Below are 288358 nucleotides of genomic sequence, written 5' to 3'. Positions count from 1 at the left end.
CCTTGCTTAAGGGCCCAACAGAGCAGAGTCCCTATTGGCATTTACGGGATTCGAACCGGCAACCTTCCAATTGCCAGTGCAGATCCCTAGCCTCAGAGCCACCACTCTGCCTTTACTTGATTTTACTACCGATTTGCATATTTAAAACAAAACCGAGTGCCATTATGAACAATGTGGCACATCCTCTCTGTGACGCACCAACACTGAGGACTATCAGTTAAGACGTCATTCAGAAGAAGCGCGTCAGGAAACGCAATGGTGGCAATGTGCCTGTACAGCACATCACCAGAACTGGGACTGCCAAATCAGATATTTGCCTTTCTTTTGAATTTTTCTTTCTTTATAGTAACTCCAGTGTGTGTTCAGACCAAAGTGTGTCTGTATATTTATTTATCTATCGATTTGGAAATTTAAAACAAAACCGAGTGCCATTATGAACAATGTGGCACATCCTCTCTGTGACGCACCAACACTGAGGACTATCAGCTAACACGTCATTCATAAGAAGTGCATCAAGAAACACAACGGGGGTCCTTTATACCAGCAGCAATGTGCATGAATAGCTCGTCACCAGAACTAGGACTGCCAAGTCAGACATTTTCTTTCTTGTTAAATTTTTCTTCCTTATTAGTCATTCTGGTGTGTGTCCATGTTTATTTATTTATTTAAAGAGCTTCTCTAAAAAGATAAAGTTCTCCCTGGGGACGAATAACATTCTACCTATCAGCTCACTCAATCGAACCTAGACTCTTAAAAAAATAAAAATGCCAAAGCCATTCCACAGAGCAGTGCCATAGGAGAACCATTTTTGGTTCCCAAAAGGACCATCGACATCAAGGCTCCAGATAGAACCTGCAGTACTGTATATATTTATTTAGATCCGTAACGACTAAGAAAATGAACAGATGACAACAGATTTGAGAAATAACGCGTTGCCAATTTGTAAAATGTTGAATTTTCCCATGGGATCAATAAAGTTCATCAAGTCGAATCGAATCTAATCAAAAAGCCTGCGTTATTGTATGGAGCAAAAGTCCTAAGTTCAGGTTGTCTTGATCTGTTAGTAGCCCGCTGCAGGAAGCCTACTGCAAATTAAAAATGTCCGTCTTGTCCCCACACTAAGGGCATTTTATGTTTCTTTACTGGGTTGTGTGGCACCATTTCATTCAGGGAAGGGTTAGTCAGTAAAAGGTGTCATCTTTCTTGACTTGCCGTTGCATCCATAATGGCTAACACGGTACAACACCCTACTACTACAGAAAAAAACCCCAGAAATCTTCAATGTGGCTACCTAGCGGGGCATTAACAGGTTAAGAAACCCTGCACTCAGCCTGTGTGATTGTATGCAGTGAGAGTCAGGACCCCATTGGACTTTTGCAAATTTGTTACCATCTATGCATGGTTCTTTAAAGTATGGAGCCTGTTACGGATTTAAATAAATACAAGTTTTTTTCTGGTACTTTCACGTGGATGGCTCTTTTGAGTACCTTTATTTTTAAGAGTGCAGGAACCTTGACAAAGGCCAAAGAACCAACTTCACATGCAGTGAATTTTTTTTTCTTATTTAAACAGTTCTTTGTCAAGTAATGGATCTGCGAGGGAGCACACCACCTAGTAGAATGCGGTTAAGGAGTTAAGTGTCTCCAGACGGGACCCCTACCTATGCGATAAGCAAAATCCACTTGGGGGACGCTGGGTGTACACAAGAGCCCACTCACCAGCATACACGTCCTCTCACAAATGAACACCCAATCCACTAAAGCACTGTAAAATAAACCCAAATGTTTAGTTTCAAAAATCACAGCATTGCCGTCTAGGCCATCAGCCGAACTGTTGACCAAGAGTCCACCTGGCGCTGCAAGGAGGGTCCATCAGGGATCCTGAGCTCACACATTCGGCCACCCTTTCACTGTGCCTTTCTACTCGTTTCCCCGCACACACACTTGCCATCTTGCTCCAAATGTTCAATCTGTGCAGCCTCACCACATGCGACACAATAACACATTTATACTTTGCCAGCCGTACTCACCCAGTCTTGTTTTCATAAAAATATTTTTATACCTCTGTTTATTCCAAGCACAGAGAGCTGTACAGAAAATGCACAGGGTGGAATGTCAAAAGTGAGGAAAACAGAAACACAGAACGAGAGGTCGCGGGGAAGTCGAAAACCTTTAGACCTTCATTTCTGTAAGGCAGTGAAAAGGGAGAGGAAAACTCGCCTGGATGTTGAGTCTTAATGAAAAGTGGCAAATATAAGCAGACTTGAAAAATTCAGCACTGCCGTTCAGTTTAATTTAAGCTTAGAAAGCACAAGTCCACTTAAGAGTGCAATGCATTCTGTTATGAAGTTCACTAAGGTGGCTGGCCATCTTATTATTAGATGTCATGGAAATTTAAGTCCCTGTACAAAGTGTTTCATCCTGCTTTGTCGAATTGCAATGCCGTACACTCTTAAAAATCCTGGGTCTTTAATGGCATTTTATGGTTATGAGAAAGCCATAGATAGATAGATAGATAGATAGATAGATAGATAGATAGATAGATAGATAGATAGAAATGAAAGGCACTATATAATAGATAGATAGATAGATAGATAGATAGATAGATAGATAGATAGATAGATAGATAGATAGATAGATAGATAGATAGAAATGAAAGGCACTATATAATAAATAGATAGATAGATAGATAGATAGATAGATAGATAGATAGATAGATATGAAAGGCACTATATAATAGATAGATAGATAGATAGATAGATAGATAGATAGATAGATAGATAGATAGATAGATAGATAGATAGAATATGTATGGTGTTCACGTCAATACCTCGACTCAATACAAGTTAGAACCATGCAATGGGACTCTGCCTCTGTAGTTAGAACATAACGTGGCAAACGTGGACGCAGTATTGCATGATTGGCTAAGAATGTTCGAATGCTTCAGTGACGCCGCTGGACGGCCGAGTATAGTAAGTCGGTGTTGGTTCGAGCAGATAACAGTAAATTCGGTTGGTTTTTGGAACGGTGATTTGGTGAGGGGTACTTTCCAGGAGTAACATCGTCGACTGACTTAAACCCTTTGACAGCTCCGGAACCGTAAGTAATTTAGAACGTATCGCCATTTGCTTGGTACGTCGAGACCTATCTTTGGGCAGTTCGGTTTTGGCATCCGTCCTTCTGACATTTATTGGCAAACTGAGTAATGATGTCTGGGTATATGCAACGGTCATTGTTTAAATTTTAGCCGATCACAGATCTAAAATGACCACGCCAACATAAGTATTACTCCGAAAATGATTAGAGTCGTAAAATATGGTTAATTTTGAAAATTTGTTTGCCGGAAAAAATCAAATGAGGTGCGCCGACGAAGAGCTGAGTTCACGTCTCGCAGCCCAGTTTAAGCAGGAAGCTCTTCATAACATCGGCCGAAAAGGTCTATTTTAAGCACACGCTCTCAGGTTAAAATCAGACGTGCAGAAAGGAACATGAACTACAAAACAGAATGGCATTACGGGCACAGAGTTTTCCAGCCGTGGGTATGCATGTCCAACGTAGCGCCTGTGAAACTGTACAAAATTAGATAGATAGATAGATAGATAGATAGATAGATAGATAGATAGATACCATAAGCCTTAACGGAACATCCTAGGCAATCATTTTTTTCTTTGAAGTACCTCTTCGGTATTTAGGTACTTATGTACTTAACGGACGGTCGGACGGACGGCATGACAAAAGACAGCAGAAGTGTTTTGACGAATTCAAATTTATTGGGATAAAAAGATTGTATAGAAATTTGCAGAAACTGGAATATTATAGACCTGGGTTCCCTTCCCGGGTCCTCCCTGCGTGGAGTTTGCATGTTCTCCCCGTGTCTGCGTGGGTTTCCTCCCACAGTCCAAAAACATGGAGGTTAGGTGCATTGGCGATCCTAAATTGTGCTGTGTGTGTGTGTGCCCTGCGTTGGCCTGGTGCCCTGCCCAGGGTTTATTTCCTGCCTTGCGCCCTGTGTTGGCTGGGATTGGCTCCAGCAGACCCCGTGACCCTGTAGTTAAGATATAACGGGCTGGATAATGGATGGATGGATGGAATATTATAGAAATACATACGTACAATTGGAACTTATTTTTACTGTTTTCCCACTCATGTTGTGCTCCTCAAGACAGAATTTTTGGGGTTGGAAGGATTTCCCCTACTTGGAGGCTTCCGTTTAGTATAGAAGTACCTCTTCTTTTATGGTGTGTGTATTACCAGCATTTTTTATTATTATTGTGTGTGTGTGCGTGTGTGTGTGTGTGAAGTGTTTGCTTTGAATTCCGATAAAACTTTTTTAGAACGAAGACGTTCGAACTGTGAATCTTTCTCTGTATACTCACCGCTGGAATGCCTTCTTGTGTTTTGAACTATTTAGACAGCCTCGACAAACGCAGCCACGTATTTATCTTCCCATTTTATTAGAGCATAAAGAGGCGTCTTAAATTCATTTGACACTTCAAATTGCCCCGTGTGCCCTATAATGCGCCACACTCTAAACTGGATGGGCAAGGGTGGCGCAGAGGCTGCCTGTTTCCGTGGAAATGAATCTGACCATCATTACTCTAATATACAAATCTCTCGCTCATTATTATTCTTTTTTACTTGTAGTGTTATTTTCATCACCTATTAAATATTCCTTCGAATGTTTTATTTGCCGAGATCGCTGCTCTTTTCTCACTCTCGTCAGATGGAGTCAGGCGACTTCTTCTACCGCCGTAAATATCTGAAGACCAAACGCTGGTGAGAACGATCAAGTATTAATTAGCATTCGTCTGTCACGCCGCTGTCAGCACATCGCAGCTTTCCTGTTGCTTTGTAACCGGCAAGTGGCCGCGCTAAAAAACACGAAGGGAGTACGTACAGTCACGTGATCGGAACGCGCCAATATTTTGAGGAAACAGTAATAGGGAGTCACCTGACAAGAAGTAGAATTGTAAAACAGCCATTTCAGGTAATAAATATGTGGACCGCAGTGAAATAAAGTGTTGTTACAGGGGTGGGCAACGTCAGTCCTGGAGGGCCGCAGTGGCTGCAGGTTTTCGTTCCAACCCAATTGCCTATTTAGAAACCAATCCTTGCCAATCTCAGCCTAGCTTTAATTTCATTGCCTGTTAGTCTGCAATGTTAGGTTCTTGGCAGGTATTGTTGATTGTTTAACTTTCCAAAGATATCATCAAAATGATCTGAAAGCCTAAAACGGATCATTTTCAGTTTGCCACATTTTTCTCTTAATTGTTTTATTAAACCGTATAATGCGGAATGAATTATTGCTAATAAGGAGTCATTAAAAACAGTGAATGTAGCTGTTCAAGACTGAAATACGACAATTAAGGGTGGGGGACCTTAACAAGTGAGACCACTTAAATGAAGCATTATAATGGCACTTGAGCAGTAAGTGCTTCATTTGCAATAATTGACTTCTCGTTAAGAAACTGGGTTGTAACAGAAACCTGTGGCCCTTAAGGGTGCAGTCCATATGTCTCTGGTATATGCCATTCGGTATGGGATCTGTAAAAGCAGTATTAGCGTTTGTGATGTGCTATCTGTTGGAATGACAAATGCAATGCACATTTCTCTGTTATATGTCATTTGGTATGAGATTCATAAAAGCCGTGTTCATGTTTGTGATGTGCCACCTGTTGGAATAACAAATGCAATGCATTTGTCTCTGTTATTTGTTGTTTGTTATGGGATTTGTAAAAGAAGTGTTAATGGTTATGATGTGCCATCTGTTGGAATGACAGATAAAGAAACCTGATAGACACACAGACATTTATCCTTTTATAAAGGTGGACTAGCTGTGCTACCCATCTAAGACAGCTTCAAATTTAAGTAATCAATGCAGACCTCAGCGTTAACATTTTCAACAGACCATGCAATGCGTATGCCTCTATTTTGTGCCATTTGGTATGAGATTCCTAAAAGCGGTGTTCATGTTTGTGACGTGCCACCTGTTAGAATGACAATACAATGCATTTTATTACTACAAATGTTTGTGATACGCCGTCTGTTGGAATGACAGAAAAACAGCAACCGGATAGACACACACTGACATTTACACTTTTATTAGGGTGGATAATCATGAAAGTTATGTTGTTATATTGTGTCACTGCCTGCTTGTAGACTGTGGAAAGATGAATTTACTTACGAGTGACCATTTAAAAGAATTGTTCACTAGCCTCAGATAGTCCTGATAATTTACTGAACTGGGAACTCTATCTATCTATCTATCTATCTATCTATCTATCTATCTATCTATCTATCTATCTATCTATCTATTATATAGTGCCTTTCATATCTATTTATCTATCTATTTATCTATCTATCTGTTATATAGTGCCTTTCATATCTATCTATCTATCTATCTATCTATCTATCTATTATATAGTGCCTTTCATATCTATCTATCTATCTATCTATTATATAGTGCCTTTCATATCTATCTATCTATCTATTATATAGTGCCTTTCATATCTATCTATCTATCTATCTATCTATCTATCTGTCTATCTATCTATTATATAGTGCCTTTCACTTTTATCAATCTATCTATATATCTATTTATCTATCTATCTGTTATATAGTGCCTTTCTCATCTATCTATCTATCTATCTATCTATCTATCTATCTATCTATCTATCTATCTATTATATAGTGCCTTTCATATCTATCTATCTATCTATCTATCTATCTATCTATCTATTATATAGTGCCTTTCATATCTATCTATCTATCTATCTATCTATCATTTCCATATTTCAAATACTGCTGAATTAAATATTAGAGTACACATATGACTTTATGCACACACACACACACACACACACACACACACACACAGTTTATGCGCATTCTGCAGTTCCAATAGAACAGAAGCCCTTCAAGGTCACGCAGAGTGTCAGTGGCACATAGGAAATGAGTGTGCAGCCTTGTGGTTTAAAGTCCTGGTCTGCGAGTCCCACGCCTCTTTACAGGTGTCACTTACACTTGGTAGTCAACATTGATCGAAGCCTGTCCCATGCCATTTAACAGAGGATCATTCATTGACAACCTCATCTCACTTTAGGTGTTATTAATGCTGTCCTACAGCAGTTCTGCTGCTGGCCAAATCATATCTTAAAGGACAATAGCAGAGTGAGGGTTAATGGTATGAATGCTTTTAGTACAAATAGTGTCACATGCCACCATATCGTTCAAATAAGTCCTCTCAGAATTCTGTGTACTTGTTTTCACACAACCACCTCAGGGAAAATGTGTTAAAAATAAATTAAAACAAAAAATAATCTGCATGAAACAGGCTAACTGGAATTATTGCCCCCTGATGATAGAGTGGGTTCAAATGTCATTGTCTCCCCGTGTCTGCTTCGTATTTACTCCAGTTTTCCTCACACATCCCAAAGACAAGTCAGACAATCATTGTCCAGCCCGCTATACACTAACACAGGGTCACGGGGTCTGCTGGAGCCAATCCCAGTCTACACAGGGTGCTAGGCAGGAACAAACCCCAGGCAGGGCGCCACACACATACACACAACCACACACTAGGGACAATTTAGAGTTGCCAAATACACCTAACTTGCATGTCTTTGGACTGTGGGAGAAAACCGGAGCACCAGGAGGAAACCCATGCAGACACTGGGAGAACAGGTAAACTCCATGGACCTGGGAAGCGAACCCAGATCTCCTTACTGCGAGGCAGCAGCGCTACCACTGCACCACCATGCTGCTCCCAAAGACAAGTGACACGGATTAACTGGCCCCTCACTACGAGTGAGTGGCATGTGAGTGTGCCCTGCCAAGGCCTAGCACTCCGTCCACAGTGGGATCCTGAATTACTTCTGATATTCCATAAATAGGCTGTAGCCGTCACTTTTAAAAAAAGCAGTCCTTAAATGGCACCTGCTGGTTCTTTACTGGGTGGTGTGGTCCCCACCACTGATTGACCAAACAGCATGCGTTTTTTTTTGTACATCAAGTTGGTTCTTTGTGCTTTGAAAAAAACTTCCTAATATGTAGAAAAAAATTAAATCTTGAATATATTGTAGGTTACTTAGCAGGACACTGGTTAAGAAAACTTGAATTCAGCTTGTGTTATTATATTTACCAAGAATCATTTTAGAGTCAGGACCAATTGGTATTTCAAAAATCTGTTACAATCTCTTTACTGTATGGAGCCTGTTACAGACCTAAATAAATAAATAAGTAAAGCTTTTTTCTGGAACCTTCATGCGGATGGGTCTTCCAGGAACCAAAAATGGTTTACCCTTATGCTATGGCATCGCTCTGAAGAACCACTCTGGCTGGCGTCTTTATTTTTAAGAATAGCCACAAAGGCAGAAAAGTATTATTATTACTATTCTGCGCTGGGCTGGCGCCTTGCCCGGGGTTTGTTTCCTGCCTTGCACCCTGTGTTGGCTCCGGCAGACCCCCGTGACCCTGTAGTTAGGATATAGCGGGTTGGATAATGGATATCCATCCATCCATTTTCTAACCCGCTGAATCCAAACACAGGGTCACAGGAGCCAATCCCAGCCAACACAGGGCACAAGGCAGGAACCAATCCCGGGCAGGGTGCCAACCCACCGCAGGACACACACAAACCACACACTAGGGCCAATTTAGAATCGCCAATCCACCTAACCTGCATGTCTTTGGACTGTGGGAGGAAACCGGAGCGCCCGGAGGAAACCCACGCAGACACGGGGAGAACATGCAAACTCCACTCAGGGAGGACCCAGGAAGAGAACCTGGATCTCCTAACTGTGAGGCAGCAGCGCTACCACTGCGCCAATGTGCCGCCTGGATAATGGATAGATGGATGATGATGATGATGATTATTATTATTATTATTATTATTATTATTATTATTATTATTATTATTATTATTATTACAATACGATTTACGAATCAAGAGCGCAGTCCATCTTTACTAATACATCACGGTAAAAATCCAAATGTGATTCAGCCTCATTGAGCACAATGGCTTTGACTTACCACCGGTTGCTAACGGATAACTAGGCTGACCACAGAGGTGTCACGCTCAGTGTCACTGCTCGGCGCTCGACACTTGAATGCGACTTCCCGACTGTCGTCGCCGGACAGGTGCGTCTCATTATCAGTTAACACGAGCTCCGCGCTCAAACGTCACCTTTACCCACAGACTGGTGTCTGTCTGTGTCCGCTGCCGCCTCACGACCGACTGCGCACTGCTGGTTAAGAAAACGGATGGTTTGGAAAAGCAGGCGAGTGAGCGTCATCTGAAAAGTACAAGCCTTGTATTTCACATTTTTTTTTCCCCCTTGTAAGCAACATTTAAGAATTTGATTATGTTTTCGTCTTAAAACAAGATCGTATTATGACAAAGAACAAAACCATTCAACGCCCCTAGATACATATAAACAGTCGTCTTCCTTGATTGTTACCTGTTAAGGGGTTTCTTTGCACGGACTTGTCCTTGAGGGATGGCTCGCCATCGACCGGCGTGCGATCAATGACACAATCCGTGATCGATGAATATTCAGGCCCAGCAGGTGTTTAACGAGCGAGGCAGGTGGCTCAAACCCATAGTACGCCGGCGATGATTATCATTTTTATTCTTATTTACTATTTTTGGTATTTCTTGGGCGGCACGGTGGCGCAGTGGCAGCCCGGATTCACTTCCCGGGTCCTCCCAGCGTGGAGTTTGCATGTTCTCCCTGTGTCTGCGGGGGTCCTTCCACAATCCAAAGACATGCAGGCTGGCGATCCTAAATTGTGTGTGTGTGTGTGTGTCCAGCGGTGGGCTGGCGCCATGCCGGGGATTTGTTCCTGCCTTGCGCCCTGTGCTGGCTGGGATTGGCCCCAGCAGACCCCCGTGACCCTGTGTTAGGAAATAGCGGGTTGGACGATGACTGACTGGTATTTCTTTTTTTATATATCCTTATTTTTTTCTATAATCTCTCGTAAAGCACTCTAAGCTATGCCTTTAAATAAATGTTGTGGCGTTGTTCATCACTATTAAAAATAAAATAATTAAAAATAAGAAAAATAATCACACTTTATGTTTCTTTACTGGGTTGTATGGTTCCTCATATGAAACATTATTTGATGAAGCGCCTTTTCATTTTGGGAAGGTTTTTTTTTTTTTGCATATCAAGTTGGTTCCTTCTGCTTTGAAAAACTTTCTAAGATGCGGAAAAAAAAACTGAAATCTTAAATGGATGGTAGGCTAGCCAGCAGGACTCGAACAGATTAAGAAAACTTAGAATGTTTAATTGTATACAGCGAGAATCCTTTTAAAATCATGATCCATCAGATGTGTTCCCTTCTATTCATGGTTATTAACCATACAGTATAGCGCATGAATAAATAAAAGGTTATTTCTGGAACATTCATGTGGATGTAATTTTTGGGAACCAAAAGTGGCCACCCCGTCAACCATCACCATTGGCATTGCTTTGAAGCACCACACTGGCACCTTGATTTTGAAGAATGCACCCTGCACGCTGTTCTAAAAAAAATAAATAAAACTGTGGTCCTTTCCCTTAAAAAGCGCACTAGATGATATAATTGATGGAGTATTGAGCATTACAAAATTAAGATGGAGCATTGATGTGTTCGGATTAAAACAAATCGAACTTGTGCCGACTTCACATTTCAGTCCATACACTGCACTACCTTCCGGGACAGGCAGTGTCAGATCTGCGGTTTTCTCTCCCAATTGGACGATTTTTGATCGTCGATCGTGGGTAAAAAAATGGCCTTCAAAGGTTGTGTTATTATTTATTTAATTTTTTTTTTTTTTTTGAGTAAGGTTACAGTTTTAAAAGCAGTGTTCATGTTTGGGATGTGCCATCTGTTAGAATGACAATGCAATGCATTTTATTACTACAAATGTCTGTGATGCACCGTCTGTTGGAATGACAGAAAAACAGCAACCGGATAGACACACACTGACATTTATCCTTTTATTAAGGTGGATAATCATGAAGGTGATGTTGTTATATTGTGTCACTACCTGCTTGAAGACTGTGGAAAAATGAAGTGACAGTTTAAAAGAATTGTTCACTAGCCTTACAAAGTTATTTGCACTTGTATATGTTCTTTAGCGTTGTAAAATCTCCCAGCTAACCCCCAGTTGTGTGATGGTTTATATTTTATGTTTTGGGGGGCCACCCGCGCTCCCTTTGATGTTATGTACCTAACGCTCTCACTCTGACACCGCCACCCGCAGTGTATTATTTTCTTAATCTCGGGTAATGATCTTTTTATTATTATTATTATTATTTATTATGGGGTAGGTGGAAATTCTCTATCTTTAAGCAATCCTTGGGCTGTACAACCCTAGCGAGTTAGCGAAGCCTACAGTGGCAGCAGTCAGCAACAGGAGCCATTCTCGAACGGGATGCACTCCGGTATTCGACAGGATGGCTAGGCTAGCGGTTAAGGATTGGGATTGCAGACCTCGAAATTATGGGTTCAAATTCCACTAATGACAATAGTTGACTATGAGACTACAAGTCACTTCACCTGGCTCTGCTCCAGTTCGAAAAAGAAGCCAAATGGATCTCAAATGTTGTAAATCGCCTTCATTTCTTAAATTATTATAACAACAATTAATTTAAGGCGCCCGTTATTGGGTACAAGATGACGGGAACCAGTAGAGATAACGGCTAAAGGAGAGCTCCACACATACACAGTCGGCTCCACATCCATTGTTTTTATATAGCGCCTTTCCAGTGCGCATACCCATTCCATTCACAATACAACAATCTTGAGCCTGTTTTAGTCAAACTCAGAGTCATGAGGCGACAGCAACTGAGTGCGAAATCGGTTGTCTTTGAATGCACGCTCCATAAACCTACAGTCCTTGTCGCCGTTCTTATAAATTAAGCATCGCTTACACTTATAAACAGAAATATGCATATATAAACAAGAGTAAAACCTTTTTATTATTAAAGAAAACCATGCCTACCTCTGCCATAGTTGAAGTGGAGTTTGATTGCTTTCCCTTGCCGCACTAAACTGATGTGCAGATAAGTGAACCAGATCGCAAACATGAGCAGCACCAAGAGCAGGAGAAGTTTGAACTGCTTGCGAATCTTTTTCACCGGCAGGCGCAGCATCCTTGCAGGACCATCACCAAGTCCGTCACGGCCAAATTGAGGGACTGGACCCTCCCACCCCTCACCCCTAACAAGTGTAAAATCCGGGACAACCCAGAGTCCTGACGTCCAGGTAAATCGCCAATAATCCGTTTAATAGAAGAGTGAACTCCAATACGAGCAAAAAATGGGCAGCTCAAGATACGCGGCTAGTCTGAAGCTTCCCCCCCATGCAGTAAGATTCTGGCATGAACTCCACGACAACTCGATTTTTTTTTTTTTTCAATTTCTTTTCAGTTAGCAACAAATGCAGGTGATGATCTTCTAGAGATGTCGAATTGCACCAGATGGGCAGCGCACCTGTGCACCTTGATGATGCGTTGAGGACACTTTCATATACATCAGTGTTTTGGTCGCCGCAGCAGTACGCCGTTTAGATGGTAAAATATGAAAGGGATTCCGTTTGTTTTTATTTTAATATAGCCGTTGAGACAAGTCGGCAGACGGTCGTCGGCTCGTCATTATCTCTGAAGTGAAATGTCACTGCTCCCGGCGAAGCCGATTAACTTAAGTAGCGCTTAGCCCTTCAACACCGTTGGGGGCTTAAGGGGCGCATAAAGAAATCCAGCGATAACCGCGAAAACAAGCGTGTCTAACTTGGTGTTGGGTGTTGGGTGGGGGGCTTAAATGGTCTTTGCACCAAGAATGTTAAAATGGTGATGGATGAGCCCCGATTTCGAGGTTAGAGCGCACGAATGCCAGGTGTAAAAGCCAAACCGTCATCCTCGTTTTTTTTTTTTTTTAAATAGGATGGTGATCTTTTTTTTTTTTGCGCTGTTCTGAAAATACAATGTAAAGATTGAAAGTATCCACTATACAGAGTCCAAAAATGATCTTAAGTCGCCTGAAATCCGCCGCCTAGGTCTTTTAGACAAAACGCACATGACATTTTGCAGCCGTAAAGTTAAGAAACTAAGCATGCCCGTTCATTCCAGCAACCGTTTAAGTGGCACTTTAAATCGTCCTTCCATTACACCGAAAGTCAAAAGGTTATCCAGATCTCCCTTGCAGATGTATATAAATCCAATAATCAGACCTTTATCTTCTTAAGGACTTTTTGTTGCACTTTGGAAAACTCATCCATTAAAAATAAGCGCACGGCAACTTCCTTCCGATGGAGATTAATTTGACTCTTTCAAACGTGCACGGTTTCCAGTACCTTGTTTATAGCATATATCATCTTGCGTGTATCCAGAAAAAAGAATGGCAGATAATTTAAGAAGTAATTTTTCTGGAGCTGGGCAGCAACTATGCCAGTTCCATTAAGATCCCCGCAAGTGAAGCGATGTGATGCGAGAAAGAGGATCTCCCGTGCCGAGCAGTGAGCTCTGCTCCTTGCTGCGCTGCGCCTGTCCAAAGTAATCCCCACTGTTGTCCATGTGGGATCGGAGTTGTTGGTTCATTTTGATGAGGATTCAGCAGATGACATCTTTAGTAATGCACGGGAGGCGCCGTGGTAGTCATGCAAAGGAAAGAAAAAAAAACAGCATCCACTACCAGATGTCAACATGAGCACAAAAGAAAGAAAGCGAAGCGAAATCTGTAAATAGAGAGAGGGTGGCTGGGATGGGCAGCTCCAGCTCTAGAAATGCTATTTCACGAACCTGATCCGATTTTCTTGCCCGCCCATCGTCATTTTTTTTCTTTCTTTTTTATGTGCACTGCTTAAAACGTTGATCCTATCTAACGTTGCTCCCGAAGTTGTCGATTTAAAAAACTGCTCAGAAGCATCCTCCATCAGCAATACACCATCTCCGATTGCGTTCTCTCCGGCAGCCCCCTCTGCCTCTGCCTTTCTGAATGAGCATCCACGCTTCGACGCAACCTAACACGAGAAAAACCCAGCCGCTCTAAGATTGACGTCTCTGCTGACCTATCACAGTTGGCTTTACGCATCAAAGACAAATAGTCTCCGACAGAGGGCGGGGTTTCATCCTTTCATTACACCGCTAAATGTACATCTTTGGACGCCAGCGGGTTATACCTATTTGGATGCGTCCATGACGAAGCTTCATGTTTATTTGTTTTAGAAACTGCAGCAGTTATTTTAAAAATTGGGATCGCTCTTTTTTTTTTTTCTTCCCAAATTGGCGTATATAATAATCCGTACATTGAAATCCGCAGCTCTCATGTACTGTATGTATGATATCAATAATGTCAGTATTTCCGACATTTATGGCATTGCTTTCGTATTTGGGATGAGATTTACAATAACGCTTAACTTACTAATGAGAACTCGACATTTCAGGCGGCGTTGTTTTTGGACATTTTCGCATGTAAGTTATTTTATTTGGTTTGGCGTCTTTTCCAGGGCTGTTTCATCCCTCGCACCCGCTACTATGCCGAGTTAGTGTCCGGTCCCCCGCATCACTGTACTGGAATAGACGAGTTGGACCGTGGCTGGACAGATGGATGGACTAACACTATTACTGAAAATGTGCCTTGGGGTGGGCGCCCAAGTTATCAGCTCCTCCTAGCCCCAGATCCGCAACATCTCGGAAGTGATTTTTTTTGGGGGGTGATGGTGGGGTTTAGTGGGAATCATTTCAGAGGGAACCTGATTCTGATAAAAAAATATTTGGCTTTTTACTGGTTTGTATGGTTCCATTACTTGACTGAAAACCATTTTATTCTTTGAGGGGTTCTTTCATTGAACTTGAATTTCGGCTTTGAAATGTTTCCTAATATGTTCACAAAGCAGAAATCTTTAATGTCTTGTAAGCTATTTAGCAGGATGTAACAGAACAAAAAAACACAAACTGAGCCCGAGTTAGTGTATGCAACGAGAATCCTCTTTAGACAACTCTGATATCATCTATTCGTTTATGGAGCCTGTTATGGGTATAAATAAATATAGCTTCTTTCGGAACCATCATCTGGATGGCTCTTTTGGGAACGACATCGCCCTGGCACTTTTACTTTTTAGAGATTTTAGTTTTTGACTTTCTCAGCCCAATCTTAAAAAATACAAATAAATAATACGCATTCAATATCAAAATGATTAAATTCCGTATTTATAGATCCGGGCATTTTATAACCCCGCTTCATCCAATACAAAGTAGCGGAGTTGCAAAGCAAACATTTTAACGCCCCTATTCCCAGGCGGACATCGCTGAGCGGCGCTAAATTAGATCTGGACTTTAAATTGAGGAGCAGCACGAACTGCTCACATCCAGTAAATATGACCGTCATCACCGATACCCGTCCAAGGGCCTATCAGCTTTGAGCCCGTTGTCACCAAGACAGGCCGCGCATCCGGCGCCCATTCTCGTAAAAATAAAAGGGTCACAAAAAATCAATGGCTTTATGACAGTTCTCGGGAATATGTCCCTTTAAACGGGGTCTTCTACAATAGTGAGTGATTTGAAAGGCGCTTAGCAAAATAAAGGCTGATCTGTGGGGCGTTTTAGTTGTGCCACTTGAACATTCGTTGCATTAAAGTATAAATTTGTTTAAAACTGCTCATGATGGCCACGCCTAACAGACAGGGCGATAGACAAAGGCACAATATAGTAATAGACAGATAGCCATGAAAGGCACTAGATGGGTAGATGATGATTGATAGATAATGAAAGGCACCATATAACTGATAAACAATAAAAGCTGTTAGATGAAATGATTGATAATTAGATACTAAAGGCACCATATAACAGAATTTAAACATGATAGATTAGATAATGAGAGGCACTATATAACTGATAGACAATAAAATGTGCAGAACAGTGCCATATGATAGTACACTATGACAGTCAGATATAAAAGGCACTATATAATAGATAGATAGATAGATAGATAGGAAATGTATTCTAAAATCGAACAGATGGGAGGGGAAAGGCACTACAGTATAATAGATATGAAATATACTTTAAAAATGATAGATGACAAAGGCACTATAAGACATAAAGAGGCAATATGTGACAGACAAATCTACTGCATTTCATATCTGACTGTGTGCCATCTATCTATCTATCTATCTATCTATCTATCTATCTATCTATCTATCTATCTATCTATCTATCTATCTATCTATCTATTATATAGTGTCTTTCCTATCTATCATTGCTTTAGGTACTAATGCAAATAATAGATAGGAAAGGGACTATTCCTAAATACATTTTTTAAATGATGTATTTCACATTTATGATATTATATATATATATATATATATATATATATATATATATATATATATATATTTGACAGGCATTATGTGATCTGTAAATAGATGTATATGAAAAGCACCATACAACAGACAAACAGATATATATGAAAGGCAGAATGAAACAGATAGGTAGATAGATAAGTAAAGCACTATATAACTGTACTATATATATAAGGTTCTACATAATGGTTCTAGATCAAATGATAGATATGAAAGCACCATATAATAGCCATGAAACACACTTTATAAAATTAGATACATATTGATAGATGCAAAAGGTACTATGTGATAAATGCTAAAGGCACTTAGTGATAGACATAAATGAAATACATTTTATGATTGATGGGTTAAAGATATATTTGAAAGGCCCCATACACCAGAGAAATAAATAAATATATATATATATATATTTTTTTTATTTATATATATATATATATATATATATATATATATATATATATATATATATATATATATATATATATATATATATATATATATATATATATATATACTGCTCAAAAGAATTAAAGGAACACTTTTAATCAGAGTATAGCATAAAGTCAATGAAACTTATGGGATATTAATCTGGCCAGTTAAGTAGCAGAGGGGTTGTTAATCAGTTTCAGCTGCTGTGGTGTTAATGAAATTAACAACAGATGCACTAGAGGGGCAACAATGAGATGACCCCAAAACAGGAATGGTTTAACAGGTGGAGGCCACTGACATTTTCCCTCCTCATCTTTTCTGACTGTTTCTTCACTAGTTTTGCATTTGGCTACAGTCAGTGTCACTACTGGTAGCATGAGGCGATACCTGGACCCTACAGAGGTTGCACAGGTAGTCCAACTTCTCCAGGATGGCACATCAATACGTGTCATTGCCAGAAGGTTTGCTGTGTCTCCTGCACAGTCTCAAGGGCATGGAGGAGATTCTAGGAGACAAGCAGTTACTCTAGGAGAGCTGGAGAGGGCCATAGAAGGTCCATAACCCATCAGCAGGACCAGTATCTGCTCCTTTGGGCAAGGAGGAACAGGATGAGCACTGCCAGAGCCCTACAAAATGACCTCCAGCAGGCCACTGGTGTGAATGTCTCTGACCAAACAACCAGAAAGACTTCATGAGGGTGACCCAAGGGCCCCATGTCCTCTAATGGGCCCTGAGCTCACTGCCCAGCAGCATGCAGCTCGATTGGCATTTGCCATAGAATACCAGAATTGGCAGATGCACCACTGGTGCCCTGTGCTTTTACAGATGAGAGCAGGTTCACCCTGAGCACGTGACAGAAGTGAAAGGGTCTGGAGAAGCCATGGAGAACATTATGCTGCCTGTAACATCATTCAGCATGAGCAGTTTGGTGGTGGGTTAATGATTGTCTGGGGAGGCATATCCATGGAGGGTCACACAGACCGCTACAGGCTTGACAAAGGCACCTTGGCTGCCATTAGGTATCAGGATGAAATCCTTGGACCCATTGTCAGACCCTATGCTGGTACAGTGGCTCCTGGTGCACAACAATTCCTGGCCTCATGTGGTGAGAGTATGCAGGCAGTTCCTGGAGGATGAAGGAATTGATACCATTGACTGGCCACCACACTTTCCTGACCTAAATCCAATAGAACACCTCTGGGACATTATGTTTTGGTCCATCCAATGCCACCAGGTTGCACCTCAGACTGTCCAGGAGCTCAGTGATGCCCTGGTCCAGATCTGGGAGAACAGCCCCACAACACCATCTGTCATCTCATTAGAAGCATGCACCGATGTTATCAGGCATGTATACAAGAACACAGGGGCCATACAAAGTGCTGCGTACAATTTGAGTTGCTGCAATTAAATTTTGGCAAAATGGACTAGCCTGCCACATAATTTTTCACTCTGATTTTTGGGCGTCTTTGAATTCAGGGCTCTGTAGGTTGATCATTTTCATTTCCATCAAGCGATGTGGCATCCTTTCGTTCCTAACACATTACCCAGTCTATATCAGTATAGATATCCAGGAGGATTTCTTTTTCCCATTGAGATCTGATGTGTTTTCAAAGTGTTCCTTTAATTTTTTGAGCAGTTTTATATATATATATATATATATATATATATATATATATATATATATATATATATATATATATATATATATATATATATATATATACTGTATATGCATAATATGTATGAAAGGCAGTATATAGTCGACAGATAGAGAGGCGTAGTAGTTAGGGGTTTGGACTTCAAATTCTTTGGTTGTGGGTTCAAATCCCGCTAAGACTGTGCTGCAATTGGGGGTAAAATACATACATATAAGCAGAGGTATCTTAAATGTAGTAAGTTTCCTTTCAGCGTCAGCCAAATAAGTAACAGATCGATATGAAAGGCACTATGTAACTGGAAGGCAGTGAAAGGTCCTAGATTGATTGATAGATTTACGTTGTCGGTCCCCAAGGTGACATTTACTGTACTTCCATTGGGCACAAAGAACATGAAATCTCTCTCTCTCTCTCTCTCTCTCTCACACACACACACACACACACACACACGGTCTCAAACCAAGTCACTGACAGGCTGCTTCTGACACGCATTGAACTGTTGAGTGTATCAGTGACTAACCGCATCTCCCACGTAGACACCGGAAGGCATTGTCTCCCGACTTTGTTTTCTGCATATTTATTTCTCACCAGCACATGGCCAAACTATTTAATAGACAGATAAGTAGAGCCCCATATAACAGATGGATAGATTCTGTTCGGCTCCTTCGGTATTTAGTGGAAGTAAGTGTGGTAGAAAAATAAGGATCATGAAAATGACTGAGAAAATATGCATTTTATTGCAATATATAATGTTATTTAACGTCTTTGCTCATTTTCTCAGTAGTATTAATAAAGTGTCAGCGGGCAGTGGCGCACTGGTTAGTGCTTCCGTCTCGCTCATCCATCCTTTTGGTTTCCACCAGCCGGGGCTCTTTTAGTTCTTCCGAGCGATTAGCTTCGTCACATCCTTCTGACTTAACTTGTGAAGACGTAATCAGTGCTCACTGCCCTAACCTCTGAAATTATTTAAATCTGCGCCGCTCTGTCTAATATATCAAAATCGTTTAATTCCCCACTCAGCTACAGGAAAGTGTTTCACAATGTTGTGCGGTAAGCAGTCGGTTCAATCAGCGCCTTTAACATTTTCCAGAGCGCACTGCAAGAGCGCCATCTAATGGCCATCACATCCCAAAAACAAAAGGCGCCGCTGGCCCATTTGCTCTCAGTCCTGTTTTGCCTCAAATCGCCCGGTGCTCCGCCACGTCTCCTTTCTGTTTTCTTTGTCAATGGTACACTTGGAATGCAGAAGTACAGATGTTACGTTGGTGGGAAGGGTAGGGGGACTCGAGCGCCACTTGATTCTTACAGATCGTATTCGGTTCTTGTTCATTGTCGGTGACTTTGCAGGTTTTGTACCCCTGTACTTTTCAGTGTCAAATATGCAAAGTTTAAATGGGGAGAAAATAAAGACAGGTTACGATCAAGGGAAAATATATTTGTATACAAGGTGCGACCCAAACGTTTTTTGACGAGTTGTTTAAAATGAGTACCGTGCGTTACATTTAGCGGCCAACACCATAATGCTTCATGTAACATGTAATTCATCGAGAGTTTGTACCCGAAGAGCAGAAAGTACATGCAGAATTCTAAATCGTTTTTTTTTTTTTTTGGATCGGCTACTGGAGAGAATTCAACGAGTCAGAGCGGCCAGATTCCAATCCAGTGAGTGGTTCCTTTTTCCCGAGAACGCTCCAACAGGGACGTTGCTGTTCTTCACCACCCACCACCTTACTCGCCCGATGTGGCGCCTGCCGACTACTTTCTCTTCTCCAAGTTAAAATGTCCTTTAAAAGGATGGCATTTCCAAACAGTTGAAGAATTTCCGTGTACATTGACAAGGGAGCTTAATAACATTTCAACAAACTGCTTTCCTGGAGGGCATGAAGAAGATGAAGGAGCGTGCAGACAAGTGTATTGATCAAGGAGGAATGTATTTTGAAGAGTAAAAATAAATTATGTCCATATAAGAAGTTCTCTCTGTTTTATAACAATTCTCTAAAAACGTTTGGGTCTCACCTTTTATTATCTTTCTGTCATTTAATTCTTTAGATACCTGTAGCGACCAAGCACTGAAAGTAACCAAAGGAGACGCGGTGAACTAAATGGTGATACCATGAAAAACAAATATATTTTTTTTTTACCTCTTCTTTGCTCTATCAGCTGCTGGCTTACTGCTACTGCCGTTCCAGGTGAACTGCATTTCATGAGGAACATCTAAAAACCTGTACAGCAGCTGTCCAGCTCTTTGTGTTTTATTTCCGGCCCGGGCGTGGTTAAATCTTTTGGGACAAAGTCTCATCGCGAGACTTGAGTTCTTGATATTTTTTTAGTTTATAAGAATCTGAAAATCTAACAACATCACATTAAAGTTCGATAAAGTCTGAAAAGAATGATACCAACATATATATGTAGGTTTTAAAATAAGCTTGATTTAATTATTATTATTATTATTATATATATATATATGTGTATATATATATATATATATATATATATATATATATATATATATATATGTTGTGGACTTGAACCCGGACACAGACAGACGGACATCTTAAGTTCACCCAACACACGTTTTATTTATACAATATTTACAAATAAAGTCAGTGCACTTTCCAGTGCCACCAGCACCGTTCCCCCAATGTCCAGGGCCCACAATCAAATAGCCTCTCTCCAGCTCCGTCTCACTTCCACCCGACTTCAGCTCTCGACTGAAGGGAGGCGGCCCCTTAAATAGGAACCTGGATGGGCTCCAGCTGCTTCCCGGCATTCCTCCGAAGACACGCCCCAGTGTGGCGGAAGTGCCGGGTGCTCACCTGGAAGCCCTCCGTGTGTCCCCTGTCTTCTTCCCCCCAGCATTTCCTGGTGTGGCGGAAGTGCTGGGCTCCAGACTTTTACAGGCACCGGGGTGCCGCCTGTAAGCAACCGGGAGCCAGTGAAGGCGAAGCAAGATGGGTGTTATGTGCTCGCTGTTTCTCTTTCATGGCTGTCCATCCAGTCTGACGATAACATTCACTTCTGTCATTATCTGAGTTTTATGATGGCTGTAAAGTCGTAGCCGGAAAAGGGTGGAGTGCCCTCTCAGGGTTGGGGGTGAGGTCCTGCCCCAAGTGGAGGAGTTCAAGTATCTCGGGGTCTTGTTCACGAGTGAGAGAAGAATGGAGCGTGAGATCGACAGGCGGATCGGTGCGGCGTCTGCAGTGATGCGGGCTCTGCATTGGTCTGTCGTGGTGAAAAAGGAGCTGAGCTGTAAGGCAAAGCTCTCAATTTACCAGTCGATCTACGTTCCTACCCTCACCTATGGTCATGAGCTGTGGGTAGTGACCGAAAGAACGAGATCGCGAATACAAGCGGCTGAAATGAGTTTCCTCCGCAGGGTGTCTGGGCTTTCCCTTAAAGATAGGGTGAGAAGCTCAGTCATCCGGGAGGGGCTCAGAGTAGAGCCGCTGCTCCTCCACATCGAGAGGAGTCAGATGAGGTGGCTCGGGCATCTGATCAGGATGCCTCCTGGACGCCTCCCTGGTGAGGTGTTCCGGGCACGTCCAACCTATAGGAGGCCCCGGGAAAGACCCAGGACACGCTGGAGGGACTATGTCTCTCGGCTGGCCTGGGAATGCCTTGGGATTCCCTTGGAAGAGCTGGAAGAAGTGGCCGGGGAGAGGGAAGTCTGGGCCTCTCTGCTTAAGCTGCTACCCTCACAACCCGACCCTGGAAAAGCAGAAGAGGAAGGATGGATGTAAAGTCCTATCCTGGGATATCCCCAAGTTGTGGCTCATGTGTTATGTGATGGTGGCAGCAATAGGGGAGCACCTCCTGAACCTTTTCGCATTGTTTCTTGGCTCTCTTGTCTTCATTCAGTCAGGGCCATCTTAACTTATGGGCACGCTGGAATGTTTCCAGAACCTTGTTGAATTGACACCATTAAGAATTATGTCAGTTCTGAAGGGAAAAGGGCGTCCACCCATTACCATCAAGGTGTACCTAATAAAGTAGCCAGTGTGAAATATCTTCTTCTTAAATAAGAAGAAGCTTCACCAAAAAAGTTTTAGGGAACGTTCCCGTATATTGTCCACCAGACAAAAGAAAATGTTGAATAATCAAAAGCAAAGAAATTTTTTTAGCAGTTGAAAAATTACAGTGATCAAAATGGCGTTTATATACAGTAAATGAAAATGAAGACGGGAAATGGTTGGCAGGATGTGACGTCGAAACAGGGAGACGGAAGCAACGTCATCTTAACGGAAACTGGAAGTGATGTCATCAGAATTGGCCTGAAGTAAAGTCATGGCTGGCACCGGAAGAGATGTCTCGGCGGCCATTTTGGAACCTGGAAGTAAATCGTTTTATTTCTCCTCGGTTTTCCTGCTGAGAAATTGAGAGATTTGGGTAAGTGACAACCCCTTGTCTCGCGACGTTTCACTCACCTTTATGCTTTGTGACTGCTTCCTAAACGCACGTGTGTGACACCGTCATGTGAGTGTATATCTATCCATGTGAGTACTGACTGAGGTATAACTCTGGCCAAGTGATTACTGAGCTAAACTGTGGGGATATTTCTCAAACATGCGATTAATAAATAGATAGATAGATAGATAGATAGATAGATAGATAGGCACTATATTATAGATAGATAGATAGATAGATAGGGAAGGAGGTATATAATAGATCAGAAAGGCACTATATAATAGATAGATAAGAAAGGCACTACATAATAGATAGATAGATAGATAGATAGATATGAAAGGCACTATAAAATAGAGAGATAGATAGTTAGAAAAGGAGGTATATGATGGATAGATGGATACTTTATTAATCCCAAGGGGAAATTCACATACTCTAGCAGCAACATACTGATAAACGATATTAAATTAAAGAGTGATAACAATGAAGGTATAACAGACAATAACTTTGTATAATGTTAACGTTTACCCCCCCCAGGTAGAATTGAAGAGTCGCATAGTGTGGGGGAGGAATGATCTCCTCAGTCTGTCAGTGGAGCAGGACGGTGACAGCAGTCTGTCGCTGAAGCTGCTCCTCTGTCTGGAGATGATCCTGTTCAGTGGATGCAGTGGATTCTCCATGACTGACAGGAGTCTGCTCAGCACCCGTCGTTCTGCCACGGATGTCAAACTGTCCAGCTCTGTGCCTACAATAGAGCCTGCCTTCCTCACCAGTTTGTCCAGGCATGAGGCGTCCCTCTTCTTTATGCTGCCTCCCCAGCACACCACCACATAGAAGAGGGCGCTCACCCCAAACGTCTGATAGAACATCTGCAGCATCTTATTGCAGATGTTGAAGGACGCCAGCCTTCTAAGGAAGTATAGTCTGCTCTGTCCTCTCTTGCACAGAGCATCAGTATTGACACAGCAGGAGTTATTTTTGTTTTAACATATCCATTATTTTGTTGAGTATTAACAATATGTGTGCATAGAAATATGTATAAGCAAATAAGTGAATAGGTGTGTGATATTTCTATATGTTGTGGAACAGAGTGACATTCAGAGTCCCAGAAACAGTTGGGGTGCCAGCCAGGCCACCGTATTTAATTGTTGCTCAAACAGTTACAGAGTGGTGGCTCTAAGGTTAGTGATTTTGCTGGTTTGAAACCCGTAAGATGCCAGAAGTGACTCTGCTCCATTGGGCCCTTGAGCCAAGGTCCTTAACCTGCCATTGTTCCATCCTGGGTATGACGTTACTGGAGGACCTATTTGGAGGGAAAACCTGGGGATTGATGGCAGGATTGGCACTCCAGCCACTGTAAAAAAAAAACACCTGACACTCTTCAGTGTGGTGCTGAGGTGTCACCCGTTGCATGTCTGCACTCGGATCTCAACCAGGGTGGTTTGTCGTGTGGTGGGTGCTGCAATGCGCTGTAATCTGTGCATGCTTCCAACCCCTCTATTCTCCTCTGTCAAACAGTTACAAATGCAAATAAATAGACAACTGTTTAGTGCTAAAGCATTAATCAGGCACTTCAGCATCGTTCCTTTCTTTCCATGCGTCAAACTGGGAGCTCTCTCCTGCTGAAAGTTCATGTCACAAATGAGCCCATGCTTCTGGAGGCGAGCTTTTTTATATGCTTCAGCTTTGACACAAGTTTTAAGTTAAGCTCTTTTTGGGGGATGACTATAGTCTGATTATAGCCTTCAGTGATGCAGTCAAGAGCTGCACTCCTGTTGCTGATTTGATCGTTTCACTTTATTTTGCCATGTCTGTGTCAGCCACAGCCAATTTCCTGCACCATCACCACCCTCTGCTTCCTGTGTCTGTGCCAGTTCTGCACCCATCTACACACCACACCCTGAAGTCCCACTCCTTTTAGTCTGAGGAGCCGTTTAGTTCCAAAGTAGTCTGTCTTGTCTGCATGATCCTAGAGAGCAACTACAGTCATATGAAAAATTCTTTGGATTTTTGTTTCTCATTGGCTGAGCTTTCAAAGTAGCAACTTCCTTTTAATATCTGACATGCCTTATGGAAACCGTAGGATTTCAGCAGTGACATTAAGTTTATTGGATTAACAGCAAATATGCAATATGCATCATAACAAAATTAGAGAGGTGCAAAAATGTGGGCACCTCAACAGAGATATGACATCAATACTTAGTTGAGCCTCCTTTTCAAACATAACAGCTTCTAGATACCTCCTATAGCCTTTGATGAGGGTCTGGATTCTGGATGGAGGTATTTCTGACCATTCTTCATACAAAATTTATCCAGTTCAATTACATTTGAATGACTGCCTGCTTCAAATCATCCCATAGATTTTCCATAATGTTCAAGTCAGGGGACTGTGATGGCCATTCCAGAACATTGTACTTCTCCCTCTGCATGAATGCCTTTGTAGATTTCGAACTGTGTTTTGGGTCATCGTCTTGTTGGAATATCCAACCCCTGCGTAACTTCAACTTTGTGATTGATGCTTGAACATTATCCTGAGGAATTTGTTGATATTGGGTTGAATTCATCCGACCTTCGACTTTAACGAGGGTCCCAGCCCCTGAACGAGTCACACAGCCCCACAGCATGATGGAACCTCCACCAAATCTGACAGTAGGTAGCAGGTGTTTTTCTTGGAATGCGGTGTTCTTCTTCCGCCATGCAAAGCACTTTTTGTTTTGACCAAATAACTCAATTTTTGTCTCATCAGTCCAAAGCACTTTGTTCCAGAATGACTCTGACTTGTCTAAATGAGCATTTCATACAACAAGCGACTCTGTTTGTGACGTGAGTGCAGAAAGGGCTTCTCTCTCATCACCCTGCCATACAGATGTTCCCTGTGCAAATTGTGCTGAATTGTAGAACGATGTACAGATACACCATCTGCAGCGAGATGTTCTTGCAGGTCTTTGGAGGTGATCTGTGGGTTGTCTGTAACCATTCTCACAATCCTGCTCATATGCCGCTCCTGTGTTTTTCTCGGCCTGCCAGACCTGCTGGGTTGGTTTAACAGCAACTGTGCCTGTGGCCTTCCATTTCCTGATTCCATTCCTTACAATTAAAACTGACAGTTTAAACCTCTGAGATGGCTTTTTGTAGCCTTCCCCTAAACCAGGAGACTGAACAAACTTTGTTTTCAGATCTTTTGAGAGTTGCTTTGAGGATCCCATGCTGTCTGTCACTCTTCAGATGAGATTCAAAGGGAAGCACAACTTGCAATTGACCACCTTAAATACCTTTGACCACTCATGATTGGACACTCCTGTCTATGAAGTTCAAGGATTAGCGAGCTCATCCAACCAAGTAATCAGTATTGAGCAGTGACAGGCATTCAAATCAGCACAATGACAAGGGGACCCACATTTGTGCACAGCCAGTTTTTCACATTTGATTTAATTTCTTACAACTAAATACTGCGTCACTAAAAGTCTTTGTTCGGAAAACGCTGCAGTACTCAGATGTTCCTAGGAAATGAAAGGCATACCACTGTTATCTTTTTTGTTGAAAGAAGAGTCAATTATTATGCCGGCTGTGAGGGGGTCCCAAACTTTTTCATATGACTGTATGCCAGATTTTGTCCAGATCAGTCAAAGGTGTGGGATTGTATAAGGCCTGAACCTCCAGAATTTCCCTCCTTTGAGGAGTTTGTCGCTTTATATTATACATCATGTGATAACTCCTGGTTACACTATGGTTAAGATTAGGGTTGGGGGAGGATGGTTATCTGATGCATGTCGAGTAAACCAGGTGACAAAAACCTGCAATCCAATTGGCTGTCCAGCAGAGCCACTGAATTAGTTACAGAGCAGCGGGGAGATCTACAGCTGGGCACATTCACTGGTGCTCATGAATCGGTTTAAATGATTCACTGAAGAGTCGCTGAAAAAGAACAAATCATTTGCAAATTACCTATCACGTTACAGTAAGTTGGTCTTTGACTGCATTGAAGTAACATTTATTTATTACCTGTTTATAAATAGGAAAAAAATTAAGTTTAAAACTGCTTTTCTGAGTTTTGTGTTGTCAGTTTTTTGTATACAGCCTAGGTTTATTTGAGTGTTCTCTACGTCTTGCTTATTTTATTTTATTTTTGAAGTAAATCCCGCTGGCAAGCCAGCTTAAATGACACAACTCCACTCCTCTTCCCGCTTTCTTTCTATTTTTGAATAACACCCAAAGTTTTACTGAAGTTAACTATTAAGAGCAATTCAGTTCACCAGCACATCCAAATAGTGGGGCATTACGTATGCATACAAAACAAAAGGCGGTGCGAGAAATTCTGAAACAAACATTGAATTAAGTATTAGCCTTGCATTAGAATATCACAACACTGAGCAAGGCAGGTCAGGCCCAAGGGCTTCATGACGCCCCAGGCAAGATCATTTAATGAGGGAGACAATGAGGCTCATATGACCGAGAAAGAGTATCTAGGAGTCTCCTCCAGAATAGCTAAAGGGTCCGGTCCATGATGATAAAAGGATGAAAGGTTTTTTTTTTGTTTTGTTTACTTTGAGGGATTTTGAAGCTTTCCAGCAGCATTTGGAATGCTCTGAGGAAAGTCTATTAGAATTTTTTAAAAAAAGAAAACATAAAGAGAAAAACACTTTTTAAAAATTCGATATTATCTATAGATCACATAAATGATTATTTTGTAGATAGATATTAGAAGCACTATAAAATAGATAGATGTGTAAGATACTATAACAGAGAGAAGATAGATAGATAGATAGATAGATAGATAGATAGATAGATAGATAGATAGATAGATAGATAGATAGATAGATAGATAGATAGATAGATAGATAGATAGATAGATAGATAGATAGATAGACTGCGGTGGGCTGGCGCCCTGCCCGGGGTTTGTTTCCTGCCTCGCGCCCTGTATTGGCTGGGATTGGCACCAGCAGACCCTCGTGACCCTGTGGTTTGGATATAGAGGGTTGGATACTGGATGGTTGGATAGATAGATAGATAGATAGATAGATAGATAGATAGATAGATAGATAGATAGATAGATAGATAGATAGATAGATAGATAGATAGATTTAAGGCACTATATGATAGACAGAGAAAAATGAAAGGCACTAAGGTGGCTGGCCATCTTATTATTGGATGTAGCAGAAATTGAAGTGCCTGTATGAAGTGTTCTGTTCATTCATCCTGCTTTGTTCAATTGTGCTGCCGTACACTCTTAAAAATCCTGGGTCTTTAATGCTGTTTTATGGTTCTTTACTGAGTTGTGTGCTTCCACTCAGAAACATGGCTTGACAAAGCACCATATAGATAGACAGATAGATATGAAAGGCACTATATAATAGATAGATATGAAAGGCACTATAGATAGATAGATAGATAGATAGATAGATAGATAGATAGATAGATATGAAAGGCACTATATAATAAATAGATAGATATGAAAGGTACTATATAACACATAGCTAGATATGAAAGGCACTATATAACACATAGCTAGATATGAAAGGCACTATATAATAGATAGATAGATATAAAAGGCACTATATAATAGATAGATATGAAAGGCAGTATATAACACATTTTTTATCATTGCACATTCACAAAAATCTACAGTCCCACTCCGGCCTTTTCTACTCACTCTGATGAAACTGGTCTAGCATTAAAATAGCGTCTGAAGTTAACTTGTAAGGTGGTTCTCCACAGTACCCAAAATTTCACAGTACCTGAACTTTTCCATACCTCGCTATGAGATATAAAAGTTCAAATTAAGATTTCCCCATTATATGAAGTCAGGCCTCTCCAGATCTTCGCCTCTCCTGTCTCCAGACACACATGTGACTTTTATCCTTGTGCTGGATTTTCGCCCTTTTGCTCTTTTCATTTTCGGATGAGCAGCTCCACCAACACGTTGTAGCGGGACTCTTTGAATCTACTTGTATACTTGGCGGTTGGCACGGGGGGCCTGTCAGATTTGGAGACACATCCCTTCCTCCGCATGTGAAGATTTTTCTTTGTATCCAGAAGGGTGAGGCTGGTAACACGGGTGCCATAATGATGAATGAAGGGCTGAAGGTGATGCAACAGATAATCAAAACGTAAGGAAGACATGCAAAACCATCTGAAATGCATCAGCTATCATGTAGACCAATTACGTATATATTATACTCGCCCGCTGTTGGTCAAAAGGTCTGACGCCACCTTCTCCTTTTCTTCCTCTTAAAGGCATTAATAGCAGGCACAACTCTTCTTCCATCAGCAGAGTCAGCGAAACTGACCAAACACTATCACTTATTTGACAGTAAGAATAACAACGTGCCAATGTGTTATGGTCGCTCGCAATGCACGGGCTTTGTAGTGCCCTCCAGCCTCACGTGGTCTTAATATAAACCAGTGGCGCCGATGGCAATGCTACCAGGTGAACAGAGGAGGAGGAGGAGGTTGGGAGTTTGCACTGATTACAGCAAATGGCCACACCCACCACACGACAAACCACCCGGATTGGGACCCGAGTGCAGCGGGTGACACCTCAGTACCACATTGGAAGAGTGTGAGGTTATCTACAGTGGCTGGAGTGCCAATTCTGCCACCAACCCTTAAGTTTTCCCTGCAAGTTGGAGGACCTCCTAGCAGGGCTGGAGGCAGGTTAACGTCATACTCAGGACGGAGCAACTGCAGGTTAAGGACCTCACTCAAGGATTGTCTAAAATATCCCACTTTACGTTCCACAGAGTCTCCCACATTATCAGATACTCTAGACGCAGGTGTGACAAAGCGTAATCTGCCTTGTGTCATTTTTTGTAGTTTCCCCAAAATCAAATCTTCTTGTATGTAGTTAGTAGAATAGCAATCGGATGTTGTAGTATGGGTGCTAAGTAATTACACTTAATTAATTACAATTACAATGACACGATTAAGTGCAATTAATTACACCCTACAGACCACATGCACCGGGCTTGTCTGTTAAGCCACCAGACGCATACTGGATGCCGTAGAGGTAAGTTATATTCTCAGCACTCCCCAAGTCTTTTCTAATTTTATTTTATTTGACATAAATATTATTTGGAAATGCTGAAGTGTGCAGTAAGTTCTTACATGTAGTTTTTCTATGATTAATTTACAAAAAACTGAAAAGTTAGCCTGTATTCTTTTTGGGTGGTGCCACGGCGTTTTAGTGTAATTCTGTGGGGTGTACAACATGGCCATGTGCATATTTTGAGTTTTAATTTTTAATTTTAAATTTCATTTTATTCATTTTGTGTATTTATAATAACTAGTAATCAGTTTGGTTTATTATTAAATATGCATTGGGAGAAGCTATATGATTTTGTTAAAAATACATAAGAACTAGAGGGGGCAAGCCCCCCTGGTGCCTTCTTTCGGCACCCAAACCCCACGGCGCCTTTGGCGCCTCGGCCTTCAGCTAACTAAATCACTAAAATACTAACATTGGTGTTATGAATAGATAATTTTTTTAATAGTTTGAGGAACAATCAAAAATTAAAACCACAACTTCCTTGATATTAAAAATGACTTTCTTGATATTTTAGTTTATACTTTAAAAACAGAATAAGAATCTGAAAATCTAACAACATCACATTAAAGTTTGATATATTCTGAAAAGAATGATACCAAACATATATATGTAGCTTTTAAAATAAGTCAAATTTAAAGCATAAAATCGTTGCACAAAATCAATGCACGTTTAGGCTTTGGATTTTATATATAGAGAGTAGATATAAAGTTGAAATATTTTTACTGTACGAGGCTAAATATACTAGAACATTAGAACAATCTGGACAAGAACAAGCTGCTCAGCCTAACAATGGTTGCCTATCCACTTAATTATTCTAAAAGACATCAAGTCGAGATTTGAAGGTATCTTAAGTCTTACCACACTTCTTGGTCGCTTATTCCAGGTGTCTGTGGTTCTTTGTGTGAAGAAAAACTTCATAATGTTTGTGTAAAATTTCCCCTTAACAAGTTTCCAACTGTGTGCCCGTGTTCTTGATGAACTAATTTTAAAGTCACCGTCTCGATCCACTGGACTAATTCCCTTCATGATTTTAAACACTTCAATCATCCATCCATTATCCAACCCGCTATATCATAACTACAGGGTCACAGGGATCTGCCGGTGCCAATCCAAGCCAACACAGGGCAAAAGGCAGGAAGCAAACCTTGAGCAGGACACCAGCCCACCGCAGGGCGCGCACACACACACACACACGCACACACTAGGGATAATTTAGATTCGCCAATGCACCTAACCTGCGTGTCTTTGGACTGTAGAAAACCCGGAGAAAACCCACGCAGACACGGGGAGAACATGCAAACTCCATGCATCCCAAGTCTCCTAACTGCAAGGCAGCAGCACAACCCACTGTGCCACCGTGCCGCCCTCACTTCAATCATGTCACCTCTTAATCTTCATTTTCTTAAACTGTAAAGGCTCAGCTCTTTTAATCTTTCCTCATAACTCATGCCAAGTAGCCCTCAATCAGCCTAGTCGCTCTTCTCTGGACCTTTTTTAGTTCTGCTATGTCCTTTTGGAGACCAAAACTGCACACAGGACTCCTGATGAGGCCTCACCAGTGTGTTATAAAGCTTGAGCAGAACTTCCTGTGACTTGTACTCCACACATCAAGGCGCTATATAACCTGACATTCTGTTAGCCTTCTTAATGGCTTGTGGACACTGTCTGGCAGTTGATAAAGATGAGTCCAGTACGACTCCTAAATCCTTCTCAGAAGGTAGACTCTCGATGGCCAGACCTCCCATTGTGTATTCAAACCTCACATTTTTACTTCCTATCTGTAATATTTTACATTTACTAACATTAAATTTCAAAATTGTCAAAAATCTACCCAAGCCTATATGCTGCACAAGTCCCTCTGTGAAGATTCAACGGATTCTTGATTATCTGCCAGTCCACCCAGCTTGGTATCATCTGTAAACTTAACCAACTTGTTACTTATATTCCAATCTAAATCATTTCTATTTATTAAAAATAGCAGCGGCCCCTGCACTGCCCCCTGCAAGACACCACTCTTAACATCAACCAAATCTGATGAGGTTCCTCTCACCATCACCATTCTGCTTCCTGTGTTTGAGCCAGTTCTGCACCCATTGACACACCACACCCTGAACTCCCAGTTCTTTTAAATTAATGGTCAACCTGAACAAAGAAACTGAAGGGAACATTAAATCATCCCAGTCTAACACCAAGTCAGTGAAGCTTCAAGGACATCAGTCTGTCCAGTTAAGAAACACAAGTGATGGTCAATCAACTTCACCTGATTTGGTGCAAATGAAGTGACAAGAGGAGCAGATCAAAAGCAGATGAAGTTGATTTACAATCATTCGTGTTTCCTAGCTGGACAGCTTGATATCCCTGAAGCTCAATTAGATTTGATGTGTTAGACTTGGATGATTTAGTGTTCCCTTCATTTTTATGAACAGTGTAGTTGTATATGTAATATGTATATTCTTCTTCTTCTTCTTTCAGCTTCTCCCATTAGGGGTTTCCACAGCGGATCATCTTCTTCCATATCTTCCTGTCCTCGTCATCTTGTTCTGTCACACCCATCACCTGCATGTCCTCTCTCACCACATCCGTAAACCTTCTCTTAGGCCTTCTTCTTTTCCTCTTGCCTGGCAGCTCTTTTTCCCAATATACCCAGCATCCTCTGAACATATCCAAACCAACACAATCTCGCCTCTGACCGTCCAACTTGAGCTGACCCACTAATGTCCTCATTTCTAATCCTGTTCATCCTCATCACACCCAATGTAGATCTTAACATCTTTAACTCTGCCACCTCCAGCTGTGTCTCCTGCTTTCTGGTCAGCGCCACCGTCTCCAGCCCATATAACATATCTGGTCTCACTACTGTCCTGTAGACCTTCCCTTTCACTCTTGCTGGTACCCGTCTGTCACAAATCACTCCTGTCACTCTTCTCCACCCACTCCACCCTGCCTGCACTCTCTTCTTCACCTCTCTTCCACAATCCCCGTTACTCTGTACTGTTGATGCCAAGTATTTAAACTCATCCACATTTGCCAACTCTACTCCCCTCATCCTCACCATTCCACTGACCTCCCTCTTATTCACACACATGTATTCTGTCTTGTTCCTACTGACCTTCATTCCTCTCCTCTCCAGAGCATATCTTCACCTCTCCAGGGTCTCCTGAACCTCCTCCTTCCTATCGCTACAGATCACAATGTCATCAGCAAACACCACAGTCCATGGGGACTCCTATCTAATCTCGTCTGTCAACCTGTTCGTCACCATTGCAAATAAAAAAGGGCTCAGAGCCAATCCCTGATGTAATCCCACCTCCATCACTCCTAAGGAAGACCTCACCACGGTCACACTTCCCTCATTACATATCCTGTACAACTCTCACATACTTCTCTGCCACTCCTGACTTCCTCATACAGTACCACAGCTCCTTTCTCCTCACCCTGTCATATGCTTTCCCCAGGTCCATAAAGACACAATGCAACTCCTTCAGACCTTCTAAGTACTCCATCAACACCCTCAGACCAAACATCACATCTGTGGTGCTCTTTCTTAGTATAAAACCACATTGCTGCTCACTAATCATCACCTCACTTCTTAACCGAGCTTCCACTACTCTGTCCCATAACTTCATGCTGTGGCTCATCAATTTTATCCCCCTGTAGTTAATAGAGCTGTGCATATCCCCCTTATTCTTATAAATCGGTACCAGTACACTGTATATTATTTGGAAATTTTCAAGTTTATTTTAAATCACGTGTATCATTCCCAAGCTCTTGCATGTAGTTTTTGTATGTTTACTTTTTTGAAAATTAAGAAAAAGTTCTTTTTTTTTTCATGTTAATGTTATTCGACGCTGTGTACAGTATGACCATATGTATATTTTAGGTTTTAATTTTTATTGCAAATCTTAGGATATAGCGGGTTGGATAATGGATGGATGGATGGATCTTATTTTATTTATGTTGTATCAATTGTTTTGTTTACAATAATTTGTAATTGATTTGATTCATTATTTAATAGACGTAGGGGAGAAGCTGTTTGTTTGACGCCCTGTTCTTTATTATACCTTTTGTTTCTGGAAAGGTATGCTACTCTACTTTTTTGTCAAGAATATATGACATTATAAAGTTAGAATATTTTTTATTGTGTAAGACTATTTATATTGTGGTGAGTTGGCACCCTGCCCAGGATTGGTTCCTGCCTTGTGCCCTGTGTTGGCTGGTATTGGCTCCAGCAGACCCCCATGACCCTGTGTTCGGATTCAGCGGGTTGGAAAATGGATGAATGGATGGACTATTTAGAAAGATAGATAGATAGATAGATAGATAGATAGATAGATAGATAGATAGATAGATAGATAGATAGATAGATAGATAGATAGATAGATAGATACTTTATTAATCCCAAGGGGAAATTCACATAATCCAGCAGCAGTATACTGATACAAAGAAACAATATTAAATTAAATAGTAATAAAAATGAAAAGAATTAAAATAAAATTAATGAGGAACGATCTCTTTAGTCTGTCAGTGGAACAGGACAGTGACAAAAGTCTGTCACTGAAGCTACTCCTCTGTCATTTTATATTGTAAATAGTTTTCTCTGGAAAATCTGAACAATATTTTGTAAATGCTATCATGGCTGTCCGCTTGACTGTCCAGGATTTTAAATCACCTGTCACTCGCAATCCATTTAAACTAGTGACCTGAAGATTGTGACGTCTATTATCCGCCTTCCGGGTGATGTGTGACCGCTAAGGTTATTCCTCTTTTTATTTTATTGTAGAATCAGCTTTCTACAGCGATCAGCAGGGTGGCCGTGTGGCACATGTGTACGGGCGCCATTCTCATTCCCTCCCACCTTCGCCGTCACTTCCCCTACCTCTTCATATCTTAAATCATTCTTGAAGCAGACTGAAGACTTAAGTGCCAGCTTAAGTGAAAAATTAAAGAAAACGTACTAAGTAATCGCAACAAAACACTGACTTAATCAGTTTTAACGTGAAAAGAAAGAAGAGAAGAAGCGGGCCGCTAGGGTGGAGAAAGAAGAGCTGCTCAGGAAGCAGCCAGCGCATCAACCTCTGAGCAAATGAATGGTAAACGTACAGAGAAAGAGGATGAAGACTAGGAATGGTCAAGTCAAGTGTGTTCACTACACGTCATCGCCGTTACTGGTTTTAAATAATTAAGTCATGATTCCTCTTAACCTCCATTTGCTGTAAGGATCAGCTCCTTTAATCCACCTCATAGCTCATACCTCTCTGTCTCAGTATCAGTCCAGTTGCTGTTCTCTGGATCTTATTGTGCAGTGCTCCATTACTGGTATGTAATATGTTAATTGAGTTATTAAACAAGGAGAAGCACGTTGGATTCTGTTAGGTGCATCGGGTAGAAGCCGATTGTGTGACACTCTGTTCTTTTTTTTTTTTGTTTCCTTTTGTTTCTGGAAAGAAAAATTTAAAAAACATCCGTTTTGCCCCTACGTGTCCTCCGAGTCCTTGATACAATAAAACACAATACAATAAAAGACAGTGTGAAATAACCAGCCGGACACACAGCAAAGGTTTGGGGCAGCCACCCATTTAGTTTCCCTGGCTGCAAAAGGCTTAAGTTTGCATACAATGCGTACAGATTAGAGTCCAAAACAGAACTGATCAAGTATGGAGGATGAGGGGTTTTTATAGGCGGTTCAAGGGAAGTGATGTCATCGGGGCTGGGACAGGAAGTGACATCGTTGGACGGTAATCGGATACAGCAGAATTTCTCGTGTCTGGTCTGCAGAGAGAAAAGAGAGAGAATTAGTGCAACCCACCACCTCCTGGCCGGACGTGGAATTGGTGTTTTCTGGTCCCTTTGGTTGACTCCCAAACACACATGAGTGACAACAGATTCGAGGTGGCTACAGATGCACGGGTCATTCTTGACAGCAGCATCTCCTTCAGTTTAGTTTAAAAATTCAGTCAAAAATGCATGGTTAACAAGCCTGAGGCCAAACCTTAATATCATTAATTAATATCCATCCATCCATCCATCTATCCATTATCCAACACGCTATATCCTAACTACAGGGCATTAATTAACTGCGGTGGGCTGGCGCCCTGCCCGGGGTTTGTTTCCTGCCTTGCCCCCTGTGTTGGCTGGGATTGGCTCCAGCAGACCCCCGTGACCCTGTAGTTAGGATATAGCGGGCTGGATAATGGATGGATGGATGGATGGATGGATGGATGACATTAAAAACATAAAGAATTTTAAATAAAAAAGAGAAAGAGAGCTTCTGTTAAGGCTGACATATGTAGTGCTTTGCCCAGAACTAGTCTGTAATTTATTAAAAATAATTAAAGGTGGCATTCACATCTCAACTTTTTCTGAATTTTCCACTTATGCAATGCCATAGATGTAATAAAAATATCTGATGTCTCTAGTCAGGTGTCAGTGGTTGTATTCATCATTCAGGGGGGTCTTCCATTCGGTACTAAAGTAATGAAGTGAGTGAAGCGGAGTAATTGTTGCTCAACTGTCTTTCAGATGCCAGCATTCAGTTTTGTTGAGCAGTGAGATGCTCTGCCGCAGTGGCGTAATGAGGGTCCTCGCCGTTTCTCACTTCTAGTACACTCTGATGACCCCAGAGGAATGATGTTAGCTTCTTTATGGTGAGTTTAGGTGAGTGGCCCTCCATAAAAAAAAAAAAAGAGTTTGGCTTCTTCAGCGCTGATTTTCAGCTACGACACCCAGCTGCCCTGTCCCCTCTGGTGCTCGTACATGCCACCTGGGGTCAGCGGTGACCTGTATGCCACACTATTCTCCCAGCTCTCTGCGAACCCACCCAAGTACAGGGGTCCATCCATTCAAGTTGAGGGTCTTTAGTAGCTGAGAGAAACATCCAATCGAAGTTCTCTTCTAGGGGTCTGTGTCCTCCTTACCTGCTTCCTTCAAAGAGACCGCCGCCACCTGAACAGCATGTCCCTCTGAGGTCCGGATCCTGAGCTCCAATGTTTTAACATCAAATTGGGAAATGCTAGAAATCCCTTTGGCTTTCAGAGTTTCACTAGGGTTACCAGACGTTCAGCAAAAGGAGGACATGTCCTCCATCCGGCAATCATTGCCTAAAAAGGTGAAAACGGGCCTACTTTCCTCAATCATTGACTTGACCGTGTTATTGGCTGAAATCACACGCTGTCATCTCTGCGTTTTGCATAAATCATCTATGTTTTATCGAAAACAAAACATGGCTGCACACCTATGCCCACTTCGTCATTTTGTGTTGTCCATACTTGTTATGCGAATATGCAGTGGTCTATTATCTAAAAATGTCGTCCCGCAGTAATACTAACAAGAGAAAATGCAAATTCTCAGCCCACATGAAAATTAAGTATTCGTGATTGATAAAGGACAAGCTGAAAATGAGGTCCCATGTTCACAGCCAGCCTGAGGAGGAGAAGAACACAGGTGTGAGACCCACGCTGGATGACCAGCATCTTTCGAGTCTAATGGCCTTTAATCTCCCCTTGTTAGTATTAAAGTCCATCTTTTTTAGCCACTAGGGGGCCACACTCCTTCAGCCTAACAAATGAGCCTATAATGATTTTATAATAAGGAGCTTCAATGAGAGCCTCAGGCACCACGTCCAGCACTCGTGTGGGGGGACTAAATCAAGTGCTCATCTTGCTTTTTTTTCAGCTTATAAGGAGGAGGACTGGACAGATGTAAATCAGTTAATTAATTCATTACCGGGTTTGCTTCCAGCCATGTTTTGCTGAAGCTGATTTTCCTTACCTTTCTCTGTGGATCAGGGCTCTCAGCTCTTAGACTAATGTCAAGGTGACTGAAGTGCACTCGTTTTCAGAAACAGGATAATCATCAGCACACGGCGTAAAGAAATTAGATAAATGCATCGACATAAAAGATGGACGATGGACCAACAGAACGGGTCACTCTTAATTCATTGAGAGTCTCAGTGAGGTTTCTTGATTTCACAAGGTTACTCTTTTGGCCACCTTCTTATTAAAATTGTCAGCCTTTAGCAATAAGTGTCATGTCAAGACTTCATACATACATCTCTTCATACATCTTCATACGTTTTCATGCATACATATCTTCATACATACAGTACATACACTTAGGTTAGGACAGAGACAACGTTTTTCTCATTTTGGTTCTGTACATTACCACAATGAATTTTAAATAAACAACTCAGATGCAGTTGAAGTGCAGACTTTCAGCTTTAATTCAGTGGGTTGAACAAAACGATTGCATAAAAATGTGAGACAACTAAAGCATATTTTTTAACACAATCCCTTTATTTCAGGGTCTCAAAAGTAATTGGACAAATTAAATAACTGGAAATAAAATGTTCATTTCTAATACTTGGTTGAAAACCCTTTGCTGGCAATGCCAGCCTGAAGTCTTGAACTCCTGGACATCACCAGATGCTGGGTTTCCTCCTTTTTAATGCTCTGCCAGGCCTTTACTTTCAGTTGCTGTTTGTTTGTGGGCCTTTCTGTCCGAAGTTTAGTCTTCAACAAGTGAAATGCCTGCTCAATTGGGTTAAGATCAGGTGACTGACTTGGCCATTCAAGAATTTTCCACTTCTTTGCTTTAATAAACTCCTGGGTTGCTTTGGCTGTATGTTTTGGGTCATTGTCCATCTGTATCATGAAACTGCGCCCAATCAATTTGACTCATTTAGCTGGATTTGAGCAGACAGTACGTCTCTGAACACCTCAGAATTCATTTGGCTGCTTCTGTCCTGTGTCACATCATCAATAAACACGAGTGTCCCAGTGCCACTGGCAGCCATGCACGTCTAAGCCATCACACTGCCTGACTCCACCGTGTTTTACAGATGATGTGCTATGCTTTGGATAATGAGCTGTTCCACACCTTCTCCATACTTTTTTCTTGCCATCATTCTGGTAGAGGTTGATCTTGGTTTCATCTGTCCAAAGAATGTTTTTCCAGAACTGTGCTGGCTTTTTTAGATGTTCTTTAGCAAAGTCCAATCTAGCCTTTCTATTCTTGAGGCTTATGAGTGGCTGCACCTTGCAGTGCACCCTCTGTATTTACTTTCATGCAGTCTTCTCTTTATGGTAGACTTGGATATCGATCACGCACCCCTGGAGAGTGTTGTTCACTTGGTTGGCTGTTGTGAAGGGGTTTCTCTTCACCATGGAAATGATTCTGCGATCATCCACCACTGTTGTCTTCCGTGGACGTCCAGGTCTTTTGTGTTGCTGAGTTCACCAGTGCTTGCTTTCTTTCTCAGGATGTACCAAACTGTAGATTTTGCCACTCGTAATATTGTAGCAATTTCTCAGATGGGTTTTTCTGTTTTCGCAGCTTAAGGATGGCTTCTTTCACCTGCATGGAGCTCCTTTGACCGCATGTTGTCTGTTCACACATGCAAGCACCACACCTCAGATCAACTCCAGGCCTTTTATCTGCTTAACTGATAAGACAGAACGACGGACTTGAACACACCTGACTATCAAATAGCCTTTGAGTCAATTGTCCAATTACTTTGAGCCCCTGAAATGAAGGGATTGTGTTCAAAAATACTTTAGTTGCCTCACATTTTATACAATCGTTTTGTTCAACCCACTGAATTAAAGCTGAAAGTCTGCACTTCAACTGCGTCTGAGTTGTTTCATTTGAAATTCATTGTGGTGATGTACAGAACCAAAATGAGAAAAAAGTTGTCTCTGTCCAAATATTTATGGACCTAACTGTATCTTCATGTATCTCTTCAAGTCTTCATACATACATCTCAACACTTACATCTCTTCACTTCATACATTTTCAAATCTGCTTAATCCAATTCTGAGCTTTGGGAGTATTGAGAGACAGCCGATCCTGGTAGCACAGGGTGCCAGTCCATCCCAAGGGTCAACTTACAGTTGTGGCCAAAAGTTTTGAAAATGACACAAGTGTTGGTTTTCACAAAGTTTGCTGCTTCAGTGTATTTAAATCTTTGTGTCAGATGTTTCTCTGGTGTACTGAAGTAGAATTACAAGCATTTCCTAAGTTTCAAAGGCTTTTATTGACAATGACATGAAGTTTATGCACAGAGTCAATGTTTGCAGTCTTGTCCCTTCTTTCTTTTTCAAAACCTCTACAATTCAGCCTGGCATACTGGCTGTCAATCAACTTCTGGGCCCAATCCTGACTGATGGCAGCCCATTCTTGCATAATCAATGCTTGGAGTTTGTCAGAATTGGTGGGTTTTGTTTGTCCACCTGCTGCCTCTTGAGGATTGACCACAAGTCAATGGACCCCAAATGTTGATGTTTTGTTCCCTGAGCCACTTAGTTGTCACTTTTGCCTTATGGCCCGGTGCTTCATCATGTTGGATTGTTCATTGTTGATCACCAAACTGTTCCTGGATGGTTGGGAGAAGTTGCTCTCGCAGGATGTTTTGGTCCAATTCTTTATTCATGGCTGTGTTCTTAGGCCAAATTGCGAGTGAGCCCTACACTGCCTTGGCTGAGAAGCAACCCCACGTGACATGAATGATCTCAGGATGCTTTACTGTCGGCCTGACACAGGACCGATGGTAGCGCCGCTCACCTTTTCTTTTTTCCAGATGCCCAAAACAATCAGAAAGGGGATTCATCAGAAAAAATTACTTTCCCCCAGCCGCCATCAGCAGTCCAATCCCTGGACACAATCTGTCCCTGATGTTTTTCTTGGCTTCTTTGCTGCCCTTCCTGACACCCACCAGGCCATTCTCCAAAAGTCTTCGCCTCACTCACACCTGCCTGCTGCCATTCCTGAGCAAGTTCTGCCCTGGTGGTGCCCACAGCTGAATCAACTTTAGGAGATGCTCCTGGCGCTTGCTGGGCTTTCTTGGGTGCCTTCTTTGCCTCTCTATTGCAACTCAATCAGAATGACAGAATAATAATCTCCAGCCTTGTCCTCGTCGACACTCTCACCTGCGTGAACGAGAGGATCACTGAAGTGACATCAGATGGTCCTTTTGTGGCAGGTCTGACATGCAGTGGTTTTTTGCGATGAAGTTCATTTTCATGGCAAAGAGGGACTTTGCAATTAATTGCAATTCATCTGATCCCTCTTCAGAACATTCTGGTATAGATGCAAATTGCCATCATAAAAACAGATGCAGCTAACTTTGTGAAACTTAATATTTGTGTCATTCTCAAAACTTTTGTCCACGACTATTGACAGGATTGATTTGGAGTCTAAAATCATTCTAAAATCTACAGTTCTGGGAATGTTTGAGATAAATTAAAAGTACACAGAGAACAAATGAGGTGAGAACAACGTGCAAACTTCACATGGATGACAAACCAGGAGCAGCTGGTGTGAAGCCTCAGAATCGTGTGCCATCACAGGGCTGTCTTTAGAGGATGTCTTATGTAAATGAAATGGATTTATCCCACCGCTGACGCAATGTGTGACTTTGAGTAAGGGATTCAACCTGAATTCCTTTGAGTAGTGTTCATTTTGAGTGGCAATATACTGTAGCAGCGCTACGGCACCTGAAAGGACTCCAAATCCCAGCACTCCTTATGATTACTTTATCACCAGGCTGCTTTCTGTTTATCATAAAGTAGCAGCAAACCTACTTATCATCATTTTCAAAGATTATACAGGTAAAATTCCATTATAACGAATATCTTTACAACGAAATTTTCATTACAACAAAGAATTTTTATGGTCCCGACAGCTTCCCCATATGACACGAGTCTATAGAAATCTCGTTACTATGAAGTACATTCAGCAGATATTTTCATTACAACTAAGTGCACAAAAGACCTTGAAGTGCCTGAATGAATCATCCAGAGAGCAGTTAGTTCTGTGGTCACAGCTCAGTTGTGCACAACGATCCCCAAACAGAAATACTGTAATTTTTTTTCTTTCTTCGAACTTTCCTCATACTGTTTTTTTTTTTTGCCTTTTTTGTTTCCTGCGGTTTTCAGTGATACCTTTTACTTATTGCTTGTCAACATTTGAAAAACATCCATTGCAATTTAACTCAATGTCACCCTCCTATAGAAATGACATACACGTAAAAACGATAACAGTTCATATTAGAAAAAAAAAAAACTTTAATTTTTTGCAGCTCTCGATTGCTGCAAAAAGAAAAAACATGTTGTGTGAATTCGGAATTTCGCCATCGACACTGTCAACTTTCTTGAAAGACAAAGCAAAAAAAGTAGAAAAATCTCGGGTTGCGAGCGCATGTGAACCGCTGCATTTGAAGACATCGAGAAAGCCGTTTTCATGTGATTCAGTGATGCTCGTTCAAGAAATATTCCTATTAATGTGGCACTCATTTAAGAAAATGTGAGGTTTGTGAACTCTCTTGGGACCTCCCGCAACTAGACAGCAAGCCGAAGAAAGTCCCGAGGTGCGATCTCCACGTCTGTACGGAGCATTAGCAGTCTCACAGCTATGCTGCATCTCTCCGCCAAAATAAACAGAAAAGATCTCGATGGGTGATGCAAGGTTAGGAGCACGTACATTGTAAATGCAGATAACAGGATTACTTGGTCACCGTCCTGGCCACTAACCTGCCTGACTGCAATGTCTGTGTATAGCAGAGTGGCAGATCACGCTAGAATAAATAACTGTGCCGTTCCTGTTTCAAGCTGAATAAAGCTGGTTTTGCAAAAGTACTGAGACTAAACCTCGTGTTTTGGGGTGCAAGACAGGGACTTATAGCGCAACCCCGATCTTTTATGATTTGTTTCTGTGGCGCTTCACTGCAGCGATGTGAGCCTCCTATTGCCCTACCCCAGCAACGGACAAGCAATCTTCCATAGACGCTGCAATTGCGAATCACGACGCACTTCAGCGTGTCGTTCCCATTGTGTGGGGAGTGGGGGGGTCTCAAAAGAGTTCAGAAACCTCACAATATGAAGAAGAAATAATGATTCAGCTCCTGACTGATAACTGTGCTGCCCACAACATGCTTCCACATTCAGATAATGTTCGCTTTGAATACCTCCCACCCAATTGAACGGCAGCACTTCAGCCATTGGATCTGGGCATCATTCGCACCCTGAAAGTGTAAGGAAATGCTGAGACAAATTCTCGTCAGCATAACTTGAAGGCAGGAGGAGATTAAAAGTAACATGAAAGAAGCTATGGAAATGATTGCAAACGCCTGGACGCAAGTTAAAGAAAGCAGTATAGTAACAAATACAGAATCTCATTACAACAAAATATTCATTACAACGAAATATTTTTTAGGTCCCTGGCACTTCGTTATAACGGAATTTTACCTGTAGTTCTTGTCTGGATTTCTGTACTGCCTCCTGTACTGTCTGTTTGTTTTTATATTTACATTTATTTATTTGCCTGACACCTTTATCCTAAGTAACTTACAACATTTATGATGCAATTGGTTCCGTTTCTTTTAGTTTTCTCCAAATGGAGCACAGGCAGGTCAAATGACTTGTTCATGGTCACACAGTGTCACTACCAGGATTTGAACCCCCAACGTCAGGGTTTGAAGTCCATGGCCTTAATTTTTTTTTTCTGGCTTGTAGTCTAAATACTAATGCATGTTCCTTCCACTAGAGATCATCTTCGGACATTTGGTCAACTTACTTATGTACTCTGGCCCGTTGACCCTCTTGGAGCACAGGCCATCAATGACTATTCCCCAGCCACTCCTATCCTGTACTGCTGCCACCAGTTGACCCAATCTCAAGGCCAACTCTTTGGATCTCTCAGAGATCTCCTCCTTTCTGGTTTCTCTACCAGAGCTCTGCATTACTGATGGTCTCTGGCCAGTGTGGAAAAATAATAAATAGTTTGATCAGTTTGATCAATCTGGTATACATGATAGAGCCACGCAGAACCTGTCTTTATAGTGCAAGTGCTTCTCCTAACGAACAAAAAACCACAAGTGACCAACTGATGAACTTAAAGGATGTGGTAAATGCTGATCCAAGCAAAATGTTGCAAGATGTAACGGTTTGAAATTCTTGTGCAACCAAAGTCATAAGACAAAGGCCCTATAAAAGATTTGGGATACCGACCCCTCGAGGCAGATGAAGGGCAGGTGTCCTAGGACTGTGCTTCTCTGTCATCTTACCCTTGCCTGGTGTGTATTAATAAAAGATTTTTTTTTACTAACTTTAATTAATATCTCTCTGTCTTCAGTCACAAGAAACGATACTACAGAAAAAGTGTCCACACCAGTCAATGCACATGATGTGGCACAGACAGTAATTGATAAAGGCCTGCGTTTTCCTCAGAGTGGCCTTAACTCTTCTCCATGTGTCTGCTCCATATAAGATTGATACTTTATTAATCCCAAGGGGAAATTCACATAATCCAGCAGCAGTATGCTGATACAAAAAAAATATTAAATTAAAGAGTAATAAAAATGCAGGTAAAAACAGATAATAACTTTGAATAATGTTAGCATTTACTCCCCGGGGTGGAATTGAAGAGTCGCATAGTGTGGTCGAGGAACGATCTCCTCAGTCTGTCAGTGGAGCAGGACGGTGAGAGCAGTCTGTCACTGAAGTTACTCCTCTGTCAGGAGATGATCCTGTTCAGTGGATGCAGTGGATTCTTCATGATTGACAGGAGTTTGCTTAGTGCCCGTCGCTCTGCCACAGATGTTAAACTGTCCAACTTTAATCCTACAATAGAGCCTGCCTTCTTAACAAGTTTCTCCAGGCGTGAGGCGTCCTTCATCTTTATGCTGCCACCCCAGCACACCACCGCGTAGAAGAGGGCACTCGCCACAACCGTCTGGTAGAACATCTGCAGCATCTTACTGCAAACGTTGAAGGACGCCAACCTTATAAGAAAGTATAGTCAGTTCTGACCTTTCTTGCACAGAGCATCAGTATAGGCAGTCCAGTCCAATTTGTCATCCAGCTGCACTCCCAGGTATTTATAGGTCTGTACCCTCTGCACATAGTCTCCTCTGATGATCACGGGTTCATGAGGGGCCTGGGCCTCCTAAAATCCACCACCAGTTCATTGGTTTTGCTGGTGTTCAGGTGTAAGTGGTTTGAGTCGCACCATTTAACAAAGTCTTTGATTAGCTTCCTGTACTCCTCCTCCTGCCCACTCCTGATGCAGCCCACAATAGCAGTGTCATCAGCAAACTTTTGCACGTGGCAGGACCGAGTCATATTGGAAGTCTGATGTATGTTGGCTGAATAGGACCGGAGAAAGTCCAGTCCCCTGCGGTGCTCCTGTGTTGCTGACCACAATGTCAGACCTGCAATTCCCGAGATGCACATACTGAGGTCTGTCTGTAAGATAGTCCACGATCCATGCCACCAGGTGTGAGTCTACTCCCTTCTCTGTCAGTTTGTCCCTAAGGAGTAGAGGTTGGATGGTGTTGAAGCCGCTAGAGAAGTCCAAAAACATAATTCTTACAGCACCACTACCTCTGTCCAGGTGGGAGAGGGATCGGTGTAGCATATAGATGATAGCATCCTCCACTCCCACCTTCTTCTGGTATGTGAACTGTAGAAGGTCAAGGGCATGGTGTACCTGTGGCCTCAAGTGGCCAAGCAGCAGCCGCTCTGTGGTCTTCATTACATGTGACGTCAGAGCAACTGGCTGGATGTCATTCAGCTCACTAGGATGTGATACCTTTGGTACTGGGGTGATACAAGATGTTTTCCAAAGCCTCGGGACTCTGCCTTATTCCAGACTCAGGTTGAAGATGCGATGTAGAGGACTGTCCAGCTCCAATGCACAGGCCTTCAGCAGTCATGGCGATACACCATCTGGACCCGCTGCTTTGCTGGCATGAAGTCTCCTCAGCTCTCTGCTCACCTGTGCTGCTGTAATTGTGGGTGGGGATGTCTCAGCTATGCTGGTATCAGCAGAAGGATGGTTGGAGGATGAAGAATGATGTACTCCGAGGTGAGAGTGGGTTAGGGTGGTCAAACCTGTTTAAGAAGTTGTTCATTTGGTTTGCTCTCTCCACTTCTCTCTCGATGGTGCCACCACGCTTTGAGTTGCAGCCAGTGATGATCTTCATCCCATCCCACACTTCCTTCATGCTGTTATTCTGCAATTTCTGCTCCAGCTTTCTCCTGTACTGCTCCTTCGCCGCCCTGAGCTGGACTCGAGTTCCTTCTGCACGCTTGAGCTCATGCTGATCACCGCCTTTAAAAGCCCTTTTCTTCTGGTTCAAAAGGCCCTTGATGTCACTTGTAATCCATGACTTGTTGTTAGCATAGCAGTGTACTGTTCTTACTGGAACTACAATGTCCATACAGAAGTTGATGTAATCAGTTGTGCAGCCAAAAGCCTCTTCAATGTTCTCACTATGTGACCCCAGCAGTATATCCCAGTCCGTAGTTCCAAAGCAGTCTCTCAGAGCCTGCTCTGCCTCAGGGGACCACTTTCTGAATGAGCGTGTGGTTGTAGGTAGCGCCTTCACTCTTGGTTTGTAGTGAGGCTGAAGCAGAACCAGGTTATACAAGCACAGACCTGATATTTGTGTTGAATAAACAAGCTTAGTAGCTTAGTCAGACTCTTTAGAGGTCCAGATGTTCCTCATTTGGATAAATGCTAGCCTCACTTTTACACCTGCATCCATTCCACCTTGGTTCTCCAACACGCTGAACAGGTAAGTGAAGGAATCCACTTCTTCCTGGGTAGTCTCTAATAATAATAATACATTTTATTTATATAGTGCCTTTCCAGTCTCAAGTCGGACTGGCTGATCTTCAGCAGCTTGCTTTTTTCCGCCACTTGGACTGAAACAGTAAATAGATCTGAGGCTTTCTGTGGTGTCCATCGATTGTTTTGAGTCCTGCTTATCAAGCCAACCCCACAATGCCCACTGGATACCATTTCTTGTTTCACATGTGAACTTCTTTATATGCCAGCCAATGGAGAGCAAAATAGATGCGCAAGTTATTCATGACATGGCCACTGACGCACCCGCACATCATCACAGACACTCATAACAGCTAAGATGGTACTTTCCCTCTTTGTTCTGGATTAGGTCAGGTCTGGTTGGGGAGTATGCACTGGTACAGTGTGTGGCTGCACCCACCACACGATGAAACAGCTTGGGATCCTGGTTGGCAATGGGCAGACATATGGTCCAGTCCTGCCCTCTGGAAATGACCAACTGTCTGCCATAGCCAGGTGTTACATGGGTGTCCCCTTGGCCTTGGATTAGCTGTTCGGGTCCTTAACAATGAGGATCCTGTAAGCCAGATCACTCGCATAGAATCACACCACATGGCCATAGTACCGTAACTGACTCTCCCTCACAATGCAGGTAATGTGCCTCATTCTGAACTCTGTGAGAAACACAAAGTCAAACCAGTGGAACCCAAGGATTCTCTGAAGAGACTCACATGAAGGAGTCCAGTCTTCAACTCAGGTCACTGGATAGCATCCATGTCTCGCAAACAGGAAGCACCAAGACTCTAAAGTCCTGGATCTTCATCCTTTTGTTTAGATATAGGGAGCACCACACACTCCTTTCCAGTGACCTCATGACCCCCCCATGCTCTCCCAAAACATCTACTGACTTCATAGGAAGAGTCACCAGGGAGATGAATGTCACTGCCAAGGTAAGTAAACCTCTCGACGAGGTTGACACTCTCTCCGCAGACAGACACACTGCTGATGGCCGTGCCCAAGAGGTCATTAAAGACCTGGATCTTGGTTTCGATCAGGACACTCACAAGCACAGACACTCAGACTCCTCACTCAGTCTCTCGAGAGCCCCCATCAGAGCCTCCAGTGACTCCAGAAGATCACAGCATCGTCAGCAAAGTCAAGATCAGTGAATCTTTCTTCGCCAACAGAAGCCCCACAGCTGCTGGACCCCACAACTTTACCCAACACAAAGTCTATACAAGCATTGAACAGAGTAGGAGCAAAAACGCACCAGTGACAAACCCCAGAATCAACTGGGAAAACACAGACGTTCTGCCTCCACTCTGCACAGCACTCACAGTACCAGTGTACAGGCCGGATGTCCCACAGACATCCTGAGACATTAGACAATGATTATTTTTTATTTCCAAAAACATTTTGAAATATTGATTCATCAGACCACAAAACATGATTCCACTACGCTACACAGATGAGATCGAGGCCAGAGAAGTTGCTTCTGGACAGTTTTGGTGTATGTCTTCCGCTATGCATAGGAAAGTCTTAACGTTCATTTGTGGATGCAGCGGGGAGTGGTGTTGAATGACAAAGGTTTACCAAAGTATTCCTGAGCCCGTGTCATGAAGTCTGTTACAGACGCAGTGATGTCTGAGGGGTCAGTGATCACATGCCTTCAGAAGTGCTGTTTTGCGCACCACGATTTGACAGGATTCCTCTTTTAATAATATCATGCATCTCTCGAAGGTGAAATCTCTAAAATCCTACTGATTTATCATTTGGGGAATATTGTTCTCAAAGAGTTGGATTATTGGCTGATGAATCGGTTAGCCTTAGGAAATCCTTGCTTTTCTGCAGTCTCCTTATATGCTAGATCACGATTGCCTCACCTGTTTAATATAACATGTTTTATATCACCTTGTTATTCCAAATTGTCATATCGTTATCATTTTCAACTTTTTTGGAATGTATTGCAGACATCAATTTCAGAATAAACGTACCCCTTCAAAAAACAGTGCAGCTGATTAGGTAAAAACACAAACTGCTTCGACTTTATACTGTTTTTATTTGAATACAAGTCAAAGTAAATTTACAAATCACAACTTTTTTTCCATACTGTCCCTACTTTTTTGCAATTGGAGTTGTGTAATATGCCCAAAATATAAGCAGAGCACCAATATATGTTAGTTAAATAATGAGCAGTTCATCTTGTGTCCAGTATGCGTACTATCAGGTGGCTCTCAGTCTTATTCTGTTGAATTCGTCTCTGGTCCAGCATTGCACTTGTAAAAATACGGAGAACTGCGTGAGTCAGAAAAAATATTTGGGAAAGCAGCGGACCCCCGTTTAATGATGAGGTGTGAAAAATCAGGAGCGGTTTCCCCTCGACCTTCTTGTATACTCAGATATGGGGAGGGATATTTGAGGAGTAAACTGCAAGACGATGATTATACAGTGGTACCTCGGTATATGTCTGCTTTGGAATAAGTCCAACTTGGTATACGTCCTGTTTAGAGGCGAAATATTTTGCTTGGTATGCGACCTTTGTTTGGAATACGACTCGTGTGCTAAAACAACACGTGTGGTATACCGGGCGCGCGCCTTCAATAAAAAAGGGCCAAGTTTTAACCTGTACAATAATCCCTCGCTATATCGCGCATCGACTTTCACAGCTTCACTCTATCGTGGATTTTATATGAAAGCATAACTAAATATATAACAGCAGATTTTTCGCTGCTTCGCGGGTTCTGCGGACAATGTGTCTTTTTACTTCCTGTTCATGCTTCCTCAGTTGGTTTGCCCAGTTGATTTCATACAAGGGACGCTATTGGCGGATGACTGAGAAGCTAACCAATCAGAGCACGCAGTTAAGTTCTCCTGACTGAGAAGCTACCCAATCAGAGCACGCAGTTAAGTTCCTGCCTGCTGAATGCAGTGTTAACCAGGAAGTCTCGTCTCGCTCATTCAGCATCAACGTGTTTCGCTGTGTAAAGAGTTGGGCTCTTTTGTGTTTATCTTTGTGCATAGTCAAGCCCTTCATTGTGGCTCCAAAACGATCTGCTACTGCTTCAGGGGCCGTGCCCAAGTGCAAACGGAAGATGTTAACGATTGCCGAAAAGGTAAACTTTTGGATTTGTTGAAGGCTACGATTCTTTTATTTAAAAAGTAGGAAAGGAATATAAGATCTACGGCCGCAGTGTCCTTTTAACCAGGGTGCAAAACGAGTTGTAAGTGGATGTAATAAGGCAGTAGTCTGGATGGAATCTGCTTTAGGGATTTGGATTGAAGACTGCCAGAAGAAGAACAACGGCAGTGCTACACAATCGCCTGAAGTGGCTCCTTTAAGGGCTGTAACGCTCTCCTTTGTTGTGCAGTAAAATAAAACTCATTGTTATCGGACATTTTCATTTATTTCATCTAATTGCTTTTGTATTTATGTATTTTAGTATTAAGCAGTGTTTCAATTATTTTATACAACCCCATCAATCGTATAATATGCCAATAACAATAGGATTTTTTTTTCATGGGAACGAATTAATCATTTTCCCATTATTTCTTATGGGAAAAATTTGTTTGGTATAAGTCCTGTTTGGTATAAGTCCAAGGATCTGGAACGGATTAAGGACGTATACCAAGGTACCACTGTATTTTTATATTATGTACATTAAAGAACCATCAAAAACAAATCAAATCAAATTAATAATATATTGAACAATTACTTTAAAAGAAAAGTGAAATAAATCGGATTCTGCAGCTGCATGAATAAAAAGGTAAAGTACCACTTCCGGTTAGCGGAAATAGGCCAAATATTGATAGAAATCCATGTTTTGTACCTAATACCTAATATGCACAATTTGGCTGAAAGCGTACTCAGGTTATCGTTTTTACACACACACACACAGTTACAAAAATTTTATTTTCGTACTCAAGGAGGTCTAAAACATCGAGATTCATCAAAATCTCGATATTGAATTTTTGTAGGATTCCAATACTTTCCCTACACTTCGTATACGAGAAAGTCACGTAGGTCTAAAACGTTGAATCTTGACATTAAATTTTTGGATGAATACAATACTCTCCCTATAGTTTGTATACGAGAAAGTAAAAAAGGCAAAATAAAGAAGTAAAGAAGGGTGGTAAACCATGAAAAGAAAGTAGCGCTTCTGAGTGCTCAGTTCAGTTGTTCTGTTTGAGTCAAACTGACAGTCGTCTCCTTCTGGTATTGGGTGGATTTAACCTGCTGGTACCTGGAGGGGGTGTGGCTTGGTGGCGGAGGACAAAGTCTCTTTGAGCTGCAGATTATAAAGAACTTTGTGTTAGTAAGTGCACCCCTTCATAAATTCCATGGGTGGAAGTGCCTACCTAACCAGAGCCTTGAAGATGTCTCCTGTTCATGCGTGTTTGATACTCTTGATGACGTCTCTTAAGGATGACAAAACAGCAGAATAGGGCAGCATGGCCTGCCTACTTAATGCAGCAGAGAGAGAGTTTTTATGTTACCCATCTTTTATTTTGATCCGGCTTCCTTGATGTACCTGCCAGACCAATGAGATAGCATACTGACTCCCCAGCTTCATTACAGTCCTGTTTTAGGACAGGCAGACTCAGACCCCATCGCACCCCATGTATTCCCCACCGTGACATACATTTTACCTATCTGTTCCATTTCTGACTATGCCAGCCTGTTCATGTCCTTTCATTTCAGACCACCTGTATTCCCCCAGGCTAGCTGGCCAGTCAGTTCCTAAGACTTTATCCACACAAGTTCTAACCTGTAGTAGGCATAGCAATTGGTTTCTAAAATATTATTTTTATTCTAAGTACATATTGTTATCATAATAATATCCCTAGTCAGGGCATGAATGCATCATTTTTATTCTTTAATATATACAATATTTATTAAAGGAATGAAAATAAAAATAAAGATCTTTTTGAGAGAGAGGTGTATTAAATCATGAAATTCTAATCATTAGGTGAATTGTCATTTTCAATTTCGTTTCCTCTCCGTCATAATCCGGTGATCGCTCCCTTGAAGTCGTCAGGACGGACAAGCAGTGCCCGTGAGAAATGAGGCGGCTGCCATGGGCAAAGTGCACACCATATGAAGCTGTCAGGATCTAATAGAGCCACAGCTGACAAGGACAGCTCAGTCAGGAAAGGATGACATAACTGACAGGACACTTTTAAACAAATACATCTGCAGAAATAACATCGTAACACATCTCTGTCTGTCGTCTGAAGTCTTTTTGGCTTTGTTTGATATCATTTATCCATTTTCCATACTAAGGACCCCATTTCAAGTCTCTGATGATATTCGGCCTGTCTGTTTGTTTTCCAGTCACACAAAAATGGCTGAATTGATTTTCATACAATTTTCCATTGTAAGGAATGGCAAGCGTGGGCTAGCGAGCCGACAGGGATGGTTCAAGGACCCCTGTCTGGCTGAGAATCCAAACCAATACTGGGACAGGAATAGATAGCTAGTTGGATATGAAAGGTGCTATACAGTAAGATATATCAATAGATATGAAAGGTGCTATATAATAGATAAATAGATAGATATGAAAGGCACTATTTAAGATAGATATGAATGAAAGGTGCTTGATAATAGATAGATAGATATGAAAAGCACTATATAAGATAGATATGTATGAAAGATGCTATATAATAGATAGATAGATAGATAGATAGATAGATAGATAGATAGATAGATAGATAGATAGATAGATAGATAGATAGATAGATAGATAGATATGAAAGGTGCTATATAATAGATAGTGTGAACCACCAGAGGGCGTACCGCTCTCCAAACCCTGACACAGACAGGCTGAGACACAAGGCTTGCCAGACAACACACCTTTATTTAAGTGGGGGAGCATTTTCTGTTGCCCTCCACTTCACAGCACAGTACAAAAACACCAACAAACACACAGTTCTTTCTTCTTTCTCTATCTTCGTCTTCACTCCTCCTCTGGCAAGTTTTGTCATCCTCCTCCCGAGTCTGTCTCCTTGACAAATGGTGAGGCAGCTCCTGTTATAGCACACCCAGAAATGCTCCAGGTGTTTCTTCACTTTATTCCGGCTGCACTTGCAGAACATTTTTTTGAAATTTAGATGCATATTTTATTATACCTACTTAACTTTTATCGACATTTATCTTAACTCTATATTTATTGTTCTAGTATCAGAATGTAGTTTAAGTTAATTTGTTTTGGTTTCAACAGATTTTTTTTCATATTTTTGATTCTTGTTTTCTTTTTTTCACATCTTTGTGCCCCCCTTTCTGTTACTTCGTGCCCCCCTCTGGGGGGGCCCGCCCCACAGGTTGAGAACCACTGATGTGCTGTACAGGGAGAGACTGAACCCGTGCGGAAATCACCGGCGCGTACGAACCGGAAGGGAAACTGGCTTGTTTGTCACCCGAGTGTGTGGTCGTGAACAGATGCAACAGTTTGGCAAACTTTGGTCGTAACCCAATTTGGACCTGTTCAGTGACGTTCGTGACCCGAGGTTCCACTGTATTTGCTTTCTTACCCTAACCCTGCTCAAAAAGTTAAAAAGGAACACTTTTTAATAAGAGTATTGTATCAAGTTAATGAACCATCTGAACTATTGATCTGGTCAGCTAAGTAGCAGAGGGGGTTGTTCATCAGTTTCAGCTGCTTTGGTGCACTAGAGGGCAACAATGAGACGACCCCTCAAAACAGGAATGAATAGTTTCACAGGTGGAGGGAGGCCACTGACATTTTTCCCTCCTCATCTGTTTTTTCACACATTTTGCATTTGGCTACGGTCAGTGTCACTACTGGTAACATGAGGCCATACCTGGACCCTACAGAGGTGGCACAGGTAGTCCAACTTCTCCAGGATGGCATATCAAAATATACCATTTCCAAAAGGTTTGCTGTGTCTCCCAGCACAGTCCCAAGGGCATGGAGGAGGTTCCAGGAGACAGGCAGTTACTCTAGGAGAGCTGGACAGGGCCCCTCATAGAAGGTCCTTAACCCATCAGCAGGACCCACCGGTATCTGCTCCTTTGGGCAAAGAGGAACAGGATGATCACTGCCAGAGCCTACATAATGACCTCCAGCAGGCAGGCCACTGGTGTGAAAGTCCGAACACTCAGAAACAGACTTTATGAGGGTGGCATGAGGGCCCGACGTCCTCTAGTGGGCACCGTGGAACTCAATTAGCATTTGCCATAGAATACCAGAATTGTCAGGTCCACCACTGGCACTCTGTGCTTTTCATAGATGAGAGCAGGTTCACCCTGAGCACATTTGACAGACGTGAAAGGGTCTGGAAAAGCCATGGAGAATGTTATGCTGCGTATAACATCGTTCAGCATGACTGGTTTGGTGGTGGGTCAGTGATGGTCTGGGGAGGCATATCCATGGAGGGACGCACAGATGTCTACAGGCTAGACAATGGCACGTTGACTGCCATTTGGTATCTGGATGAAATCCTTAGCCCATTGTCAGACCCTATGCTGGTGCAGTGGGTCCTGGGTTCCACCTCTTCACGACAATGCCTGGCCTCATGTGGCGAGAGGATGAATGAATTGATCCCACTGACTGGCCCCCACGCTCACTCGCCTAACCTCACTCCAATAGAACACCTCTGGGTGGGACATTATATTTCGGTTCAGTGATGCCCTGGTCCAGGTCTGGGAGGAGATCCCCCAGGACACCATCCGTTGTCTCATTGTGAATTTCCCCTTGGGATTAATAAAGTATCTATCTATCTATCTATCTATCTATCTATCTATCTATCTATCTATCTATCTATCTATCTATCTATCTATCTATCTATCTATCTATCTATCTATCTATCTATCTATCTACCTATTAGGACGTTGTCAGGCATGCATACAAGCATGTGGCAAGGGGGCATACAAACTACTGAGTATGATTTGGAGTTGCTGCAATGAAATTTTGGCAAAATGGACCCGCCTTCCTGCCGCATCATTTTTTCCATTTGATTTTTGGGACGTCTTTGAATTCAGCCCTCTGTAGGTTGATCATTTTCATTCTTATCAAATGATGTGCCATTCTGTCATTCCTAACACATCACCATATCAGTCCATATCAGTAGAGACAGCAAGCAGGATTTTTTCCCCATTGAGATCTGATGTGTTTTCAAAGTGTTCAAATAGGCCGATCAGCCACAACATTAAGACCTAATAATCTGCAGATCCCCTTTGTGCAGACCTGTTGAGGAATGGACTCCACAAGACCTCCTATGGTATCTGCGTTAGCCGCAGATCCTTAAACTCCTGTAACTTGTGAGATGGTCTCCTCCGTGGATCTGATTTGTTTCTCCAGCACATCCCACCAGATGCTCAATCGGACTGAAAATCTGCGGAATTTGGGGGCCGAGTCAACACCTTGAACTCTTTGTTGTGTTCCTCAAACCCTTCCTGAACAATTTTTGAAGGGTGGCAGGTCCATCAAGGAATACCTTTGCCATGAAGAGATGTGCATGGTCTGCAGCAATCATCAGGTAGGTGGTACAGTCATGGCCAGAAGTTTTGAGAATGACACAAATAGGAATTTTCACAAAGTTTGCTGCCTCAGTTTTTATGATGGCAATTTTCTTCGACTCCAGAATGTTCTGAAGAGTGATCAGATGAATTGCAATTAATTGCAAAGTCTCTCTTTCGAAATGCCATGAAAATGAACTTCATCCCAAAAAACCACTGCGTGTCAGCCCTGCCACCAAAGGACCTGCTGACGTCACTTCAGTGATCCTCTCGTTCACACGGGTGAGAGTGTCAACGAGGTCAAGGCTGGAGATCACTCTGTCATGCTGATTGAGTCACAATAGAGTGGATCAAGTGTTGTGAAGAAGGCTTCAGGGCACCCAAGAAAGTCCAGCAAGCATCAGGACTGTCTCCTAAAATGGATTCAGCTGCGGGCACCACCAGGGCAGAGCTTGCTCAGGAATGGCAGCAGGCAGGTGTGAGTGAGACGAAGACTTGTGGAGGATGGCGTGGTGGGTGTCAAGAAGGGCAACAAAGAAGCCAGGAAAAACATCAGGGACAGACTGATATTCAGGGATTAGACTGCTGAGGACTGCTGGGGTCAAGTCATTGTCTCTGATGAATCCCCTTTCTGATTGTTTGGGGCATCTGGAAAAAAGAAAAGGTGAGCGGCGCTACCATCAGACCTCTGTAAAGCCAACAGTAAAGCATCTTGAGACCATTCATGTCAGCCAAGGCAGTGCAGGGCTCACTCACAATCTGGCCTAAGAACACAGCCATGAATAAAGAATGGGACCAAAACATTCTCCGAGAGCAACTTCTCCCAACCATCCAAGAACAGTTTGGCAACCAACATGAACAATCCAGCATGATGGAGCACCGGGCCATATGGCAAAAGTGAGAACTAAGTGGCTCGGGGAACAAAACATTGAAATTTGGGGTCCATGGTCAGGAAACTCCCAAATAAGGACTTGTGGTCAATCCTCAAAAGGTGGGAGGACAAACAAAAACCCACCAAACTCTAAGTATTGATTATGCGAGAATGTGCTGCCATCAGACAGGATTTGGCCCAGAAGTTGATTGACAGCCTATCAGGGTGAATTGCAGAGGTCTTGAAAACCAAAGAAGGGCCAGCATTGCAAATATTGACTCTTTGCATAAACTTAATGGAATTGTCAAAAAAAGCAACATCCACAACAATTCCAGGACCCTAGAGTTTTCCAGCAGAGCATTCGCCCAGAACATCACTCTGCCTCCCAGAGTGCATCCTGCTGCAATCTCTTCCTTAGGTAAACGACACACTTAAGAGAAAATGTGATTCGTCAGACCAGGCCACCTTCTTCCATTGCGCTGTAGTCCAGTTCTGATACTCTTGTGCCCATTGCAGGCACTTTGAGTGGTGGACTGGGGTCAGCATGGGCACTCAGACTGGTCTGTGGCTACGCAGCTCCATACGCAGCACACTGTGTGTTCTGACATCTCCTCCTCATGACCAGCATTGAATTCTTATGTAGTTTGTTCTACAGTTGCTCTTCTGTAGAATCAGAGCAGACAGTCTAGCCTTGACTCCCCATGCACATCAGTGAGCCTGGGGCGCCAGTTCATCGGTTGGACCACTTTTTGCAGGCACTGAACACTGCATACCTGAGAAAACCCCACAAATCCTGCTGTTTTGGAGATGATCCAGCCTAGTGTTCTAGCCATCACAATATGGCCCTTGTCTAAGTTGCTCAGACCCTTATGCTTGCAAATTTTTCCTGTTTCCAAAACACCGCCATCAAGAACCGAATGTTCACTTACTGCCTAAAATGTCCCATCCTGTTGTAACATGATAATCAATGTTGTTCACTTCAACTTGGCAGTGGTTTGAATGTTGTGGATGTCTGGGTGTTTATTGAGGCAGTGCTGGGTAACTGGACTAGTATAAGAAATAAATGGCCAGTTAACAGGCTTCTTTCTGCTGTGTATGAACGATCTGAATGGGATTATAAATATCAAGTTGGTCAAGCTGGCAGGTGATACCAGGCCAGGTGGCAGATAATCTTGAATCCAGTTCAACTATTACAGAAGGACTTGGACTGCATACAGACTTGGGAATCTTGGGCCATCAGCAAATGGCGAAAAGCCAGCATGGGCCTGCACCGTAGGGGGGTGTGCCCCTGTGTCTGGCATCATTGACACCACACTGACGCATTCATTCGAGAGAGAGAGTGCACAAATAGAATAATGTACAATGTATTTTATTATTATTTAATCATGGTGATGTCTTTTTGTGCCTAATTTGTCAATTACACTTTATTGTTTCTGTATGTAAATGAAAACAAAGTTACGTACACAGTTCTCTACTATCCACGGTTTTGAATATCCACAGTAGGTCTTCTAGTGTATCACTGGCGGATACAGGAAGGGGGACAGGGGAGGACTACTGCACGCTGGCATTAAAACCAGAGATGTGTACTTTAGTGAATACTGGACTTGAAAACCGCAACACCTGGAAAGTGGAATGAAAATCTTAAAAACCAGGTTACAAAATGGTACATTATTCCCACATAACATCTATAAATAGTTTGTGCATTCTAATACAAATGTATTAAACTTTGTTTCATCATTTATACATTGACCCCAAAACACAGAAACTGGAAAATGGCAGCTTGTCTAATTTAGCTACAGTAGGAGTCCAATTAAAACGAGACGTTACCTGGAACTGAAACCTGCAGCCACTGGGGGCGCCAGAAGTGAGTTTGAGAAGAACTGCGCTAAGACAATCCAGCTGAGTCTTAACTGAAGCTGAACCTTCAGCACTTCGGGATTCCCTCTTCTCTTCTCTTCCATTTTGCCTCATTTATTCTCCTCTCACCTCACCACACTTCACTTCTTCTCTGTTATCACCTCATTTTGTCTCTTCTTTTCATTTCTCACATCATCTCATCTTACCTCTTCTCTTCTTGCCTACCGTCACCCTGTCCTCTTCTCTTCTCAGTTCTTTTCACCTCACCTCCCTTCATTTCTCCTCTTCTCACCTTGCCTTAACTTGCCTCACCTCATCTCTTCTTGCCTCATTTCTTCTTACCACACCTCTTCTCTTCTCATCTTGCCTTGCCTCACCTCATCTCTTCTCTTTCATTCTGCCTCATTTCTTGTCTTCTCACCTCACCCTGCTTGCCTCTTGTCTTCTCGCCTCTTCTTACTACGCTTCTTCTCTCCTTTTCTCTGCTCGTCTTGCCCCTTCTTACCTCCTTTCTTCTTTTCTTCCCTTGCCCCACCTCATCTCTTGTCGCCTCTTCTCCTCTTTTCTCTTCTCACTTCATCTTTTCCGTTCTCTTCCCTTCTCTTTTTTCTCAACTCATTTTGCCTCATCTCTGCTCACCTCTTCTTCTTTCTTCTCTTCTCGCCTCACTGCACTTCACCTCTTCTCATCTCCACTCCTCTCCTCTCACCTCATCTCATCTCACCTCTTCTCTGCTTTTGCTTTCTCACTTCATCTGTTTTCATCCCTTCTGTTTTTTCTCAACTCATTTTGCCTCATCTCTGCCCACCTCTTCTCTTCTGACCTCGCCTTGCCTCACTTCTTCTTTTCTCACGTCTTGCCTCGTCCCTTCTCTTCTTTTCTTTTCCTACCTTGCCTCACCTTATCTGTTGTCATCTCTTCTTGCCTCACCTCTTCTCTTCTCACCTCTCTTCACCTCATTTCTTCTCTTCTCGCCTCATCCTGTTTCTCCTCTTCTCATCTGCACTCCTCTCACCTCATCTCATCTCACCTCTTCTCTTCTTTTGCTTTCTCACTTCATCTGTTTTCATCCCTTCTCTTTTTTCTCAACTCATTTGCCTCATCTCTGCCCACCTCTTCTCTTCTCACCTCGCCTTGCCTCACTTCTTCTTTTTTTCACGTCTTGCCTCATCCCTTCTCTTCTTTTCTTTTCCTACCTTGCATCACCTCATCTCTTGTTGTCTCTTCTCTTCTTTTCTCTTCTCACTTCATCTGTTCTCATCCCTACTCTTTTTTACTCAACTCAGTTTTCTCATTTACTCCCTTCTCTGTTCTCACCTTACCTTGTCTCTTCTTTTCACTTCTCACACCATCTTACCTCTTCTCTTCTTACCTAGTCTCACCCTATCTCTTCTCTTCTCTTCAGTCTGCTGTTACTTCCTTTTGCTTCTTGTTATCTAAATACCTCTGAATAAATTCCTAATGATTTCCTTATGATTTTAGGCATCATGAATCCAGCTATGTGGAGTCTCAGTTTGGGTTTTCAAATTGTTTGCCCACCTTGTGTGTTGTCCTCAATAAAGTCCTGGCCAGCGCTGTGTCTCAATGCATTTGAGCCACTTGTAGGTCACATTACAGTAATGGTGTGCAGTACGCTGTGTAGGGGTCTCCCAGAAGGAGCACTTTGAGTACAGTTCAGTCTTTTAATTGATGAAGGGGGTTTTCTGAACAAAAGTGGAGTCCTGTTACATTGAGCAAAAACAAAAAGCAGGAGAAGCTACACAAAAGACAAAGGGAAGTGAATTCCCTAAAAGATAAGATATGGTAGAGAACTATCCAAGATGTCTAAGGATATTAAGACTTTGCCAGAAAGAATGGCTGCTGTGTCTGTGCTCTGACAATACATCACACTCACTTCCCGTTGATGCTTTCGGTTACTCCGGTCCCAGCAGGCCTGCTCCACAATGGGCTCTTTGTCCTGCCGGATGCCAGGTGCTTGTGCCCTAACGCAGACAGTAGGCTGTTCCTTCTCTTCTCCCATGACCTTCACCCCTAAGACAGACAATCAGCCCCTCGGCCACACAACAACGCACACATTATCAATCCCAATGGACCCCTCGGCGTAAAAGAGCAATGTGACTGTGGCCCTTTGGGCATTTTTCAAGACAAGGTACCATTTAGATGGCCAAGCACCACTAGAGATGTGACTTCTTCAGGGAGAGCTGGTGACATTTCTATGAAATCGGCTCCTGTCCGACGTTGCTATTTCAGCCTGTGTTCTTTGAAATTTTAAAATGCTGACCTCCTTGTTTGGCTGACTACCCTATGGTATCCACTCCTTTTGAGAGAGAGCCCCTCCTGGGCTAGTCGGTGGTCCCAGTTCTAACTTCTAAGAAGCCAAGGCTTGCCATTCAGGGCACTCAAACTGTCAAATCCCATAATCAGGGGGCAAGTCCTGCCTATCCTGGCTCATGACTTAGTTACTCATGTAATGACTTTTTTACTTTCTTCCATTTCAATTTATTATTAAAAAAATGCATATTAGAACATTAGAACAATCTGGACGAGAACAGGCCATTCATCCTAACAAAGCTCGCCAGTCCTGTCCACTTATTTCTTCCAAAATAACATCAAGTCGAGTTTTGAAAGTCCCTAAAGTCTTACTGTCTACCACACTACTTGGCCACTTATTCCAAGTGTCTATCATTCTTTATATAAAGAAACATTTCCTAATGTTTGTGTGAAATTTCCCCTTAACAAGTTTCCGACAGTGTCGCCGTGTTCTTGATGAACTCATTTTAAAGTCACCGTCTCAATCCACTGGACTAACTCCATTCATAATTCTAAATACTTCACTCAGGTCTCCTCTTAATCTTCTTTTCCTGTAGTATTAGTATGTTGTACCGTATTAGCCATTATTAATGTAGTGAGAAGTCAAGTAAAATGACACCTTTTATTGGCTAACTAAAAAAGATTACAATATGCAAGCATTCGAGGCAACTCAGGCCCCTTCTTCAGGCAAAATGAAATAGAGAAACTGGAGCTCCCTGTGCTTATATAGACACCTGGGGCTCCATGCATAACGGCGTGCGTAGAATTCACACTATAACATGATGTAAGCACAAAAGCGGAAATGTACTTACGCACAAAAAAATCCAGATGCATAAATCTGTGTGTTCGCCAACTTCCACGTTCTTCCGCTACATAAATCCTGGTCAGCGTGGAAATTAACGCATGTGCACGCGCCTACTGTCCCGCCCCGTCTCCTCCCAGAATTACACCTCTTTGAATATGCGAATCAATATAAATCGCCCTTAAGCTCAGTGTTCTCTGAAAAGGCAATGGCAAAAGTACGAGGGAAAATAGAAGAATTTCAGCGAATACCAAGTGGAGACAAAGAAAAACGTACTATTTTTTGATTTAAACAGTGGGATGAACAACAAAAGGAAGTTGATCGAGTGACATAGAGTGTCAGAGAAACTCAAAAGCTCACGTTCACAAAGTCGCACAGTGCCTGAAATTAAAAAGGAGTTGTCAGATATCAAATTCGCCATTAAAGGCGAGTCGTAGCGCACCGTCTGAGTGTCATATGGAAGCTTATTAGGATACAGAGAAAAAAAAAGTCACACAGTGGGGAAAAAGCACGAAATGTCAACTTCAATCTCGAAATTTCCACTTTAATCACGTAGTTTATTTTGTCATTAAAGTAGAACATCATAAACTTCATCTAAAAATTGTTTCATTTACTATTTTCTCAAATACCATCGTAACTAAAGTAGCACGTTAAATGCTTTATTTTGTATTTGATCTTCTATGTGCTCTATGTGTGTGAATCACTACATGTTTCCGGGCTTTCTCTTCCTCCGAACGGACACAGAATCAATTACATTTGTGATATTACAGCTCTCTGAATAATTAAAATACTGAGATGTATACTTGATATCATTTTCATGATGATAGGAGTTAAAGCACGTTATTAAACATGGGGACACGGTGGCACAGTGATTGTTCCTGCCTCACACAAGATGCTTGCTGTGCCGTGTGCGACATTCGATGATATATTTTATTGTCTCTTTCAAGCGTACTAACCCCCAATTCCTATCCTTACTTTTCTTTCTCCAAATACCCAATCACCACACAGTCAGCTCTGTAATAGACGTTAAGCTTAGACCGCCGATTCTTCAAAACTTTTAAGGAACATTGAAATATCTTCACAGCACGTGTTTAATTATTCTATCCATCTATCCTTCCAGTGTTGCGCCAGCACCAGCAAGAATACATCGCGAGGCAGGAATAAACCGTGAACGAAGCTCAAGTTCCTCGCGAGTGCTGCGGCATCGTGTAAAGTTAAAGTTTTATCTGCATAATATAATAAATATATTTTGCTGCATTTCGTCTTAAAAATTATGTAAATACCCGCTTTATAAAGTGGCTCAGGTTGTGCAATATTATAACTGTATCATAAGTACAATTACCTCACTGTTAAACTTGCAAGTACAAACAGCTCTACAAGGAGCACTTGATGGACTGATTGAGTGCGTTTAGAGTTCTTGGGATGAAGCTGTTTGTGAACCGCGAGGTCCGAACAGGAAAGGCTCTGAAGCGTTTGTTCAAATAGCGAATGACTGAGGCAGCGTGTGCTTGATACTGTATCCCGATAATTCTCTTTCCGATCAGCTGCTGTACAGCTGTGATTCCCCACTCAGATACAGTGATATAAATACTCCGAGTGGTGCAGCGAGAGTAATATGGAAAAAGATGATCCGATGTGGCAACCCAAAACGGGAGCAGCTGAAAGAAGAAGAAGGTGCAGTAAAAGTAACAACGCTAAAGCAGCTATGGTATTTGGAATAGTTAGGCCATTCTGTGGACCATTATATTGTTACTGGTTAATTACAATCAGATGCATTAAACTAATAAACAGTATGCGGTTAATTTCAGTGTATTTATAAAGCCACGTCAGGGATGTGGTTCTAAGAAATAAAGGGTAACCACACAGGAACAGTAGCACTGCTTTGATGCTGGGTGCCACCAGTCTGCAAAACCGAGAGCAGAGCTTACGTACGCCAGGGTATGAGCTACCGTGGAAATGTGCGTGGCTTTACAGCAAGTTTAGGTTTTATACATCACGATTTGAACGTGGAAACATTCTTATGCAACATTTCTGTGCGTACGCACCGTTTAAACATGAGGCCCCAGGACAAGTAACAGCATTGGAAAACCTTTAGGTGAGACATCTTAATTGTAAAAAATTATTAAGCATGATTCATTAAGCAAGAGAGGAGAACAATGTCTAGTGAAGATTAGCTGTCTAACAAAGTCTATTGACGTTTGTGACGAGTTTTTCCATACAATGTGGGTCTGTAACAACAACAACAACAACATTAATTTATATAGCACATTTTCATACAAAAAGTAGCTCAAAGTGCTTTACATAATGAAGAATAGAAAAATAAAAGACACAGTAAGAAAAGAAAATAAGTCAACATTAATTAACATAGAATAAGAGTAAGGTCTGATGGCCAGGGTGGACAGAAAAAACAAAAATAAAACTCCAGACGGCTGGAGAAAAAAATAAAATCTGTAGGGATTCAAGACTAGGTTGTAGTCAGGTTGTCTGGGACAGTCCGAGAGATACAAACAATCCTCATATCTGACCATAAAACTATTCAGACCGTGTTGTAATGTGTTCAGTTTTAACATGAGTTTAACCTCCCATTCTTTTCTCTCTTGCTGTGTTCTGAAGTCGCCCATCAGCCCTGTGACTTTAAAGTCCCTCTCACAGTGTCCATGGCTGTTGAAGTCGGCCGCTACAGGGACATCTGGCTTGATGTGGCACCTCTGTAAATTCATTCTCTGGCGGAGTGTTTGTCCAGTTTCTCCTCACAGAGTGCAGTGTAGACCACATTAGATGATCTGCAGGAAAATTACCCCTTTATGCGATGTTCTAGTGTGGTATAATTACATGGTCTGTATTATAAATGTGAGCACACGTTTTACATCTTTTCTGTAAGCAGGGAGTTGTGCCATTTTCTGTTGGTTCACTTAGGGAGCTTCAGACAATTAGTTGCTGCAGGTTTGGTGGTTGTCTGTATGCCAGCAGGGGATGTTCTGGAAGTATGTTTTTCTGTGTTTCATCATTGTGTTGCTTTGGCATGCAGTTATTTTATCATTTTTTCGAAGTGCTTTAAGATGTGGGTTATAGGTGACAACAAGGGGGATGAGGCTCTTGTAGTTTTTGTTTTTATATTCCAGAAGTTTTTCTCTGGGTATGGCAGTTGCTCTTCTTATATGAGTGTCTGTTATTTTGGGGGTATAACCTTGTCTGATGAAATCTTGTCTAAGCTCCTGTAATTGTTTTTCCCAGTCTGTCAGGTCTGAGCAAAAGCGGTTGTATCGTATTGCTTGGTTGAAAATAATGGAGTGCCTTATATGCTTAGGGTGGAAGCTGTCACTTCTCAGGTGGGTCCGTCTGTCTGTCAGTTTGTGAAAAACAGAAGATACAAGGGTGTTGTCTTTCAGTTGAACTGTGATGTCAAGGAAGCTGACTTCTGTTTTGGAATAATTCAGCTTCAGCTTTATGTTGGGATGGAAAGAATTATATTCATTATGAAAATGGAGGAGGTCCTTCTCACTGTTTTTTTCCTTAAACTGTAAAGGCTCAGCTCTTTTAATCTTTCCTCATAACTCATCCCCTGTAGCCCTGAATAAGCCTTGTCGCTCTTCTTTGAACCTTTTCTTGTGCTGTTATGTCCTTTTTGTAGCCTGGAGACCAAAACTGCACCCAGGACTCCAGATGAGGCCTCACCAGTGTGTTATAAAGCTTAAGCAGAACCTCCTATGACTTGTACTCCACACATCAAGGCGCTATATAACCTGACATTCTGTGAGCCTTGTTAATTGCTTCTGTACGCTGTCTGGCAGTTGATAGCTCAGAGTCCACTTCAACTCCTAAATCCTTCTCATAAGGCATACTCTTGATTTTCAGACCACCCATTGTTTTATATATATATATATATATATATATTGTGGAAGTTGACCCGGACACAGACAGGCAGACACGTTCATGTCACCCACAAACACGTTTATTTACAAGTATTTACAAAGTTAATGTCACTAAGACACAGTCCAAAATAGTGCACAAACCCCAACACAGTCCTGGCCACAAATGCCTTTCTTCAGGCTGCCTCCACTCTCCGCTCTTGCCTCGTCCTCCTTCCACCCGACTCTCAGCTCGAATGAATGGAGACGGCCCCTTTTATTCAGTACCCGGATGAGCACCAGGTGTTCCCGTTATTCCTCCCTTGGCCACACCCCAGCGTGGCGGAAGTGCCGGCTCTCCTCCCGGTAGCTCTCCGGGTAATGTCCAAAGTCTTCCCCCCAGCACTTCCTGGTGTGGCGGAAGTGCTGGGGTAACAGGTGCCCAAGGCATTGGGGCACCTCCTGGCGGTGACCACGGGCCCCTACAGGGTGGAGCTTCCATGCCCTGTACCCGTGGCCCCCAGAGCAACCCGGAAGGCAACCCCCACGTGATCCAGGGTGGGCACAGACCCACATCCGGTCCTTCATGTCGTCCCGGCCGGGTCTTGGCCCCTGGCATCCCTGACAATATATATATACAGTGGTGTGAAAAACTATTTGCCCCCTTCCTGATTTCTTATTCTTTTGCATGTTTGTCACACAAAATGTTTCTGATCATCAAACACATTTAACCATTAGTCAAATATAAGACAAGTAAACACAAAATGCAGTTTTTAAATGATGGTTAGATAGATAGATAGATAGATAGATAGATAGATAGATAGATAGATAGATAGATAGATAGATAGATAGATAGATAGATAGATAGGAAAGGCACTAGATAGATAGATAGATAGATAGATAGATAGATAGATAGATAGATAGATAGATAGATAGATACTTTATTAATCCCAAGGGGAAATTCACATACTCCAGCAGCAGCATACTTATAAAATGTGTCCAGGCAACGAGTTCACATAAAGGAAAGTGATAGGAGTGATCAGTAAAATAGGGAAAAAGGTAGAAAAATAAATCTTTCATAGTCATAGACAATGGTATAGTCTTTTCTTCCTCTAACTAAGATATCGTGTGTTAATGCAATCAGTTTAGGACAGGTCCCAGTACACAGGGACTTAAAAGGCCCATTTTCAACTTAGAAATGGGGTAGTCATACAGTTTTGAAATGGTTCAGAAACGTTTAGAAGATATTTGTAACATTTAGAAATGAAACAAGATTTACAAGCTTTGAACAGAACTTTTCTTAACAATACATTTTTACTTTCATGTGCTAATCAACATGGTATGCATGCCATATCACCTTATGTTATGTTATATTGTGTCATGTTATTATACAATGTCATGACAATTTCTACTTATGTCATATTAGTCAGTCAGTCAGTCAGTTTCCAATCCACTGTATCCTAACACAGGGTCACTGGGGTCTGCTGGAGCCAATCACAGCCAGCACAGGGCGCAAGGCAGCAAACAAACACCAGACAGGGCGCCAGCCCACCACTGGGCACACACACACACTAGGGACAATTTAGGATCGCCAATGCCCCTAACCTGCATGTCTTTGGACTGTGGGAGGAAACCCACACAGACTTGGGGAGAACATGCAAACTCCACACAGAGAGAACCTGGGAAGTGAACCTGGGTCTCCTTACTGCGAGGCCACCATGCCGCCCACGTCATGTTATCTTGTGTAATACATGTTGTTATATCACCTTATGTTACATACTGTTGTATTACTTTATGTAATATAACATTATTCTCCTCATGTCATGGAATGTTATGTCATATTATGTTGTGTCATGTCACCTTATGCTGTTTTTATTAAGTTGTGTTATGTCACACCACCTTATAGTAATTCTCTTTCTTATAAATTTTACTTTATAGGCCCACTTGTTTTTTTTTTAATTTGTATCAAATTCGGTTATCGTTCTAGTCAGCCAGTCAGCACAACTAAAAAGTCCAAAAGCTTTGTGAAGGTTAAACAAATGAAACCCCACCATTGTCGTTCTTGGCCTGTGTGCCCCTGAGGAGCCCTGGGTCGCAAGCCACAGCTCTCCTACCCACAGTCCCATTTATCTCGACATTCTACAGACATGTATTCTTTTCATTTATTCTCATTTATTTTCTGACAAAGAAATGAGTATTTAAAAAAAAAACTAATAATAAAAAAGAGTAATTCTGAATTCAGAGAAGGAGCCAAAGAGAGAGCGAGATCAGTAAATCTTCAAGCATTAATCAGCATCCCTCCAGGATATTTGAACACAGCATACAGACCAGCAGCTCAGGAATATTTTAATTTTTCATGGAAATGCAGCTCAAAGGTCTCGCAGTCTGTTATGAGTAAGGCCTCCATATATTATTACAAAATATTAAAGCACATTTACAGCCGACTGAAGAGATAGCACGTACTGCACAGAGCGACGGGTCGCCTAATGAAAACTAAAGACGCTTCCCAACAGGTGCAGATTGCATATCCTGGGCTGCCATGTCAAGGAGTTTCAACCCTTTAAGAAAAAAAACGAGCCAAGACCTTTCAGTCTGTCAAGCTTATTTGATAAGCGTTTAACTAATAATTATAACTAATAATCATAATAATAATTATATGCCCAATATGTCACCTGTATAAGTTGTCAGGGACTCAGTAGTCGATTGTGCTTCCTGGATTTGGTTTTCAGTGCCCAATGTTATGCAGTCCAGTTTGTTGTTTCTCTTATGTTCCTTGGTTCTTGTCTATTGAGCCCAAAGGGGTGGGGCCACCTCACGACACAGGAAGTACCACCCTCAGCCCTCTTAAGACCTGACAGTGCTCAACATGATTCCTGAGGCATTAACTATTTTGATCTTGTTGTTTGTCTCTTTTTGGATTCCCTTGTTTGCATTACTGCTTATCTGAAAGATCTGCTGGTCACGAAGAATGAACCTCTGCCTCATCTGCATGCCATCATGAAAGATAAAGTTCCTTTCTGTCTGCAGAATGGGAAATAGGCCCCGTCTGTAGGAACTCGTCAAGAGGAATTAAGCTCCACCCTACCTGCAGGATGTCAACGTATAGAATAAAGCTCCGCCCCATCTGCAAAATGTGATTATGAAGAATAATGCTCCGCCCCATCTGCAAAATGTCATTGTGAAGAATAAAGCTCCGCCCCATCTGCAAAATGTCATCATGAAGAATAAAGCCACATCCCATCTTCAGGATGTTGTCAGTAAGAAAAAAGCTCCGCCCCATCTGAAGAATGTCATCATGAAGAATTAAGCTCCACCCATTCTACAAAACTTTGTTGTAAAGAATAAAGCTCCACCCTCATCTGCATCATGGCAGCATGAAGAATAAAGCCATGTCCTGTCTTCAGGATGTCATCAGTAAGAATAAAAGTCTGCCCAATCTATAGAATGCTATCCTAAAGAATGAAGCTCTGCTTATTCTGCAAAATGTTGTTGTGAAGAATTAAGCTCCTCCCCATCTGCACGATGCCATCATAAAGATGAACGCCACATCCCATCTGCAAGATGTCTTCAAAAAGAATTAAGCTCTGCCCCATCTGAAGGATGTCATCATAAAGAATGAAGCTTCCACCCATTCTGCAAAACGTTGTTGTGAAGAAAAAAGCTCCACCCCATCTGCATGGTGGTGTCATGAAGAATAAAGCCACATCCTGTCTTTAGGATGTTGTCATTAAGAATAAAGCTCCTCCCCATCTGCATGATGCCATCATGATACATAAAGCCATGCCCCGTCTGCAGGATGTCGTCAGTAAAAATAAAACTGTACCCCATCTGAAGGATGCCATCATAAAGAATGAAGCTCCGCTTATTCTGCAAAATGTTGTTGTGAAGAATAAAGCTCCGCCCCTATCTGCATGATGGCATCATAAAGAATAAAGCCACATCCCGTCTTCAGGATGTGTTCAGTAAGAATAAAGCTCCGCCCCATCTGAAGGATGTCGTCATGGAGAATGAACCCATTCTGCAATATGTTGTTGTGACGAACAAAGTTCCACCCCATCTGTGGACATTAAGAAATAAGCTCCGCCCCACCTGCTGCATGTCGTCACTAAAAGTAAAGCTCCGCCCTGTCTGTAGGATGCTGTCAGTCCGGTCATTTGATTAGCAGAACTGCTACGAAGAGGTTGATATTACTGCTGCTCTGTTAGTGCAGTTTAAACAGAGTATCACAATAGGGGGCTCCATTACAATTTTTTTTTTCTATAAATCAACCTACCATCAGGCTGAGGCCCCCCGCACTCTTTCATTTTGTTTTCCCTTTCATTTACATTATATGTTTGTGTGGTTATAAAATGACAGCTGGTGATCACTATAAAAAGACACTTCAACATATAAAAGGCGAATTCTATGATAAAGGGAAATCAGCAACGCCAAAGCACAGCTACAGTCGAGTGTCATCACTAAAAAAGCAAAAGTCAAATATGCAGGCGTCTTTCTGTGTTTTAGCAGTTAACAGACGTCAGGGAGTGTGAGGTGACTAAGAAAAGGTGAAAAAAGACATGGCCAAGACATTTGATTCTTGTTTAACTTGTGAAAGAGAAATGAAATACGAGTAAAACGAGTCCAGAGTCCAGGGCTCAGATCTCCTAGTCCAGACATGGCCAGTGCAGACTTTGCTCGTTCTCCTGGTGTTTCTGCTGGTTTTCTTCCAGGTTCTCTGGTTTCCTCCTCACCTCCCCAAGGATGTGGATTTAGAGGATATCACGGACAAACCTTATTGAGCCGGACGTCACCTGAGAACTGCTGTAAGTAAAAGATGATGTGCGGTAGACTTTATTGCAATGGAGACCAAATCAATAGCGATCAAAATAACCGCGGGCAAAAAATGTTGGCCTGTGAAACCCAAGATGTGCTTGAGGTTATCTGTTTAAGGTGTCATCCCCATTTAAGGAATGGAAATGATGAACTGGGAGGCTCAGCCAGACAAATATCAAGAGAAGAGAAGAACCAATGGAAGCCATTCATCAGATTTCTTTGTTTCAGTGATAGCCCTACATAATCAGTTATTGTGACCTGCTGGATTTTTCCATAAAAGTTCTGATGGACCCAAAATTACTAAATTGAGTGGTATAAATTTATGGGATGTTTGTAGAAGGGAAGGCAGACCTTGCCTTGGTTACATGTGGGGCCATCAATAGATGGGAATGGGGCCCAAGACGATAAGGAGAGAGAAGATCACCACCTGGATAAGTTGTCTGAACTCCCAAAGAAATTGGTGAGACCCCCTGTGTGCTTAGCAACAGTCTGAAGCAGCTCTGCTCCGAGACTTGTACTTATGCTTTACAGTAATATTGGTTTTATATTGTTTTATTTGGTGAAGGTATATGATAAGAGCACCTGCTGTGGGTGACTGCCATATTCCCATATGGGTTAGCAGCTGAGAGGAGGCGCCATCAGTAAAAAACAGTGTGGTGAGCGGTCATCTGCTTTGGTGACTGGCACAGGTATAGCACAGGTCTGAAGTCAACCATTTGATCTGCTTCTGCTGAGCTTTTTGCTTGAGGTACTTTGTGGTATAGCGGGTCTGTGGCTTCCAATAAAAAAGACCGGGTTTAGCCATGCCATTCTCTGTGGGCGCGATTGCATGACCGCGGGGAGTTAATGGGGTAGTTGGAGCGAATCGCACCTGCATGTGTTGGTGCGGTCGTTCTCGATTACATCATTGGCTTCCTGTGGTGTGTGATTAAGGCACTGTGCCCACGGAGGCACTAAACAATAGATGGATAGAAAGGAAATGTGCTATAAAATAAATAGATAGATATAGAGAGAGACATCCATCCAGCCATTTTCCAACCCGTTGAATCCGAACACAGGGTCACGGAGGTCTGCTGGAGCCAATCCCAGCCAACAAGGCAGGAATCCAATCCCGGGCAGGGTGCCAACCCATCACAGGACACACACAAACACACCCACCACACTCTAGAGCTAATTTAGAATCACCAATCTACCTAACCTGCATGTCTTTGGACTGTGGGAGGAAACCCAACACAGACATGGGGAGAACATGCAGACTCCACGCAGGGAGGACCCAGGAAGCGAACCCAGCGCCACCATGCCGCCCTAGAGAGAGACATGAAAGGCACTATATAATAGATAGAAAGGGAAGGTGCTATAAAATATATAAACAGACATGAAAGGCACTCTACAATAGATGGATAGATAGGAAATGTGCTAAAAAATAAATAAGATAGAGAGAGAGAGAGACATGAAAGGCACTATATAATAGATAGAAAGGGAAGGCGTTATAAAACAGATAGATAGATATGAAAGGCACTATATAATAGATAGATAGGGAAGGTGCTATAAAATATATAAACAGACATGAAAGGCACTATACAATAGATGGATAGATAGGAAATGTGCTAAAAAATAAATAAGATAGAGAGAGACATGAAAGGCGCTATATAATGGATAGATAGACAGTGGCCTGAATGTGGATCCCAATGCCCCAGTGCAGTGACGAGGCCACTAGCCTATGAAAATGTCACCGTCCTTTGGGTGAGACATAAACCCGAGGTCCTGACTCTCTGTGTTCATAACAAATCCCTTCCCATCTTTGGTAAAGAGTAGGGTGTTTCCTGATGCCGTGGATAAACTGACCACATGGCTTGGTCAATCATTCCTTGTCTCTAATTGGCTAACTCTCTCTCACCCCTTCACCACCTAACAGCTAATGGGTGGTAAGAGTACTGGCGCAAAATGGCTACTGTCGCCTCATTCAGGTGGATGCTGCACATTACTGGTAGCTGAAGTGGCTCGCCACTCACTGCTTAAAGCTCTTTAAAAAGTGATGAAAGAGCTGTGTACTGTAGAAATAAACAAATTATAGATAATGAAAGGCACTATAGCACATCAAACATAGATTATATTAAAGATAGAGAGATAATGAAAGGCCCTATAAAATATGCAGTATGAGATAGAAATGAAACACTTTGCAGTTTATTAATGATAGAAGGAAATAGAATAGTGAAGGCACTGTATATTAAAGAGAGACAAACATGTATGTCATATGATAGCCTGGTGTCTGCAGGCTGGCTCAGTACAGGACAGTGAGGCTGTGGCTGTGACTGTACCCCACGATGGACTGGCACCCCATCCAGGGTTGGTTCCTCCCCACCCCATGATGCTTCTTGTGTGAGCTGTGGCTTCCTGTAGTCCTGGGATTAAGTTTAGAGAAGAGATAGGTGGGCTTTGTTAGACCCCAAACAAGCTGTTACTTAACAAAATGCTGACATCTTTCTAAGCAACTTTAAGCATTGTGTGTAGAATCAAATCACTGAGTGTTAGTAATAGCACAATACTTTTAATAATAATAGGAAAACGTTTTATTCATATTGCACCTTTCTCAGCTCTAAACAGACGAATTTTGCAAGATACTGTTAGAATATTAAAGGATGACTATTAAATAAGGCGTCATATAAAACTCATAGATAGTTAGAAATGAAGGCACTATAAATTAAAGATATAGGTTGAAAGACAGACTGACAGACATTTTTGGCTTACTCAGTCAGATGTTAACCGGATGCCCACCCCAGCGCCACACTGACAGGTGGTCCGGCGCTCTTTCCCTCTCTTAATAAGGACAAACTGTTCTACCGCAGCGTGTGCCCGGGGGGATCGCTGAGCTCTTGATGTCAGATGCCGCTCCCCTCCCCCCACCCCGCTCCAAATTCATCTCTGACCTCTGCCTCTATTCCCCTCGGACCCCCGAAGCTTCTCGAAATAATGAGCCGCACTAATGAAGCCGGCCCCGCACAAACAGGTGATTAGCATAATCATTTCGCTGAGATTACTTACTGGGCTCTAATTTGGGAAAATGGTTTTATAACGATGGCATCTCGGGGAGAAGAAAAAGTGTGTGACTGGGGGATGGTGGTGGGCGGGGGGTATTTTGGAAGCAACGCCCGAAGTGTTAAATCTGAAACTGTGCGCTGGGGGTGGACGTTTTAAATGGGGAGCGGTGATATTGTCAGTTAAGGGGGCTCAACCTTCACGTCTAGAAAGGAGACCCGCATCCTCGTGATGATATTTCTCCGCTTTAGAATAGAAAGCTTCTGCTGCCCGTCTGTATGTTTATAGTGCCTTTCTATAGTGAACTCGATCCACTTTAAAAAGAACTCAATGTTGAATTTACGGTAAAGTACTGGCAGCTGTGGTTCCCAGAATTTTGCCGTTTAAAAAGGTATCAATATTTTTTACGTCTACAGTATAACGTTGTAGTAAATTCCTGCATTTTCTTTTACAAAGCATTCCAGCAGAAGTGAAGGTTTAACCAATACCTGAAATCCGTGCACTATAATAAATATGCCAATCAAGAAACCGCTAGAGAATATCGTCAGTATCAAACCCCAGTACACAGTTTGCATCAGCAAAGTAACTGCAACCAATAGCAAACACGCACAGTATAACTTAATGATATACATTTAAAAGAATTCAGTGTGTAAAGAAGTTATAGCACGTTGTCTGGTGGAGAAGTACAGTTTGCTTTTGTGGTGTATGGCGGCGGTTCTCAACCTGTGGGGCGCGCCCCCGAAGTAACAAAAAAGGGGACGCGAAGATGTGAAAAAAAGAAAACAAGAATCGAAAATATGAAAAATGCATCTATGGAAACCAAAACAAATTAACTTATACTACATTCTGATACTATAAAAATAAATATAGAGTTAGATAAATGTCGATAAAAGTTCAAACTTGTAGCGGTGTATCGGAAGCAAAAAATAAATACATAGAGTTTCAAAAAAAACGTTAGGGGAGCGCGATTAAAACTGTTATGAAAACTCGGGTCGCAAATACTTAAAAGGTTGAGAAACGCTGGTGTATGGCGTCCTACAGGTGTGTGAGTTTAACGAATACAACCCACCATAAATCAGTTTCCATAACCTCAAAAAACCTTCAGTACGTATGGAAAAATAAATCTGCTAACTTTGTTGAAGTTTTTTTTTCCCATACTGCGCAAAGGTATGCAGTTCACCAGGAACCATATGGTTAAAAGGGGGCGTGTCCTTATGCAAATATCGTAACTTCGGTGTTACTGAAGCTGCGCTTTATCGTTTTACATTTTACATTCGCTATTTAACAGTTTTACACTGTAAAAGTAACAGCGATTTTTTCACTGTAATGTATCAGTAAACGGCATGAAGCATATCTTGAAAACAGAAAAATATTGATTTTACAGAAATAATGAAATGTATTATTTAAGATATTTAGGTAATTTTCAGTAGAACATAAAGTACCTTTCCTTTTTTTCAGAAAAGGTGTTTTACAGTCATATGAGAAAGTTAAAAGTTTGGAAACCCCTCTTAATTCTTTGGATTTTTGTTTCTCATTGGCTGAGCTTTCAAAGTAGCAACTTCCTTTTAATATCTGAGATGCCTTATGGAAACAGTAGTATTTCAGCAGTGACATTAAGTTTATTGGATTAACAGAAAATATGCATCATAACAGAATTAGACAGGTGCATAAATGTGGGCACCCCAACAGAGATATGACATCAGTACTTAGTTGAGCCTCCTTTTGTAAATCTAACAGCCTCTAGATGCCTCCTATAGCCTGTGATGAGTGTCTGGACTCTGGTTGGAGGTATTTCTGACTATCCTTCCATACAAAATCTCTCCAGTTCAGTTCAATTTGATGGCTGCCGAGCAAGGACAGCCTGCTTCAAATCATCCCATAGATTTTCGATGATATTCAAGTCAGTGGACTGAGACGGCCATTCCAGAACATTGTACTTCTCCCTCTGCATGAACGCCTTTGTAGATTTCGAACTGTGTTTTGGGTCATCGTCTTGTTGGAATAACCAACCCCTGCGTGACTTGAACTTTGTGACTGATGCTTTTACATTGTCTTGAAGAATTTGTTGCTATTGGGTTGAATTCATCTGACCCTCGACTTTAACAAGGGCCCTAGTCCCCTGAACTAGCCACACAGCACCACATCATGATGGGACCTCCACCAAATCTGACAGTAGGTAGCCGGTGTTTTTCTTGGAATGCGGTGTTCTTCTTCCACCATGCAAAGCACTTTTTGTTTTGACCAAATAACTCAATTTTTGTCTCTTCATTCCAAAGCACTTTGTTCCAGAATGAATCTGACTTGTCTAAATGAGCATTGGCATACAACAAGCGACTCTGTTTGTGGCGTGAGTGCAGAAAGGGCTTCTTTCTTATCACCCTGCCATACAGATGTTCTTTGTGCAAATTGTGCTGAATTGTAGAACGATGTCCAGATACACCATCTGCAGGGAGATGTTCTTGCAGGTCTTTGGAGGTGATCTGTGGGTTGTCTGTAACCATTCTCACAATCCTGCTCATATGCCACTCCTGTATTTTTCTCGGCCTGCCAGACCTGCTGTGTTGGTTTAACAGCAACTGTGCCTGTGGCCTTCCATTTCCTGATTCCATTCCTTACACTTGAAACTGACAGTTTAAACCTCTGAGATGGCTTTTTGTAGCCTTCCCCTAAACCAGTGCTTCTCAATTATTTTCTGTCATGCCCCCCTAGGAAGAAGAAAACATCTCGCGCCCCCCACGCGACTATAAATAGTATCATTTGTCTATAAAATTGTTATAAGTACAAGTACAAGTATAAAAAAGCATGTTCCCCGAGGTCAAACTCGCCCGCCCTAAACCATGAGACTCAACAATCTTTGTTTTCAGATCTTTGGAGAGTTACTTTGAGGATCCCATGCTGTCTGTCACTCTTCAGAGGAGAGTCAAAGGGAAGGAAGCACAACTTGTGACTGACCACCTTAAATACCTTTGACCACTCATGATTGGACACTCCTGTCTATGAAGTTCAAGGCTTAACGAGCTCATCCAGCCAAGTAATCAGCATTGAGCAGTGACAGGCATTCAAATCAGCACAATGACAAGGGGACCCACATTTGTGTACAGCCAGTTTTTCACAATTGATTTAATTTCATACGACTAAATACTGTGTCACTAAAAATTTTTGTTTTGAAAACACCGCAGTGCTCCTAGGAAATGAAAGACATACCACTGTTATCTTATTGTTGAAAGTCGAGTCAATTATTATACAGGCTGAGGGAGGTTCCCAAACGTTTTCATTTGACTGGACTTTTACCATTTACAATATTTTTACCGTTAAATTCACTGACATTTTATTTTACAATAGTGTTTTTCAGGCAGAATTGTCCTATCCTTTTCTTCATACATTTCCCTGCCCTGGTTGGTTTCTGCCTCTCACTTGACAGCACCTCCGTACTTCTGAGTCTGCATGTCTGTTTGTAGCGAGGCTGATCTTCGCACAAATTAAAATGACAACACTGGCTGACAGGATACTACTGCACCATCGACCCATTTTGCACAAGTTCTGAGAAAATGGACATCATAAAGTGGTGACGCTCACAAATCCTCCCAGTAGTTACACTAATGCACAGTAAGCCATACTAAGGTACACAATAAAACAGATTACTGATTTGTGTTACTGTAAAAGCCTACAAAAATGGAACTGACTGACAAGTCACAAATCCTATTGCTTCTAATATCACCAGTACCTTAAAATATTTGCTTGAGTGCCTGTTGTTGCACAAAAGTCTCAACGATGTTAGACACGTCAAGTTGTCCAGCATACTTGTTGTCAATTGAGAGGACAGCCAACCCACTAAGTCTATCTTGCGACGCGGTGCTTCTAAGGTCATTTTTGATGAGTTTTAACATGGAGGACGATCGTTCACACGCAGCGACAGTCATTGGCGTAGTCGGCAGTAACACGTAAGCCGTGCAAACGCCACTGAAAGTAGATGACAGTGCATAACTGATCTATCAGCAACAGTTCAGCTACTTTGAAAACGGTTGACTTGGTTAACAGGATGGATTGAAAACACACACGAAGTGATACCAATTGAGAGGAAAATGCTGGTGAAATGTCGGTGCTGTAGCGTTCAAGGAGAAGATCAACAGCAGCATACAATTCGTCATCAGCCATCAAGGTCAGAGTTGATGGTAACAAGACATTGAACATTGAAGCCACTGCATTGAGACTGGGAAGCTGTTGTTTTAGTTAAGTTATTAAAATTTAAAAAAAAAAATGTAAATGGCCCTGAGTGGACCCCCAAAGCTCGTTGGCCTTTAATCTGCAGAGTCCATTGCTACGCCAATCCATTGCTACATATATGACATAAACAAAATATTATTAAACTTTAAAGTAATTATCTGAAAAAACACTATTTTTTTATGCAAAAAGTAATGGCTACTCATTATTATTATGAAATGCTAGGGGGCTCCAACCCTGCTCGCTTCGTTCACCCACCCCCATGTTTGGTTTACCAGATTTACAACTTAAAGAGATTGTTATTTTCATGGGTATTGTTACATATGCATTATTTTCACTTTTACTTTAAAACTGCAGTAAAAACAACATTTGGAATAAATTTTTCTTAAGATTGCATTGAATTTTGATTCCGTGTTTGGACTTACATCCTGACAACACAACCTACCCTCACCTCAATGATTATTAGGACCACCATACTAATACGGTGTTTGACCCCCTTTGGCCTTCAGAACTGCCTTAATTCTACGTGGCATTGATTCAACAAGGTGCTGAAAACATTCTTTAGAAATGTTGGCCCATATTGATAGGATAGCATCTTGCAGTTGATGGAGATTTGTGGGATGCACATCCAGGGCACGAAGCTCCCGTTCCACCACATCCCAAAGATGCTCTATTGGGTTGAGATCTGGTGACTGTGGGGACCATTTTAGTACAGTGAACTCATTGTCATGTTCAAGAAACCAATTTGAAATGATTCGAGCTTTGTGACATGGTGCATTATCCTGCTGGAAGTAGCCATCAGAGGATGGGTACATGGTGGTCATGAAGGGATGGACATGGTCAGAAACAATGCTCAGGTAACCCGTGGCATTTAAACGATGCCCAATTGGCACTAAGGGGCCTAAAGTGTGCCAAGAAAACATCCCCCACACCATTACACCACCACCACCAGCCTGCACAGTGGTAACAAGGCATGATGGATCCATGTTCTCATTCTGTTTACGCCAAATTCTGACTCTACCATTTGAATGTCTCAAAGAAATCGAGACTCATCAAACCAGGCAACATTTTTCCAGTCTTCAACTGTCCAATTATGATGAGCTTGTGCAAATTGTAGCCTCTTTTTCCTATTTGTAGTGGAGATGAGTGGTACCCGGTGGGGTCTTCTGCTGTTGTAGCCCATCCGCCTCAAGGTTGTGCGTGTTGTGGCTTCACAAATGCTTTGCTGCATACCTCGGTTGTAACGAGTGGTCATTTCAGTCAAAGTTGCTCTTCTATCAGCTTGAATCAGTCGGCCCATTCTCCTCTGACCTCTAGCATCAACAAGGCATTTTCGTCCACAGGACTGCCACATACTGGATGTTTTTCCCTTTTCACACCATTCTTTGTAAACCCTAGAAATGGTTGTGCGTGAAAATCCCAGTAACTGAGCAGATTGTGAAATACTCAGACCGGCCCGTCTGGCACCAACAACCATGCCACGCTCAGAATTGCTTAAATCCCCTTTCTTTCCCATTCTGACATTCAGTTTGGAGTTCAGGAGATTGTCTTGACCAGGAACACACCCCTAAATGCATTGAAGCAACTGCCATGTGATTGGTTGATTAGATAATTGCATTAATGAGAAATTGAACAGGTGGTCCTAATAATCCTTTAGGTGAGTGTATAACTGCCCATGAGTGAATATAGTTTCTTTATCTTTAATAAATTACCTGACTTTTTCGATTGTCTGTCCCTGCTCTTTTGTCTTCGCTTAGTCGTTGACGTGTCTAGAACGTATAAAATTATTTTTCTGATAAAATTTATAAGAGCCGAGAGCGCAGGAAGTGTGTCTGACAAAAGCATTCACACGACTGAGGTTAGATGACCGCGGTCTTGTTTGAAAATAGTTGTAAGTAGGAGCGTGACATGAAAGAATCTAATGGCAAACGTCACCATCTCGCAAAGGACTTGCTTCCAAAGGTTGTAAGTAGGGTATGACTTGAAAGAATCTCATGTTAAAAGTCTCCGTCTCGCAGGACTTCATTCCAAAAAGTCTCTTAAAAAGTCACGTCCCATACCAGGATTTCTTTATTATAATAAAGAGACAATCCTCTTAAGCAAATTAAAACAGGTCTACTACTACATTTTCTACTACCCTTACTAGATAGATAGATACTTTATTAATCCCAAGGGGAAATTTCCATACTCCAGCAGCAGCACACTGATAAAAAACAATATTAAATTAAAGAGTGATAACAATGCAGGCATAGCAGACAAAAACTTTGTATAATGTTAACGTTTACCCCCCCAGAAGGAACTGAAGAGTCGCATGTGGCGGAGGAACGATCTCCTCAGTCTGTCAGTTGAGCAGGATGGTGACATCAGTCTGTCGCTGAAGCTGCTCCTCTGTCTGGAGATGATCCTGTTCAGTGGATGCAGTGGATGCTCCATGATTGACAGGAGTCTGCTCGGCGCCCGTCGCTCTGCCACGGATGTCAAACTGTCCAGCTCCGTGCCTACAATAGAGCCTGCCTTCCTCACCAGTTTGTCCAGGCGTGAGGCGTCCTTCTTCTTTATGCTGCCTCCCCAGCACACCACCGCGTAGAAGAGGACGCTCTCCACAACCGTCTGATAGAACATCTGCAGCATCTTATTGCACAGAGCATCAGTATTGGCAGTCCAGTCCAATTTATCATCCAGCTGCACTCCCAGGTATTTATAGGTCTGTACCCTCTGCGCACAGTCACCTCTGATGATCACGGGGTCCATGAGGGGCCTGGTCCTCCTAAAATCCACCACCAGCTCCTTGGTTTTGCTGGTGTTCAGTTGTAAGTGGTTTGAGTTGCACCATTTAACAAAGTCCTTGATTAGGTTCCTATACTCCTCCTCCTGCCCACTCCTGATGCAGCCCACGATAGCAGTGTCGTCAGCGAACTTTTGAACGTGGCAGGACTCCAAGTTGTATTGGAAGTCTGATGTACGTTGACTGAACAGGACTGGAGAAAGTCAAGTCCCCTGCGGCGCTCCTGTGTTGCTGACCACAATGTCAGACCTGCAGTTCCCGAGACGCACATATTGAGGTCTGTCTGTAAGATAGTCCACGATCCATGCCACCAGGTGTGAGTCTACTCCCATGTCTGTGAGCTTGTCCCTAAGGATCAGAGGTTGGATGGTGTTGAAGGCGCTAGAGAAGTCCAGAAACGTAATTCTTACAACCACTGCCTCTGTTCAAGAGGGGGAGGGATCGGTGTAGCATATAGATGATGGCATCCTCCAGTCCCACCTTCTCCTGGTATGCGAACTGCAGAGGGTCGAGGGCGTGGAGGACCTGTGGCCTCAGGTGGTGAAGCAGCAGCCGCTCCATGGTCTTCATCACATGTGACGTCAAAGCGACAGGCCGGAAGTCATTCAGCTCACTAGGACGTGATACCTTTGGGATTGGAGTGATACAAAATGTTTTCCAAAGCCTCTCTAACGTGGTCTTGGCTGTTTGCTTCAGGTCATTGACATTCTGAAAGGTAAATCGTTGCCCCAGTCTCAGATGGTGCAGTGCTCTGCAGCAGGTTTTCTTTGAGAACTTCTTGGTATTTGGCTTCATTTGTCCTTCCTTCAATTCTGACCCATCTCTCTGTCCATCACTGTGCCTCAGTGTAGAGATGATGTCAGGCAGGGAATGAGCCGTGCCTGGTCTTCACGAGAATTTCTGCTTGGAGTTCTGTTCAGTGAGTTCAGTTTTTGCGTCATCGGACCAGACAGTCTTTGCCCTCCTGCTCTCAGAGTCCTTTAAATGCCATTTGGCATTTCACTGATGGAATGCTGCTGAGATATTCATCCCCCCGACTGAATGGCGGACCATCGCCCCAATCTGAGGTGTCATGTACTCTGCAGTAGGTTTTCTTCAAGGTTCCCTCTGTATTTGGCTGCATTCATCCTGACCAGTCCCCTCACTCACTGTTGCTGAGGATCACCCACATTTGATGCCACCAGCATAGGGATGGCATTAGGCAGTGGGGTTGAGCAGCGTCTGGTCTTCAGCAGACATAGTGCTTGGAGTTCTGCCCAAAGAAACTGGACCAACTGAATTGACATCTTCTAGATAGTCACACATGTACCTTGGTGTATGGAAGAAGTCACAATTCACATTGCATGGCAGGACAAAAAAAAAAGAAACAAGTCAGTTAGCCCCCTAACCCCTGTCCCCCCACCTCCACCAATTCAGCCATGCTTTTTGTCGATTCAGACCAGAGAGTCTTTGTCCTCCTGCTCTTATGCTGACAGAGATGGGAGTAGATTCACACCTGGTGGCATGGATCGTGGACTATCTTACAGACAGACCTCAGTATGTGCGTCTCGGGAACTGCAGGTCTGACATTGTGGTCAGCAGCACAGGAGCGCCACAGGGGACTGGACTTTCTCCAGTCCTGTTCAGCCAACATACATCAGACTTCCAATACAACTTGGAGTCCTGCCACGTTCAAAAGTTCGCTGATGACACTGATATCGTGGTCTGCATCAGGAGTGGGCAGGAGGAGGAGTATAGGAAGCTAATCAAGGACTTTGTTAAATGGTGCGACTCAAACCACCTTCACCTGAACACCAGCAAAACCAAGGAGCTGGTGGTGGATTTTAGGAGGCTCAGGCCCTTCATGGACCCCGTGATCATCAGAGGTGACTGTGCCGAGGGTGCAGACCTACAGTATAAATACCTGGGAGTGCAGCTGGATGATAAATTGGACTGGACTGCCAATACTGATGCTCTGTGCAAGAGAGGACAGAGCCGACTATACTTCCTTAGAAGGCTGGCGTCCTTCAACATCTGCAATAAGATGCTGCAGATGTTCTATGAGATGGATGTGGCGAGCGCCCTCTTCTAAGCGGTGGTGTGCTGGGGAGGCAGCATAAAGAAGAGGGACGCCTCACGCCTGGACAAACTTGTTAGGAAGGCAGGCTCTATTGTAGGCACGGAGCTGGACAGTTTGACATCCGTGGCAGAGCGACGGGCGCTGAGCAGACTCCTGTCAGTCATGGAGAATCCACTGCATCCTCTGAACAGGATCATCTCCAGACAGAGGAGCAGCTTCAGCGACAGACTGCTGTCACCATCCTGCTCCACTGACAGACTGAGGAGATCGTTCCTCCGCCACATGCGACTCTTCAGTTCCACCTGGGGGGGTAAACGTTAACATTATTCAAAGTTATTGTCTGTTATACCTGCATTGTTATCACTCTTTAATTTAATATCGTTTATCAGTATGTTGCTGCTGGAGTATGTGAATTTCCCCTTGGGATTAAAAAAGTATCTATCTATGAAATAATAAATAATATTAATAATAATACATTTTATTTATATAGCACCTTTTCCATGCTCAAGGAGCTTTGCAGAGTTTAAGAAAGATCGGCAGGGTATACAGTATATAGCATTTTACTAAACCAGAAAAATAAATAAAAAATAGTAAGACAGTAAATTCAGAGAAAAACCTAACAGACAACATAATTGATGGTCCAGCACACACACACACACACAGGTTACATGAGCATCTTGACATGGAGGTAAACTGAGATAAGGGTGATAAAGTCAAGTAGAGCTAAAAGCCTTCCTGAACAGATGAGTTTTGAGTTGTTTTTTAAAAGAATTCATGGAGTCAGCTGACCTGATTAATTTCGGTAGGTCATTCCAGAGTCTGGGCACTCGCTATACAGCTGAAGGCCCTGCTGTCACCCATGGAGTGTAGATTAGTGTGAGGCACAACAAGATTGCCAGAATCAGAGGACCTTAGTGGACGGGCAGGCACATAGTGATGGAGAAGGTCACTGATGTAGTTTGGCGTAAGGTCATTTAAGGCTTTGTAGGTTATTAGTAGGATTTTATATTCGATTCTGTAAGACACGGGGAGCCAGTGAAGACGGAGCAGGATGGGTGTGATGTGCTCGCTGCTGCTGGTTCGAGTCAGGACTCTTGCAGCAGAGTTTTGAATAAGCTGGAGCTGTGGTATAAGATTAGAAGGGGCACCTGCCAGCAGCGAGTTACAATAATCGATGCGGGATGTGATAAAAGCGTGGAGAAGTTTCTCAGCATTAGGAAAGGAGAGGAAGGAGCGAACACGGGATATGTTACGGAGGTGAAAGTAAGAAAGTTTCTTAATGTGATTTATGTGGGCGGAATAAGAGAGGGAGAATTCAAAAATGACACCAAGATTCTTTGCAGTAGAGGCAGGTCTGATGAGATCACCACCAAGATGGACTGGGAAGGAGCTCATTTTATTAAGTTGCACTTTAGACCCAATTTGCAGGAGGTCAGTTTTGTTGCAGTTTAATTTTAAAGAGTTCTGCTCCATCCAGGTTTTAATTTCACTAAGGCAGGTTGTGAGCTGAGAAAGCTCTGATGAAGTTCCACTTTTAACACTGAAATAGAGTTGAGTATCATCAGCATAGAAATGATAACCCAGTCCATAGCTACGAATAATATGGCCAAGGGGAAGCATATAAATTGTAGCCCGGATAACAAAACTGCACCCAGTACCTCAGATGAGGCCTCACCAGTGTGTTATAAAGCCTGAGCAGAACCTCCTGTGACTTGTACTCCACACATCAAGGCGCTATATAACCTGACATTCTGTTAGCCTTCTTAATGGCTCCTGAACACTGTCTGGCAGTTGATAGTGTTGAGTCTACTACGACTCCTACATCCTTCTCATGAAATGGACTCTCGATTTTCAGACCTCCCATCGTGTATTCAAACCTCACATTTCTACTTCCCATTTGTAATTCTTTACATTTACAGACATTAAACAAATCTGCCCAAGCCTGTATGCTGTCCAAATCATTCTGTGATGACTCAACAGATTCTAAATTATCTGCCAATCCACCTATCTTGGTATCATCTACGGACTTAAACAGCTTGTTACTTATCCATCCATCCATCCATTATCCAACCCGCTATATCCTAGCTACAGGGTCACGGGGGTCTGCTGGAGCCAATCCCAGCCAACACAGGGCGCAAGGCAGGAAACAAACCCCGGGCAGGGCGCCAGCCTACCGCAGTTGTTACTTATATTCCTATCTCAATCAATCAATCAACATTTATTTATATAGCACATATTCATACAAAAAAAATGTAGCTCAAAGTGGTTTACAAAATGAATAGAAAAATAGAAGACGCAATAAAAAATAAACATAAGTCAACATTAATTAACATACAATAAGTAAGGTCCGATGGCCAGGGTGGACAGAAAAAACAAAAAAAAAACTCCAAAGGCTGGAGAAAAAAATAAAATCTGTAGGTTTTCCAGACCAAGAGACCACCCAGTCCCCTCTGGGCAATCTACCTAACATAAGTCAAACAGTCCTCTTTGTATTTAGGGTTTTCATGGAAGGACCTGATGATGATGGTCACGTAGACTTCTGGCTTTCAGTCCATCAATGTTGGAGCTTCATGATGCTTTGAGTAGGTGGTGGTGGCGCAGGCTGGAAAAAGAAACAGAAGAGAGAGTAGGGGTCAGTATGGATTTTGGAGCCACTGTGAATAATTATTATGATGAATTGAACATACAGAGTATCAGGATTAAGTTAAAGTGAAGTTATAAAAAGGCCATGTTAAAGTAATGTGTTTTCAGCAGTGTTTTAAAGTGCTCCACTGTATCAGCCTGGCGAATTCCTATTGGCAAATCTAAATCATTTCTATATATTAAAAACAGCAGCGGCCCCAGCACTGCCCCCTGCTGGTCACCACTCTTAACATCGGCCAATTCTGATTCCATCACCCTCTGCTTCCTGTGTCTGAGCCAATTCTGCACCCATCGACACCCCACACCCTGAACTCCCACTTTTTTTCAGTTTGATGCCCACCCTCTCATGTGGCACCTTATCAAATGCTTTCTGAAGGTCCAGATCAATAATCTCATCTGCTCCACTTTGATCAGATCCTTTTGTTGCCTCCTCATTGAATTACAGCCTGTTAGTAAAACACGACCTCCCTCTTCTGACTGTTCAGTAAAACTCCTGTACTTGCCATTGCTGTTCAATCTTATCCTTAATAATTCCTTCCATTTATTTTCCTGTGGTGCCCATTCAGCTTACTGGGCTTTAGTTACTTGGATCTGCCCGGTCGCCCTTTTTATATAACAGCATGATATTTGCCCTTTTCCTGTCCCCAGTGCACAGTGACTTTCTAAAAATATGTGTCATGGGTTTATATCTGTACTCGGTGGTCCTTTAAGAACTCGAGGGTAAATATTATCTGGTCCTTGTGATTTGTTTGATTTGTGCTGAAGTGGAAGGCTGGAAACAACCCTGAACTGTGCAGGACCCCCTCACTAACGCACACCCGCATTCATTTTTACAGAGTGTCTAATTTGGGGGCCACAATTTTAATCAAATCTGCATGTCTTTTAGGGATGTGGGAGGAAAGCTTATATGGACACGAGGGGAACAAGAAGACCCCACACAAGCAAATTCTTGACCCTCCGATGAGAGCCTAGCAGGTTGGTTCTGGGAGGTGGTACAGCTAATCACTGTGCCACTCTGCCATCCATCTCACTATACATTAGAGGAGAAGCTCTCATCACTTCAATGGGACGTCTGTTTATGGCCATCTGTGCCCCTGATCCATTTCACATTGGGCCACTGTGCCCAGAGATTGATGCCAAGGTCAGAAAGAGCACTTCTAACCACCACCGCCCACCCCCTTATAATCTTTAATAACTCAGCAAATCGCTTCTGAGATGATTCATAATAACCAAGCACCACCTCTACGTGTTAGGCCATCTCTTTGCTTTCCCACCCAGCAACCCCCCTAACGGTGGTGTCGAAATTACTTTGGTCCCTAATGGAGCCCAGAGAATGTGAAGTGCTGAGGTTGGCATTGCTGAAGAAAGTAAATACGCCACTGGGGGAAATGCTCCTCAATTTGTGCGGCCGTCTTTCCCTTTTAACGAGTTCCATATTAGTCGCCGACTGGGAGGGGAGCAGCTGTCAGGTTTGGGACGGCGAAGGAGCTCACAGGCGCCAGCTGGGCTCACAAGCTCGACTTCTCATACTGACCCCACACGTCCAGTCCATTCAGCAGGTTTTACATTCAGGAGCCGGAGGCTGCAGCTCAAGGTAAACCTCTCGTCGTGTTTGATACGTTGCTGCCATGGTGTCTACCTGTTGGCCAAATCCGAGGATGTGTTTCCTTCATGGCCAGGTTTTGAGGTTTCCAGGTGTCTTTTATTTTAATGCTTGTACTTAATGTGGCCTAATGCCAGTCAAGGAGTCAAATAAGTGGAAAACCGAGGTATACGCTGCATGTGGATGCTTTAAAGCCCATGGGCTGCAGCGGGTTTTCTAAAGAACTCTGTTAATTAGCCATGCCAGTGTGGTTGTGCTGGTAACCTGGGTACGAGTTCCTGCGTTAATAATAATACTCTTTATTCATATAGCGCCTTTCCCACGCTTAAGGCGCTGTACTCATCACAGACAAATTTCTCTTCCTTTACTTAAGAGGGATTTGGGAGATTGAAGAACAACTTATAGGAACATGGAGTGAAGTTGGGCTTAAGGTTTGAATGCTACTATAACTGATATCCCACCACTGACTCACTTGTGGGACTCCTGGGGATAATCCGTAATAATTAAGTGTGGCCATCTGACAGTGCGGGTTAGCTCCATGCTCCCTCTTCATTTTTTTTGGGAGCCTCTTGAACCCGACTCTGTCGACAATCATGACTGGGATGAGCGGAAAAGATGAGGACAAAACACACCAAGCAAGGGGATGGTGAAAAAAAGTGTGCAAGTGCTTTTATTAAAAAACAATTCCTAAAGTGCTCCAAAATGTCAAACAAATAATCCATAAAATAAATTGCACGGTGAGGGTTCAAATCCAATAAACAGAACCATTAAAACGAGTTTCAAACCATCTGGCAGGAAACTCATTTAAAATCCACACGCCTGGCTTGCCTTTCTTGAAAACTGACGCATCTCCAGCTTATCCTATTCGGACCTCGCAGGCCGGACAGACGTCGACCAACAGGTGCAGACATCCATTCCATCCGGGCGGATGGCGGACAACCACCAAGCCCTGCTCCACCCGAACCGCTGCCGATCCCGTCTCCACCCGGTACGGGCGCTCCGTACTTCCACCACTGCCACTGGCTCCACCCATCGAAATCAGTACCAGAGCTTAAAAGTCGCTCCTGCTCCCCAGTATCTCAACAGGAGCGACCCATAGCCCCCTCCTGAGCGATGGCCACACACATACACGTCTTGGGGCTTCACTCCCGTCCACCTGCTTATCTCCCTATTTACCAGCTTGTGTTCGTTCGTGCGCGAGCTCGCTCTCTCTCTTTCTCGCGCGCGCGCGCGCCTTCTCCCGTACCTTTAACCCTCGCTTCTCTCTTTCCTTTCCTTTTTACTTTCTCGTATATGAAGTGCAGGGAAAGTATTCTAATAGTCCAAGGATTCGATTACGACATTTTGATGAATCTCAACGTTTTAGACCTCCGTGAGTGCGAAAATTCAATTTTTGGAATTATGTCTTGTGTGTGTGTGCGCGCGCGCGTGTATCTAAACACGCTAACTCGAGTACGCTTTCACTGAGGTCAACCAAATATTGCTTACAAGTATTAGGTACAAGGGGCGGCACGGTGGCGCAGTGGTAGCGCTGCTGCCTCGCAGTTAGGAGACCTGGGTTCGCTTCCCGGGTCCTCCCTGCGTGGAGTTTGCATGTTCTGCGTGGGTTTCCTCCCACAATCCAAAGACATGCAGGTTAGGTGGGTTGGATTGGCCCTGGTGTGTTTGTGTGTGTCCTGCGGTGGGTTGGCATCCTGCTCAGGATTGGTTCCTGCCTTGACCCTGTATTCGGATTCAGCGGGTTGGAAAATGGATGGATGGATATTAGGTACAAAACGTAGATTTCTATCAAGTTTTTGGTCTTTTTTCGTTAACCGGAAGTTGTACGTTACCTTTTATTCAGAGTCCGATGTATTCAACTTTACTTTGATAATGATTGTTCAATATATTATTAATTTGATATTGATTGTTCTTTAATGTACATAATATAAAAATATAATCATTGTCTTGTGGTTTACTCCTCAAATATCCATTCTCCCCTCTCTAAGTGTATACAAGAAAGTCTAGGGGAGACCACTCTCGATGATGATGATGATGATGATGATGATGATGATTATTATTATTATTATTATTATTATTATTATTATTATTATTATTATTATTATTTTCTTCTTTTGTGACCATGCGCTCCCGTTTTATAAGCTGGGGAGCGGTTGCAGGTGCGATTGCTTGATTGTCGTCCCAGACTGATACTGAGACAATCAGACCGTCCATATGTGCCGTCAAGGCAACTAACTCAGGTCGGCCGACCACCCCGAGGCATCTTCACACTCACAGCAGATCCCTCGCACCGGCTGCATTCGCCAGCGCGAGCGCAACAAATGAATCATTCATTAAAACGGCCAGTCTTTCTATATCCGCGGACCTGCTATGCCACAGACCAGCACCCTGTAGTTGCGCACTGTCAGGCTAATCAGATGGCCCTTTAATGAATGTGGGTGCTGGGGGTGGGGTATATGGGATGTTGTATCTGACAACGGACCGCCGGTCAGGACCTCCTCGTGTGTTCGCCATTGCAGAACTCCAACTCTGTAACAGAGGAGCAAAGCCGACTTCGCGTTAAGTTTATTACGCTTCGTTCCCTCCGCAGTTTTTTTAAAAGGCGATCAATAAATTTGTGGAAACCTATAGAGGGAAAGAGAGACAGTGCAAGAGGCACACAGACATTAAGGATTGTGAGAAGAGCAGAAAATAACCAAACGGCAAGGCGGGCTGAGGAGCGGACCCTTGGTGGTCATGTTAGCTTGTAGCATTAAACACCAATTAAAAAGCCAAAGTTCATAATTTAGGAATTATCTGATAACTTTATTGGTCCTCTGTATCTATTCAGCCTGATCGATTATATACGTTCAGTGCATTCAGGAGTTCCAATCATTTCTGTTGGGTCAGGTGCATCCCATTCTACAACCCCAAATCAGAAAACGTTGGGACAGCATGGTAAATGCAAATAAAAAAATGAAAAACACAGTGATTCTTAAATGGATTTTGACTTTAATATCATTGCTGACAGTCTGAGCCCAAGATATTTCATGTTTTGTCTGCTCAACTTCATTTAATTTGTTAATAAACATCCACTCTGGCATTTCAGGCCTGCAACAGTTGGGACGGGGGGCAAATTATGGCCATTAATGAGGTCAAATAATGACGGTGACGCATTCAGCACTTTGTGATGTCACCAGTCCTTCTCACAATACTTCAAAGACGTTTTGGCATGGAGGACACCAAGCGATGTAGCGTTTCAGGTGTCATTTTGTCCCTTTTGTCCTGCCAACACGTCTTAAGGTGTGCAACAGTACGGGGCCATCATCACCGTCGTCACATTTTCCATTTCTGAATTCTCCATACCTTCTCTGTTGGACTGTAGTAGGCCAGTCCAGTACCGGGACCCCTTTCTTCAGCAGCCATGCCTTTGTCATGTGTGCACAATGTAGTCTTTGCATTGTCTTGTTAAAAAATAAATGGACGTCCCTGGAAAAGATGTCATCTTGAAGGCTCATGTGTGGCTCTCAAATCTCAGTGTACTTTTCTGCATTAATTCTGCCATCACAGAAGTATAAATGACCTTTACCAAGGACAGTGACACAACCCCAGACCATAACAGACCCGGCAGGCTTTTAGACTTGTCACTGATGACAGTCTGGATGGTCCGGAGCACACAGTGTCCATTTCTTCCAAGACAGATGTGACTCCTCTGAGTACAATCCAGTTGTGTTTCCACTGTGTGGTGGTCCATCCCAGTTGCTTCCGAGCCCCGAGAAGTCGACGCCACATCGAGATGTCATTTCTTTTTTTGCACAGTCATGTTTGAAGTGTCATTTGTGAATGTGACTCCATATTGTGGTGTTTGACAAAGGTTTTTGTCACAGTCATCATGCCTCAGCCATGTGGTGCTATCTGCTGTTGATAAGTGACGCTTCTTGACGTAGTGCCTGCTGTCTGAGGGGTCCGAGATCATGGGTTGTCAGCTTAGGCTTGCGCCTTTGCCCTTTACTCACTGAAATTCGTGCAGATTCTTTGAGCAGATTCATGATGCACTGTAGGGGGAGAAATCTGCAAATCCGTCCCAATCTTTCTTTGAGGACTACTGCTTTAAAACATTTCAATCATCTTCTCACACACTTGTGGACAAACTGGAGCCCCTCTGCTCACCTTTGCTCCTCAAAGACTCAGCCTTTCGTGGATACCAAATGACGATGACAATCATTAGTTTATCATTTGACCCCCTTACTGGCCTGAATTCCCCCCAATATCCCAAATATTTTTGGAATGTGTTGTAGGCCTGAAATGAAGGAATGGATAAATAATAACAAATGAAAAGTTGAGCAGACAAAACATGAAATACCTTGAGCTCAGACTGCCTGCAATGACATACATAAAAGTCAAAGTACATTTAAACTTCAAGAATGAAGAAGTTTCTTATTTGCATTTTACATACCATCACAGCTTTTTCTGATTTGGGGTTGCAGTATATCCATGAGTTGGATGGCACTACTGCCCATACAGGAAGCCTTCAGGGAGTTGGGGTGGACAACTGGACAAACTGGGGTGGACCACTGCCTGGACTGGAATAGTTGGGTTGGACCACTACCTGGAATGGAGAAGTTGGGGTGGATCACAATCTGGATTGGAGGAGTTGGAGTAGACCACTGCCTTGACTGAAGAATTGGGGGTGGACCACTACCTAGACTAAAGGAGTTGGGTTGGACCCCTGCCTGGGCTAGTGGAGTTGGGATGGACCAGTGCCTATACTTGTGAAGTTGGGGTGGACTACTGCCTTGGACTGGAGAAGTGGAGGTGGACCATTACCTTGGACTAGAGGAGTTGGGGTGGACCACTACCTGGACTGGAGGAGTTGGAGTAGAACACTACCTCAAACTGGAGAAGTATGGGTGGACCACTACCTGGACTGGAGGAGTTGGGGTGAATAACAATCTGGACTAGAGGAGTTGGAGTAGACCACTGCCTGGACTTATGAAGTTGGGGTAGACCACTGCCGGAACTGGAGAAGTGTGGGTGGACCACTACCTGGGCCTGGAGGAGTTGGGGTGGACCACAGTCTGGACTGGAGGAGTTGGAGTAGACCAGTGCCTGGACTTATGTAGCTGGGGTAGACCACTGCCTGGACTAGAGGAGTTGGGGTGGACCACTACCTTGGACTGGAGGAGTTGGGGTGGACCACTGACTTGGACTGGGGGAGTTGGGGTGGACCTCTGCTGTGGACTGAAGAAGTTGGAGTAGACCACTGCCTTGAACAGGAGGTGTTGGGGTAGACCACTGCCTGGACTAGAGGAGTTGGAGTGGACCACTTCCTTGACTGGAGGAGTTGGGATAGACCACTGTCTGGACTAAAGCAGTTGTGGTGGACCACTGCCTGAGATGATGCGTAGCTCATTTTCCATATTTGAATGATTGTTTTAACACCGTTCCTTAAAAAAAAAGCCTCGGCTAAACTGCCAGCAGCTCCAGTGCTGTTGCTATGGATGGCGTGAGCGGTGGCCTCTCATACGGCACACATTGTCACAGTCTGAATTGAAGCAGAAAGCTAATGGTGGTCACATTATGTAAACTGTGTGTATTTGCTTAATTGACACAAGTCGTGATCATGTGCTCCATGCATTGTATTCTCTGTATGGGAGCCGTCTGTCATTGTGATTCAGAAAGAGACAGCAGCGTCATGGAAAGAAGATACAAGACGGGTTTAGTGTTAAAGCTTACATATGGAGAAGCAACATGGCAGCCCTGCTGTTAGTGCTGTCCTGTTCAAATCCTATGCCTAACGATTGCCTCTGTGGAGTGTGCATGTTGTCCCTGTGTCTGTATGGCATTCTCAGCTCCCCAGATATGGGCACGTCAGACTAACTGGGAATACTCAAATATCCCTTGGCAATGAGTATGTGTGTGTGTAAGACTGGCATCCCATTCGAGATTGGTTCCTGTCTTGTGGAACTTTGTTATGTGCCCATTTACTGTGCCCTCCCATCGTAGTGGCCAGCATATTAAGATCAGAGACAAAGGTGTTTGCTTCAATCCTTACTGCTGGATTGGAACGAATTGCTTCACCTGCGATGGCTCACAAAGTAGAAATACTGAAATTATTATATTATAGAGTGCCATGCAAGGATGTTCACAATGAAAGGTGCTTTCTAAAAATGAAAAGCCTGCCAGCTCAATCCCAGTCACTTCCTCACTACATGACCCTGACTAAATCTGCCACGCCATGGGTAGCATTGTGATACAATGGGTAATGCAACTGTTGTGATCCTACCCTCCAGAAACAGTAAAACAAGGTGTGTGGGCAGTTCTACATTTAACATTAAATTTCAGACCAGATATCTTTACAGGCTTCTCCCTAGTCAGCCTAGCCCCCAACTCATATGGTAGGCTTCTGGCCTACACAGGCTTCATGGAAAGTCTATAAATTTATAATGGAATGGTTGTGATCCTACCACCTAATATCAGTAAGAAAATGGGGTGCAGGCCTCAATTCAGACATTAAATTCCAAACCACCCATCTTTACAGGCGTTTCCCTAGTCAGCCTAGCCCCCAACTCATATGGTAGGCTTCTGGCCTGCACAGGCTTCAAGAAAAGTCTACAATTCAATAATGGAATTGTTGTGATCCTACCAGACAAAACAGTAAGAAAAGGGTTGCAGGCCTCAATTTAAGCATTAAATGCCAGACGTACCCTCAGGTTTCACCCTAAGCAGCCCAGACCCCAAATCATATGGTAGGCTTCTGGCCTGCACAGGCTTCAAAAAAAGTCTATAAGTTAAGTAAAACAACTGTTGTGATACTGTGGCCTGGTAAGCAGAGGAGAGTTCACATCCTGGAACGTCCCTGTGTGGAGTTTGTATGTTCTCTCCATGTTCATGTGGGTTACTCCAAGTGCTTTGCTTTCCTCTCACAGTCCAAAGACATGCTGGTTCAGTGGATTGGCGATGCTAAATTGGCCCTTATAAGTGTGTATGTGTGTGTGTGTTCACCCTGCAATGGACTGGCGCCCTGTCCATAGATTGTTCCTGCCTTTCTCCCAATAAGCTCCAGCTTCCCCATGACCGAGCTCAGTATAAAGCAGGATTAGCAAAAGGGAAAATGGCTAAATGATGCTGCCACACAAACACACCAGAAAGGCGCACAGACCTCAAAACCAACAATTAAATGATAGATCTGCCCTCTTTGTAGGCCTTGTCCTAGGCAGCCTAGCCCACCCCCCAACCCAAAATGGCACACATCTGGCCTGCACAGGCCCGAAAAAATGCCAGCTAAGGCTTTACTATACCATAAGGTTGAAAAAAATGTCTACAATAAGGAATACTGGAAAACCTCTAGTCTAAAAGAAAACAAAAGACTGAAAGGATTTTTGAAGAATTCGAAATGAAATAGGGCAGAAAAAAGGCAAAACAAAAACACTTGGAGCAAACCAGTCCTGAAATTAGTAAATCAATAACAATACCATAAAAGCAAAAGAAGAAGTCAACAGCCAGTAAATTCAACAATTAAATTCATTAATCAAAACACAGGAATCTGAAGAAAGCAATGCCAAAGTGGCAATTCCATCAGCAGCTTTTGTCTTTTTTGCGGATGGTGTGACCGCCAGGGGGCACATAGCTCCCCAAACACCCAGCACAACAGACACTGGGCACAAGTGCAGCAACTCACACATTTTAATTTCCGCTCTTCACTCATCCCCATTACTATAATATGCACAGTCAAATAAGCACACAGCACGTCTCCATTTCTCTCTCCTTCCGCCTCCACTCTTCCTGTCAAGATTCATCCTCTTCCTCCCGACTCAGCTCCTGGAGTAGTGGTAGTTGGCTCCCTTTATAGGTCACCTGAAAGTGCTTCCAGGTGTCCTGTGATCATCTTCCGTGTGTGCTGGCAGTCCTGCTAAGGAGGGCTCCGTCGTTACCCTTGCACCCTCTGACAGTGGCAACAAACCCTAGTGTTGAGCTTCCAACCCCGTGGCACTGTATCAATTAGAGGTTGCTGCCCTCTGTTGCCCTGAGGGAGGTATTGCCCCATGCAAGCTTCAGCCCCTGGTCCTTCTTTTAAGAAGTTGCCCCGGCCAGGTAACAGTCCCGTCTGCCCATCACAACAGGTAATCCAGTTCTCCAAATGTATCACCAGGTGGCCCTGCCTCCTTGGGCTCCACAGAAAGGAGACTGGCCAAATAACAAAGATCACTGCATATACTGCATTTTTATCAAATTGCAAAACAACAAAATAATAAATAATAAAATATTTCATAAACATAACACAGACAACGCAAAATTAAAAATGAATACATAATGTAAACAAGTAGTTTTAAGACTGAGGGTTTAAATCCCACTACTGACATTGTGTGACCGCGAGCACGTCACTTCACCTGCCTGTGCTCAATTGATTAAAAACAAAAGGAAAGTGACCAGTCAGACCTCTGTTGTTGGATAAAGGTGTCAGGCAAATAATAAATAATAAAACGTAAAGAATAAATAAACAAGGAACATCTCGAGCCAGGAAAAAGACCCTCCTGCAACACAACCTCCCAGTTGGAACGTCCTGAGCTCACATGCCACAGCCGTCCATTGTCCCTGTATTGTCTGCATGCTCTCCCTGTGTCTCTATGGGTTTCCTCCTCACATCTCCAGAAGCTGATTTGTAGGAGTTTAGCCAGGCTGCCAATGGCTCTCCACATTACACTGGAGGACGAGTAGGTATCTGGACGTGCACACTTTATCCAACATCAGTCATCCCCTCCACTTCTCTACCTGTGATTGCTGTCTTGAGTTTGTTTGGTCCTATCTAGTTGTGATATTTGACCAAATATCAGTTCCTCACCACATGAATGTGGACGCTATAGTAAGACTGTGGAATACCGGGGAACTCCAGCTGCCCCGACTCTGACACAGACAGGCGGAGACACAAATGTTGCACAGCACACTTTAGTTTTCCAAGTGGGAAACGCTTTCTGCCCGTTTCCCACTTGTACAGCACAAATACAGCACCAAATCACGGCCCTTTGCGTCCAGTCCTTCTCGCCTCTACTCCTCCTCACAGGCTTGATACTTCTTTCTCCCGACTCCGGACCTTGAGTAGTGGCGACTGGCCCCTTTTATGGGACATCCAGAAGGACTCCAGGCAGAAGTTCCTTAAAGTAGGGACGGTCTGTCCCTGCAGCTCACCCTGATGGCAACCATGGAACCCAACAGGTCGGTCTAAAAGGGACTGCAATTCCCAGCCTGCCCTGCAGGTATCCATGCAAGTGCTGTGGCACAAGAAGACTGTCACATGTAAATTATACATATGAGTGGACTCCCCTGACCATCCATTAAACTGACCTCCCTGCTGGATAAGGAACCTTGTTTCAATCTTGGTTGAAACAACATAATAGTGTCCAACATGGTCAACCTAAATCTCTCTTACTACCCTATCTGACCTTGGCACCTCTGGTACTACCTTCAGGTGGTCTGAGTCCTACTTCTTGGGCAGATCCTACCATGTGTCCTGGCCTGGGGTTTAGGTTGTCTTTCCTTCTGGTGATCTGCAGAAGAGGGAGAAAATACATATCTATCTATCTATCTATCTATCTATCTATCTATCTATCTATCTATCTATCTATCTATCTATCTATCTATCTATCTATCTATCTATCTATTGTAAGAGGAAACACAAAGATAGAAGAAGATTTGGGGTCCCACCTGGTATACTGTAGTGTTTCCATGTTGAGTAGTCTCAAAAGACCATGTCCAAAATGGGACTCACTGGTGAAGGCAAGTGGCTGGCTTTATAGGCCGTGGGAAGGAAGAGTAGGGTCCAATGGGGCTACAGGTGGAAGTTTGGTCAGCAGGAGGGCATGGTCTGGAGATGGAAGTGGAACCCAGATGGGGTTTAGGTGGTCTTTCACTCTGGTGATCTGCAGAGGAGCGAGAAAAGACATTAGAGCATTCCGTCAAGCCCTTACCTGGCGTTTCACTCTTAGTTAAGCCCAACGACCGCCTCCTATCCTCACGTGTGTGACACAGTGCTCTGCTGATGATTTGCTGCTGCACCTGTCATTCCCACCAGAGGATCTCTGTTATCATCTCGAATCCCTGCAGGTCTCCCTGGCATTGAAACCTGGATGAAGGAGCACCATCTCTGGATCAACCTGGCAGAGACGGGCCTATCTTGGTATCGATTCAACTTCCAATTTCTGTTCAGCTCGGTTTATTGTGATATCATCTACTCCTGTATTTGTCTCTGTACTTGTAATATTTCTATTGTATTATTGTATTGTATTAGGATTACTTGTGTCCTGTTCTGTGCATTGTGTTGTAAAAACGGGGTCTCTCTCTCTCTTTCTCTAAATTGCCTTTCCTGAGGTTTCTTCCATTTTTTCCCCACAAAGTTTTTTTATTGGTAGACATTTCTTGTCTTCTTAGAGAGTCAAGGCTGGGGGGCTGTCAAGAGGCAGGGCCTGTTAAAGCCCATTGCGGCACTCCTTGTGTGATTTTGGGCTCTACAAAAATAAATTGTATTGTATTGTATTGTATTGTAGGGTGCCCTGTGCTGGGCTGGCACCCTGCCTGGAGTTTGTTTCCTACCTTGCGCCCTGTGTTGGCTGGTATTGGCTCCAGCAGACCCCCATGACCCTGTAGTTAGGATGTGGCGGTTTGGATAATGGATGGATGGATGGATGTATTGCAGGGCGGCACGGTGGCACAGTGGATTCCTGGGTCCTCCCTGCGTGGAGTTTGCATGTTCTGCCCGTTTTTGTGTGGGTTTCCTCCCACAGTCCAAAGACATGCAGGTTAGGTGCACTGGCGATCCTAAACTGTCCCTAGTGTGTGCTTGGTGTGTGGGTGCGTGTGTGTGTGGGTGCGTGTGTGTGTGTGTGTGCCCTACGGTAGGCTGGTGCCCTGCCCGGGGCTTGTTTCCTGCCTTGTGCCCTGTGTTGGCTGGGATTGGCTCCAGCAGACCCCCATGACCCTGTAGTTAGGATATAGCATGTTGGATGATGGATGGATGTATTGTATTGTATGGTCTTGTGGCTCATACCCACCAGGTCAGTACCCAGCCTTGGGGTGGTGATCAGCGTACCATGTAGTTAGGGTCTCTTGGGAGATTCACTCTATACAAGACTCTCAAGATCACATTTCTAACAGAGTACGCAGCACAACTCCCGCTTCACGTTTTGGTTTTGTCACATCTCCACTGGCAGGACTAATGGCATGTGTCACCAAGCCACCTCAGATGATTCAAAATGCAGTGGCATAGCCAGTGCACATGGAGGGCACATGTAACTCCTCTTTTCAGGTCACTACATTGGCTCCCTAGCCGCACATATTAACTTCAAATCCTCGACGCTTGCCTACAGCGTAGTCCACACATACAGTATGGTGGCACATGGACGGTCCTTCTCGTCCACTCAAGTTCATACAGAAATGCATTATGGGAAACACACCGCCATAATTGTTCACAGTTCATCCCCATGTCAATGTCCTTAGGGGCACTCTGCCCACATGAGCCTTTCTATTTTTTTAGGTGGCACTCTGCTGGACTGGAACCTTCTCTGGGGCACTTTTCTGCCTCATGCCCAGTGCTGCTAGACCCTGGCATAGATTAACTGGGCCTGAGACTGTCTGACTGACTGACTCTTTCTTTCTGTTTCTTTGCAGTTTAAGAATCCACAGTCATTTTCAGTTGGACATTTGAGACCTAAAATTTTACAATGGCCACCAAAGTCCTCCGCTCGTCAGGGGGAATGCAAATGACCTCCTCTACCACCACCATCACCACCACCAAGCTAAAGAAAGTCTCGCATTCAAGCAAGGTGGTGGAAGGTAAGCAGCCATTTTCTTTCTTTTTCTTTAAACTTTCACTCTTTACTCTGTGTGGCCAGTTTTGGCCTGCTTTTGGATTTGGTACAGAACAACAACTTTCCAGTCTGGAAACCCCCAAGTGTATGGAAACACATGAAAATCATGAAAATGCACCCCTGGTATTGGGGTTTAGCTGTAGGTCCCTGAGCAGCTGTGTGCCGCCAGTCAAAGTGAGGGACAGAAAGAAGAATTAGAGTCGGTGACATCAGGAGCCTGGAGCTAGAAATGGATGGGGGGCTCACAGCTCCTTCAGTACGTCTTCACTGAGCCCAGAAATGTCGTCACTTCTTTTACAGTGATGTGCAAACTGTAATGGAATGTCACCCTTGACAGCAGGGCCATCTGTTGGTTTGATCCCATTATACCCTTGACAGCAGCGTCATCTTCTGGTTATGTCCCATTTTATTCTTGACCCCAGCATCATCTGTTATTTTTGTCCCATTTTACTGCCGGCAGCAGTGCTGTCTGTTGGTTTTGTCCCATTTCATTCTTAGCAGGAGTGCCATCTTCTGGTTGTGTCCAGTATTACCCTTTACAGCAGCACCATCTGCTGGTCGTGTCCCATTTAACCCGTGACAGCAGTGCTACCTGCTGGCTTTATTCTATGTTATCCTTGGCAGCAGTGTCATCTACTAGTTTTATCCCATTCGACCCTTGGCAGCAGCACCATCTGTGGGTCATATACAATTTCAACCCTTGACAGAAGTGTCATCTGCTGGTCTCGTCCCATTCGACCCTTGATATCTGAGCTATCTGCTGGTTTTGTTTCATTTAACCCTTAACAGCAGCGCCATCTGCTGGCTTTATTCTATTTTATCCTTGGTATCTACTAACTTTGTACCCTTTAACACTTGACAACAGTGCCAGTTCGTGGCTTTATTCTATTTTACCCTTGATAGCAACACGATCTGTGAGTTATGTACAAGTTTTACCCTTGACCCACAATCCATTTTACCCTTGGCGCAATACCATCTGCTGGTTTTGTCCCTTTCAAAACTTGACAGCAGTGCCATCTACTGGTCATAACCCATTTAACCTTGACAGTAGTGTTATCTACTGGTTATAAAAAATTGGTACACTTCATCCTATGGTTTTGTCCTATTTAACCTTGACAGCAGTGGCATCTGCTGGTTTTATTCCTTTTAATCCTTGATGGCAGTGCCATCTGCAGGTTAAATCCTATTTTTAACATGGATGGTAGTGCCATCTATTGGTTAGATACAATTGTTATGCTTCACAGAAGCTTTATCCTCTGGTTTTGTCCCATTTAACCTTGACAATAGTGCCATCTGCCGGTTATATACAATTTTTACACTTTACAGCCGCACCATTTGTGGTTTATATGCAATTTTTACATTTGACAGAAGAGTCATCTGCTGATCTTGCCCCATTTAACCCTTGACAGCTGTGCCATCTACTGGTCATAAGCAATTTTTACCCTGGACAGGATCTTCATCCTATGGTTTTGTCCCATTTAACTTTGAAAGCTGTGCCACCTCTCTTTTTTTTACCTTGACAAGAGCACCATCAGTTGATTTTGTTCCATGTTAGCATTGGCAGTGGTGCCAAGAGCTGATTTTATTCCACTAAAATCTTCACAACAGTGCCATCTGCTGGTTTTGTCCCATTTAACCCTTGACAGAAGCTTAATTCTGTGGTTTTGTCCCATTTATTCTTCACAGCGGTGCCATCTCCTTGGTTTTTTTTTAACCTTGACAAGAGCACCATCAGTTGATTTTGTTCCATGTTAGCATTGGCAGTGGTGCCAGGAGCTGATTTTATTCCACTAAAATCTTCACAACAGTGCCATCTGCTGGTTTTGTCCCATTTAACCCTTGACAGAAGCTTCATTCTGTGGTTTTGTCCCATTTAACCTTGACAGTAGTGCCATCTGCTGGTTTTGTCCCATTTATTCTTCACAGCGGTGCCATCTCCTTGTTTTTTTTTTTAACCTTGAAAAGAGCACCATCAGTTGATTTTGTTCCATGTTAGCATTGGCAGTGGTGCCAAGAGCTGATTTTATTCCACTAAAATCTTCACAACAGTGCCATCTGCTGGTTTTGTCCCATTTAACCCTTGACAGAAGCTTCATTCTGTGGTTTTGTCCCATTTAATTTTGACAGTAGTGCCATCTGCTGGTTTTGTCCCATTTATTCTTCACAGCGGTGCCATCTCCTTGTTTTTTTTTACCTTGACAAGAGCACCATCAGTTGATTTTGTTCCATGTTAGCATTGGCAGTGGTGCCAGGAGCTGATTTTATTCCACTAAAATCTTCACAACAGTGCCATCTGCTGGTTTTGTCCCATTTAACCCTTGACAGAAGCTTCATTCTGTGGTTTTGTCCCATTTAATTTTGACAGTAGTGCCATCTGCTGGTTTTGTCCCATTTATTCTTCACAGCGGTGCCATCTCCTTGTTTTTTTTTACCTTGACAAGAGCACCATCAGTTGATTTTGTTCCATGTTAGCATTGGCAGTGGTGCCAGGAGCTGATTTTATTCCACTAAAATCTTCACAACAGTGCCATCTGCTGGTTTTGTCCCATTTAACCCTTGACAGAAGCTTCATTCTGTGGTTTTGTCCCATTTAACCTTGACAGTAGTGCCATCTGCTTTTTTTGTCCCATTTATTCTTCACAGCGGTGCCATCTTCTTGGTTTTTTTTAACCTTGACAAGAGCACCATCAGTTGATTTTGTTCCATGTTAGCATTGGCAGTGGTGCCAGGAGCTGATTTTATTCCACTAAAATCTTCACAGCAGCGCCATCTGCTGGTTTGTCCCATTTTACCCTTGACGGCAGTGTCATCTGCTGGTTTTATTACTTCACTGAGTACAGGCTCAGAGAGACAAACAAAGTTATAATGTACTTTTTACAAAATTCATATTATACACATAGAAAATTACAGATTAGGCTAAACACAATATAAAAGAGAGCAAGCTGATTAACATAAGTGGGTCCTATCAATAGACATCTGTTAATATTATTGTTGGTTTTCTGAACTGGGAAAAAAAAAACAAAACATTGGTGTCCATTTTCCCTTTGACAGCAGCGCCATCTGCTGGCTTTTCTCCATTAGCTCACTAATATCACCACATAACTTTTGCAGCAGTGCCATCTGCTGGCTTAATCTGTCATGACACTGCTTTTTATTGATTAAACCCAATTGTATTTCATATCTGACATGAAAAATATACATCTAAACACATTTATATGTTAATTGGTTTTGGCATTCACATTCCACAAAGAGAAATTTGGGTTTTACTAAATATAAAGCTTTAAAATGTGTTTTTTTACACTCAAATATAAGCCACATTGAGAAGCTCGTCACCATACACCAAATACAAATAAACTTTCTATTCTCTGTCTTCCTCCAGTCCATCCAGGCAGGTTTTCTTCTTCCTCTTCACCCGACTGGATGTAGGACTTCCGATGCTGGGATGTTGCACTTCAGGGTCAGGCAGAAACCCCACAAAATAGAAATTGCTAACCCCTGCAGCATCCCACCAGGGTTGCCCCTTGGGACTACAGCTCCCATCATGCTTTACAGATGTGTGTATAGGTACCCTGGCCCAGGAGGGTTGCCATGCAGCTTATAATCCTGACAGGCTGTCCTATTAGTTTTTATGCTTCACAAGTTAGGATTTGAAGAGGTTGGTCTCGTGGACAGGTGAGACCCCCCCCACCTTCATTCCATCATCTCAGGGGGCTACCAAATCCAGATCATATTATGTGATATCATCAACTGTTAAATTCTGCTCCGTACTTCTACAATTTTTATTTGTATACTGTATTGAGGATTTGTTCTGTTCTGAGTATTGTACTGCATTGTATTGGCCTCCTTTTCTCTTTGACACCCACTGCACGCCCAAACTACCTGGGAAGGGGTCTCTCTTTGGACTGCCTTTCCTGAGGTTTCTTCCACTTTTTCCCTAAAAGGGTTTTTTTTTGGGAGTTTTTCCTTGTCTTGTTAGAGAGTCAAGGCTGGGGGGCTGTCAAGAGGCAGGGCCTGTTAAAGCCCATTGCGGCACTGCTTGTGTGATTTTGGGCTTTACAAAAATAAATTGTATTGTAATTGGTGCTTTGATCAGTTGGTGGTGGTGCAGTTGCAGAAGAACCAGAAAAGACAGCAGAAAATAGCAGGGATTAGTAAAGATTGCAGACCCCTGAAGAATATGATAATTCTATACCCATAAAGTCTATTAGGTGTAAAACTAAAACGTAGCTATGGAAAAAGCCAAACTAAAATGCCCTGCCATTCTACCCGACCACTCACTACCGCCACCTTCTGGCTAGGTAAGGAACTAGAAGCCATCCTGGGAGTGATGCCAGCCCATGCCTGCCGTCCATCACCCCCCGATCTATTGAGAGTAGTACATGACACAAATGTATGTGCTATTTGGTGTGTTACATAACTATTTTTGATTTTTACAAAAAATTGGAACAGTTCCTGAAAAAAAGAAGGAACGTTTGTAAACCAGCTGTGGGAAGATGTGCAGCTTTCTGTAGTTGGTTTAAAAGGAACAGTTTGAATGAAAACTTCCTAAAATGTTACTGTGTACGCTTATATCTCCACAGAGAAAACCGAGCAGCGCAAATCATCCATGACGATGGAGTCCTTCCACCTGGTCACCAAGTCATTTGAGATCCCACCTGGAGAATGCGTCCCCATCTTTGACGAGAAGCCCAAGGCCATCACTGTACCTGAAGGTGAGTCTGCATTTCAGAAGTCAAGGTGCCCACAAGCATAGCGACTTTGGCACTTGCATAGACAAGGAACGCAATGCCATATATAAACTCTGATGAAGAGCACAGCATGAAGAAGCCTGGCAGCCCTGAGGGTAACTTTAACAAGTCATGAGTGAGCAACTCAAAAACAAGAAATGAAAACATCTGATTGATAGTCAGAGGTTAGGATTGAGTTTTTATTCAATTTGTTTTTGAGTTATTTGGTCATATGAATACAGGAAAGGCGCTATATAAATACAATGAATTTATTATTACATACGCAGTGCCGCCCTTAGCCAAACTGGGGCCCTAAGTGAAATCTCCTTGGAATCTCCAGGTAAACCACACAACAAAAACATGTAATCCAATTAGCTGTCCATCAAAGCTCATGAATCGTGGTGGTCCTTTAACCCCCCAAAAACACACATACACATTGATCATCTGACCACGGGCCCCATGCACAATGCGAGATCTGCATATAGGAAGGGGCAACTTGGTCTGTACGTTTGTGGATTTTATTTAACCAGCCACAGGGAGCTTATGTGGATTGCAGTGCCCCAGGGCAGTGATGGGGGCACCGTGCTGTAAAAATGGTGCCATCCTTCAGATGAAACTTAAAACCGAAGTCCTGACTCTAAATGGTCATAAAAGATCCCTGGCATCCTTCATAAGGAGTAGGGGGTATCCCGATGTCCAGCTAAAGTGTCCACCATTCTGACCCCCCTAATTATCCCCTGCCTCTAATTGGCTAACTGATTCTCTCCACTTCACCACCTAACACTTCATGTGTGGAGAGAGTACTGGCGCAAAGATGGCTGCCGTCACCTCATCCAGGTGGAGGCTACACTTTAGTGCTGGTCCCCACTCACTACATAAAGCACTTGAGTAGCGAGAAAGGTGCTACTTAAATCTAAAGATTATTATTATTGTTATCATTTTTTATGGAGAATTACATTTTTGATAATTATTTTTGTTGTTCCCATTATTTTAATTACGTTAATGGTGTTTACACAATGACTTCTAGTCCAGTGAGTCTCAAAGCGCTTTGGACCGAATTTTTTTTTTTTTTGGCAAAATCAAAGTTATGGGGTACCAACAATGGCCAACAACCACTCAGCACTTTAAATTATGTGTTACACTTGTCACATTTTTTTTTTCTAGTGGCTAGTCATGTCATAAAATTTTGTGAAAAACCAATTAAAAAAAAAAAGCGTTGGCCCACAGACTCCAATCGTGAGTTACTAGACCTAAACTGGGCGGTTTATTGGAAAGCACCTCCTTAAGTTTAAGTGGCCGCTGTTAGTTAGACCTTTGGAAGGTGTGTGACAATGCATGTCCTCTGCAGGCTCCTTCTTTACATTTGGGAGCCTCTTGAACCCAACACCGTCAATAATTAGGACCGAATGAGCTGACTGATGGGGACAAGTCACCCATGGAGAAGGGAATGGTGTAAAAAGTGTTACATGCTTTTATTAAAAGAGTCAAAACAGAACCAAAAACATCTTGAAGATGAGATAAGACTTTTTGGAAGAATTTTTCAAGTCCCGCGAGACGAGACTTTGGCCATGAGATTTTTTTCAAGTCTCACCCTCCTCTCAATCATATTCAACCTCACACACAGTCCTCTCACCTCTCATTCATCTGAATGCTTTTGTCAGACACAGTTCCTGTGCTCTCAGCTCTCATAAATTTTTACGTTTTCCTCACTTTAAGTTTCCAATTAAAGATAGATAGATAGATAGATAGATAGATAGATAGATAGATAGATAGATGTGAAAGGCACTATATAATAGATAGATAGATAGATAGATAGATAGATAGATAGATAGATAGATAGATAGATAGATAGATAGATAGATAGATAGATATGGAAGGCACTATATAATACATAGATAGATAGATAGATAGATAGATAGATACATAGATAGATAGATAGATAGATAGATAGATAGATAGATAGATAGATAGATATGGAAGGCACTATATAATAGATAGATAGAGAGATAGATAGATAGATAGATAGATAGATAGATAGATAGATAGATAGATAGATAGATAGATGTGAAAGGCACTATATAATAGATAGATAAATAGATAGATAGATAGATATGGAACGCACTATATAATAGATAGATAGAGAGATAGATAGATATGGAAGGCACTATATAATAGATAGATAGATAGATAGATAGATAGATAGATAGATAGATAGATAGATAGATAGATAGATAGATATGGAAGGCACTATATAATAGATAGATAGATAGATAGATAGATAGATAGATAGATAGATAGATAGATAGATAGATAGATAGATATGGAAGGCACTATATAATAGATAGATAGATAGATAGATAGATAGATAGATAGATAGATAGATAGATAGATAGATAGATAGATAGATATTTTATTAATCCCAAGGGGAAATTCACATAAAGAAGACATATTATGTCCAAATCCTATTGAAGAATTTCATCCTGAAAGGATATCAACAGTAAAAATGAGTACACGGGCTATCCTAACCCCGAAAAACGATGAAGTCAAATGAATTAATGCCAAAAATGTCAATCGGTTATACAGCAAATTGATTAAATGTGTATCAATAGACTACACTGAAACAGTTGGTGGTGATGGTGCGGAAGATGAAAACATCAACTTACAATATCCCGTAGAATATCTACAACTGTTAACACCATCTGGTCTTCCGCCGGCCGGATTACTGTAGAAAGAAGGAAGTATCCAAGAAAGGTAATGTTGTACATCTTCCACAGATAACATTAGACAACAAGGGAGATCTTGATATGTCATTCATATTAAAACGTTTACAGTTTCCTGTTATAATAGCTTTGTGAAAACAATTAACAAATCACAGAGACAAACATTCAAAAAAGTTGTTTTATTTAATAGAGAAAAAGAAATGATATTCACTCACGGGCAGTTATACATTTCGTTGTCATGATGAAAGTCCAAACACAGAATCAAAATTCAATGCGATATTGATGACAATTTAATCCAAAAAAAATGTTTTTACTGTAAAAGTGTAAGTTTACAATGTATTTGCGTGTTATTTTCAAAGCCAAACAGAACAAAATCATATTATCAATGAATAACTCTAATGCAACATGAAACATAATTTATTTATTTATCTATCAAGCACCTTTAAACAACTTTCATTGACCAAAGTGCTGTACAACTAAAAGACAAAAAGGTTAGCAGGTACTTACACAGCGTATATATACTCAATATACATTGCACACTACTATACTAAACCAATCAATAAAATCAAAACAAAATAATAATAATAATAATAATAATAATAATAAATAAAGCCAACTTCATAAAATCAAGAAGAATTAAATGCACATGAAAACAGATGTGTCTTAAGCAGGGTTTTAAAATGATTAAGATTCTGGACCGCTCTCAACTGCAAGGGGAGGCTGTTCCACAAACTGGGGGCTATTACTGGAAATGCTCTGCCTCCTCTGGTTTTAAGCTTTATTCTGGGGATATGGAGTAACTGAAGATCAGAGGATCGCAAGGTTCTGACAGAAGAATACGGAACAAGAAGCTCCGACAAGTAAACAGATGCCAAGTTATTTAAGCTTTTAAAAACAAGCAGTAATATTTTAAACTGGATCCTGAAATGTACGGGAAGCCAATGAAGAGAGGCCAGTATAGGTGTTATATGGTCACGCTTTTTCTTCCCTGTCAGAAGGCGGGCTGCTGCATTTTGAACGGCTTGCAGCCTCTGAATTTGTGCCTGACTGAGACCTATGTATAATGAGTTACAGTAGTTAAGGCGTGATGTAACGAAAGCATGTATTACTGTCTCAAACTGTTCATGGGGAATGTAGTACTTGACTTTACAAGTAGTCTAAGTTGAAAAAAAGCTGGACCTTACAACTGCATGTAGTGCAGGCCCGGGTGTTGGTGAGCAAAGGAGCAGGGGGCAAAGCCCCCTAGTAATCCATAAAAACAAGTCGATAGTGGGGGATAAAAACACAATAAATAAATCCATTAAAAGAAGAGGTTAAAAATGCAGTCACTGGCTCCTTCAGATCCCAGCCCACCTCCTTCTTCGTCTCCCCGGCTCACCCATCACTCGCGCAGCTGGCGGAGGCTCAGCAGCCACAATCTTCATCCCCTGGCCCCCATCTTAGCTGCCTCCACACAGCATAATCAGATCGTCCGAGGTTGGATCTCCTCCCGTCATCCTTCATGCATCCATAGTCATACCTCAGATCCGTGTGGAGGTCATCAGCCACACTTGCCCTACTCCATGCCGTTGTTCAGTGAGATGAACCATCCCCTAGAGCGCCACAGCCTACGCTCATTCACGGGGCCCCTGTCCATGCTGCTTTTCCCTTCTAGTTTGCCGGATTGTCCTCACCGAGACTGCACTTCATACTCTTCTTAACCTCCTTCCATAATTTTTCTCCATATTTTTCTCCCCTCTCACACTCACGCTTCTCCTTTGATATGTGGGGACGTGGCACAGGTGTGGCAATTAGCAGCTCCCAGGATCAATTACGAACACGGACGATTCCTCACCTGTGCACTTAAGTGCGTAAATGCCCGTGCTGCATCACGCTCAGGAACCGCTCCAGCAACACTACCACGCCCTCTCTTTAAGCCGCAAGTGTGGCGATTATTTATTTCAAAAGGTGTAGAAAGACAAGGACAATATATAAAGGTTTGGGGGAATCCACCGCGTGTATTATAACTTTCGCTGCAATGAAAAAATACCAATCGTTAGTGTAGAGTAGCCTCATAGGACTGAGTCCAACACAAGACTGCCGAAGGGAACAAGTGCTGTTTCTTTATAGTGCTAGTGGGGAAAGAAAAGGCGGATCATCTAATGAGGAGGAAATGACATCATCAGGGGTGTGCTCTGTAGCCAGAAGGAAGTGGGTTAGGTTTTAATTTATCCTTCAAGGCCTTTAATGACCTCTCGGCACGGCCATCAGCTGTGTGTCTGTTTGCGGAGAGAGTGTCGACCTCGTCGAGAGGTTTACTTATCTCGGCAATGACATTCATGTCTCTGGTGACTCTTCCTGTGAAGTCAGTAGACCGATTGGGAGAGCATGGGGGGTCAAAAAGGGGTGTGTGGCGCTCCTGATATCTATGCAAAAGGACGAAGGTCCAAGATTTTAGAGTCCTGGTGCTTCCTGTCTTACTATATGGTTGTGAGACATGGACGCTATCCAGTGACCTGAGATGAACACTGGACTCCTTTGGTACTGTGTCTCTCTGGGAAAATCCTTAGGTACCGTTGGTTTGACTTTGTGTTGCTCATGGAGTCCCGAATGAGGCACATGACCTGCATTGTGAGGGAGCGTCAGTTACGGCACTACGGCCATGTGGTGAGTTTCCCCGAGGGTGATCCAGATCATAAGATCCTCATTGTTGGGGACCCGAGTGGCTGAACCAGGCCAAGGGGTTGCCCATGTAACACCTGGCTGCGGCAGATAGAGGGTCATTTCCGGAAGGTAGGACTGGACCGCGTGTCTGCCTGGGGGGTTGCCAACCGGGACCCCAAGCTGTTTTGACGTGTAGTGGGTGCGACAACGCACTGTACCAGTGCCTGCTCTCCAACTTGACTTGACTTGGAAGGAGAGAAGGAATTAGTGTACACGATTAGCCCCGCATTTCAGTGGTTCAGAATTAACCAGACTTTCCCATGCGCACGTGTGCGACAAAGGCAATGAGCCACGGACCTCACGTTACCGCAAGGTGCTGGAATAGCCAAGGCAAGATGAAGTCAAACTCGTACAGCTCCTCAGTCTCTTAGTAGGTTGCAATATGATTCTCAAACTGCTACACTACAGTACGAGCTACTGAGCCGCTGGTTACTTTTTGTGGTTTTATCTGTAGCTCTCCATCAATCGCCTGCTGACTTCTTTCTGGTTAGGGTGACAAACGCCGTTAACTATCAGGTTCTCAGCCCTGCTCACATAGAAAGGAAAGTCTGCATTACCAGACTAAAATTCAGATCTTGCTGGGCTTACATCCCAGAATATCCATAAGAATGTCTTGAAGAAAGTGTTAGAAAATTTGCATATCAGAAGCAGCATCCACTTGGAATGAAGGGACTGCTGAAATAAAAGATGCAAGAAAGTCAGACAGGGTACTCCATTGTTCTTTGTTTCAGGTGGTCTTACCAACTAGAAAGTTCTTCTGACTAGGTCAGAATAAAAGCACCATCTGGCATATGCTAATTGACCATCAGAGGTCCATACCCAACACCCTGAGAACCACTGGTTGAGTTGTCACATGGTTTTTATTTGTCACGTTGATGATTTAATGTTAGGTCAAGTAAAAAATGGTGGCATCAACATTTAGGGTTATTCCTTGGAGGATACAAAGATTCCTTGTGTTTTTTAGGTACCTTAATGTTAAAAGCATGCGGAGAGGTTCATTTTTGTTTTTCTTAGACTTTGTTTTCAAGACTCTTCTTCTTGGTTTCCTCTTGAACTTAGCATTTGGTGTTATTTTGTTAATTCCGTTACAAGCAGGGCCTATCTAACTTTGTTTTGTCTCTCGTGTCTTTATCATCTCTTAGTTTGTTCATTATCCTCAATACTTTGTGAGTACCTGTGTGGGCTGAGAACATTTAATACTGTGCGACTAAACAGAAACGTTGGAACGAAAGTCAGAGTCAAGAAAACATTGCAAAGGTTTTCTAAAGATAACTAAGGAAATTTTGACATAGGCAAGTAGTAGCAAGTAAAACCTGTTTCGCAGCTTTTAGCAGCCACATCATCAACAATACTACTAGTGTCAAGTATGGCTCGGATGCTTTTCTCCACCGACATCAACATGAACGCCTCAAGATGTTCTCGTGTCATTGTGCTTCTCAGGCGGCTTTTGATTCTCTTCAATGCAGAGAATGATCTTTCACACTGCACTTGCGACACAGGCAGCATTAGCAGTAGCTTGTAGGCAAACCCAATGCTCTTGTAAGCATCAGTTAAGAGACTGAACCGGGGTAGCACCTTGTAGCAGCAGAAAAGACAGTCTTTACAAGACTTGCAAGTTGACACAGTTGTCCCATCTCATGAATTGAAATACTAGATATGAGATAAAATCTGCTTCTTTCAGCTGCTCCCATTAGGGGCTTCCTGTCCTCGTCATCTTGTTCTGTTACCCCCACCACCTGCATATCCTCCCTCACCACATCCATGAACCTTCTCTTAGGCCTTCCTCTTTTCCTCTTGCCTGGCAGCTCCATCTTTATCATCCTTCTCCCAATATACTCATCATCTCTTCTCTGCACATGTCCAAACCAACACAATCTCGCCTCTCTGACTTTGTCTCCCAACCATCCAACTTGAGCTGACCCTCTAATGTCCTCATTTCTAATCCTGTCCATCCTCGTCACATCCAATGCAAATCTTAACATCTTTAACTCTGCCACCTCCAGCTCTGTCTCCTGCTTTCTGATCAGTGCCACCGTCTCCAGCCCATATAACATAGCTGGTCTCACTACCGTCCTGTAGACCTTCCCTTTCACTCTTGCTGAAATATGAGATAAAATAAATTGCAATAATGTATATGCTAACCAAAATGTAGCGGTATCGAAACAGAAATCAGCAAAGGCAGTTTTGAGCAAATTTTTCACTGCAACGTTGTGTACTGACAACTAAAACAACTCGATGACGTAATGCGGTATATTATATATATATATAGGACTATATATATCGCAGTACCGGACAGATAATGTTTAGTATTTTAGAAAATTAATTTTAATGTCAAACAGTAACCAGTGCATAAAATATATTTCATGAAACGGCCAGCCCATGACCAGACCAGAGTCCACGGCCCATTGGGCATTGCCCAAATGCCCTAATGGCCAGTCCGCCCCTGCCAGTAGTCAATGTGCATGCTGAATGGTCGATAAGCTACTCTTTTGGGTTCATATATTTATATGTCTGACTCTGAAGGCCTCACCAGCCAGAACCTCACTTCACGTCACTGCTTTGGGGGATTACATGAGGACAAATTGCCAGTGTGAGTACACCCTGAATACTACTATTAGTTACTCTAATTTTATGTTGCTGTGCTCCAATTAGGATTTCATCATCGTCTTGCTCTACTTCTTCCTCTTGTCCTTCATCTTTTCCCACTTCTATGTGGGGTTGATGTTTTATAGGTTTTTTGTATGATTTTTATTTCTCCCTATTTCTCCATCTAAGATATGAATATGTAACACTATTCTCTATAGTCGATTTAATGCATATTCCATTTATTGTATACTAGCAAAATACCCGCGCTTCGCAGCGGCAAAGTACTGCATAAAAATTTTATTAAGAAGAAAATTGAACCTTTTTAAACTGAGGGAAAATATACCAATAATTATTTGTTAAGGATCTCTTTGTATACCACATTGAGAGTTCGGCCCTCCGGTTGTAATATGACCAAGCTGTGCGCTGAGCTTACTCTTGAGCATGAAACGTACAGTTGGCCATGTGAACAGTAATCTTGTTTCAAATCTCACAGCTTGGATTGCTGCTGTCAGAATCGGTTTGAGTTTCATAGTTTATTTCAATTACGACAGTCTTTGCAGGACTTGTATTGAAGACTTGTATTGATGAGACATTCGGCATCTGTCAAACGTTGTAAGTATACAACCGGTTTCATCAATAAATTCACATCCGCCTCACACGGTGACCGAGCGTACGTATATATGTACGTAAGTTGGATTCAGTTAGCGTTGGGAACCCGCATATCAAATTTCTTGAAGATGGGCCCATAAGTAACAAAGACCGTTGAAAAGTTCAATATGGTGGCCAACAGTGGCAACATACCACCGAAATAAGTACGTACATCGGTTTTGGTTAGCGCAGGGAAGCCACCTACCAAATTTCGTGAAGATGGGGTCAGCCTTCTACCTACACGGGAAGTTGGAGAATTAGTGACGTTGGAAAGTTCAATATGGTGGCCGAAAGTGGCGTCATACCATCAAAATAAGTATGTACATCAGTTTCAGTTAGCGCAGGGAAGCCGCCTACCAAATTTCGTGAAGCGGGTGCCATAAATAAGAAAGTTCAATATGGTGGACGTTGTCGACTGTTATCGACCATTATGACCATTACGTGTAGAATTTCGAAATGAAACCTGCTTAACTTTTGTAAGTAAGCTGTAAGGAATGAGCCTGCCAAATTTCAGCCTTCTACCTACACAGGAAGTTGGAGAATTAGTGACGTTGGAAAGTTCAATATGGCGGCTGACAGTGGCGTCATACCACCGAAATAAGTACGTACATCAGTTTTGGTTAGCGCAGGGAAGCCACCTACCAAATTTCGTGAAGATGGTGCCATAAATAAGAAAGTTCAATATGGTGGACGTTGTCGACTGTTATCGACCATTATGACTATTACGTGTAGAATTTCAAAATGAAACCTGCTTAACTTTTGTAAGTAAGCTGTAAGGAATGAGCCTGCCAAATTTCAGCCTTCTACCTACACGGGAAGTTGGAGAATTAGTGATGAGTCAGTCAGTGAGTGAGTGAGTGAGGGCTTTGCCTTTTATTAGTATAGATTCCTTAGTAGCAGAATAAGTTTTCAGTATTCAGGCAACAATAACGGGACCCCTGATTAACACAAGGCATTTTGTACACTAATTGAAATCCTTTAATGTTAGGTATAATAAAATCATTGGCTACACATTGCATTACCGGTATGACTGACTGTACTGCCCTGCCAGGTAGGTAAACCACAGCAAACCACTGCTAATAGCGGATGATCACCAGATTTGCATAAAGGGGCTGTCCCTTTTTATGCTCTCCAAACACAAGGGGCGGGGGCCTGCTCTCCAACTTGGGGCGGGGTTAGGTGTCCTCTTTGGGCATCGACTCAAAACTGCTATTGAAAACGTGGAAACAGTTAGTGATAGCACCCTCTGTTGTCCTGGAGGGGAATCGCTTACCTCAGCAGAGCCACAGAGGTGATCCCCAGGAGCCCATGTGTGACACACGATAGCTAGATGCTCTATTTGAAGGTCTCTGGTGCAAGGTGGCATGGCTTTTGCAGAGTGTGTATCTATGTATGAAGCTTTTCATCATCTTCTTCTTCATCATCTTTTCCCACTTGTATGTTTGGTTGATGTTTTATAGGTTTTTGTGTGATTTTTATTGTCAGTTGCCTTTCCTGACACCATGTCTCCCTATTTCTCCATCTAAGATATGAATATGTAACACTATTCTCCATAGTCGATTTAATGCATATTCCATGTATTGTATATTCCTTAGTAGCAGAATAAGTTTTCAGTATTCAGGCAACAATAACAGGACCCCTGATTAACACAAGGCATTTTGTACACTAATTGAAATCCTTTAATGTTAGGTATAATAAAATCATTGGCTACACATTGCATAACCGGTATGACTGACTGTACTGCCCTGCCAGGTAGGGACACCACAGCACACCACTTCTAATGGCTGATGATCACCAGATTTGCATAAAGGGGCTGTCCCTTTTTATGCTCTCCAAACACAAGGGGCGGGGCCTACTCTCCACCTTGGGGCAGGGTTAGGCGTCCTCTTTGGGCATCGACTCAGAACTGCCATTGAAAATGAGGAATCAGTTAGTGATAGCACCCTCTGTTGTCCTGGAGGGGAACTGCTTACCTCAGCAGAGCCACATGGGTGATCCCCAGGTGCCCATGTGTGACACACGATAGCTAGATGCTCTATTTGATGGTCTCTAGTGCCAGGTGGCATGGCTTTTTCAGACTGAGTATCTAAGTATGAAGCTTTCCGTCATCTTCTTCTTCATCATCTTTTCCCACTTCTGTGAGGGGTTGATGTTTTATAGGTTTTTGTGTGATTTTTATTGTCAGATGCCTTTCCTGACACCATGTCTCCCCATTTCTCCATCTAAGATAAGCGTATCTAACGCTATTCTCCCTAGCTGATTTAATGCATATTCTGTTTATTGTATATTCCATAGTAGCAGAATAAAATTTCAGTATTCAGCCAACAATAATGGGACCCCCTGATTACCACAAGACATTTTTTTACACTAAATGAAATCCTGTAGTTTTACACGTAATAAAATTGACTACAAATTGCATTACCGGTATGGCCGACTTTACTGCCCTGCCAGGTAAGGACACCTCAGCACAGCACACCACTGCTAATGGCTGATGAACACCAGATTTGCACATGGAACCGATGCAAACAATTGTGTCTGCCCGAGGAAACGTTTGAAGAAGTTATCCCCACACATCCATGCTGTGTTTATTTAAGAGCATGGATCATCTATCCATCCATCCTTTCAGTTTCCTATCCCGCTTAACCAGGGTTGGGCTGTGGGGCAGCTGGAGCCTAACCCAGAAAACTTTGACAGGGCGCCCCATACACACAGTAGGCATCAGAACTTTGTAGGGTGGTCCCACTAAGTGATAGACCGGCCACACAGTTTAAGAATCACTTTGAACATTTCTCTGGCTTCAACACCCTCTCCCTATTGTTATGTCAGTAGTATTTGTGTCCAGGGTCTTGATATGACCTGTATAGGTGAGAGCAAAGACCCCCATTCTCTTTCTTTTTTATCTCTAATGTCATTCCTTACCGGGTCTTGTTCTCTGACCTAACCATCCTGGTGGTGCCTCTGTCTGCAGGCACCTCCCCGATTAACAGAGCCAGTCTTAAGGCATCTAAAGTTCTTATGTAGACCCCATTGCTACTTTAATGGTGTCTCCTAAGCAGCCCTAGCAAACTGTGAAAATTGCAACTGAGACAATATTCTCAGAGAGGCCCACTGCCAAAATAGTGGGTGTCATGGCGTGGGCCGACATCGCCTCTGCTGCTGGCGCGGGGGCAGTTTCAGCACTCAGCACTTGCAAATCGAGGAGGTCCCGTCACGCATCGTGCAACCTTTTCATCAGCAGGCCTTCCTATGGCATTGCCCATTAGGCCATCGTCCAGTCAGACAAAATCAGATGCTGATGACCTGGCATCCTTCACGCAGTCTGAACCCACCAGGGCTACTCAGCTTTTCTGCTTGGATGATCAGCAGTGGCTTTTTCAAGCTTATTTCAGTTAAATCTAACATCCTTTAGCCTTTAAATTATGGAGTCTTTACCCTTTTCTAACATAATTGTCACTTTTGGGAGAAGTCCTATGTATTCATTCATCCATTGATCCATCTATCAATTTCTGAACCTTCATAATGATGCTCATTGAGATCCTTAACTTGAAATGTATTATTAATCCATGCTGTGGTCTGATAGAATAGTAAAGTCAGCTCAGTGAGGGTTGGGTGGGGGGCTCAATGAAGTAGGAAGAGGCAGCTGTGTGACCAGACTGACCCCCTGGACAGGTGCGGGACATTCACAGATCAGCAACCACATACAATGTCATCCAGCTGAGTCTTGAAGGTCACCAGCGGATTAGCGTCCACCACCCTAAATGACTCTGGCATTGTCCTGTCCTGTCTCCTGGAACGGTTTATATATTTTAAAGTTTGTGTTTATTTTTATTTGATTTAATAAGGATTATTTACAAAAGAAAAAATATGCCATATTCCTTAATTTTGAAGCAAATTTCCTGTCTATACAAATGAGGATGAGTGGGTATCTGGACGTGCACAGCTTATCCAACATCAGTCATCTCCTCCACTTCTCTACCTGTGATTGCTGTCTTGAGTTTGTTTCATCCTATCCTGTTGTGTCTCTTAGATATTTGACCAAATATCAGTTCCTCTTCACATGAATGTGGACGCTATAGTAGGACTGTGGAATACCGGGGGAACTCCAGCTGCCCCGACTCTGACACAGACAAGCGGAGAAACAAATGTTGCACAGCATACTTTATTTTTCCAAGTGGGAAACGCTTTCTGCCCATTTCCCACTTGTACAGCACAGATACAGCACCAAAGCTTGGCCCTTTGCCTCCAGTCCTTCTCGCCTCTGCTCCTCCTCACAGGCTTCATCCTTCTTTCTCCCGACTCTGGACTTTGAGTAGTGGTGACTGTCCCCCTTTTTGGGACATCCAGAAGGACTCCAGGTCCTTCACCTCTCAACTTTGACCCCTGAGATGAGACCTTTTATGCCAGACTCAGGAGCATTACAACACTACACGCTGGAAGCACTTCTGGGTCAGGCAGAAATTCTTTAAATTAGGGACGGTCTGTCCCTGTAGCGCACCCTGATGGCAACCATGGAACCCAACAGGTCTGTCTAAAAGGGTTTGCAATTCCCAGCCTGCCCTGCAGGTATCCATGCAAGTGCTGTGGCAGAGGAAGACTGTCACATGTAAATTATCCATATGAGTGGACTCCCCTGACCTTCCATCAAACTGGCCTCCCTGCTTGATAAGGAGCCTTGACTCATCTGGGTTGAAACAACATAATAGTGTCCAACATGGTCCACCCACATCTCTCTTACTACCCTATCTGACCTTGGCACCTCTGGTACTACCTTCAGGTGGTCTGAGTCCTACTTCTTGGGCAGATCCTACCATGTGTCCTGGCCTGGGGTTTAGCTTGTCTTTCCTTCTGGTGATCTGAAGAGGAGGGAGAAAATATCTATCTATCTATCTATCTATCTATCTATCTATCTATCTATCTATTATATAGTGCCTTTCATATCTATCTATCTATTATATAGTGCTTTTCATATCTATCTATCTATTATATAGTGCCTTTCATATCTATCTATCTATCTATCTATCTATCTATCTATCTATCTATCTATCTATCTATCTATCTATCTATCTATCTATGTGGGTTTGGCATTTTCCAAACTTATTTAAACCTTTATTTCCTATTGGATATTTCCCTATTGACATAAGGATGGTGTAATGATATTATAATGAAAATATGTACTTAGAAAAAAATTAATAATACTTTAGAAGCCAACTGCTGTGTCTACTGCAGGTTAACACCAGCATACGGGCAGCACAGTGGCATAGTGGTAGCATTGCTGCCTCACAGTAATGAGTCCGCGGTTCACATCCCAGGTCCTCCCTCATGGTGTTTGCTCCTATAGTCCATGTATTGCTTTTTTATTAGAAATTAATCAGTGTGTTATTTCTGCTTTGTTGAAAAATCTTAATATGCTTAATGAAAATACAATTAATTGTGATTAAACATTTTCCTTGTGTGATGAATCGCAATTCGTTTTTTTAAGCGAACTACAGCCCTAAAAATAATGAATTTCAGTATTAAACACCAAATAGTAATTCTGTATCTCTTAATTCTTAATTCATGTCACTGATACACGCATTGCACTTCCTGCAGGAGAACCCAAAGTATCCTTCAAAGCTCGAGTTAGCGGCAACCCAACCCCGGAGGTGACCTGGAGCAGAGAAAGTGGGAAGCCCATAAAGGAGTCAGCCAAGACCTTTTTTGACAGCAGCAACAAGCAGTATGTCCTCAAGGTAAGGTGCAATCATCTACAGAAGACCCCGCCGCTTGAAACTGTCAAGTGGGACAACAGGGGGAAATGTGGGGCTTAATCAGAGAAGCACTTTATGGCTGAGCGGCGTTTTGGAGTTTGGGTCCACTGACAGATGCCGACATTCTATTTTCCTTAGTAACGAGGAGCAAAATTGTCTATCTTTTTGTCTTGTATATGGCTTTGCAAAAATAACAACAAAATTAGTTTTGCGTGCAAACCTGAAATCACTAAAAAGAGTTTTTTTTGGTGTGGAAAACAGGGAGTATTGCTCGGTAAAGCTTTGTTCACACGTCTGGGATTTTTTCCGCAGCTGTGTAATGCAAGTAATCGATAGTACCCTGGTAAATCAAATTCCATTTTGTGGCTAACGTTCACATCACTGTGGAAGACGTTCTGTTTGTTATGTTTTTTTTTTTCTGACAGGCCGCAGATTCTCCATACACAGACACACCACAACAGACTGCTCTGGACATTACAGAGCTTTCTCTGCAGAAACACCACACCACACTACACTACACAGGGACCCTCCCCCTGCTGTTGCCTAGCAACTCCCTATTCCTGGCTGAGGACGCTCCCACTCCAAGCACTATGGAGGAATACACTGAGTATCATTTCTGTCTCCAGCACAACTTTAGGATTGTGATCACCAAGATCCTCATAATTGGCAAAATGGATGGCATACTAACAGAACAACCACAACACACATCTTCACAGCTCAGCTGTTGTGATTAGGAGTCATAAACATGGAGGAATGGATGTGAAGGCTCCTAAAAGAGGCGATGGGGTTGGGGACAGACACCATCAAACCCCAGGCTAGTCAAGCAAAAGCCAACCATAGAATCTTTATAAATAAAATGTATTATGTATTATTCAAAGAAAGGCTTTCTTTAACACCTTGACTGCTGGACCATTCATTACTAGGACCCTGCACTACAGGTCTGTGCATATTTCTATATATACTGCTCAAAAAAATTAAAGAAACCCTTTTTAATGAGAGTATTGCATCAAGTCAATGAAACTGGTGGGCTATTGATCTGGTCAGTTAAGTAGCAGAGGGGTTTGTTAATCAGTTTCAGCTGACATTTTTCCCTCCTCATTTGTTTTGTTACTAATTTTGCATTTAGTTATGGTCAGTGTCACAACTAGTATCATGAGGCCATACCTGTACCCTACAGAGCTGGCACAAGTAGACCAATTTCTCCAGGATGGCACATCAATACGTGGCATTGCCAGAAGGTTTGCTGTGTCTCCCAGCACAGTCTCAAGGGCATGGAGGAGACAGACAGGCAGTTACTCTAGGAGAGCTGGACAGGGCCCCCCGTAGAAGGTCCTTAACCCATCAGCAGGACTGACCAATATCTGCTCCTTTGGGCAAGGAGAGAACAGGATGAGCATTGCCAGAGCCTACAAAATGATCTCCACTAGGCAGGCCACTGGTGTGAATGTCTCTGATGAAACAATCAGAAACAGACTTCGTGAGGGTGGCCTGAGTGCCTGATGTCCTCTAGTGGGTACTGTGGAGCTCGATTGGCATTTGCCATAGAATACCAGAATTGGCAGGTCCACTACTGGTGCCCTGTGCTTTGCACAGATGAGAGGAGGTTCACCCTGTGCACACGTGACAGACATGAAAGGGTCTGGAGAAGCCGTGGAGAACGTTATGTTGCCTGTAACATCGTTCAGCATGACCGGTCTGGTGGGTGGTCAGTGATGAGGAGGCGTATCCATGGAAGGACACACAGACCTCTACAGGCTAGACAATGGCACCTTGACTGCCATTAGGAATCGGGATGAAATCCTTGGACCCATTGTCAGACCCTATGCTGGTGCAATGCCTCCTGGGTTCCTCCTGGTGAATGACAATGCCTGGCCTCATGTGGCGAGAGAATGAAGGAATTTATACCATTGACTGGCCTTCACGCTCACCCACCTGACCTCAATCCAGTAGAACACCTCTGGGTGGGACATTGTGTTTCAGTCCATCCGATGCCTCAGACAGTTCAGGAGCTCAGTGATGCCCTGGTCCAGATCTGGGAGGAGATCCCCCAGGACACCATTCGTTGTCTCATTAGGACGTTGTCAGGCATGCATACAAGCAAGTGGGTGGGGGGCATGTGTGGGGGCATACAAACTACGGAGTACGATTTGGAGTTGCTGCAGTGAAATTTTGGCAAAATGGACTCACCTGCCTGCTGCATCACTGTTTCCCTTTGATTCTCGCTGTGTCATTGAATTCAGCCCTCTGTAGGTTGATCATTTTCATTTTCATCAAACGCTGTGCCATCATTTCGTTCCTAACACATCACCATATCAGTCCAAAGCAGTAAAGATAGCCAGCAGGGTTGTTTTCCCCATTGAGATCTGATGTGTTTTCAAAGTGTGCCTTTAATTTTTTTCAGCAGTTAATATAAAATCCAGCTTCTGTCTGTCTGTCTGTCTGTCTGTCTGTCTGTCTGTCTGTCTGTCCGCTTTTCACGAGAGAACTATCAAGCGGGGTCATTTTTGCTAAATCGCTTGTAATTCGACCTCTCCAAATTAGAATCATTGCTGTTATTGAACTATCTGGAGTATAAACACATGTTTGGTCTCTTTGTAAAGGTAACATTCTCTACTTTCACCCTTAGTAGTCAGAATCACTGTAGGTGTGACTGATCAAAAGTTATGCACATTAGAACTCACAGAAAAAATGAATTTTTTTGTTCTCGCCTAAGTTTTTTTGTGAAAATAAAGGCCTCTATAGCTGCAGTAGGTAGGTGGGGACAGAAACACACTCTGTACCAACAGAATAACTTGTTGACTACTCGCATTTCAAATTTGAAAAGAATACCTGTAAAAATGACATTTTTTACACCAGTTGTTATGTGGGCATGTCCAGGGGCTTTTTAGAGGGACCATTATCCACATTTTGGAACGTATGTTAAAAGTGTAATAACCTTTGAATGCTTCAACCCACAGATATCAATGAGGGCTCTACTGAAAGCTTACACCTAAAGGAATCTATATCTACACACAGTGTCACTCTATTAGTTATGGAAATTCATATTCCATAATAAAAACAATAAAAAAACACACATTTCAAAATAAAAATAGTCAAAACAAGTCTTATGGGCTAAAAATATATATATATAATTTATTTTTTACTTTTTTTTTAATAAAATGCACACAAACTATATACATTTTTTTACAAACTGTTACAACACAGCTCAGCGTTTTTCCACGTGCCACTGATTGTAGCAATCGTTAGCAGGCAGAAAGCACAAAGGCGTGTCACATGTCGCTCTCTACCTCAGACGTCACCTGGTCCGATTGATCACTGTCACGCCGCGTACATGCCTCTATTACTTAATCGAGAGTGTATTTACGTTTATCTGTACTTTTATCCATATTTAAAATGTGAAAAAACTAGGTGAAATCACAATAAACAACCACGCACCAAGTCTGCAGACTGGCACAAATGCCAGCTTCGCGCAGCTCCGATCGGTTTTGTTTGTTTCAAATTTAATTCTTTCAAAACATTAGCAGCTTTTTGACTGTTTCACTTCACCATAACTACAGACTTGCTACTTTCCCCAAGCTACTGCGACAAAACAAATTTCCACTAGATGGCAGCACTGTAGCTTGTGGCAGAGATGCGCTGGCAAAGCTCACTGCGTCTACTGGGAGGAGGAAGGGAGCGGCTGCTCATCCGGGCCGCTCCCCGGCCCCGTCTCAAACGGCCCTCCGGCGCTAGGGTATCGTCACGTTTAGGAGGGATTCTGACTTAGAGGCGTTCAGTCATAATCCCGCAGATGGTAGCTTCGCACCATTGGCTCCTCAGCCAAGCACATACACCAAATGTCTGAACCTGCGGTTCCACTCGTACTGAGCAGGATTGCTATTGCGACAACACCATCATCAGTAGGGTAAAACTAACCTGTCTCACGACGGTCTAAACCCAGCTCACGTTCCCTATTAGTTGGTGAACAATCCAACGCTTGGTGAATTCTGCTTCACAATGATAGGAAGAGCCGACATCGAAGGATCAAAAGCGACGTCGCTATGAAGCGGCCGCCACAAGCCAGTTATCCCCGTGGTAACTTTTCTGACACCTCCTGTTTGAAACCCAAAAAGCCAGAAGGATCGTGAGGCCCCACTTTCACCGTCTGTACTCATATCTGACAATCAAGATCAAGCAAGCTTTTGCCCTTCTGCTCCACGGGAGGTTTCTGGCCTCTCTGAGCTCGCCTTAGGACACCTGCGTTTCGGTGTGACAGGCGTACCGCCCCAGTCAAACTCCCCACCTGCCACTGTCCCCGGAGCGGGTCGCGCCCGAGGGTGGCTCGGACGCTTGACGCCAGAAGCGAGAGCCCCGCGGGGCTCCCCCTCCCGCCTCACCGATAAGAGTAGTGGTATCTCACCGGCGGCGCCCCACTTATTCTACGCCTCTCATGTCTCTTCACAGTGCCAGACTAGAGTCAAGCTCAACAGGGTCTGCCAAGCCCGTTCCCTTGGCTGTGGTTTCGCTAGACAGTAGGTAGGGACAGTGGGAACTGGGCGGTCTCTTGGTCTGGAATCCCTGCAGATTTTGTTTTTTTTTCTCCAGCCGTCTGGAGTTTTTTTTTTGTTTTTTCTGTCTACCCTGGCCATTGGACCTTACTTATTCTATGTTAATTAGTGTTGTCTTATTTTATTTTCTTACTGTGTCTTTTTATTTTTCTATTCTTCATTATGTAAAGCACTTTTGTTTTATGAAAATGTGCTATATAAATAAATGTTGTTGTTGTCTACAGTGGTTGTATACTGAGTACAGGTTCTCTCAAATGCAGGCTCAGTGACATATGACTTAACTTGTACCTCAAATTCAAAGTGTTAACAAGACTCTTCCAGTGTCATGAACTAGGAGATCCTAAGCATGTAACTTGTATTCCAAAAAACAGCTTGAACAAGAAAGAAATGTCCCAAAAATGTAACAAAATCTACTCAAGAAGAGGGATGACCATAAACCCCCGGCTTGTGTACAAAAGGACAAAAAAAGAATCTTAACCCTTAAACCACAAGAACCGGCTGCAGTCAGTTCCCAATGCAATTTTCCAGCATACATCTGTCACAAACACGTAGTTTATTTTGTCATTAAAGTAGAACATCATAAACTTCATCTTAAATTCATTTAATTTACTAGTTTCTCAAATTTCATCGTAACTAATGTAGCACGTTAAATGCTTTGTTTTGTATTTGATCTTCTATGTGCTCCATGTGTGTGAATCACTACATGCTTCTTAAACGGGCTTTCTCTTCATCCGACAGGACACAGAATCCATTAAATTCGTGATATTACAGCTCTCTGAATAATTTAAATACTGAGATGTATACGTGATATAATTTTCATGATGATTGGAATGAAAGCATGTTATTAAGAACACGATGGCGCAGTGATTGTTCATGTCTCATACAAGATGCTGCTGCGCCATGTGCGACCTTCGATGAAATACTTTACTGTAGCAGTCCTGTCTCTTTCAAACATACTAACCTCCAATTCCTGTCCTTACTTTTCTTTCCCCAAATACCCAATCACCACACAATCAGCTCTGTAATAGACGTTAAGCCATAAGCTTAACAACGACGATTCTTCAAAACTTTTAAGGCACATTGAAATATCTTCATAGTACGTGTTTAATTATTCTATCCGTCTATCCTTACAGTGTCGCGCCAGTCTCAGCAAATATACAGCGCAAGGCAGAAACAATACGTGAACTTGCTAGCTCTGTGTCACCGTGTCCTCACATGTTTGATTATTAACAATACAGATTATTTAAATGAAGTTAAAGTTTTATCTGTATAACATAATAAACATTTTGTTGCATTTCATCTTACAAATGATATCGTTATCATATGTAAATGCGCGCTTTATAAAGTGGCACAGGTTGCGCGATATTAGATAGATCGATAGATACTTTATTAATCCCAAGGGGAAATTCACATAATCCAGCAGCAGTATACTGATACAAAGAAACAATATTAAATTAAATAGTAATAAAAATTAAAAAAATTAAAATAAAATTAATGTTAGCATTTACTACCCCGGGTGTAATTGAAGAGTCGCATAGTGTGGGGGAGGAACGATCTGTCAGTCTGTCAGTGGAGCAGGATGGTGACAGCAGTCTGTCACTGAAGCTACTCCTCTGTCTGGAGATGACACTGTTCAGTGGATGCAGTGGATTCTTCATGATTGACAGGAGTTTGCTTAGTGCCCGTCGCTCTGCCACAGATGTTAAACTGTCCAACTTTAATCCTACAATGGAGCCTGCCTTCTTAACAAGTTTGTCCAGGCGTGAGGCGTTTCATCTTTATGCTGCCACCCCAGCACACCACCGCATAGAAGAGGGCACTCGCCACAACCGTCTGGTAGAACATCTGCAGCATCTTACTGCAGATGTTGAAGGATGCCAACCTTCTCAGAAAGTATAGTCTGCTCTGACCTTTCTTACATAGAGCATCAGTATTGGCAGTCCAGTCCAATTTGTCATCCAGCTGCACTCCCAGATATTTAAAGGTCTGCACCCTCTGCACAGTCACCTCTGATGATCACAGGGTCCATGAGGGGCCTAGGCCTCCTAAAATCCACCACCAGCTCCTTGGTCTTGCTGGTGTTAAGGTGTAAGTGGTTTGAGTCACACCATTTAACAAAGTCTTTGATTAACTTTCTGTACTCCTCCTCCTGCCCACTCCTGATGCAGCCCACAATAGCAGTGTCATCAGCGAACTTTTGCATGTGGCAGGACTCCAAGTCATATTGGAAGTCTGATGTAGATAGATTGAACAGGACCGGAGAAAGTACAGTCCCTGCGGCGCCCTGTATTGCTGACACAATGTCAGACCTGCAGTTCCCAAGACGCACATATTGAGGTCTGTCTGTAAGATAGTCCACATTCCATGCCACCAGGTGTGATTCTACTCCCATCTCAGTCAGCTTGTCCCTAAGGAGCAGAGGTTGGATGGTGCTGAAGGCGCTAGAGAAGTCCAGAAACATAATTCTTACAGCACCACTGCCTCTGTCCAGGTGGGAGAGGGATCGATGAAGCATATAGATGATGGCATCCTCCGCTCCCACCTCCTCCTGGTATGTGAACTGCAGAGGGTCGAGGGCGTGCCGGACCTGTGGCCTCAGGTGGTGAAGCAGCAGCCGCTCCATGGTCTTCATCAGATGTGACGTCAGAGTAACAGGCCGGAAGTCATTCAGCTCACTAGGACGTGATACCTTTGGGACAGGAGTGATACAAGATGTTTTCCAAAGCCTTGGGACTCTCCCCTGTTCCAGGCTCAGGTTGAAGATGCGCTGTAGAGGACTCCCCAGTTCCAACGCACAGGCCTTCAGCAATCGTGGCGATACACCATCTGGACCCGCTGCTTTGCTGGCACAAAGTCTTTTCAGCTCTCTGCTCACCTGGGCTGCTGTAATTGTGGGTGGGGATGTCTCACCTATGCTGGTATCAGCAGAAGGATGGTTGGAGGATGCAGTACTCCGAGGTGAGAGTGGGTTACTGTGATCAAACATATTAAAGAAGTTGTTCATTTGGTTTGCTCTCTCCCGTCTGTCTCGATGGCGGCACCCGCCGAGCTGCAGCCAGTGATAATCTTCATCCCATCCCACACTTCCTTCATGCTGTTGTTCTGCAACTTCTGCTCCAGTTTTCTCCTGTACTGCTCTTTCGCCGCCCTGAGCTGGACTCGGAGTTCCTTCTGCACGCACTTGAGCTCATGCTGATCACCACCTTTAAAAGCCCTTTTCTTCTGGTTCAAAAGGCCCTTGATGTCACTTGTAATCCATGGCTTGTTGTTAGCATAGCAACATACTGTTCTTACTGGAACTACAATGTCCATACAGAAGTTGATGTAATCAGTTGTGCATTCAACAGCCTCTTCAATGTTCTCAATATGTGACCCAAGCATTATTATAACTCTAGTGTAAGTTTACAGTGGGGTGATTGTACTTATAAGTACAAACACTTCTACAAGGAGCACTTGATTGAGTGCATTTCTTGTTCTTGGGATGAAACTGTTTCTGAATCGCCAAGTCCGTACAGGAAAGGCTCTGAAGCATTTTGCCGTGGCTTTGGCAGCGTGGTCTTGATGCTGTATACCGATAATTCTCTTTCCGATCAGCTGCTGCTGTGATTCACACTCAGATACAGTGATATAAATACTCCGAGTGGTGCAGTGAGAGTAATATGGAAAAAGATGATCCGCTGTGGCAACCCTTAAAGGGAGCAGCTGAAAGAAGAAGAAGGTGCAGTGAGTAACAACGCTAAAGCAGTTATGGTATTTGGAATACTATGGCTGTTCCCTGGACCATTATATTGTTATAAGTTAATTACAATCAGATGCATTACACTAACAAACAATATGCGGTTAGTTTCAGTGTATTTATAAAGCCGCATCAGGAAAATAAAAGAGTAACCACACAGGAACAGTAGCACTGCTTTGACGCTGGGTGCCGCCAGTCTGCAAAACCGAGCGGAGAACTTGCGTACGACAGGGTATGAGGTACCGTGGAAAAGTCCGTGGCTTTACGCCAAGTGTAGGTTTTATACATCGCGATTTGAACGTGAAAAAGTTCTTACGCAACATTTCTGTGCGTACGCACCGTTTATACATGAGGCCCCTGGAGTTTGACACCTGTGGTCTAGAGGTAGTGAGACCAGTTATGTTATATGGGTTGGAGACGGTGGCACTGACCAGAAAGCAGAAGACAGAGCTGGAGGTGGCAGAGTTAAAGATGTTCAGATTTGCATTGGGTGTGACGAGGATGAACAGGATTAGAAATTGAGGACATTAGAGGGTCAGCTCAAGTTGGAAGGTTTGGAGACAAAGTCAGAGTGGCGAGATTGGGTTTGTTTTGACATGTACAGAGGAGAGATGCTGAGTACAAAGGAAGCTAAGGATAGAGCTGCCAAGCAAGAGGAAGGAACAAAGGAAGGCCTAAGAGACGGTTTATGGATGTGGTGTGAGAGGACATGCAGGTGATGGGTGTGACAGAACAAGATGATGAGGACAGCAAGATATGGAAAAAGATGATTGGATATGGTGACCCCTAACAGGAGCAGCCGGAAGAAAAAGAGAATCATGTGACATAAACATGCAATCCAATTGGCACTCCAGTGGAGCTTTTGAATCGAAAAGCTCTGCAACCCTTCTCAAAAACTGACATGGTGACCCAGAATTCCTGGTCACTTAAGCTGCTTGTTGTAACAGGCCAATGCCATGCTGACACCGCTCAAGAGTTTTTTATCTTTCTTTGACGCACTCATCACCCTCAGACTTTCTATACGTAAGGATGGAGATTGATTGCCAAATCCAAAGCCTTATGAGATGGCTTTACTGTACTGCCACTGGTACAACATAGTACACTGATTTGGTGGGCAGTCTCACCATCGCCTATAATCTGACCCGTGATCATGGCTTGATGGTACACGGTCAGTTGCTGTTATACCAAAGCTGCTTTCCAGAGGAGGAAGGCCGCCTTAGATTAGGAGAAGTCAATTCCCATCCCATCAACGTTACACTCAGTTTTGAACTCATTGAGAGAGTTGAATGGATCGATCCTATTGGGTTTAGCGGCAGACCTCCACTCTGTTAGGGAGCCAATCAAATTGCAAACATCTGATGACGTTTACCAGCGTTTCCATCACACGTCAGTGATGTTACATGATACGCCCACTCATTTGTGTCTATTTCACTTCAAGACGTACCGCACACGTCGTTTTCATTTAACATCCTAACCCTCTGGTTAAGGTTAGGGTTGTGGGGTTGGTCATCTGACTCAAGAGTTGTGAGGACTATCAAGTAGGCGTGTCTTGTAGTTTGAGTGTCTCTCAGGTAACGACCCCACTCCGAGTTTCCATTCTGTAAATCATGTGATACAAACATACAATCCAATTGGCTGTTTAGCAGAGCCCCAGAGGTTTGCAGCTAGACCCATCTTGATCAATTAGCTTGTGCTGCCTGAAATGAACTCAGGCCATCTTGGTTCAGTAACTCTAATAGAGAGAGAAAAAAATGTGCCAGCATGTTGTACACTTGCAGACTTAAAAAAGAATCATCTGTCGGTAACGGCACGTTCAGAACGTGCTCGAGTAATTTGAGAGGAGCCGTCGCTGATTGAAGAAAGGCAAATTTCCTGCACTTTTCAATTAGCATTGATCGCACACTTGCAAATGACTCTTGTGGGAGCGGATGGTTTCTCCAGCAAAGCCGCCCTGAAGCCTTTGATTATTCCTGCTCAAAGGAGTGCGATTATGTTCCAGGTATGTGTGTATATGGGACACAGTTTGGACTCTCAGTATCACATTACATGATGACACATGAAAGCATCGATGGGGCTCAGCTTCTCTCTCTTTGTAGTCTGATCTGACAGATGCTCCTGGCAATTAATGAATCTCATTCAGCCAAGCGGCAGCTTCTGGTAATCTGAGGAGTTTAGACACTTTAAATGAAACGCATCAAAACGGCAATACCAAAGAATCGCCTGGGCACAAATTGAGGTGGACAGGAACAGAAACTGCCGGATCATCCAGCATCCAGCACGTTCACCATGTACTGAGGTGACCTGAGAGGCATCCCACCATTTAGAGTCTCATAGAGCTAACTGCAGTTTGAAAAACAGGACAAATAACAATAATAATAATCTTCTTCTTTTGGCTGCTCCCGTTAGGGGTCACCACAGCGGGTCTGTCCTCTGCATCTTGTTCTGTCACACCCATCACCTGCATGTCCTCTCTCATCCATCCATCCATCCATTATCCAACCCGCTATATCCTAACTATAGGGTCAGGGGGGTCTGCTGGAGCCAATCCCAGCCAACACAGGGTGCAGGGCACGAAACAAATCCTGGGCAGGATGCCAACCCACCGCAGGGCGCACACCCACACACCAATCACATACTAGGGACAATTTAGGATCGCCAATGCACCTAACCTGCATGTCTTTGGACTCTGGGAAGAAACCCACGCAGACACGGGGAGAACATGCAAACTCCACGCAGGGAGGACCCTGGAAGTGAACCCAGGTTTCCTAACTGCAAGGCAGCAGCGCTACCCACTGTGCCACCGTGCCGCCCCTGTCCTCTCTCACCACATTCATAAACCTTCTCTTAGGCCTTCCTCTTCTCCTCATCCCTGGCGTCTCTATCCTTAGCACCCTTCTCCTAAAATACCTAGCATCTCTCCTCTGCACATGTCCAAACCAACACCACTTGCAGACCCTTCTGTTTTTCTTGATGTTTCTCTATCAACTGTCTCAGTGAAAAGACTGCATCAGTCGTTCCTCTCTTTGGCATAAAATCAAGCTGTACCTCCACTGTGGTGGTCTCTTCCTTCTCTTTGTAACCTTTTCCCAAATTTTCAATGAGTGTGGCATCGACTTTATCTCTCTACATCAGGCTCGGACCTGGGGGTCCACTGTGGGTTCTGGTTTTTGTTCCCGCCAGATTCATAATCAGTGACAACAACCGATCACACTGAGCTCATTTAATTAGGTGCTGTTTTTTTAATTTAGAAAAGCACAGCAGCATGATTTTTACATTTATAAGACATTTAGAAAGATTTCTGCTTTTGCTATTGATGTAAATGCTTAACTCTCTTTTGTTGATTTCATTCTATTTTGCCCTTTTCTGTGCAGTTTGCCCCTTTGGTTGTATTTTATTAACACTTTGAGGGCTGAATATTTTTTCCAAAAAAACACACAAAGCGATGGTTTCACACATAAATTGTCTGTTGCTATGTGCTGTGGCTGCTGTTCGCACAGGTTTGGCATCTCTGGTAGCTGTGGCTGAGCAGGGGTGCCTCGATGGTCAGCAGGAATGCACGATGAGCCGGCTGTCTTCGCACAGCAGGTTGGCGGCGGTGGCGGTCACAGTGTGACGCAATATGCTTTGTACCTCTCGTCATCGTAAGTGGTGGTCCTCCCATCAGCTACAATCAGCTGGGGACCGATCAGATGATGCTGGTACCTCACATTCATTTTCAATATCTATCTCCAGATCACTTGCATCAAACTCGGAGTCCAACAAGTCCTATTCAACGGAATTACGAAAAACATCCACGGAGTATATTGCTTTGTACTTTAGTCTCTCACCAGATGTCGATGCCATTTTAGAGGTTGTTTGCTCTTCACTACTCATGCACACGTAGGGAATCGAGGTTGAATCCACAAAGCTATTTAACTTTCCTTCTACCAAAGAGAGTTGAACTAAAATGTAAGGGCGAGTTTTGTCACAGTTTACAGCTGATTACTGTCCTCTACCCCTGAATTTTGACAAAAGTCGACATCAGTCTTGAAAGAGTTAATGACAATTAAAAACGAGCGGAGCAGACACCCAGGAAAACAACGCTGAATAATCAAACGCTGCAGCTATTATAACGTCAGACCCACTAATTAGTTAATAATGGATTAATTAAACAATTAGAACACCTGGAAAAGTAGAATGAAAGTCAAGATGAAAATATTGTTTAAAAAATACATTACTCCCATATAACTGCTTGGTACATTTTAACCAAACTTAGTTTTCTAATTTCAATATTATTCCCAAAACACAGAACTTGGGAAATAACAGTTCACTTAATTAGCCCAGGAGTCCAATTAAAAATAGAAGCTGGTTGGAACAAAAACCTGCAGCCACAGGGGAAGCACTGCTCTACAGTTCCCACAATCCTGAATGTTCACCCTTCTCCTTACAAATGGGAAGAGGTGGGTAGTAACGAGTTACATTTAGTCCGTTTCTTTTACTTGAGTACATTTGTGAAGAAGAAATGCTTCTCTTACTCCGCTAAATTGGGCAACACTGGAATCGTTACCTTTTTTCATTTACACATTCATATCTCTTATACAGTGGAACCTCGGTTCACGAACGTCTCGGTACACGTACAAATTGGTTTACGACCAAAAAGTTCGGCAAACATTTGCCTCGGTTCATGACCACACACTCGGTATACGAACAAGCCAGTTTCTCTTTCGGTTTGTACATGTTCAGTCTCTCCTTGTGCATTTCCTGTGCAGCAAGCGAGAGAGAGAGAGAGAGAGAGAGAGAGAGAGAGAGAGAGAGAGAGAGAGCGACACACACACAGGAAGTGCGAGAGAGACGCACACACAGGCAGCACGAGAGAGAGCGCGACACACACAGGCAGTGCGAGAGAGAGCGCGACACACACAGGAAGTGCGAGAGAGAGCGCGACACACACAGGCAGCGTGAGAGAGAGCGCGACACACACAGGAAGGGCACGAGAGAGACAGACGCACACACAGGAAGTGCGAGAGAGAGCTGGACAGGTAGGAAGGCAGTTAAAGAAAGCACTGGGCTTGATTTTGTTTTCACTTCTGTTTCCAGTGATCAGTTCGTAGCGTGCATTGTTGCAATGTTATTTTTGTTGGTGGTTTATTAAATTACGAATTTTTTCAAATGTTCATTTTTTTCCCTGTGCTTAAAACTCATTAAAAAAAAAGTGCTAATTTTAGCCAGCGGTTGGTAGCGCTATAGCACAAACTATTGCAGTGTTAGTTTTCTCTGTTGTTCAAGGTTTTCTCAGTGTTATTCAATGTTTTTACATTTAGTTTACTATTAGGCTGTGCATTCTGTGGTTTAATTAATTATATATATTTACATACAGTTCGTAAGGTCTGGAACGGATTAATCGTATTTACCTACAATCCTATGGGGGAAATTACTTCAGTTTACGACCAAATCGGTTTACAACCAGAGTTTTGGAACGAATTATGGTCGTGAACCGAGTTTCCACTGTATATATTTTTCTTCTGGTTCATCCTGCTTCCTCTTCAAACCCGGTCCCACCCACACGCAGCCCACACGGGATTTCTCGATTCCTATTCGTCCTCTTCCAAACCCTTCCCCACGATGCCTGCGGCCTCCCATACATCCCCACGCCGCTTTTCTCGAGTCCTATTCCTCCTTCGGACTACCGCGTTCCCTGCTTTTCTCTCATGACCCCATTGGTGTCACGTCACCGCCCGTTATCTAGCCTGACCACGTGACCTTTCACTTCAGCCATGTCTGCGCCTGGGAGTCTTTTCCGTACCCTGCTACAGGAAGGTACTCTCTCAACCATTGGCATTGGTTTCGCTCCTTGGTATTTTCATTATACTGCGACGGTTGTTTCCTAAGCCTTTGTTATAAAATGAACGACAGTATCTTCTCTGTCGACGGGTTTCTATAGAATTTCATCTCTATTCTGGGATCTGGCAACTGCCTGTTCCTATCAGTGGGTTATTTCTTGACACAAACGGTTATCGAAGGCAATGCACTCTCACTGAGACATAGGGCAGTAGATCTCATTGCATCACATTGGAACAGATTTGGAGACGTTCTTCCTGTTGTTCTTTCCAACGCAAGTCGAGTTATCACAACAAGTCAGGAGTACTATCAATACATGGCAACATCTACAGTTTATGGTGGTGAAGCTGAAATTCAAGCTCTTTCCGAAATTCTCCATGCTACCATTGTCATTTACTTCAAACACGACCCCAACATCCCGCCTTGCATTACGTTTGCAAAGATTTGCATTAATCTACAACAACCTGTCCTCAGCCACAGTCAGTTGTCCGTGGCTTTTTCTAGGGTTAGATCTTTCAACTCATTATCTGTCGTCTCCAGCAAAACACCTAGGTATTCACAACTGCGTCTTTCAAGAAGTATTTCTTTCTTCTGAATTCCTTTCTCACCATTTTCCATTCCTATTCTTACACCGCCATATACTACGGCGGGTGTCGGCTAGTATGCTATATTTTAGTTGGAGAGAAGTCGCCAGTGGATCTACTGAATGACTGTTTCACCAAACAGAGGTAGCAACAATAATCACATGACTCCATTTCACCAATCAAACGTAGCAACAATAATCACATGACTCCATTTCACCAATCAGACGTAGCAACAATAATCACATGACTCCATTTCACCAATCAAACGTAGCAACAATAATCACATGACTCCATTTCACCAATCAGACGTAGCAACAATAATCACATGACTCTGTTTCACCAATCAGACATAGCAACAATAATCACCTGACTCCGTTTCACCAAACAGACATAGCAACAATAATCACATGACTCCGTTTCACCAATCAGACGTAGCAACAATAATCACATGACTCTGTTTCACCAATCAGACGTAGCAACAATAATCACCAAACAGAGGTAGCAACAATAATCACATGACTCCGTTTCACCAAACAGACATAGCAACAATAATCACATAACTCCGTTTCACCAAACAGACGTAGCAACAATAATCACATGACTCCGTTTCGCTAATTAGACATAGCAACGATAATCACCAATCAGACGTAGCAACAATAATCACACGACTCCGTTTCACTAATCAGACGTAGCAACAATAATCACCAATCAGACGTAGCAACAATAATCACACGACTCCGTTTCACTAATTAGACATAGCCATGCAGTCACATGACCACACACAAACTTCCTGCGTCTGCAGCCTGTGAGAGACTTTTTAGTCATGCGGGGCTCCTGTTCACTGCTAAACGGTCACAGCGTCACTGCAGGAACCTTGAGAGCCAACTCCTGCTGAAGCTTAACCATCACTTCACTGAGTGAAGAACAAGCACATTTTAACTAAACATGCACAGATAGTCAAGGGAAAGTGAGGCTTTTTGTACGTGACTTCTTGTCATGTTATTTTCTATCAGCTGTGCTATTTGGAGGTCAAGTGAATATGCAGTATTATACGGTCAGTGTACAGGATATCTCGTCACTGTAAGTAGTCTGCACTGTTCAGACATACATGTCACCTACTGGACGTATCGGCTTTAAAAGCTTTGTTGTGAAAAACTGAGATTTGGAACTTTGTGTTATTTGTGCAACTTTATTTTGTAAAGATGTTATTTATGTTTACTCATTTTTTATTTTGTTATTTGGAAATAGCAGAATTTGCACATTATTTTATATTTTTGTCTGTCTTAATACATTTCTAAAAAATAAATAATTTATTATGATCAAACAGTTACTCAGTACTTGAGTAGTCTTTTCACCAAGTACTTTTTTACTCTTACTTGAGTAATTTTTTGGATGACTACTTTTTACTTCTACTTGAGTAATATTATTTTGAAGTAACAACACTCTTACTTGAGTACAATTTTTGGCTACTCTACCCACCTCTGCAAATGGGTACAATGTCACTGTGCCTCCACTCCTCTGCTATTCTCTCCTGCTCATTAATCTTCTGCATGAGACCCCATGGCACATCTTACTCCCTTTTCTCCTAAACCACGGGTGTTAAACTCTGGTCCTGGAGGGCTGCAGTGGCTGCAGGCTTTCGTTCTAACCCTTGTCTTACTTAGTGACCTGTTTTTGCTGCTAATTAACATCATTTGAACTAATTTTAATCGATTTGCTGTCCAAGACTCTGACCCCTCAATTGTTTCATTTCCCTTAATTAGCAGCCAAACAATCATGAGTTACGAAATGAGTCAAAACAACTGGTGTCCATCATACAATATCTGAAAATTAAGAAAGGTGAAAGTCTCAGGAATGTCAGTCTGCTCAGGTCCACAACAGAGCTCTTAGAAAAGAGAAAATCAACAATTTCGGAAATGTCTGCTAATGCACCACGAGAGCAGCAACAAGCCATGAAATTAAAGAACCAGTTTAATTAACGACAAGACTCAGCGCCTTATTAAGCATCTGGTTTGAGTGAAATTGGTTGGAATTGGAGGCCTTGACTAAGTTGGTCTTCTGTTGGCTCCCATCCATCCATTATCCAACCCATTATCATAACTACAGGGTCACGGGAGTCGTCTGGAGCCAATCTCAGCCAACACAGGGTGCAAGGCAGGAAACAAACCCCGGGCAGGGCACTATCTGTTGGCTCCCACACTTCAGATTTCATTTCTGTTTGGGTGCCATTTAAGGAAAGAAATGAAGCAATTCAGAGAACGATGAAGAAATTCAGGGGAACAAATCTTAAAAAAGCAACTCAATTAAAAGAAGAAGTTAATTAGCAGCACAAACAGGGCACTCATTAATAAAAGGCAAGGATGTCGAACTCCAGGCCTGGAGGGCCACAGTGGCTGTAGGTTTTCATTCTAACCCTTTTTCTAATCAATGACCAGTTTTCACTGCTAATTAACTTCTTTTCCCTTTATTTTAATAGCACTGATCTTAAGGATTCAGTCCCCTGCATTTATTCCTTTCTTTATTAAATGTCAGCCGAAATGAAATGAAATGTGAAACGGGCTAAAAGATGACCAGCAAACCAATTTCACTCCAACCAATCTCTTAATGAGAAGCCGATTCTTGCTGATAATTAAACCCGTTATTTAATTCAAAGGCTTTTTGCTGCTGTCTTTCTGCCACAGCAGACATTTCCAAAACTGTTGATGTTTTTTTTTTTTTCTAAGAACACCATCAAGATGTTTTGGTGACCTTACCAAGAGCATCACCTTTCTTTATTTTAAGATAATGTGTGATGGGCACAGGTAAGATGGTCATGTGGCAGCTTGTTTTGTATCTCATTACTGTTTGGCTGCTAATTAAGGAAAAAGAAACAACTAAGGGGCCTGAGTCAAGTTAATTAGCATCAAAAACTGGTCACTAATGAAGAAGATGGTTAGAATGAAAACCTGCAGCCACTGCGGCCCTCCAGGACTGGAGCTCGACACCCGTGATAAAAGAGTTAGAATGGAAACCCCTGTCCTAAACCACGGGTGTTGAACTCCGGTCCTGGTGGGCTGCAGTGGCTGCAGGGTTTTCATTCTAACCATCTTCTTAATTAGTGACCTAATGGCTGTTAATTAACTTGACTCAGGCCCCTTAGTTGTTTCTTTTTTTTTAATTAGCAACCAAACAATAATGAGACCCAAAACGAGCCGCCACATGACCAGCTCACCAGTGCCCATCACACGATATCTGAAAATAAAGAAAGGTGAAGGTCTCAGTAAGGCTGATCTCTCAGATCGCCAAAACATTTTGAAGGAGTTCTTAGAAAAAACAGAAAATCAGTAGTTTTGGAGACGTCTGCTGTGGGAGAATTAGAGCAGCAACAAGCCATGGAATTAAATAACGAGTTTAATTAATAGCAAGAATTGGCTTCTCATTAAGAGATTGGTTGGAGTTTGAAGCCCTAATTTAGCTGGTCATCTGTCAGCTTGTTTCTCATCTTCATTTAATGAAGAAAAGAATACATTCAGAGGGTTAGGGTTAGGGTTCCTTAAAATCAGGGCTATTAAAATAATGGAAATAAAGTTAATTAGCAGCTAAAACTGGTCACTGATTAGGAAAAGGGTTAGAATGAAAACCTGCAGCCACTGCGGCCCTCCAGGATCCAGAGTTCGACACCCCTGTCCTAAACTCTTCCAGACTTCTGCTGGTGCAGTGAATTAAATATTTAAAGATACCTTGGTGAATGTCAGGACCACCACACACACACATGCACACACACACACGTTCACGTCATGGTTAACATTAAACCTTATTTTCTTCTATTTCCACAGCTGAAGGGCATCACTGCAGATGACGCTGACAACTACAAGTGCACGGCTTCCAATTACCACGCAGACGCCATCTACACCTTCTCCCTTGTCGTCGGAGGAAGTGCGTAAGCCTGCGCCCGGAGTGTGCCGCGTGTTACATTAGACGTGTGGCTCAAGACTTGTTTTACTTCTTTGATTTGTCAGTACAGTGAAGAAAATGGAAAACAAAGTTTCTTATAAAGAAAAAATAATAAAAACGTTCACTGAAATAAAGAGAAAAATGTTTGCAGAGAGTGAGTAGAGAGAGTCACTGTAAAGGAAGCATAGCACAAAAGTTGCTATATAAGGCAGACACATAGCAATGAATGGCACTGCTTAAGAGATTACCAAGGCCGCTGTGAGACAGAAAACAGAGAATCATGGACTGCATAAGAGAGAGAAACGAAAGTCGCTTGATAAGATTACATTAGATATTTAAGATTTATCTAAATATCTATCTATCTAGTTAACAGTATATAGTGCCTATCTATCTATCTATCTATCTATCTATCTATCTATCTATCTATCTATCTATCTATCTATCTATCATATAGTGCCTTTCATATCTATCTATCTATCTATCTATCTATCTATCTATCTATCTATCTATCTATCTATCTATCTATCATATAGTGCCTTTCATATCTATCTATCTATCTATCTATCTATCTATCTATCTATCTATCTATCTATCTATCTATCTATCTATCTGGAATGTCCTGAGCTCACATGCCACAGCCGTCCATTGTCCCTGTATTGTCTGCATGCTCTCCCTGTGTCTCTATGGGTTTCCTCCTCACATCCCCAGAAGTTGATTTGTAGGAGTTTAGCCAGGCTGCCAATGGCTCTCCACATTACACTGGAGGACGAGTAGGTATCTGGACGTGCACACTTTATCCAACATCAGTCATCCCCTCCACTTCTCTAACTGTGATTGCTGTCTTGAGTTTATTTCATCCTATCCTGTTGTGTCTCTTAGATATTTGACCAAATATCAGTTCCTCACCACTTGAATGTGGACGCTATAGTAAGACTGTGGAATACCGGGGAACTCCAGCTGCCCCGACTCTGACTCAGACAGGCGGAGACACAAATGTTGCACAGCACACCTTAGTTTTCCAAGTGGGAAACGCTTTCTGCCCGTTTCCCATTTGCACAGCACAGATACAGCACCAAATCACGGCCCTTTGCCTCCAGTCCTTCTCGCCTCTACTCCTCCTCACAGGCTTCATCCTTTTTTCTCCCGACTCCGGACTTTGAGTAGTGGCGACTGGCCCCTTTTATGGGACATCCAGAACGACTCCAGGTTCTTCACCTCTCAACTTTGACCCCTGAGGTGAGACCTTTTAAGCCAGACTCAGGAGCATTACAACACTACATGCTGGAAGTACTTCTGGGTCAGGCAGAAATTCCCTAAAGTCAGGACGGCCTGTCCCTGCAGCTCACCCTGATGGCAACCATGGAACCCAACAGGTCTGTCTAAAAGGGGCTGCAATTCCCAGCCTGCCCTGCATGTATCAATGCATGGCTGTGGCACAGGAAGACTGTCACATGTAAATTATCCATATGAGTGGACTCCCCTGACCTTCCATCAAACTGGCCTCCCTGCTGGATAAGGAACCTTGACTCATCCTGGTTGAAACAACATAATAGTGTCCAACATGGTCCACCCAAATCTCTCTTACTACCCTATCTGACCTTGGCACCTCTGGTACTACCTTCAGGTGGTCTGAGTTCTACTTCTTGGGCAGATCCTACCATGTGTCCTAGCCTGGGGTTTAGGTTGTCTTTCATTTTAGTGATAGATAGATAGATAGACAGATAGATAGATAGATATGCACTATAAAGATAGATAGACAGATATGAAAGGCACTATATGATAGATAGATAGATATGAAAGGCACAATATGATAGATAGAAAGATATGAAATGCACTATATGATAGATAGACAGATAGATCCAAGACAATCCAAGGCATTATTTTAGACAGACAGGCAGACAGATAGGAATAAGGTGTCATTTAAGAGACTGATAGAGAAAACTACTCTATAAAATAGATAATCCAAGAGGTTATGTATGTTACATAATGCATGTTGTTATTAGCACTGTATAAAATGAAGTCTGATTAATTGACTGATAGACTGATACAGTACAATTGTTTCCATTGTTTTTACAATGTAAGCACAGACAGGAGATGTGATGTCCTCAGGGTCACACTGAGCACTAACAGGAAGGCCATCCTGCCTTTGATTTCAAGATGAAGGAAGCGATAAACCCACGGAGATCTACTGTGTCAATCAATAAATGCATAAAACTTGATCTCAATTTGTTCCAAAATATGGGAATAATTAGAAAAGTTCCTCTCATAATGTAAATGGCACCAGGTTGGCATTTTTCAAGAAAGAAGCGGGGTGGCAGTTGAGAAGTCAGTTGGAATGAAAAGCAGGCAGAGAGACAGGTGTCCCCCAGGTTGAATGCCTCACCTGTCCATTCTTCACATGTAAGGACAAGTCAGTTTGCCCACGGAATGCCCAAAGTTACAGAGCCCTTCATGAAAGGTCTGCTGTAAAAGGTGCTATATAAAATTAACTTTTTATAATTGATTGACTGCCAGTAGGCCTAAGGCAAAACCAGGAGAAGTGCTGAGACAGATGCCATTACAGAAACATAAACAGCATCCATGCCACATGCACTTAGGAAGGGGTCACCCACCTGCAGCTAAGCACGTTCAGACCCTGCCAGTACTTGGATGGGAGACCATCTAGGAAAAGCTTGGGGTTGCTGCTGGAACGGGTATTGGTGAGAGCAGCAGGTGGCACTTACCGTGTAGTGTGAATGTGGATCCCAGTGCCACCAGTGCAGTAACGGGGACACTGTGCTATAAAAATGGCACAGTCCTTCAGATGAGATATAAAACCGAGGTCCTGACTCTCTGTGGTCATAAAAGATACCCTGGGCATCCTTCATAAAGAGTAGGATGTATCCTGAGGTCCTGACTAAGTTGCCTCCCACGGCCTGGTCATTCTGGCCCCCTAATCATCCCCTGTCTCTTTCTCTCACCACTTCACCACCTAACAGCTCATATGCGGTGAGCGTATTGGCACAATATTGGCTGCCATCACTTCATCCAGGTGGATGCTGCACATTAGTGGTGGCTGAAGTGGCTCCCCACTCTAACGCTTTTTACGTAGTGAGAAAAGTTCTGTATAAATGTAAAGAATTATTATAAACTTGGCATAAAGACTTTAGTTTATTTGTGGCGCCCGGCTGCTGTTTCAGTCCAAGCGTAGTTAATGCTCCTCATTGTCTTTTTCTGTTCAGCAGGTGCCCAGATGGACTTTAAAAAGATGCTAAAGAAAAGGTAAGAAGTGTGTCAGTGAAACTGATCTGTGATTTAGTCATCTTGATTGGTTTCTTTTAATAAAAGTTTGCCATTGTAAGCTGCTATATGCGGGTAAGCGACTGAACAACTCCTTAGAATTCCACAAGCTATGGGAAGATGCTGTTCAGAGAATGGCAGAGGAGCCGCAGATGGATGACAAAGGTAGCCACTGCATTTATAAAGCCAAGTGTCGGTCAGAGAAGCACCGCAGTGTGTGGGCATGTCAAGCTGCTGAGTGCGTGTGCCAAAGTTAAAAAGAAAGAAAATAAGAAGAAATCAGACATGAGGGGTCGGTGCACCTGAAATAGTACCACACGAGTGGCGGATCAAGACCTGACTGCGGTACTGAGAGGAGATGATCCTCAGGTCTGAGTACCGTCTCAGTGAGGAACACAAGAAGGTCAATACCCAGTTTAACTAATCCTCAGCCAGTCTTGCTATTGTTTCGTGTTTCTCCTCGGTTTGCTCAGCTGGCTGGCGACACGCTGACAATTAATCAGTGTTCATTTTGTTGATAAAAACTAAAAGGAAAAATACTCATCAACGATATTTTTTCTGAGACGATAAAATGAAACAAAAACTAAATTAAAATGCAGCATTCAGGATGAACACTTTTAAAATCATTGTTGATGAAAACTAAACAAAACGAAAAAGTTACAAACAGACGACTGGGCGACAAGCAGTAGGAAGCACTTACACACTAGCCATCCCCATGGCTCTGCCTGCGTAGTAGTGAAACGGGGCAAACTTTAAAAATCAATAAACAAAAAGGTATCGCTAACTAAGCGGAGGCAAGGTACCCTCCAACACGCAGAGGTAGAGCAACTCAAACGGAGGCTGGCGCGTGAGTGAGGAGGGCGCTGACTGGCTCCCTACTCCTAACGTCTCGCTTCCCTCTCCCCTCGGCCCACTGCCTCAGTCTTGTATTAGTGCGAATATATCACTCCTGCAAGCAAACTATAATTCTTAGCGTGATAAGTAAAGTCACAAAATCAACCGGAATGTTCAAGCAAATTGTAGAAAAAAAAAAAAGATAAAAATCCATTAAGTAGTTCTCTCGTTCGCTAGCTAATTGGAAGTAAGATACGCCCGGGGCTGTCGTGTGAGTGAGGGGGGCCTCGGCCCACTTCGTGTCTCTCGGATTTGCATAAATAAATCGGTACTATAAGCGAACTATGATACTTAGAGCGATGAAAGAAGTCACAAAATCAACCGGAATGTTCAAACAAATTATATAAAAAATCCCGATCTAAATCCGTTAAGTAGTTCTCTCGTTCGCTAGCTAATTGGAAGTAAGATACGCCCGGAGGCTGTCGTGTGAGTGAGGGGGGCCTCGGCCCACTGCGTGTCTCTCGGATTTGCATAAATAAATCGGTACTACAAGCGAACTATGATACTTAGAGCGATGAGAGAATCAACCGGAATGTTCTAACAAATTATATAAAAAATCCCAATCTAAATCCGTTAAGTAGTTCTCTCGTGAAAAACAGACAGACAGACATACAGACGTTGGATTTTATATATTTAGAGATGAGCAGTGTTGCCACTTTAACTTTTAGGAAAAACATAGACCACGTAACCAAATAAACCCTGAAAAGTATTTTTCTTCTTTTGGCTGATCCTGTTAGGGTTTACCACAGCAGATCATCTTCTTCCATATCTTTCTGTCCTCATCATCTTGCTCTGTCACACCCATCACCTGTATGTCCTCACTCACCACATCCATAAACCTTCTCTTAGGCCTTCCTCTTTTTCTCTTGCCTGGCAGCTCCATCCTTAGCATCCTGCTAATACTAACGCGCCAAGTGCGTCGGTTTATTATAAGTGTGCTGCTTCGATAGTAAAGTCGCTAATGCACTCTTGTGTGACCACAAATATACGAATAACTGGATAGCACAAGAATATGTGAGAAAAAATGTGAGTAAAAACTAAACACAAGAAAAAGGCCGAACAGTGGCGATAATACAGCACCGTATCTAAAGAAAAACAGCAATGTGATGCAGTGTGTTTGAGAATTTCGGCGTGCGATTGGGGAAAACATGCTAATTAATGAAAAATTAAAAAAAAAACAACACACAGACGCATACAGGATTTTGTAATTGCCAGCTTTATCCCTTTACGAGTTACTTAAGTAGTAGGGTGTTGTACCGTGTTAGCCGTTAGGCAAAATACAGTGGCACCTCGGTTTGTGAGCATAATTCGTTCCGGAAACGTGCTCACAGTCCAAAGCACTCGTATATCAAAGTGAATTTCCCCATAAGAAATAATGGAAACTCAGATGATTTGTTACACAACCTAAAACTATTCATATAAAAATGATTGATACAAAATATAAAGTAAAAATACATAAAACAAATTAAACTGCACTTAAAAAGAATCATGGCTGGTGTGAGTGAGTTTCTAAACTCTTGTGGGATTCCACGCAACGGGACGACACGTGGAAGAGCGTCCCAAAGCATTGGCAGTCTCCCAGCGCTGCAGTAGTTCGCCGTATAAGCGTATCCAAAAACATCGCAGGCATGCTATAAGCGCCTGCCATCAATGGTCGATACAAGGAACATTATAAAGATCCCGCTACAATAAATAACCACGCTGTTGCTGTTTCAAGCTGAATAAAGCTGGTGTTGTTAAAGTTCTGAGATTCGGCTTTGTGTTTTGGGGTGCAAGACGGGGACTCGCACTTCACAGCACACACACGGTCACAATGCTGTAGTAAACGGTATAAGCTCGTACGGATGTTGACTATATGAGTGAGGCACGCAGACTTAGATGGAGAATAGGAGACGATTGCCTGAGAGAGAGAGAGAGACGCGAGTGTGAGCGAGCAAGAGAGAGAAGAAGAGAGAGAAAGAGAGAGAGAGAAAGAGACAGACAGACGGACGGGTGCGCGAGTGAGCGAGCAATAAGGAGGGAGAAGAACCATCAGCTCAGTTGTGATCACATGATGCTCAGCAGACAAAGTGTATCCATACTACTCGTATTGCAAGACATCGCTCGTTTATCAAGTCAAAATTTATTAAAAAATTTAGCTCGTCTTGCAAAACACTCAGAAACCAAGTTACTCGCAAACCGAGGTTCCACTGTAACCCCTTTTATTGACAAACCGAACAGATGACAATGTGCAAGCATTCGAGGCAATTCAGGTCCCTTCTTCAGGCAGTTTGTACACGGGCGTGTGCAGCTTTGAGAGCGTAATCAGATGCGCTCAGCCTCGGATGCGAGTTGTAACTGTTTAGCTTGCAGCGTCCCGCTGTTTGTTACAGCAGATTAAAATTACGGGGAAGGGGGGGTTCGTCGCTTTTAATACAGTGTCGCAGTCGTTCTTTGACTGTAATGAGCACATCTATACCTGTTCGTCCACGCATCCATCCATTTTGTAACTGATGGATACAGTTTAGGGTTACGGGTGAAAGCACCTCGCATGCACCCACTTACACATATGGGCACAGTGGCAGTGACGACAACAATTAAAAATCGGGAGTGGTCTCCCCTCGACTTTCTCTTATACTCAGATATGGGGATGGATATTTGAGGAGTAAACCGCAAGACATTGATTAGATTTTTATATTATGTACATTAAAGAACCATCGACAACAAATCTAATCAAATTAATAATATCTTGAACAATTATTATGCAAGTAAAGTTGAATAAATCGGACTCTGCAGCTGCAAGAATAAAAGGTAAAGTACCACTTCCGGTTAGCAGAAATAGCCAAAAAGTTGATAGAAATCTATGCTTTGTTCCTAACACTTGTATGGAAAATTTGGTTGACATAAATGAAAGCGTACTCAAGTTATTTAGCATATCAAGTTCACACACACACACAGAAATAATTCCAGGAATGGTATTTTCGGACTCAGGGAGGTCTAAAACTTCGAGATTCATCAAAATCTCAACATTGAATTTTTGGATGATTACTAGTGATGAGTGAGCACCAAAGTGTTCGGGTGTTCGGTCCGAACACATCGCGATATTCTTGTGCTCTACCGAGCACCCGAGTATAATGTAAGTCAATGGGAGACAACCAGGCACCCCCAGCTCTGGAGTGGGGAGGGTGCCTGGTCCATTGGAAAAGGTCAGAAAGTGACAGAAACACCACCCAAATGGACCTGGAACAGCATGGGGATGATGTCTGGATGCATCTTGGACTCCCAAGTCGATGCTGGGAACCAGTTTGTCCAAGTTGTACGCCACTTTTACAAAAACACGCCCAAACCCCCCCCCCCAAAAAAGCAATTTAACAGGAAAAATGACGCTCTAAAACATTATATGCCAGTGCCTGCAGATGAGCTGACGCTCTAAAACATTATATGCCAGTGCCTGCATATATAGCACCAGATGTCGTGTTCCGGCCAGCCAATCACTGTACTGTAATGCCAGCACCTGACATGGCTACTGGCATTACAGTGAAGGCAGTACTTACCTGCCCCTTGATTGGCTGTCTCCAACCCGCAAAATGTGCGGGGCAGAGACTCCAGCATGGCGCACAAGCACATGTGGTGCTCGTTCGAGTAGTGCCATACTCCGAGCATAGCGATGCTCAAGCCGAACACATGTTTGGCCGAGAATGCTCGCTCATCACTAATGATTACAATACTTTCCCTATACTTAGTAAATGAGAAAGTAAAAATCGGTGCAAGTTTCAAACGAAGTGACTGTTTGACTTGTCAACATCATCCATGCTCCATTTGTTAATACTAACATAAAATGTATTTAGGGTTTTTGGTGCTTGAAGCACATCTCCCAAGTAATACGATGTGTACATGTACAGTATGGTGAAACAGCATTGCTTCACTGCTGAATACAAATCTGCCAACACTAAATTTGTGTTATTAATTTGTTTTTTGAGGGCAAATTACTGTTTATGAGCACAACCCCTAAAATGTAAAGAACGTAGTAAAAGCACTTATATATATTGTTTGATAAACAAAAGTGACACACCAGCATCAGCTGATCATGGTGCTGAACACGTTCGAGTGGCTGATGCTCCTATGGCAACGTTCGCCTGGGAGGAGCACCACAAACAATGACAAGAGGTACAATGCAGAGTGCGTCACACTGTCACTGCCACCGATGCCCACCTGCCACATAAAGACAGCTAGGCAGCCGGACCTCCATGCATTCCTGCTGGCAATCGAGCCGCCCCCAGACAGCCAAAGATGACAAACAGGCACCGACAGTAGCCACAGCACGCAGTAACAGACGTTTTATATTGTTTTATGTGTGCTTTTCAGAAAACATCCATCTATTATCCAACCCGCTACATCCTAACTACAGGGTCATGGGGGTCTGCTGTAGCCAATCCCAGTCAACACAGGGCGCAAGGCAGAAAACAAACCCCAGGCAGGATGCCAACCCACTGCAGGGCACACACATCCACACACTAGGGACAATTTAGAATCACCAATGCACCTAACCTGCATGACTTTGGACTGTGGGGGGGGGGAACCCACGCAGACATGGGAAGAACATGCAAACTCCACACAGGGAGGACCCGGGAAGCGAACCCGGGTCTCCTAACTGTGAGGCAGCAGTGTTACCCACTGCGCCACCAATCCACCCCTTTCAGAAAACAGTACTTTGGAAAAAATATCCAGCCATTAAACAGTTAATCCAAAAAGTCACCAAAATGTACAAAATGCCTTGTCAAAGGTGGGACAATATTCATTAGGAATGTCTCAACATGGTGTAAAGTCCACAGTACAGCTCTATATAATACAAACTGGGAGAGATCTCATGTCATATCAGGAAGACGCCCGCAAAGATACCTCCACGATGAAAACCAAACCATGAGGTCAAGCTATTTCATTTTTAGAGCATGAGAACAATCAACATGATAATAGACCATTCAGTGCAACAAAGCTTACCAGTCCTGTCCACTTCATTCTTTTAGTAAAATAACATCAAGCCAAGTTTTGAAGGTCCCTAAAGTCCTTCTGTCCAACACACTACTTGGTCGTTTATTCCAACTGTATGTGGTTCTTTGTGTAAGGAAAAACTTCGTAATGTTTCCTAATGTGAACAAGTTTCCAGCTGTGTTCCCGTGTTCTTGATGAACTCATTTTAAACTCACCATCTCGATCCACTGGACTAATTCACATCATAATTTTAAACACTTCAGTCAGGTCTCCTCTTAATCTTCTTTTCCTTAAACTGTAAAATCTTTCTTCATAACTCATCCCCTGTAGTCGTGGACTCAGCCTAGTCGCTCTTCTCTGGAACTTTTTTAGCACTGTTATGTCCTTTTTGTAGCCTGGAGACCAACACTGCACACAGGACTCCAGATGAGGCCTCACCAGTGTGTTATAAAGGTTGAGCAGACCCTCCCGTGACTTGTACTCCACACATCAAGGCGCTATATAACCTGACATTCTGTGAGCCTTCTTAATGGCTTCTGCTTCTGCACACTGTCTGGCAGTTGATAGTGTCAAGACCACCAGGACCCCCTAAATCCTTCTCATAAGGTGTTCTTTTGATAATGAGACCTCCCATTGTGTATTCAAACCTCACATTTTTACTTCCTATAGGTAATACTTAACATTTACTGGCATTACATTTCATCATCTACAAATATGCTCAAGCCTGTATGATGTAGAAGTCCCCAAGTCACATTTTGGCCATTTTTGATCCCAGAACTGAACTTTAGGATCATCAGGACCTTGTAACTCATGTGAATGGAATATCAGGTTTCAGTAGTGCTAATGCAATTACAAAGGTTTCTCTAATAACTCATTAGCATGTAAAATGACTAGTTGAGGATAAGCTAAGGGAGTTGACCATTAGGACACTGAAGAAAACTGATGCTGAAAATGGAACTTTACAGCCATATGAGAAAATTTAATTAAAAATCCACCATTTTAAGCTGTAATGGCCATTATAAACACAAGCAATGTATTGGCTTCCCATAACCATGAGATGTATAAGCTGGCAGAATAAATGGATGGATGAACTTCCTGATGAGATTTCCTCTTTTCTTGACTCTCACAGAAGTGCCCCTGCCCCGAAAGCGGAAAAGCGACCGATCACTGAGGAGGAGATGCTGAAGATTCTTTCAGGTGCAGACAAGAAAGACTACGAGAAGATCTGTGCAGAATATGGCTTCACCGACTTCCGAGGAATCTTGAAGAAGCTGAAGGAGATGAAGAAGAAAGTGGATGTGGAGGTACGAGAAGTCGCATCACACGTGTGTGTTTACAACATCCTGTACTGGTGATGAGAATATTTTAAAAGTATAAGGCATTTATGGAAGACAGGTGAGCATTTTATGGAAAAAGAATTAGTGGTGGTCAAAAATTAGCCATTAGTACATTAGGGCGTGGGAGCTCTTGGATAAGAAAAGCTTAGCATGGCTGAGACATTAAGGGCTAAAAAAATCAGAAGACCTGTATACCTACAGTGTCTATCTGTTTCATTAAAATAATACTGTTTAGTTTATTGTTGCTTTTAACAATATAAAAATATTATTTATTGATGATTGATCTTGTTGTATTTATTGAATTGTTTGTTTTTTTTGCTGTCTATTTTACTGATTGCCGTATTCAGATGGTCAAAGTTCTGAAACCGCTTGAGGATATTGAGGCCAAGGTGGACACCACAGTCATTTTTGACACCATCCTTGAGCTTAGAGACCCCAACACTAGACTGATGTGGTTTAAGGTATGACATTAATTTTACCTTTTGTACATTATCTATCTATCTATCTATCTATCTATCTATCTATCTATCTATCTAATATAGTGCCTTTCATATCTATCTATCTATTTATTATAGTGCCGTTCTATCTGTCTGTCTGTTTGTATATAGTGCCTTTCCTATCTATCTATCTATCTATCTATCTATCTATCTATCTATCTATCTATCTATCTATCTATCTATCTATCTATCTATCTGTCTGTCTGAATATAGTGCCTTTCCTATCTATCTATCTATCTATCTATCTATCTATCTATCTATCTATCTATCTATCTATCTATCTAATATAGTGCCTTTCCTATCTATCTATCTATCTATCTATCTATCTATCTATCTATCTATCTATCTATCTATCTATCTATCTATCTATCTATCTATCTATCTATCTATCTATCTATCTATCTATCTATCTATCTATCTATCTGTCTGTCTGTCTGTCTGTCTGTCTGTCTGTCTGTCTGTCTGTCTATATTGCCTTTCTATCTATCTAGTTAGCTATTAGTTTTAATAGTGCAGTTTGTCAATACTTTGATCTTAGATAACAATAAGACCAATTTGAGTTCTATGGCTAATCTGGGTGTGTTGTGTGATTCAGAAATCTCTTTTAATGCTCCACTACAGTAAAAGCCATTTGTAAATCTGTGTACCTCCATTTAAAGACCATTACATGAATTTGCCTTTATCTTAGTTTCACTGCTATTAAAATTCAAATTTCCACTGTTCTTAGCCTCTCTTGTTTGTATTAGGGTAACTCCTGACCTAGTGGTCAGCCAGAGAAGCCTTATCCTGAGTGCTACGGACCTCAGCTGTTCACCTTTTGACACATTAATGTTGCGAATAACATCCTGTAGCACTCTATTTTTAAGTAATTCATGACAGTCCCCCCCAACCTTTCCTAAAGCCCGTTCCTTTAAACATTTTATTTTGTATCCTCAAGGCCTTATGTCATAAGTCTCCTTCACATTTCTCAATGTTAACAAGTCATTGTGTGCCTAACAGAGCTCCTTTCTGCTCTGATGCTCATCTCTCTATTGCTTACTGAAGCTTATTACTGCCACTTTAAAAAAAAACTATTTGCATTATTTCATAAAAGAAATGTTATTTTGCAAAAATCTTGTGGTGTTTTGTAATGATCGTTGTATTATTTCACAAATGTTTCAAGTTATTATGCAAAAGATATTCCCAGATGAGGTGGGTATCATCGTGCTTGTGCATACTCCGTGGATGTCCTTTGACAGCTAGTGAGGAGTACAGTAAGGATGAATATGCAGTATGTGCGATCGAGTGACAAGAACTGAATAAAAGTTGTTGGTATATTTCAAAATAATCCTGTATGTGTTGTGGGGTAAATTGAATCCACACAGTTTAGGGTCACAGGAAGCCAGTAATGACTTAATGTATGTCAAGAAGCATCCTGCTGTTGCCGGTAAGATTAGGCACGCAGATCGAGGGAGAGATGAAGAAGCACGTAACTTGCAATCAAGGGATGCTAAATGAGCAAAAGCCTATATGTGTTTATTTTTTGATGTCTTGAGAGCACACAAACCAGCCTTTATATGAATGTGCCAATGACATCACATTTGGGGCACTCCCATGTGGTTAAGGGTAATTTGCCATAGCAACAACAACTGATGACAAAATGGTGGCACCTGTGAATAAAGCAAAATGGCATCACAGGAAGACATTAAAAAAGCAAAACATTCTCAAAACATGTGACAGAAAGAATCAGATTCCTTGGGTCGAAAGAAAAACTCCAAATGACATATAGATTGTAAAAATCTGTTTCAAATTTCTCACACAAAATCAGTTATCAACTTCAGTCGTAACAGTCATAATTCAAGAAGGATTGTGAGGCCTCCTAAAGGCTGTATAAAATCAGGCCAGGCCTTCCTAGTGGTCTCGAACTGACCTCACACCAAGCAGGGTGACCTTCCCAACTCCACAGGGAGGTATCGGCCTACTCGGGCCCAAACTGGCCTGGCCAAATTCTTAAATATATCAAAACTAAATACCAATCTAGGTGAAGGAATTGTAAAACCTTTGACTAGGAAGAACAAGTTGTAGAGCAAAATGAATGTCATCTCTGATACGTCCACATTGGCCTCCTAAAGACTATCTCTGATCTATTGGACAGACATTTGGGGCCTTTTTTTTTCTCATAGCTGAGGATTCTTCTGTCCTCAGCAGTGGAGGTCTTCCTTGGTCCACCAGTCCTTTTGTGATGACTGAGCTCACCAGTGTGTTCTTTCTTCTTCATGATATTCCAGACAGTTGATTTTGGTCATGCTAAGTTTTTCCTGAAGTCTCCAATGGTTTGATTCTTGTTTTTCCACCTCATGATGGCTTCTTTGACTTTCATTGCCACAGCTCTTGTCCTCATATTGAACAATGGCAACTACAGACTCAAAAGGGTGATTACAAACTCCCTGTGGTGCCAGGCATTGTGGTGCTCTGAAATGGGGGGCCCGTGTAGAAAAAGTGCTGTCATTTCAATATGGTGGGAACAAAATGTATGCAGATGCCCTTAAATGGAGGTCTGTAGTGTGCACTTTAATCACGATGTCTGAATTGTTTGATTTGTAATTTCAAACTCTGGAGCAGAGGTGTAAACCAAGAAAAAATATGCCTTTGTCCCAAACATTATGGCGGCCCCTGTATTTCATGATGTAAAGTACATGACAATAAACTTGTCCTGCCTGAAGTACCTGAGCCAATTGTGCTGCGTAAACTGGCACTGAGATACAATAGCTTCAGAAAGTCTTCTGACCCCTTTACGTTTTTTCACATTTTGTTGTGTTGCAGTCTTGTGCTAAAATCATTTCAATTCATTTCAAGGAAAAACAGGATTTTAGGATTTTTTGCAAATTTATTAAAAATAAAAATCTGAAATACCACACCGACACAAGTATTCTGACCTTTTTGCTATTCTTCTTCTTCTTCTTTCGGCCGCTCCCATTAGGGTTTACCACAGCAGATCATCTGTTTACATCATCTGCTCTGATACGCCCACAATCTTCATGTCCTCTGTCACCACATCCATAACCCTCCTCTTAGGCTTTCCTCTTCTCCTCTTGTCTGGCAGGTCTATCCTTAGCATCCTTCTCCCAACATGCCCAGCATCTCTGCTCTGCACATGTCCAAACCAACGCAATCTCGCCTCTCTGACTTTATCTCCAAACCATCCAACATGAGGTGATCCTCTATTGTCCTCATTTCTAATCCTATCCATCCTCGTCACACCCAATGCAAATCTTAACATCTTCAACTCTGCCACCTCCAGCTCTGTCTGCTGCTTTCTGGTCCGTGCCAACGTCTCCAACCCATATAACATAGCTGGTCTCACTACCGTCCTGTAGACCTTCCCTTTCACTTTATCTAATACCCGTCTGTCACAAATCACTCCTGACACTCTTCTCCACCCATTCCACCCTGCCTGCACTCTCTTCTTTACCTCTCTTCCACAATCCCTCATTACTCTGTACTGTTGATCCCAAGTATTTAAACTTGTCCACCTTCACCAACTCTACTCCTTGCATCCTCACCATTCCACTGACCTCCCTCTCTTGTTCCTACTGACCTTCATTCCTCTCCACCTCTCCAGAGTCTCCTCAACCTCCTCCCTACTTGGTACAGATCACAATATCATCAGCAAACATCATAGTCCACGGGGACTCCTCTCTAATTTCATCTGTCAACCTGTTCATCATCATTGCAAATAAGAAAGGGCTCTGATGTAATCCCACCTCCACCTTGAATGCATCCGATAGAATACAACAACAGCAAAAGTGCAACGTGCATTCTTTCTCTGATGTAGAATCCTCAGTTCACCTCTGTTATAGGACATCTTTATGTGAAAACAGCAGGTTCGGGGGGAGCGTGAACATGACTGGGAGAATAAAACTGAATAAAACAAAAAGAAAGCTAACCTTTACAAGTACCATAAATTTACACCAGCTGTTACAGACTCAAATCAAATGTATGTTTTTATTCTAAAATAGTAAGAGTAAGAGCAGCTCACTTCTCAAAAGGGAGCCGTGTGGGGTCGAACCCGTGAACTTTTAATTACCAATCAGCAGTTCTTACTGTTGCACCACCAAAGCGGTCATATCAAAGGCGTGTCAACGTCGCACCCTAACGCGGGTTCTTTTTCTGCAGTTATATTCTTGAATAGAAGCGCACTTATTCTGTTATATTTTACACTTCATGTCTACATTTTGTCAATCTATACTAATAAAAGGCAAAGCCCTCACTCACTCACTCACTCACTCACTCACTCACTGACTCATCACTAATTCTCAAACTTCCCGTGTAGGTAGAAGGCTGAAATTTGGCAGGTTCATTCCTTACAGCTTCCTTACAAAAGTTGGGCAGGTTTTATATCGAAATTCTATGCGTAATGGTCATAACTGGAAGCTGTTTTTCTCCATTTACTGTAATGGAGATGATCTTGAACGCCGTGGGGAGTTTCGTGTGACATCATCACGCCTCCCCGTAATCACGCAGTACATAGAAAACCAGGAAGACCTCAAAAAAGCGCTGAAGAAAACATGCATTATATAATTGAGAAGGCAGCGAAACAATAAGAAGTGAGCGAGTGACATATACAACCATATTCATGAGTTCTGCTACTTCGGAAACAAAGCACGATGTAAACCTACACTTTAAATTAAGTTCATAGACAGGCTGCGCTGGCGTTTGTAATTTAGTGCCTGCCCATATAAGGCCGTCCGTCAGCGGCAATCCAATAGCAAACTCCACTAAATATTCACGGGTGAAGGACTGTGCTTATGGAGAGGAAGATGAGATGGTCAGGGTGGTGTTTGACACAAACTCAGCGAAACTGCCAGAGAAAGTTTTAAGTGCCAGGACTAAGGTAACATTAAATACAGCCATGGACATAGCGAGATGGCACCAGCACAGCTGGGAACCTTCGATGCATGTACACCGCGGCTCACGTGAACTGGCGCAGTGCACAGATAAAAGCAACAGTTCCAAAAGCTGAACAAAACCGAATTACACAATTGAAAAGGCAGCAAAAATATGAAGCGTCTGATACATACAAGCATATTCATAAATCCAGCTACTGCGGAAACAAAGCACACGTGGAAAAAGTCAATGTCCGCTAAAGGAAGACAGTGTAAAAAACCCGTGCATGCAGTGTGTCAGGTCTCAGATAAAGAAGAAGACGAGCTGTTTATTGATGCAGTAAGAAGCGAATCGATGAATGAAACCTGTCATCTTTACAGCGATTGACAAACACGGAATGTAACTTGAACACAACACATCCTACAAATACGAACCTGATTGAAAGAAATAATGATAATCAAATCCTTGATGACAGCAACACTCAGTAACACTCACAAAACAAATACTGTATATTGACAGTCATGTTACGTTATTTTTAAAATGTTCCCTTTTCTTTTCTAGCTTTTTAACACACTACTTCTCGCTGCGATACGCGGGTATATATATATATGTATATATATATCCCGATCTACATACTCGAATAATGGATACTTTATTAGCCATCAATGATTGTTTTGGTAAAGCCATACTCAGTGTATTCATTAGATGAGCGGTAAAAAGTAAGAGCAGGGAGGATGACTTATTGAGGCATGCAGGCTGTAGTGCGTCAACTCTATCTGAATTGCGATCACATTTGAAAAAATATATCTTTTCAAGTTCTATTTAGTCCATATGTGTCAAACTCAAGGGCGCGGGCCACATCCGCCCGCGTGTAATTATATCCGACCCAGATCATTTTATATACTGTATTATTGTTATTAATGGCCGGGTATATGAAGCGCTGGTAACACAATAAACTACAGATCCCATAATGCAGCGCTTCAGCTGCCTTGCGAACACTTACCGTTAATCAAGTCTAGCTTATGATGCTGCAAGTTATTGCGAAGCTAGCTCACGATGCTGAAGAGAAAAGTTGATTCTGAAAATAGAGCCTTTAAAACCGATGGGAGGCTGAGTATATGTTTACTGAACCCGTGTGTCTCATTTGTGGAGCTAATGTGGCTGTAATTACAGAATTTAATCTAAGGCGGCACTATGAGACAAAACATCAGGGTAACCTGAATGCAATGCAGAAGATACAGAAAGCAGAAGAATTAAATAAGAATCTGACACTTCAGCGGACGTTTTACCCGTGCACAATCACAAAGTGATTTCAAGTGAAGCTGCTTTTATGGGAGACACAAATGCACCAGTGCAACCCTGTTGCCAAGTAATGTTAAACCAAGTCGTCACTACGGTGTTCCCAAATCGCACTTTGCTGATAAACTGGCGCACTGAGTTTGCACGGCGCTTTGGTGACTTTGAAGAACAAAAAGTCCGTCTACATGCGGCTCGAACCTTGTGCATGTTTGGTAGCACATATCTGTGTGAGAAGCTCTTCTCAGTGATAAAGACTAACAAAACAGCACACAGGAGTCGCCTCACTGATGAGCACCTGCAATCCATCCTGAGAATCTCCACAACACAGAACCTCACACCAAACAGAAACGAACCTGTGCCAAAAAGATGCCAGGCGTCCAGCTCTAAAATGACATATGAGCAAAGACAACTGAATGATTTGATTTGTTATTGCTGAAAGGAACACATTTTATTTATATTTCCAGGTTTTGTTATGCAGCATGTTCATATTTGAATTTGTATAATTTTGACAGGATATATTTTTATGGAGAGCAAAATCTTTTGGGATATTTAAAATCTAAGTTTATTTTTATATAAAATTACATAAGAGTAAAGAAATTTGAATGTTTGTTCTTTTAACGTTTACTTTATTTCTAACTTGTATAATTTAGACAGGATATATTTTTATGGAGAGCAAAATATTATAAGTTGTTTAAGGTTTGAGTTGATTTATTCAGGAATAATATTCCTGTCTGTTTTTACCATTCCTACCAAAGATATTTCTGTCGACTAAATAAAAATTCCTTCTATTTAAAATTTAAATAGAACTTGAACAAATACGATAGTTCATAATATCCACGCAGACTTGCACGTAAGAGCGGGAGTCATCCGTTTTAACAAGCAGCGTATAGCACTGATACGAAATAGCTGTGTGTGTATATATGTAGATATGTATGTATATATATATATATGTATTTGTGTGTATGTATGTGTGTGTATGTATGTATGTGTGTATGCATATGTATGTGTATATATGTAGATATATATATGTGTATGTATATATATGTATATATGTGTATATGTATAGATATGTATATATATATATGTTTATGTGTGTGTGTAAATATATATATATATATATATATATATATATATATATATATATATATATATATATATATATATATATATGACAACAACACTCATCACTCACAACAGTGACAAAACAATTACATTGACAATCATGTTACGTTATTTTCAAAATGTTTCCTTTTCTTTTTCATTGCTTCTTTAACACACTACTTCTCCGATGCGAGGCACAGGTATTTTGCTAGTTATTACTAAAACATGAAAAATGTTTCTGTTTTAACAATGTGTTTACATAGATTGTTGTAGACACGGAACACATATGAAATGCATGTATTCCAAATAACAATATAGTATTTACTCTAGTCTATACAACTCTGACACAGGTAAACAGACTTGAGCTTAGAAAACTTTGTGCCCATTCTGCAGCGGTAGGGAGATGTGATAGCAGGCTGCTTGCTGTCTATCGACACATTTACAAGACAAAAGACGCTGACAGAGAGGTGCGAAGGGATTTAAGGTAGGCCGGATTTACAAATTTTTTTCGTAGGCTTTGGTAATTCTAGTGATAGGGACAACTACGGGAATGCCCTAGAATGGCCCATCCAGACCTAAACCTAATCAAACCTCTCTGGGGAGACCTGAAAGTAGCCATCCATTGATGGTCTCCATCCAATCTGACCAAGCTTGAGAAGATCTGCAGGGAAGAATGGCAGAAAATCCTCAAATCCTGGAGAATGAAGTTTATGGTGTCAAACTCAAGAAGACTCCAGGCTGGAATAACTGCCAAAGGGACTTTATCTAAGTACTGAGTAAAGGATCTGAATACTTGTGTCACTTTTTCCACAATTTTGCAAAAATGTCTAAAATCTTCTGGGGTACTGAGTGTTGCTTGATGTAGGAAATAAAAATGAAATGATTTCAGTCACAAGGCTGCAACATCACAAAATGTGTAAAAAGTGAAGGAGTCGGCATGCCTTCTGAGTTCACCATTAAATCTTTGAAAATCCTTTAACACCCACCAGGCAAGTGACATTGTGACCTTTTCCTTAAAAAACAAGCAACATTCAGGTGGCTCTCTTGTCTCTCATTCCTTCTTTCACATCTCTTCTTCCACTACAGGAAAATGAGATGCTGCGCATCCAGTACTCCCTGGGCAAATATGAGATGAAGCAGATGGGAACCAAGTTCATGCTGCATGTTACTGGAGTCACCCTCAAAGACAGCGGCACCTACAGGCTTGAGGTTGGGGACAAAACCTTGACGGCCAAGCTGAATGTCATAGGTGAGTCACAGCTGAGCATGTCACTGGCGTTCAAGGCCACCAGTATTGTGTGATTTACTTTTATGTTTCCACATTTAGCCAACTCTTTTATGCAAAGTGGCTTAAAGAAGAGGGCGACGTGTGTGAGGGGCTAGTCAAAAATAAATATTACAAGGCTAGGGTGCCAAAGCAGGTGAAATGTGCTCTGGATCTAATACAGTGGGTTCAGCAGATATTCCAAGCCCATTCTGCACACGTTATTGTGCTGCACATTCAGTTTTAAATGGGTACATTTGCCATTTTTGTCCCATCAATTTCGATGTAATAACCCATAATGACAACGTGAAGATATGTCTACAAAAATATGTGCCGATGTATTAACAACCACAAACTGAAGTCTCCCCTTATCATAGAAGTATTCGGACCCTTTGCTGTGGCACCCCAAATTGTGCTCAGATGTTTGCTTTAATTCTCCTTGAGATGCTTCTAGAACTTGACTGGAGTCCACCTGTGGCTAAATTGACTGGACATTGTGGCCTGTAAGAGGGAGCTCCTGCCGCCCAGAACCGACACAGACAGACAAAGGACACAAGTTCAGCACACGCTTTTTATTTTTTCCCGTGGGAAACACCTTCCTCCATTTCCCACCTGTACAGCACCAAAAAAACTTTCTTCTCTTCCTTTCTCTTTCTCTTCCTCTCTGTCCACTTCCACTCTTCCTGGCAAGCTTCATCTCCCTTCCTTCTTGACTCTGGCTCCTGGAGTAGTGGCGGCTGGCTCCTTTTATAGGGCACCCAGGAAGAGAACTTCTTCTGACAGTGCTTCTGGGTGAGTCGGAATTGCTGCCACATAGAGCTCAGCAGTAACTGCAGCACCCCCTGGTGGTGCCCACGGAATCCAACAGGGCTACACCAAACTCCAACTCCCACGGAGCCTTGTGGGAGTCTGAATGACTGCTACAACCCAGGGGTGCTACCATCTATCACTCTGGGGGAGGTAATGCTCTGAACATGTTCTCTCCCCCGGTCCTTCCAGTATAGAGGCATCCTGGCTGGTTAAGGGCCCTGCCTGTCCGGCACAGCAACTAAAACTTGCTAGAATTTGCTGAAGGATGTTGGCCCGTGCTGTTTAGGTACCCATCTTGTGCAAACCCCCAAATGACCCTGCACTACAGCCTGTGCAGATTCATAGCTGATATCCAAATGTGCACCAACAGCAGACAACGTAATCCGTCGGTGGTCTTCTCTGATGAAGGCATTCACCATGTCAATGTGGGCTTGTGTGCGCAATATTGATGGTCGACCAAATCGAGCTTCATTGGTTACTCTTGTTCGAACCTTTTTAAAACTTCCTACCCATTCATAAACCTTTCATCAAGTCCTCCTGTTTTTACTTCCATACTGAGCCAACATCCTTCAGTGAATTTCAGCAGGTTTCACTCCTTCTGCCCAAAGAAATCTGAGTACGACACGTTAATCAACAATGGGCAATCCCTCAGCAAAGCATCCATGTTCATTTGACCTGGACTTTCAGATAGACTAACAACAGAGCACTGCATTGTGGGTGTTTTAAATTACTGTCTTACGAGGTGTGGCAGAAAAGTAATGAGACTGATTTTTTATTTACCAAAGTTTTTATTTTTTTCAAACATCAATGTTATCCCCTTCAAAGTAGTTCCCTTGGGCAGCTACACACCGATGGAGACGTTGTTCCCACTGTTGGTAGCAGCGCTGGAAGTCTTCAACCGGTATGGTCTTCAGCATGTCCGTTACACTCTTTTGGATGTTTTCTAAAGTCCAGAAATGACGTCCTTTGAGGACATTTTTCAGTTTAGGAAAAGGAAAAGTCACCGGACTGAGGTCAGGTGAATAAGGGGGCTGGGGAACCACAGGAATGCCTTTTGAGGTCAAAAAGTCTGTTATGGAGAGGGCAGTGTGACATGGGGCGTTGTCATGACGGAGCGTCCATTTGTCTGCAATGTCTGGTCTCACGCGAATGACCCTTTTTCTGAGCCTTTCAAGGACGTCTTTATAAAAAACTTGGTTGACAGTTTGTCCTGGAGGAACAAATTCTTTGTGGACGATTCCCCTTTTGCCAAATTCCGCTGTTCCATTTTGCGTGACGCACAACCAAAAACACAACTTCGCTAATAGCAGTCACAAAAATCACGTAGTTAACGAAAGGAGTTGAAACTCACACTGAGCTATGGGAGGTACTGATACGGGCTCTATCAAGGACAACAGCGCAGCGTTGCCAGATCGCTTGCAGTGTTGCCAGTCTCATTACTTTTCTGGCACACCTCGTATAGCGGGTCCGCGGCTCTAAATGGATGGCGAGTTTTTAAAAAAATAATTGACACACTCGCGGCTTAAGGAAGGGACGTGCTAGTGTGGCCGGAGGGGTTCCCAGGTGCGATGTGGGCATGGGCATACATGATGCGGGATCGCCCGGGTCTGTAATTGATGCTGGGATCTGCTGTTTGCCACACTTGTGCCACGTCCCCATGATGAAAAGTAGAAGCGCAAGTAAGGAAGGGGAGAAAAAAAGAGAAAAAGAAATGGACTGAGGTTAAGGAGAGAAGAAGGCAGGAAGCCATAAGAGTTGTGAGCAAGAGGGAGCAGGCTCACTGGATAGAATGCAGGCACCCTTCTCTGGACCTTTTCCAGTACTGCTATGTCCTTTTTGTAGCCTGGAGACCAAAACTGCACCCAGTACCCCAGATGAGGCCTCACCAGTGTGTTATAAAGCTTGAGCAGAACCTCCTTGGACTCCACACATCAATGTGCTATATAACCTGACATTCCGTTAGTCTTCTTAATGGCTTCTGAACTGTCTGGCTGTTGATAGTGTTGAGACCACTAGGACCCCTAACTATTTCTTATAAGGTGGACTTGTGTATTCAGATTAGAACATTAGAACATTTACGACAAGAACAGGCCATTCAGCCCAGCTAAGCTTGCCAGTCCTATCAACTTCATTCTTCAGAATAACATCAAGTTGAGGTCTCTAAAGTCCTCCTGTCTACCACCCTACTTGGTCACTTATTCCAAATGTCTTTGGCTTTCTGTATGAAGAAAAACTTCCTAATGTTTGTGTGAAGTTTCCCCTTAACAAGTTTCCAACTCTGTCCCCATGCCTTTGATTTAATCATTTTAAAGTCACCATCGTGATCCACTGGACTAATTCCCTTCACAATTTTAAACACTTCAGTCAGGTCTCCTCTTTTGTTTAAACTGTAAAGGCTCAGCTCTTTTAATCTTTCCTCATAACTCATCCCCTGTAGCCCTGGACAGCCTAGTTGCTCTTCTCTTGACTTTTTCTTGTGCTGCTATGTCCTTTTTGTAGCCTGGAGACCCAAACTGCACCCAGCACTCCAGATGAGGCCTCACCAGTGTGTTATAAAGACTGAGTAGAACCTCCTTGGACTTGCAATCCACACATCAAGGCGCGATATAACCTGCCATTCTGTTAACCTTCTTAATGGCTTCTGAACACTGTCAGACAGTTGATAGTGACAAGTCCATTATGTCTCCTAAATCCTTCTTGTAAGGCGTACTTGTGTATTCAAATTAGAACATTAGAACATTCGAGATAAGAACAGGCCATTCAGCCCAACAAAGCTCACCAGTCCTGTCCATCCACTTCATTCTTAAGAATAACATCAGTTTTTAAATAAATAATCTCCACATTCACGGCTTAAGGAGGGGACGTGGTACTGTGGCCGGAGGGGTTCCCATGTGCGATGTGGGCATGGGCATTTCCACACTGAAGTGCACAGATGTGGGATTGCCCATGTCTGTAATTGATGCTGGGATCTGCTAATTGCCACACTTGTGCCACGTCCCCATTATGAAACGGAGAAGCGCGAGTGAGGAAGGGAGAACAAAAGAGACAAAGAAACGGACGTAGGTTAAGGAGAGGCAGGAAGCAATAATAGTCGGTGAGTAAGAGGGAGCAGGCTCGCTGGATAGAAGGCAGGCAGCTGGGAGGAGAGCCCCTTAAGAGGAGTGTTTGGCCGACACTCAGTGGTGGCAGTAGAAACCGGTCACTCCAGCTGAACGATTGTGAGGAGTTGGAGTGACCGGGAGTATGGACAGCTCGTCGTGTAAGGCCAAGAAGGCAGTGGAAGTCAACGAGGCTTGGGATGGAGAGTCCCAGTTTGAGCGCCCTGGTCAGACATTTCACCTGCTCTGAGCCAGCTTTGGCACTGGTAGCACACTGGGGGGAAAAACAAAAACTACTGGGATCCCCTCCCCAGGATCCAGTTTTTGGATTCCAAGGTAATCTGTCTTGTCTATATGGTCCTAGAGAGTAACTATGCAAAATATAGTCCAGATCAATCAAAGGGTGTAGGATTGTATAAGGAACAGATAGACATTCTATTTCATCTATCTAGCTAAGTGTGTAGGTCAAAGTAATGAGATGAAATGGAAGATCATAAAAAATGAAAAATGTTTATGTCAGCTGTAGCCAATGAAGGTGCTTTAGAACATCTGAACAACTGAGAAGAGAACAAGACGTTCTGACAGTGAGGCCCACCTGTCCTATTTATGTTGATGGTCCAGAATATCTTCAAGTCAACATGTGAAAGTCCCTAAAGTTCTACTGCCTACCACAAGACTTGGTCACTTATTCAATGCATCTGCGGATCTCTGTTTGAAGAAAAACTTGCTAATATTTGTACGAAATTTACCCTTAAGAAGTTTTTAAATGTGTCCCCGTGTTTTTGATGAACTCATTTTAAAGTCACCGTCTCGATCCACTGGATTAATTCCCTTCATGAGTTTTAGCACTCAGGTCTCCTCTATGTATATGTATGTAAACATATGTATGTATATATATGTATATGTATGTATGTATATATATATATATATGTATATATATATGTGTATATATATGTATATATATATATATATGTATATATATGTATATGTATATGTATATGTATATGTATATATATATATATATATATATATGTATATGTATATGTATATACACTCACCTAAAGGATTATTAGGAACACCTGTTCAATTTCTCATTAATGCAATTATCTAATCAACCAATCACATGGCAGTTGCTTCAATGCATTTAGGGGTGTGGTCCTGGTCAAGACAATCTCCTGAACTCCAAACTGAATGTCAGAATGACAAAGAAAGGTGATTTAAGCAATTTTGAGCGTGGCATGGTTGTTGGTGCCAGGCGGGCCGGTCTGAGTATTTCACTATCTGCTCAGTTACTGGGATTTTCTAGGGTTTACAAAGAATGGTGTGAAAAGGGAAAAACATCCAGCATGCGGCAGTCCTGTGGCGAAAATGCCTTGTTGATGCTAGAAGTCAGAGGAGAATGGGCCGACTGATTCAAGCTGATAGAAGAGCAACTTTGACTGAAATAACCACTCGTTACAACCGAGGTATGCAGCAAAGCATTTGTGAAGCCACAACCGCACAACCTTGAGGCGGATGGGCTACAACAGCAGAAGACCCCACCGGGTACCACTCATCTCCACTACAAATAGGAAAAAGAGGCTACAATTTGCACGAGCTCACCAAAATTGGACAGTTGAAGACTGGAAAAATGTTGACTAGTCTGATGAGTCTCGATTTCTGTTGAGACATTCAAATGGTAGAGTCAGAATTTGGCGTAAACAGAATGAGAACATGGATCCAACATGCCTTGTTACCACTGTGCAGGCTGGTGGTGGTGGTATAATGGTGTGGGGGATGTTTTCTTGGCACACTTTAGGCCCCTTTGTGCCAATTGGGCATCATTTAAATGCCAAGGGCTACCTGAGCATTGTTTCTGACCATGTCCATCCCTTCATGACCACCATGTACCCATCCTCTGATGGCTGCTTCCAGCAGGATAATGCACCATGTCACAAAGCTCGACTGATTTCAAATTGGTTTCTTGAACATGACAATGAGTTCACTGTACTAAAATGGCCCCCACAGTCACCAGATCTCAACCCAATAGAGCATCTTTGGGATGTGGTGGAACGGGAGCTTCGTGCCCTGGATGTGCATCCCACAAATTTCCATCAACTGCAAGATGCTATCCTATCAATATGGGCCAACATTACTAAAGAATGCTTTCAGCACCTTGTTGAATCAATGCCACGTAGAATTAAGGCAGTTCTGAAGGCGAAAGGGGGTCAAACACCGTATTAGTATGGTGGTCCTAATAATCCTTTAGGTGAGTGTATATATATGTATATATGTATATGTAGATATATATATATATACAGTACGGCCAAAAGTTTGGACACACCTCCTCATTCAATGTGTTTTCTTTATTTTCATGGCCATTTACATTGGTAGATTCTCACTGAAGGCATCAAAACTATGAATGAACACATGTGGAGTTATGTACTTAACAAAAAAAGGTGAAATAACTGAAAACATGTTTTATATTCTAGTTTCTTCAGAATAGCCACCCTTTGCTCTGATTACTGCTTTGCACACTCTTGGCATTCTCTCGATAAGCTTCAACTCGATGAGCTTAAACTGTAAAGGCTCAGCTCTTTTAATCTTTCCTTATAACTCATCCCCCTGGAGTTAGCCTAGTTGCTCTTCTTTGGACCTTTTCTAGTGTTTCTTATGTCCTTTTTGTAGCCTGGAGACCAAAACTGCAGTTGTACTCTACACATCAAGGCTCTATATAACCTGCCATTCTTTTAACCTTCTTAATGGCTTCTGAACACTGTCAGACAGTTGATAGTGACAAGTCCATTATGTCTCCTAAATCCTTCTTGTAAGGTGTACTTGTGTATTCAAATTAGAACATTAGAACATTCGAGATAAGAACAGGCCATTCAGCCCAACAAAGCTCACCGGTCCTGTCATTCTTCAAAATAACATCAAGTTGAATTTTGAAGGTCCCTACAGTCCTTCTGTCTACCACACTACTTGGTCACTTATTCCAGGTGTCTATCGTTCTTTATGTATAGAAACCTTTCCTAATGTTTGTGTGACATTTCCCCTTAACAAGTTTCTAGCTGTGTCCCCGTGTTCTTGATGAACTCGTTTGAAAGTCAACGTCGTGATCCACTGGACTAATTCCCTTAATAATTTTAATCACTTCAATCAGGTCTCTTCTTAATCTCTTAAATTGGAAGGTTCAATTCCTTCATTCTCTCCTCATAGCTTCTACTCCATAGAATTCCACACCATTACAGAGGTCATGTGAAGATTTATAACAGTTAGGACTGACTAATATGTCCTTAGATAACATTTTCTCCATTTTTTTCAAGCATTGTTAGCTTCATGGTATCTTTTCTGTCTTTCCCCAGATGAGCCACTGAAATTCCTCACTGAGCTCAAGCCACTCCGCGTGACTGAGAGGCAGACGGCCGTCTTTGAGGTGCGCCTCTCCAAGAAGACGGATCTGCCAGTGATATGGAAGGTGAAGGGCAAGGAGCTGAAGAGGGACGAGAAGTTCGACGTGTCGGTGTCCGAGGACGGCCTCACCTACACGATGAAGATCAAGGATGTGCGCCACAGTGACATTGGGGACTACTCCCTGTGCATCGGTGACATGGTGGCCTCCACGCAGCTCTTTATTGACAGTAGGTTCCGCAATTATCTTCAAGTCAGAGCATCCTCAGAGAAGCCTGGAGAAGGCATTGTAAGCATTTCAATAGATTTTCAGGAAAAACACTTACTGGTGTTCCACCCCTGAAAGCTGACGTGTTTTAGGGGGTCTTTCAGCCTTTTCGTCAATAGGCACACATAAGGCAGTTTGAGTAGCCGGGCCATACAAAGAACTCTTAAAGCTCTCAGATGTATCATCAGAATCAAGACAGGCAGACCTTCATGATACTGAGGGACTCAAAAAAGGGAATGCAGAGCGTGTTTGGACTGGACAAGCGCTGGGTGACGGCAATATAGGCACATGACCAAATGTGGGCAAACCTCAACCCATGAACTGAAATCTCATCTCTGGATTATGCGCAGTGTTACCTGTCATTATTATTACTGTCAGACGTCCATTCCATTTCCAGACCTGCTTAATCCACTTTAAACTTCCAAGAAGGCAAAGGCAATAAGCAAAAATCAGCTTTGGACAGGATGCCAGTTTACCACAGGGCACAGTCACACAGCCATGGCTGTATGATGGATGATAGGCTTGAGTCACCCTGGCATTAGGAACGACACTGTGTTGTCCTCATTAGCACTACTGTCTAAAACAATTAGTCTATTTATACAGAATATATGGCACCTTAAACACATTCACAAAATGTATCAAAAGATAATGAGTTTTTTGTGATCAATTATTTTATATTATATAGCGCTCTTCACTATAAACACACCCAAAAACTGCTGTACCAAGCAGCTGTTATATTATATAGCACCAATTATTATAACCACTAACACAAAGCTTATTACTACAAAGTCTTTAAATTATATAGCGCCTTTCACCATAAACACAATCACGAACCCTTTTACCAAACATTATTTATTTTATATAGCACTTTTCACTATAAATATGATTACAAAGTGTTTTATAAAAGTTTTTCTTTCTGTTTTGTTTTAGTTTATTTTTTACTTTTTATATTATATGGCACCTTTCACTTTGATACAACACCTTATCTTGTTTAATCAGTCACCATATAGCGCCTTTCACTACACAGAGTGTTTCACCCAACAATATAGTACAGCACTTTCACTATAAACACATTCTCAGAAATCTCAAAATGTTTTACTAAACGTTGTTATATTAAGTAGTACCTTTAAATATAAATACAATTGCAAACTGTGTTACCAGTCATCTTTTATTTCATTTGGCACCTCTCACTATAAGCACAAAGTCCTTCACCTCAGAGTCTTTATATTATGTACCACATGGTACTATGAATACAACCAGAAAATGTTTTATAAAACGATCCACTTTTTTACTTTTTGTGAGTAGTTTACTAATATAAATGATTAATATTATATAGCACCTTTAACTATTAACACAATCACAAGATGTTTTATAAAACAATATTTTCTTAATTTATTGTGATTAGTTTATTTTAGTTTGTATATCATATAGCCCCTGTTACTATTAACACAATCTCAAACTACCAAACAATCAGTTGTTATATTATTATGCACTTCTCTCTATTATAATAAAAAAATTCCTTTGATGAGACGTGACTTTTTTCAGAGAGATACTTTCACATCCCGCGAGATGAGACTTTGTGACAGGAGATTTAACCACCTGAGTTCCAGAAATAAAAGACAGAGAGTAGATGATAAAGTAGAACGTCGTAAAGAATTCAAAAACATTGGCGCGGTACACATGTGGAGCAGTTTAGAGATAATGGAAATACGAAAATTCGAAAGTCTCACAAAAATGATAGTAAAGATTGCATTAGCGCAAAAAAACGGAAATTATTACGCTGTGAAATAACGGAACAGGGAAAAGAGATCGAATATATTGTTAGGATTTAAACTTTAAGTCAGAGACTTGTAGATTGTCCAATTCGTGTCGCCATCAGGGAAAAATAGTGTTTCATCCCAATGAAGAGGCAAATCTGCGACAATTAAAAGATTTGTTGTTTGGTGAAAGTGAAATCCATATAAGCAAGCGGCAGAGACTCAAAGTGGCTGGCACATAGCGCAGGCCGGGGGGGTTGGCAAGCGAAGCGAGTAAGGGGGCAAAGCCCCCTAATTTTAATATGAAAATAATCACAAAATCAATGATAATTTTTTTTTTTTATAAATCTACTTATAAGCTTTATATTATATAGCACCTTTCACTATAAACACAATCTCATACTGTTTTACGAACCAATCATTGGTTATAATTTATAGCTGCTTTCACTGTGAATACAATTTCAAACTGTTTTACCAATCATTCTTCACATTATACTATGTACACTTATTTTATATATATCAGTCACCTGATGAGTAACCAGCCAAATATCAGATTGTGATCAGAACTATGAATGTAATACTCTGATCTACACCCTGTCTAATTACCGAACCAGCCGCCAATGGTACAATGTCTGAGGCTTTGTAACCATCCAAATAATTAGATTGTAATTCAGACCTATGCAGATATATATACAAGTCAGGAAACAAACCCTGTGCAGGGCGCCAGTCCACCTCATTGTATGTATGTGTATATATATATATATATATACTTTGTATATATGTGTGTATGTATATATATATATATATATATATATATATATATATATATATATATATATATATATATATATATATATACACACTGTGCTGGGCTGGCACCCTGCCCAGGGTTTGTTTCCTGACTTGTATATATATCTGCATAGGTCTGAATTACAATCTAATTATTGGCTCCAGCTGACCCCCGTGACCCTGTAGTTAGATTATAGCAGGATGGATGATGGATGGATGGATATATATATATATATATATATATATATATGTATATATATATATATGTATATATATATATATGTATATGTATATATATATATATATATATATATGTATATGTATATATATATATATATATATGTATATATATATATATATATACATATATATATAAATACATATATATATATATATACATATATATATATATACAGTGGAGTAGGAAAGTATTCAGACCCCTTCGATTTTTCACTCTTTGTTATATTGCAGCCATTTGCTAAAATCATTTAAATTAATTTTTTCCCTCATTAATGTACACACAGCAGCCCATATTGAGAGACAAAAAAAGAATTTTGAAATTGTTGCAGATTTATTAAAAAAGAAAAACTGAAATATCACATGGTCCTAAGTATTCAGACCCTTTGCTCAGTATTTAGTAGAAGCCCCCTTTTGAGCTAATACAGCCATGAGTCTTCTTGGGAAAGATGCAACATGTTTTTCACACCTGGATTTGGGGATCCTCTGCCATTCCTCCTTGCAGATCCTCTCCAGCTCTGTCAGGTTGGATGGTAAACGTTGGTGGACAGCCATTTTTAGGTCTCTCCAGAGATGCTCAATTGTGTTTAAGTCAGGGCTCTGGTTGGGCCATTCAAGAACAGTCACAGAGTTGTTGTGAAGCCACTCCTTTGTTATTTCAGCTGTGTGCTTAGGGTCATTGTCTCGTTGGAAGGTAAACCTTTGGCCCAGTCTGAGGTCCTTAGCACTCTGGAGAAGGTTTTTGTCCAGGATATCCCTGTACTTGGCTGCATTCATCTTTCCCTCAATTGCAACCAGTTGTCCTGTCCCTGCAGCTGAAAAACACCTCCACAGCATGATGCTGCCACCGCCATGCTTCACTGTGGGGACTGTATTGGACAAGTGATGAGCAGTGCCTGGTTGTCTCCACACACTGAGGAGAGGCAAGACACATGACAGCCCGCATGGAGTTTGCTAAAAGACACCTGAAGGACTCTGAGATGATGAGAAATAAGATTCTCTGGTCTGATGAGACCAAGATAGAACTTTTTGGCCTTAATTCTAAGCGGAATGTGTGTAGACAACAGGACGACTGGTTGCAATCGAGGGAAAGATCCCAAGTACAGGGATATCCTGGACAAAAACCTTCTCCAGAGTGCTAAGGACCTCAGACTTGGCCGAATTGATGGGGGTCTTAATACTTTCCGTACCCACTGCATACAGTATATATATATATATATATATATATATATATATATATATATATATATATATATGTATATACTGTATATAGTGGAAGGCAAATAAGGAACCAGAGAACCAAAGCACAAAACAAAAACCCATGCAACAAAATTGGGCATGTGGTGACCCAACAGAAAACATTTGTAACAACTGCCTCTGAAGGCTTCTCATAATATTCAGGTCTACTGAGTGGGTCTGTGTCTGGGAGCTCATTCTTGCAGGAGTCAGCTCCTCCAACTGAGACATCATCTTCCAATAGTCCTCAGATCCATACCGTCCTGACTGGAAGGGGTGGGGCTTAATTGAGTGGAGGCGTGACTTGGGTGCCCTCTTTGGGTGACTTCTTTGAACTAAGGAGGAGAAAAGAGTTGAAAGGTTACTGCAGATCCTTGAAGGAGATCCACAAATGCCCACGTGTGACAATATTATATGTATTGTCTTACAGGGAAGGTAAGATAAAAAACAGTATAACAACAAAAGAAAAAAGAAAACTAATTAGATTATATTAGAATTTTACCTGAGATATATATATATATATATATATATATATATATATATATATATATATATATATATATATATATATATGAACTTTTCACAACAAAGATCAGTTTTAAGATTTTAAGATCAGTTTTGGTCAAACTACAGTGAGACAACCTTCAGTTTGGAGTTTGAATGTTCTTCCTTTAGTGCTTGGGTTGTGATTTATTTTGTTTTGTTTTTTTGTTTGCCAGATTAATTTGGTTGACGATTATACATTTTTTCTGGCATCCCTCCTTGGGCTTTTTCTTGCTGTCTTGTGCCTGATGCTGCCATGATAGACTCAGGTCCTCCCCAGCCCCAATAAGTAATAAGGGGCCTCAGAAGTTGAGTCAATGGCTGTCACAAGAGTCCAGTCCAGGGCAGATAGGTTCCTTCGTTATTTGGATCTGACAGGCTTTCATGTTTCCCTATGAGATGGCCTCCATTACTGTTTCTGTCAGTCACTCTTTCAGTTTCTGTGTGTCTGCCATCAGATGTCGCAGGTCGAGTCCCTCCTTGTGATTTTCATTTTTCTCATTTCCTCCAGGAATCCCAATTAAGTTTGTGAGCAACCTGAAGAACACCCGTGTTAAGGAGAAAGGCAAAGCCCGCATGGAGTGTGAGCTCAGCTCCAAGGACGTGTTCATCAAGTGGCTGAAGGACGGCAAGGACATCACCCACAATCCTCGCTACACCTTCCTGCGTGAGGGAAAGAGAGCCGAGATTATCATCGAGGACTGTGACCTGGCCGACTCGGGAGAGTACGCGATTGTGGCAATGCAGGAGAGTGACGCCCATGAGTATGTCAGCTCTGCCAACCTGACTGTAGACGGTAGGCTTTAATGGCACCTCGTGTACCATGGGGGGTATTGGATGGGGTCTGCATCCTTCGTACATTTAGAGATGACTTCAGGACTACGCCAATGCTACTTTGGTGGCCTGCAGTTTAGGGGGATCTCTGTGCACAGCTGTCCTACTTAGGGATGATTCCTATCATGATTCGTAAATTCGTTTGAAAGATATGAAGACGTTTTAAGGGAGCGTCCAACATAAAGTAGGCCAAGATGACTCCAGGTTCTAGCTTAGGAGGATGTCCTTCATCTCAAGGTAGGTCTCGGCTCCTCTGTAAGCTGTCATTGAATTCTTTTTTTCTGCTCAAACAGAATTTGTGTTAATGGAGTATTTAGAGTCATGTGAAAAAGCAAGTGCACCCCATGGGAACAGTTCAGTTCTTTAATATATTTTAACATGCAAACGGTACCTACAGATAAAGATGGGATACCTGCATAAACACACAAAGACAATGTGCCTTTTCAATCATTGATTCAACATAAATATCCATAGATGCATTATGGTCTAGTGGGGAGAACGGGAGTCCACCCTTGGCCCTCAGAAGCTGGTGCTGCCCCATTTACCAGAAGTGACTTCCTGTATAACTGCCCAACAGTCTCTGATATCTACCTGGTGACATTTCTGACCCCTACTTCATGCGCAATTCCTGCAGCTGCAGGGTGTTTATGGTTTTCCTGGCACGTTCCTTTCCCATTTCACCATTTCAAATCAGGTCTTTTGTCCTGGCCAGTCCATAACCCTCCATTTCTTCATTTTGAGCCATTCCTTGTTGGATTAGCTTGTGTGTTATGTATCATTATTGTGCTAAATGGTCCATTGCTGGTTCACCTTCAGCCTTTGGACCGATGGTTTCACATTCTCTTCAAGCACACTTTGAAAGGATGCAGAATTCATATGAGACAAGCTGTCCAGACCCTGAGGCAGCAAATCAACACTAAACTGGAAAAAATCCCACCACTATGCTTCACAGCTGGTATGAGGTGCTTCTCCTTAAATGCTGTTTGCATCAAACATTGTGTCTTCTGTTAACTGTGGCCAAACAACTCAATCTTTGATTCATCTGTCCTCCTGGTTTTTGACCTTAGATGATCAATAGCCAACTGTAGTCTTACTCTGATGTTCTCTTTGGACAGCAAAGGCTTTTTTCCTGGCAAACCTCACCCGAAGGTCACATTGGTGCCATCCCTTTCAGATTATAGACTCCAGCACTTTGGCACCAAGAATGACCTGCAGGTACTTCATTGAAATTTTAGGGTTCTAGGGCACTTCTTTAAGTACCAAATAGTCAGTTCATGGGCTGAATTTGCTGGGTCAGCCAGTCCTGGATAAATTAGCTGGTATTTGAAATCAAAATGATGTTCCCTATAGATAACTTGCTGATTGTTTTTAAATCTCCTGCCAGACTCCTAGGCATCCACAGCCTTCTTTCTGAGGGCCTTAGAGAGCTCTTTTGATCTCGGAATGATGACACAGAACATGTTAATACAGTTAGGTCCATACATATTTGGACAGAGACAACTTTTGAATTTTAAATGAAACAACTCAGATGCAGTTGAAGTGCAGACTTTCAGCTTTAATTCAGTGGTTTGAACAAAACGATTGCATAAAAATGTGAGACAGCTAAAGTATTTTTTGAACACAATCCCTTCATTTCATGGGCTCAAAAGTAATTGGACAAATTAAATAACTGGAAATCAAATGTTCATTTCTAATATTTGGTTGAAAACCCTTTGCTGGCAATGCCAGCCTGAAGTCTTGAACTCCTGGACATCACCAGAATCTGGGTTTCCTCCTTTTTAATGCTCTGCCAGGCCTTTACTTTCAGTTGCTGTTTGTTTGTGGGCCTTTCTGTCCGAAGTTTAGTCTTCAACAAGTGAAACGCCTGCTCAGTTGGGTGAAGATCAGGTGACTGACTTGGCCATTCAAGAATTGTCCACTTCTTTGCTTTTATAAACTCCTGGGTTGCTTTGGCTGTATGTTTTGGGTCATTGTCCATCTGTATCATGAAACGCCTGCCGCCCAATCAGTTTGACATCATTTAGCTGGATATGAGCAGACAGTACATCTCTGAACACCTCAGAATTCATTCGGCTGCTTCTGTCCTGTGTCACCTCATCAATAAACACAAGTGTCCCAGTGCCACCGGCAGCCACGCACGCCCAAGCCATCACACTGCCTGACTCCACCATGTTTTACAGATGATGTGCTATGCTTTGGATATTGAGCTGTTCCACGCCTTCTCCATACTTTTTTCTTGCCATCATTCTGGTAGAGGTTGATCTTGGTTTCATCTGTCCAAAGAATGTTTTTCCAGAACTGTGCTGGCTTTTTTAGATGTTCTTCAGCAAAGTCCAATCTAGCCTATCTATTCTTGAGGCTTATGAGTGGCTGGCACCTTGCAGAGCACCCTCTGTATTTACTTTCATGCAGTCTTCTCTTGATGGTAGACTTGGATATCGATACGCCGACCCCCTGGAGAGTGTTGTTCACTTGATGGGCTGTTGTGAAGGGGTTTCTCTTCACCATGGAAATGATTCTGCGCTCATCCACCACTGTTGTCTTCCGTGGACGTCCAGGTCTTTCTGCGTTGCTGAGTTCACCAGTGCTTGCTTTCTTTCTCACGATGTACCAAACTGTAGATTTTGCCACTCGTAATATTGTAGCAATTTCACAGATGGGTTTTTTTCTGTTTTCGCAGCTTAAGGATGGCTTCTTTAACCTGCATGGAGATCTCCTTTGACCGCATGTTGTCTGTTCACAGCAAAATCTTCCACATGTAAGCACCACACCTCAAATCAACTCCAGGCCTTTTATCTGCTTAATTGATAAGACAGAAGGACGGACTTGAACACACCTGACTATCAAATAGCCTTTCAGTTAATTGTCCAATTACTTTTGAGCCCCTGAAATGAAGGGATTGTGATAAAAAATATGCTTTAGTTGCCTCACATTTTTATGCAATCGTTTTGTTCAACCCACTGAATTAAAGCTGAAAGTCTGCACTTCAACTGCGTCTGAGTTGTTTCATTTGAAATTCATTGTGATGTGCAGAACCAAAATGAGAAAAAAGTTGTCTCTGTCCAAATGTTTATGGACCTAACTGTAGTAAGGAGAATCCCAGACCCTCGATATATGAGGTTTAACTCTTTTAGGGCTGATTTTTTTTTTTTGTTTCTTTTCTCCCAGAGATGAATATTTTTCCAGAAACTTGCATTTTAAAAAAATAATAAAGAACACAAAGCACAGACCGATGTCGGGTGAACCTCGCCATAGGTGCGTCAGTTGCGTGAATGTGCTCAACTGGCAGCCATTCCCCTGGGGTCTGATCAGCTGATGCCGCTTCCTCACTCTCATTTTCGATCTCCTGATCATTCTCAACAAAATCAGAGTCCGAAAAGTCAGAGTCCGACTTAGCGATAATGTACAAGACAAAGTATTTTGCTTTCTGCATTTGCTTCGCTCCCTCGAGAGATTGCGATGCCATCCTGCCTTTGTTTACATTGCGTAACTCACACACACATGCCGGGATTAGATGGCGAGTCAACGAGTCTCACATTCCTCCAAGCAAAGAGGGCCTACCTTTAAGGTAACGGTGAGTTTTGTCACCATTAACGGCTGATCACTGGTCAATTAAAGGGAGGAGTGATGGCTCTGAGGCTAAGGATCTGCGCTGGTATCCCGAAGGTCGCTGGTTCGATTGCCAAAAGAGATCCTACTCTGCTGGGCCCTTGAGCAAGGCCCTTAACCTTCAATTGCTCCAGGGGCGCTGTACAATGGCTGACCCTGTGCTCTGACCCCAAGGGGTATGTGAAAACTAACAAATTCCTAATATAAGAAGTTGCATAAGGCAAAATAAAGAACAAAAACAAAAAAAAATTAAAAAACAAGCATTTCACTATTGGGAGTCCTTCACCTTTACTTTAACAGGTTTCACTTGCTGACTTCAAATCTGAAAACCGTTTTCATCCAGCAGTACGTCCCGTTTTTTAGTTATGATGTTCCAGGTCTTGGACAACTAGGGTGACTGGACAGTAAAGGGAGATAACCCCGTAATTCCACTAGGGATGCCATTGAGATAAAATAATTCGCCACACATTACTAACAGCTGTGAGTTGTTTACCTTGTCATTATTAATTTTATTTAAATATTATTTATTTTAATTAGCAGAAAAAATATTTGTTACTGATTAGCAGGTCTTATATGACTCTAAAGCATAATGAAACAACTCAGACATGACGGTGCAGTAGGTCGAGGTTTTTCTGTTTTAGCAGCTGCGTGCGGTCCGGGACATAACAGCGTTTTAAAAACGTTACAGTAATGTGTGCATGCCCATCTGCCATGCATCTCGACACCCTACCCATCAAATGAAACTTCAAAGTCTCGTCTTTCCGATGATATAAACCATTTTGACACACAACAACCACAGCACTGACACTAAAGCCTTTTTTACAGAGAAGTACATACTTTTAAGAGTTGACTGTGCCTACCTTTGAAGACCCCCTGCAAGTCAAACATCAATATTTCCGAGCAGTATTGATCCCATTGTGTCCGTAAGGCTCCAGCGAATATAATCCAGTAAAACGATTTAGGTCCAAAACACACGATATATTCTCAAAGGGACAAAAACTCCAGAAAATGTTTCATAACTTGAGACCACCTAAGTAATTTTTTCACTTATATTGCTCATATTAGACGTAATTTGTTTCTGTCGATAACCATGCTACCGCATGAAACACGGAAGTGTTAGCTTTCGAAAGACACCTAAGTTGGCCAATTACGACGGGTCTGGGGTTGACTGGCACCTCGTATAGCCAACCAGTGTCACAGAAAGCTTGGAGGATGGCGTATAGCTCTGAACTCTGGTAGAATCTACCAGTTTGATTGGACACTGTGACTGACACTCAAAACTTACAGCCAATGAGCAGCCGAGCATTTTGATATGTAACTTGCCATACTAACTTGTAAACAAAGCGATCGAGCTGCGTGAAGGTGGCATTTGTGCCAGTCTGCAGAGTTGGTGCGTGGTTGTTTATTATGATTTCGCCAAGTTTTTTCGCAGTTTAAATATGAATAAAAGTAGAAGTTTAAACATAAATAAGCGCTCGATTAAATAATAGATGCATGCAGCGTTGCGAAAGTATTCAACCGGCCCAGGAAACGTCTAATGGCAGAGAGCGATGTGCCACACCCTTGTGCTTTCTGCTTGCTAGTGATTGCTGCCATCAAGTGGCACATGGAAAAATGCTGAGCTGTGTTGTAACAGTTTGTAAAAGAAATATATATAGTTTGTGTGCATTTTATAAAAAAAGTAAAAATAAAAATATAAATATATTTTTGGCCCATAACTTGTATTGACTATTTTTATATTGAAATGTGTATTTTTTATTGTTTTTAGTATGGAATATGAATTTCCATAACTAATAGAGTGACATTGTGTGTAGATATAGATTCCTTTAGGTGTAAGCTTTCAGTAGAGCCCTTATTGATATCTGTGGGTTGAAGCATTCAAAAGTTATTACACTTTTAACATACGTTCCAAAATGTAGATAATGGTCCCTCTAAAAAGCACCTGGACATGCCCACATAAAAACTGGTGTAAAAAATGTCATTTTGACAGGTATTCTTTTCAAATTTGAAATGTGAGTAGTCAACAAGTTATTCTGTTGGTACATAGTGTGTTTCTGTCCCCACCTACCTACTGCAGCTTTATTTTCCTTTATTTTCATAAAAAAACTTAGGCGAGAACAAAAAAAATTGTTTTTTTTGTGAGTTCTAATGTGCATAACTTTTGATCAGTCACACCTACAGTGATTCTGACTACTAAGGGTGAAACTAGAGAATGTTACCTTTACAAAGAGACCAAACATGTGTTTATACTCCAGATAGTTCAATAACAGCAATGATTCTAATTTGGAGAGGTCGAATTACAAGCGATTTAGCAAAAATGACCCCGAATGATAAGGGGTGAATTTCAGGACATTTAGTTTGTTAGATTCACCGTTACTTTGAAAATTCTCTCAAGGCGATGGACAGAAACCAGAGCTGCTGTTCAGCATTTAAGAAATAAGTTTAGTCTCAAGAAAAGTGAAGCCAAAATTAAGGAAGATGTTTTTGTTGTTCCTGAAATCCGTGAACTGATGCTTGACGAGGAGCTCAAAAGGAAACTGAAGCCCACCGAATCAGCACCCTCACTCATGCGGGTTGTCCAGAATTTTCTTGGCAGTCACAGAGCAACAAATTATGCTGAGTTTGTGCAGAACCTGCTGAAAGCGCATCAGCTTATGGGAGCCAGAATGTCACTGAAGACGCATTTTTTTACATTCTCATCTCGACTTTTTTCCACCAAATCTGGGCGATGCCAGCGATGAGTATAGGGAAAGATTTCATCAAGAAATAAAGGTGATGGGAAACCGATATCGGGGAAAATTTACTCCGAGCATGATGGGAGACTACTGTTGGTTCTTGAAAAGAGAGACGGATGTGCAGTACAAGCGCAAAAGCGAGTGCCTCAGACATTTTGGAGCACGCTGACCTCGCTTTTATATTGAGGTAAATTGACATAAATATACAGTGTATCCGGAAAGTATTCACAGCGCATCACTTCTTCCACATTTTGTTATGTTACAGCCTTATTCCAAAATGGATTAAATTCATTTTTTTCCTCAGAATTCTACACACAACACCCCATAATGACAAGCGTGAAAAAGTTTACTTGAGGTTTTGCAAATTTATTAAAAATAAAAAACTGAGAAATCACATGTACATAAGTATTCACAGCCTTTGCTCAATACTTTGTCGATGCACCTTTGGCAGCAATTCCAGCCTCAAGTCTTTTTGAATGTGATGCCACAAGCTTGGCACACCTATCCTTGGCCAGTGTCGCCCATTCCTCTTTGCAGCACCTCTCAAGCTCCATCAGGTTGGATGAGAAGCGTCGGTGCGCAGCCATTTTAAGATCTCTCCAGAGATGTTCAATCGGATTCAAGTCTGGGCCACTCAAGGACATTCACAGAGTTGTCCTGAAGCCACTCCTTTGATATCTTGGCTGTGTGCTTAGGGTCGTTGTCCTGCTGAAAGATGAACCGTCACCCCAGTCTGAGGTCAAGAGCGCTCTGGAGCAGGTTTTCATCCAGGATGTCTCTGTACATTGCTGCAGTCATCTTTCCCTTTATCCTGACTAGTCTCCCAGTTCCATCCCCACAGCATGATGCTGCCACCACCATGTTTCACTGTAGGGATGGTATTGGCCTGGTGATGAGCGGTGCCTGGTTTCCTCCAAACGTGATGCCTGGCATTCACACCAAAGAGTTCAATCTTTGTCTCATCAGACCAGAGAGTTTTGTTTCTAATGGTCTGAGAGTCCTTCAGGTGCCTTTTGGCAAACTCCAGGCGGGCTGCCATGTGCCTTTTACTAAGGAGTGGCTTCCGTCTGGCCACTCTACCATACAGGCCTGATTGGTGGATTGCTGCAGAGATGGTTGTCCTTCTGGAAGGTTCTCCTCTCTCCCCAGAGGACCTCTGGATCTCTGACAGAGTGACCATTGGGTTCTTGGTCACCTCCCTGATTAAGGCCCTTCTCCCCCGATCGCTCAGTTTAGATGGCCGGCCAGCTCTAGGAAGAGTCCTGGTGGTTTCAAACTTCTTCCACTTATGGATGATGGAGGCCACTGTGCTCATTGGGACCTTCAAAGCAGCAGAAATTTTTCTGTAACCTTCCCCAGATTTGTGCTTCGAGACAATCCTGTCTCGGAGGTCTACAGACAATTCCTTTGACTTCATGTTTGGTTTGTGCTCTGACATGAACTGTCAACTGTAGGACCTTCTATAGACAGGTGTGTGCCTTTCCAAATCATGTCCAGTCAACTGAATTTACCACAGGTGGACTCCAATTAAACATCTCAAGGATGATCAGGGGAAAACAGGATGCACCTGAGCTCAATTTGGAGCTTCATGGCAAAGGCTGGGAATTCTTATGTATATGTGCTTTCTCAATTTTTTTTATTTTTAATAAACTTGCAAAAACCTCTAGTAAACTTTTTTCATGTTGTCATTATGGGGTGTTTGTGTGTAGAATTCTGAGGAAAAAAATGAATTTAATCCATTTTGGAATAAGGTTGTAACATAACAAAATGTGGAAAAAGTGATGCGCTGTGGATACTTTCCGGATGCACTGTATTTTAACGTGTCTCTGGTATCGTCTTCTGGTTTGTTTGCAGAATAAGCACATCAATACAATTTTGGTGGGACAGAGTCCAAACTCCAGATATCGTGTTGATATATTATATTGATATTCAAAAGTGTCAAAACGGCAATGATGTGTACCTCAAAAATCTGATGTGCTAGCTTAATTCTGATTTCATTTATGAAATCAGTGTAAAAAACTTAATAGAGACCTCATCTGAAGTTCCCAGTAAAAAACAAAAAATATTTTTTGTAGACCAGTTATTGCCCTCTACCCCAGATGTCGACTTTTGTTAACTTGTGCCCTCAACCCCTCCCATCGACAAAATTTGAAATCCACCCTAAAAGAGTTAAATAAGTCAGTCAGGCCCACCTTCAAACTCCCTAAAGGAGGTTCTAATCATTGGTGCCTGATCTGGAACACCTAATTCTAATCTGAAGGATCTGAAGTGGTGAGATACGGAGGGATGGACTTACTTTTTCCAGAAGACAAATCTGTATTTTTGTTCATTCAGAATATAAGGATGAATACACCATGTCAGTTTTAGGTGTCATTTGGTCAAGTGCACTGGTTGCATGAAGATGTTTACCTGTTCAGATAAGCCGAACAAGACAATTTTCAAGGGGTGCACTTAGTTTTTCAAAAGACTGTATAAGAGAGGAAGGAGCAAACGATGCCAGGGAAGATGAAAGGAGAGAAGGTGAGAGTTGGTGTGAAATACTGGAAGATAGAGGTTTTCAAACAAAATTTATTTGTTGACTTCTTCCTGGAAACTGAAGATTTTTGCCTGATTCACTCATTCCATATCCAGAAGCATAAAGAACAGATTGGGAACCAGCGGCAGTTTAGTATCTTCTTGTTTCCAGTTCCTATTTGTTTAATTTTTTTTTTTTTTTTTTAGTAAAACTAGGAATCATCCATCTTATTGGACCCTAAGGGTCTTGTGTTGCTGTCTACTGTTGCTAAACAAACAAGGCAGCTATGTGGATGAACGTGTGGGAGGACTTCAAATCCCAGCAGTCAGCAGGAGTGTGCAGAGGTTAAAGGAAGGAGGCCTCAATTGGTGTGTAGTTTACAGGGAAAGGTGCTATATAAAAAATTATTGTTATTATTCATTCAGCACTAATTGGACCCCTTAGTTACAGTGGGCTCAGAAAGAATTCAGATCCTTTTTTTCACATTGCGTTATGTTTCAGTCTTGTGCTAAAATCATTTCAATTAATTTTTCTCTTCGCGTTAAGCAGCACCCAATATCACAAATACCAAAAAGGCATCTAATGGACACTCAAACTATGAAAAAACAAGGTTAAGAGAGGCATTCCTCAGGAGTCAGTGCTGGGGCTGCTGCTATTTTTAATAGATATAAATGGTTTGTATAGTAATATAAGCAACAAGCTAGTTAAGTCTGCGGATGATACCAAAATAGGTGGATTGGCAGATACTGTAATTTGGGAATCTGCTATATCATCACAGAAGGACTTGGACAGCAGACAGGCTTGGGCATATTTGTGGCAGATGAAATGTAATGTCAGTAAATGTAAAGAATTACATGTAGGAAGTAAGAATGTGAGGTTTGAATATACAATGGGAAGTCAGAAACTTGAAAGTCCCCCTTATTAGAAGGATTTAAGAGTCGTGGTGGTCTCCACACTATCAACTGCCAGACAGTGTATAGAAGCCTTTAAGAAGGCAAACAGAATGTCAGGTTATATAGCGCCTTGATGTGTGGAGCACAAGTCACAGGAGGTTCTGCTCAGGCTTTATAATACACTGGTGAGGCCTCATCTGGAGTACTGGGTGCAGTTCTGGTCTACAAAAGGACATAGCAGCACTTAGAAAAGGTCCAGAGAAGAGCAACTAGGCTGACTACAGGGCTACAGGGGATGAGTTACGAGAAAAGATTAAAAGAGCTGAGCCTTAAGAAGATTATCGAGGAGACCTGACTGACGGGTTTAAAATTTTGAAGGGAATTAGTACAGTGGATCAAGACGGTGAGTTTAAAATGAGATCATCAAGAACACGGGGACACAGTTGGAAACTTGTGAAGGTGAAATTGTTAAGGGGAGATTTTTCTTCACACAAAAAACAATAGACACGTAGAATAAGTTGTCAAGTAGTGTGGTAGACAGTATGACTTTAGGGACCTTCAAAATTCGACTTGATTATTTTTGAGGAATTACTTGGAATTGGATTGACAAACTTTGTTGGGCTGAACGGCCTGTTGTCATCAAAAGTGAGGAAGATCTTTTAACTTAGCTGATACGACGAAAAGCATACAGAAGATACAGATAACCTGGTTCACTGCTATTTGCAGACAAGCAGGTTAGGACGACTTCAAAAAGAAGAATTTTTTGGTGGAGAGGTTTCTGGAAATATTTTATGACATCGAGTAACTTCCTACCAGCCTGCTGGTGTTCCATTAACTTGTATTGGGGATCTGTTTGCCGTCAATAGCAAATATCAGAGGTGAAAAAATATGCAAATTGTTGTAGTCACTGTCAAGATAAAACTAAAACAGTAAATTCGTATAGAATATTTCTCAATTTTAACTCAGATAAGTTTGCAGAATTGTCAAAACTATTCAATGAGAGGTATTGAAATTTCAAAACTTTACACAGCACGAGATATCTCAGTAAAAACTGAAGAATATGTGTGCAAAATTTGAACATAATCAGACCATGGCTAACGCAGTAGGGTTTTTTGCATTATATGTGAATGCACCTAACTAGGTAGAAAGACTTAAAAACAAAAATCAGCCATGTACTTCCACCCAGGTCTGATCCAAAACTGTATGCCTCACCACAAAACAAACTTAAATTACCTTTTCTGAGGTGTGTGGAATTATTAAAGCTGTGAGCTAAGGTTAGGGTTAGGGTGAGTCTTATTTTGTAGCTTCTCTTATTCAAGGGTGAAAAGCAGCAGGCTTATCCAATTGAATTAGAGGAACACTCCCAACTCCCCACCCCTCCTGGCCTGAGAGACTGTTAGTACTCATCACTTTTGACAGAATAGGAAAGAGAGCAGAACTTTAAATGCTTCTTCACACCAATGATGACAAAGCTTATTTAAATTATGACTAAATTTACACTGATGACCACTGTAACAAAAGGCGCCAATTTACACTCACACCGGAGGCATGTATAAAAGTAAGAAACCTTTATTTTTTGCACCTGTGGGGCACGTCTTTCCCCGTGACCCACAGCTACAACACAGTCCCAAAACCCACCAGTAAAGCACACAAGCACAAACGCTCTTCCTTTCTTTGCCCCACCACTCCTCCCGGCAAGCGTATTCCTCCTCTTCCTCCCGACTCAGGCTCTCGGAGTGGTGGCTGCTGGCCCCTTTTATAGTTCACCCGGAAGTGCTCCAGGTGCTTGATTGCCGAATTCCAGCTGCATTTCCGGGTGTGGCGAAACTACTGCCCAGAAGGGCCCAGCATCCCCCGCTGCAGCACCCCCTGGAGGCAGCTGCGGAACTCCCATGAAGCCCTGCGGGAGTCTGAGGCACCGCTGCAACCCAGAGAGGCTGCCATCTAGCGTCCAGGGAGAGATATTGGATGTCCCATGCTTGCTCCCCCAGAACATATACTGAAGGGGCATCCTGGCTGGGCATGGGCCCCGGCCATCCGTCACACCACCCACCACTAGTTCTGTGATCTCATTAATGTAATGCTGTAAGAAATAGGACAAGTTAGAGGAATGTGTATAAAGAGAAGAATCTTCCCTGGCATCATACGTTTTGTAACCCATAGCCTTTCACACAGGTTCTAGGTCACATTTATCACCGAGTCATAAGAACCATAAGAAATGTGACAAGCGAGAGGAGACCATTCAGTCCTTCAAACTCATTTGTTTAGCTAATAGCTGAGCTGTCCCAATATCTCATCCAGACTCCTCTTCAAGGTTGTCAAAGATTCTGCGTCAACTCCATGTCCCAGTAGTTTCTTCCAGATTCCCACAACTCTTTGCTTCCTGGTGTTAGTCTAAAATGTTCTTCCCCTTAATTTGCACTGCTGTCCTTGAGTACGTGATTTGATGTTTAGTTGAAAGAATTCTCCTGGATCCACATTATCAGTGCTTAAGAGAGTTTTGAAGACCTGAATTAGGTCCCGACATTGTCCCCTCTACTAAAGACTAAACAGGTTTAATTTTATGAATCTGTCACAGTAGGACATGTCCTCATGAGCATGCTTGCTTTCCTCAGCACAGCTTCAAGTGCTGTCATGCCATTCTTATAGCATGATGAGTTTCCAACAACTGCACACAATACTCCTTATAAATCAGGGTGTCACTGACTTTTAACCTTGGTTCTACTTTCAGAGCGATTCGCCACCGTGAAAAGTGGCATGTCGGATATTCAGTCCCCATCGCGTTCTCCAGCCGAGTTCTGTGTTGTCCTGAATGACGAGAAGGTGGAAGGTGTATGGCTTAAAGATGGGAAAGAGGTAAGAATTTTAACCAGGTGGCATGGTGGTGCCAGCCTCTGGGATGAGTTGTTGGCCATGTAGAACTTGTATGTTCTCCCCATGGATGTCCTCAAGGGAGACAGTAATAGAAAAAATAGAAAATAATTGGAAGATGTGTAGTCAGAGAATGGTCCAAAGTCAAAGCCAGGAGATAAAATGGCATTTACTCAGAACAAAAGATAGATAGATAGACAGATATGAAAGGCACTATAATAGATAGATAGATAGATAGATAGATAGATAGATAGATAGATAGATAGATAGATAGATAGATAGATAGATATGAAAGGCACTATGATAGATAGATAGATAGATAGATAGATAGATAGATAGATAGATAGATAGATAGATAGATAGATAGATAGATAGATAGATAGATAGATAGATACTTTATTAATCCCAAGGGGAAATTCACATACTCCAGCAGCAGCACACTGATAAAAAACAATATTAAATTAAAGAGTGATAACAATGCAGGTATAACAGACAATAACTTTGTATAATGTTAACGTTTTCCCCCCCGGGTGGAACTGAAGAGTCGCATAGTGTGGTGGAGGAACGATCTCCTCAGTCTGTCAGTGGAGCAGAATGGTGACAGCAGTCTGTCGTGAAGCTGCTCCTCTGTCTGGAGATGATCCTGTTCAGTGGATGCATTGGATTCTCCATGATTGACAGTAGTCTGCTCAGCGCCCGTCGCTCTGCCACGGATGTCAAACTGTCCAGCTGCGTGCCTACAATAGAGCCTGCCTTCCTCAGCAGTTTGTCCAGGCGTGAGGCGTCCTTCTTCTTTATGCTGCCTCCCCAGCACACCACTGTGTAGAAGAGGGCGCTCACCACAACCGTCTGATAGAACATCTGCACATTTTATTGCAGATGTTGAAGGACGCCAGCATTCTAAGGAAGTATAGTCGGCTCTGTCCTTTCTTGCTCAGAACATCAGTGTTGGCAGTCCAGTTCAATTTTTCATCCAGCTGCACTCCCAGGTATTTATAGGTCTGCACCCTCTGCACACAGTCACCTCCGATGATCATGGGGTCCATGAGGGGCCTGGTCCTCCTAAAATCCACCACCAGCTCTTTGGTTTTTCTGGTGTTCAGGTGTAAGTGGTTTGAGTCACACCATTTAACAAAGTCCTTGATTAGGTTCCTATACTCCTCCTCCTGCCCACTCCTGATGCAGCCCACGTTTGCAGTGTTGTCAGCGAACTTTTGCACGTGGCAGGACTCCGAGTTGTATTGGAAGTCCAATGCAAACTCCTTACTAGTGTAATAAGGACAAATTTAGTCACAAAATGGTTTGGAGATGGCCGCTCTGTATACTTGAAAAACTGCCAGAAGAATAAACAAGTCTTTACAGACTGGAGTCCAAAACAGAACTGACTAACAGGTTGAAACGCTGTTCTATAAATATGGCTGAATGGAGGCAAAGTAGAGCACTCCTAGAGCACTCCTAAAGCACAACAGTTTAAAAAAATGTCTCAAAGTACCCTCCAGAAGGGGGAAAACCATCAAAACCTCTGGTGGAGTAACACAAAGGGCAAACGTGAATCATCATAAATTGAAAGTTTAATTTTTTCAGAATTTTGTTCTGTGGCGCAACATAAGCTCCGAGGAGCACAAGAGCCCAAAGGATTTGCCTAAAACAGCAATGGCAGTCCAAGGCAAACAATGTTCCAATATAAGAATCCAAGGAACAGTTGAAACACAGAGTTCAGAGGTCAACATTTCCAATAAACACTAGCTGCGGCCCTCCAGAGCTCCACTCCATTGAGGAGCCGGCCGCTTTATATTATATGTCTGTGATTACACCTGGTTACACTATAGATAAGGTTGGGTTTGGGGGAGTCAAGTAAATCAAGTGACAAAATCCTGCAATCCAATTGGCTGCCTAGCGGAGCTACTGAATCGCAGAATTGTGGAGGTCTGCAGCTTGACCCATCTTAACAGTTCAGTAATTCACAAAAGCAAAGAAAAAACAGAAAAGATACTCACCAACGGCAGCACATTCGATGATCCACCAGGGAATGTGGGTTTTCCTTTATAGAGCTGAAGGCAGTTCCATGACAGAGATGGACAGGTGACCCCGCCTCTTGGGGAACCACCCTCAAACCACATGGTGCAGAGAAAAAGATCCTTAGACAAACAGGAATGAAATAATAAACAATGTTAACACAATCAATGAGCAAAACAGGCATAAAAAAGACATTTGAGCCCCAGCCTTACCCTGACTGGAGTGTAACATCAGCATGGCTAAGTCCATAAATGGAGAAACTGGCATGTAAAGTTCAGAATATTCAAAAATGCCTAACAAGAGGGAAACATTGTGAAAAACTCCTTCAATGGATGACTCCTCAGCCATGTGGAGGAAGAAGGAGATGATATTGTTAGTGACAGCACCCTTTCTTATTACAGACTGGTATTACATACATCTGATGACCCTGGTGGGTAATCTCCTGATATGCATACATGACAAAAGATGCAAAAAATTAATCTCCACCATCTTGTAACCTCCAGGGGGTACAACTGGGCTCCCAAACCTCAGACACAATATCACCTAACATGGACCTGGGTTTCAAATTAAGGGTTTTTATTTGTCACAAATACTGTCAAGATGAACATAACAATTATTAACACAAGTGTAAAATGAAATAAGAATTCTCTTACTCCTGCACCTCTTGGTAAGTGTTGCCTGCATCTTCACGACTCCGACTCTTTGAGGTGAGGTGGAGGGCACCTTTTATGCTGAATCCTGGAAGTACTTTCAATATACGGGTAAGGTCAGGAGGAGGTATTTCCAGATCAGACGGAAATGTCATAAAATATGGATGGTCCATCCCTTTAGCTCCCCATGGCGGCACCTGTGACACCCAGCTGGGATGTCCCACTGGACTCCAATTCCCAGCATGCCCTACAGACAGGTAAATGAGAACAGCGACACTGGAGCACTGCCCTCTATCGTGTCGGGGGGAGTTTGCATTCTAAAACAGACTATCTCCCCTATCGCTTTCATTTTTCCCACCTGGCACTTACAGTCTTTACAAATTAATTATTTGTAAAAAAAAAAAAAAATAGAAAATTGGTGTCAAGAGGCATGTCTATCCAAATAAGTCTCAATACACAAATTCAAAGACAAGAAAATCTAGAAACCAGCATGAACAAATGAAAACATTTAACACCTACAGAAAACCTCCGAGAAAACCTCAGTGATCTGCTGCTGACTCAATTCTCAGAGGGACTTAAACAGTTAAAGGGAGGAGCCAGCAGCAGTGATATCAGAGGGGATACACCTCCTGAGGCTCCACCCACAACGTGATAGGAATTGCAGCACATTTAAGAAGCTGGAAGACACATAAGAAATGAAGAGTGAAACTAATGGAAATAACAAAAACAAGAATTAACATTTTAGATCTACAGGAGTGGCATCCTGTTCTTGAGTTGGATTTGGTGATGTGTGTCATGTTGAAATGCCCAGAGCAGCAGCAGAGCAAATATCTTCAAGCCTTAGCTTGATACAGATAATGTCCCAACAAGTCTATTGATCCCAGTGGAGGTTTCGTTCTGGATATTTGGCTTGAGTCACTGATTCTTTTCCGATTTTCCAGGTGACGGATATGAAAGGAGTACAGATTGTGAAGCAGGGAGCTGTGCACAAACTGATCTTTGATAAGGTCGGCGATGAGCATGAAGGCAAATATACCTTCAGGGCCAAAGGAGCAGAGAGTGAAGCTGTGCTGGCCATTGCAGGTATGTAATTGGCTGTGAATGCCAGTGTATGATGGGTATGACTGTTGTGGTAAATCTAAAATGAGAAGGGAGGGCATAAAATGCATTTAATATAAAATAATGTGCAAATTCTGCTATTTCCAAATAATAAAATAAAAAAATGAGTAAAAATAAATCACATCTTTACAAAATAAAGATGCACAAATAACACAAAGTTCCAAATCTCAGTTTTTCACAATAAAGCTTTTGAAGCTGATACCTCCAGTAGGTAACATGTATGTCTGAACAGTGCAGACTACTTACAGTGACGAGATATCCTGCACACTGACCGTATAATACTGCATATGCCAGCGTTTCTCAACTTTTAAGTATTTGCGACCTGAGTTTTCATAACAGTTTTAATCGCGCCCCCCTAACGTTTTTTTTAAAACGTAGATGCATATTTTATTATGCCTACTTAACTTTTATCGACATTTATCTAACTCTATATTTATTTTTCTAGTATCAGAATGTAGTTTAAGTTAATTTGTTTTGGTTTCAACAGATTTTTTTTTTCACATTTTTGATTCTTGTTTTCTTTTTTTCACATCTTCGCGCCCCCCTTTTTGTTACTTTGCGCCCCCCTAGGGGGGCCCGCCCCACAGGTTGAGAACCACTGGCATATGCACTTTGTGGTGTAGCGGGTCAAAAAAAAGGCCAGTTTCAGATCCATAAAACCATGTCACTCTCCGTGGGCACAATTGCGCGACCGTGGGGAGTTAATGAGGTAGTTGGACCGAGTCGCACCTGCACGTGCGGGTCCGATCATTCTCAATTGACTTATTGGCTTCCTGCGGCATGTGATTAAGGGCAATTGAGAAGGGAGTGTATACAGTGGACCCTTGACTTACGAACTCAATTCGTTCGCGAGGGCTGGTTGTAACTTAAGTTGGTTGTAAGTCAGACTATTAAACCCATAAGAAATAATGGAAATACCCATAATGCATTCCGAACCTCCCACAGCAACACTTACTTAACCTTTTCATAATAAAAAAAGGTTGTATAATGTGCATAATTTACCAAAAACACCAATAATTTTTCTAATGTACCAACCAAAAAGTTATAAAAAGCACCTAGCCTACCAAAAACAACAATTTCGTACTGTACTCACCATTTAATTTGTCATCTTTGGCTTGCAGGAAGGGAGGAGGAGGAGGAGAATAAAATGGAAGGTGGTTATTGTTTGGAAGGAGCCTCCTTATGCAAATCTTTTCTTTGTAAAATTGTCGAGATGGTGGATTTCGACATGCTGTACATATTAGCGAGATTGGTCACGCGAACGCCACTCTCATATTTCTGCACAATTTCCTTCTTCATTTCGATTGTGATCACTTTCTTTACCTTCGTTACCTTCTCTTCCTTCCTTAGCAATTATCGAAATAAATGATATAAATCACTGCACTGATTGAAATTACGTCCACAAACACATGTATCTGGGCTCCGACTGACGCTTACGAACGCTCTCGGCTCTTTGTTTACAATCGCACAAGCGGATACACGTGACCGCATTCGGGTCGTAACGCAAGATGTTGGTCGTAAATCAAAACAAAAATTTTGGTCGTAAACTAAGTTGTTCGCATGTCAGGCTGGTCGTATATCGAGGGTCGACTGTATATACGGGTCGGCACAAAAAAGAAGGGGGAATCAAAGAAAAGGAGACAAGACATGAAAGGCAGGCTTGGGAACGACGATCTGGTTCCTGCAGTGAAGCTGTGACCGTTTAGCAGTGAACAGGAGCCTCGCATGACTAAAAAGTCTCTCACAGGCTGCAAGACGCAGGACGTTTGTGTGTGGCCATGTGACTGCATGGCTACGTCTGATTGGTGGAACAGTCATGCAGTAGATCCACTGGCAACTTCTCTCTTGCAAAATATAGTTTAATGTATAAATGGAAGAAAGTAACGAGTGGAGTGTGGCCCAATGTAGCGGAGTAAGAGTAGCGTTTCTTCTTCACAAATGTACTCAAGTAAAAGTAAAAAGTATGGTGCAGTAAAACTACTCTTAGAAGTACCATTTTTTTTAAAAGTTACTCAAGTAAATGTAACGGAGTAAATGTAACTCGTTACTACCCACTTCTGGATTTGAGGACACTAAAGAGCTCCCTTTGCTATAAAATTAACTCATGGGTTCGAATAGAAGGGCAGTGCAACTCAACCTCTGAGTTTGTAGGTGGAAGATAAGATGGTCTGAAGGCTCACTGACCAGTAAGTGTTATAATCAGACATACTGCAGAATCTGGACATAACAAGAGAGCGATTGTATACAGTGACGCTTCATAATGTTCGGGACAAAGACACATTGTACCTTGATTTCACCCTCTGCTCCACAGTTTAAAATTATAAATCCAACAATTCAGACATCACGATTAAAGTGCACATTGCAGACTTTCATTTAAGGGGGTTTGCAGACATTTTGGTCCCACCACATAAAATTGACAACACTTTATCTACACGGTCCACCCCCCATTTCAGGGCATCATAATGTTTGGTGTCACAGGTGTTTGTGATTCCTCAGGTGTGTTTCATGGTTTTATAAGACACCTTGGCTTTCTTCTACCCTTTGGAGTCAATAGCTGCCATTGTTCAACACAAGGACAAGAACTGTGCCATAAAAGTCAAAGAAGCCATTATGAGGCTGAAAAATAAGAATCAAACTATTGGAGGCATCAACAAAACCTTAGGATGACCGAAATCAACTATTTGGAATATCATGAAGAAGAAAGAACACATTGGTGGGCTCAGTAATCATAAAGGGACTGGTAGGCCGAAGAAGACCTCCACTGCTGAAGACAGAAGAATCCTCACTATGGTAAAGAAAAGCCCCAAACGCCTGTCCGACAGATCAGAGACTGCCTTCAGGGGTCCGATGTGTGTGTGTCAGAGACAGTCTTCAGCAGAAGACTTCATGAACAAACATACAGAGGCCACACTGCAAGATGAACACCACTAGTTAGCCACAAAAACAAGATGGCCAGATTACAGTTTTTGACTTAAAAAATGCCTGCAGAATTCTGGAAAAAGGTCTTGTGGACAAATGAGTCAGAGTGATGGCAAGAGCAAAGTATGGAGATGGCAAGGAACTGCCCAACATCCAAAGCTGACCACCTCACCTATTAAACTTGGTGCTGGGGGTGTTATGACTTGGGCATGTACTGTATGGCTGTCACAGGTCCTGACTGTCTCTTCACTGATGATGGAACTGCTGACGGTAGTTGCACAATGAATTTGGTGGTGTGTAGAAACAACTGATCTTCTCGAGTTCCAGTGAATACATCCAAACTCACTGGACGGCATCCTACAACAATTTAATGATCCAAATATACTGCTGAGGCAACACAGGGGGTTATTAGAGCCAAAAAAATGGAAAATCCTTGAATGGCCAAGTCAGCCACCAGATTTCAATCCAAATGAGTAGGACTTCCATATGCTGAGGAGAAAACTGAAAGGGACAAGCCTCCCGAAACAAGCAAGGGCTGAAGATGGCTGCATTAGAGGCTTGGCAAAGCAGCACCTGATGATGTCTGTGAATCGCAGTCATTGCACACCAGGGATATGCGACAAAGAACTAAATCTGACATTATGGTGCCCTGAAATCAGAGGGACTGTTTCGAAAAAGTGTTGTGAGACAGAATTGTCTGCAAATCCCCTTAAATGAAAGTCTGCAATGAACATTTTAATCACAAAGTCTGAATTGTTTGATTTGTCATTTTAAACTGTGGAGCAGAGGGGGGAAACCAGGAAAAAAATGGGTCTTTGTCTTAAACATTATGGAGGGCACAATAGATCAGGATTGGTCTTTTGCTCCAGTAGTCCTGATGTCCTCTCATTTTGCACCCCATAGTCCTATGGGCCATTGAGTGGGAGCCTCCTTTCTTGCCCGTACTCCTTTCCTTTCCTGAATGCCAGAGCCGGTGTATTCCAAGTGTGATAAAGGCACTATATTGGCACCCGACCCGACACAGATAGACACGGAGGCACACGTAAAAATAAAAGAAAGGTTTATTTTTCTTCAGCTGGAGACCACATCTTCCCCGTGTTCTCCAGCCCTAACACAGTCCCGCAAAAGCATAAAACCAAACACCAAGACAAAACGCACACTCCCCTCTTCTCCACCACTCCTCCATGGCAAGTGTTGTCGGCCTCCTCCCGAGTAGTGGCTGCTGGCCCACCCGGAAGTGCCCCAGGTGATAATTGACCTAATTCAGGCTACACTTCCGGGTGTGGCTGCGTTAGAGCCCACACGGGCTCAGGAAGCCATGCAGCTCCTCCTGGAAGTGGCCACGGAGCCCAACAGGGATGAGCTCCGGTGTAACACAATTGTGGCACCGATGCAACCCAGGGGGGCTGCCACCAAGTGTTTGGGGTGGCCTCCCATGGCCGTTCCCCCGGATTTGGTGCCAGAGGGACGTCCCGGCTGGGCATGGGCCCCGGCAGTCCGCCACACTAGATATCATCCCTCCATCTTCTTCTCTGCCCTCCTCGTTTTCTCACCCATTCAACCCCAGCAAGCATCAGTGTCTTTATCAGCCAGTTGTCTCCCATTCTCCATTTATGCACAAACAATAGCAGTCTCCCTGCTTTAATCATGACAATAGTGATAATATCTCAGATCTAAACAATCTTTATGCTGCTCACCTTCTCCTTCCAGCATATTCTTATTATTTTCCTATAACACACCATTTCAAATGCATTCCGGTGTTTTCCAGAATAAAAGATACCCCACACGATATTCTTTCAATCTACACAATAAATAATAATTTATAAATGTACTAGCCAACCCGTGGCGTACCATACGCCGCATAATCAGGCCGGTTTTTTAATGATTTTTAAGCACAGGGAGAAAATTAACATTTGAAAAATCGGTAATGTAATAAATCAGCAAGAAAAGCAACATTGTAACAATGCACGGAACGAACCAACACACAATCGTCCGTGACTGAAAACTGCCTGCTCATGTGCCCACCTTCAACTCGCTGCTTGAGTCGTTGTCGTCTTTACACAGTCCACATGCACCTGTGACTCACGTAGACTTTTCATTGCTCTCTGCGGTTTTGGCTGCTTTTCTATATATATAATCCACCAAGACACCCGACCACGGTAGTAGCGCGGATTGCTGTATGTAGCGTGTAAAACAGTTTGCTATGGTGCATGCGGTCGTGCGTCGTAACAGAAAACTCGGTTTTTAAAGACTGCTTACTTCATTGTGTTGTAACCTCAGTTGTAAAGGATTGTTTTAAGGATCCCATGGGATACCCCTCGCAAACCGTTTTACACGCTGCATATGGCGATTCACCTCCGCGAGAAACATGCCTCTATGAACAGTCAACGTGGCTCGGAGGTACATGTGGCCTCTACGACAGACGAATATAAAAGATGCCGTTTTTTCTGGGTCATCGCATCCGAGTTGGTGGGCGTGGCTCTGCGAGGTGTCGTCATATCCAATGGTCTTGGAGTTGGTGGGAGTGGCTCCTTCCTGCGTGCGCTATAGGTGTCTTACTTGTCGGCGGCTTAGTGAATCCACGCCCCTTCCGGCGTGCTTTCCATGGGTGTCTTGCCTTAGTGAATTATATATATAGATAATGTATAAGCAGTGGTAGAGCTGCTGCCTCACAGTAAGGAGACCTGGGTTTGCTTCCTCCTACAGTCCAAAGACATGCAGGTTAGGTGCATTGATGGTCCTAAATTGTCCCTAGTGTGTGCTTGGTGTGTGTGGGTATGTGTGCCCTGCAGTGGGCTGGCGCCCTGCCCGGGATTTGTTCCTGCTTTGTGCCCTGTGTTGACTGGGATTGGCTCCAGCAGACCCCCGTGACCCTGTGTAAGGATATAGCGGGTTTGGTAATGGATGGATAATGTATATCTATTATACTTTTTAATTTTAATTAACACCTCTTGTTTTCAGATCCTCCCGTGATTGACCCCAATGTGTTGGAACTTCTGGGTGCCCACCCAGTGACTGTGAAGGCTGGTCACACTGCCACCATTAAAATCCCTTTCAAGGGCAAGCCAATGCCCAAAGTCACCTGGTACAAAGATGGCATCGAGATGATGGATGACGAGCGCACCAAACTGGAGAAGGATTCAGAGAGCACCGTCCTGACTCTTATAAGTGCGTGCGGGAGGACAGCGGCGCTGTCATGCTGCGTCTGAAGAGCGACTGCGGCACCGCCATTGCCAACCTGCACCTCAATGTTGTTGGTAAGGTTGCGTCGACTGCGATTTTGTCTTCTAATGTATTTTTATGGGTATTCTGTTGTCCATTTCTAAGATTCGTTTTTTCATGGGCACCAGTTTTGTGCATTTGTTTGTAGGAATGACATCGTTTTGTATGTCTGGATACTATTTCCAGAAATTGGGCCAGTATTCAGGATTATTGTGTACCTCATGAGCATTTTGTTTACCCCCAGAGAAATGAGCTAAAAATGTTGAAATTCCAGCAGCTGAGCGTTAGTGCCGAGAGTTGCTGTGTTAGAGTCAGGCCCGAGTGTTACTCGGGCACCAGTGCAGACATGTCTTCTCCAACCCTCATAATGATGTCTCGTAAGAAACATTCTTCAGCAGTCCAGATGTTACACGCTCTTGTGTGTGTGTGTGTGTGTGTGTCCTGCAGTGAGCTGGCTCCCTGCCCAGGATTTGTTCCCTGCCTTGTGCCCTGTGTTGGCTGGGATTGGCTCCAGCAAACCCCCTTGACCCTGTAATTAGTATATAGCGGGTTGGATAATGGATAGATGGATGGATTATTTGTAACATTTTATATATTGATCAAAAATTTTAAAGGAACCCTTTTTAATTCGAGTATAGCATCAAGACGGTGAAACTTCTGGACTATTGATCTGGTCAGTTAAATAGCAGAGGGGCTTGTTCATCAGTTTCAACTGCTTTGGTGCACTAGAGGGGCAAAATGAGACAACCCCTAAAACAGGAATGAATGGTTTAGCAGGTGGAGGGAGGCCACTGACATTTCACCCCCCCATCTGTTTTTTCACTTGTTTTTCATTTGGCTACAGTCAGTGTCACTACTGGTAGCATGAGGCCATACCTGGACCCTACAGAGGTAGCACAGGTAGTCCAACTTCTCCAGGATGGCACATCAATACGTGTCATTGCCAGAAGGTTTGCTGTGTCTCCCTGCACAGTCTGAAGGGCATGGAGGAGATTCTAGGAGACAAGCAGTTACTCTAGGAGAGCTGGAGAGGGCCATAGAAGGTCCATAACCCATCAGCAGGACCAGTATCTGCTCCTTTGGGGAAGGAGGAACAGGATGAGCACTGCCAGAGCCCTACAAAATGACCTCCAGCAGGTCACTGGTGTGAATGTCTCTGACCAAACAACCAGAAAGACTTCATGAGGGTGACCCAAGGGACCCATGTCCTTTAATGGGCCCTGAGCTCACTGCCCAGCAGCATGCAGCTCGATTGGCATTCGCCATAGAATACCAGAATTGGCAGATGCACCACTGGTGCCCTGTGCTTTTTACAGATGAGAGCAGGTTCACCCTGAGCACGTGACAGAAGTGAAAGGGTCTGGAGAAGCCATGGAGAACATTATGCTGCCTGTAACAGCATTCAGCATGAGTAGTTTGGTGGTGGGTTAATGATTGTCTGGGGAGGCATATCCATGGAGGGTCACACAGACCGCTACAGGCTTGACAAAGGCACCTTGGCTGCCATTAGGTATCAGGATGAAATCCTTGGACCCTTTGTCAGACCCTATGCTGGTACAGTGGCTCCTGGTGCACAACAATTCCTGGCCTCATGTGGTGAGAGTATGCAGGCAGTTCCTGGAGGATGAAGGAATTGATACCATTGACTGGCCACCACACTTTCCTGACCTAAATCCAATAGAACATCTCTGGGACATTATGTTTTGGTCCATCCAATGCCACCAGGTTGCACCTCAGACTGTCCAGGAGCTCAGTGATGCCCTGGTCCAGATCTGGGAGGAGATCCACCACAACACCATCTGTCATCTCATTAGATGCATGCACCGATGTTGTCAGGCATGTATACAAGAACACAGGGGCCATGCAAAGTGCTGCGTACAATTTTGAGTTGCTGCAATTAAATTTTGGCAAAATGGACCAGCCTGCCACATCATTTTTTCACTCTGATTTTTGGGGTGTCTTTGAATTCAGGGCTCTGTAGGTTGATCATTTTCATTTCCATCAACCGATGTGGCATCCTTTCATTCCTAACACATTACCCAGTCTATATCAGTATAGATATACAGGAGGATTTCTTTTTCGCATTGAGATCTGATGTGTTTTCAAAGTGTTCCTTTAATTTTTTGAGCAGTTTATATATATATATATATATATAGATATATATAGATATATATATATATACTAATAAAAGGCAAAGCCCTCACTGACTGACTCATCACTAATTCTCCAACTTCCCGTGTAGGTAGAAGGCTGACAATTTGGCAGGCTCATTCCTTACAGCTTACTTACAAAAGTTGGGCAGGTTTCATTTCGAAATTCTACGCGTAATGGTCATAACTGGAACCTAATTTTTCTCCATATACTGTAATGGAGTTGAGCTGGATGGCCGTGGGGGGCGGAGTTTCGTGTGACATCATCACACCTCCCACCTAATCACGTGAACTGACTGTCAACGCAATGCGTAGAAAACCAGGAGGAGCTCAAAAAAGCGCTGCAAAAAACATGCATTATATAATTGAGAAGGCAGCGAAACAATAAGAAGCGAGCGAGTGACATATACAACCATATTCATGAGTTCTGCTACTTCGGAAACAAAGCACGATGTAAACCTAAAGTTTAAATTAAGTTCATAGACAGGCTGCCGCTGGCGTTTGTAATTTAGTGCCTGCCCATATAGAAGCACTGCCGCTAAATATTCACGGGTGAAGGACTGTGCTTATGGAGAGGAAGATGAGATGGTCAGGGTGGTGTTTGGCACAAACTCAGCGAAACTGCAAGAGAAACTTTTAAGTGCCGGGTCTTAGCTAACATTAAATACAGCCGTGGACATCGCACGAGATGGCACCAGCACAGCTGGAAACCTTCGATGCATAAACACCGAGCGGCTCACGTGAACTGACGCAGTGCACAGACAAAAAGCAACAGTTCTAGCGGGTTGAGAAGGCAGCAAAAAAATATGAAGCGTTTGATACATACAAGCATATTCATAAGTGCAGCTACTGCGGAAACAAAGCACACGGTGGAAAAAGTCAATGTCCCGCTAAAGGAAGACAGTGTGAAAAAAAACCCGTGCATGCAGTGTGTCAGGTCTCAGATAAAGAGGAAGACGAGCTGTTTATTGATGCAGTAAGAAACAAATCGATGAATGAAACCTGTCATCTTTACAACGATTGACAAACACGGAATATGACTTGAACACAACACATCGTACAAATACGACCCTGATTGAAAGAAATAATGATAATCAAATCCTTGATGACAGCAACACTCAATAACACTCACAAAACAATTACTGTATATTGACAATCATGTTACGTTATTTTTAAAATGTTCCCTTTTCTTTTTCATAACTTCTTTAATAACACACTACTTCTCCGCTGCAAAATGCGGGTATATATATATATATATATATATATACCCCGATCTACATACTCTCAAATAGAAAAGCCACACGCCGTGGCGCAATTGAGGTTCGATTCCCGAGAATGGATGCACTGAGTATGTACGCGTGCTTCCCGATTCATTTTACCCTCGCATCTCCTTGGTTTGGGACATATGAAAAAATATGCAGTTAACGCAGAATCATGTTACATTATTTTTAAAATGTTTCCTTTTCTTAGCACAAGCACAGCTGAGAAGCTTCGATGCATGTACTCCATAACTCCATTAATCACACTTTCAATTCCAAGCAAAGGGGAACTTTTGTCAATGCATGATTTCCTGGTACATCGATTACATTGATGCACACATCACAGCTACAAAAATGTTAGAGTCGGAATACAGAGCGTTTCTACGACTGATCGGAGGAAAATTTCATTTCAAAAGACTAGTCGACGGAAGCCTTGATAAAAGCGTGGGTTTGTGCACACTGAAAAGCAAGTTAAATTAGATGCATTACAGAAAGCGGACTTTGTGGCTCTTACTGGGGATTATTGGACTCCCGGGACCGTTAGTAATTCTAATTACATCTAATTACAAAATGCAGATATAGATATAGATATAGATATATAGATATGACAACAACACTCATATCAATGACAAAACAATTACATTATCAATCATCTTACGTTATTTTTAAAATGTTTCCTTTTCTTTTTCATAACTTCTTTAACACACTACTTCTCGCATGAAGCCTTGCGTATTCTGCTAGTATATAAACTGCTCAAAAAAATTAAAGGAACACTTTGAAAACACATCAGATCTCAATGGGAAAAAGAAATCCTCCTGTATATCTATACTGATATAGACTGGGTAATGTGTTAGGAACGAAAGGATGCCACATCGTTTGATGGAAATGAAAATGATCAACCTACAGAGCCCTGAATTCAAAGACGCCCCCAAAAATCAGAGTGAAAAAACTATGTGGCAGGCTAGTCCATTTTGCCAAAATGTAATTGCAGCAACTCCAAATTGTACGCAGCACTTTGCATGGCCCCTGTGTTCTTGTATACATGCCTGACAACATCGGTGCATGCTTCTAATGAGATGACAGATGGTGTTGTGGGGGATCTCCTCCCAGATCTGGACCAGGGCATCACTGAGCTCCTGGACAGTCTGAGGTGCAACCTGGTGGCATTGGATGGACCAAAACATAATGTTACAGAGGTGTTCTATTGGATTTAGGTCAGGAAAGTGTGGTGGCCAGTCAATGGTATCAATTCCTTCATCCTCCAGGAACTGCCTGCATACTCTCACCACATGAGGCCAGGAATTGTTGTGCACCAGGACCCACTGTACCAGCATAGGGTCTGACAAAGGGTCCAAGGATTTCATCCTGATACCTAATGGCAGCCAAGGTGCCTTTGTCAAGCCTGTAGCAGTCTGTGTGACCCTCCATGGATATGCCTCCCCAGACAATCATTAACCCACCACCAAACTGCTCATGCTGAATGCTGTTACAGGCAGCATAATTTTCTCCATGGCTTCTCCAGACCCTTTCACTTCTGTCACGTGCTCAGGGTGAACCTGCTCTCATCTGTAAAAAGCACAGGGCACCAGTGGTGCATCTGCCAATTCTGGTATTCTATGGCGAATGCCAATCGAGCTGCATGCTGCTGGGCAGTGAGCTCAGGGCCCATTAGAGGACATGGGGCCCTTGGGTCACCCTCATGAAGTCTTTCTGGTTGTTTGGTCAGAGACATTCACACCAGTGGCCTGCTGGAGGTCATTTTGTAGGGCTCTGGCAGTGCTCATCCTGTTCCTCCTTGCCCAAAGGAGCAGATACTGGTCCTGCTGATGGGTTATGGACCTTCTATGGCCCTCTCCAGCTCTCCTAGAGTAACTGCTTGTCTCCTAGAATCTCCTCCATGCCCTTTAGACTGTGCAGGCAGACACAGCACACCTTCTGGCAATGACACGTATTGATGTGCCATCCTGGAGAAGTTGGACTACCTGTGCAACCTCTGTAGGGTCCAGGTATCGCCTCATGCTACCAGTAGTGACACTGACTGTAGCCAAATGCAAAACTAGTGAAGAAACAGTCAGAAAAGATGAGGAGGGAAAAATGTCAGTGGCCTCCACCTGTTAAACCATTCCTGTTTTGGGGGTCATCTCATTGTTGCCCCTCTAGTGCACCTGTTGTTAATTTCATTAACACCACAGCAGCTGAAACTGATTAACAACCCCTCTGCTACTTAACTGACCAGATTAATATCCCATAAGTTTCATTGACTTTATGCTATACTCTGATTAAAAAGTGTTCCTTTAATTCTTTTGAGCAGTATATATATACTGTATATATATATATATATATATATATATATATATATATATATATATATATATATATATATATATATATATATATGTATATATATATATATGTATATATTAAAATAGTTTTACTGTCAAATAATGCAAAGAATACGCGGCACGTGTTTCGCCCTAATTCTGGGCTCATCAGGTGTACACACTCACTGTACCCTCTCTCGGGAATCGAACCTCGGACGTCAGTGCTACAGGCGAAGCCTCTTGTGTTGCGCCACGGTGTGTGGTTCGTTTATTTGACGGTATGTAGTTCGGGGTATATATATACCGGGGATAACTCCTGTAGCCACAATAAATGTCTTTATTGAATAGAGAAACCAGGGCTGAGCAAGTTCCTTTCTACTGCAGCCACAGCCGCAACACACATAAAAAACATCAATAATAACTCATAAACTTGCAATATTATTTAGGAAATTCGCAACATTTTACTCACCAAAAATTTGGATTATTTGTAAACAAAATCCATCCTCCTCTCTTTCCTTAAAAACAGTTCAATTACTCTGTCATACAGATTATCCGTGCGCTTCAGTTCCATCAAAAAGTCTCTTTCTATCGCCATCGAAGCTAATGCTGAAAGTTGAACCTGCCCTGTCGTATTTATGGCATGAGTTTTAATTTGCTTTAGGGCTGAAAATGTCCGCTCGACAGAAGCAGTGGACACGGGAATGGTCACCGCCAAATATACCAATGTGAACAGCCGCCCCATGCTCTCATTCAGATTTTTCTGATGAAGGAAGTCAAATAGATCAGTGGGAGATTTTCCTGCAAAATCATCCATGGCATACATTACAGTCAGTTCTGTTTTTAGCCGAGACAGTTAAAAAAAGTGCTCCGTGGCTCTTGTGTTAAACTGGAGAAGGCTGCATGCGGGAAATTTTTCTTGTATTCCTGAAACTTCTGGGGCTCGAGGAGCGTGACAAACATCAGGTTTTCGTTGTCTTGAAATCTGGTCTGTGTCTGGCAAATAATATTGTTCAGAATCCTGCCATGGAGTTGGCCGTAGTGCGCACTCAGACGCTCGGAGTGCTTGCGGTGCTTTCAGTGGCCTCGTAAAGTTCCTCATATCGGCTTCTATCCAATTAATGGGTCTGAATACGGTGACGTTGCCGTTCGCCTGCTAGAGGGCCCTACTGACACCAACTCAAATTCTGATTGGTTGAAGCAACAGGTTAATCGACATTTATTCTGTGTTAGAGTGCCTGCACAACGGATTATGAAGGCCTCTCTGCCTGGCAACAAATGATGGCTGAAATGTGATTGGTTAAATGCTTTAATACGAAAATACATGCCTGGAGGCAGCACAACCATCAGAAAAGCTATGAAAGGAAGCGGACAGACTATTTGGAATTATTTAATAAGTATTCATGGACAAAATATAATTAACATCAGTTTATGATTCAGATATTTTTACTTATGAATATGCTAAGCACAGTCTTTGACCTGCGAATAATTACCTTATATGGGCAGGCACTCAATTATGTGGGAGGCGTGATGATGTGACACGCAACTCCGCCTCCCACGGTCATTGAGCTGCAGTCTATTACAGTATATGGACGAATAAATAGGTTCCAGTTATGACCATTACGCGTAGAATTTCGAAATGAAACCTGCCCAACTTTTGTAAGTAAGCTGTAAGGAATGAGCCTGCCTAATTTCAGCCTTCTACCAGCAAGGTAAGTTGGAGAATTAGTGATGAGTGAGTGAGTGAGTCAGTCAGTCAGTGAGGGCTTTGCCTTTTATTAGTATAGATTTTGAGTCTTGATAATCTTTTGAAAATCTGCTAATGCTTTTCTAGGACTGCTGGCACAGAATTTTATACATCAGATATATACAGTACCACATCATCTGCATTAAATGATGTTTTTGGTTCAAGCCACTGAATTTCTCAACAAGGAAAAATTTTATTAGAAACATGTAAATAGCAAAATATGAACATAAATACAGGAGGAAAAGTTTGTTGAGTGTCCACTGCTGTACAGATGCAGATCAAGCACACGTCTGTCATGTGACATGTTTTGAGACAGTCAATGATGAACAGCCTCGTGTCACGATTGGGACAATAGAAGCTGTGGACACCAGGGATAATATGATTACATCTTACCTGAAAGAGGGGCCTGAGTTGCCTCGAAACCTTGCATTTTGTAATCTTTTTTAGTTAGCCAATAAAAGGTGTCATTCTGCTTGACTTCTCGTTGCATAGCAATACAATGAATACTTATGCAATCACAACTTTTCAGTTTGTACTTGTTTTTTAAGATATACTGGAGTGGGCTTTGCCCCCCGCTCACTTCGCTCGCCAACCTAAAGCCCCACACTGCACTACATGCCAGCCACTTTGTGTCTCTGCCACTCGTGTTGTGAAGAGGTGGGCTGTACGGTCCCCAAGGAAACGCGGTTTCTCCTCTGAAACCCCCTCTTAAACGGTGATACAATGGAAAATAAATACAGTTTTCTTTTTTTTACCTCCTCTTTGCTTGATCAGCCGCTGGCTTGCAGCTGCTGTCATACCGCGTGATCTGCATCTCGCGCGGAACTTCAAACATTTAATAACCAGTACAGCGGCTGTCCTTTTGTCTCGCTGCTTTGTCTCTCTTCCCCCCCAGACGTCCTGTGCTCCCGTACCAATGTTTTTGAAATCTTTTCGACATTCTACTTTGTCACCTACTCTTTGTCTTTTATTTCCGGCCCCGGCTGTAGTTAAATCTACAAAGTCTCATCTTGCAGGATGTGATAGTGTCTCTCTGAGAAAATCACGTCTCGTCTTCTACCAAGATTATATTTTTATAACAGAGAGGTGCAAGGTATTTTATTTTCCACTTCAACAATTTGGACTATATTGTCAAGTGCAATAAATAAAATCCAAATGAAAATCCATTTTAGTTCCAGATTGTAACATGATAAAACAAGACAAACTATTGGAGACGAATACTTTCACAAGGCACTGAACAGGAGTTATGTTCTCTGACGTCCACATGAAATGCTGTACTTTTCTCTGACATCACCCTCTGGTCTTTTGAAGGGGCCGTTATTTGTATCAGAGGTTCATGTGGGGTTCCTGACCTCACTACGTTACACGCAGATAGATAGATAGATAGATAGATAGATAGATAGATAGATAGATAGATAGATAGATAGATAGATAGATAGATAGATAGATAGATAGATAGATACTTTATTAATCCGAAGGGGAAATTCAAAGATGATTGGCAGGCTGTCCTGGTGATGGACGGCTCTGCCTAAAAGTGACTTTATCTGTGAAACTTTTGCTGTCTCCAGTTCTTTTATAATTACCGTATATACTCGTGTTTAAATTCTTCCACAGATAAGTCAGGACTTGATTTTACCATATAATTTCTGGTATTTTATAACATCGTTGTATAAATCGAATGTGGAAAACTTGTGCTATTGGTCCATGGGATTATGATATGCTAACGCCCACCTGAGAGAGTAACCACGGGACACACGGCCTTTCTTTTCTATGTATTGTGCCTACGTGACCACACAGTAATACCCGAACTATTCCGAAGTGACGTTTGCACCGTTTTGTGTTTTTTGTATCTCACTCCCTCATACAAATTTATCATAAGAGCATCCCTTATCTACGACGGGGCATTCGATCAGAAGAAAATATGAAGCTGGTTTTAAATTAAAAGTCGTTGAAATGGTGGAAGAAATTGGTAACTGTGGTGCTGCAACAAAATTTGATGATTCTGAGCAACTGGTGCGAGATTGGAAGAGGGAAGAAGATCACATTATTGATCGGCGTATAAGTCGGGGTCTGATTTTATGATCGATTTTTCGTGTTTCAAGACCCAACTTATACGCGAGTATATACAGTACTTCAAATAACCACTAAGTTATTTCTGCTAAATATAGAAAAATATTTATATGATTGAAGGAAAATACATAACATTTTGATTAATATGCAATTTTATTATTATCTCATGTATTTTCCTTCAAGCCAGCAGGCCAGAGTGATGAGGCCGTGATGGGCAATTTAGCCAGAACAGTAAACTCCCTACTCTTAATGAAGAATGCCCAGGGATCTGTTATGATGACAGAGAGTCAGGACCTCAGCTTTTTGTGTCATTCGATGCGTCTGAGATCTCAGATTTCTGATGTGAGATTGGAGGAGGCAAGAATATGTAAAAAAAAATAAAAATTAAGTGTCGCATTCTTGAACGGGCGTATAAGTCGGGATCTGATTTTATGATCAGTTTTTCAGGTTTCAAAACCTGACTTATACGCGAGTATATATGGTAAGTTGTATGATCAGGAGAGAATGTCCAGATGTAGTCCGGCTTTAAATTACTGGTCAAAGTGCACTTTCGATAATAAGAAAGGAGGAATGCAGATGTACTTGGATAGATTGCTTTCAAGAGTCTTTTATAGTTCACCAAAGTCATCTGTGCAAAAAATATCATTGCAACTTGCTTTTAAAATTGTCTAAAGATCCAAAATTATGATTTTATTAATCCTGGAGTGGAATGGATCCCCTTTTGTGGGTAGAAATGGGGTAGAATTTTGTTGGGAGTGGCTGGAAGCAGGATGAAGCGTTGGTGAGCACGGTCAGGAGTTGGACTGAAAAATCAAGGCCATGCAGACCGTTTGCACCTTCAGCGTGTCATAACCCTACACTAGTAGATTATATAACTTCACTGAAAAGGTCAGCCATGAATATTTCTCTCACACTCTTCAAGCTGCCACTAACCCATATAGTTCACACTGAGTCCAAAATTCCATATTTGTGATGCTCAGGTTTGTCCAATACAATACAATAAAATGTATTTTTGCATAGCCCAAAATCATACAAGGAGTACCACAATCGGCCCTGAGACAGCGCTGGGCCAGCCAGACTGATGAAAGGACCCTTCTGCCCATTGATTTCAGCGATCCTCCATTTATACCTTACGAGGGTACGATTCCTGAGTTTTGATTTGCCAGATTTTCCCCTGGAGACAAATAAAAGTTCTGTAAAGTTCTAATTGCATGACTAAATCTTTTGAGACAGTAACCCTAAGGTAACCATAAGCTTGTTTCTTTCCAGACAAGCCAAAGCCACCGCAAGGGAAGGTTGAGTTTCTCGAGCGGACAGGCAAGTGCATTAAGATGAAATGGAAGGCCCCTCGAGACAATGGCGGCAAACAGATCACCAACTTCATCATTGAGCGGCGGCTGGTCGGCAAAAAATCATGGATCAAAGTCGGGGAAGTGGACCACACCACCACTTGCTTCACTAATAACAAGGTAGAAGAAGGCCGGGCCTACCAGTTTCGGATCCGCGCTGTCAATGCTGAGGGCGTGAGTGACCCTCTTGAGACAGAGGAGGTCTTTGCTGGAGAACCCATAGGTAAGGACTGAGGTTATGGCTTCTAATGAACCGAATGGAACTATAAAGTGGTAGTCTAACCAGTGTAAAAATAATAATGGGAAAATATAAAGTGGGAAAGCAAATGAGGTTCACACTGGGTAATGATCTCAAAGGGAAGTATTAACCTTTTAAGAATATTATTAGAATGGGACAATGTGCTAATGTGATTTAATAGGGCTGGGCTATTGATTTAAAATTGAAATTGCGATTTAAAACAACACGATTAGCAAATTGTAAAGGCTGCAATTATTTATTTTTTTTAAAAAAAGATCTTATTTGAAGAAAAAGCATTAGAACATTCTGGATGAGAGCAGCCCATTCAGCCCAACAAAGCTCGCCAGTCCTGTCCACTTATTTCTTCCAAGAAAACATCAAGTCGAGTTTTGAAAGTCCCTAACGTCTTACTGTCTACCACACTACTTTAGAATTAGAATTAGAATTAGAATTAGAACAATCTAGACGAGAACAGGCCATTCAGCCCAACAAAGCTCGCCAGTCCTATCCACTTGCTTCCTCCAAGAAAACATCAAGTCGAGTTTTGAAAGTCCCTAACGTCTTACTGTCTACCACACTACTTGGTAACTTATTCCAAGTGTCTATCGTTCTTTGTGTAAAGAAAAACTTCCTAATGTTTGTGCGAAATTTACCCTTAACAAGTTTCCAACTGTGTCCCCGTGTTCTTGATGAGCTCATTTTAAAATACAAGTCTCGATCCACTGTACTAATTCCCTTCATAATTTTAAACACTTCAATCATGTCACCTCTTAATCTTCTTTTGCTTAAACTGTAAAGGCTCAGCTCTTTTAATCTTTCCTCATAATTCAACCCCTGTAGACCTGGAATCAGCCTAGTCGCTCTTCTCTGGACCTTTTCTAGTGCTGCTATGTCCTTTTGTAGCCTGGAGACCAAAACTGCACACAGTACTCAAGATGAGGCCTCACCAGTGCATTATAAAGGTTGAGCATAACCTCCTTGGACTTGTACTCCACAGATCGTGCTATATAACCTAACATTCTGTTAGCCTTCTTAATGGCTTCTGAACACTGTTTGGAAGTTGATAGCTTGGAGTCCACTATGACTCCTAAATCCTTCTCATAAGGTGTACTCTCGATTTTTCGACCGCCCATTGTGTATTCAAACCTAATATTTTTACTTCCTATGTGTAATACTTTACATTTACTGACATTAAATTTCATCTGCCACAAATCTGCCCAAGCCTGTATGCTATCCAAGTCCTTCTGTAATGATATAACGGATTCCAAATTATCTGCTAATCCACCTATCTTGGTATCATCTGCAAACTTAACCAGCTTGTTACTTATATTCCTATCTAAATCATTTATATATATTAAAAATAGCGGCCCTAGCACTGACCCCTGTGGAACACCACTCTTAACATCGGCCAGTTCTGATGAGGTTCCTCGCACCATCACCCTCTGCTTCCTGTGTCTGAGCCAATTCTGCACCCATCTAAAAACATCACCCTGAATTCCCACTTCTTTTAACTTGATGCCCAACCTCTCATGTGGCACCTTATCAAATGCTTTCTGAAAGTCCAGATAAATAATATCATAAGCTCCACTTTGATCGTATCCTTTTGTTGCCTCCTCATAGAATTCCAACATGTTAGTAAAACACGACCTCCCCTTCTGAACCCATGCTGACTGTTCAGAATAACTCCTGTCCTTGTCATGTGTTGCTCAATCTTATCCTTAATAATTCCTTCCATTAATTTTCCTGTGATGCTTGTTAAGCTTACTGGCCTATAGTTGCTTGGATCTGCCCTGTCACCCTTTTTATATAATGGGATGATATTTGCCATTTTCCAGTCCTTTGGAATCTCTCCAGTGCACAGTGACTTCCTAAAAATATGTGTCAAGGGTTTATATATGTACTCACTAGCCTCCTTAAGAACACGAGGATAAATATTATCTGGGCCTGGTGATTTGTTTGATTTCATCTTATTTAATCTGAGCAGCACTTCTCCCTCTACAATTTCCAAATCCCTCAGTACCTCCTTAGTAGTTGTGTTTACCTCTGGCAGGTTATCCACTTGCTCACTTGTAAACACCTCAGAAAAATGTAAGTTTAGGGCATCTGCTATTTCATTGTCTGTATCTTTTAATTCCCTTTACTATTCCTGATGAACTTGACCTCCTCCTTAACTGTTCTTTTACTACTAAAATACTGAAAGAATCTCTTGGGGTCTTCTTTCGCCTTATCTGCTATATTCCTCTCCAACTGTCTTTTAGCCTCTCTGATATCCTTCTTAATGGTTGCCCTCATTTTCTCATACGCTACGGTTCTCTTTGCAGTCATTAGTCTTATATGCCTTATACAGCAGTTTTTCCTTTGCAACTTCTTTTTAAATCTTTATTAATCCATCGTGGAGATTTTTTAGTTTCCTATTACTTCCAAATTTAGGTATGTATCTGTCCTGCATTACATGTAAAACATTTTAAACCTGTTCCACTGCTCCTCGACCGTCTCCACATTTAAAAGCTTATCCCAGTCTATCCTACTTAGACTTTGTCGCATCTGCTCAAAATTAGCCCTACTAAAGTTCAACTTAACAATTTTAGTCTTTGCATCTGTACTCTTACAAAATACTGAGAATTGTATTACATTATGGTCACTTGACCCTAGTGGTTCAATCACCTCTACACCCTCAATTCTATCCTGATTATTACAGAATACTAAATCCAGATAGGCTTCACCCCTTGTTGGTGCTTTAACATGCTGTGTTAAAAACAGTCGCGATTACTTCTAAAAACTCCTGCTCTTGTGCTCCTCCATCTGTAAGGTTATCCCAGTTAATATTTGGATAATTAAAGTCCCCATGACTATAATATCCCCTGTAAACTTGCCTTTTGATATTACTAAAAGATGTGTGTTGAAATTACTGTCTGAATTGGGTGGTCTATAACACACTCCTAAAATGAGACCTTTTCCCTAATATTTTCCAGGCGAAGCCACATGTCCTCACTAAGATGGGGCTCATCATCCAACTGAAGATGACTTACATTTAATTCCTGTTTGGCATAAACAGAAACCCCACCTCCTTTTCTGTTCTGTCTATCCTTCCTAAAAAATGTGTATCCCTCTATGTTACACTCATCCCCATCTTTGTTATTTAGCCAGGTTTCCGTTATTGCTATAATATCATAATTGTGCTCTGCTACATACAACTCCAACTCACTTACCTTATTTTTGATACTTCTAGCATTAAGGCAAGCTATTTTTAATGTGTTAATCCTTCTACCTTTACGTGTTTGCTTAAAATTTACATTACTATGCATTTTTATTTCTACACCATTGTTTGTTCTTCCATGTATAGATCTAAATCTGGCCTGTCCTAAACTCCCTGCCCCCATTCCCTAGTTTAAACAATCCTCGACTAGCCTACACATACGCCTCCCCAATACATTGGTGCCCCTCGGTTCAGATGTAACCCGTCACGGCGGAACAGGTCCCATCTGTTCCAAAAGGAGTCCCAATGCCCCATAAACCTATACCCTTCTACCCTGCACCAAGATTTGAGCCGCGTTAAGCCTTCTAATCTCCTCAATCTTACCTGGACTGGCGCGTGGCACAGGCAGAACTTCGGAGAAGACTACCTTGTCAGTTCTGCTCCTCAGCTTGGTACCTAACTCTTTGAATTTGGATCGCAGAACTGACAGACTACCCTTATGTATGTCATTTGTTCCAACGTGGACAATGACAACTGGATCCACCCGCTCTGGCCAAGAGCCTATCCACCCTTCCAGGAGGTCTCCCACCTGTGCTCCCGGAAGGCAACACACCGTCTGAGACTCTCTCTCTCTGGAGCACACCTGCGCTTCAATCCCCCTAATGATTGAGTCCCCAACTATCACTACCTCTCTCTTTTTGGGAACTGGTTTTGAGGTGGCCCGTTGGGGCTCCTCAACCCTGCCTACCACCTCAGAATTATCAGAGTCACCGTCCAGCTCCGCCAGGACATGATAACGGTTAGACACTTCTAATTCTGGGGTTGATGCCCCCGGACAGTGTGCACCCTTTACCTTACGCCTTGCGACCGTGACCCACCTATTCCTACCTGTCTGGTCTGGAATCTCCTCAGCGCCACCTTAGGGGTGCACACTATCTCTAAAGGACACCTGGGCCAAGTCCGCCAATTCTCTATTACAACGCAGGTCAGCCAACTCCTCCTCCAGTTCAGCGACCCTGAGCTCGAGGTGCTGGATCAGCTGGCATCTCTTGCAGATGTAGCCCTCATAGACAACTGGCTCTTCCAAACCATCATCTAAAAGTCCAACATCCAACAGGACTTGCATTGCACTGGCCTCATTATTAAAATTTGATTTGGGATTACTAAGCTGCCTTAACTATATATTTTTTTTTTTCTTAAAATTAAATTTCTTCTTAACAAATGGAAACACTAAGATCTGCTACAGATATTTTACACCTTTTCCCCTTAAGCTCCTGTACTGTTCTCCCTCTCAGCTGCCTGCTGTTTGCCTTTCTATGAGGTTAACTTTACTTTTCTCTGTCTCTTCTAGCTTTGCGCTCTTCTTACTTATAAGCTCTTCACTCGCACTGTTTGTATTCCCCCGTATTAATGAACCAATACGCTGTCGCCCACTTAACTGTTCTGCCTCTGGACGCTAAGGACTGTTTAATCTAAAATAAACAAATAAATAAAACTTTACTACCTTATTTGCTCCTTGTGCCTGAACGGTGTCTTAACGCAGGCCGCTTACCTGCGCACTACTGAGTTTCCACCTTTTACTGCTTTGAAGTCAGCCGCGGCCTTTTTTTCTTTTCCTTTAAACTAAGGAATCGCTGTTACGACGACGCGGTTATTTATTTACAAATGCCGATATCAGTTACTGCTGCTTTCTACCCTGCCGCCTCGATGCTAATTCAAATACAGATAACAAGAAAAAGAACAAGTACAAATAACTTTTCCAAGCGCACTTCCAAACACCCAGCTACTTTTGCTCTTGTGCGGGCGAAAAAAGCAAAAAAAAACCCTTCTAAAGGGAAAAAGCTTTAAAATTCCCACACGGTTCCTTAGAGGCAACCAAAACCCGAGTTTTTAAGAGCAAAATGTATTTTTTTAATGTAAATCTCACACCACAGAACAAACCAACACTCTCAACAGACTCTAGCGTTTGCAAAGCACACGTCAGCACAAAGCACACGTGACTCTCAGCCAACTACTTGGTAGTTTATTAAAAAAATGTCAATGATTCTTTGTGTAAAGAAAAACTTTCTAATGTTTGTGTGAAATTTCCCCTTAACAAGTTTTCAAGTGTGTCCTGGTGTTCTTGATGAACTCATTTTAAAGTCACCGTCTCGATCCACTGCACTAATTCCCTTCATAATTTTAAACTCTTCCAATCAGGTCTCCTCTTAATCTCCTTCTCTTTAAACTGTAAAGGCTCAGCTCTTTTAATCTTTCTTCATAGTTCATCCCATGTAGCCCTGGAATGAGCCTAGTCGCTCTTCTAAGGACCTTTTCTTGTGCTGCTATGTCCTTTTTGTAGCCTGGAGACCCAAAACTGCACCCAGTACTCCAGATGAGGCCTCACCAGTGTGTTATAAAGCTTGAGCCTCACCTCCTGTGACTTGTCCTCCACACATCAAGGCGCTATATAACCTGACATCCTGTTAGTCTTCTTAATGGCTTCTGAACGCTGTCGGGAAGTCGATAGCTTAGAGTTTACTACGACTCCTAGATCCTTCTCATAAGGTGGATTCTCGATTTTCCTCACCTCACATTTTTTCTTCCTACATGTAATTCTTTACATTTACTGACATTCAGTTTCATCTGCCACCAATCTGTGCAATCCTGTGTGCTGTCCAAGTCCTTCTGTGACGATATAACAGATTCCACATTATCTGCTAATCCACTGTGAAAATGACCCGTCTTGACACACACAGAAAGGTTTGGGGCAGCCACCTGTATACTTAAAGCCTGGTGTGCAAAAAGGCAAAAATAAGTTGCACAGATGTGTACAGAGTTGAGTCCAAAACAAAACTGAAGTTAGTGAGGAAGTTGATTTGTATTTAAGGCAGGCAGGTGGAAGTGATGTTCCTGCGGCCAGAACCGGAATTTGCGTCATCGGGCCTGAATCAGGCAGAATTTCCCATGTCCGGTCTGCAGGGATAAAAGAGGAAGGTTTAGTGCACCCCACCACCCCCTGGCCTGGTGTGGAATTACCTTCTTTTGGTCCATTTAGCTGCCTCCCATGTGCACGTGTGTGACACCACCTACCTTGGTATCATCAGCAAACTTAACCAGCTTGTTACTTATATTCCTATCTAAATCATTTCTATATATTAAAAATAGCAGCAGCCCTAGCACTGACCCCTGTGGAACACCACTCTTAACATTGGCCAATTAAGCTGACATTCGATTGGAAAAGAACAGTTGTCTTAATTTTACCTGCACTGATTTTGGCATCGTGTTACTCCAAACGCACTGTGCAAAGTTGCAGGATTTTGATTGTCATTTTCATCATTTTGAATGGTTAGCTTGTGTTCTTCATTAGTAAAACTTCAAAAAAAATTAATTTTTTTTTTGACCTATTGCTGTGCTTATTGATTCTCAAGTCAGACCCATCACCGAGGTTGGGCCTCAGGCACTGTGCCCATCCAAACAGGCCATCCATTAATCATTTTTTAATGAGGAAAAAGTACTCATTCTCATAAAATGTACACACTCTATGCACTTGTAGATCCACAAAGAACCAAACAGGTGATTTTTTGACTGCCATATGCCCTTTAAGCAAGTGTGGGCAGTATCTCCATATTTCCTTCAGCAGTAGGTTGCGTGTATGTCCACTGTCACCAATGTGGGCTGTTAATAATTACAAAGCATAGAGCATCAACTTAACACAAAATTACATCATAGATATTCCAAAATGCCAGACAATGACCCTGCTATTTAATTACATGACTATCTACCTGATATTTTACTGGAAAGTCCTCATGTTGATAAGAGAATTCCGCTATCTAATGATGCCAAACAGAGTTGAATGAATAACATGTGCCAAGGTTGATCACTGTAGATGGCCTGCATGGGCAGATACTGGCAGAGCTCTGTGTTTAGCTGCGAGTGGGTGTGTGTCGTGCAGCCGCCACTTTATCTCTTTTGCTTTGCACATATGTGCTGTTGGGCTTGGTGAGGTCCAATGTGCTATTAATAAGTTTTCTTTCTTTTTAATTTTCTTCCTATGTACAGTTGTGCTTGAAAGTTTGTGAACCCTTTAGAATTTTCTATATTTCTGCATAAATATGACCTAAAACATCATCAGATTTTCACTCAAGTCCTAAAAGTAGATAAAGAGAAGCCAGTTAAACAAATGAGACAAAAATATTATACTTGGTCATTTATTTATTGAGGAAAATGATCGAATATTACATATTTGTGAGTGGCAAAAGTATGTGAACCTCACGGATGATCAGTTAGTTTGAAGGTGAAATTCAAGTCCGGTGTTTTCAATCAATGGGATGCCAATCAGGTGTGAGTGGGCACCCTGTGTTATTTAAAGAACAGGATCTATCAAAGTCTGCTCTTCACAACACGCGTTTGTGGAAGTGTATCACGGCACGAACAAAGGAGATTTATGAGGACCTCACAAAAAGAGTTGTTGATGCTCATCAGGCTGGTAAAGGTTACAAAACCATCTCTAAAGAGTTTGGACCCCACCAATCTATAGTCAGACAGATTGTGTACAAATGGAGGAAATTCAAGACCAGGAGTGGTCGACCAACAAAGATCACTCCAAGAGCAAGGCGTGTAATAGTCGGCGAGGTCACAAAGGACCCCAGGGGAACTTCTAAGCAACTGAAGGCCTCTCTCACATTGGCTAATGTTCATGTTCATGAGTCCACCATCAAGAGAACACTCAACAACAATGGTGTGCATGGCAGGGTTGCAAGGAGAAAACCACTGCTCTCCAAAAAAAACATTGCTGCTCGTCTGCAGTTTGCTAAAGATCACGTGGACAAACCAGAAGGCTATTGGAAGAATGTTTTGTGGACGGATGAGACCAAAATAGAACTTTTTGGTTTAAATGAAAAGCATTATGTTTGAAGAACACTGCATTCCAGCATAAGAACCTCATCCCATGTGTGAAACATGGTGGTGGTAGTATCATGGTTTGGGCCTGTTGTGCTGCATCTGGGCCAGGAGGCTTGCCTTCATTGATGGAACAATGAACTCTGAATTATATTGGAGAATTCTAAAGGAAAATGTCAGGACATCTGTCCATGAACTGAATCTCAAGAGAAGGTGGGTCATGCAGCAAGACAACGACGCTAAGCACACAAGTTGTTCTACCAAAGAATGGTTAAAGAAGAATAAAGTGAATGTTTTGGAATGGCCAAGTTAAAGTCCTGACGTTAATCCAATCGAAATGTTGTGGAAGGACCTGAAGTGAGCAGTTCATGTGAGGAAACCCACCAACATCCCATAGCTGAAGATGTTCTGTACGGAGGAATAGGCTCAAATTCCTCCAAGTTGGTGTGCAGGAATGAGCAAAAGTTACCGGAAACGTTTAGTTGCAGTTATTGGGGGGTCACACCAGATACTGAAAGCAAAGCTTCACATACTTTTGCCACTCACAAATATGTAATATTCAATAATTTTCCTCAATAAATAAATGACCAAGTATAATATTTTTGTCTCATTTGTTTAACTGGTTTCTCTTTATCTTCTCTTTAGGACTTGAGTGAAAATCTGATAGATAGATAGATAGATAGATAGATAGATAGATAGATAGATAGATAGATAGATAGATAGATAGATAGATAGATAGATACTTTATTAATCCCAAGGGGATGAAGTTTTAGGTCATATTTATGCAGAAATATAGAAAATTCTAAAGGGTTCACAAACTTTCAAGCACCACTGTAGTTATTCTGGTATGCATTCAGACCAAAGTATGTCTGTATAATTATTTACTTACTTTCTTATCTACCTATTTATGTATTTATTTATTTAGAGTTTCTGTAAAAGGCCAAATTTCCCCCTTGGGACAAACAAAGTGCTGTTGGGCTTGGTGAGATCCAATGTGCTATCAATAAGTCTGTAGCACTCGATTAATATTCTGAAGCATGCAATGCATTTATTAACTGGTTTAATTATCATTTTGGAGGCATCGGCTTAATACTCGGCTGAGCACAAGGTCGGCTCTAATACAGTGGCAGATGCTACCCATTTAAGAGTTAAGATCTGGTTTCTTTTCATCGTGGGTCTATATTGTGTCTTTTCTGAAATTCTATTGCTGTTTGCCTTTTAGATTTTGTCTTATGGAGATACAGAAACTGCACTTTAACAATGTATTTAAAACATATTTAATGGCTATTGTTTAGTAATATTCCTCTTTGCCAAATAATCAAGCATCACGTCTGGCTCTCTGAGACTAGTCCTGTAGTCCTGTAAGTTTTGTATACACCACCCTCTAGGTGTCGGGGGGAACATTACAGTTAAACTCATTAACACTTATTCTTGTGCCTTGTTTAAGTTCAAATATGTTGTCAGGTGTTGCCAATTGCAGAAGATTTGATGATATTGACCTTGGGAGATATCGTCAAATGGGCTTGTTAGCCCAAAATGTTAATTTCCATAGTAACATTTTATACCAAGGGAGTATTTTGCTGTTGTGGATTTGTTTTGTCAACTCCTTGGCACTGCAGAGCCCTCCAATTCACACGTTTTGTTTGTTTTTACTACATGCAGAACATTTCTTAATAAATATTAGATAAGTATACAGAAAATTGCAGTCTAATGCGTTTTTCTGTTTCTTCACAATATTGATTAAGGTAACTCAGCCCATTGTTTTGATAGAATATTCTTATCATGACCGCATAAAAATAAATAACAATAACTGTGTGCCATTTCAGATCCTCCAGGTATGGCATCCCAGCCACAGGTCGCGGACGTGTCCAAAGAGGCAGTAACTGTGACCTGGAGCCCACCTTCACAAGATGGAGGGGCTGCAGTAATGGGCTACATTATAGAGAGAAGAAAGAAAGGCAGCAACATCTGGGTCCCAGTTAACAAGGAGCTGGTGCAAGGTATGTGCTTGAGATGAACACAAGATCCATCTTTAGTTAGTACCGGTGGGCTGTGTTTCCTCAGGAAAGGCCCAGTGGATTTAGTGGATTTATTATCTGTCTATTATATAGCACCTTTTCTATCTATCTATCTATCTATCTATCTATCTATCTATCTATCTATCTATCTATCTATCTATCTATCTATCTATCTATCTATCTATCTGTCTATCTATCTATCTATCTGTTATATAGTGTCTTTCCTATCTATGTATTTATTTATCTATATAGCACAACTCTCACTGTCAGTACATTTTAAATATTCAAAAGTGAACAATAAGAACAGGAAATGTTTGATAGCTATCACTGGATAGCGACTAGAATTAAATGCAAAATTAAAGATTAATATACACGGAACTTGGAAAGTAATAAACAGGAATAAAATTTACAAGCACACCATAAAATACACATTTCTGAGAGGCAATAAATAAGATATTGCAGCGTCTTACTGGGATGAGTGCTGAAGCAGCCTCAGTTCAGGTGGTGTCACCTTGGTGTGCTTTTCTGGCACTGTGCAGTGTGTTGTTGTTGTTGCCATCTTGTCACTGCATCGTAGGCGCCATTTATGGGGTCACAAGGGCATCTCTGCCCACCCCATTCAAAAGCTGAGGATTCAATTAAACCTCCACCCAAATCCTGAAACAATGATAGCGAAAAGTCACAATGGCAGACTTGAGTTGAAACTCCATACCAGATGTTGCTACAGCCTACTGAGAGTTCCCTTCAGTTACAACTATCTCAGGTCTGTTTTGCTTTGTTTTTTTTGACGGTTCAAATTTATTTTGCAAGTAATTGAAATCTGCTATGACTGTGTCCTAATATTTCTCCTGAATTTTCAAAATTAATAGCAATTCATCTGACAGATAAAACCTACTAGACAATCATACATTATATGGTCAAAAGTATGTGGACAGCCCTCCAAATTATTGAGTTCAGATGTTTAATTGTTGACAGGCACATCAAATCAATGGAAGATTATTTATGCCAAAATTAACTGCTTTCCAACATGTTAACTCAGTTTAAAGGCAATACATATGTACATTTAATTAAGTGGGACATTTAATTTTTTTTTAATTTAACCTTGTCTTAATTAAAAATATATCCGCCAAAATTATCAATTGCTTTCCACAACGGCACACAATTTCCGTGTCAGTTTAAATTGCAATACAAAATGTATATATTGTAAGAAATTACAAAGGATACTCATAAAGGGTCTGGGGCACCCGAAGACAAACCCTGTATATTATAAAAAGCACAAAAAGCAAAAAAGAAACGCTTATTAACGTTAATTTGAGACTAGTCCTGTTGAATAGGTCAAGTCTGCTCTGAGATGGCGGAGGTTCCATTTAAGTTGGTTTCTGGGAGGATGAGGCAGATACAGGTGGGCTGACCCCAGAAGTGACGTCATAGATGGTGGTACGTCAATCTTCCTTTCTGCGGAGGGGAAAGAAGAAGAAATACAGTTTTTGCTTAGCGCCCTGGGGTGGTCCCGGGTAATACTGTCATTATTCCACCCTGTAAGTCGTTCCCCAAGCACACATGTGTGATGGCAGTATATATATATATATATATATATAGGGCGGCACGGTGGCGCAGTGGTAGCGCTGCTGCCTCGCAGTTAGGAGATCCGGGTTCGCTTTCCGGGTCCTCCCTGCGTGGAGTTTGCATGTTCTCCCCGTGTCTGCTCTGGTTTCCTCCGGGCGCTCCGGTTTCCTCCCACAGTCCAAAGACATGCAGGTTAGGTGGATTGGCGACTCTAAATTGGCCCTGGTGTGTGCTTGGTGTGTGGGTGTGTTTGTGTGTGTCCTGCGGTGGGTTGGCACCCTGCCCAGGATTGGTTCCTGCCTTGTGCCCTGTGTTGGCTGGGATTGGCTCCGGCAGACCCCCGTGACCCTGTATTCGGATTCAGCGGGTTAGAAAATGGATGGATGGATATATATATATATATGTATATACTAGCCTTCCCCCATGGCTCCACCCATGTACTAGTGAAACAGGACAGTGAGCAGGGCCTTGTCCAGCTCCCCACTCCTGACAGCACGCTCCCCCCCCCACCTTGGCCTGCAGCCTCTGCCTCGGATTAGCACGAATATATCGCTCATGCAAGCGAACTATGATACTTAACGCAATGAGAGAAGTCACAAAAATCCACCAGAATGTTTAAACAAATTATAGAAAAAAATCCGATCTAAATCCGTTAAGTAGTTCTCTCGTTCGTGAGCTAAGCAGATGTAAGGAATGCCCGAGGCTGGCACGTGAGTGAGGAGGGCCCCGCCCCCTCCCCTCAGCCCGCTGCGTGTCTCTCGGATTTGCGCTAATAAATCAGTACCGAAAGTGAACTATGATACATAGTGAGATGAGAGAAGTCGCAAAATCAACTGGAATGTTCAAACAAATTATTGAAAAAAAAAAAGCCCAATCTAAATCCATTAAGTAGTTCTCTCGTGAAAAGCAGACAGACAGACAGATGTTGGATTTTATATATACAGTCCACCCCCAAAATTCGCAGGGGTTACGTTCCTAGAGCACCTGCGAATTGTGAAAAACCGTGACTTTTTGATGTGGTTAAAAAATGCCTTTTAAATGCCTATTTTTATAGTTTAAACCCTAAATACAGTACGCCCCCTAAGCACTTTAATTATGTTGAAACTCAGCTTAATGCATTAATACATTACTAAAAAAATTATCTTAATACTTTACCTAAAAACAATGTAAAGGTAAACCCGTATACTGTACAGTGCTGTACTGCTATGTCTCCCGCGGTGCTAGAATGTAAAATACCGATGTTACCGCTCTATGTACTGTAATTCATGCAAGCGTGTTTTCTTTAGTATGCACTGTCGTTCTCTTTGTTATAAGTTGAGTAAATACATAATAATTTCATTTAATTTAAATACAGTAAAATGTACGGGTACTCACCAATGATGAATGATATTGATGATGATGATGAAGTAGCTGTGCGGTACGATGTAGAGGATTTAAAACTCCTCAGGTGGCTCCTCTTCTTCAGGCGCTTCAGGAGGAGTCGTACATTTGGACGGGTCTTCTTCTGGTGGGGTTTCGTGCTGGCTTTGCTTTATAGGTTTCGGAAATATTGTGATGGGAAGTTGCTACATTGTCTCCTGTAGCGGACTGCTGGTACAATTTCCATGCTTTCTCACGGATGATGTTACCGTCCAAGGGGATGTTCTTCTTCCTGCAGTCAGTGATCCACAACGCCAAGGGAGATTCCATCCTGATGATATTTTTATTCCTTACGGTCGTTACCTTTTTGGCACTACCACAGAAGCTTACAGATACGGTACTACGGATCGCTGCTTCGTTCTTCTGTATGTAGTGTACGATGATTTCATTAATACCATAGTGGCGCACTACTGCAGCATTCATTTTTAGTTCCCAGAGCAAATCCAGTAGTTCAACCTTCTCCTGGAGTGTTTTAAACTTCTTCTTGCGCTGAGGCTCAGTGCCAGAAGCCTTAGAAGGTGCACGGCGATTCTGCGACATCTTGTGCATTTAGGAAGAACAAAATGAATACAATAACAAAATGGAAAACAGCAGGACACTCAGCTGTAGTCGCGTCACAAAGCAGCAGTCAATCATCAGCAAGAAGAAATGCATAACGCTCTCGCATTGGCTACTTTCACCATCTCAAACCGCGTTTCCCTCAGCGGTTGCTTCCTGTTCTCTCTACAGCACAGTGTTGCCACGAAAAAAGCCATAAAAAATTGTGGAGGATATTTGCACTTTCCATCAACAATATAATTAATAGTTAGGTTCTAAAAATCTGTGAATGACTAAGTCCACGAACCCTGAACCGCGACTTTGCGGGGGTCTACTGTAGACATACAGTATATATAAATATTATATACAAGAACATAACAAGAGTACATTTTTTCAGTGAGACCTTAAACATACTTTTCTCTGTTTCAGTAATCGCTCCACTAACCATATTGACTAAAGTTATTTTCGCTGCTATGTTTAGAAGTGTTACTCCTCCTAACCTAACTGCTGACGCCCCTTGTCCCACCTTTTGGCGCTGATTGGCCATTTGATTACATTTCGTGTTGGCACATTTAAAGCATCGTCTTTAATTTAAATGCAATGCACAGAGAGCTACTCCTAAGCAAACTTCAACACATTTTCTTTTCCTTTAGGTATGACACACAATCAATGGACATGAATAAAAATGCAGTACAGTTTTGCATTGAATTTTAAACTGACTGATGTAGTAAAAAACAATCAATCATTTGGTTGATATGTTTTCAAATTATGAAACGATAAAACTAAGGGCTGCATGGTGGCACAGGGGTGGCGCTGCTGCCTTACAGTACCCTCAGGGTTCATGTCATGGGTTCCCCATGTGTGGAGATTGCATGTTCTTCCTGAGTCTGTGTGGATTTCCTCCTCGAGCTCAGGTTTCCTCCCACGGTTCAAAGACATGCAGGTTAGGTGGACTGGTGACTCTAAATTAGCCCGTGTGTGTTTGTCATGCCATGGACTGGGTTTGTTCCTGACTTGTGCCCAATGCTAACTGGAATTCACTCCAATTACCCTAGTCTGGATTAAGCAGGTTAGATGTGATGCTAATAAAATGCCAAAATTAAACACGTCATGTCCATATACGTAAAATTTCAATCGAGTTAACACGTTGGGTTGCATTTAATTTTGGCTCAAATACTCTTCCATATTTACTAATTTATTGTAATACAATGGTTTTAATATAAATGAATATTTTGCAGAAAACTTGATCCCTCCCATTTAAACTTTCTAGCAGGTTTTGAGTTTGAAGTCACTTTTAGTTCTCGTTCTTTCTTTCTGTCTTTAGATACCAAGTATAAAGTGGAAGGTCTCGTCGAAGATATGGAATACGAGTTTCGAGTCACTGCAGTCAACAGGGCTGGCCCTGGCACACCAAGTTCAGCATCCAACTCAGTCTTTGCCAAGGACCCTATCCGTAAGTTTTCTGTTTTTTTGGCTGGCATTCCTCAAAAAGTTGGCTGGGTGGTCAGGCATGCGGCACTTCAGTGGGCCTGTAGATGTAAGATTACTTCAAGGAATCCCGTCAGATCTCGGTGTATAAAGGACCAGGCCGAAATCCTCTTCTGAAAGCACGCGATCTCCCATTCTTCAGATGTCACTGCCTTAAAAATTGCCAAGCGTCTCTAATGTAAAACATGACATGGGCTCAGAAATACTTCGAAAAAACGCTTGTCAGTCAGCACCATTCTGCTCAGGATCTACAGGTGTAAGTTAAGACTTCACTATGCAACGCAGAAACAACCATTGGCACCAAGCAGAAGCTCCCTGACTTCTCTCAACTCGGCTCATCCAATGATGGCCCTACATTTTTGGTGCCCTAAATGTTGAACTGTCAAGGGGGTCCTTTGGTCTGAGTAATCACGTTTATCTTCTTCAATGGGGTTGTTCCACGACAGATCACCACAATTTTTATTAAAACTGTAACCCCTACATCTCAGATTTTGATTACAATTGCTGTACTGAAATTTTTTTTTTAAATTGTAGGAAGCCACAAAAGATACTCATAAAGGGTCTGGGGCACCCGAAGGCAAACCCCGTATATTGTAAAGGCAAAAAAGAAATGCGTGTTAACACTAATTCAATACTAGTCCTGTTGAATAGGTCAAGTCTGCTCTGAGATGGCGGAGTTTCCATTTATGATGGTTTCTGGGAGGAATAGGCGGATACAGATGGGCTGACCCAGGAAGTAAAGTCATAGGTGGTGGCACATCAATTTTCCTTACTGTAGGGGGAAAGAAGAAGAAATATCGTTATTGCTTAGCGCCCTGGAGTGGTCTGGGGTAATATTGTCATTATCCCAGCCCGTAAGTCATTCCCCAAGCACATGCATGTGATGACATTATATATATATATATATATATACAGTATATATATATATGTGTATATATATATGTATATATATATATATATATACAAGCAAAATACCTGCCGCTTTGAGCGAAGTACTGCATTAAAATTTTTATTAAGAAGAAAATTAAACCTTTTTAAACTGAGGGAAAATATGCCAATAATTATTTGTTAAGGATCTCTTTGTATACCACATTGTGAGTTCGGCCCTCCGGTTGTAATATGACCAAGCTGTGCGCTAAGCTTACTCTTGAACATGCAACGTACAGTCGGCCATGTGAACAGTAATCTTGTCTCAGATCTCAAAGCTTGGATTGCTGCTGTCATAATCGGTTTGAGTTTCATGGTTTGTTTCAATTACGACAGTATTTGCAGGACTTGTGTTGAAGTGACATTCGGCATCTGTCAAGTGTTGTAAGTATACAACCGGTTTCATCGATAAATTCACATCCAGCTTTTGAGAGTTTAAACATTCATAAACATCAAAGTGTCCACTACTCAAATCGTCACCTGTGAACCTAAGATGTTTAAGAGGCATTGGCGGTTGTCAAAAGGTGTAAAATATTTGGCCATTTCGGTACACTTGAAAGCGACAACCGAACAATTCAGCGGCAGCCATCAACTCACATGCAGAACCATCGGTGAAGGGCTTAAGCATTTCACTCTTCTAGTGCTCCTGTGTAGTCTAATTATCTCCTGTACCGTCATCAGTCCACACCTTGAACCTGTCCCAGTCATTCAATACCTAAGACACAACGTTCCTCCGGATATCAAGAGTGAGCCTGATATGGCCGTGCAACATGTAACAAAGAGAATGGAAAAGGCAGGTGCCATCTCTGGGCATGGAAACCACTCGGTAAGTGACAGTTCTTTGATCGATGGTGATCACCTCAATAGACATGTTAATGGGGGTACGGTTGGAATGATAAAGGAAATGGGTACCTGAACAATGTAAAGTAAGTCGAAAATACCTACACAATAACTATAATCATAATAAATGAACAATGAAACAGCGGAGAAGCCGTGGATTAAATAAAAATGCTGTAGTTATCAGCAGGGAGACATGAATCCCGTGGCGAAGCAAGGAAGGGAATGTAGAGACTGGAGCGATGGACGGCCTTATATAGGCAGGCAGCCAACAACGTGGTAGGCGTTGGGATGGGGGACCCAAAGCCGCCTCACATGGTGAACGAGCTGCAAGCTATGGACGTATATATGTACGTAAGTAGGATTCAGTTAGCGTTGGGAACCCGCGTACTAAATTTCTTGAAGACGGGCCAATAAGTAACAAAGACCGTTGAAAAGTTCAATATGGCGGCTGACAGTGGCATCATACCACCGAAATTAGTACCAAATTTCAGCCTTCTACCTACACGGGAAGTTGGAGAATTAGTGACATTGGAAAGTTCAATATGGCGGCTGACAGTGGTGTCATACCACCGAAATAAGTGCATACATTGGTTTTGGTTAGCGCAGGGAAGCCACCTACCTAATTTCGTGAAGATGGGGCCATAAATAAGAAAGTTTAACATGGCGAATGTTGCCAACCGTTATGACCGTTACGCGTAGAATTTCAAAATGAAACCTGCTTAACTTTTGCAAGTAAGCTGTAAGGAATGAGCCTGCCAAATTTCAGCCTTCTACCTACATGAGAAGTTGGAGAATTAGTGACGTTGGAAAGTTCAATATGGCGGCTGACAGTGGCGTCTTACCACCGAAATAAGTACGTACATTGGTTTCGTTTAGCGCAGGGAAGCCGCATACCAAATTTCGTGAAGATGGGGTCAGCCTTTTACCTACACGGGAAGTTTGAAAATTGGTGACATTGGAAAGTTCAATATGGCGGCCGACAGTGGCGTCATACCATCGGAATAAGTAAGTACACCGTTTTCGGTTAGCGCAGGGAAGCCGCCTATCAAATTTCGTGAAGATGGGGCCATATATAAGAAAGTTCAACATGGCGGACGTTGTCGACCGTTATGACCGTTACGTGTAGAATTTCAAAATGAAACCTGCTTAACTTTTGTAAGTAAGCTGTAAGGAATACACCTGCCAAATTTCAGCTTTCTACCTACGTGGGAAGTTGGAGAATTAGTGATAAGTGAGTCAGTGAGTGAGGGCTTTGCCTTTTATTAGTATAGATATATATACAGTATATATATTGTGAACGATAGGGGGCGCCCTCGCTCCCTTGAACCCCTGTCCACGACTCCAGACACCAGGTAAAAGTCCTCAAGTTGACTTTATTTTCTTGCCACAGTGCACAAAGCACACTCTCCTCCACAATACTCATAAATCTCACAATAATACACAAATAACCAATCCTCCAGCTCCCAGACGCGTTGCCACCCTTCCACCCAGCTCAGCTCGTTGTCTGGGAGTTCCCATAGTCCTTTTATAATCCCTGACCCGGAAGTGTTTCTGCCCAATAGTCCACAAGTCCTTTTCCCTTCCGGGTCAGGGTAAATCGTCCCTTTCTTCAACCCGGAAGTCCGTCGCTCTTCCTGTGACGAACCTCCGGGTCACAGGGCACGAAGAAGCCCTCGGTCCTCCCTGCAGCTCCCTCCTGTGGCCCCACGGCATCCAGCAGGGCTTTGCATAAAAACTCCAATGTCCATGATGCCCTGCTGGTCTTCTGGGGACCTCCACGCTGCAAGGAGGGCTCCACCTGGCGGCTTGGGGGTATTGGCCGGGATAAATGGCCGGCCATCCATTACAATATATATATATATATATATATATATATTTATACTAGCCTTTCCCCGTGGCTCCACCCATGTAGTAGTGAAACAGGACAGTGAGCCCGGCTCCCCACTCCTGACGTCACGCTTCCCCCTCCCCTTGGGCCACAGCTTCTGTCTTGGATTGGCGTGAATATATCGCTCCTGCAAGTGAACTATTATACTTAGCGCAATGAGAGAAGTCGCAAAAATCAACCGGAATGTTTAAGCAAATTAAAGAAAAAAATCAGATCTAAATCCTTTAAGTAGTTCTCTCGTTCACGAGCTAAGTGGATGTAAGGAACTCCCCGAGGCTATATATATATATATATATATATATATTGTAATAAAGACAAAGAAAAAAGGTCATAAAGTTTTTGGGTATCTATACCCGTATACTGAAAGGAAGTTTGTTTGCTTTGGTCAGTTCACAAGTAGAACACAAAAGATAGGAAAATACAGTGACAGGCGGACAATTTATGGGGTGGGAACGGAAGTAGACAGATGGAATGCTGGGAAGGAACCGTGTTAGTAGATGGTGGTAATGACGTCATCAGGAGGGGACCAGAGGGAAGGAAGGAACCCAGAAGTGGCTTGTGTCTCTACCGAGTCCGGGTGAATTCATGGCGGTGTTGCTTTGTTTTTTCTAAGGGAACAAAGGAAGAAAGGTTAGTACCCTGTCGTTGTCCCCTGGCATGATATGTCATGGTGCCCGTCGGGTCTTTAAGCAGCTCCCTATGTGCTCGTGCTTGACAATATATACAGTTAGGGCCATAAATATTTGGACAGAGACAACTTTTTTCTAATTTTGGTTCTGTACATTACCATTATGACTTTTAAATGAAACAACTCAGATGCAGTTGAAGTGCAGACTTTCAGCTTTAATTCAGTGGGTTGAACAAAACGATTGCATAAAAATGTGAGGCAACTAAAGCATTTTTTTAACACAATCCCTTCATTTCATGGGCTCAAAAGTAATTGGACAAATTAAATAACTGGAAATCAAATGTTCATTTCTAATACTTGGTTGAAAACCCTTTGCTGGCAATGCCAGCCTGAAGTCTTGAACTCCTGGACATCACCAGATGCTGGGTTTCCTCCTTTTTAATGCTCTGCCAGGCCTTTACTTTCAGTTGCTGTTTATTTGTGGGCCTTTCTGTCCGAAGTTTAGTCTTCAACAAGTGAAATGCCTGCTCAATTGGGTGAAGATCAGGTGACTGACTTGGCCATTCAAGAATTTTCCACTTCTTTGCTTTAATAAACTCCTGGGGTGCTTTGGCTGTATGTTTTGGGTCATTGTCCATCTCTATCATGAAACGCCGCCCAATCACTTTGACTGCATTTAGCTGGATTTGAGCAGACAGTACGTCTCTGAACACCTCAGAATTCATTCGGCTGCTTCTGTCCTGTGTCACATTATCAATAAACACGAGTGTCCCAGTGCCACTGGCAGCCATGCACGCCCAAGCCATCACACTGCCTGCCTTCACCGTGTTTTACAGATGATGTGCTATGCTTTAGATAATGAGCTGTTCCACACCTTCTCCATATTTTTTCTTGCCATCATTCTGGTAGAGGTTGATCTTGGTTTCATCTGTCCAAAGAATGTTTTTCCAGAACTCTGCTGGCTTTTTTAGATGTTCTTTAGCAAAGTCCAGTCTAGCCTTTCTATTCTTGAGGCTTATGAGTGGCTGGCACCTTGCAGTGCACCCTCTGGATTTCCTTTAATGCAGTCTTCTCTTGATGGTAGACTTGGATATCGATACACCGACCCGCTGGAGAGTGTTGTTCACTTGGTGGGCTGTTGTGAAGGGGTTTCTCTTCACCATGGAAATGATTCTGCGCTCATCCACCACTGTTGTCTTCCGTGGACGTCCAGGTCTTTTTGCGTTGCTGAGTTCACCAGTGCTTGCTTTCTTTCTCAGGATGTACCAAACTGTAGATTTTGCCACTCGTAATATTGTAGCAATTTCTTGGATGGGTTTTTTCTGTTTTCGCAGCTTAAGGATGGCTTCTTTCACCTGCATGGAGATCTCCTTTGATCGCATGTTGTCTGTTCACAGCAAAATCTTCCACATGCAAGCACCACACCTCAGATCAACTCCAGGCCTTTTATCTGCTTAATTGACGTAACAACGGACTTGAACACACCTGCCCATGAAATAGCCTTGGAGTCAATTGTCCAATTACCTTTCAGCCCCTGAAATGAAGGGATTGTGTTAAAAAAATGCTTTAGTTGCCTCACATTTTTATGCAATCGTTTTGTTCAACCCACTGAATTAAAGCTGAAAGTCTGCACTTCAACTGCATCTGAGTTGTTTCATTTAAAAGTCATAATGGTAATGTACAGAACCAAAATGAGAAAAAAGTTGTCTCTGTCCAAATATTTCCTAGCGCGATGAGAGAAGTCGCAAAATCAACCAGAATGTTCAAGCAAATTATAGAAAATAATTCCGATGTAAATCCATTAAGTAGTTTTCTCGTTTGCTAGCTAAATGGAGGTAAGATACGCCACAGAGGCTGACGCATGAGTAAGGAGGGCCCCGTATGGCTCTTGGATTCACACAAATAAATCAGTACCACGAGGGAACTATGGTAAATAGCGCAATGATGGACCTACATTTTTGGGGTCCTAAATTTTGAATTGTTATGGGGGCCTCTTGGTCTGACTAACCACGGTTATCTTCTTCAATGGGGTTGTTCCACGACAGATCACCATGATTTTTATGAAAACTGTAACCCCTACCTCTCAGATTTTGATTACGATTGCTGTACTGAATGTTTTAAAAAAAATCCCTTCTACAGAAATACACCCAAAATTTTGAAGCAATCTGGACTAAAGTCACTTCTGAGGCCCCTCCAGGATTAGGGGTCCTGAAGCTTTTAGTTTCATAATAAATCCACCCCAGGTCTCATCTGACAATTGAATCATCTTTTGTGGTCCAAAAGCTATCGTCTGTCAGGATGGTGGTGTGTCAGTGCCCTCGACATTTGTGAGGGCACCGTTAAAGTGGAAAGATTGGGACAGCATATGCTGTCTTTTCCATGGACGTCACTTCATTTTCCAGCAGAACAAAAGCCAAAGCACACTGCGCTCGGATTACAAGTGCATGGGAAGTACGGGTGTGAGGTTGGCAGTCCGAGCTTCTGTGGCACACAATGAAGCTCAAAATATGGCAATGAATTCCCTCGGTACAATGGTGCAGCTCAGGTGATGCATAACGGATGAATTTTGAAATATCTGATATTTGAGGAAATTGTCTTTCACATGACCTTTAGCGGTGTCAGGCCCTCAGGTCCTTAACAGGTATAACGGGCAGACCCCCGGTCCTTGACAGAGGGACCGAGGCCAGTGGGACAGTACAAGAGTCAGACACAGAGGAGCAATTTGACAAAAAGGATCAATAAATAGCTAACGACACTCCCAAAAGGTGAAAAACAAATCCTGTAGCTTTTAAGATATACTAAAAATGTACAATGAGTATTTCAAGCAACAATTATTGCTCCTTCTGGGAACTTCAGGGCAGAGTGGTGGCTCTGAGGCAAGGGATCTGCTCTGGCATTCGGAAGGTTGCCAGTTCAAATCCCATGAGATGCCAGAAGTGACTCTACTCCGTTAGGCCCTTGAGCGAGGCCCTTAACCTGCAATTGCTCCGTCCTGGGTATGACGTTAATCTGCATCCAGCCCTGCAAGGATATCTGAGAACTTGCAGGGAAAACTCGAGGGTTGGTGGCACTCCAGCCACTGTAAAAATCCTCACAGTGTTCAGTGTGGTGCTGAGGTGTCACCCATTGCACCAATGCACTTGGGTCTCAATCCTGGTGGTTCACTGTGAGATGGTGGGCACAGCAACCTGCTGTGATCAGTTCATGCTTCCAGCCTGCACATTCAATCTCATGGCCACAAGCAACCCTGGAATTCCTACAGCTTTTTTTGGCCCTCTGTTACTTTCCTGACAAGCTTTTGTACGTTCCACTAGCAATCAGGTGACGAAGGATCTGGTCACCCATTCCCCTATCACTCATCCCGTGCCCCTTTAAGCCAAGGAGTTAATTGCGTGTATGTGTGCACACGCTCACCTGTTCAGCAGATGCCGCTGCTTCACACAGCACATGTACCTCCCGACTCCTGCACATGGCCAAGTCAGTCACACCTCCTCAGCCGGCAACAAAATGAGCAAAAAATACAAAATGCAGTTTTTAAAACTTTTCTCGCACTTCCTTATCTTGCTGTCTCCAAACACAGCCATTGTACGGCGCCCATGGAGCAATTTCAAGTGGTAGGACAGCATGGAGAATTAGATTTAGAGATAACCCACAGAGTGCAATGTGGATGGAACAATCAGAAGAAAGTATCAGGAGAATTGTATGATTGAAGAATTAAGGTCAGGTTTTTAAGACAGTGGTATGAAGAACAAAGACGTATGGAGCTGAGATGTGGGCAGTCAGTGGAGCGCAGAAGAAGAAGTTACCTGAGAAATGAGAATGTTGAGATGGACGTGTAAAGTTACAGAAAAGGACAGAATAAGAAATGAGAGCATCACAGGTACAACAAAAGTGGGAGAGATAATCTAAGAAAGTACAGGAAAGTGGTATGGACATGTAATGAGGAGAGACAATGAATACCTGGGCAAAAGAGTGACGGGGAGACAACAACAACATTTATTTATATAGCACATTTTCATACAAAAAAATGTAGCTGAAAGTGCTTTACAAAATGGAGAATAGAAAAATAGAAGACACAGTAAAAAATAAGAATAAGTCAACATTAATTAACATAGAATAAGTAAGGTCCGATGGCCAGGGTGGACAGAAAAAACAAAAAAAAAACTCCAGACGGCTGGAGAAAAAAAATAAAACCATGAGACCGCCCAGTCCCCTCTGGGCAATCTACCTAAAATAAGTGAAACAGTCCTCTTTTGGATTTAGGGTTCTCATGGAAGTACTTGATGATGATGGTCACATAGACTTCTGGCTTTCAGTCCATCAATGTTGGAGCATCATGATGCTTTGAGTAGGTGGTGGTGACGCAGGCCGCCACCACAAAGAAACTGGAAAAATAAACAGAAGAGAGAGTTGGGGTCAGTACGGATTTTAGAGCCACAAAGACAAAGTGAGGGAGGCCAAAGCTGAGGTGGACGGATAAAGTAAAAAAAGGACCTGAAGGAAAAGATGCCAGACTGAGGTGTTTGGCAAAGGTTAATCAAGCACATAGACTTCACATAGAAGTGGGAAAAGATGTAGAGGAAGAAGAAGACAACCATCTCTTGTCATGTTGTTTGCTTAATCCCAGTTGGCTCATCTGAACAATCATGTCCTTGAGATGGCAGAGAAATATCAAGACTTAAATCCATAAAGCTTGTCAATTTCGCACACTAGTCCCTGGATTTCATTTGCATCCAATAATTCCTAAAGGGTTAACTGTTACCATCTGCATGCATCACTATATCTTTCATTTGTTTCTCTGATGATCTTTTAACTCAGCCATGATAGGGTCTTTAATACATTTATTGGCCTTTCCTTACTCTACCTCTACCCGAATCTCATTAAAAATATCTCCGTCTTTTAAATGTAAGTGGATTAATGGGCTTATTAAGTGAACGTTGAGCAGTTTTTGTAGCAATGTAATGAAACTTCACGTCTTTGCTTGATGCTGATAGAACACTCTGAACAAAACCAGATGAGCGACAGTTGACATTGTATTTATCAGTCTGTCTTCTTTTCATTTCAGGGGCTCCTGGACTGGTTAAGGATCTCCATGTAGTAGATTCCTCCAACTCCAGTATCTCGCTGGCATGGGAAAAGCCAGAGCATGGGGATGAGCCATCAGGTTACATCTTAGAGACGCGGGCCGATGATGCTAAGGAATGGACCAAGTGCACCAAAATCCCGATCTCTGGCACCAACTACACTGTAGGGGGTCTGCAGGAGCGCATGAAGTACTTCTTCCGCATCCGTGCTGTCAATGAGGGGGGAGTCGGTGAGCCTATTGAGCTGGATCAAGGGGTGCTGGCAATGCCACCTCCGGGTAAGAACATCCAGTTGATTGATTCAGTTCAGTTTATTTTTGTATAGCATTCTTCAGAGTGGCGTAACAAGTTCTCGGGTAAATGCACATGCAAACTTAAATAAATACATAATACGTACACACATTTGTTTAAGCACATATGAAGACAAAGCAGTTCCAAACTGCTTAATATACATGGAACCTAACAATATCTGTCTATTAATGAATTGATGAATTATGTTCAGTTGACAACATAAAACAAGAAAAAAAAAATTTGTCAGTAGCAAGCTCTGAGGGTCCATGGCTAATTAGAACAGGCAGTCAAATATAGCCACAGACCTGGTGACTTTGGTGAACTTACTGTCCACCTTCTGCTGGTCATTCTATGGTGAAGTCTGTGTTGGGCCATCTACTATGAGAATGGGGTCATTCCCTTCATTGATTCCAAGGCTCGCAGTATTATCAGGTGACTTTTCCATGGGCAGAAAGAACGCTTGGTAGCATAGTAGTGACATAAAATGCAGGGAACCAAGGAGAAGAACAGAAGTTTTTAATTATTGTATTTCTTGCATTTTCATTCAAATGGCTAATAAACAGAAATGCATTATGGACTGCTAATCAGTTGCTCTAGTCAGGGTATGCTGGACTAAAGCAGTGAGTCTTCAGCTTGATTTAAAAAGCTGAGACTGAAGGGGCACCTCTGATATTAGCAGGCAGATCATTCCACAGCTTTGGGGTCCTGTAACTAAACGCTCGACATCCTACTGTTATTTTATTAATCCTTGGAATTCTAAGTAGGCTGGCATCTTGAGATCTTAATGTGCACCCTGGATTGCAAGTAAAGATAAGATCAGATAAGTAAGTAGGACCTTAGCCTTTTAAGGCTTTATATGGAAGAAGGAGGATGTTGAAATCGGCCCTAAACTTAACTGGAAGCCAGTGTAATGACTTAAAGACAAGGGTTATGTGGTCATACTTTTTAGTTCTTGTAATGATTCTTGCAGCAGCATTTTGAATTAATGGAAAACTGAATATAGAATGGTTTGAACAGATGTGGGTGAGGAGGTTATCTATACTAATAAAAGGCAAAGCCCTCACTGACTCACTCACTCACTCATTCACTCACTCACTCACTCACTCACTCACTCACTCACTCACTCACTCATCACTAATTCTCCAACTTCCCGTGTAGGTAGGCTGAAATTTGGCAGGCTCATTCCTTACAGCTTACTTACAAAAGTTGGGCAGGTTTCATTTCGAGATTCTACGCATAATGGTCATAACTGGAAGCTATTTTTCTCCATATACTGTAATGGAGTTGAGCTCGATGGCCGTGGGGGGCGGAGTTTCGTGTCACATTATCACGCCTCCCACATAATCACTTGAACTGACTGTCAACGCAGTACTTAGAAAACAAGCTCCAAAAAGCGCTGAAGTAAACATGCATTATACAATTGAGAAGGCAGCGAAACAATAAGAAACGAGCAAGTGACACATACAAGCATATTCATGAGTGCAGCTACTTCGGAAACAAAGCACGGTGTAAACCGTAAGTTTAAATTAAGTTCATAGACAGGCTGCCGCTGGTGTTTGTCATGCCCACAGCTAATGCGGGATGCAAGTTTAATGAGAGGACGCAGGATATAAACGAGAGTTTTGATCACTTCGTAACTAAGTTAAATTGCTGGTGAAGGGCTGTGCTTATGCAAATTCCGAGAGACTGTGTTTGTGGGGGATTGACGGTTAAGGCGGGTGGGGGAATCACGTCATCATCTCCCCTCCCATTCACCTCATTTCGCTTTGAGCTGAGCTCCGCAGCTAACGCAGTGTTACGGAAGCAACTTTGTGACGCTGCCGCCAAATACTTACAGCAAAATCCACAAGTTAATACACACGCTGTCTCTACAGTTTCTCCACACTGAATCCTCCAGGCACTCCTTACAAAAGGTTACATTGACAATCGTGTTACGTTATTTTTAAAATGTTTCCTTTTCTTAGCACAAGCACAGCTGAGAAGCTTCGATGCATGTGCTTCATAACGCGTTAAAAAATAACGCATTTAATCACACTTTGCATTCCAAGCAAGGGAACTTTGTCAATGCATGATTTCCTGGTACACCGATTACATTGATGCACACATCAGACCTACAAAAATGTAACAGTCGGAAGAAAGTGCGTTGCTACGACTGATTGGAGGAAAATTTCATTTCAAAAGACTACCCGACGGAAGCCTTGATAAAAGCGTGGTTTTGTGCACATATATATATATATGTATATATGTACATATACAGTGGTGTGAAAAACTATTTGCCCCCTTCCTGATTTCTTATTCTTTTGCATGTTTGTCACTCAAAATGTTTCTAATCATCAAACACATTTAACCATTAGTCAAATATAACACAAGTAAACACAAAATGCAGTTTTTAAAGATGGTTTTTATTATTTAGAGAGAAAAAGAAAATCCAAACCTACATGGCCCTGTGTGAAAAAGTAATTGCCCCCTGAACCTAATAACTGGTTGGGCCACCCTTAGCAGCAATAACTGCAATCAAGCATTTGCGATAACTTGCAATGAGTCTTTTACAGCGCTCTGGAGGAATTTTGGCCCACTCATCTTTGCAGAATTGTTGTAATTCAGCTTTATTTGAGGGGTTTCTAGCATGAACCACCTTTTGAAGGTCATGCCATAGCATCTCAATTGGATTCAGGTCAGGACTTTGACTAGGCCACTCCAAAGTCTTAATTTTGTTTTTCTTCAGCCATTCAGAGGTGGATTTGCTGGTGTGTTTTGGGTCATTGTCCTGTTGCAGCACCCAAGATCGCTTCAGCTTGAGTTTGACGAACAGATGGCCGGACATTCTCCTTCAGGATTTTTTGGTAGACAGTAGAATTCATGGTTCCATCTATCACAGCAAGCCTTCCAGGTCCTGAAGCAGCAAAACAACCCCAGACCATCACACTACCACCACCATATTTTACTGTTGGTATGATGTTCTTTTTCTGAAATGCTGTGTTCCTTTTTCGCCAGATGTAACGGGACATTTGCCTTCCAGAAAGTTCAACTTTTGTCTCGTCAGTCTACAAGGCATTTTCCCAAAAGTCTTGGCAATCATTGAGATGTTTCTTAGCAAAATTGAGACGAGCCCTAATGTTCTTTTTGCTTAACAGTGGTTTGCGTCTTGGAAATCTGCCATGCAGGCCGTTTTGCCCAGTCTCTTTCTTATGGTGGAGTCGTGAACACTGACCTTAATTGAGACAAGTGAGGCCTGCAGTTCTTTAGACGTTGTCCTGGGGTCTTTGTGACCTCTCGGATGAGTCGTCTCTGTGCTCTTGGGGTAATTTTGGTCGGCCGGCCACTCCTGGGAAGGTTCTCCACTGTTCCATGTTTTTGCCATTTGTGGATAATGGCTCTCACTGTGGTTCGCTGGAGTCCCAAAGCTTTAGAAATGGCTTTATAACCTTTACCAGACTGATAGATCTCAGTTACTTGTGTTCTCATTTGTTCCTGAATTTCTTTGGATCTTGGCATGATGTCTAGCTTTTCAGGTGCTTTTGGTCTACTTCTCTGTGTCAGGCAGCTCCTATTGAAGTGATTTCTTGATTGAAACAGGTGTGGCAGTAATCAGGCCTGGGGGTGGCTACGGAAATTGAACTCAGGTGTGATACACCACAGTTAGGTGATTTTTAACAAGGGGCAATTACTTTTTCACACAGGGCCATGTAGGTTTGGATTTTTTCTCCTAAATAATAAAACAATCATTTAAAAACTGCATTTTGTGTTTACTTGTGTTATATTTGACTAATGGTTAAATGTGTTTGATGATCAGAAACATTTTGTGTGACAAACATACAAAAGAATAAGAAATCAGGAAGGGGGCAAATAGTTTTTTACACCACTGTATGTGGATGTATATGTATATATACTGTATATATGTGTGTATATGTATATATATGTTTATGTGTGTATATATATATATATATATATATATATATATATATATATATATGACAGCAACACTCATGACAATGTCAATCATGTTACGTTATTATTAAAATGTTTCCTTTTCTTTTTCATTACTTCTTTAACACACTACTTCTCCACTGCGAAGCGCGGATATTTTGCTAGTTAATGCTATAAAAATGTATCAAGGGTGGATGAATTTGCTGGATTTCAGAGATTCGGCAGAGCAGACCGAGATAATAAAAGAACATTAATGATAATGTCAGCAGATGTTTATTCATAAGAGGTCATTTTATTTTACTAATTGGAGTATATCAGAAATCCATCAAAAGATGGCAAAGCCAGTATGATAATCAAAAAGTGATCAAAAATGGCCAATTATAGGATATGCCAGTCAATCCAAACAAGTTTTATTTTTCGACATCAACACAAATACAAATACTCTAACGTTCACAAAGTTTCTCTATGCTAGTTGAATAAAACATTTCTCTTGCTTGTTCATCCACATCTCTATCCATTAATGAATTGTCAAAATATAGGCAGGTGACAACAGAGCAGAGGAAAACAAAAACTCCAGTAGAGAAAATAAACCCTTCGGGAGTCGATGTCCTCATTTGTGACGATTATTATGGTTAGTAAAAGCTTGAAATTGCATCACAATTCAGTTTCACTTCACAAAAAATTCACAAAATAAATGATGTCCTGCAACCATAGCCACATTTGTGCCATTGAGTCAGGGATAAAGGTTTTGTCCTCTGTGTACATGTGTCTGCCTGTCATTTAATGTTTAAATAAAGTTTTCTATTAAAAAAAAAAAAAACAATTTGGATGTGAGCGTCAGCAGGGTTGGCGCCCTAGAAACCAAGTTGCCTGAATTATTCTATAACATTTCAGTAATTATTTACTCTGATGCTGATCTTTCTGATCATAAAATAGGTCATTACGATAGCAATGGATGAGAAGAATTCATAATTAATTACAGAATTACAGTATTCCTCTAGAGTGCATCTTTCTCTTGCACAATTTGGCCCAAATTGCACATCGTCAGCTCATAAAAGGCTTAAGTTTCGAGTTTGGTGTTTTTCCATCCAGCCGTTTTAGCTCTAGACCGTCCTCAAGACACTATGACACACAGACAGACGCACACCTATCATCGAGATATCAATGTTTTCTGTATTAGGGGACCCTAAAACGTCAAGATCCATCGAAAACCGGAGATCGAAATATTTGACAAATCTAAAGCTTTCGCTCCTTCCCCAAAGACAATTGGTTATGGTGGTGGAGGGTGCAAAGCAAAAATCATGAACTCATTTCAAGTTGACCCTTGAGATGCATATTGTAGTTGTTCTGGTTGTACAAACCCATCCAGTAGCCACACCACATGCACTACCTGAAGCTGTGCATGTTCGGGCCCATCCAGTACTTGGATGAGGGGACCATCTGGGAAACGCTTGGGTTGTTTCTTGAAGAGGTGTTGGTGAGGCCAGCAGTGGGTGATTACCCTGTGGTCTGCATGTGGATCTCAATGCCCCAGTGTAGTGATGGGAACACAGCAGAGGTGTCTGGCAGACATTTTCACCACCCTGGGGCTGATTCCATCTGGCCCCGAATCCTTGTTTATGTAGCTCTCTCCTCACCTGATCAGCAGAGAAACACAGTCCAGGGAGTAGAAGGGGGATGGAGACCACAGGTGTGATGTTATTGTAGGTCGTGCAGGGTGCAGATGGCAGTTGGGATTCCAGAACCTCCTCAGCTTGCTCATTAAGGCTAGGAGTTTTGGAGGACTGACAATAATGAGTCAAACCTGTTGAAGAACTCGTTCAGGTTAATAGCAGTGCTCTTGTTCCTTTCCTCTGCATTTTTTACAGCTTGCTTGTAGTTTTGAGTTTGTTATTTTTCCATCCAGCTGTTATAGATCTAGACTGTTCTCAAGAAACTGTGACATACAGATACACCCAACCATACTCAGACAGATGCACACCCATCATCGACATAATGATGTTTTCGGTATCAGGGGACCCTAAAATGCTGAGATCCATCAAAAACCGGAGATCAAAATTTTTGACAAATCTAAAGCTTTCGCTCTTCCCCCATAGACGATAGGTTATGGTGGGGGAGGGCGCATAGCAAAAATCATGAACTCATTTCAAGTTGACCCTTGAGATGCATATTGTAGTCGTTCTAGTTGTACATGCACATCCAGTAGCCATGCCCCATGCCCTTTAGTTGAGGTCATCCACCTGAAGCTATGCATGTTCAGGCCCATCCAGTACTTGGATGAGAGGACCATCTAGGAAAAGCTTGGGTTTCTGCTGTAAGAGGTTTTGGTGAGGCCAGCAGGGGGCGCTTACCCTGTGGTCTGAATGTGCTGTAAAAATAGCACCATCCTTCAGATCAGATGTAAAACTGAGGTCCTGACCCTCCACAGAGACTCTCCACAGTGATCATAAAAGATCTCCAGGCATCCTTCATAAAGAGTAGGGTATATCCTGATGTCCAGGCTAAATTGCCCACCACGGCCTATTCATTCTGGCCCCCTATCTCTAATTGGCTAACTACCTCTCACCTCTTCACCACCTATCAGCTCATGTATGGTGAGTGTTCTGGCACAATAATGGCTGTCTTTGCATCATCCACATGGATGCTACTCATCAATGGTGGTTAAAGTGGCTACCCACTCACTATGATAAGTTCTTTGAGTACTGAGAAAAGTGCTGTATAAATGTAAAGAATTATTATTATTATTATTATTAATGCTCACGTTACCAATTATCATGAAAGCCTTAGCGATGGCAGTCCTAAAGATGTGTCCATGAGAGAAACAGCACTTGAAGCTCCACCGTACAGATGGGGGCCTCTTTGTTCATCAGTAATTGTCTTCAGTAATGAATAGGCACTGTTTGGTCAACGTAAAGCCTGATAATGTAAGCAATTTCACTTCCTTCATATTCTGACTCAATTTTGCATATTTCTCTGTTTTCAGCTCCTCCAAAATTTAACATTAATGCCAAACTGAAAAATCAAATGGTGGTCCGAGCTGGAACTGCCCTCTGTATCCACGTCACCTTCACAGTAAGTGAATTCTTCTTTACTGAATGTGAGCAAAGCGACTCAAATCCAAAGACATAAGTGGCTTGTTGAGCTTCTGTGACCGAGGGACAATGAGAAGGGGCCACTGTTTTAAGAAAAAGCAGAAAGAATGACTTTCATTAGATTAGATTGTTAGATTAGATAAACTTTATTAATTCCGGAGGGAAATTCAGGTGTATACAGCAGCAGGAACATAAAAATCAAGGATCAAGACTTACAGGAAAATTAGTACAGCCAACCAATCGATAAATCAACCAATGAGCTTATGGAGTACATCAGGTAAGAAGCATTAAATTGCTTGTTAGCAGTGGGCAGAAAACACTCCCAGAGACACTTCTTAGCACAGTGTGCTGGAGTGCCCCCGCAGCTAAATGTGCTCCAAGAAAGAGCCTCCTGGAGGGGATTTTTCATGATGGCTGACAATTTTGCCATCATCCTCTTTTCCACAACAGCTTCAAATGTGTCCAGGGTTCGGCCTGTGATGGAGCAGGCATTCCTGATGAGTATGTTTAGGCTTTGTGCTTCTTTTGTCCGAGGGAGACTGCAGCATAGACCACCACACGGGCTAGTATAGACATTTACAGCAGCTTTTCTCCACACATCAAAAGACCTGAGTCTCCTTAGCAAGCCCAGTCTGCTCTGGCACGTCCAGCGCTACTGTGTTGTCGGACCAGTCCATTTTCTTGTTCATGTGAACCCCTAGGTACTTGTATCTCTGCACCACTTCCACTCCCCAAACCACCAGGGATGGTGACTGGTGGTCTCACAGGCTTGTGGTCATGTTGGAAGCCCACCACCAGCTCTTGTGTGCTGCTAATATTGAGTTGTAATTTGTTGTCATTGCACCACAACATGAAGTCCTCCACAGCTTTCCTGTATTCTGACTCATCTCCATTATTAATGCAGCCTATGATGGAGGAGTCATCTGAGAATTCCTGCAGAAGTGCCGATACTGTGCTGGAAGTTTGTTGTGTGGTGGTGTAAACAGGAAGGCAGACAGGACAGTTCTCTGAGGGGCTCCGGTATTACACACCATCATTTTTGACACACAGTCCCTCACAAACTGATGTCTGTTGGTCAGGTAGTCTATGATCCAGGAGATTGTGGGGGGCAATCAAGATTCAAAGCCTTGAGCTTGCTCCCCAGTCTATGAGGCAGAGTGGTGTTTAAGCCACTGGAAATGTCAAAGAACCTCATCCTGACTGCGGTGACAGCTTTGTCCAAGTGGAACTAGGCTGTGAAGAATATCCTCCACATCTGTATATGTCTGAATGGGAAACTTTGGAGGATCAAGATGTTCTGAAACCAGGGGTCATTGCACTTTCAGGACCAACCTCTCAAGGGTCTTCATGGTGTATGCAGTAAATCAACTGGTCTGAAGTCCTTGGGACCACTGGAATGCCCTTTCTCTGTCACTGGGCCCACACATGATTTTTCCACAGTTGGGGAAACCTATTACAAATTCAGAGAGAAGGAGAACAGGTGCTGAAGGACCCTGCAGAGGTGGCAGGCAGTCATTTTCAGTACCCTGGGGTTGATTCCATCTGGCCCTGAATCCATGTCTATGCGGAGTTTTCCCAGGTCTCTCCTCACTTGATCAGCAGAGAAACATAGTCCAGGGAGTGGAGGGGGACTGGAGACCACAGGTGTGATGTTATTGTAGGTTGTGCAGGGTGCTGATGGTAGTTTGGTTTCCAGAACCTCCTCTGTTTGCTCACAGAGGCTAGGAGTTTTGGGGGACTGACAAGAATGAGTCAAACCTGTTGATGAACTCGTTTGGGTCATAACCTCTGCTCTTGCTCCCTTCCTCTGTATCTTTTACAGCCTGCTTCTAGCCCTTGATAGTCTTCATCCTGTTCCACAGGTACTTCATGTTGTTTTTAGTAACATGTGTTCAAGTTTGTCACTGTATCGGGCTTTCCCCTCATGGACTTGCTTCTTCAGTTCTAACTGCATCCACATGATTTCAGCTTTATCCCCAGACACGAAGGCTCTCTTCTTCATATTCAGTCAGGCTTCCAGTTCTTTTGTGATCCACAGCTTGCTGTTGGAGAAACAGTGCACTGTCTTTGATGCATTTGATGTAGTCTGTGATACAGTGGAGAATTCAGGAAAACTGTCTTATGGGCAGGCGGCATGGTGGCGCAGTGGGTAGCGCTGCTGCCTCACAGTTAGGGGACCCGGGTTCGCTTCCCGGGTCTTCCCTGTGTGGAGTTTGCATGTTCTCCAGTTTCCTTCCACAGTTCAAAGGCATGCAGGTTAGGTGCATTGGCGATTGTGTGCTTGGTTTGTGGGTGTGTGTGTACACGCCATGCGGTGGGCTGGCACCCTGCCCGGGGTTTGTTTCCTGGCTTGCGCCCAGTGTTGGCTGGGATTGGCTCCAGCAGACCCCCGTGACCCTGTAGTGGGTTGGATAATGGATGGATGAATGTTTTATGGGCAGATGACACAAAGATGAACCTGCTGTATCAGAGTGATGGTAAGAGCAAAGTGAGGAGGCGAGAAGGAACTGCCCAGGATCCAAAGCAGACCACCTCATCTGTTAAACATGGTGGTGCTGAAAGTGTTATGGATTGGGCATGTATGAATACCACAGTGCCTGACTGGCACACTTCTCTTCAATGATGATGGATTAGCTGACCACAGTGGCCCAATAAATTCTGAAGTGTAGAGAAACATCTGATCTGCTCAAGTTCCAGTAAACGCCTCCAGACTCACTGGACGGTACTTCTTCCTACAACAAGATAATGAACCAAATATACTGCTGAGGCAACGCAGGAGTTTTATAAAACTAGAAAATGGGAAATTCTAGAATGGCCAAGCCAGACACCCAATTTAAATCCAATTGAGCAGGACTGCCATATGTTGAAGAGAAAATGCAAAGGGACAAGACCCCCAGAACAACCAGGGGGTGAAGATGGCTGCATTGGAGGCTAGGCAGAGCATCACCAGAGAAGACCCTCAGCACCTCCTGATGTCTACGAATCTCCCATGAATATGAATAGACCGGCCATTGCTGTGTTACAAACATTTTGATGCCCTGAAATGGGGGGCCGTGTAGAGAAAGTGTGACTGAAATGTTTGCAAATTCCCTTAAATGAAAGTCTGCAGTGTGCACTTTGGTCCTGTCTGAAGTGTTTGATTTGTAATTTTAAACTGTGGAGCCAAGGGAGGAATCAAGGAAAATGTGTCCTTGTCTCCAAATATTATGGCTAACGCTGGAAATGTATCCTTGTTTTCAATTATTATTATTATTATTATTATTATTATTATTATTATTATTATTAATAATAATAATAATAATAATATCTTATAATAAATTGTATTTCCCATACTCAAGGTGCATCACAGAGTCTCATACAGGTATATGTAACATGGACTCTATTGTGTCATCTACTTTATATTTTAAAATTTTTACAGAATTTGGATGAGATATCTGTCCATTAGTCAACAAACTGAACAACATGCGGAAAGCACACAGCTTTGTGGATTACCAGCATTTATAGGAATGCACTCTGATGAAGGATGTTGCATGCTGTCAGTCGGGAAGTGAGACTGATTGATGGACACCCACATCACACAGTGCTTCTCCCACCCGCATGGAGACTTGCAGGGTTGGTTAACTGCTGACTCCAGAACTCCTCCGTTTGGGTGTCTGCATGAATAATGGATTAGCTTGTGCCTTGTGCCGCGGCCTGTGACTCTAAAATGGATTAAGCAAGTATGAAAATGATTGTTATGTAGTTCAATATCATTGCCACTTGGGGGCGACAGTGTCTCACCGAAAATAAAGCTGCTGTCAGATGTTTCAGAAGGCAACAAAGAAAAGGCAGATTATTATAAACTGTTCATTGGGTACTCTAAATCATAATAGCAAACATATACAGAAAAGTAATTAACTGGTAACTCCATAGATTGATGTATTAATTTATGGCTCACTTCCGTGTTCCTCTTGATTGGGTGACCATGGTCATACTGCTCTGCCTGTCATCAGTCAGGACCGTCTACAGCTGCTCTCACTGTCTGTCACTGTTATGTGCCATCTGTTGCCCTCTCTAAGAGTTCAATTTAACAGACGATGTCTACACATCACATGCTGATTGATCCTAATTAGCCCGACGCTGCATGCTGGGTTTTCAGTAGGGGACAATTCACCCACCACATTAAGGACACGGATAGAGTAAACAAAAATATGGTGGCCAGAAAACGTGTCTCCATTTCCAAAACTCACCTCCTAGACCACTGCAGTGGCTACAGGGTTTTCATTTCAGACATTATCTTAATTACTTTCTGAAGATATTTGGGTGTATCGCCCTCCCTGCTGATCACAAAAAAAAATGTATTTCATATCATATACTGCTTTATTGCAACCTGCTATTTTGGTGATTTCCTCTTTAATCCACCTTAATAATAGGATAAGCATCTGTGTTTTCTGTCTGTGTCCATCCTGTTGCTATGTCTCTGTCACTCTAACAGATGGCACATCACAAACATTTTTAGCAATAAAATGCATTTCATATCTTACACCAGTAGATGGCACCTCAGAAACATTAACACTGCTTTTACGAATCCCATATTAAATGACAAATACCAGAGACATATTAACTGCATATGTCATTCCAACAGATGGCACATCACAAACCTTAACACTGCTTTACAAATCCCATACTAAATGGCATACAACAGAGACATATGCATTGCATGGTGATGATGTCTATATTGATTACTCAGATTACAACCCAACTACCTGACAGGTAGCACAAGTAGTTGGAAGTATATCAAAAACAAAGATAGTGAGAAGGTTTGGGACACCTGTAGCCAAACCCTACATAATTGTTGTTGTCCTTTTTCTTTCTCTTCATCTTGTCCCATTTCTATGTGGTCGATGTGCTTGATCACCCTTCTCCATACAACTCGGTCCTGCACATTTTCATCAGTCAGACCATTAACTTCAGATCTTCTTCTCCTTTATTCATCCAACGCCATTTTGGCCTCCCTGGCTTTCTCTTCCGTAAACTTCCAATATCATCATTTTGTCCACATATTAATTGTCTCTCCTCAACATATGTCCACTTCAATCTACTTTATTTACTCAAGTTTGTGTGATATGACCTAACATTTTATTTGCCTTTTTTACATTGCTTAGTCGATGACAATGTTGTGTCAACGTAAACCCCTAAATCCTTTTCAGAGGTTGCTTCCTGTAGCTCAGCGTCTCCCATCTTGTATGTAAAATTGATGTTCCTTTTGCCCACGTGTAGCGCTTTGCACTTTTCTACATTAACTCTTTTAGGGCGGATGTCGACTTCTGTCGACTGAAGAGGCCGAATGTCAAATAAAGTCGACATCTCGGTTAGGGAGTGATAAAAGCTGTAAACGACAATAAAACTCACCATTATGAAATAGGTAGACCCTCTTTGCTTGGAGGACTGTTAGACTTGTTGACTTGATGTAGAATCCCTTTGTGTGCGTGAGTAGCGCAGAGTAAACAACGTCTAGAACAGCAGACATCGGGCGAGAGAGCAATGCCAATGTGCAAAACAAAATACTCCATCCATCCAACCATTTTCTAACCCGCTGAATCCGAACACAGGGGTCTGCTGGAGCCAATCCCAGCCAACACAGAGCACAAGGCAGGAACCAATCCTGGGCAGGGTGCCAACCCACCACAGGACACACACAAACACACACTAGGGCCAATTTAGAATCGCCAATCCACCTAACCGGCATGTCTTTGGACTGTGGGAGGAAACCCACGCAGACAACATGCAAACTCCACGCAGGGAGGACCCGGGAAGCGAACCCAGGTCTCCTAACTGCAAGGCAGCAGCGCTACCACTGCACCACCCCCGCAAAATACTCTGTGCCTGTTATTTATTTCTTACGTATTATTGCCGAATCGGACTCTGACTTATCAAACTCCAATTCTGATGCAAGTGATCTGGAGATCGAAAATGAAAGTCGGGTACCTGCATCAGCTGATCATGCAGCTGACGCGCCTACTGCAACATGCACCCTGGGAGGACTACACAGATGGCGTGCCAATGGACCCTACGGATTACCAGCCATTCAACTACTTCAAGATGTTTTGCTTTTTTTTTTTAGTTTTTGCCTTTCAGCTTGAGAGTGATGAGACCAACTGGTATGTGATGTGAGTTTACATACTGTAAGGGCTCATGGAACATAAAAGAGAGTGACATTGGTCATAAATAAGTATGTTGATTTGTGTGTTAAACCATTGCTTTTTGTGCTTTTTAGAAAACTAGGGGGCACTGCCCCCTATTCGCGTCGCGTGCCACCCCCGGGTTTGGTTTACCGGATATACAATTAAAAGAGATTGTTATTTTCATGGGAATTGTTACATTTGCATTATTTTCACTCTTACTTTAAAACTTTTGTAAAAACAATACTTGTCCTTTATTTCCGGTCCTGGGCATGGTTAAATTTCTCTCTTGCGGGACGTATAACGCTGCTCACATTGTGAAGGGGGCGCTGAATGCACGCAAAGGAGATGCTGTCAGATCATCTGCTGTCTTGCTGCTCCTGGCAAACTGCCTGTTTTGCTTGTCGCTTGTCGTTGTTTTAAGAGCTGGGAGCACATGAAGCGTGTCTGCCAAATGCATTCCAACAACTGCTAGGTTAGATGTCCGTGAACTTGTTTTAAATGTTGTCTCACTCCCTTGTCTCCTGTGACGTTAAAGTATCTCTCACGGGACGTCAAAATATCTTCCGAGAAGATCACGTCTCGTCTCCCTAGTCTCTCTTCCAATATTTTTTTTTATAATAAGGAGACAGTTGTGTTTTTTTTTTAGAATTTCTTAGAAAAGAATTATACAGCCAAAGAAAAAAAAATTAGCCCTGAAAGAGTTAAACTGCGTTTTCCAGGTGTCCACCCAGTTCTGGAACTTGTCCTGGTCACTTTGAATTCTTTTTGCTGCCGCCGCAGTGTCTGCCATCACTCCAAATTTTAGTGCTATCTGTGAATTTGATGACTTTACTAACCACACCAACAACAACAACAACATTTATTTCTATAGCACATTTTCATACAAACAGTAGCTCAAAGTGCTTTACATATTAAAGAATAGAAAAATGAAAGACACAATTATAAAACAAAATAAATCAACATTAATTAACATCGAATAAGAGTAAGGTTCAATGGCCAGGGGGGACAGAAAAAACCAAAAAACTCCAGACGGCTGGAGAAAAAATAAAATCTGTAGGGATTCCAGACCATGAGACCACCCAGTCCCCTCTGGGCATTCTACCTCACATAAATGAAACAGTCCTCTTTGGATTTAGGATTCTCACGGAAGGGCTTGATGATGATGATGGTCACGTAGACTTCTGCCTTTTAATCCGTCCATCATTGTTGGAGCATCATGAAGCTTTGAGTAGGTGGAGGTGGCGCAGGCCACCACCACAAAGAAACCGGAAAAAGAAACAGAAAAGAGAGTAGGGGTCAGTACAGATTTTAGAGCCACCATAAATAGTTATTATAAGGAAATTGAACATATAGAGTATCAGGATTAAGTTAAATTAAGATTAAATTGAAGTTATAGAAAGGCCATGTTAAAGTAATGTGTTTTCAGCAGTGTTTTAAAGAGCTCCACCATATCAGCCTGGCGAATTCCTATTGGCAGGCTATTCCAGATTTTAGGTGCATAGCAGCAGAAGGCCGCCTCACCACTTCTTTTAAGTTTTGTTCTTGGAATTCTAAGGAGACCTTCATTTGAGGATCTGAGGTTACGATTTGGAATATAACGTGTCAGACATTCCGATATATAAGATGTCAATGTCATTAACCCTTAACCTGCCGGAGGCAGTGCAATTTGTGGAGCTGATCAGTCCATGTTGTCCATTCGTTGAGCAGCCAGCTTATGATCACTGGTGCCCACTAGTGGATCAGCATCACTGTCCCTGGGATTCAGCCACTGCACCAGACCCGCCTGCGAGCATCAGCGTTGGCCTCTGTGTGCAGCCAGTTCAAGCGCAGTTGGCTCGGTGATTTACTGAAATTCATCAATGGCGTCACTCACACCTTGTACAGTACATATCATAATAGATTGCTGTAGTAGTTTTTTTTTTTTTATAGTTTTTACAGTTTGTCAGTGTGTAAAATTATCAGTGTTGCAGTAACTGTGATGCTCTTTGCATGAAAAAAATATGTTCCATTAAAATTTCACTTTTTCTTGGTGAATTATGACATTTCCTTAAAAAGTGCAGCAAAAGAAATATTTGGCATCCAGGGGTGCATTAACCCCTCCCAAATAGGTGGCAGTTTAAGGGTTAAAACAAATCAGAAAAAGTAATGAGGGACCAAGGACAGACCCCTGAGGGATTCCACTGGTGACCTCACTCCATTCTCCTCTTATCTGTACTCTTTGTTTCCTGCCAGTTAACCAACTAGAGATCCCGTTTTTTGTGCGTCACCTCTGACACCTACAGCTTTAGCAACTAGGACATCTATGATAACCCAAATGTAGTGGCTCAACTAATAGAAATGCAGCTTGATGACCCAAAAAAGCAATTTTTGCCTCTTCTTTATAAAGAAAACTTGGTCTGATGAAATCGATGAACGAAGAAGGTGAAGGATTTCAAGTTTTCAGACAGACGTTTCAACGAATAAATGATGCCAAGATTAAGGAAGGCAATTTTGTTTTGGTCTACGAGTCAGACATGTCATCAATGACAAGTTGTTTTGGAGATCTACTCGTGGGACTGAAGGAAATCGTGTGAAAGGCATTCAAGAGTGTTGTTGGCAACTATAGGGCACAAACTATGTCCAGCTGGTAGACGGCATGTTTCAAGCATATAAAGCCATGAAGTGCAACATGTCGCTAAAGATTTGTTCTCTGCTTTCATGCTCTGGACTTTCCTCCCTGCTTATCTTGGTAGACTCGGCGACAAACACGGTGAAAGATTTCATCAGGACATTGCAAGGCACCATCACGACAAGTGGAATCCATCCAACCTGTTGTTGGGCACTGAAATGAGAAGCATCAGATCCTCACTACAGACGATAATCAGCGGCAAAACATCTTGAGCTCAACTGAACGAATACAGTGTGTCCGCACCATTAAGTGAATAAACACACTAACTTTGATAACAGCCGGAAAATGGTGGAGTGCCCTCTCAGGGTTGGGGGAGAGATCCTGCCCCAAGTGGAGGAGTTCAAGTATCTCGGGGTCTTGTTCACGAGTGAGGGAAGAATGGAGCGTGAGATTGACAGGCAGATCGGTGCGGCATCCGCAGTGATGCGGGCTCTGCATCGGTCTGTCGTGGTGAAAAAGGAGCTGAGCTGTAAGGCAAAGCTCTCAATTTACCAGTCGATCTACGCTCCTACCCTCACCTATGGTCATGAGCTATGGGTAGTGACCGAAAGAACGAGATCGCGAATACAAGAGGCTGAAATGAGTTTCCTCCACAGGGTGTCTGGGCTTTCCCTTAAAGATAGGGTGAGAAGCTCAGTCATCCTGGAGGGGCTCAGAGTAGAGCCGCTGCTCCTCCGCATCGAGAGGAGTCAGTTGAGGTGGCTCGGGCATCTGATCAGGATGCCTCCTGGACGCCTCCCTGGTGAGGTGTTCCAGGCACGTCCAACCGGGAGGAGGCCCCGGGGAAGACCCAGGACACGCTGGAGGGACTATGTCTCCCGGCTGGCCTGGGAACGCTTGGGATTCTCCCGGAAGAGCTGGAAGAAGTGGCCGGGGAGAGGGAAGTCTGGGCCTCTCTGCTTAAGCTGCTGCCCCCTCGACCTGACCTCAGATAAGCGGAAGAGGATGGATGGATGGACTTTGATAAAAGTTTGTTTTTATGTTTCTCCAGATTCCTACGTTGTGCTATCAATGTGAAATTATATTTGAGCTCAACTTGAATCCATCGATTACAATCACTTAAGAATTTTTAGGAAGCAAAACTTTCGAATTAAGAAAACTACTGCTGTCCACTGATTGGTTAATCTTGCTCCTCCCATTAAATGTTATGACTGTTTCTATTGGGCAAATACTTAAAGGTTGAGAAACGCTGGTCCAACAGATGACCAGATATAACTCAGGGGTCTCGAACACTCCTGGAGGGCCACCATTTTTGGTCTCCTATTTATGTGTCAATGAATGCTGTTGTTTAATTTTCTAGAGCTGATTGGTAGTTCTCAGACCTTTCCTTTATTTTTCTTTTCGGATATTTCATTGAGACGTGTTTTATATGAAAGACACGGGTGCAAATATAGCCTGGTTATATGCTGGCTTACTTTGCATTTCATTATTGTTTTTGCCTGTTTTGTAAAAAGCATTAGTAATATTAATAATCGGTCACTAATTGAGAAGGTGGTTGGAATGAAAAACTGCACCCACTGCAGCCTTCCAGGATCTAATTTAGACTCTTCTCCTTTAAATGAACCCAAAGGTGATCTTCTCCTAACTGACGGCCTCTTCTCTTTGGTGCTGCAGGGGTCTCCACCTCCAACTGTGACGTGGCTGAAGGACGGAATTCCCACTAAAGGGAGAGAGACGATCAACAAGGGCAAGGAACATTCCCAGTTCCTGATCAGCAGCTCCCATCGTTCAGATTCAGGGGTCTACCGCATTCAACTGCGCAATGACTATGGTGAAGCCCACTACGATGTCAACGTCCTTGTAGCAGGTACCAGTTGGTGACATTAACGTTGCTAAGAAAACATTGAGTCTTCTAGAAAATGGGACCGTTTATTTTGAAATGATGAGGGGTGCTCATGCTCAACCACAGCCACTAGATGGCACGCGCATGCACTTTTAATTTTTTTTGCCACTTGCATGCACATCCCTTCACCTTCATTTACTTTTGTTCAATGTACTTGTGGGCAGTGGAAAGAAACTGTTTCTGAATCTGTTGGTCCATGCTTTCAGAGATCTCTAATGCTGACCAGAGGGCAACAGTACAAATAGGTGGTGACCAGGGTGTGAAGGGTCCTTAGTGATGTTTGGGGCTCTGGTGAGATAACGGGAGTGGGCAATGTCTTCCAGGGAGGGCAGACAACAGGTTGTGATTTTTTTTTTTTTTTGGGCTGCATTTATGACTCTCTGGAGAGCCTTCTTGTCTGTTTCTGTGCATCAGTATGCCAGGATGTTCTCAATGATTGAGTAATTTTTAGTTTTTGCTCCATGTTGTTTTTCCTGGCCACTCTCGGAACGACGTGCCATCTCTGTTGCACTTTTTGTGGCCATTGCTGGTGGTGTTCCCAGGCCAGGAAAGGTGGGTTCCCAAGAATTTGAAGGTCTGCATCCTTTCCACGTGGTCTCCATTGATAGACAGAGGAACTGGTTCCGTGCTGTGCTTTCTGAAGTCCAGAATGAGTTCCTTGGATTTTGTGGTGTTCTGTGTTACGATGGTGGCACTGACCAAAAAACAGGAGACAGAGCTGGAGGTGGCAGAGTTAAAGATGCTAAGATTTGCATTGGGTGTGACGAGGATGAACAGGATTAGAAATGAGGACATTAGAGGGTCGGCTTGGGTTGGATGATTGGGAGACAAAGTCAAAGAGGCGAGATTGCATTGGTTTGGACATGTGCAGAGGAGAGATGCTGGGTATATTGGGAGAAGGATGCTAAGGATAGAGCTGTAAGGTAAGAGGACAAGAAGAAGGTCTAAGAGAAGGTCTATGGATGTGGTGAGAGAGGACATGCAGGTGATGAGTGTAACAGAACAAGATAACGAAGACAGAAAGATATGGAAGAAGATGATCCGCTGTGGTGCCCCCTAATGGGAGCAGCTGAAAGAAGAAGAAGTTTAAAGTTATTCACTAAACACAATTCTGCCATTCTCTGGACCTCATCTCTGTAGGCCGACTCATCTCCTTCTGATATGAGCCCCCATTACAGTGGTTTCATGATTTAGGGTTTCAAACATGGAAAAAAGATGTGACGGTATTTGTAGGATGGGTAGGGGTGCAGACATATGTGTACAAAAAGTCAAGTAGTGGGCTTAGCACACAGCCCTGTGGAGATCATGTGCTGAGGGGAAAAGAAGTGGAGAGGTGAGGGTCGAGTTTAACCCTTTGTAGGCAGTTTGTCACACAGTCCTTTATACAGGAGCAGTTAGAGAAGGGAAGGCTTAAACAAGCTTGCTTACCAATATGTCTGGGATTACCGTATGAAATGCTGAACTGTACTATACGAAGAACAGCCTTACATACCTCTTTGGTCTACAACAGGCGTCTCCATCTTTTTTTCCCCTGAGAGCTACTTTTACAGAATGAAAATGGCCGAGAGCTACTCTTGTTTTCTGTTTATTCTCATAGCTTATTTCAACCCAAACAAACTGAATAAGATTGTTTTGCCTGAATATTTACAAAATGTTGGTGTCCACAACTCACATTTTGCATTAAAACATCCATCCATCCATTATCCAACCCGCTATATCCTAACTACAGGGTCACGTGGGTCTGCTGGAGCCAATCCCAGCCAAAACAGGGCGCAAGGCAGGAAACAAACCCCGGGCAGGGCGCCAGCCCACCACAGGGTGCGCACACACACACACCAAGCACAATGCACCTAACCTAGATGTCTTTGGACTGTGGGAGGAAACCGGAGTACTCGGAGGAAGCCCACGCAGACAGAATTAAAACATCACAACAAATACTGAGTTCACCTGCAAGTACATTTTGTATGTCTGTATGCATTTTCTAGTGTATCTCACACTATTGGATTAAAACATGAATGCTGTCAAAACAAAACAATGCAATTCCAAATCCACAGATCTCACTGCCTCTATTAATGTAGCCACAATCCTGCCGACTACGCCAATTATGTTTCCTTAAGAGGCATTAGCTCTCTTGGAAATGTGTTCTTTTGAAATTGCGGCATATTAAGTAACTAAACAATATAGTAATATAACAGAAAAGGCGATATCCCTCCCATCGTGATTGCGGCTGTACAAGAATCACATGCGAAAAAATATACTTTAGCTTACATTTACTGACGGTTAACACGGTTACAGACGGGAAGCATATGACAGACTTTATCCAGGTGGGAATCTGGATGAACACAGTCTGCCATTTTTCGTCCCCACGCTGGGAGGTTTTTCGGAACGTGCCTCAAAGGGTCTGGCTGTTGTCCAAGCCTTTAAATAATGTCTGCTTCACTTGCTGGTCTTCTCTGTCTCCAAACAAGGGCTGAACTCCTCCTCCACAAAATACAGAAATATCATAGTGCCTACATGCCGGTTCTCATTCTCCCAACAAGGAAAGAAGATTTTCTACTGACAGAGGACAGAAATACTCTTCTGTGTTTAAGCTGACTATACAATCCTCCAGTTGTCTTTGGCTATCTAATCCAATTCTTGGTTGGCAATTCTAACTGCTGAGCCCCTGTGTGCCAAACTTAGCATGTACATGTGAATAAATCCATACCAGTGAGCATAGAGACAGTGACATTAATATTAAAGAAAAATGTAGTACAACAATAACTTATTAGTTTGTCATTTTGTCACATGTCTCCGTGTCACTTTATTCACAGGTCCAGTTGCATGTGTGATGTGTTGTTTTGTTAGTCAGAGGACTGGCACTGCATGGAGCCAACAAGAAAGGCAGGTGTGTGGTGGAGTGGAGCCCCCTTAGGTTCACTCTAATGGAGTCATTTAAATGTCCGTCAGTCAGTCGTGTTCTGAACTTTGACTTCATGACATTCACGTCAAACTCACAGAGGTATGGAGACCCAAACAAAGCAGACATTTTCAGAGCTGCTTGGTGAAGATTCTTCTAGTTATCTCGCTCTACTAAGCTCCAGAAATGCTGAGAATGCTGTTGAGACTTTAACGGCACGTTATTTTAAAGGTTTACCAATATATAATATAGAAAATCCAATGTCTGTCTGTACGTCTGTCCGTTTTTCACAAGAGAGCTACTTAACAGGCAGAGTGGTGGCTCTGAGGCTAGGGATCTGCACTGGCAACCAGATGATAAACCTGCAATCGATGAGTGCTTTTAGTAGTGAGAAAAGCGCTATATAAATGCAAAGAATTATTATTATTAACAGGTTTAGTTGTTTTCTATAATTTGCTTGAACCTTCCGGTTGATTTTGTGATATCTCTCATTTTGCTACGTATCATAGTTTGCTTGCGGTGCCAATTTATTAGCGTAAATCCCAGATCCACGCAGCGGGCCGAGGAGAGGGGTCTCCGTCACTCACTCACCAGTTTCGGGGCGTGGTCCTTAACTCCGCTTAGCTAGTGAGCGAGAGAACAATTGAATTCAATCGATATTTAAAATAAAGCGTTACTTAGGTCTTGCTGAGTTTGAGTCCGGATATTCTCTTAAGTGTCTGCCACGGTGAAAAGATAAGACCGCAATTCAGATTGTGGATCGTGACTTTGTGTTAAAAGGATCGTGATGTGATTTTTTTGAAAGATCGCAAACCTCCCTCCTAATTTGACTAATCAAGTTTTCAAAGTTATGTAGGATTCATTAACCCTTTGGCGAGCTACTTGGAAAGGGGTTGTAAGCTACCGGTAACTCGCGAGCGACATGTTGGAGGCCCCGGTCTACAGTACGCAGAGTGGTAGCAATGGCATCTTCTGTGGACCTGTTTGATCTGTAAGCAAACTGATGCTGGCCGAAAGTAGATGGAATTCAGGATTTAATGTGCTGTAAGACCAATCTCTCGAAGCACTTAATTACTACTGGCATGAGAGCAACCGGTATATAGAGTAATCATTTAGGACCTCGGTAGGCAATTTTTCTAGGAACAGGGATGATGATTGACGATTTTAGGCTGGGTGAAATAGTGGCTGATGCCAGAGATAGATTAAAAATCTTCGTGATTCCCAGATACTCTATCAGGGCCAGTGGCCTTCCTTGGGTTCACCATTTTGAGCACTCATCTTACTTTGCAGAGTTCTTGCAGAGTGAGTGTATAGGTTCTGGAGGCTGCGGTGGCCATGCTGGGCCTCTTTGTAGCAGGGCCACATAAGGGTTTCTTTTTTTTATGTAAGTATGTCCTGTTGAGTGTTTGTTAAATGTGAATGACAACACCTGATGCACTGATTTCTGTTTGTAAATTGGGGACGGTGTCTTTAAACAAGTTTGCACTGATGCGCAGGGGCTTCTGGGATTTGTAGTTTGTGGTTTGTAGGCACTGTACCAATAAAACCAGACGAGAGGGATGTGGCGGGAGTTTTCGAGTGGACCATTTTCTAATCAACATCATCCCCAGCTGCTCCTAAACACTTTCAGTTACTGGACATTCGTAGCGGAGAAGGATGCTGCTCAGCCACCAGACGTAAGGATGGCGGTGGGTTCTTGAAGGTTTACTAATATAGAATATAGAAAATCCAACGGCTGTCCGTCTGTCTGTCCGTTTTTCACAAGAGAACTACTTAACAGGCAGAGTGGTGGCTCTGAGGCTAGGGATCTGCACTGGCAATCGGAAGGTTTCCAGTTTGAATCCTGTAAATGCCAAAAGAGACTCTGCTCTGTTGGGCCTTTGAGCAAGGCCCTAAACCTGCAATCGATGAGCGCTTTAAGTAGTGAGAAAAGTGCTATATAAATCCAAAGAATTATTATTATTAATAGGTTTAGTTGTTTTCTATAATTTACTTGAACCTTCTGGTTGATTTTGCGACATCTCTCATTTTGCTGCGTATCACAGTTCACTTGTGGTACCGATTTACTAGCACGAATCCCAGATCCACTCAGCGGGCCGAGGAGAGGGGTCTTCCTCACTCACTCGCCAGCTTCAGGGCGTGTTCCTTAACTCCGCTTAGCTAGCGAACGAGAGAACAATTGAATTCAACTTTATTTAATATTTAAAGTGAATTGGGGACGGTGTCTTTAAACAAGTTTGCACTGATGCGCAGGGGCTTGTGGGATTTGTAGTTTGTGGTTTGTATGCACTGTACCAATAAAACCGGAAGAGAAGGATGTGGCGGGAGTTTTCGAGTGGACCATTTTCTAATCAACATCATCCTCAGCTGCTCCTAAACATTTTCAGTTACTGGACATTCGTAGCGGAGAAGGATTTTGCTCAGCCGCCAGACGTAAGGATGGCGGTGGGTTTCTTTTCCTCCCAATCCAGTCCTTCGATGCTCTTGGATAAAAGGCGCGCCTCTTCTGTAATCTATTCTGTAACGGCCGACCCCTTACCCAGACCGGCCACTACACTACCAAGACTATTCCTTAGATCACCTGAGATTCCTTGATCTAATAACAAGCCGTACTCCTTATAAGTTGTACTTTTTTTTTTACCCACACGACGAAATAACCAGCAAACAGTAGACAGGAATATATAATCAAACACGGATATATTGTAAATGAAAAACGCAAATATTCAATAATGTAAATATGTGCACAGAAAACACCGCTGTCCCAGGGACACCAATGTGGGGTGTCATTTTCCTTAATAAATAAATGACCAAGTATAATATTTTTGTCTCATTTGTTTAACTGGTTTCTCTTTATCTACTTTTAGGACTTGAGTGAAAATCTGATAATGTTTTAGGTCATATTTATGCAGAAATATAGAAATATATATAAAATTCTAATATAGAAAATTCTAAAGGGTTCACAAACTTTCAAGCACCACTCTATATTCCACAGAAAACACCGTCTGTGCAAAACCGTCCTGAAGCTGAGAGAGAGCCCACCAGGTAACTGGTTTTGTCCTCCGCCTGAAGGCTGTGCATGCTGGGATGAAGAGCAATAAAAGATGATCCGACTGACTGAAGTGGGGGTTATAAGCATGTTTTATATTTGAATACACACAGCACCGCCCCCCCCAACTCCTCCCCCTGGTGGGGTACAATTAGGAAGTACAGTCTTTAAACAAGCTTGATTGAAGTCACCAGCAACGATCTGAACTCCTTCAGGATAAGCCTGCTGCTGCTTATTTACTTTAGTATAAAAGATGTTAGGAGCCCTATTAACATTTGCGATTGGTGGAATGTAAACAGCAGTCACAATTTAAATACCATATTTATCTCTCTCTGTAAAAAGAATGGTGTGCAAATGATTGACAGAACTTCTAAGTCAGGGGAACAATGTCTGTCTGTAGCTCTGCTGTTAATACACCACTCATTGTGCACATACAGCAGGGAAAATAAGTATTGAACGCGTCAATGATTTTCACAGTAAAAATGGTGTCCTAGCTCTTTAATAAAAATAACTAAAAATATTTTTAAATATGTTCCTATTAACTAATAACTGTCTTATTGGTCAGTATTTACAGACAGGCATATGTCATTCAAGCCATATATGCAGGTGCCAGAAGCCAATAAGTTATTTCTCTTTTTGCAGTGTGTCTAGTGGCCCTGATATAAATACACACGTTCAGCCAAAAGCATACCAACTGCAAATGCAAAATGTTCATAGAAGAAGGAATAATTGCCTACTGTATATATGAGGCAGTAAATTGAAAGCGAGAAGGGGATGGTGTGGAGAAGAAGCTGAGCTGCTCCTATTAGATACTGTAATTTAACAGAAGGCAGTCAGCCATTATTTTTTGCTTTGTGATTATTTGGTAGGGTGGTGCAGTGGTTAGCGCTGCTGCTTTGCAGTTAGGAGACCCGGGTTCGCTTCCCGAGTCCTCCCTGCATGGAGTTTGCATGTTCTCTCTGTGTCTGTGTGGGTTTCCTCCCGCAGTGAAAGGCAAATCCAAAAATTTTCTTTCGCGGCACCTGAGGGACTATCCATAAATAAAGTCGTGACGACACAATCTATGGACAATCGCCAATAAAAACAGTTGATTTCACAAGTTTGAAAGACATTTTATTAATAGAGGAATCAAAGGATAAATCCTAAATTTAATTAATGTGAACGTTGTGATTGTTTTTCAGCACATATGAGATTGATGCGAGGATCAGTTTTCGAAAGACAGACGCGCATTTCCTTGTCGATCATTTGAAGTCTCTCGCATTTCTTAGACTTTATTTCCGTAAGTGTTCCGTTATCTGTTTTTCCAACATAAAATATATTTTTTTAAACATTATCTTTTTAATCAACCAAAAGTTCAAAAACACTAGCAATTTAAAATATTTTACAAAAGTTTTCGCGGCGCCCCTAGAAAATTCCATAGCGCACTGGTTGCCCGACAATGGTCTAAAGACATGCAGATTAGGTGCATTGGTGATCCTAAATTGTCCATAGTGGGTGCTTGGTGTATGGGTGTGTGTGTGTGTGTGTGTGTGCCCTGCGGTGGGCTGGCACCCTGCCCGGGATTTGTTCCTGCTTTGTGCCCTGTTGGCTGGGACTGGCTCCAGCAGACCCTCATGACCCTGTGTTAGGATATAGCAGGTTAGATAGATAGATAGATAGATAGATAGATAGATAGATAGATAGATAGATAGATAGATAGATAGATAGATAGATAGATAGATAGATACTTTATTAATCCCAAGGGGAAATTCACATAATCCAGGAGCAGTATACTGATACAAAGAAACAATATTAAATTAAATAGTAATAAAAAATAATGGATGGATGGGGCTATTGACATGACATGCGCTCTCTCTCAGGGGTGAGGGGCAATTTGTTTTCAATCCTATTTTTTATAAAAATTGATGAATTTGTATGGAATGATTAAATAAAATCCATCCATCCATTTTCCAACCTGCTGAATCCAAACACAGGGTCACGGGGGTCTGCTGGAGCCAATCCCAGCCAACACAGGGCAGGAACCAATCCCAGGCAGGGTGCCAACCCACCACAGGACGTACACAAACACCAAGCACACAGTAGGGCCAATTTAGAATCGCCAATCCATCTAACCTACACGTCTTTGGACTGTGGAAGGAAACCCACGCAGACACGGGGAGAACATGCAAACTCCATGCAGGGAGGCCACAGGAAGCGAACCCGGGTCTCCTAACTGCGAGGTAGCACTGTGCCACCGTGACGCCCCAAATAAAATTAATAAAATTTTAAAAATATACAAATAAATAAATTAAATTTTGTTGCGTTACAGTTTTGATAATACGATTTGGCTTTGAAATTAGCACACAAATACTTTTTAGATTTACACTTTTACTGTAAATCTTCAGTAAAGACATTTTTTTTAATTAAATTTTTGTCAATATTTTGATTCTGTGTTTGGACTTTCATCGTGACAATGCTAAGTATAACTGCCCGTGAGTGAATTTTGTTTCTTTCTCTCTATTAAATAAAACGACTGTTTCGAATGTTTGGCTCTGAAATTTGTTGTCTTTTCCAATGCTATTCTAACGGGAAGCTGTTAACGTTTTAATACGAATGGCATATCAAGATCTCGTTTGTTATGTATTGTTATCCCTTGAAGATGTACTACATTACCTTTCTTGGACACATCCTTCTTTCGAATGTAATTCGGCCAGTGTAAGACCGGACGGTGTTAACGGTTGTAGATTTTCTTTGTGATATTGTAAGCTGATGTTTTCATCTTCTACACCCTCACCGCCAACTGTTTCAGCGAAGTCTATTGATACGCATTTAACCAATTTGCCGTGTAACCGATCGACAATTTTGGTGTTAATTCATTTGACTTCATCGTTTCTCTGCGCTAGGATTGACCGTGCACTCGTTTTTTCTGTTGATAACCCTTCATGATGAACGGTCGTCTTTAATTGGAAACTTAAAGTGAGGAAAACGTTAAAATGTATAAGAGCTGAGAGAGCAGGAACTGTGTCTGACAAAAGCATTCACGCGAATGAGAGGTGAGAGGACCGCGGGCATGGTTGAATATGGTTGAGAGGAGGGCAGGATTTGAAAAAAATCTCTTGAAAGAAGTCTCGTCTCATTTCGGGATTTTTTTTATATAACAGAGAGAGATATGAGTTTTACTTTCTGAATTGAATTGCTGAAATAAATTAACTTTTCGATGATATTGTAATTTATTGAGATGCACCTGTAGTTCGACTCTCTTTGCCGGAAGGAAAGTTAGCTTCATTGGTTTGACCTCAATTCCCTGCATGTGCCCAAGTAGTGAAGAGCAAACAACCTCTAAAAATGGCATCAACATCTGGCGAGAGACCAAAGTAAATGCGCAAAAGCAAAATAATCTGTGGATAACGTTTTGCGCATTACCGCTGAATCAGACTCGGACTTTTTGGACTCCGATTTTGATACAAGTGATCGAAAAGGAAAGTGAGGTCCCAGCATCAGCTGATCGACGCCCAGCTGACTGTGCTGCTGAACACCTTTGTGTAGATCAGCGGTTCTCAACCTTTAAGTATTTGCGACCCGAGTTTTCATAACAGTTTTAATCACGTCCCCCTAACGTTTTTTTTTGAAAGGAGCCCACTAATACCAATTTGTTCTTTTTTAATTAATGATATATCATAGATGTATATTTTATTATACCTACTTAACTTTTATCGACATTTCTAGATTTATTTCTCTAGTATTAGAATGTAGTTTAAGGTAATTTTGTTTTGGTTTCAATAGATGTATTTTTTCATATTTATCATTCATGTTTTCTTTTGTCACATCTCTGCACCCCCCTTTTGTTACTTTGACGGGGCCCACCCCACACTTTGAGAACCACTGATGTAGCAGATGCGCCTGGCAGGACCGCCACTTGTGACAAGCCAGATTGCGTCGCACTGACAATGTCACCACTGCATTCCTGCTGGCCACCGAGCCGCCATACTCACGCAGCCACTGCTGCCAGAGATGGTGAACAGGCGCTAACAGCCGCCATAGCATGCAGCAACAGATGTTTTCTGTTGAGTTACGTGAGAAACCTCTGCTTTTGTGTGCTTTTCAGAAAACTGAAAAATATTCAGCCCTCGAAGAGTTAATATGTGCCTGGTGGCAGAGTGTGCTGGTGGTGCTCGGTGGGATTTGTCTCCTTGTGGGCCTGAATTGCAGCAGGCCAGTTCAAGGTTTAGATGTTTTGATCTTTCTGAGATCAGCATGGTGCCAGCAGCCATCGAGTGGATGGACATGGCCTTGATTGCCCACTGTGAACCAGTATGGGTGACATGTCCTCCCATATTTGAAAGACTGTTTGGGTGTGCCTTGTGATGGACTCTTGCACCATCTAAGATTTTTCTGCTTTACAGTCATATATATTGGGACAGGGTCCCATATTGAAGGGGACGTTGGATTTTTGGACCTATCTGCCTTGCTCTGTAAGATCTTTCTAGTTCTGGATTTGCTTAAGAGGCTAACATTTTGCCACTATGCCACTTGTGACACATGAGACACTGTAAGTGGCAGAAGATGTTTTATTCCTTTGTGTCTTTTTTTTTTTTCCATAAGCTGCTGGTTCGTCCCAGCCTCTCCATGTCAGACATTAGACATTAGCAACAGACAGACACCCAGTAAAACTGGATCTTCTGTCCGACTGGATGACTGACTAAGGCTGTGTATCTCATTTTCAGATTTTCCACGCCCGCCGACCAACCTGAAGCTGGAGGAGGAGGTCCCCAATACGGTCACTCTGAAGTGGGACCACACTCCCGACATCGGTCAAGATGATCACACCCACTACATCATCCTGAAGCGGGACGCCAGCACTGCCACCTGGTTCACTGCTGCTGACCGAGTTTTCGGCAATAAGTACACCGTCACCGGCCTGCTGCCCGGCCGCAAATATTTCTTCCGTGTGATTGCTCGGAATAACATTGGAGACAGCGACCCACTGGACTCAAAGGAGCCATTCATTATCGCTAAAGAGAAAGGTGAGACACATCTAAAGAGACCACTTTCATATTTTTAGGGAAATGAAAACGTTTGACCTACATGGCTGTATGGATTTACTCATGGTATGACTCAGGAAATGTACTGAACATTTTATACTTGAAGTGTCTAAGACAGATTCTGGCCTTCCATGACCCTGTCCATGCTGACTAAATGATTTGCCAAAAAACTCCAATCAGGTCAGTATGGGGCTTGTGCAGGTTTCTGTCCTGAACACCTAAAGGTAACTGATGCAAGCTGCAGACAAACAACCCTGTGGCCCGTGTCCCTGAATTGGATTCAGCAAGTGTGATGATGACTGCCTGGATAGTTGGCTGGAACTTTCAAGATAATCGTTAGGTCAATTGGCTTTTCTAAATTGGCCCCATGCATTGATGTGCATCTGAGTGCCATCTGTAATGGACTGGCACCTTGTCTAGGGTTGGTTCACACCTCTACATCGGATGTTTCTAGGATAGGCTCCAGCTGCCTCCTATGACCCTCTTATGTCACAGAACTGGATTCAGCAGGTTTGATGATCGACAGCTAGCTGACTGGATCTCCACAGATGCCAATTCAATTACTTGACTATTCTTAATTGGCCTTGTGTCTGTATATGTGTGTGTGAGAGAGAGAGAGAGAGAGAGAGAGAGAGAGAGAGAGTTCCTCAGGTCCAAGGCTACTTCCTGCCTTGAACCAAACGGTGCTGGAAAAGGCTGCAGTACATCCACCCAGTCCTAAGACTGGATTCAGCAGGTTTGATGACAGATGGTCAACTGGATCACTCTCCAAAGACATGTGTTGCAGCCAAATCCCACCCCAGACTGGCTGGATGAACAAATTCATGAATGGTTCTTCAACATTGCCTCTCCAGTTAATTTGGCATTTCCAGATTGGTCCATGTAGGCTTGTGATTGAGTCTGCTCTGTGATGGACTGGCACCTTGGTCCAGGGTTAGTTGCTATGTTATACATAATATATATGGGATATTGCGGTGGGTTGGCACCCTGCCCGGGATTGGTTCCTGCCTTATGCCCTGTGTTGGCTGGGATTGGCTCCAGCAGACCCCCGTGACCCTGTGTTCGGATTCAGCGGGTTGGAAAATGGATGGATGGATGGATATATGGGATAGGCAAAGCCCAAAGTGACCCTAAGCTGGGTCAAGTAAGTTTAAAGATCATAGCCTAACCACCTGACCGGCTAGATGAATGAATAAATGAATGGATGGAAGGATGGATAGATGGGGGGCGGGTAAATATGCCAGTAAGGTTAATTGGCTGTTCTAAATCAGCCTTATACGTGTGTGTCTTTGTGTGTGTGTGTGTGTGTGTGAGAGAGAGTGGGCCATGTCTAGGGCTGTTTATGTATTGCTCTCGATGATGTAGTATAACTTCAGCCTACCCTTAACCTTCTCATGTTCTTGAGCTGGATTCAGCATGGGGTTGGTTGGATAGTACCCATTAGGTTAACTGACTATACTAATTTGGCCCCATGTAGGTGTGTGCTTGAGTGAACCCTCTAATGGACTGGCATCTTGTCCAGGACGAGGTTCTCGCTTATACATCTAACGTTTCTAGGATAGGCTCCAGCCCCCTCCTGTGACCCAGAACTGGATTCAGCAGGTCTAATGATTGATTGCTAGCTGACTGGATCTCCAACAATGCCTGTTTGGTTAATTGACTAATCTAAATTAGTAAATTAGTCTTGTGTGTGTATGTGTGTGTGATTGGCCCCGGTCTAAGACTGCTTCCTGCCTTTTTGGCCGTTGGTGCTGGGATAGGCTGCAGACCATCCAACCAGTGCCTGTTCAGTTGACTATTCTTAATTGACCTTGTGTGTGTGTGAGAGAGAGAGAGAGAGAGAGAGGAGAGTTGCTCAGGTCCAAGGTTACTTCCTGCCTTGCACCCAATGGTGCTGGGAAAGGCTTTAGTACATCCACCCAGTCCTTAGAGTGGATTCAGCAGGTCTGATGACAGATGGCTGACTGGATAGCTCTCCTAAGACAAATGGCTGAAGCAGACTGCCACGCTGACAGCATTCATCAATGTGTCTTCAATGATGCCCCTTCAGTTAAGGCTGATCCATGTAGGCTTGTGATTGAGTTGGCTCTGTGATGATGGACTGGCACTTTGGGTTGGTTCCTACCTTGCACCTGATATTTATCCGATAGGCAGAGCCCAAATTGACCCTAAACTGGGTTAACAACAACAACATTTATTTATATTGCACATTTTCATACAAAAAAATGTAGCTCAAAGTGCTTTACATAATGAAGAATAGAAAAATAAAAGACACAGTAAGAAAAATAAGTCAATATTAATTAACATTGAATAAGAATAAGGTCAGATGGCCAGGGTGGACAGAAAAAACAAACAAAAAAAAAAACTCCAGACGGCTGGAGAAAAAAAATAAAATCTGCAGGGATTCAAGACCATGAGACCACCCAGTCCCCAGTTAAGTAAGTTTAATGATCACAGGCAGGCCACCTGGCTGGCTAGATGAATCGATGGATCAAAGATGCTTTGTTAGGTTTATTGGCTTTTCTAAATCGGTCTTATATGTGTGTCTTGTGTGTGTGACAGACAGAGAGAGTGGGCCATGACTAGGGCTGTTTTTTGCCTTGCCCTCGATGATGCTAGTACAGTATAGGCTGCAGCCCACCCACAACCCTCTCATGTTCTTGAACTGGATTTAGCAGGAGATGGCTGGATGAACCTCTAAAGATGCCTGTTAGGTTAACTGGCTGTACTAAGTTGGCCTCCATGTAGGTGTGTGCTTGAGGGAACCCTGTAATGGACTGGTGCCTTATCCAGAAATACATCCTTCCTCACATCTGATGTTGTCTTTCTATCAGCTCAAACCAGTCTGGCCATTCTCCTCTGACCTTAACAAGGCATTTTTTCCCAGAGAACTGCCACCCACTGGATATTTTTCCTTTTTCAGACCATTGTCTGTAAACCCTAGAGATGGTTGTGTATGAAAATCCCAGTAGACCAGCAGTTTCTGAAATACTCAGAGCAGCCCGTCAGGTTGTTCAAAGTCACTTCAGTCACCGTTCTTCGCCATTCTGATGCTTGGTCTGAACGTCAGCAGGTTGATTTAACAAGGTCTACATGTTGAAATGCACTGAGTTGCTGCCGTGTGATTGGCCAATTAGATTTCTGATTTAACAAGCAGATAATCAGGTGTACCTAATAAAGTGGCCGGTGAGTGTATAAGGAAGGATTTAACGATACAACAAATTCAAATCAGTTATATTTACATTTGAATCAATTTCAATCACAATACTGATTTATGGAAAAGCCTGTCATTGTTTTTTCTGCACTGCAAAAACTAGACAAAAAATGATTTAGCAAAAAAATCTACCAGTGGGGTAAGCAAAATTTACTTGACAAGATTTCTTAAAGTAAGCTAAGTAATAGTAAACATCAACAACAACAACAACATTTATTTCTATAGCACATTTTCATACGAAAAGTAGCTCAAAGTGCTTTACATAATGAAGAAAAGAAAAATAAAAGACAAAATAAGAAATTAAAATAAGACAACATTAGTTAACATAGAAAAGGAGTAAGGTCTGATGGCCAGGGTGGACAGAAAAAACAGAAAAAAACTCCAGACGGCTGGAGAAAAAAAAATCTGCAGGGGTTCCAGGCCACGGGACCACCCAGTCCCCTCTGGGCATTCTACCTCACATAAATGAAACAGTCCTCTTTGTAGTTAGGGTTCTCACGGAGTCACTTGATGTTGAGGGTCATACAGACTTCTGGCTTTTAATCCATCCATAATTGTTGGAACATCACGGTGCTTTGAGTAGATGGTGGTGGCTTAAGGATACCAAAAAAGGAAACAGAAGAGAGAGTAGACGTTAGTACGGATTTTAGAGCCACCATGAATAGTTATTATAATGAGTTGGATATACAGAGAATTTGATTACAGTGACGTTATGAGAAGGCCATGTTAATGTAATGTGTTTTTAGCAGTTTTTTAAAGTGCTCTACTGTATTAGCCTGGCAAATTCCTATTGGCAGGCTATTCCAGATTTTAGGTGCATAACAGCACAAGGACGCCCGCCTCACCACTTCTTTTAGGTTTTGTTCTTGGAATTCTAAGGAGACACTCATTTGAAGATCTAAGGTTACGATTTGGAATATAACGTGTCAGACATTCCGATATATAAGATGGAGCGAGATTATTTAAGGCTTTATAAACCATAAGCAGAATTTTAAAGTCAATCCTGAATGACACAGGTAACCAGTGTAGTGACATCAAAACTGGAGAAATGTGTTCGGATTTTCTTTTCCTAGTTAGGATTCTAGCAGCTGCACTCTGCACTCGTTGTAACTGATTTATGTCGTTTTTGGGTAGTCCTGAGAGGAGTGCGTTACAGTAATCTAGTCGACTGAAAACAAACGCGTGAATTAATTTCTCAGCATCTTTCAATGATATAAGAGGTCTAACTTTAGCTATGTTTCTTAAGTGAAAAAATGCTGTCCTAGTGGTCTGATGAATATGCGATTTAAAATTCAGATTACAGTCAACGGTTACCCCTAAGTTTTTTACTTCCGTCTTAACTTTTAATCCTAGTGCATCAAGTTTATTTCTGATAACCTCATTGAATCCATTATTGCCAATTACTAAAATTTCAGTTTTCTCTTTATTTAGTTTGAGAAAATTGCTATTCATCCATTCAGAAATACCAGTAAGACGTTGTGTTAGTGAATCGAGAGAGTCGGAGTCATCAGGTGCTATTGATAAGTACAGATGTGTGTCATCAGCATAGCTGTGGTAACTCACGTTGTAACCTGAGATAATCTGACCTAACGGAAGCATGTAGATTGAGAAGAGCAGCGGACCCAGGATAGAGCCTTGTGGAACACCATATCGGATATCATGTGTCCTTGAAGTTTAATTAACACAACGAACGAAGAATTTTCTCCCTGCCAGGTAGGATGCCAGAGAGGCCCACCCATTGACTAAGGCGATTTCTAAGAATATTCTGATCAATGGTGTCGAATGACAGATCTAAGAGGATGAGAACAGATAAATGGCCTCTGTCTGCATTGACCCGCAAATCATTTACTACTTTAACGGGTGCAGTTTCTGTGCTGTGATTTGTTCTAAAACCCGACTGAAATTTATCAAGAATTTTATTTAATATTTAAATATCAAAGAAAAATATACATTTTTTTGATAAGTCAATAATTCTTACAATAAGGAAAGGAGGAGGAGGTTAGGAGCAGGCACCGATGCAGCGCATTGCCATACCCACAACATGACAAACCAACTTAGGATCCCAGGTTAGGACCCGAGTGCAGCCAAGCAATGGGTGACACCTCAGCACCACACTAGTTCAGATGGAATGGAACAGTGTCAGGTTGTTTTATGGAAAACAAGATTTACTATCATGATATAAATACTTTTTACTCGCTTTGATTTCATTTTTTTCAGTGTGCATCGGCTTGTGTCTAACTAATAGAAGCCCCATTTAAAACATCCTGTGGTGTCACATAACACAACTTACTCGTGTCTGATGGCTCCTTGTTAACAGACCTGACTTTTCTTGGTGTCCACAGAACATTTCAAGCTGAACATGAAAGAATACGTGAGGAAGGACCTGTCGCTCAAGCCCGAGTTCATCGTGCCCCTAAAGGACCACTCCGTATGCCGAGGCCATGACTGCACCATGAGCTGCGCTTTTGTGGCCAACCCGAATCCCCAGGTCTCCTGGTACAAAGACGAAGTGAAGATATCAGAAAACCCCAAGTTCTGGCAGACCACCGCAAACAACGTCTGCACGCTCACCATCCCAACCTGCAGCCTCAAAGACAGTGGCGAGTACACCTTGGTGGTGGTGAACAGCGTGGGACAGGCCAAGTGCAAGTGCAAGCTTTCTGTGTTTGGTAAGTGCGTCTGTATGAAGTCTCACACCCACAGTGGAAAATGAATGAACCTCTCACTTTTTATTTACAGAGCCCTCCATAATGTTTGAGACCAACACACATCTCCTAGATGTGCCCCTTCTGCTCCACAGTTTCAAATTACAAATCCATCAATTGGGACATCGTGATTAAAGTGCACATTGCAGTCTTTCATTTAAGGACATTTGCACTCATTTCGGTCACACAGCACTTTTTTTACACAATCCCCCCATTTCAGGGCACCATCATGTTTGGCGTCACAGTAACGGCAGGTCATATTTAGCTCTTTGTCGCATATCCCACACATGCAATGACTGCTTAAAGTCTGCGATTCATAGACATTAACAGGTGCTGAGGGTCTTCTCTGGTGATGCTCTGCAAAGACTTTTCAGCTCCCGCTTGTTTTAGGGGGGCTTGTCCCCTTAGGTTTTCTCTTCAGCATATGGAAGGCTTGTTCAATTGGATTGAAATAGGGTGACTGGCTTGGCCATTCAAGAATTTTCCATTTTTTAGCTTTTTTGTAGGATGAAATGGCGTCCAGTGAGTTTGGAGGCATTTACTCGAAATCGAGCAGATCAGATGTTTCTACACACTTCAGAATTCATTGTGCCACTGCCATCATCAGTGAAGAAGTGTGCCATGACCTGTGGAAGTCATATGTCCCCAAGCCGTAACACCCCCAGCACCACCATGTTTAACAGATGAGGTGATCTGCTTTGGATCTCAGGCAGTTCCTTCTCATCTGCACACTTTGCTCTCCCCATCACTCTGATCAGGTTCATCTTTGTTTCATCTGACCACAAGATCTTTTCCCAGAATGCTAAAGGCTCTTTTTTGTCCTTTTTCACCAACTGTAATCTGGCCATCCATTTTAGGGCACCTGGCGCAGACAAGCCACTCGTCTATTTATGAGGCCTAAAACACTCACATTCCTCCTTTTCCTTGCACTTCCATGTGAGTGCTGATAACAAAGCAGATGGCACACAATCCCAGAACATAACATGTGGCACCATACTGTCGCTCACACTGTGCACACACCTGTGAGGTCGCTTGTGAGACCTGACTCTTTAAGGACCATGGAAACCCCAGGGCTCCTTCTTTGCAGGGATCTTTGGCCTGGTGTCCCTGTGGCAATTTATAGGACCACTCCCGGGCCTAAAAGTAATTCTGGGTGGCAGATATGACTTGGGGATCAGGTCTGAAGGACACTCTGTAGCAGCAAGTATGGAGTTGAGGTGCTCCGTATCCAGATTTTGGAATTGTCTACTAGAACAGTTGTGAGAACCACAGAGACATAGTAGTATGATGACAGTAGGACTTTAGGGACCCTCAAAACTCAACTTAAAGTGGACAGGACTGGTGAGCTTTGTTGGGCTGAATGGCCCGTTCTCATCCAGATTGTTCTGTCTAACGGTAGGCTACGACTCGCCTTTTCACGGCGACTGATATCTGAGCTTTCAAGTTTCTCCAACACGCTATGTTACTCGATCAACTTCCTTTTTTTGATTATTACCACAGTTTAATTAAACAAATAGGATATTTTTCCTTTGCCTCCACTTGGTATTCGCTGAAATTCTTATGTTTCCCCCCGTGCTTTTCCCATTGTCTTTTCACAGAAGGCTGAGCTTAAGGGCGATTTATATTGATTTGCATATTCAAATAGGCGTAATTCTGGGAGGATTTGGGGCGTTACATAATGCGCGTGCACGAGCGTTAGTTTTCATACTGATCGGGATTTATGTAGCAGAAGAACGTGGAAGTTGGAGTACGCACAGATTCCTGCATCTGGATTTTTCTGTGCGTAGTTAACATTTCGCTTTTGTGTTTACGCCATGTTATAGTGCGAGTTCTACGCACGGCGTTATACATGAGGCCCCAGGTGTTGAACTGGCCCGCCTGCAGTCCTGACCTTTCATCAATTGAAAACATTCGGTGCATCGTGAAACGAAAAATACAATAAAGACCACCCAGGACTGTTGAGCAGCTAGAATCCTATATCAGGCAAGAATGGGGCAACTTCTTTTTCTACTTCTTCTTTCAGCTGCTCCCATTTAGAAGTCGCCACAGTGGATCATCTTCTTCCATATCTTTCTGTCCTTGTCATCTTGTTCTGTCACACCCATCACCTGAATGTCCCCTCTCACCACATCCATACACCTTTGCTTAGGCCAGCGCTTCCCGATTGGGGGTGTTCGCTTCCCAAAGGGGCGCGAACAACTGTTGCTGGGGGTGCCAGAATCCATCGAGGAAGAAAAATGAAAAACATTATTTGTACAAAATCTTAATTTATCTATCCATTCCTAAATAATTAAATGGGCAGGCTATTTCATATCAGTGCAATACGCTGCTTGTTAAAATGGATGACTCCCGCTCTTACGTGCACTTAGTGCTGCGTGGGTATTATGAACTATCGTATCTGTTCAAGTTCTGTTTAAATTTTAAATATAAGTAAGTTTTATTTAGTCGACAGAAATATCTTTAGTAGGAATGTAAGTTAAATTTAGTCATCATTGCATAAATATTTCTTCACCATAGAAATTGAAAGACTAAATTCAACTTACATTCCTACCAAAGATATTTCTGTCAACTAAATAGAACTACTTGTATCCAAACAGAACTTGAAAAGATATATTTTTTCGAATCTGATTGTGCATTTTAGATCGACTTGACGCGCACTACATCAAGCCTGCGTGCTATTGTGCTCTCACCTGTCTGCCTCAATAAGTCACCGTCGCTTCGCTCTTACATATTTACCATTCATTTAATCATTTCTAGTCGCGAAAAAATTACAAAATGGAAGGAGGATTACACTGAGTATGGCTTTACCAAAACAATTATTGATGGCGAATAAAGTATCCATTATTTATAAAGCTTCAATTGGTGATCTGTTTTTCTGCATTAACCTCATATTTTTTCATACTTCTTCTCAAACCAAGGGGGTGCGAAATCGGCCTCGTATGTCACAGAGAGTGCGAGGGTAAAATGAATCGGGAAGCGCTGGCTTAGGCCTTCCTCTTTTCCTCTTCCCCGACAGCTCTATCCTTAACATCCTTCTCCCAATACACCCATCATCTCTCCTCTGCACATGTCCAAACCAACACAATCTCGCCTCTCTGGCTTTGTCTCCTAACCTTCCAACTTAAGCTGACCCTCTAATGTCCTCATTTCTAATCCTGTCCATCCTCGTCACACCCAATGCAAATCTTAGCATATTTAACTGGGGGACAACATTCCTCTCCAAAAGTCCAGCAACTGGTCTCAGACGTTTCCAGGCCGTTATTGAAAGAGGAGAGGATGCCAGAGTGGTAAACGTGGCCTTGTCCCAACTTTTTTGAGACGTGTTGCTGCTGTCAAATTCAAAATAACCTTATTCTTTTCGTAAAATGGTACATTTTCTCAGTTTAAACATTTGATATGTTGTGAATAAAAGATGGTGTCACGATGCGGGTTCAGCTCCATGCTCCCATCGCTGTACGGGAGCCGGTAATGCTACCGATGAGCTAGACAGTGAGGCAACAACAAAGCAAGGGGATGATGTACAAAGTGCAGTGTGCTTTTATTTAAAACAAACAAAAAAGTGTTCAATTAAATAGGTGCAGTGATTCCCAAAGTCTTTCAAAAAGAGTCATTAAATAAATAATCCAATAAAATGTGGAGGTTCAAAAATCAATGAATAAATAGAACAATCCTTTAAAACCCGAGGTTAAAACGTCGCTGGAAGCAGTCTTCTAAAATCAATAAGCCCGGTGCTCTTCTACACTGGCGTCTCACCTGCTTCTCCCGGTTGGGCTTTACAGCGGGCGTGACGCTCTCTCTGCAGCTGTAGAGATGGGATTTATGGCTCTCTGAGGGGATCCGGATCGTGGCGATCCGTTCCTTTCAAACTTTGGCTCTTTTTAAATATTTAGTCAGTTTTAAGACGCCAGCTTGGGGGCATCTCAGTTTATCCTGGAAATAATCACTTGGAGGAATGATGAGGTGAGATTTGCAGTCAAATAATTAAAACTCAGATATCACACACCAATATCTGTGTTTGAATTATTCTGAAATATTGATTATTACATTATTTGTCATGTGTGGACTATATTCCATAGGGTTGCACAACATCCTTCTGCTTAGACAGTGACATCACTATTTTGGATTTACCTTTAGTACAAAGTGTGTGTATGTGTAAAGCTACGTTGACTTATGTTATTCATACAATACCTACTCACAAATAAACATCAAAAACAAAGCTGGCTGCAATGAACTTCTGTGCAAAACAGCTTTTACTACAAACACTTCCACACAAGAACATTTTGATAGAAAACAAAAAGTATTTCAAGTTTTAAATATATACTGTAGATAAAATTAGAATAAATAAAATGGAAATGTCTACATTACTACTACTACTACTACTATTACTACTGTAAACTTTGCAAATAGGACATCAGCCCCTTCAAGTCTTAAATGAACACAAAATGCAATGTAAATAAATACAAAGCAGTTCCTTACTTTATGGCTTTTTCTGCCTCCTTCTTGTTCTTGGGCAAATTTGCATTAAGGAAGACAAGAGCTCTGACCTTTTTGGGCTTAAGGCAACTTCTCCTCTTGGAGATTATCTGTCCAGTTTTCGAGAATATTCTCTCAGAGGGAACGGGTTGTCGCCACAACACAAAGCTTCTTGGCCATCAGCTTGCTAAGCCTGGGGTAAACAGGGGCTCGACTCTCGCACCCCTGCTGGGTGCGCCCCTCCCCCTGTGTGGGCCTGCCCCACCCCACCTGGGTGTGCCCCCCCTCCTCCGCAAGACTGTTCTGTCTCGTGGAGGAGCTAATTTGTGTGCATCTGTGTGAAACACGCATAGGAAAAAAAGAACGACAGAAAGAACAGCTCCCCCCCAGCCGCGACTCGGCTCCCATCGTTCATGTTTATGAGCCATTCAAAAGAATCGATTCGTTCGTGAACGACACAACTCTATGCAGCTGCCCTTTCTCTCTTACATACAGGTCGGGAGACCTCCCGATCCTGGCTTCAGTCTGGCACTCATCCCAAGCCCGAGACTTTGACGCCCACACCAAGGACATCACCTCCAAGCCTCCCGACTCCCGCCGCCGCCCCAGCCTTACGCGGACAGTCACTCCCGCTACATGATCGCTCAGCGGGAGCGACTTCTACTTCAACTCCCGGGTGTCGGCCTAACACCCAGGCTTTCACGCAGCTGCCCGCGAGCGCTCGTTCTCTCGCTCGCTCGCCCACACGCACCGACTTGCTCGCTCGCTTCCTGTAACCTCCATCCTTTCTCCCTTTCCATTTTGTTCTTCTTTTTACTCTGTTCTCACCGACTCGCGCTTCTTTATATTGGGGGTTTTGGGCATAGCAGCTGCAGCACATTAATCCCAGGAACAATCACCGATGTGGACAGTCTCTCACCTGTGCACTAGATATTTCTGTTGACTAAATAGAACCTACTTATATCCAAATAGAACTTGAAAAGATATCTGACTGCGCATATTAGATCGACTTGACGCGCACTACATCAAGCCAACTAGTGTGCTATTGTGTCTCTCTCTCTCTATCTATCTCTCCTGCACCGACTTGCTTGCTCTCTTCCTGTAACTTCCATCCTTTCTCCCTTTCCATCTTGTTCTTCTTTTTACTCTGTTCTCATCCCCCTTTCTAACCGACTTGCGCTTCTTTATATTGGGTAATAGCAGATGCAGCGCATTAATCCTAGGAACAATCACCGATGTGGGCAGTCTCTCACCTGTCCACTAGATATGTGCACTAGGTGAGAAACGCCCACACCACAGAGCACCCTGCGGCTTGCTACGGCCACAACGCCCCCTCACTATTATTTATTTACAGTGGGATGCAAAAGTTTGGGCCACCTTGTTAATAGTCATTATTTTCCTGTATAAATCGTTGGTTGTTACGATAAAAAATGTCAGTTAAATATATCGTATAGGAGACACACACAGTGATATTTGAGAAGAGAAATGAAGTGTATTGGATTTACAGAAAGTGTGCAATAATTGTTCAAACAAAATCAGGCAGGTGCATAAATTTGGGCACCGTTGTCATTTAATTGATTCCAAAACTTTTAGAACTAATTATTGGAACTCCAATTGGCTTGGTAAGCTCAGTGACCCCTGACCTACATACACAGGTGAATCCGAGTATTTAAGGGGGTCAATTGTAAGTTTCCCTCCTCCTTTAATTTTCTCTGAAGAGTAGCAACATGGGGGTCACAAAACAACTCTCAAATGACCTGAAGACAAAGATTGTTCACCATCATGGTTTAGGGGAAGGATACAGAAAGCTGTCCCAGAGATTGAAGCTGTCTGTTTCCACAGTTAGGAACATATTGAGGAAATGGAAGACCACAGGCTCAGTTCAAGTTAAGGCTCGAAGTGGCAGACCAAGAAAGACTTCGGATAGACAGAAGTGATGAATGGTGAGAACAGTCCGAGTCAACCCACAGAGCAGCACCAAAGACCTACAACATCATCTTGCAGCAGATGGAGTCACTGTGCATCGTTCAACCATTGGGCGCACTTTACACAAGGAGATGCTGTATGCGAGAGTGATGCAGAGGAAGCACAAACAGAGCCGCTTGAGGTCTGCTCAAGCACATTTGGACAAGCCAGCTTCATTTTGGAATAAGGTGCTGTGGACTGATGAAACTAAAATGGAGTTATTTGGGCATAACAAGGGGCGTTATGCATGGAGGGAAAAGAACACAGCATTCCAAGAAAAACACCTGCTACCTCCAGTAAAATATGGTGGTGGTTCCATCATGCTGTGGGGCTGTGTGGCCAGTGCAGGGACTGGGAATCTTGTCAAAGTTGAGGGACGCATGGATTCCACTCAGTATCAGCAGCTTCTGGAGACCAATGTCCAGGAATCAGTGACAAAGCTGAAGCTGCGCCGGGGCTGGATCTCTCAACAAGACAGCGACCCGAAACACTGCTCAAAATCCACTAAGGCATTCATGGAGAGGAACAAGTACAACGTTCTGGAATGGCCATCTCAGTCCCCAGACCTGCTGTGGTGTGAGTTAAAGAGAGCTGTCCACGCTCGGAAGCCATCAAACCTGACTGAACTAGAGATGTTTTGTAAAGAGGAATGGTCCAAAATACCTTCAACCACAATCCAGACTCTCATTGGAACCTACAGGAAGCGTTTAGAGGCTGGAATTTCTGCAAAAGGCGGATCTACTAAATATTGATTTCATTTCTTTTGTGGTGCCCAAATTTATGCACCTGCCTGATTTTGTTTGAACAATTATTGCACACTTTCTGTAAATCCAATAAACTTCATTTCACTTCTCAAATATCACTGTGTGTGTCTCCTATATGATATATTTAACGGACATTTTTTATTGTAACAACCAACGATTTATACAGGAAAATAATGACTATTAACAAGGTTGCCCAAACTTTTGCATCCCACTGTAAATAAAAACGGCCTTTGCTGAGCGAGCTGTGGCCCATAACACCACAGGTGGGTTTATGAGATTTGCAAATCATTGCATTCTGTTTTTATTTACATTTTACACAGCTTCCCAACTTTTTTGGAATTGGGGTTGTTAGTTTAAGTATAAAGCGCCCTGCTTTACATTCAACAGTATTTATGGTATAGCGTAACGTTTTATTTGCCTAATTGTTTCTGCACATTACTTAAATGGGGAAGATGTTGTGTTAACTGTAACCCCAAATTCCATTTCCAGTGGTTGCCTCCTGTAGGCATGAGTCTGCCATCTTGTATTTGTAATTGACATTCCTGTTGCCCACCGCTTCTACATTAAACTATATTATCCAAATTCTAAGCCCAGTTCTGAAGCTTGTCCGGGTTCAATGTCTGCCACTGCTCCAGTTTTAGTGTCTAATTCTAGTGAAATCAATGTCATTAATATAAATCGGAAAAAGTCACGGCCCAAGATCAGAAGGTGTGGTGACCTGGATAATCGCTTCATCTACCCATCATTCCTTCCCTCTGTCAGTTTACAAACCTGAGTTGGGGGGGCACTGAAGTTTATTTCATCAAGCATAGGATGCAAGGTACCTAAAGCGCAGTCTTCCATTTTGATTTCAGAGGGAGATCCAGACTTTGATATCCCACTGCTGACTCCAAGTGTCTAACCCAGACTAGGGGTCTCACGTATAAACGGTTGAGAGAGAAGGGGGTTAGGAGCAGGCACTGATACAGTGCATTGCTGCACCCACCACATGACAAACCAACTCAGGATCCCAGATTATGACCCGAATGCAGCCCTCAATGGGTGACACCTCAGCACCACACAAGTTCAGATGGCATGGAACCAGTGTGGTTTTTTTTATGGTGGCTGGAGTGCCAATTCTGCCACCAACCCCCAGGCTTTTCCCTGCAGGTTGGAGGTCCTACATGCAGATTAATGTCATACTCAGGACGGAGCAATTGCAGGTTATGGGCCTTGCTCAATGACCCAATGAAGTAGAGTCACTTTTGGCGTTTATGGGATTCGGACCGGCAACCTTCCGATTACCAGTGTAAATCCCTAGCCTCAGAGCCACCACTACGCCCACAACTGTTGCATACACCCGTTTCCACACTCACATCGCGATGTTTAAAAACTAAACTTGGCATAAAGCCACTCACATTCTCATGGCAGCACAACCCATTGCGTATATATGCACATTTCCACTTTTGTCCATACACCATGTCAGTCAGTCAGTCAGTCATTATCCAACCCACTATATCCTAACACAGGGTCACGGGGTATCTGATGGAGTCAATCCCAGCCAACACAGGGCACATGCAGGAACAAATCACGGGCAGGGTGCCAGCCCACCACAGGATACACACACACACCAAGCACACACTAGTAGGGACAATTTAGGATCACCAATGTCTTTGGAGTGTGGGAGGTTCCCACGCAGACATGGGGAGAACCCGGGAAGAGAACCCAGGTCTCCTTACTGCGAGGCCGCAGAGCTACCACTGCTACCACTGTGCCACCCTTCGTGTTATGTAACATGCCGCAATTACAAAAAAATTTATTCCAACCAGGGAGCTAGCGCCCCCTGCTGGATTCACCCTGACAGTTAGCATTGAGGTTTTTCAACCAATAAATTATTCAGCAGACAGTCAGTTATTATCCAACCCACTATACCCTAACACAGGGTCACAGGATTCTGCTGGAGCCAATCCCAGCCAGCACAGGGTGCAAGGCAGGAACAAATCCCGGGCAGGGTGCCAGGCCACCGCAGGACAACACACACACACACACACACCAAGCACACTCTAGGAACAATTTCGGATCGCCAATGTACCTATCCTGCATGTCTTTGGACTGTGGGAGGAAACCCACGCAGACACGGGGAGAACATGCAAACTCCATGCAGGGAGGACCCAGGAAGAGAACCCTGGTCTCCTAACTGCAAAGCCGCAGAGCTACCGCTGCGCCCCGTACACCAAGTTTTCATGTGAATTATACGCACGCCATTATACAGGACGCCCCTGGTGTTGTGTTAGTGTAAATTGAATTGGGGTTGAGATGCTGTGTGTGTGTGTGTGTGTGTGTGTGTGTGTGTGTGTGTGTGTGTGTTCAGAGGCTTCCACTCCGATTAACTTGTGACTTTTCTCTCTGCTCTTTTACCAGATAAGAATGACAAAATCATGCTGGACAGCTTAGCTGAACGCACTGCCAAGGGGAAGGGGAAGTACATCATGTGAGATGCCGGAGGTCAAAATGTGAAGCTTAATCCCTCTAAATAAAGTAGATGACTTGTGTTTGAAAATCTCAAAGGGGTCTTTGCTTGAATGTTGTGCTTGCATCAATCCCCACTTTGGAGTCCAGTGATGAGCTGGGCAGCATGCGGCCTTCCCTGGCCCATCACTATTTGTGAGTAATTTGTTTGTTCTCCCCGTGTCCACATGACTTTTTTGGGGACATGGGCGGATGGGCAGGTTGGTGTCTCTAAGATGGCCGAATATAAATGAATGGTCCAGGAGGCCGAGTTTGAATCTCGGTCCAGTGAATGCCAGTTTACGTGACCCCGCTGTGTTGTGTGGCGTTTTCTTGGGTATTCTGAGATCATCCCAAAGACATGTGGGTCTGGTAGGACTGAATGCTCCATAAGAATAAGCTTAAAACTCACTCTCGTCATGGTCAGTGTGGAGCTGACATATTCTCTGCGTGTGCGCATGTGTTCTTGACCCCTCTGTTTTCCTGTCATATCCATGTCTGGTTACTTGACATCTGTGAGTAAGTGTGTGCAAGTCTACGATGGATTAGAGCCCCCCCATGGCTCCTACATTGCACCCATTTGTCTTCACCATTACACTGTATTGGATTTACTATGTTGAAAGAGCAAGTCCCCCAAAGGTCATGTGAAAAGACAATTAATACAGTGTACCAAATACCAAATAGTTCTCATCTCAGTGGTGCAAGCGCTTTGCGCGCGGAAAAGGTATTATATAAGTAAAATGAATTATCACTAATGAAGAGCCCCATTCTGGGAGGCTTACCTCGGGTATCTGAGCCGCCACGGAGACCCCCAGATCCAGCCTCCCCGTTTCTCTCTTTTATTGTAATGCATCCCTCTGACCTGCACTGGAGTACTAGACGAGTCTTAAAAAGTCCGGCGTCAACTGCCTAGCGGTCGTCTCTGAGGGGCATTTGGGATATTCTGTGCTTATCCAACTCCAGACATGTGCACCATGATATCATAAGCGGTAAGTGCTAAGACCACCATCATGAAGGCAAGAACAATACCTGAGTGGGATGGCAGGTCAGGGTCACAACCAGCCATTAATGCTGAGCCAACTTACAGTCACCAGTTAGCTTAATATAGGGCATGGGTGCCAACCAGAATGCCAACAGAAACTGCAATAAAAGGGAGGAACCAAGCCTGGAAGGGTTGGCAAGTCACACTCACATACAGCCATTCAAAATGAGCCTCGTATGGGGCATGGGTGCCAACCAGCAGTCAGAGAGAAAGCACATTAGCACAGGAACCAAACCTGGAAGGGACGGCAGTGAGAAGCAGGGCAAAGTCCATCGTACATCTATGCAGACTCAAACCAGGAAAGTTAACCTAACATGCACGTCTTTGGGGTGCGGGAAGAAACCACAGTAGCCAGAGAAGACAGTGGGTAGACAGAACTTTATTTGGGGGGAAATTTTGCAAAATATGGCATGGGGTACCATGGTGGCACACCAAGTCAAATTGTAGACACCTAGAATGCACAGAAATTGCATGTAGGTTGGAAACTGGAGTACCTGAATATGGCACCTGAGCAGGATTCAGAAAAGGAACCCACCCTGGATGAGACGTCATGGCAGAACCTTCACTGATGCCCAGCCAATCGGTCTTCATCTAGAGACACTACTCACATTTTTCTGCATGTTATGTGTGGGCACAAACCAAACTTCCCTGAAGGAAGCCCCTGAACAAAATGCAGTGGAGATACCAATCCTGGATGGGACACCATGCTAGAAGACTTACTTACACTTGACCCAACTTTAGTCATGTAGTGACACTACTCACAAATTTTCTGCATGTGTGTGAGTTTGTGGGCACAAACCATAGTCCTCGGAGAAAGATAACAGATAAAAATGCAGTGGAGGAACCAACCCTAGACAGGACACCACTGTAGGACACACCCTCAGGCCTGCACAATTTACCCAAGTCCACCTTTCCTGCCCGTCTCTGGGACGTGAGTGGGTGAACCCCAGAATAGCGGGAGGTCGCATACCGAACATGAAGGAATGCAGAGAGTAGTGAAAAACTGTCCCCTACAATGCATTTTGCATGCAATTGTGAAATGTCAGACTGAGGACGCCATGTGGGGACTGGCAACCCGGCCAGAGCTGTACTAGAAACCTTACCCAACCTGGACACCCACACACAACATGGAACAATGGGGGAGAGAACATTATCTCCCTGGAACATTAGATGGCAGCCCTCCTGTGTTACGGTGCCACCACAGATTACCAAAGGACACACTGAGAATTGTACTTCATCCCTGTTGGGTTCCGTGGGTGTTGTTGGGGGGGTGCAGAAGGGACTGGGAAGCCCTATATTGTTGGGCTCCTAACTCACCCATAAGTGCTTCCAAATGTTTACAGGAGACCAGAAATACTCCCGGATGTTACATAAAAGAAGCCTAACTGCCTCAACTCGGACAACCAGAGTCAAGGTTACTTAGGCTCCAGCCTTACTGGGAAGTGCTCCTGGGCCATAGCTTTGAGCCACCAGAAGTACTTCTGGGGTAGAACCACTTCAGTCTGGGCACCAGAGTCGCGAGGAGTAGGACGAAGCTTGCTGTGAGGAGCGGAGGAGGCTGAGAGAGGAAGATGCAATGACAACAGAGTTACAGAGAGTGCTACTGGGCTTGTAATTAGAATTGTGGTGGTGGTGTGGGAAACTATTCCCTAGAAGAGTTTCACACAATAAAAATTCTCATTCATTGGGAACTTGTGTTCGAACCTGTGTTGTGTTGGGAGTTTGGGAGCAAGCAGCAGGACCCCTTGGTGACCACGGGTGGAAAGCAAGAAAACATTGCTTCCTAAGGGGTGGCTGAACCTGCCCTTCCACCTCCCTCGGTTGCCCTCCAATCCTCCTGCCTGCCAACCTGAACTCTTACGCCATTCTATTCGTTCTTGTCAGCCTCACACACCTCCTGCCTACCTCACAGTGCTTAATTGGGATGCGACATTTTACACAGTGTCCCAGCTTTTTTGGAATTGGGGTTGTAGTTCAAGTATAACATCCCCTGATTTATATTCAACAGTTTTTATGATATAACGTAATGTTTTATTTGCCTAATTGTTTGTGCACATTGCTTAGATGATGAAGATGTTGTGTTAACATAAACCCCAACCTAACCTAAACCCCCCTAACCCTTTCCAGTGGTTGCCTCCTGTAGGCTTCAGTCTGCCATCTTGCTTTTGTAATTGACATTCCTGTTGTCCACCGCCTGTACATTAAACTGCATTTTCCAGGTTGCAAGCCCAGTTGTAAAGCTTGTCCGGGTGTTTATTCAAATTTTTGCTGCCTCCTCACTGTCTGCCGCTGCTCCAGTTTTAGTGTCATCTGTGAATGTCACAAGTTTACTAACTGGAGTGAAATCAGCCTCACATAACTCCTGCCTACCTCACAGTGTTCACTTGGGATCCGACACAATGCCACGTGCACTCACTTTCCCCAACTCCTATATCCAGCAGGGGGAACCTTTTTCCTGGGATTGTGTTCTTTATTGACACAGAACAGACGTGAGCCATACATATTCCTTTAGGAACGGTGGCGGAAATCAACAGATGAGAGCAATATGGTACATAAAGGGATGTGAGTGTTGTGGCAGACGGCCAGGGGTCTTAACCAGTTGGGACACCCTTCTAAAGGAGAGGACATGTCAACAGCAGTACCTCCCCCGGGACATGAGAGGGCAGCCCCCTGGTTTGCATTGGGGCCATGGGCTTGGAACTTAGAAGCTCAACCCTGATGGGGGCCTGTGGCCACCGATAGGGGGTGCCTGGACAGCTCCGGAGTCTCGGTCTGCCAGAAGAGGATCTGAGTTCCCATGCAGCACTTCCGCCACACCCATAAGTGCTGCCAGAAGATGATCATGGAGCACCTGGAGCATTTCCGGGTGCAGTATAAAAGTGGCCTCTTCGCTCCATTCAGGGTGCTGGAGTCGGAGGACAAAGCTTGCGAAAGAAGATTGGAGGCGGCAGAAGAATAAGGAGAAGAGAAAGGAAGGCAGGACTGAGTCTAATTGGGGTGATTTCTGCATTGTATTGTGTGTGCTAAAGAAAAGAAAATTCAAAGTGTGTGTTCTGATGGATAGATGGATGAGGTCTCCAGGACTCTAAAAATATCAAGATCCTAATTATGTCATATCATCTACTGTTAAACCGTATTTCTAAAATTTTTATTATTATGCTGTCTTAAGGAATTGTTCTGTTCTGTATATTGTATTGTATTGACCCCCTACTTTTGACACCCACTGCACGCCCAACCTACCTGGAAAGGGGTCTCTCTTTGAACTGCCTTTCCGAGGTTTCTTCCATTTTCCCTACAAGGTTTTTATTGGGAGTTTTTCCTTGTCTTCTCAGAGAGTCAAGGCTGGGGGGCTGTCAAAAGGCAGGGCCTGTTAAAGCCCATTGCGGCACTTCCTGTGTGATTTTGGGCTATACAAAAAAAAAATGTATTGTATTGTATTGTATTCTGGACATTGTGGGTCTGCGTCCCTGTGTGTAGCTGGGCTGATCTTTCCATGGTATTTAGTGGGCTAGAATTCAGTGTTTTAAAGAAAATGACATTTGTGTGTGTCACTTGGTGTAATGGACCATAAATCAGTGTTTTAAAATAGAGGCAATAATTCCTGGGAAATTCTGCTACAGGTTATTGTTGATGGTCATCTACAGGACATAAATATTTACCAGTTTTGCAAAAGAGTCACCTGCTTTGAATAATGAGACTGCTTTGATTGAGATCTCATCCACACACAATGTGGTGATACACAACCGCCTGCTTCCTTTGAAAATGAACAAGTTCTGGGGACATTGGTTTCTAATTAGGTACTTTTTGATAGCTGACAACAATACCATTGCTGGACAAAAGTACAGTGGTGCTTGAAAGTTTGTGAACCCTTTAGAATTTTCTATATTTCTGCATAAATATGACCTAAAACTTCATCAGATTTTCACTCAAGTCCTAAAAGTAGATAAAGAGAAACCAGTTAAACAAATGAGACAAAAATATTATACTTGGTCATTTATTTATTGAGGAAAATGATCGAATATTACATATTTGTGAGTGGCAAAAGTATGTGAACCTTTGCTTTCAGTGTCTGGTGTGACCCCCCCAATAACTGTAACTTAACGTTTCCGGTAACTTTTGCTCATTCCTGCACACCGGCTTGGAGGAATTTGAGCCTATTCCTCCGTACAGAACATCTTCAGCTCTGGGATGTTGGTGGGTTACCTCACATGAACTGCTCGCTTCAGGTCCTTCCATGACATTTCGATTGGATTAAGGTCAGGACTTTGACTTGGCCATTCCAAAACATTCACTTTATTCTTCTTTAACCATTCTTTGGTAGAACGACTTGTGTGCTTAGGGTCGTTGTCTTGCTGCATGACCCACCTTCTCTTGAGATTCAGTTCATGGACAGATGTCCGGACATTTTCCTTTAGAATCCTCTGATATAATTCAGAATTCGTTGTTCCATCAATGAAGGCAAGCCGTCCTGGCCCAGATGCAGCACAACAGGCCCAAACCATGATACTACCACCACCATGTTTCACAGATGGGATGAGGTTCTTGTGCTGGAATGCAGTGTTGTCCTTTCTCCAAACATAACACTTTTCATTTAAACCAAAAAGTTCTACTTTGGTCTCATCCGTCCACAAAACATTCTTCCAATAGCCTTCTGGTTTGTCCTCGTGATCTTTAGCAAACTGCAGACGAGCACCAATGTTTTTCTTGGAGAGCAGTGGCTTTCTCCTTGCAACCCTGCCATGCTCACCATTGTTGTTGAGTGTTCTCCTGGGGCCTCATGTATAAACGGTGCGTACGCACAGAAATGTTGCGTAAGAACTTTTCCACGTTCAAATCGCGATGTATAAAACCTACACTTGGTGTAAAGCCACGCACTTTTCCACGGTACCTCATGCCTTGTCGTACGCAAGTTCTCCGTTCGGTTTTGCAAACTGGCGGCACCCAGCGTCAAAGCAGTGCTACTGTTCTTGTGTGATTACTCATTATTTTCATGACGCGGCTTTATAAATACACAGAAACTAACCACATATTGTTTATTAGTGTAATGCATCTGATTGTGATTAACTCGTAACAATATAATGGTCCAGGGAACAGCCATAGTATTCCAAATGCCATAACTGCTTTAGCGTTGTTACTCTCACTTCTCCTTCTTCTTCTTCTTCTTCTTCTTCTTTCGGCTCCTCCCGTTAGGAGTTGCCACAGCGGATCATCTTTTTCCATATTTCTCTCACTGCACCACTCGGAGTATTTATATCGCTGTATCTGAGTGTGAATCACAGCAGCAGCTGATCGGAAAGAGAATTATCGGTATACAGCTTTAAGGACACGCTGTCTCTGCCACGGCAAAACGTTTCAAAGCCTTTCCTGTACGGACCTCGCGGTTCAAAACAGTTTAATCCCAAGAACTTTAAATGCAGCCAATCAAGTGCACCTTGTAGAACGGTTTGTACTTATAAGTACAATCACCCCACTGTAAACTTGCACTACAGTTATAATATCGCACAACCTGAGCCACTTTATAAAGCGCGTATTTACATATGATGACGATATAATTTTTAAGGTGAAATGCAGCAAAATATGTTTGTTAAATTATACAGATAAAACTTTAACTTCATTTAAATAATCTATATTCTTCACTGGGAGTGTCGTTAGGATAGAATAATTAAACATGTACTACGAAGATATTTCAATGTTCTTTAAACGTTTTGAAGAATCGGCGCTAAGCTTACAGATGGCTTAACTTCTATTACAGAGCTGATTGTGTGCCGATCGGTTACTTGGGGAAAGAAAAGCACTGACTGCAGTGACGGCTACGCCAATATATATTGAATATAAAACAAAAAGAGAAAATAACAACACAGCTAAAAACGCAGCGACAAATTTCGCAAAAGTTAAATGCTTGTGTCATGAGCACGAGGCGGCTAGTGTCTGCAACATACGTGGCCATCCACCGTGCATGACATTGGCAGGCGAAGGAGCCACCGATTCTTCCTCTGCCCAGTGCCACCACAAGCTTAGAGCCGCCCCTGAGTACTGCTGCAATAAATTATTTCATCGAAGTGAAACACATGTTTAATAACGTGCTTTAACTCTTATCATCATGAAAATGACATCACGTATACATCTCAGTATTTTAGTTATTCAGAGAGCTGTAATATCACAAATGTAATGGACTCTGTGTCCAGTTGGAGGAAGAGAGCCAGTTTAAGAAGCAAGTAGTGATTCACACACATAGAGCACATACAGTAGAAGATCAAATACAAAACAAAGCATTTAACGTGCTACTTTAATTACGATGTGATTTTAGAAACTGGTTAATTAAACAATTTTAAGATGAATTTTATTATGTTCTACTTTAATGACAAAATAAACTACGTGATTAAAGTGGAAATGTCGAGATTGAAGTGGACATTTCGTGCTTTTTCCCCACCGTGTGGCTTTTTTCTCTGTACCCTAATAAGCTTTCATATGACACTCAGACAGTGGGCTTACAACTCGGCTTTCCACGGCGACTTTGATATGTGACTTCTTTTTTATTTCCGGCACTGTGCGATTTTGTGGATGTGAGCTTTCAAGTTTCTCCAACACGCTATGCCACTCGATCAACTTCCTTTTGTTGATTATACCACGGTTTATTTGAACAAATAGTATGTTTTTCCTTTGCCTCCACTTGGTATTCGCTGAAATTCTTATATTTTCCCCCGTGCTTTTCCCATTGTCTTTCACAGAAGGCTGCGCTTAAGGGCGATTTATATTGATTTGCATATTCAAATAGGCGTAATTCTGGGAGGATTTGGGGCGTTACATAATGCGCGTGCACGAGCGTTAGTTTTCACGCTGATCGGGATTTATGTAGCGGAAGAACGTGGGAGTACGCACAGATTCCTGCATCTGGATTTTTCTGTGCGTAAGCACATTTCGGCTTTTGTGCTTACGCCATGTTATAGTGCGAGTTCTACGCACAGCGTTATACATGAGGCCCCTGATGGTGGACTCATGAACATGAACATTAGCCAATGTGAGAGAGGCCTTCAGTTGCTTAGAAGTTCCCCTGGGGTCCTTTGTGACCTCGCCGACTATTACACGCCTTGCTCTTGGAGTGATCTTTGTTGGTCGACCACTCCTGGGGCCTCGTGTATAAACGGTGCGTACGCACAGAAATGTTGCGTAAGAACTTTTCCACGTCCAAATCGCGATGTATAAAACCTACACTTGACGTAAAGCCACACACTTTTCCACGGTACCTCATACCTTGTCGTACGCAAGTTCTCCGTTCGGTTTTGCAGACTGGCGGCACCCAGCGTCAAAGCAGTGCTACTGTTCCTGTGTGGTTACTCTTTATTTTCCTGATGCGGCTTTATAAATACACTGAAACTAACCGCATATCGTTTATTAGTGTAATGTATCTGATTGTAATTAACTTGTAACAATATAATGGTCCAGGGAACAGCCATAGTATTCCAAATACAATAACTGCTTTAGCGTTGTTACTCTCACTGCACCTTCTTCTTGTTTCAGCTGCTCCCGTTAGGAGTTGCCACAGCGGATCATCATTTTCCATATTACTCTCACTGCAGCACTCAGAGTATTTATATCACTGTATCTGAGTGTGAATCACAACAGCAGCTGATCGGAAAGAGAATTATCGGTATACAGCATCAGACACACTCTACCTCAGCCACGGCAAAACGTTTTAAAGCCTTTCCTGTACGGACCTCGCGGTTCAGAAACAGTTTCATCCCAAGAACTATAAACGCACTCAATCAATTGCACCTTGTAGAACTGTTAGGAGTTATACGTACAATCACCCCACTGTAAACTTGCACTACAGTTATAATATCTCACAACCTGAGCCACTTTATAAAGCGCGTATTTACATATGATGACAATATCATTTTTAAGATGAAATGCAGCAAAATAGGTTTATTATATTATACAGGTAAAACTTTAACTTCATTTAAATAATCTATATTCTTCACTGGGAGTGTCGTGAAGGATAGAATAATTAAACATTGTCACACACGTGTGCATGGGAAGCAGCTGAAGGGCTTAGACAATACTGTTTATACATCTGCCCGGGGGGGGCGGGGTACGCTGACGCTCTTTCTGAGTTCTCTGCAGGTCTTACCCGGGAAATCCCACCAGGAGCCGCCATTTCCAGGAAGGACACACCACCTCCGGTTCCGGCCCCAAGAATGAGGTCACTTCGGTTCCGGCCCCAAGGGTGATGTCACTTCCAGTTCCGGCCCAGAGGACGACATCATTTCCGCCCTCTGAGCTATAAAGCTCACTGCCTTTGCTTAGGCAGGCAGTTCTGTCTTGGACTCTGTTGTGTAAACAACTGTTTTGAAAATGCCTCAATTTCTATTGCAGCCGGGAAACCGCATTAAACGGGTGGCTGCCCCAAACCTTTCCGCCTCTGGTCTCCAGTTATTACAGTGGCGTAGCCGGCAGGATGGTGTCCCCGAAGAACCCGGGACACGGACCTTCAAGGAACCAGGTGGGTGAGTACCGGGGCGAGTTTGGGGCAGGGAGTGCGCGGAGGGTCAGGAAGGACGCGGTGCAGGCTCTGCTCCACGAGCATACACCGGGGCTACCAACCCATCTCGTGGAGAAGGTAGAGGGGACCCACAGGCGTGGGCTGGCTTCTGGGGAAAACACACGAGTGGCTCAGTATGCTCTTCTGGGTAGGAAAGCCGAGCCGCCCATCGGGACCAAGGTCCCTGTTAACGATGGGCTGTCCCCAGGCCGGCAGGTAAAGAATATAATAGACTGGGAGTTTAACCCAACAAAGGGCTGTCAGAGCAGGCTATGGCTCTCTGGCAACAGGTGGGTGAGTGGCTACGCCATTTGATTTGACCCCTTGCAAATAGTGCAGCAAGTGGCCTGTTTTTGCTGCTACAGCGAATACCCCAGGAATTTGCCCAGCCGCCTGGGGAGAATTCCATTCTGGACGAGCTGCTACAGCTCTTGCAACCCAGAGGCCGGCTGTGAAACCTGGGAGGGCAGACCAGCCGCTCTGTGGACTACCGGGAGTTATGTCCTACAAAAGCAGTCCCTTCCACGCAATCCAGAGCCTGTTCGAAGTCGCGGGCCGTCTGGCTTGCGACCTGTCGGGAACAAGGCGGACCGTAGGGGACAATGGCGGGGTTGTTTGTGTGCCCTTAGCAATCCCTGGCGGATAAACATACGGGAGAGCTTATTATTAATGGACATATGGTAACAGCGCTGTTTGATTCCGGCAGTAGCGTGTCTGTCGTTGCTCGCCGCTTTGTTCTACCGCAACAATGGATTAAGAAAAGGACCAGTCTAAAATGTATACACGGAGATATCCGCTCGTACAATACCGCCCGGTGTTACGTATGTCTCGGAGGAACCCTTGGCTTACCGTAGCGGTACACCGGATCCTCCGTTTCCCGTAATCCTCGGGCGGGACTGGTCTGACAGTAACCGCGGTAGTTTAGAAAGCATTCCCCGAAAAGCTTTTGGCCTCGTTATAGATGATAAAGACTCATCTCAAGCTGCTTCCACACCGTGTAATCAGCCGACAGGGAGTGGGGCGGTAGGCCAAGAGAGTGACGAAGATACTCCCGGACCGTCGCGGGCTACTACGTCATCCACTAGCGCCCGCAGCGAGGGAGGATTCTCCGCCCCTTGAGGTCAGACGGACCCGCTCTCTGAGTTGCACTTTCAGTTTAGAGCGACTCCGGCTTCTTTCAGAGAGAACAGTGGAATGACGACTCTCTGAAGCACATAAAGAATGCAGTGGTTCTCGTTAACGGCCAACGCACGCATTTGCCCATGCCACAGGGACCTCACTTTGTCATGGATAATGAATTATTGTATCGGGTTGCTGAACATGAGGGGAAGGTCCGGAAGTTGTTGCTAGTCCAGCGGACCTACCGGCGGCAGGTTTGCGAGTTAGCCCACTCTCACCTTCTTGGAGGCCATCTCGGCTCCGATAAAACATTAGAGCGCATTAAGCTCCGCTTTTTGGCCGGGATTAATGAGGAGGTTCGCTTTTGCATTTCCTGCCGGAGTGTCAACTGCGGCAAATTCCTAGGAAGGACCGTGCTCCTCTGATTCCCCTTCCCCTTATTGACGTTCCCTTTGACAGGATTGGGGTGGATATAGTAGGACCCCTGGAGCCCTCAGCCCGAGGATATAAATATATACTCGTCCTCGTGGATTATGCAACCCGATTCCCTGAAGCCGCTCCATTGCGCCGCTACCACTAAAAATATTGCACGGAACTAGTAGGAGTCTTTTCACGGGTGGGCATTCCTAGAGAAGTCCTGACGGACCAAGGAACGCCTTTCACCTCGGAAACGCTCAAGGAGACTGCCAAGTTACTGAAAATAAAGCATTTAAAACCTCGTGTATCATCCTCAAACCGATGGGCTAGTGGAGAGATTCAATCAAACTCTCAAGCAAATGCTACGTAAGGTAGTCAGCAAGGATGGGAGGAATTGGGACCAACTCCTCCCCTTGTCCTCTTTGCCTACCGGAAGTCCTCAAGCCTCTACGGGTTCTCTCCCTTTGAATTACTATACGGAAGACAGCCCGGGGCTTATTAGATATTTTAAAAGAGGGCTGGGAAGGGGAGGCACAGCCCTCCACTAACATTTTGGAGTATATCGCCCAATTGCGCGATAGATTTGATGTAATAAGACCTATACTAAAAGTCATATCGAGGAGGCACAATCAGCACAGGCCCGCCTGTATGACCGTGTACGACTCTCCGGGAGTTCCAACCGGGGGATCGCGTCATGGTATTGGTTCCTACTTCACACTCTAAACTGCTCGCACATTGGCTAGGCCCCTACGAAATTAAGGAGAGGAAGGGATTGGTCGACTATTTGGTGAAACAGCCCAATCGCCGACCAGCTGAGCGAATATATCATGTAAACCTGCTGAAACCGTGGAAGGAGAGGGATCCCGATCCCTCCTCCGGACAGCCCTGCTCTCTCTTGCGGAAGTAAGTGCCCTTAATTTCGCGAACAGCTATCTCCCAGACAGAGACAGGAGCTCGAAGCAGCTATCCGCTCGGTCCCAGAGGTGGTAAGTGAACAGCCAGGTCGGACCTCTCTGATTGCGCACGACATATTGACTGACCGGGGTGATCGTCCGTGGCGACCCTACAGACTCCCGGAGGCAAAGAAAGTAGAAGTGGAACTGGAAATCAAGCGAATGCTGGCACTAGGAGTGATCGAGGAAAGTAGTAGTCCCTGGTCCAGCCCCATCGCCTTGATTGCTAAGCCTGACGGCAGTTGGAGGTTTTGCAATGACTTCCGTCGGCTCAACCAAGTTTCCGATTTGATGCTTATCCCATGCCTCGCGTGGGACGACCTCCTCGAGACTGGGACCAGCCAAATTCTTGACTACACTTGACATGACAAAGGGGTACTGGCAGGTTCCTTTAACGGAGTCCGAAGGAAAAACGCGCTTAGCACTCCTAGCGGACACTGGCAGTATCGTGTCCTTCCATTCGGGTTACACGGGGCGCCTGCGACTTTTCAGCGTCTGGTGGACAAAGTGCTCCGGCCCCATAACTCGCTCTGTGCTGCCTATCTGGATGACGTTGTCATCTATTCCAGCACCTGGAAGGAGCACATACAGCAGGTCACAGCAGTATTACGGACATTGGGAGAGGGGCTCGCATCAACCCCAAGAAATGTTACTTCGGGTTGAGAGAAGCCAAATATTTGGGCTACCTAGTGGGCCGGGGTACTGTGAGGCCACAGTGTTCCAAGTTGCAAGCCATAATGGCCTGGCCCGTCCGCAAACCAAGCGGCAAGTCCAATCCTTTCTCGGTTTGGCGGGTACTACCGCCGGTTTGTGCCTCTTCTCAGAGAGCGGCGCCCTTGACCGACTTGACAAAGAAAAGAGCTCCTAATACGGTGGTATGGTCTGATAAAGCGGGGGCTGCATTCAGTGACTTAAAAAGGGCTCTGACTTCAGCACCTATCTTAATCTCCCCTAACTTCTCTCCCTTTTGTCCTCCAGGCGGACGCCGGACACAGGCTTGGGAGCCGTGTTGAGCCAAAGCGTCGACGGTGTTGAACACCCGTTATGTACCTGAGCGGAAACTGTTGGACGGGAGACCAGGTACGCGGCGGTGGAGAAGGAGGCTCTGGCGATCAAATGGGCGGTGACGCAGCTGCGGTACTACCTCTTGGGTCGCGTGTTCACTCTGGTGACGGATCATGCGCCTTTAAAGTGGATGGCCCTTCACAGGGAGTCGAATCCGCGGGTCACGAGGTGGTTTCTTGACCTGCAGCAGTACAAATATACGCTCGTTCATCGACAGGGGTCCCTTCATGCCAACGCCGATGCCCTCTCCCGGGCCCACGACCTCTCGGGGCAGGTCGCCCGACCCACGGGTCTGGGCTGAGGGGAGTCTTGTCACACTGCGTGTGCATGGGAAGCAGCTGAAGGGCTTAGACAATACTGTTTATACATCTGCCCAGGGGGGGGGCGCTGGCGCTCTTTCTGAGTTCTCTGCAGGTCTTACCCGGGAAATCCCACCAGGAGCCGCCATTTCCAGGAAGGACACACCACCTCCGGTTCCGGCCCCAAGAATGAGGTCACTTCCGGCCCCAAGGGTGATGTCACTTCCAGTTCCGGCCCAGAGGACGACATCATTTCCGCCCTCTGAGCTATAAAGCTCACTGCCTTTGCTTAGGCAGGCAGTTCTGTCTTGGACTCTGTTGTGTAAACAACTGTTTTGAAAATGCCTCAATTTCTATTGCAGCCGGGAAACCGCATTAAACGGGTGGCTGCCCCAAACCTTTCCACGCCTCTGGTCTCCAGTTATTACAACATGTACTACGAAGATAGTTCAATGTTCCTTAAACTTGTTAAAGAATCAGCGCTCTAAGTTTACAGATGGCTTAACATCTATTACAGAGCTGATTGTATGGCAATTGGTTACTTGGAGAAAGAAAAGCGAGAACTGCATGGGCGGCCACGCCAATACATATTGAATATAAAACAGAAAGAGAAAATAACAACACAGCTAAAAACGCATTGGCAAATTTCGACAAAAGTTAAACGCTTGTGTCATGAGCACGAGGCGGCGAGTGTCTGCAACAGACGTGGCCATCCGCCTTGCATAAGCTACCTCACTGACATTGGCGGGCGAAGGAGCCACCGATTCTTCCTCTGCCCAGTGCCACCACAAACCTAGAGCCGCCCCTGATTACTGCTGCAATAAATAATTTCTTCGATGGTCGTGCACAATCGCTGCGCTGTAAAACTCATGTTTAATAACGTGCTTTAACTCTTATCATCATGAAAATGACATCACGTATACATCTCAGTATTTTAGTTATTCAGAGAGCTGTAATATCACGAATGTAATGGACTCTGTGTCCAGTTGGAGGAAGAGAGCCGGTTTAAGAAGCAAGTAGTCATTCACACACATAGAGCACATAGAAAATCAAATACAAAACAAAGCATTTAACGTGCTACTTTAATTACGATGTGATTTGAGAAACTGGTTAAGTAAATGATTTTAAGATGACATTTATGATGTTCTACTTTAATGACAAAATAAACTACGTGATTAAAGTGGAAATTTCGAGATTGAAGTTGACATTTCGTGCTTTTTTTCCCCACTGTGTGGCTTTTTTTTCTCTGTACCCTAAAAAGCTTTCATATGACACTCAGATGGTAGGCTACGACTCGCCTTTTCACGGCGACTGATATCTGAGCTTTCAAGTTTCTCCAACATGCTATGGCACTCGATCAACTTCCATTTGTTGATTATACCACCGTTTAATTAAACAAATAGTATATTTTTCCTTTGCCTCCACTTGGTATTCGCTGAAATTCTTATATTTTCCCCGTGCTTTTCCCATTGTCTTTTCACAGAAGGCTGAGCTTAAGGGCGATTTATATTGATTTGCATATTCAAAGAGGTGTAATTCTGGGAGGATTTGGAGCGTTACATAAAGCGCGTGCACAAGCGTTAGTTTTCACGCTGATCGGGATTTATGTAGCGGAAGAACGTGGAAGTTGATACGCACAGATTCCTGCATCTGGATTTTTCTGTGCGTAACCACATTTCGGCTTTTGTGCTTACGCCATGTTATAGTGCGAGTTCTACGCACGGCGTTATACATGAGGCCCCTGGTCTTGAATTTCCTCCATTTGTACACAATCTGTCTGACTGTGGATTGGTGAAGTCCAAACTCTTTAGAGATGGTTTTGTAACCTTTTCCAGCCTGATGAGCATCAACAACTCTTTTTGTGAGGTCCTCAGAAATCTCCTTTGTTTGTGCCGTTATACACTTCCAGAAACGTGTGTTGTGAAGAGCAGACTTTGATAGATCCTGTTCTTTAAATCACACAGGGTGCCCACTCACACCTGACTGGCATCTCATTGATTGAAAACACCGGACTCGAATTTCACCTTCAAACTAACTGATCATCTGTGAGGTTCACATACTTTTGCCACTCACAAATATGTAATAATCGATCATTTTCCTCAATAAATAAATGACCAAGTATAATATTTTTGTCTCATTTGTTTAACTGGCTTCTCTTTATCTACTTTTAGGATTTGAGTGAAAATCTGATGATGTTTTAGGTCATATTTATGCAGAAATAGAGAAAATTCTAAAGGGTTCACAAACTTTCAAGCACCACTGTAAGTGTTTTTGTTCTGCAGAGGAAATTGGCTTGCACCATTGTTTAACTGATCATCATGTTGATCTATGCAGAGATTGAAGCATTTATATATTTTTGGGTAAATGAGAATAAAGTAGAACAGAGAAGTTGAATGCAGCAGGGGGGCGCAATTACAAGTTCTTTTGTAATTGCGGCTTGTTACATAACCCAAAACTATATAAATATAATATAAAAAGGCGATACCCCTACCTTTGTGATATGGCGGTAAGAAATCACAAAGGAGAAATAACTTAGCTTTCTTTAATGACGACTTACGCTGCATAACAGACGAAGGAAGGTTCAGTCCTCAGTCAGTTTTCAGTGTGGGGGGTGATGACAGCTACACAAACTGCAAGGCGGAGAGCAGCACTGGGTCGGCTTGTGTCTTCGTGATCAATCCTCGTCAATATAGACACTCACGTGTTTAAATATTCATTGATTTTATTCTGAACCGTGCCAGGTATGGGCAGCTGCCATCAGAGCCGTCTGTGTTATTTTTGGACTCTGCCCAAATAATACACTGTACCCCAGCTCTGCAGCAATCATGGCTTCTGCAGACAGTGACCGTGACCAAATATCGATCAGCAGACATCAGCACTTTTAAAATAGCCAGCCTGTGTGTCCTTCAGGTGCTTCTGTCCATCTCTCTGGCAACTGAATTGAACGGCTTTGAAATAAACGTCACACTTTAAACTGATCACTGCAACTCTGCAAGCCAATCAACAACAACAACATTTATTTCTTTAGCACATTTTCATACAAATGATGTGACTCAAAGTGCTTTACAAGATGAAGAAAGAGAAAAAAAGATATAATTAGGCAATATTAATTAACATAGAATAAAAGTAAGGTCCAATGGCCAGGGTGGACAAGAAAAAAAAAAAAAAAACCTCCAGACAACTGGAGAAAAAAAAAATCTGCAGGGGTTCCAAGGCCACAAGACCACCCGGCCCCCTCTACACATTCTACCTAATATAATTGACCTCAATCAGTCCTCATTGTATTCAGGGTTCACATGGAAGGACTTGATGATGACGGTCATGTGGACCTCTGGCCTTCAATCCATCAATGTAGGGACATCATGGTGCTTTAATCCGGTGGTGATGGCGCAGATCACCACCACAGAAAAACGGAAAAAGAACAGAAGAGAAAGTAGGGGTTAGTACGGATTTCAGAGCCACCATGAATGATAATGGTAATTAAGTGGATATACAGAGTATCAGGATTAAACTAAGATGAAGCCCTGAGAAAGCCATGTTAAAGTAATGTGTTTTTAGCAGTTTTTTAAAGTGCTCCACCGTATTAGCCTGGAAAATTTCTATCGGTCAGCTATTCCAGATTTGAGGTGCATAACAGCAGAAGCCCGCCTCACCACTTCTTTTAAGTTTAGCTCTTGGAATTCTAAGCAGACACTCATTTGAAGATCTAAGGTTACACTTTGGAATATAAGATGTCAGACACTCCGATGTATAAGATGGAGCAGATTATTTAAGGGTTTGTAAACCATAAGCAGTATTTTAAGGTAAATTCTAAATGACACAGGTAACCAGTGTAGTGGCACTCACGACCACATCGCAAACCTGCGTTGGATCATTGAAAAATGTCGGGAATATCAAAAGAAGATCTACCTGTGCTTCATAGACTACACGAAGGCATTTGATTGCGTTGACCATATGAAACTGTGGAAACCCTTAAAAGAGTTGGGTGTACCACCGCATCTGGTTAAGTTGATCAGATCGTTGTATTCCGAGCAGGAAGCCACAGTTCGGACACAATGCGGAGACACTGAATGGTTCCACTGTAGAAACGGAGTGCGACAAGGTTGCATCCTCTCCTCCTTTCTGTTTAATCTGTACGCGGAAGTCATCACGCGGAAGGCAGGACTGGAGGAGTCAGAAATTAGAGTAAAAATCGGCGGAAGAAGCATCAATAATCTCCGATACACCGATGACGCTACCTTGTTGGCTGAAACGAAAAAGGGACTTGAGGATTTGATAATGAAAATCAAGCACAAAAGCGAAAAAATGGGTTTGCAATTGAACTTAAAAAAGACGAAAATAATGGCGACCACAGTCAACAACATCAAAATAAAAATCGGCGATG

General features: G+C 42.7%; 1 protein-coding gene across 1 annotated transcript; it reads left to right on the top strand.

Moving 5' to 3' along the window:
- The first annotated feature begins 85590 nt into the window (after positions 1-85590).
- On the top strand, positions 85591-270599 carry LOC120515370 (immunoglobulin superfamily member 22-like). The gene is given in 24 exon segments (XM_039736264.1): positions 85591-85765; positions 97415-97579; positions 102195-102326; positions 116588-116727; positions 135245-135344; positions 138587-138623; positions 145633-145807; positions 146188-146301; positions 154690-154852; positions 162120-162395; positions 167507-167791; positions 180313-180437; positions 184060-184201; positions 190118-190318; positions 190321-190413; positions 201192-201494; positions 211413-211586; positions 216451-216579; positions 225963-226259; positions 233183-233271; positions 243738-243930; positions 254615-254914; positions 260489-260815; positions 270454-270599. Coding segments are annotated over 23 exon segments (3981 nt in total). The 5' UTR covers positions 85591-85765; positions 97415-97467; the 3' UTR covers positions 270528-270599.
- The last annotated feature ends 17759 nt before the right edge of the window (positions 270600-288358 follow it).

The sequence above is a fragment of the Polypterus senegalus genome, chromosome 1 (assembly GCF_016835505.1).
Source record: "Polypterus senegalus isolate Bchr_013 chromosome 1, ASM1683550v1, whole genome shotgun sequence".
NCBI lineage: Eukaryota > Metazoa > Chordata > Cladistia > Polypteriformes > Polypteridae > Polypterus > Polypterus senegalus.
This window is presented reverse-complemented; position numbering and strand designations above follow the sequence as displayed.